Genomic DNA, 288,358 nt, shown 5'->3' with positions numbered 1-288,358 from the left:
TGATCGCTAGAGACAACTTTGTATATTTTCAATCAGATGAAAACGGGGAAAAAAAACACTTTAGATATTTTTTTAGCAGTACAAAAATATCAAAAAATAAGCGTATGTATTCCTAAGAGGGTAAAAAGTCACGCGAGTAGAAAACTTCAATTGTTAAAAGCGTAAAAAGGCTTCGAAAGTAAAAATAGACCTAACGCTGTAGGCAGCTACGCAGAAAGGGTGGAGAAAATGTTAAACTTTCTTAGAAATTCCAAATGGTCTACGTCATGGCGAATCAGTCCCTTTTTCCGCCAGTAGAGGGAGATAGGTCGAAACGCCATTTCACATTCAAATGGGCGAAAGGCACAAAATAAGGTTCAAGTTGCTGCGAGGCAAGAACCCGAGAATATATAAAAAAGGCTACAATCCATTTCAAACTCAAATCTCAGCGTCTCTAGCGTGATAACCTGGATAAAATATACTAAGCGCCTACATTGAGGCTGGAGTAAAGTATACTCTTCTACCTCAGCGTATAAAACGCGCTGAGGGACAAGATGAAGAGTTCCACCTTAAAATAAGGATAGTTCGAATTTCACGATCTTACTTAGAAGAGGTACGCTCCACTACGCTTTCCCAATCTAAGACCTTTTTCCATTCTATACTCTAGCGCCAAAGACGAACCACGACTTCCCCCGAAGGTTGGAAAGACGCTACGTACAGACTACACCCTTTCTTAAAGCTTAAAAGGAAACAACTGGCTGATACCCTTCTATTCTATATCAAGGAAAACTGAAGGCAAGCCGGGTACGAGAAAACTGTATAAGCTTTCAAAGTTGTTTATGTCTACGACCTAAGTACAATTTTTTCTTCTTCTCCTCGCAATCCTGGAAAGGGTCTGGAGGGAATATACCGAGAGCTAAAATATATTCAGACCTAAGCACCTACCTCGGCCCACTTCTTTCTTTTCAATTCACCCTGAGGACGCGGGGTATATCTGGAGGGTGGTTAGCAGAGTTTCTTTTCCTTTTTGTAACGCGAAAGAGGGACACAATCCTGCGGCGAAGAGCTTTCTCCAGAGATTCCTCTATACGCTTAAGGAGAGGATGAAGACAGGAGGAGCGAGATCAACGAGAGGATGGTACTTCAGAAAACGGGAGCTAACATTCGGCTACTATTAGATTTCGTCGAATGAGAGCCCTAACGGAAGCTGTAGCTGGTCTTATACTCGAGAATGTGATGTAACGAGGTAAAAAGTCAAAATTATTGAGCGCTGGCTACGTTACGTGATACATATTTCCGACGCTCACCCGTTTCCTGTTTGCGGTTGAATAACAAATACTTGTTTTCAAAACCCATATTTGATTGCGCGGATGCGACTGTGAACCAAAAATTCAATTGAAAGTCAGGAATATTTTATTATATTGGAAGTCGTTTTCTTTTATTAGATAACTTAAAAATACATCGAAAATATTCCGAACAAATAATACAACACAAATTGAGTCTTGGCCGATACGAAATAAATTGAAAATAAACCATTAAATAAAATTTTTTGCGTCCAGCGAATTAGGCACCGAATCCGCCTTTACCACCATTCCACGACTTATTGTTAGGGTTTATTTTGACCTTGCCACTAACATAGTAGGTGTTTTGGTTGTAGCCATTTGGGTTCTTCCACGAACCTCCCCAGGAACTTGGTTTTCCACCCCAGGAGCTTGGATAGCCCCCACCTCCCCAAGAACCTCCTTTACCACCTAACTGACCTCCCCAGGAACCTCCACTCGAAGAACCCGGATAGCTACCTACGCTCCAAGAACCTGGATAACCACCGCCACTCCAAGAACTTGGATAGCCACTTCCTCCCCACGAACCGCCTTTTCCACCCGACTGGCCTCCCCAAGAACCGGGATAAGCACCTCCACCCCAAGAACCTGGATAGCTACTTCCACCCCAAGAGCCAGGATATCCACCCCCACCCCACGAACTTCCTTTCCCACCCCAAGAACCAGGATAACCACCTCCACCCCAAGCGCTACCTTTTCCACCCCACTGACCTCCCGAAGAACCCGAATAGCCACCTCCACCCCAAGCACATTTACTACACGGGTTATAACTACCGTGTTTGTTGTACTTAGTTCCATACGTCCCGAATCCCGTGAAGAGTGATGAAAATAGCTGCCATTTCTTGTAGAGCGGATAAAGAACAATTCTCTTAAATTTACTTTTAAACCCCTTTCCCTGACTTTGCCCGAACCCGTGCCCGTGTCCGTGTCCATGTCCGTGCGTGTAGTAACCGCGGTTGTAGTAATAACCCCCGTAAGGGTAACTCCCGCCTCCCAAATAAGGATACGATCCGTATGGATAAGAACCGTAGGTTGACGAACCGAAAGGGTAAGGGGTATAAGGATACTTAGAACCACCTCCGGGATAAACCCATCCGTGAAACTCGGCCTTTATCTTCTTCGGGTAGTTACCGTGACCAAACTGGTTATAGTTAAACCCGTTCAGATTGTTGTAGCCGTAGATATTGTTCCAGCTAGAGCCGTAACCATTATAGCCGTTTAAACCACCCGAACCACCGTACGGTAAGCCGTTATACCCGCTTTTACCCCCCAAACCTCCACCGGAGCCTCCGTAGCCCCCGTAACCTCCACCATTATAGCCACCTCCGTAACCACTTTTCGGCGTGTAAGGTATCGGAGTGTATTGTTCTTGCCTAGATGGCGTTAGCGATGCGGTTTGGCCTATTGAAGTGGAGGACACCCCCGAAGACTCGGAGTGGCCAGAAATGGGCGACGGTATATCGCTGAACCTTTGAGTTTCGGGCGGTTTATCGGGGAACCTTTGTCCTTCGTAGTTGGAGTTGAGAATAATGGCTTGACCGTGGTTGGGGAAACGGTCGTACTTCGGCCAAGGGAAGGTCTCGCCCTTATCTCTTTGGAACGCGCTGTAAGGGGCGCCCGGACCACCAGCGGGGCCGACCGGCAGACCCTCTCGCTCTCCTCGAAACTGGGCAGAGGTCATTTGGAAAGTAGCGGGTCGTCCGACGCCGGTAACGATAGTCCTATTACTTCCGACGGAAGGAGCTTCCAAAGAGGAAGAGGCCGAGGGTTGTCGATGGCAGTCTCGTCCCCCGCAAAGGTTCTTCGATTCTTTCAGGGCGGAAGTACCGTTGGAAAAAAGTGGCCTCCTTTCGTAATAAGCGGGGGAGGGATAGGTGGGAATCCGGGATGATCGGCTGCCGTTCGAAGAAGAAAATAGCTCGGAGGGCTCTTGGCCGAGATGGGAACGATAGCCGTCAAAATAAAGCGGAGCCGCTGGTTTCGTTTGTTTCGGTGGCCGGAAGCGAACTGTTGATGAGATCGATCGTTGCTCTTGCGGGCGACCCGAATTCTTTACATCAGCCAGCGAATCTGGAAAAACGGGACCCGAGAGGCCTCCGACGTTATACGCTTCTCGTTGGATCGGAGGCCAACGCCACTTTTCCTTCGCTTCTTCTCCGTTTCGTATTTCGCGTAAATCACTGTTTGTTCCCTTTTCTTTGGCCTTCCGGTTATGGTCGTCATTTCGTTGCGGCGGGCTTTCTACCTTAGTTTCCACGAGTGACGAAGCCGACCCGCTACTGGCGCCAAAACCAAATGCGTCCATTGATTTCTTCGGCCTCGTTTCCCGGGCAACTTGCAACGACGCGCCGAGAGCCGGAATTACGGAAGTCTTTCCTTCATAGCCCGAGTTTTCCGTCGCTACAAACTCGCCGACCACCATCCTCTTTAATTTACTTTTTTCGCTCGGTTTCTCCTTTGTCGTCGCCGGTCGTTGGTCGAAACGGGGTCCGAAAGAATCTTTTTTCGTCGCGACGACCATTCCGTCGAGTAGAAAAGGATCCCGCTGGCTAAATTTCCCCTCTAAATTCGTTTCCCGGCGTTTGGCGTCGCTGCCGTTCAGCCGAAACCCCTCGATTTCTCTCCTTCTTCTTTCAATTCGGGCTGGCGAGAAAAACCTTTCTCCCGGATTGTTGTCCGTGGCAATCTCTCCGCTCCTTCGCCCGTCTATCGATCCCGAGGCTCGCTCGCTCCAAATGCCTCCTTCTTTGTCTCGAAGCGACGAGACCCAATTCCTTTCGGTGGTCGCGGAGCGTTTAAGAGAATCCTGTCCGAACGAGCGAACGCCTCCGCAAAAGAGCAGCGCCGTAATCGCCGCCAAAAGCTGAAATGTAGATAAGAAGAAACTTTAAAGCTAAAAGTAAAAAAACAAAAAAGGAAGAACCGGTATAAACTGAAGGAATTCCTAGAAAACAAAATAACATCACCGGCGTTTGTCAAGCCGCGAAATAGACCATTTGGTTGAGAGGAAATTGTTCTTTCTTCTAAGGGCTAGTTTTCGCTAGTCCAAAAACACCACGACGGTTAGCTTCGACGCAAAAAATTCCCGTTAGGCCTAATACAATATTTTGTCCGCCGTCATCCCGTTTCTGTCCTAGTGAAAACCAGCCTTTACTCGGAAAATATTTACGCCTTCGCGAATCGACTCGCGTCTGCCCGTTCTATGTTTTTTCCCCGCTATTAACGAGCGTTTTATCGCTTTAATTTCTTTCGTCGAGTCGAGCGAAAGCGTGTGATGGGGGTGGCCAGTTTAATTCATTAATCTTTCGGCTATTCGAGCGACGATTATCGCCCGGGTATCGCGTCAGACGACTTTCCGAGACGTTAAAAAGCGCGACGTGAAAAATGGCATCCGTTGGTCTACATAAAAGGAGTTAATTATTCGCGATGTAAAAGTCCCTTATAAAACTGTCACCGAAAACGTTTACTCACTTAATAAGTCAACGCTTTGTCCGGTATAAAAATGGTCAAATAAGATTCGGGCCATTTAAAAAAGTACAACGGATAGGGAGGAAATTGGGACGGCCCTAAAAATTGCGGGAAATCGTAATTTAAAAGTTTATCTCTCTAGAGGATGGTCTTAGGTCTACGGAGTGACCCGCGGTATAGGATAGCCAATTAAAACAAGACCCATTATTTAGCCAGGCGTGTTTGGGGCAAAAATTTTAATTCGTTGGGAATATCGAGGGATTTGGGCGCGAGAAACTTGATCCGGAAAACTACATCAAAGTCGATTTCTCAAATTGGAGGAAAGCCGCCAAAAGATAATTAGCCCGTCAACGGGAGATTAACGAGATACGCAGACGCCAAATCTCAACCGTGAAAAATGACGAGTGGCCCCTCCAGTCTGCCCAGGGAGAGCCACCTCTCGCTCGTTATCGATGGTGGCCATCGACAAAGCTCATTTGTTTCGCTTCAATCCTGAACCGAAGAGAAAGGAACCAACTACACCCAGCCAAAAGCCCTAAACAATAACTTATTAAACGGATAAATTATCGCCTATTGTCAATCTACGAATATATGCTATATATACTATATATACTATATTATACTATATATACTATATTATACTATATATACTATATTATACTATATATACTATATTATACTATATATACTATATTATACTATATATACTATATTATACTATATATACTATATATACTATATTATACTATATATATACTATATTATACTATATATACTATATATATACTATATTATACTATATTTACTATATTATACTATATATACTATATTATACTATATATACTATATTATACTATATATACTATATTATACTATATATACTATATTATACTATATATACTATATTATACTACATTATACTATATATACTATATTATACAATATATGGAATATTATACTATATACACTATATTATACAATATGTAGAGTATTATACTATATGTACTATATTAAACTATATAGTATAGTATACTATATTATTCAATATTTACTATATTATACTATTAAAATGGTTTTAAGCTTTAGCTTGCGCAAATATACTATTTAAAAAATTTATATACAACGATATTTCAGGTGCACCTGAAATATCGTTGTATATAATTTTTTTAAATAATATTATACTATATTATTCAATATTTACTATATTATACTATATACGCTATTTAATACAATATGCTATTATACAATTTATATTATATTATACAATATATATTATATTATGCAATATATATTATATTATGCAATATATATTATATTATGCAATATATATTATATTATGCAATATATTATATTATACAATATAAATTATATTATACAATATAATAAAATTATTAAATAAAAGCACGAATTATTGCGTAAGTTTAGTTTTTTCTTTTATTACATTTTTAAAAACATTTAAAATACATAATAGTCGACTAGTTTCGGCTGTGTTAGGGCCATTGTCAAGACTAAACGGATTGTGTCGCGTTACATCAGTTTTATAGGAAACAAAAGAGAGGGGGAGGGGGGGGGGCGTTATCATTTTAGTTGGTCATATATGTTATTTTTTAAGAAATAAATTTTTCCAGACATTGTGTAATTATGGGCCTTCATCTAAATTCATTAAGTTGTTTAAACGTTTTGTTATCTCTATGCTTTCACGTAAATTTCGTTGGCTGGTATTTTTTGGTTGGGCTATTATTTTAGAGTTATCGAAGTCAATTGTGTGTTTTGTTTCTTTACAATGGTTTGCTATACCAGATTTATACCACTCTGATCTGTTAATGTAACCCTTATGTTCAGAAAGACGTTTTTTAAAACTCCGTTTTGTTTGGCCTATCTAAGTTAGATCACAGTTTTTACATGGTATTTCATAAATTCCTTGTTTATTGTTAATATCAAGGTGGTTTAACGATTTAACATGCAAAAATGATCGGTTTTTTCGTATATTTTTTGGATAATTTGCGGTTATGAATAAAAATAAATAATTTTATAATTTCTTATTCAAACGCCGATCTCGACTTAAGACGCATTCGCAGCACGGTGCCAATGAATACTTAGACGTTCCGAGTGTTTACATATATAATTTCCTCATACTATATATTTTGTGTATTCGTATACTTCAAATCTATCCGTTGATGAACTGGCGTACGCGTAAATATAAAAGCGTATATCAGACTCGCACCCTCGACGTCTCAAAGCTGCGCGTAGCAATCGGGGGTATTCTTAACTGGCTCATGCATAAAGATGGGGTGGCTTTCGACAAACCGGGAGCATCAACGGAGACCGCACCCACCCGGAAATTTTAAAATCCCGCTGGAAAGCGTTCGACCGGAAAAGAAACAATGCTCTGTTCGCTTTCTCTCTATAGCGAATATTCGGTGTGAGAGTTTGATATTCGTTGGACCTTGAAGACAGAGCGATGGGAGGAGCTTTATCGCGAATAATTATGAGGTGCCGAATCTTGTTTGCCGATGGATTAACTACCCGTAGAAGCTAATGATAATTGACGGTTAGTATCCCGCGCTGCCCGGGGTCAAAATCGCCCGCCAAAAAGGACGCGTTATATTTGGCGAAAATTCCATTTGAAATTGACAACATTTCTACATTTTAGAATTGGTTTCGGGAGCTTTTTATTGTAAGCATTGGTTACTCGAGATTTATAGTAATCGCTATAAATGATCCAGTATTTAAATTAGATGTTGCTTTTTTGATTAATTAAGTTTAAATACATAAGTTTAATGTTAAATAAATAACGCGTTGTAACCCGGCCACCTGAATTAAAGGCTTTAAAAGTCGCTCGATGACTTAGGCCTAAGAGAGTGCCTTGGGTATTAGCCTAGCTGATTATTATTATTATTATTTCTTGACTAACTGTTAATAAAAAAAACCTTAAAAATTAACCTAAAACGTTAAAACTGGTTTTTATTTTTAACAACTAAAAAAACCGATTAACTATATATAAAGGATTTTTATTATATTTTAATTGAGAGGATTTTTGATTTATGGTGGGTTTTTAAATTTGAATTTAATTAAATTTATTTTATTTTCATAGATTTTTTATGTTATTAGTTTTTCAACATTAAATGTATTTTCTTGACGGAGTTATTAATAATTTGAGCGCAGCTGTAATTAAAATTAAAATTAATGTCAATTAAATTCCATTAAATTTAACTACAGAAATGAATTTTGTTTCTTTTCTTATATATACGTTGAAGTGTGATTGACGGATTTTGAAATGACGTTTTAGCGCGCGACACTACAGGTACATGTCTTGGGCACACAGCCTTCTTGGCGTGCTTTTTTGACCATAACATGTAGAGGTATTTTCACGCGCAAAATGAATTTTAAAAGCCATCAAATAAATCAAATATAAATCAGACCGCCCTCTGTATTGATTTTTAATAATTTATGCCTCTTATTAACGTCATATTGATACATACCTGTACTGGTAACTTATAATTAAAATTTCAATTAATGGTAATTAAGTTAAATTACTGTTTGTAATTTAGTTGGATTTGAATTGACATTTATTAATTTTTTATTTTTGGAATATTAATTGAAGTACATTATATGACAAATACAATTATTTATTTATTAATTATTAAAATATTGATTCCATGGGTGATTTTAATATATGGAAATATAACAAACCTGATTTACTTTTACTCAAAATCAATGTTACCTGAGACAACTAAAGTAGTCGGCATTTAACATTAATAAACATCCGAGTAACTTCATTATCTGCTCAATAGATGGCCTTAGTCGTCATCTGTTTTTTAAAGGTGCAATTTTCAAAAAAGATCACCCACAGATAAAACATTATTTCGCTATACTTACGGACTTTGCACTCAAGCTCGCGCAGAAAAATGATTTTGCTAATTTACATTTAAATTTAAATTAATTTAATAATCATTTAAATTCTGTCCAATCATTAATCCTTGTTATTACGAATGACTGAAGTTAAAATACTTACATGATGTTACTTTAAATTCAATTTTTAAGTTGGAAAATATTTTTATGAAAATTAAACTTTTTACAACTCTTTTTAAGCTCTTACATCAAATTAGTGGCAGACAATAAATTTACCTATTTAAATTTAATAATACTTCACATAGATCACTTTATTTATCGGACTATGAGTTTGGACATTAAATGATCTATAAAGAGTGATGATAATAGTAATAATAATAATAATAATAATAATAAACAGCTAGGCTAATACCCAAGACACCACTTTAGGCCTAGGTCATCAAGCTACTTTTTGAAGCCATTAATTCAGGTGTCCGGGTTACAACGCGTATGAGGGTGGTGGCAAGCCCTACATGCCACGCGAGCCAACAGCTCCCTACACTCACTATTACCGTCAAAGACAAGAAATGGAAAAAAATCAAATGGATCTTACCTTCAATGACATGATGTGAATGTAACGTCCACTAATGGCTACGTAGAGTCGCTATCCATTGATGGAGCTAAATTAGAAACGATCGCGAAAATGCTCCAAGACTGATTGAAATCTTTTTACAGATCGATTGTCTTTTTATCACCTTTCGAATCCGGCATCGCTCTATTGGAAATCTGGCTCAATAGGATTTCTATCGACTACGCGGTACGTCCTTATTTCTTTTGGAGTATTACTTTCAACAGGATGACGTCTTGAAATTGGCCTAATACCTTGACAGTGAAAGGAAGGATCCAAAAACATTGCGAGCCATTGAACTTAAAACTATTGACCCATAACCCTAAATGTTCCCCTCATAAATGGAAAACGGGGGCAAACGCTTATTGATTTCGACGACATCACTTACTAGGTTTAGGCGTGTCCCTTCAAGATTTATACTATAGTGAAATTTAAATAACGTCCTAAATGGAAGTAGAAGACAATGGAATTTGCCTTTTCGATATTCCTCCAAGTTGAAGGGCGGCAGACAGATGATCTCGATTCGATCCCAAAATAATAACGCGAGATTTATCTCGGAGATAATTTAAAACTGTTTCGACAATATTCATTGCTAGAACCATATATACTTGGATTATGTGGAATCGAGAAGTTATTAGGTTAAGCGAGTGTCTATAGTATAGATCGATTAAGGGGTTTTACCCCGAGTTCTTCGGTTTCCCCTTCCATAAAAACTTGTCTAGGTTAACGGTAATAGTTAGTGTAGGGAACTGTTGGCTCGATCTCGTGTCAGGGCTTGCCACCAGCCTCCTACGCATTGTAACCCGGCCACCTGAATTAAGGGCTTCAAAAGTCGCATGATGACTTAGGCCTAAGGTGGTGCCTTGGGTATTAGCCTAGCTGATAATATAATATATATATAATATATTTAAAATTAATCGTGGAAATATGTTTAACACTTGATGCGACATGATACTACACTTCGATCTTAGCCTATCGACAAACAATATTATTGAATTTCGGAATATAACTATATATACGAATTAATATTTTGTTAATGAGAAATGATACAACACTTTGATCTTAGCCAATCGATGAAAAAGATTATTATTAAATTTCAGGAAAATAATTATATGAAGTCATATTTTATTGATGTGAAATGATACAACACTTCGATCTTAGTCAATCAACGAAAAATATTATTATTAAATTTCGGAAAATAATTTTACGAAGTCATATTATGTTGACGCGAACTTATACTACACTTTTATCTAAGCCAATCTGTGAAAAAGATTATTATTATATTTCTGAAAATAATTATAAGAATTCATATTTTGTTGATGCGAAATGATTCTACACTTTGATCTTAGCCAATCGACGAAAAAGCAGATTTAAATAATTTCATATTTTATACGAAATCATCTATTTCATCGTTGTGAAAAAAATACTACACTTTGGTCTTTAACAAACGATGAATTATCTTATGTATTTAATTTCATAATTATTTTAAACAATGTCATCTATATTGTTGATGTTAAAAAATACTACACTTTGATCTTTGCCAAATGATGAAGAAGCTTATTATTAAACTAAAAAAAGATTATACGAAGTCATATATTTTGTTGATGTGAAATAATACTCTACTTTGATCTTTGCCAAACGACGACGATTTATTAATTTGAAAAAACTATATACGATATCTATTTTGTTGATGCGTAATGCTACTACACTTGTATCTTTTCCAAACACAAAGAATCTTATTATTAAGTTTCAAAATATTTATAAAAAAAATTTGGATGTGAAAAGAGACTTAATTTTAATCTTAGCCTAAAAAGGAAATATATTATTATTACATTTCCAAAATTATGTTAATATTTATTTTATTGATGCGACAAGATACTACTCTTTGATCCTAGCTAATCGATGAAAACGCTTATTAATACATTTTTAAAAATTAATTAATTAAGTCATCTATTTTTTACAAAACAAAATATTTGGGAGGTGCCTATCTACGCAAAAAAAAAGATGTGTTTACGTTTTTCAAAACCTATGTTGCAAAATTACAACTAAACCTATAAAGCAAAGAAAGTTAAATCAATCGATGTACTGCTATAATTGCAACCTTTTTAGATAAATATAGCTTAATTGGTTGCCTACGTTATTATAAAGGCCCGTGCACGTGTCCCCACAAGGGCGATACATTTTTACGACGCGATGACCTTTGGTACTTCATGTTCGCAAAAAGATGGCGCTCTGATCTGGCCGTTGTAAGGGGTTTCCAAAACGTTAAGCTCAACCTTTAACAAAACTACAATTTATATGAAGAGCATTTAAATAAATAAAATATCCTTTGAACTAAACTTCATTAACGAAGCTAAAAAAAGTAAATTATATCCCAACCTTGTTATAATGAAACAGTTTGTCCATATTTTTGTGGGGCTTGACTCATGAAAGTTGAAACCTTGCTATTGTCTAAGCAATGGGGTCCAGATATGAGATAACCTAGTGGTCAGAGTTGTCAAACTAAAATCCTAGAAATTAAATGAAGAATTTTCCCGTGCACGGGCATTTATAATAACATAGGCAACGATAAAACTCATTCATCTATTCGCTAGGAATTAAAGTCAGTGGCGGCGCTAGTAAGAAAAGTAAAAAAGAAAATTACAAAAATGCTTCTAAAAGCGCTTCTAGGTGGCAGCACCTTCCTAAACTTAAAGCGAAAGGCGAGTTGTCTGCTATCTATTGCCTTCCCGAAACCACATGATTAATAAGTTAACTAGGTTCCGAGGAGCCAATCAACGCAACCTCTTTTAGGCTAAATTTTGATGCTTACTCAACTTGTTTGGGTTAATACGCTAACGACATCTAGTGCGAGCGAATGCAACTAGACAGGAGCTTCCCTTATATAGAGCAAAGGCTTAAGATGTTGCAAGTGCAATATGCGTTGATGATTATGAGGAATAAAAACGACTTCGTTATATTTGTAAATATCATCAATTGTTTTATTAAATATGCAAATATAACGAAGTCGTTTTTATTCCTCATAATCTTATATAGAGCCTGAGCGTGCAAGCTACTCTTTATATGGTCATCGTTAGGACTGGTTTTCAAAATGGACAAAAACGCGGCGACGAGAAAAACGTGTGTTAGGCCTAACGGAGTCTTTTGCGTCGACGCCAAAAATTATCTTAGCTAGGCCTAAACGAGGGTTTTTTCCGTCAACGCTTTGGAAAAACTAAAACTTGTTAATGTCCAACTTAGTTGACTTGACTTTGGTTTGGCCACGGCCAACTTTGATTGTAGCTCGCTGTCGCGCCATAGCGGCCATCCCAATCGTCTAAATTTTGCAAGTATTATTTTTCCCGCCAGGGGATATTTTGTCGTCTTTAAGAACTAACATTTTTCTTTACTAACGTTGTGATCTGTGGAAAGTAGGCCTAGCTGTCCATATTAAATGAAAGTTTGTTTTTATTTAAAATAAATTATTACTTTTAATGAATGAAAAGTAAAATTTTTAAAACAAGTTCATTTTTTAAATTTCACTCTAGAGTTAAATTCTTAAATGAGATATGACAACTGAAAATGGGTAGCTAATTTGTTTCTCAGCTAACTTTAATTAAAGTTTGTAGACTTTTCTAGATATTGGCTTGCTTACAATCTCTCTAACCTTTTCATGTTTTGCAGAAATTGTGTGGGTTAAATTATCAATAGCAGCAGGAATTAATGTTTGACAGACTTTTTTGCAATGAGTTTGGCATGGTTTGGATTGTGACAAACAAATACCGGGCAAAGTTCAAGTTTTGGTAAAACACATTCCTCAATTTTAGAGAAAACCTTTGGAGAGTCACAAATGTGGGAATATGCGCTTTGCACGAAATTTACATTTGTGGAAATTACAGACACAAATGGTTGACTTGGATACTTTAAATTACTTCTGTCTTGGTCTTTAATCAAATCGAGAAGGGGTGAGTTTTGACTAGGATGGATTAGGTTTTCAATACAGCCATTACAAAACTCTTCCTTTTCCAATTGTTTCAAAACATATCCAGCTACATATGCTCTACTTGCTAGGTTAATTGTAACCCTCTGAATTTCAGGATGTATTAAAAGAGCATCTAAAATTCTTAGACATTCTTTTGCGATGACATCTTTGCTTGATGAATTGGACGGTCCTGAATCAGTCTTAGAGACAACACAGTCATCTCTGTAACTGGTTTATTGAAGTTAAACTGTTAGCTCCTACATTTTATGAGCTTACTGATGATGTAATGGTACCCTTTTTAAGTATGTTTATATGTATGTGTGTATATTTAAAATGTTTGTAAAAATACTGATTATTGTGTACCCGAGGATGCTCTGTTCGCCAAAACCCACCGGATATTGGTCAGGCAGAAACACCCCCAGCAATTGTAAGCTTCACACACAACCAAATGAACGTTTAGAACGAACAGGTCGGAATCGGGCTCACACTAAAAAGAGAATTTTCAAATCGTAAATAAAGTTTTAGCAAAAGTGGATAGATATCTATCCACTTTTGGTTTTAGTAGGCATCAAAATCTTGTCTTTCTTCAACTGAAATTTAAATCGCCGATAAGATACATGTAGCTTCCCGGAAAAGTTTAGTTTTTATTTTACCGTCGGTAACAAATAATAATACTTAGCTCTCCCAAACCCGGTAAATATCACTAAAAATTCTACAAACAACGACATTAGCTTTTGCTATTTTTGGGTCTCTGATGGGTGGTAACAATTTTGTTTATGTTTTCACCAAAGTCAATCAGAAGAGACCTGTTCTTTAGTATCTTGATTGACGAAAAATCCTCAGATTACCTATGTTAACCGACAAAGAACGTTTCTAGTTATTGTTAGAATATGACTTCTACTAGTACGAAATATATCTTTGAGATAGAGGTCAGACTACCTTATGACAATTCTATATTTATGGTAGAAATAAATACTTTCATGCTATAACTTATCAAATGATTTTTTTAAACTATGTTTTTTCCAATGTATTTATTTTAATTCATTAAAGTTATATATAAACAGCATTTTTGAGAAAAATAAATATTGCAGCCAAAACATTACATATTAGTCCTATAAAGCCATTGTTTCATTTACCTTTAGGAAACGCGTTTTTTTCTTATTTTACAGTTAATATTTTAAAACTTATAATATTACCTTTCTTTTATACCTTTCAAATGAAAAAAGTCGTCAACTGGTCGCAAAACTAACACATTCAAATATGGCGTTTCCTAACCTCAACGCGTCTTCTTTAATTTTAATACGTTAAATTATTTCATATACTGTTTATTATACTTGAATATAATAAAAAAATATTAAATTTTTACTTACTGCAGCTTATTTTGTGAAAAAAGATTATGTTAATCACGAAATAACTACTTTATTGTGATTAAGTTTAAATCGCCGGCCTTTGGCTTTTTAATACAGAAGTAGAATTTCGTTCGTAAAAGCGCCCCTAGCTCTATCACTAGGAACTAATTTACTCACGCAGTTTTGCGAAAGATAGGAAACAAACGGGATGGCCGCTATGGCGCGACAGCGAGTGACAATCAAAGTTGGCCGTGGTTTGGCTTGAGCAATGTTAACATGAAATAATCAGCTAGCTAGGCTAATACCCAAGGCACCACCCTAGGCCTAAGTCATCAAGCGACTTTTGAAGCCTTTTAATTCAGGTGGCCGGGTTACACTGCGTAGGAGGGTGGTGGCAAGCCCTGCATGCCACGTGATCGAGCCAACAGCTCCCTACACTAACTATTACGTATATACTATTCTCCACCACTCTCCCCCTATTCGGCTTTCCGTTGCTATGCAACTCGTCTTGAAATTTCTAATATTTAGGCTTAGTTTCTTTATTCGGTGTTATAGTCGCGAGCCAGATTTCCCGCACGATACTGACGAGTCCCAAATAGGGCGAAACCGGTCCACCGTTGGATTTTCTGGCTATTTTATTTTATTTTATTTTATTTAATTATTCACTTGAAGATCTATTTGGTCCGAGATTCGCGTCTTTTTGTTTGCTCGCAGAGCTATTGGTACTAGCTATATGTAAGTTTTTAAATTTCTTCAAATTTGTTTAGGGTTTAGCTTTATTATCCCTTTTCATTATGGACTTATCTACTTATTCAAAAATGTTATCATACTTTGGCTTGAGCAAGGCTTGTAGTTGGTATTTTTGATAACCAACCAACCGGAATAACCGACCAACCGGAAATATTTAATTTAGCTATACCCTTTTTACCGTGTAAAGAGGGAGGTTATTTTATTGGAGCACTTATAAAATCGCTAAGAACAAAGAAACTACCTTAGTGTAAAAATAAACAAATTATTATCTGATCATCCGCTAATCGCTCGTTTTCTTTATGAGAAATCAGTTAAGCACTAAACATCTTCTTTATTCACTATATTCAAGAGATGTCTATAATACAGTAAGAAGAAAGCGAGTACAAGACGGGGGAAAAGCGAGTCAATCAGCTAATGCAACGATAAAAGAGCCATTCCTGAGCAACGAGAGAGAAAAAAGATGCTACGACGAGAAAGCAGCGTTTTGTTTGGAGTCTATAGTAGAGTTTCGTGCTTCGAATTGAGCAAAAAGATATAAGAGGAGACACGCTTGGTAGGCGCAAAAATGAGACTGCAGCCATTTGCAGCGAAACTTAATTAGAAGGAACAGAGAACGATTGCCTCTCGCTCTCAGTCATTCTCTCGTTGGCCCTTAAGTCCTTCGACAAAAGACCGTCTTCTCCGGGCCATAAATGGGAACGTTTTACTCCTTGTTCAAGAGCGAAATTGCCACTTACAATTCGCATTTTAAAAGGCAAAAGGAGAACTTACCGTTGGACAGCCGAGATGCGAATAAATACTCCGTTCTGGATAATGATAATTGCCTCGTGCATTCGTGACTGACAGCTACAAACTATTGAGGTATAAAATATAATGAAATTACTTAACTAATTTCTACAAAATAATCAAAATAGCCAATTAGTTTGTTACTTTTAATGTCCGTAATTCCGTTAACCATGTTAAAATGTTTAGGAGGGTGTTGGTAAGCCCTTCGTGCCACCTGAAAACATTTCTGATTAGAACGTCATTTGGGTGGGGCAAGGGGGGTACCTGAGTTTTTAAGGTTTAAAAAGTTCCCAAATAGACAGAAAAACCAGAATGTTTTGTTCTGTCAATTAGCCTGAATTATGTATTAACTATTTTGATTTAAAATCCAAAAAATATTAAATTTGAGGCGTTTTCGCCTTTAAAAAAACTTGTTTTTTCCAGACCCGCGGACATTCAAGCTCTGCCCACTCCTGAAATATCTGGAAATGACGTCCCCGCGACCGGGTTAGCAAGACCAGCCAGACTGGATTCAATCCCCCTGGTTTAATCCGGATTTAGCCACATAACAAAATCCATGGTTAAAAACATTTTTATTTTATTAAAAAAATTGAAACCTCCTATTCAATATTTCGTGGTAATTAAGGGATAATAACTTTTTTTTTTAAATTTTAAAAAGTAGTTAATATGACAGATATATTAGCAGCAATATAAAAATATGTATATCCGTTAAAGATAAATTTATAACTTCCTTCTGGTCCTAAGTGTACTGTCCATATTTGTAAAATATATTTTGAACATGTTCTAATAATAAAAGTTAACTAAACATAATATTTTATAAGATCGTTTTGCTTTCGGTTAAAGATTCAGATTTTTTGTAAAAATGTTTACAAAATAATACACACAATTATATTTCGAGAGCTTTATCTGAAGTAAGCCTTCTATGCAAAGTCGTAGCAACAGTGAAAATACACATAGGCCATTAATTCTAATTTTCGACACATTTTAAGAAAAGCCTTAGGAACGTATATGACCTTATATTCATTTTGTGAAGTTTTTCTTTAAAAAGAGTTGTTAACACTCAAGCTCGTGATAAAAATAACGTTGGTAATTTACATAAGAAACCTAGCAAAATATAATTTTAGGCTGTCTCATATCGATACTGAGAAACTGGATTGCAAACTACAAGAAATATCAAATTGAACGTAATATCTTTGATTAACATTGTTTTTTGCCCTGGCGATCTTGAGAGAACAGTCTGCAAATTACAGGGTCTATATTTTATAAATTTCAAAGTTGAGTGTGTTTGGAAAACCATAGTTTCCAGACCCTAAGAGATTTAAAATATTTAGTGGTTTCCAGGTGCATTTGATTGCTAGAAGATAAAATGATTGTAGATTCTACAATTGTGTTTGTAATATTACTATTTCGAAAACTTTTGACTGCTCTTTGAGGTCCCCTTATTAATATCTTTCCACGCTCGAGAATTCACCGGTTTCAATAATGTAAAGGTATTTTCAATTAACACAAGTAAAGCCAACTTCAATAGTTTTGACTCGCGCTTTTATTTTATAGCAATTGGCCAAGATAGTACTTTTGCGTCGGACTAATTTTCAGAACGAGATGCCTTATTCAGTGCTAAATTTTTGAAACTGATAGCTGGCGGTAATGTTATTGAAACTGGCAAATTATCTCTTAAAGCTCCGCTTGAAATTCAACACGCGTAACCAGAAAACGCTAATAGACTCCGAAGCTCCTATCAAAATCTATATTAATTTCACTGACCAAATACAAGATTCGGCGATACATTCAAGATCGTCTTAAGCTAGAGCTTAAAAACCAGTTTAGGTCGGTTTGAATGCTAGTTTTGACCGCCGACGATAATTCTTGGTTAATTCAAACGTGCGAAATCGCTTCACCTCGGTTCGCTGATAGCCGAGGCTAAACGTCATTTGAAATTATGACCAGAATTTTGAAAATACTAAAATGTATCCCAAAACAATAAGTTAATCGAGTTTACTATACATACAATAATATTAATTGACATTATTTAGAATTTTATTCCCATTATTTTGGAAAATCCGAGCAATTTTACTTCGTCGCCTTGTCGTTTTGAACGAGGTTTTGAAAGCGATTCTAAGGGCCCGTTGCAAAAGTATGCTTGGCAAGGATTTGACCATAGACAGTGCCGTATTTCCTAGGGGCCCATCCTTGGCAGAGGCCCTCCAGTGACCGTAATTACTGTATTCGAAGGCATAAAGCTATAATATCAATCGTAATTTACATTGGAGAAATTCCTAGCTAGAAGACTTTGTTTTAAAATTACCAAAATTTCTGCCTGGCAGTTTACGGACGCAGCCTTAAATCGCAATGTTGCCTAATTATCGCATATTTAGTCGACGATTGTTAAGAGCTTTTATTTAGTAATATAAAGTAGAGCTTAGACTTCTACGCTGAATCAGGGAAATTCAGGCACAGCCTAGTTCCAGGGATAAGAGTAAATGCAGCGCGTGAAAAGGGGGCCCAGACTCCTTATCTGCCTATGGGCCCAGGATCTCTAAGTCAGGCCCTGACCATAGAAGTTATATTGGCAAAACCTAGACAATCATTCTTTTGCAACAGGCTCTAAGAGAACCGACTTGGACGAGTTGCTTCCCGAACCAACACGAAGTGATTTTAGGGGTAAGTGTGAACCTTGCTTTAGACACTTACGTTACGTTCGCCGTTGAGACTCGGAGGTTTATAGCTGGCCTTCTAAAAACGCGTCGGAGCCACAAAGTCCCCAGTGCCAGTGCTGTCGCGTCCAATCGATGACCTATGCGGCTGTTGACAGCGATTTAATACGGCGTCTAAACGACGTTACCCCTTGTCCCCGCAGTGTTTGGGTCTGGCCCTACACCAACACACGCGGGACAATCCTATTGCCATTTTTATCAACTTTTGGTGAGATCTTCTTGGGCTCGTGGTTTCGGCTCGTACCTCACGCCGCGAAAGAAAATACTGCAAAGGCCTACATTTTGAGAAAAGTCAGGCGGCACATCGTGTGTTCGTTTTCTTTTATGTCCACCGTCCTACGTGAGTTTCATTTTATTCGAGATCCCGTGTTTATTTCTTTTTCTCGAAAGAAAGATTCGTCTAGACTCAAAGCGACGAATAAAAATTCAACCGACATTCCTTTGCTTTGGATCAAGTGCATTTTTATTCCCAATTCAAGTACTAAAAATAAAAGATACTTTAATTACAGTACGACTAAATTGGTCTATTGGTGAATAGAATCTTTATTTGATATATTTTTAAATAATAGAGAGGTTAAGCAGCGTGCAAATGTCCGAATGCCGGAAAACAGGATCGTATGTCCGAAAACGTATTTAATCTGCCCGAAAAATTTATCGCAACTTTTGTTGGTGATTTAGTCGTTCAATTTATGTTAACTTTACTGGTGAATTTAATTTGTTCGAATAATCATTTGTCCGTTTTTTCAAACATTAGGAATTGCTTGTTTTTTTAAATATTGTTAATATAAGAAAATAGTAACATTAACGTGAACCTAACCTAACCTAAAATATATGTAGTTTTTTATTTTTAATTCTCGCACTAAAAAAATCCGGACCAAAAAAAACAGCAATAAGAAATACTAATTTAGCGACAGAATTCGGACAAGTGATGCTACCGATTCGGACGAATGAAACAAACAAGTTGTCAAATTCGAACAATTGAAACATTTGTTATTTCGGCGGTTCGGACGAATGAAATTCGAACATTTGTTCCACCGTTCGGACGATTGAAATTCGAACAAATGTACCTACCCCGTCTGGACGACATCGTTGAGAGTCACGTGATCATCGTCCAAGGTTTTCTTTTCGCGTTTATAATTCGTAGTGAGAACATTTTATAACTTGAAGACGTTGCCATATTTCTGTTAATATGACGAGTGCCAAAGCGTTTAAAAAAATTCTGAATATTGGAATTTTCCTGCGTTTTAGCAGTCGTAAAAACTGGTTTCAATTTAAATGCTCCTATGCGAAATCGGAGATACATTTAAAGTTAAGTGGGGTACACGAAAACAAATGTTTGTCTTTAGACAATACTCACAGCCATAAATAAGGCGCGTTTAAGTATTGGTTAAACACTTTTTTTATTTTCGTCATGTACCCGAATTTAGCAAATAATTCTAAAATGTGTAAAAATTATGTTTAAACTGTACAGGATTTCTTTAACAGTCAAAGTGAAAGCACGCTTAACTGATTTTAAAGAATTTAATTTCACAAACGTCTACATCAGCGTTGCCAGACGTACGATAATTATCGCACAGTGCGATAATTTAATCAAAATTTTAAGGGCGTACTATAATCTTCATGGCGTACGATATCGTACCATTATTTCGATAATTCTGCCTCAACGTACTATAATGTACGATAATCTTTAGATTTTTTTAAAAACCTACGAACGATTTTTATTTTATTATTAATTTATATAACTTTTCTACTTAAAAATGAATGATATACATTTTCTGTACGCGTAGTCCAGAGTGTGAGTTTATTACTCCTAGCTATTACCTCAACATTTAAAACATTTTTTAACATATTAAGTTCAGTTAATAATGATAATAGACATTTTGTTTATTTCCCTGAAATAAAACTCCTGTAGTGCATTAAAAAATCATCTAAATTCAACGCATTTATGTATGAATTAAAATTTATCGCCAAAAAGAAATGTACGATAATTATCAGGAAAATCGATAATTTTTTGGCCTAGATACGATAATTTCAGATTTTCGATCTGGCAACGCTGGTCTACATACTCCCGACGTTGTCGTTCAAACTTCAAGAGTGTCCTGATTAACCTCTCTATTTTATAGAAAGCGAATGAACTAAGATAATTAGCCAGTAATATAAAACTTTATGATATAAATCAAAATATTTAATAGGTGTTTCCATAAAATAAAACTATACAAAAAAATTAAAAGTATAAAATGTTTTTCTCGGCGTCACGAGCTTAAGCCTTTTAGTACTTTATTGGCACGCGCGTTTCGCACGTGAACTTCAAATTCCAAAATCTTTATCAACTCGAGCGCTCGATCTCTATCTGCAATAGGTGTTTTTTTTTTCGCTCCTGTCCGAGGACAAAAAGTGTAAGCTTTTTACCGTAAAACGTTTTATTCGCCTGTTCTCGGGGTAAGATTTACCCTGTCCCGAATTTTGTTCGCTTGTTCCAGAGCTCTAAGGTTACACTTTTTACTCCTCCTCGAAAGGAGGTGTAGATGGAGTAATCTAGCTTTGTCGTGTGCTTAAATTTCGTTTCACGAAAACATGACGGGTTTAGAACCTCTTCACATGTGGCTAGCTTTTATGAACGAAAATCCAATTGTTAAATGACTTTAAAGTCGCTTGATGACTTAGGCCTAAGGCGGTGCCTTGGGTATTAGCCTAGCTGATTACTATTATTAAATAAATGAGAAAAATGAGCCACATATTGATGACCTCACCACCGGCCGCCATCTTAAAACAAAACTACGGCCGCTACGGGAATTAAATAACCTTAAACCTTTAACTACTCCCTTCTTACTCCAACTCGTTTTTTCCGTCAAGACCGCATTGGAGTAAAATAACCTCATAGGGCTACACTTATTAACCTGCTTAGAAAACCGCGAACAGGCGAATAAAAACCACCTACTAACTATGCCTAGCTTGATTATGGGTGTGGCTTGTGTTCGTTGCCGTGGTAAGGCCTATAGATCCGCCATGACGTTTTGCCTCGTGATCTGTGACGTTAAATTAATATCTTGGCGGCCGTTTCAAGGCGGGGCTAAGTTGAGACGTGTGCCTTCAACGCTACGAGCAAGTACCCAATAGCTTGTGACGTAGGAAATATATTAACACGTGACCTCACGTATTTTATAGAAACGTATGGATTTAGTACGAAATATCTTAAGCAAGTCTCAAAATAGCCATTGACAGTCAAAGTAAGCAACGATTTCGCAACAGGGGTAAAAAACGGTGAACCTTTTAAAAACAGATCTTAAAATAGGGAATACATTGGTCCATAACTTAAGATGGGAGAGGAAAGGAGCTATTTGTGATGTTGGTAGGAAGTGACACGGGGAATAGAAGAAACGAAGTTTGACGATGGTCGCGTTGGTCGCCTTCAAAGGCGCAAGAGGGTGACCTTCGATGGGATATTTTATTTCTGGACTCGAACCACGTTCGACCGGAATAGAACGTGCGTCGTATCCCGATTCAACGGCAAATGCTTTTCCCTCAGTCGATCTTCGGAGAGCGAAGACTCGCTTGGTCGAGTGCGGTCGGTCAACGTGTCTATTTTTTCAATGGGCCGCCAAATAGAGCCGTTTGGGGGATTCCGGCCGCCATGTCGATACCAGAGTAAATGGTTTTTTGAAAGACTTCTTCCCGACGTCCATCCCGCCGGCAGCGCCACCGCGCGAGGAAGAAGGGCGAAAACATTCCCTCGAATTTCAAATGTATCCATCATTCGTTGACTACTAAAACATCTTTTACCCATACACTCACCGGCCAAAATCCCCAGCTTACGTACAAAAAGGTGTACACACCCAAGCACTTACGGGGAATCTTCGCGAACAATTGAATTGTTTTCTTTACACAGTTCACTACTTTGCTCAGAGTTCATCTGTATAGAACGATGAATGAGTGAATATTTATATAAACTTCGGTTATATAGGTCTTAAAAGAAATTGATTGGGAAAAATTCAATGGTTACATTAGGAATCCATACCTCTACTTGGAATGCTTATCGCGGCTGATTTTTGTCTTGATGTGGTTGACGGTTTTTTTGACGTCACTATGTTAACTTAACCAACAACAACGTGAGAGGGTAGCGCGTGCAGAGGGGATTTTTTCTCACGTAGGCGGGGCCAAAGCTGTCAGAATGATCTTACCATACGCGATACGCCAGGATAAGCATTCCAAGTAGAGGTATGGATTCCTGGTTACATTGAATAAATAGGCGTGCTGGTTTGGAAATGTGTATAAATGATCATTGTCACATATATTATGATTATTATTTTTGACCACTTGAAAAAATCTTCATTTAAATAAGCATGGGATTTTACGAGCGGATTTTATCGGTTTTAAGATTTTTTTTTTAGTTTGAAAATCATGAAATGGGTAATTTGGACCACATTTAGGTAAATTTCATCAAGTTTCGGTAAATTGGAACATTTTTGGGATAAATAAGGAAAAATTCTTATTTTTGTTTAGAGTAGTCCAAAACATTGTCTTTTGCCATGGCAAATCGAACGGGTAGTGCAACGTCTCCTTTTGGGAATTTTCATATCTTATATAGGTCTACATTACAATAAACACCTCACCTCGTCAGTATCTAGAAGCTTTTTGTAATTTTTTAAAAAAATTTTAATAGAACGTAGACTCGCTTTAAGTTTGGTAGAAAAAGAAACGTTGAAAGCGTAAAATCGCTTAGAAGCATCGAACACGCGAGGGTAACAAAAAATTGATGTGGCCCAAAAGTCCGCTTTACAGTGATCAGGGGTTGGCAAAAATTCGAAAATGTGCCCCACCCTCGCAAAGGGCGTATATTTGTTTCATATAATACGTATAAAAAAAGTTGAACCATCCTTCTTTGAAAATGAGACAGCACTGAAAGTGTCGACGGAATCCATAATCTAGCATTTCGACACGCTACAGCAAGCACCATCGCTGTATATTCTCCTACTATTTTTCCAATAAAATGTGGGCTATGTAATTTTATAATCCTAAAGAGAAGCTGTTCTACATTTACTCCGAAGACATACGGGTGGGCTGCGAGCGAGGGTACTCATCCCTCGCTAGATGGCAGTTATAACGGTCCGACGAATCTAACAGCCGCAATTTAGTAGATCGATCGAGGGTGCTTTTCTAGCGACGAATCGAGCTTATTATCGGATTCTTATTATTACGTCCCCCTATCTCGTGCCCCCCCCCGCATTTCCATGGCTTCCTAAAAATGACCTACTTAATATCTTGAGAAATATCATTTGCGCTCTGTTGACAAATGACGATTCAACAATAATTAGGTTTATTTTAAAATTTATAACATTGGCCTCGACGTTGACTGTCTCTATCTATCCAAAAAAAAATACTTCTAAGAATCATGTGTAAGAGAATTGAGTGAAGGATTCAATTCAAAACATTAATCTCCTGTTTCCTGCTATACACTACAACGGAACTCAATCGTATGCCAGAGATAATATAGTTTGCTTTATTGTCAGTTTCAACTATATGTTTATATTTTACCCTGTATATATAAACTGAATCCCACATCCATTCTGAACTCATAAATTAGTAAACTAAATTTTTTAAGAATGGTTACTTTCTGTAAAGTTAAATACGTTGAAATTTTAGGTGAATAAATATTTGTAATTTACATAGACCCTAAGAACATTAAATTAAATCATTTATAAATTTATAATTTAAAATCGTCAGCTTACACCAGACATCGACTAGTTTTTAACATTACTTGCGTCAGAGAGCCCTAGTGGCTGAAATAACAAATTTAAACTCTCTTTCAAAGAGCTGCGTTGATGTTGTTTTTAGTAACACTTACTATGGTAACCGTGGAAACAACGCGGGAATGGACGGGAATCAAATTGGTTTATTACGAGGGGCTAACCACTTCTTTGAATTCTGTACACCGATTACAGAGACTACAGCCTTTGATAGTGCTAAATCTGTAATCGATTACGTAATCACACGGATAGTGGTCAGCCCCTCGCGGTTTTTTCGATTAAGCTTTGGTAAATTTTTCAAACTCAAAATTTTTTTATAAATTTTAATAAGTATAAAGATACTGTAAAAGACAATAAAATTCTTCATACTTCTTAATTCACCCTTTTCAATAATTAAATAGAATATTTACTGAAAAATAAAAAACTCTCAATTGGAAGCGACAGCGCGCTGAAACATTTTCTCTAGAACATCGATGAAACAGTTCTACAGCAAAGACCCTATCGCCATCTGGAGAAGAAAAAATTGACTAGAAATGATCGAATATTACTTTCTCTACATTAATGCAAAAATTAGTACAATGTAGATCAGCTGAAACTATATTTAAATATATTAATCTTATTAAGTTAGCCCATAAAACCTAAAAGGTGTCATTGCGTAAAATATTGATTTAATCAAATTAATAAAAATAATTTAAACTCAACTAACCCAAGAATTAAGTATAAATAAAAATTGAAAAAGCCTAAATCAACTAACCAGACAAACTAAAGACTTTTTTACCGTAATAGAAAAAGTAAAAACAGACTATAGATGTCGCTTTTGAAGTTTACTAAGCTCAACGAGGTAGAATGCGCTAAGAATCAATACCAGCCAGCGGATCAATAAAAACGTGTTCCAACAAAGAATATACTACAATTTGAACAGGGCCAAGTCAAAAATGACTTTTAGCCCGATTACATTTAGTTTCTAATAAAATAAATAAAACAACACGAATTATTGCGTATAGGGCAGTCTGATTGTTTATTAGTTTTACCAAGAACTAATTGACGCCTCAATTAGTTCTTGGTTTTACTGATATCGGCAGATTTCCGAGGATAGCCAGAGTTCCTACACAGTACTGATGAGCCCCAAAAGGGGGAAACCGGTCTACTATTGGAATCTCTGGCTGAAATTTTGACTTTTGATAATTAAATGTTTTTAAATAAAAGACTGTATTTACTAACGCAATAATTCGTGTTGTTTTATTAATTTTATTATCTAATGGCAAAGGCTAGAACCATATTACTTTTATTCAATTTAGTTTCTACTTTTCCTAAATTGTATAATTAGTTTAAATTAGTAAGAAAAAGAAAAAATAACACAAGATAAATTTACGCAATAATAACAAAAGAGAGAGAAAAATATAATAGTAATAATAATTTAAAATTTTAGGGTCTTAAAGTTGCTCTATAGATTAAAAAGTCCCTCGCTAGATTTTTAAATTGCGTTACTTCGGCGATGGTCACCATTTTGGTGGAAAATGTTTATTTATAAGAAAAAGCTTTTGGGTAGTGTATACGCCTATCTTAAAAAGTGGGTAAAAATGCTGACTAACCCAGCAAAATTTGAACTAACATGAAAAGCCCATGAGAAACTACTGTCTAGTTACAAGTCGTCTGAAAAGCAGACGATTTTAAACCGAAAACATGAAATACTCAAGACAGGAAATTCGTCTCCATAGAAATTCAAATTTCGTAGGGTGGGTCAACATTTTTACCCACCTTTTAATATATATCTTTACCGTTTTTATAGAATTTTGAGCTACGCCACTTATGTATCACAGTGCCAATAACTCAAAATGTTTTTAGCTAGGAATTTGAAATTTTCATGACCTTGAACCATTTCTTCAAGGTCATTCAAAATATATCTCGAGAACCATTAGAGATACAAAGTTGGTATTCCTAAGTTTCAATTACAAACGTGTTCCCCGTCCCATTTTAGGACTAAATAGCTTTAGGCCCACCTCATTTGACCAATAACAAGTCGAGAGATTTAAGATAAAAACCGGTAGGTCGTGATGAAAATAACGTACCAGAGACCAGCTTGAAGGACTAATCACTCGAAAAGGACTCATGCTAGAGTATCAAAATTTGCTAGACATGCATTCTCATCTGGTAAGGGTAATTAGAATTTTCAAACTCGGATGACCTTTAGCTCAAGGTCATTCAAAGTTTATCTTGAAAAACAATGGATTTATTGAAAATTTGAAATGGTTCCAATTTGAAAAGTATGTAAATTTATATTTTAAGTCTAAACGACTTTAACCCGATGCAAAATACCACGATGAAAACCTTTCAAATGGGAATCATTTCTCTAAATCCATTTGGGACAGTACAACAATTAAGGAACGATGCCTACTTTTGTAAATAGAACTTCCCCTTCAAACTGGGGGCGGACTGGTTAGCACTTTCACCTCGCAGCCAGAGAAGCTGGGTTCGAACCCAGCTTGTGGCACGGGGTGATAACTCGGAACCACTACTTCCGCGTTGAGTTTTCAAGTTATCTACACACCGTAGAGATCTGTTGGCTGGGGTGGCATGAAGGGCTTGCCACCACCATCCTACGCAATTTATCTCGGCCACCCGAATTAAAAGGCAATAAACGTCACTAGATGACTTGGGCCTAAGGTGGTGCCAAGGGTATTAGTCTAACTGATTATTATTATAACCTTGGATTATAGCCTGCTTCTTTATTGTGAACGGTCGGTCCTTTCTTCCGGGGAAACAATAATAGAGCTGTTTTGCTACTATTTCAAAAAGTATTTCTTCGACTATAAGGATTGTGTGTTTAATGTTTTAATTATAGGGATTGCGTACGTTATTGAAATGTTACGCTAAAAGGATTGCGTGTTTGAAGTGTTAAGCTAAAAGGATTGCGTGTTTGAAATGGTATGCTAAAATGATTGCGTGATTGAAGTGTAAAACTAAACGGATTGGGTGGTTTATGCATTACGCTAAGTGGTTTGCGTGGAAGTGTTAAGCTAAAAGGATTGCGTGATTGAAGTGTTAAACTAAAAGGATTGCGTGATTGATGTGTTACGCTAAAAGGATTGCGTGATTAAAGTGGTACGCTAAAAGGATTGCGTGATTGAAGGCCTAAGCTAAAAGGATTGTGTGATTGATCTGTTAAACTAAAAGGATTGCGTGATTGATGTGTTACGCTAAAAGGATTGCGTGATTAAAGTGGTACGCTAAAAGGATTGCGTGATTGAAGTGCTAAGCTAAAAGGATTGTGTGATTGATCTGTTAAACTAAAAGGCTTGCGTGATTGATATGTTACGCTAAAAGGATTGCGTGATTGATGTGTTACGCTAAAAGGATTGCGTGATTGATGTGTTACGCATAAAGGATTGCGTGATTGATGTGTTACGCATAAAGGATTGCGTGATTGAATGTTATTCTTTTATTGTATTCACCTCGGGGTCGATCGGCTCTAGGAAGGGAGGAACTGCAACAACATTTTTAGCTTAAATTTAAATGGTCTATGTTTGATTTTATAGAGAGGCAGGGCCGGCGGAAGGTGTGGGTATAGTGGGTAGCACTACCCACACGGTAAATTCCAAGTGGGTAAAATACCAACTTGGAATTTCGGGGATGGGGGAGCTTCCCCCCTAAAAATCGAAGAGTTTGCCAAAGCAATGCCCACTTGGCGAAATGAAAATTTTGATATTCTATTCCAGCATTTGGAAAAATAGTGCTCTAATTGAAAATGGTTTCATATTTTTCTACACTTGAAGTCTTGAACACTTCGTCAAATTTTGTTTTGAAACCGACTTCTCGAGTATCGCACTACGCATATCTTCGAAGTTTCTAAGGAACTGTTTCGTCAACCTCCTATATTTATTGTATTATTTTACGAGTAGTGTCTGTTTAGAAACATAGCTACGTCTCGCGTCGTGCTATCGTTTGTATCTTAAATTCTATTAACTGAGGGAATAAATGAGGACCGTGTTTTATAATTTAACGGTTAGTTTGTTTAACAAATTTTAAAACTTCAGAGATTCAGGTAATGATTTGTATTATAATTTTTCATACTATTATAATTTTAATGTGTATAAGAACGGTGAACGGTTTCGGAACTTTCGGTTAATGGACTGATCCGACTGAAAATAGTTGTTAAGCCGATTAAAAGCTATTCCAAAAACTTTTAAACAACAAGAACCGTCACGTAAATTAAATGTCCAAACAAAGTACGTAGTGTCCAGTTTCGATTTTCCGATTTAGTGAATAGTGTCTACGAGAAATAGTAGCTACGGCCGACGAGCTTATGAATAAACCTATGTTTATTTTCTATTTCCTTTATCGTCGCGAGTACTGCGTTACTACAAATGTTTGTTTATAAGCTAGCACGTCCGACTTCGATTTATAAAATAAACAGAAGTGGCGTAAATAGGGTCCCCTGTGGTCACGTGGTGCGGGGGGTCCCGGAGGTCCAGGAGGCCCATTTTTATTTCGTTTTATAACTTTGCTTATGTTCTATTCTATCACGGCCTGCCAGGAAGATAACGGACGCAGCCTTAAAGCGCAATGTTGCATAATTATCACTTGTTAATAGCGTTTTAGAAATATAGCCTCAGATCGTCGCTAATTTAAACGGAAGCCCCTCCTCACTTCTCGATTTAGAACATATGAAAGTAGCGAGTAGTGGGTGCTAGAAATCGAAAGTAAGTTCATATACGCAAAGCGCAGCAAAATTTTGCTTTGCGCAAATAAGGTTTTGTACTAAATTTGATGATTAAAAAAATATGTGACAAGAGTTTAAACAATTTTATTTTGTAGTTTTTTACCTATAAAATTATCCTGTTTATTATAAGTCATTCCTCAATTTCCTCTTTATATTTTCTGGAGAGGCTCTCCCCCCTACCGGCCAACTACCCACACGAGCGAAACACAACCTGCCGGCCCTGTAGAGAGGGGATTATTACTGTGTACCCCCCTATGTTTGGAGTAAAGGCGTGTGTGGGCCCATGATAAAACCATCTGTGTTGGTCGTTATAAGTGAAAATACCGCGCCAATTAGGGTCAAGTCATCAATAGCTCATAAAAAGGACCCCGTTTTCTTCGTTCAAAATGTTAAAGAATTTTGAAGGTTTTTGCATGCGATTTTTGGGAGGAATATTTTTACTTGTCAATATAGGCTTATTTTTATGTTTATAGATTTACGATTGTATTTTGGTGGGTGAGTAAGAAATCGTAGGGTAGTTACCAAGCCAAACATTAAAAATTTCTTAGTATGCCCTGTGAACCATAAATAATAGTAAGTCTCTAGTGTAACAACTTGCGAATTTTCGGATTGGCGAGTTCAAACTCCACCCATGGTCAGCGATTGGGTCAACTAACGTCGTAAGTGTGACCTCAGTTACCCGGATTTACCTGGACTTAAAACCAGATAACTCTGGAGAAAAACATGAGAATCTGAAAATCCGAATTATCGAATTCACTCTAAAATTAGTAGTGCTCCAAAAAGTAAAACTAAGATTAAGCTTCTGAATATTCATTCGCTTTAAATGCGATTGAAAATAGTTCCTTGATTAACCAACGATAAAAATGCATTGTTGTCGTAATCAACTCCAAGCTACTAGTCTTCCTCTGTGGCCATCTTTTCTCAACTCTTCGTATACCGTTTCCGAAGGTGACGCCTCAGTGGACTTTCGTTGATAACGTGGCTGGCTTGGCAAATAGTTAGGTTGTAAATAGTTTGTTAAATTTGAATAATTGGAGTGTCGGGGTTTATTGTGATGAGGGTAGGGAATCTCGATTTGAATGCTGGTTGTGATTATCGGGGAACTATTACATAACATCTCGTTTCTATCTTGTTAAGATAGTTAAGATAGTTCAAATAGTTAAGATAGTTAAGAAATAAGAATGTTAAGATAGTTAAGATAGTTTAGTTGTTTAATAAATGACCATTGGCACGGTAATACTGTTTAGTCCTAAACCTACCCTAGTTCTTAAATAACCCACATTGCATAGTTGTCGAATAAATGTCCGCGACCAGCAAAGGTTAGTTTGACCGCCAGGGGGCTCTGTGCTGAACTTAACCTCGATTTTAAAATTTTATAGATTAGTTTTGAGGTAGGTTGTGAAAAATTTGAACGAGATTAGTAAAGGTGTGATCCAGTTAAATTAACCTTACATTAAGCATTTCAGCCTCTTTAATAATTTGAAGGATTCTGTATCTAAAAAGGATAAGAAGCATGTTTAAATAAAATGAATAATCAGCTAGGCTATTACCCTTGGTACCACCTTAGGCCTAAGTCATCAAGCGACTTTTAAAATCATTAATTCAGGTGGCCGGGTTACGACGCGTAGGAGGGTGGCGGCAAGCCCTTTATTCCACACGAGCCAACAGCTCCCCACACTAACTATTACCGTTAACCTCAACAAGTTTTTATGGAAGGGGAAACCGAAGAGCTCGGGGAAAACCCCTTAAACCAGCGGGGAGAGAACTTTCAAACTCAACGCGGAAGGAGTTGTTGCGAGTTTTCACCTGATGACACAAGCTGGGATCGAACGTGGCACCTCTTGGTGCGAGGCGAAAGTGCTAACCACTCCGCCACCCCACCTAGGAGCTATTTTGGAAAATCGCCTATTTAACCCTCGCCTTTAAGAGAGCATCCAAATATAGGACGTCCTTTTCATCAATTTCTAGTACATATTTGCCTACACGGAATCGAACCCTTGGCGAGTTACCTGAGACCACTCCGAGTTTTAATATCTCGTTTCATATCATTACATTCAGAATCCTGGATATATGCGCAAATAAATATTTCAGAATACTTACATAAAAACTCCTATTTGATGAATTTAATTAAATTTCACCTTCATTTAAATAATCATTTGTCCAAATTATAAGGAAGTAAGGAACGATTTTTTTTTCTATAATAATAGTATTTTTTACCTCTCCGAGGGGACTTTGTACCCTGGAGGGGTATTACAATCACCGTGTCTGTCTGTGGGTCTGTCTGTTTGTGAGTCTGTCCGGGCTGCGAACGCGTTCGCATTTTCGGGGCAAAGGGTAATCACTGCGTAAGCACTTTCTTAGAATCAGGGAAAAGGTTTTTCCAAAAGCGCCCTCTTTTTGTCATTGGGTGTAGTATAATTTTTTAATCGGCCGGGATTCGAACCCGAGCCCTCTTAAAAAACTCTTCCGAAGAGAGGTATATTTTGGCTTGCCAACTTGTTAATAATAATTTTCAAATCTACAGATTGCTATGATGGAGGTCGCATTAATAGTAAATAACACGAAGTTAATTTTGAAACCGACTGAATCATTCTGAGTAATAATCATAACAGTAAAAAAACAGATACAAATCAAAACAGACAGGTCACTCATTGAACTTTTTACGATACGCTTGAAGCACACGTTTATCCTCTAATATTTAAAAAAATATTAAGTTCGAGAAGATTTCATTCGTCTAAATAAATCTATAGATAAATTTAATAATAATAAATAATAATAATCAACTAGGCTAATACCCAAGGCACCACAGTACAGTAAAAGCCTCTTTTTCGTTCAAGCGGAACGTTTCTGTTTTAACAATTACATAACTGATTTATATTTTTCTTATTTAGCTGAACTTTCCTCTAGTGCTTAAAATAATTTTTATAATTATAATATTAATAGTTAACGAGATATAAGGTCCTAACTAAAGGGTAGTTTGGGTTCTTGCCCAACTTGTTTAGCTCCGGGGGTCCAAATTAAAACGTAATAACTTAATTATTTATAAATATAAAATTGTCAAAATTAATCACAAAACAAGAGTCTGTTCTATACGTAAATATTAATTTTATAAGTTAAAATACAAAATTAAAAGAGTTCAGCTTGAAATAGCGTGAAAGTTGACATGGGCCACAGCAGTCTTCCCCCTTAAGCCCAAGTCATCAAGAGATTTTTACTATTTTGAAAGAATAAAAGGTGGTTATTGGCCTAGTGTATTACGCAAGTTGACGTTTTGTTTATGCTTAAATATCCCAAAAGGGAACCTAAAATTGAGATATCCTCATAGGCCGATCTTAGGGACCACCCGCACTAGGATCCTCGGCTCGTGGTATCGAAATCCAACAACCTTGTCCATCAAAGGAAGGAAGAGTAGCGAAGAGTAGCGTTGAAAAGAAGAGCCAAATCCATTTGTAAATATTTCGCATATTCGCCCAACTACACAAAGAAAATCTGTAAAAAGAACAAAGAGAAAAGTCAGAGGCACGTCTACGCGAAATAAATTACCCGACGACAGCGCGCCCAAACATATGCAAGCGAGAAAAATGGTTCTCTCCATCCACAACCGGCAAAAGCTTCGCTTAAAGCCCTCCGCGAGTCACAGCCAAAGAAAGCGAGACGAGTAATGCAAAGAGTATCGGACAGAAACGATCTGGATAGAAAGTGGAAACAACGCTTGGACCGGGGATCGAGAAGGACCTCCCACGCCCCGAAAAGAAAGAGCTGCAAAAAAAAAGAAACGGGTGTGGCTTTGTAGGTGGCAGCTTTCCTTGGAAGATGTTCTTTATCCTTAAAAGCTTCTTCCGCCCGAGTGCGCTTCGCTTCCGATTAGGTTGTCAGCGACGATGTTAAGCAACTTGGAGCGGAAGCATCCGTTGCTCTATTTCCCGCCTCCGACATCGGCCGCACGCTTAAAAAACTTTACCCGCGAGATGACCAACTATCCTTCCTCAGCGCGTGTTCCGGAGTAACCCCGTACAACCGCCAAAGTAGAGAGTAAAGGGTAAAGTCCAAACCCGACAACCTGGTTGGTCGCTTTCCGGTGAAGATACGACGAGTAGGTCATCGGTCACTGAGTATCGCGGCTGTTCATCTGAAGTATTAAGTAGCGATCGGAAGTGACGAGCCTAAGATCCAGTCGAGCTTCGCTTAATAATCGTAGCGTATCGAATAGAGTCGTAGCAATCGTCATTCGATTGTGCCAGCCAGCGCCATCCAACGGATTATTACAGAAGCGCGTTCTAATCGGCGTTAAGGCCCGTAATTCATAGTCTTGGAGGGATATTTCCGAAACGATAAGATAGATTCTACAAGGGTCGCGCGACTAACGTTTCCGAACAAGCTCGTGGCCTCCCTCTCCGTCCGCCGTCAGTTCTCGCAATGAGCCGTATAGTTTAATCTAATCGAAACACAATCGGCGGCAGTGAGGGCTGGACAGTGGGCAGGTGTTGTTAGGCGCGCGCTTATCTACTTTCGTCCGGCATTCCAGCAACATCCGCTCCGTAAAATGATAGATGGGGTTAGCAACGTGGTATAGCGGACGTAAAGGAAACAACGCTTTTATCAAGATGGAGAGAGACCTATACTAATTACGAATCGCCAAATTTCCCATAGATCCGTATAGAAACTCATATCGACTAATTACGGAATTTGATTAATTACTTCTGGAAGGATATAAGGGGTAATTTGGCCCGCTAAATATATTCTAAATAAGGGATTGGAAAACTATATTATAAGCACTATTGAGTGGTTCCCCGAAGCTCTTTGGGGGATAAAATCTAACGCACGAGGAGAAGTTGACCAAACAAAAATGGTGGTTTCGCATTGCCCGCTGAATTTTGAAATAGGTGGCGCGCTTTAATAAATAAAATCTTGAGTGCTAATGACGTTTCCCCTATACTCTAATGTTCAGATTGCGGTTGGTAAAACTCAGCAAAATACGGATAGCGTACAACTGATACTCGGTAAACAATATCCTAGCTTATAGCGAATTCCAACACGTAGCGACTCTACTCCATAATTCCATCAAATATTTAACACGGACAAAAGCCAACGCGAAAGTTTGCCATTTTCCAGAGTGATAATTTATATATCTATATGTGAAACCATAAGTGTATGGTATTGTTACTTAAGTGTGACACTTCATATTATTCTAGATAGTTAGGTTTGAAACAAGTTCCAAATGTACCGCGTGAGTCCCGGGACAAGTAAATAAAGCGATGTAAACCGTCGCGGCAGTATAACGATCCAGCGAAATCCATGCAAAGGTTTTACTGAGAGCTATTCACAAGACAGACTGCATTACGGGCTTTGTCACCGTTTTGCGTCCGCTTGCTTCCGCTTCACAACCTTGGGTTAGATTTTCTTCTTGTGAGGACGTCACTTCGTTAATAATAATATTCATAATTTTAATCATTTAGACTAATACCGAAGGCACCACCTTAGGCCAAGCTACACTGTGTAGGAGGGTTTTGGCAAACCCTTTATGCCACGCGAGCCAACAACTCCCTACACTCACTGTTCTCTCAGTAAAATATTCCCCAAAGTGACAAACTTTTGGAATAATATCATAGACTTATGGTGAAACTAGACGTTCTACGGCATTGTCGTCATCGAATATTTAAGAGCCGAACTTGTTTCGGGATTAAAAAAATATCACGCGAAAAGATTCTTAAATAAAGGCTTTTATAAGGGCGGTAAAAAAATTGCAAGTACTCTGGGCCGCCAATTAAATCCAACGGTTTTTCCTTACACTCTCATTAAATCCCCAGTGATTTGTACGAACATCTACTAAAAAAAATGGCTCAGATAAGAACCGAGTGAATTTTTTCTGGCTCCATTTTATTCCTCCTTCGTGTCCGCGGCACAAAACGCCCAATGTAATTAGGACAGTAATAGGGCGAATAATCGAAGGATCTCTGTGGCCTATACGCTAATTTCTTATACGAATTACGCTTTGGAATATTAATTCCTGGGAGTGGTTTACTCTTCCAAAAAAAGTATTTTTTTTCCAACGCTCAACATTGTTATACAAAGAGAGTATGTTTACACCGACTTTTATCATAATAAGACTCACGGTCTATCAGCTAATTGTGTTATGAAAGGTAATAAATTATTGAAAAGTCTAGCTCATTGATGGTATAGATAAACCGATAATAATTAACTGAATTATTTCCAGGTTTATCTTACATAATTTTCAGGTTGTCTTATATAATTTCTAGGCTTATCATATATAATTTCCTGATTTATATTGTTATTTCCAGGTTTATCTTATATAATTTCCAGGTTTATCTTATATAATTTCCAGGTTTATCTTATATAATTTCCAGGTTGTCTTATATAATTTCTAGGCTTATCTTATATAATTTCCTGGTTTATATTGTTATTTCCAGGTTTATCTTATATAATTTCCAGATTTATCTTATATAATTTTCAGGGTTATCTTATATAATTTCCATGGTTATCTTATATAATTTCCAGGTTTATCTTATATAATTTCCAGGTTTATCTTATATAATTTCCAGGTTTATCTTATATAATTTCCAGGTTTATCTTATATAATTTCCAGGTTTATCTTATATAATTTCCAGGTTTATCTTATATAATTTCCAGGTTTAGCTGATATAATTTCCAGGTTTACTTATATAATTTTCAGGTTTATCTTAGATAATTTCCAGGTTTATCTTATATAATTTCCAGTTTTATCTTATATAATTTCCAGGTTTATCTTATATAATTTCCAGGTTTATCTTATATAATTTCCAGGTTTATCTTATATAATTTCCAGGTTTATCTTATATAATTTCCATGTTTATCTTATATAATTTCCAGGTTTATCTTATATAATTTCCAGGTTTATCTTATATAATTTCCAGGTTTATCTTAAATAATTTCCAGGTTTATCTTATATAATTTCCAGGTTTATCTTATATAATTTCCAGGTTTATCTTATATAATATCCAGGTTTATCTTATATAATTTCCAGGTTTATCTTATATAATTTCCAGGTTTATCTTATATAATTTCCAGGTTTATCTTATATAATATCCAGGTTTATCTTATATAATATCCAGGTTTATCTTATATAATTTTCACGTGTATGATTCTGACGTAAGCAATACTCTAAAATGGTGTAAACTAAGTAATTTAAATTTACAATGATTAACGATACACTATAAATGAAATTTTAATAAATAAAATTAAAATCGCGTTACGTGTTTCGGGATGTGGGCGTATCCGCTGACGTTTACACGTGAAGTGTATAATTATATAATTTTCAGGTGTATACTTAATTACTTATATAACTTCCACGGGTATAATTATTTAGTTTCCAGGTTTATCTTATATGATATCCAGTTCTATTCTTATATAGGCCTAATTTCCAGTTGTATTCTTATATTATTTCCAAATGTATTATTATATAATTCCCAAATTTATTATTGTATATTTTTCAAATGCATTATTATATAATTTCCAAATGTATTATTATATAATTTCCAAATGTATTATTATATAATTCCCAAATTTATTATTATATAATTCCCAAATTTATGATTGTATGTTTTTCAAATGCATTATTATATAATTTCCAAATGTATTATTATATAATTTCCAAATGTATTATTATAAAATTTCCAAATGTATTACTATATAATTTCCAAATGTATTATTATATAATTCCCAAATTTATTATTGTATATTTTTCAAAAGTATTATTATATAATTTCCAAATGTATTATTATATAATTTCCAAATGTATTATTATATAATTTCCAAATGTATTATTATATAATTCCCAAATTTATTATTGTATATTTTCAAAAGCATTATTATATAATTTCCAAATGTATTATTATATAATTCCCAAATTTATTATTGTATATTTTTCAAATGCATTATAATATAATTTTCAAATGTATTATTATATAATTTCCAAATATATTATTATATAATTCCCAAATTTATTATTATATAATTCCCAAATTTATTATTATATAATTCCCAAATTTATGATTGTATGTTTTTCAAATGCATTATTATATAATTTCCAAATGTATTATTATATAATTCCCAAATTTATTATTATATAATTCCCAAATTTATGATTGCATGTTTTTCAAATGCATTATTTTATAATTTCCAAATGTATTATTATATAATTCCCAAATTTATTATTATATAATTCCCAAATTTATGATTGCATGTTTTTCAAATGCATTATTTTATAATTTCCAAATGTATTATTATATAATTCCCAAATTTATTATTGTATTTTTTTCAAGTGAATTATTATATAATTTCCAAATGTATTATTATATATTTTTCAACTGCATTATTATATAATTCCCAAATTTATTATTATATAATTCCCAAATTTATTATTATATAATTCCCAAATTTATTATTATATAATTCCCAAATTTATGATTGCATGTTTTTCAAATGCATTATTTTATAATTTCCAGATGTATTATTAGATAATTCCCAAATTTATTATTATATAATTCCCAAATTTATGATTGTATATTTTTCAAATGCATTATTATATAATTTCCAAATGTATTATTATATAATTCCCAAATTTATTATTAGATAATTCCCAAATTTATTATTATATAATTCCCAAATTTATGATTGTATATTTTTCAAATGCATTATTATATAATTTCTAAATGTATTATTATATAATTCCCAAATTTATTATTAGATAATTCCCAAATTTATTATTATATAATTTCCAAATGTATTATTATATAATTTCCAAATGTATTATTATATAATTGCCAAATGTATTATTATGTAATTCCCAAATTTATAATTATATATTTCCCAAATTTATTATTGTATATTTTTCAAATGCATTATTATATAATTTCCAAATGTATTATTATATAATTTCCAAATGTATTATTTTATAATTTCCAGTTGTAGTCTTATATAATTTTCACGTTTATAATTATATAATTTCCAGGTGTGTACTTGTATAATTTCCAGGTGTACTTTAGAAACAGAAGGCCAACGTAATCTTGTTACAATTTAATAATTTCTAGGCAAGACCTAATCAGAAACAGTGCCGTTGGCGAGACAAAGGCGTTTTCTTCCGTCTAGTGCTAAGTGAATCAATAAAAAAATAACATAAGCAGCTATCTCTAGGTGGCGCTGTAGGTGGGCCAAACACAAACACGCCAAAGAAAAAAGTTAGAGATGCCTATATGAAATTTTCCCCGAAAATGCATTACGTATTCCAGGGTAGATCCCCGAAGAATGCAAAGCAACTTATCCAGAACAATATTCTCTCTTAGCGGCCCAAAGAAAGAAAAGAATTGTTACGCGTTTTTTCATACAGTCGTATCCGTAATGAAAACACTGCGCCAACGAAGGGAAGGCTGCGGGTAAAGTCAGCGCCTGATTGAGTGAAAAGCCTACGGCGAGAGTTTCGATCGAGATAAAACCGAATAAGCAGAAGCTTGGAGAAATATACGCGCGTGAATTTGGCCTACGAGAAGAAGATTATATGTAAGTTTTTTCAAGCTCTTTTTCTCCCGTGGTAATCTTCCCTAATACGGCCCGGTAAACGTGGACGATTCTATCTGCAAGAATACGCCTTGTAAATTAAATTTAACCCACATTGCCGCCCTTTCTTGCTAGCGTAATAATATTATTTTTTAGATCCTTCTTTGGGGAGATAATTTTAAGACTTTGCGGTTAAGCCGACGAATTGAAGATGACTCTTAAATTGGCGCGCTTTCAAAACAGTAAAAAGCTTAAAAGAAATGTACATAAAACTAATTCAACGCCACCTTATCTTTTTCCCGGCAAAGTATTTCGTAAACCGTTAACAAAATTTTTATCTTCCGGCACTCGTAATTAAATTACACAACAATTTTATTTCCTAAATAGCGTTATTTTAACGGTTGCGAAAATATGGAAATAAAACACGCTAAAAAGTCTACGAAACGGCAAAATTCGTATATACAAATTATATTAAATGTTTTTCATTACGAAAGCACTTGATCCAATATCGAAATTTATATCAAATTTAAATCTAGATACATTCAATTCTATTTGTATTGAATCGGAATAAAGTTTAATGGGATTAAATATAAACAATTTTGGAGCCAAATTTGAAAAAAAGTAAAATTTTGATCTCTCCAATTTTGGAGTCAAATTTCAAAAAAAGTAAAATTTTGATCTCTCCAATTTTGGAACAAAATTTCAAAAAAGTCCAATTTTGATCTCTACAATTTTGGAGCCAAATTTCAAAAAAGTCAAATTTTGATCTCTCCAAATTTGGTTATAATTTTTGAATCAAATTTGATCCCCCAATTTCGTTATTTGTATAATTAATATACAATCCTAAAAATTTTTAGATTATAAAGGCTCGTTGTTAATAGTTTTTAAAATGAATTTGGGTAAATTTTAAAATTATAAAAGATAAATATTTATGTATTTTTGTGTGTAAATATCCTTTGTGTAAATTAGATATGGGTTTCGCAGAAACTTGAATAATTTCCTTTTCCAAAACCTGAATAATAATCTCTTAGTAAAAGAGGTGGGCCGATAATGAGCTAAATTCTTGCTACTTGTTAATCGACACCGGCAGCTCTTCTTTGAGTCTTTTTCTTGGTCTTGAAATCAAACGCTAATTGCTAAAATCCAGAAAATAATTTAGTTTGTTATAAAAATGAGAAATCCCTTACCAAAAGGAAGATGAAACTTGGTAATTCAATATAATTCCTCTTCATCAAAGTTTCAATTTATTCATCATTAAAATCGCGACCAATTATTTTTGCTTTCGACGCGACATAATTAAATTTCATGTCGGTTATTTAAGAAAAATTGAACTACTTGCGCCTGTAGAAGGTGTTCCAACCGCAACACGCGGGAGTTAAGGAAGGAGCCGACTACTAGAGTATTGTCAAAACGTACTACTAAACCCCCAAATCAGTTAATTTTAGGGATGCACCGATGTGGGTGCAGCCAATATATTGGCTATTCGTGGACGATAATATCGGCCGATATTAACAAAGTTAATCTATCATAACAGTAGTGTATATGATAAGATAATTCCAGTGCCCTGTCATACTATTTTATTATAATTTTTCATTAAGAAAAATTTGCAAGAGCATATCTGAATATGTTGGCTTCTTTTCATTTTACTTGATTCATATTTAAAAAAAATCAAATATCGTGATTAATTATTTGTTTACACTCGTAACCCCCTGTCTAAAAAAAGGTATGATCTAGCTTCTGAAGTCTAACGAAACGTGGCGCGGCCAATTAAATAATCGGCCAATATCGGCTTCGCTTAAGCAAATAAAATATTATTTCAATTAAATATTATCATTAGTTAGTAAATCGATAATTTTCTTATTTAGTTTTTACTGAAAATATTTTTTATATACCGGTATCGGCCAATATCGGCTTTCGTTTAAGCCGATATTGGCCGATACCAGTATTAGAAAAATAGGCCGATATAGAAAATACCGCCGATTTGATTTTGGTCGTCGGCGGCGGTGGCGCGAAGGGGCAAAAATTTGTCCCCCCCCCCCTTTTGAAAATGTCGTAAAAAAAATTCCAAAATGTTTTTGAAGGTAAAAAAATAAAGTTAGTTAGAAAATCCCGGCGGCGGGATCAAAATTTATCGGCGGCGGCGTCAACGATGCGCTGAAAATTAAATGACTACACGCCAGAGAAAATATCGACGACGGCGGCGTTGGATCGGCGGCGCTAGATATATCGGTGCATCCAGTTAATTTCCAAAGCGATAAAAGTTGCCAAGTCTTATGAATAATTGTTTTCTTAACAACATTAAACGAAAGTTATAACCATAGCCGGCTGCCGCTGTAATGGCGAATCTTGTATAATTTATCAAAGGAAGAAGAATAAAAAAAATATTCATACCAAGGAGAAGTAAATTTACGCGCCGGCGTTTGAAGGGTATCTGAGCCAAACCGCGAAAACCATGAGTGGGTCATACATCACTTATCCGTCGCGAAAGGGGGCAAATTCCTATTAGGCACGACGCGGGAGAGAGAAGGACCTCTCATTACGATGGATATACATTTTGCGGGCGCTATAAAATAAAATTGAGCTCTCACTACTAATACGCGTTCCTTCTCATCGACTATTAAAATATCTGGCAGGCTAGCCCCACATAATTACTATGATAAATGATGGCATCCTATACTTCTCGAATAGATCTGGTCGGTCGGCCGGAAGGCCTGGCTCGATACCAGCTGACAAGTGTAGGCTCGCGGAAAGGGAATTGGTCGTACCACCCGGGGGCTGTAGGAAGAGTTTTCTTATGGGCGAAGACGTCCGCCACTGGCCGTAAAGAAAGCCGCCCGTTCGTCGCTTCCCCCGAACGTATTTATAAATTTTATCTCGGGTGTAGCGGTCTAAGTACTTGGTTGGGTTGCGGAGTCGCGGGAGACGCGAGGATAAACCTAGGGATGTGTAAAAGATGAATGAGGAGGCCCTTCACCATGCATGCCTCATTAGCCACTGATTGCGGCCTGTACCTCTAACCGCCTCCGCGCCCTCCTCCCTTCCTGTCCACTCGGCAACCACCCCGCAACCCCCTTCGCGCTGATGCATTTTCAAAGGGCACTCCACTTATTGCTTGTAAGGCGCTTATAAAATGCTGAAAGAAAATAAATGTTATTCCCCGTTCGATGCTATAATCGCCTTCAAGGATCAAAGTCACCGGGGTCTCTTTAAAGACGACCGTCTCTCCGTTAGTATCGGAAAGCGGATGAAAGTAGACTAAGGACTCGTACCTTGTCTGAAAAAACGCGACTACGAGACGAGAAAATCCACGAATGCGAATTGGTCTCGATTAAATTTTGTAAGTCGTTTCCCGGTTCTAGCGATAGCGTTGTCAGGTTTTCAACGCCATAATATTGAGAAAATTTCGAGAAATGTGTAATATATTTTCTCAGAAAAATGAAATTTAAAAATGACCCAGTTTTGATCCGCTGCTTTCTCATTTTTTAAATTTATTAATGGTATACGCGATTCGTAATATTAAAACAATAATAATTATTTACAATTATTATGGTTTTAATGCTAATTTTCTAAACTGATACTCTCGACAACCTACGACTTGGACTTGTAACTGTACTCACAAGGAGACTACCCGAGGTGTAACTCACCGATTTTGTTTAAATTCAGGGATTAAGTAGACCTTCACGTAACTTAAAAAACCCTAAAGGGAAAAAATGCGATGGGCAACCGAAAACGTTTTTGACAACTAAAATATTATATTTCTCTATGTAAATTAACATAGGAAAATCGATGATTCTAAGGGTCCCCCGTTATGAAATTATTAAAAAAATTTTTAAACTAATTTGGTTAATTTTGGGTAAATATCAAATTTGATATTTACCCACAATTTGATATTTACCCACAATTAACCACCTTTGTTTAAAAAAAAGTTGAATAATTTAGGAATCTTCAATTTTCCTATGTTAATGTTTTCGGTTGCCATGGTAAAACTAAAGCCCATCGCATTTTTTCCCTTTGGGGTTTTTTAAGTTACGTGAAGGTCTACTTAATCCCTGAATTTAAAGAAAATTGATGAGTTACACCTCGGGTAGTCTCCTTGTGAGTAGTATATTATCGTCCCTGATAGTAGTTTATTTAGACACTATAGGTGACTCTCTACTAAAGTTAACTTTGATTTAGCAATGCTCATGAAAATCAGTACGGTGATACTTTTCGAAAATTCGTCATACTGGTCGTTAATTTGTTACTTATGGTATAGGGTGTTACATAACTGGTACCTCAAAAATTCAATTTAGTACGTTCAAAAGTTACGATGAAAAAAATCACAGCTTAAAAGGGATATCTACAGGGTGGAAACCTCAGCCGTGGTCCAGCCTCGGTACTTCTCCTAGTACACCAGAGTGCTGCGGGTGGAACACTTCTACAGGCGCTGCTTCGGCCATTTAATCCGTTATTTAATTATCGGTTAACTAATTTTGGTAAGAACAAAGTTACGCACTTGATTTCCGCGATAGCAGACGACGATTTAAAACTGAAAATGAAAAAAGACTTAGTAACATCCAGCCAGAATTTTTAGAAATTCTAGCTGGATAATTAAATAACGGGTTAAGCCGCTAAGGCAGCGCCTGTAGAAGTGTTCCACCCGCAACACTCTGGTGTACTAGGAGAACTACCACGGCTGAGGCTTCCACCCTGTATATTCATATAGCTTTAAAAATATTTTTATACGAGATGGTTTTAGATATTATAGAAAACATGAAAATGGGCCCAAACGTACCCCATCGATTAGAGCTCTTTCTCCTACGAAATATCCACCCTCGAATTTTTGGCCTTATTTTTTATTTTATTTGATGGTTGGGTAAGAACGACGATGGCATGAAAAACAGAATGTTCCTCTCGCATTTGGTCGTCACGGATCCGAGATTTCGAGCGCGTATTAGCGAAATAATATTGTACGACTGGTCATCATAATATCATCGTCATTTTCCCTTTGCCAGACTTTTACGAAAATAGCCCAATTAGGCGGGTTAGAAAAATAAAGGATAAGTTAAGTTAGAAGAGACCACCTATGGATTTCCCGCGCGGTACTGATGAGTTCCAAATAGAACGAAACCGGTCTACCGTTGGAATTTCTGGCTATTTTATTTAGTTTTTATGTAGTTTATTACTCGAAGATCTATTTGATCCGAGATTCGCTCGAAGACCTATCGGTACGAGTTATTAGTAAGTTTTTTAATTTCTCAAATTTGTTTAGGATTTAGATATATTATCCCTTTTAATTATGGACTAATCTACTTTTTCGCGTATTTTATCATCCTTAGAAAAATAAAGATTTATTCATGTCATATACAGGGTGTTTGAAAAAGTTATGCAAAAATGTCCAGGAGTTGTAAGGGGTGAGTTGAGAGTATGCCTGTTTTTCCACATTTTCCTACGATGAGTTAAAAGAGCGCCAGATAGCTTTAAAGTGTGGCCTACTAGCAACATGCGCAAAACCAAGCAGCAGGGACTTTAAATACTGTTTAAATTTACTTTTTTACGCTGTTTACCCCGATTGGTTTACAACGTCTTTTTTACCTATCACACGAACACAAACCTTAATGTTTCCCAGCTGCTCGGTTTTGCGCTAATTGCAGCCTACTTCCAGGGGCTAGTAGGCCACACTTTGAAGCTCTCTGGCGCTCTTTTAGCTCATCGTAGGGAAAGGAAAAATAAACCGGCATACTTCTCAACTCAAACCCTACAAATATTTGCATAACCTTTTCAAACACCCTGTATATTTATAATTTGCTATTTGATAAAATTTTAAGTTAGTGGTAGTTATATTTTATCTACAGTGTAAATACTTATTTTTAAAATTAGGAACAACGAATTTTTAAGTGCACAAGAAAATTTTAAAATTTTTTATTTTAAAACATTATTTACCCGACTAGTTTCGGACACGGTATCGGACCTTCATCCAAAACTAGTCGGGTAAATTATGTTTTAAAATAAAAATTTTTTAAATTTTCTTGTGCACTTAAAAATTCGTTGTTTCTAATTTTAAAAATAAGTATTTCTGTGCAAGTCGCTAAAAACTTAATCAATACAGTGTAAATATTTACATAAATTAAAACGATTATCTTAAAGGGTCACAACCCTGTTTCAATTTTGCTCCGGAAATAGGGCTGGAGAAGAAGCTAATCGATTATCACCCAGATTTTTTCCAACACTGGTCTGACCCTTTAAATTGCGGGTTTTTTGGGGTTACATTTTGGCGGTTATAAGAACCCAATTTCGAGGATAATATCGTTAGAGTCTGGCAAATTCACTTTTTTTCAGTCGCCAATTTCTTTGACCAGTCATTTTTGCTAAAGCTTTTTCCATCCAGTGTAGTTTGGGGCTTTTCCTAATGTCCATCTTCCGAGATAAGAAGGGACCAGAGGAAAGGAACGGGTTCTAGACGAAAAAGACCTAGATCACGGAGTGCCTCACTTTTTAAAAGCGAAATTGCTTTTCCTTTCAAAACGTTAAATAAAAGTCTGACCCGCCACTAAAAAGCGATGGCGCTGTTACAAAAACGTTCGTTATTACTTTTACGCTGTTTCTCTACGTCATCATCTCTTCGAACGCGAGCTTCTTAAAAGATTGAAAAATGTTTCGCCACAAATAATACGTAAACATTTTTATCTACCGCGTTGAAAAGTACGTATAAAAAACGTAAATTTTATTTTATTCTCTTAAATTTCAATCTAACCGTTTCTTTCAGATCTGTACAAAATAATTTGACGAATTTTATCGTCGTATAGTTCATATAGTGCTCGGATTTCGATTAATTTTTATCCATGAATAAAATAAGCTCGGTTATATTTAAATAATATTTATTTAAATAACCAATAGTTGAATAAAAATTGTAAAATGTTTAAATAATCGAAAGTGAATTAGCCTATTATTTAAATAAAACACACAATTATTTAAATAAATGCCACTTTTATTCAAATAAATGCTTGGTTGCGTAAAAAACATAATTAAATATGTTAAAATGATATTATTTTTACCAACGTGTTTTAAATAAATCGGAAAATTTGTGGATAACGAATAAACAATTCCGAGTACTAGGTTCATATAATCAACTAAAATATTGCGCTATAATTTAAACTACAAATCATTTGATTGAATACCAAGACATTCTAACACATATTTAATCGGTTAAACATGTGGTGTATATAACTAACTATTAAGAAATACCTGTATCTTTTCCCCCGAGCTCTTCGGTTTCCCCTTCCATAAAAACTTGTTGAGGTTAAAGGTTAACGTAGGGGGCTGTTGGCCACCCTCCTACGCGTTGTAACTCGGTCACCTAAATTAATGGCTTTAAAAGCTTGATGACTGGGGCCATGGCTGATTATTATTTAAACTGGCAAAATCGGTTAGCCTTATCTGAATATCTTACCTCATCTGAATTTTAATTTAAAAATGCGTTAGTAAAACAGCTATCTGCTACAAATTTGACAACAATATGATGTTGTATTATGAGTAAATAATAAAAATATTTGATGACAGTATTTTCTTATTTTAGGCTAAAGTAAACGAAACTTTTAGTTTCTGATCTAGGGCTCGGCGTTCAGACAAATAAATTTTCCGTTCATTTCTTTCAAATCCATATCCGAATTAAAACTTATTTTTGCATAATAAAACGTATAATAGTCACTAAAATGTCCATAAATAAACAGTTAATCAAATTTTGGTGGTTAATAAAAAAATAAACCAAAACTGATGAATTTTAATATTTATTTGCCTTACCGTGAATCAGTAATTTAAAACAGGTAAAAAAAATGCTTAATCTTTTTTGGATGCAGTTGAAACAAGTTGGCAAGCCATCATATACGTAACTGTATCCGTGGTTCTGCGGTAGAACGCTCACCTGTCGCTCAAGAGGGCTTGGGTTCGAATCCCGGCCGACTAAAAAATTATACTACATCCAATGACATAAAGGGGGCGCTTTTGGAAAAACTTTTTCCCTGATTCTAAGAAACTGCGTACGCAGTGTTTACCCTTTGCCCCGAAAATGCGAACGCGTTCGCAGGCCTGACAGACAGGCCCACAGACAGACAGACAGACAGACACGGTGGTTGTATAACCCCTCCTAGGGTACAAAGTCCCCTCGGAGAGGTAAAAATGCAGGTGTTATCAGCCTAAATAACAGATACCTTAGAGTTGTTGGAAACTTTAGGTTAAACGTCTGGCGTATTGATTACGGAAAACTTATTTTCAACGAGATATTAATATTAACTGGTACGAATTAATTTTTGCGTTGCTTACGCGAATGAGCTGATCGACTAATCAAAACATCATATTTAAATTATAGAGCTCAAAACAAACAGAACCATTACCAATCCATATTAGATTAGAAAAATATGGGAAAACGCCTCAATATTTGCTTTTATAGAACATAGTGTTGCAATCGAAATATCTAAACAGATCAAAAGCGAGAAAGGGGACTGGAAATTTAACATTCAAGAAGCCCAAGGCTAGATCCACATCAAGTAGAATGTATACAGGGTGTCCACTGAAAAAGATCCCTAGCTAGAGCTCGGTGGAACAGATAAATTAACCACCACATTTCGAATATTCCTAAAAATGTATGTTAACTATTTATTATGATCTTTTTGTTTTTGGCAGGGGAGTAGGAAATTGCAGGGGCAGGGGAGGCAATGCCCCTCCCTTGAATTTTGCTGGGAGGGGAAACTAATGTTATTGCCCCCTCCAAGTTTTTGGTCAGTTGAAATCTTCAAAAGGCTCAAATTCTCTTTTTAAAAGGATATAAAGCTTATAAAACCTTAACTGTGTTTAAATTTCAGTCTTTTCCCGCCAATTTACATAGTGGTAAAAAGTACACATGCATTCGGAGAAGCTACACTCCATTAAAAATTCAAAACCATTCTCCAGACCCCTTTCCGTTTCTCTTTGCCCCCTCCAACTTCTAGAACGTTGCTACGCCCCTGGTTTTTGGTGTTTATTTTCTTAGCTTTCTATTGGCCAAATTACATCGGTTCAGAGCCACTTGGGCATAGAGGTTAGCGGAACAAATAAATTAACCGCAAAAATTTCAATTAATCATTAAAATTATTATTATTTGTTTTATACGAATAAATTTAACGAATAAACAACGATTTAACATGCAAAATTAATCATTTTTTTAGAATATTTCTGAATAATTCTCGGTTATGGATAAATATAAACAATCGTATAATTTCTTATTCAAACGCCGACCTCTACTTGGGCATAAAATGCCAGGGCGCACACCTTTCTAATTGGATCCGAGTCTCTAAGCCCAACGCTTCCCGAGATAGATTTTGTATGACCTTTAGGACATGGTTGAGTTTTGTATCATCTATGCGATCTGAAAATATCGAATTCCTAGGAAAAATAGCTTATCAATTATTAGCTCAGGATCCTTTTTTAGTGGAGACCCTGTATAATAAATCTACCTTTTAGGAATTTAATATTCTATCACACCTAATAAATTCAACAAAAATTATTCCTGTAAAATATTGATTAATGTAACATTATATTAAAATTAATTTCGTAGTTGCGCTCTTTTAGAAAATAATAAATTGCACGCGGAAAATTGAAGCCTTAAGGCAGTATGTATTGAATAACTAACTGAATTGAATATTATTAAATTTGCCAAAAAAATATATTTATATAATGTACATATAAATCCGAATTAAACCAACTATCGAAGCATCGCGTATCACAATGTTTCCATATTTTATCAAAGTCGATGCATAGCGTCGGATTTCGCTCTCATCTATTTTGAAAGTAAAAATCAATATTTTTTATTATTCATTTTTGCGAGTCAATCTTTTAGCCTTTAAGTTTACAGAGTATAAGGGTCAGGGATAGAAGTCAATATTAAAGGAAGGCGGAATAAAGGGTGAACTCTGTAATAAACTACGCTTTCATCTAAGAAGGTTTTAAGAGCCATCTTTCGTACGCGATGAAGGACATGGTCTTTCGTGTAAACTAAAGGCAAAGACGTCAACGTCCAAAGAAATAATAAAGTAAAGAGTTTATAAAGCAAAAATCTAAGAAGAAGACGGTAGGGGTGTAAAGGGGGGTCGACAAGAAGGCACTTCATTAATGAGGATGCTTACGTGCCCTGACTGCTTTAGTTTGAAAAGTTCTGATGGCAGGAAGATTTGCCTATAGGTCGATAGAGAGAGCCGAAAGGAGACCACACTGTCTTGCCTGCCTCTCGAAGGGCTTTCGGAGGTCCTCGGAGCTGCGCTTACGACCATCCGACAGGAAGAAGTGGGAGGACACTCTATTAATTAGAAAAGCGTCCTGGCGTAATTAAAACGGCTAGCATGAACGCCTTCAAATTCATTATCACAAAGCCTTATGTCCGGAGATAAAGGCTCGGAACAGGTATCCCTAACAGGGTCCTTTTTAGCGTTCGTACGACCTTCCAAATCGTTTCCAGTCGTTACTGAGAGCTGCTTAGAGAATTTATCAAATTCTTAATTTTGTAAGAAAACTGATCGAACCCTCAACGCATTCTAATGTTTAAATGCGTGAAAATCTAAATCTTCAGATTTAAAATTAGGTTCACTTATGGTAGATCAAATTTGATTCTAGAATTATTTTAAAAATTTGGGCAAATACAATTTCGACTTATAATAGCAAGAATGAATTCATATAATAGTAAGAATTAATTCATATAACAGCAAGAATGAATTAATATAACAGCAAGAACGAATTCATATAATAGCAAGAATTAATTCCTATAGCAGCAAGAACGAATTCATATAATAGCAAGAATTAATTCATATAGCAGCAAGAACGAATTCATATAATTTAGAAAGAATTAATTCATATAACAGCAAGAATTAATTCATATAACCGCAAGAATGAATTCATATAATAGCAAGAATTAATTCATATAACAGCAAGAAAGAATTCATATAACAGCTAGAATGAATTCATATAACAGCAAGAATGAATTTATATAATAGCAAGAATGAATTCATATAACAGAAAAAATGATTTCATATAATAGCAAGAATGAATTCATATAACAGCAAGAATGAATTCTTATAACAGCAAGAATGAATTCATATAACAGCAAAAATGATTTCATATAATAGCAAGAATTAATTCATATAGCAGCAAGAACGAATTCATATAATTTAGAAAGAATTAATTCATATAACAGCAAGAATTAATTCATATAACCGCAAGAATGAATTCATATAATAGCAAGAATTAATTCATATAACAGCAAGAAAGAATTCATATAACAGCTAGAATGAATTCATATAACAGCAAGAATGAATTTATATAATAGCAAGAATGAATTCATATAACAGAAAAAATGATTTCATATAATAGCAAGAATTAATTCATATAACAGCAAGAATGAATTCTTATAACAGCAAGAATGAATTCTTATAACAGCAAGAATGAATTCTTATAACAGCAAGAATGAATTCATATAACAGCAAAAATGATTTCATATAATAGCAAGAATTAATTCATATAACAGCAAGAATGAATTCTTATAACAGCAAGAATGAATTCATATAACAGCAAAAATGATTTCATATAATAGCAAGAATTAATTCATATAACAGCAAGAATGAATTCTTATAACAGCAAGAATTAATTCATATAACAGCAAAAATGATTTCATATAATAGCAAGAATTAATTCATATAACAGCAAGAATGAATTCTTATAACAGCAAGAATGAATTCATATAACAGCAAAAATGATTTCATATAATAGCAAGAATTAATTCATATAACAGCAAGAATGAATTCTTATAACAGCAAGAACGAATTCTTATAACAGCAAGAATGAATTCATATAACAGCAAAAATGATTTCATATAATAGCAAGAATTAATTCATATAACAGCAAGAATGAATTAATATAACAGCAAGAACGAATTCATATAATAGCAAGAATTAATTCATATAGCAGCAAGAACGAATTCATATAATTTAGAAAGAATTAATTCATATAACAGCAAGAATTAATTCATATAACCGCAAGAATGAATTCATATAATTGCAAGAATTAATTCATATAACAGCAAGAAAGAATTCATATAACAGCTAGAATGAATTCATATAACAGCAAGAAAGAATTCATATAACAGCTAGAATGAATTCATATAACAGCAAGAATGAATTTATATAATAGCAAGAATGAATTCATATAACAGCAAAAATGATTTCATATAATAGCAAGAATTAATTCATATAACAGCAAGAATTAATTCTTATAACAGCAAGAATGAATTCATATAACAGCAAAAATGATTTCATATAATAGCAAGAATTAATTCATATAACAGCAAGAATTAATTCTTATAACAGCAAAACTGAATTCATATAACAGCAAAATGATTTCATATAATAGCAAGAATTAATTCATATAACAGCAAGAATGAATTCTTATAACAGCAAGAATGAATTCATATAACAGCAAAAATGATTTCATATAATAGCAAGAATTAATTCATATAACAGCAAGAATGAATTCTTATAACAGCAAGAATGAATTCATATAACAGCAAAAATGATTTCATATAATAGCGAGAATTAATTCATATAACAGCAAGAATGAATTCTTATAACAGCAAGAATTAATTCATATAACAGCAAAAATGATTTCATATAATAGCAAGAATTAATTCATATAACAGCAAGAATGAATTCTTATAACAGCAAGAATTAATTCATATAACAGCAAAAATGATTTCATATAATAGCAAGAATGAATTCATATAACAGCAAGAATGAATTCTTATAACAGCAAGAATGAATTCATATAACAGCAAAAATGATTTCATATAATAGCAAGAATGAATTCATATAACAGCAAGAATGAATTCTTATAACAGCAAGAATGAATTCATATAACAGCAAAAATGATTTCATATAATAGCAAGAATTAATTCATATAACAGCGAGAATGAATTCTTATAACAGCATGAATGAATTCTTATAACAGCAAGAATGAATTCATATAACAGCAAAAATGATTTCATATAATAGCAAGAATTAATTCATATAACAGCAAGAATTAATTAATATAACAGCAAGAACGAATTCATATAATAGCAAGAATTAATTCATATAGCAGCAAGAACGAATTCATATAATTTAGAAAGAATTAATTCATATAACAGCAAGAATTAATTCATATAACCGCAAGAATGAATTCATATAATAGCAAGAATTAATTCATATAACAGCAAGAAAGAATTCATATAACAGCTAGAATGAATTCATATAACAGCAAGAAAGAATTCATATAACAGCTAGAATGAATTCATATAACAGCAAGAATGAATTTATATAATAGCAAGAATGAATTCATATAACAGCAAAAATGATTTCATATAATAGCAAGAATTAATTCATATAACAGCAAGAATGAATTCTTATAACAGCAAGAATTAATTCTTATAACAGCAAGAATGAATTCTTATAACAGCAAGACTGAATTCATATAACAGCAAAAATGATTTCATATAATAGCAAGAATTAATTCATATAACAGCAAGAATGAATTCTTATAACAGCAAGAATGAATTCATATAAGAGCAAAAATGATTTCATATAATAGCAAGAATTAATTCATATAATAGCAAGAATGAATTCTTATAACAGCAAGAATTAATTCATATAACAGCAAAAATGATTTCATATAATAGCAAGAATTAATTCATATAACAGCAAGAATGAATTCTTATAACAGCAAGAATGAATTCATATAACAGCAAAAATGATTTCATATAATAGCAAGAATTAATTCATATAACAGCAAGAATGAATTCTTATAACAGCAAGAAGTAATTCATATAACAGCAAAAATGATTTCATATAATAGCAAGAATTAATTCATATAACAGCAAGAATGAATTCTTATAACAGCAAGAATGAATTCTTATAATAGCAAGAATTAATTCATATAACAGCAAAAATGATTTCAGATAATATCAAGAATTAATTCATATAACAGCAAGAATGAATTCTTATAACAGCAAGAATGAATTCATATAACAGCAAAAATGATTTCATATAATAGCAAGAATTAATTCATATAACAGCAAGAAGGAATTCTTATAACAGCAAGAATGAATTCTTATAACAGCAAGAATGAATTCATATAACAGCAAAAATGATTTCATATAATAGCAAGAATTAATTCATATAACAGCAAGAATTAATTCATATAACCGCAAGAATGAATTCATATAATAGCAAGAATGAATTCATATAATAGAAAGAATGAATTCATGTAATAGCATGAATGAATTCAGTTTAATAGAGATTATATTTTCCAGTTCACCTGCTGATTTCCGGAAGAAAAACCTCGCCTTCATCCCTGGTCTATAGTTGGGAATACACATTCTCTGTTATCTCGTATACATTCTTGATAATAGTCACTAGGACCTTCCGCTCTAATTAAAAATATTTCGCATTTTGTAATGAACTTGGAAGGGTGTAGTTTCGTAATAATTTAGAGAGTTGCTTATCTCGTCTTTATGGGAAAATTGCGAACCTAGAGAGAAGAATGATTAATGCATAATTAATGAAGCGGACGAAATTAATTTTTTAAGGGTGGGCTTTGGTTTTATAGTTTGTTAAAATATCGATTTCTGAGCGTATTTTAATGACTATTTAATGAGGCAACCAATAATATTTGGATAAATTTCAGCTTATGGTATAGTGGCTCGCATTTGATAGATAATGCAAGTTTCTTTCAAAGAAACGAGCCAGACAACACCAAATATAAACGTTTTGGAAGCGACTCTAATGTTGAAATAATGTTCCACAAATAGAGTCTTTACAACTAGGGTAATGAATAGAGTTAAATATAAATTCGAAATGACACGTTTTTACATTTTTCGAGGAGCTAAATTTAATAGTCTCACTTCTAAGTTATTTCGGTTCGTCGAATAAAGTTATATACGAACTGCCGTAAAACACGTTTGGCAAATATATAACAAAATGCTAAAGAACTAAAAAGAGAAGGACTTTTATATTTGATTTTCCAAAAAATTAAGGGTGGATTTTTCACAAGGGGTCCGTTTTTGCTGAGTACACTAAAAAGATAAGAGAGGGAGGTCGTAAAACGAGCGAGGGCCGCGGAGGGGTCGAGACGCTTATTAGGGCTGGATGAACCACGTTTCACTAATCGAATTACCCCTTCGCCCTGGCCCTTTTTTTATCGGCCAGTTATTCAAGTTCCCTTCCATTCTTTTCGGCAAAGACAGAGAGTAGCCAAAGGAAAAGTTAAAATCCCGGCGCATTATAGACTGGCTTATAGTCGAAGTAAAGACGCGGCTGAAAGGATCGTTAAAGGCAACTGCGGTACGTCCTTTCAGTTGGCGTCTCGAACGAAATTGCCAACTCGCTATTTGAATGAACCGTAGCGCGGTGAAGTGAACTAGCTCTTTCAAGTTTACGAGGTACTTAATGAAGAGACGTCCTCGGGGTTATAATAGTCTGGAGATCGGCCAATAAGCGCGGCTGCGAAGAAGAAAAATAAAATCCGCCCTTTCTTTACAAAGTTGGCTTAATTAGAAAATGGGATTTATTAGGCTCCGAAATATTCCAATTATCATCGTGGCTGATATCCCGCGTGTTACATCGTCGAGAATGGACAATGGAGAGTGACTTGATTTGCATTTGAAATCTGCTTAGTTACTTTCGTCTTCTCGTATAAGGGAAATAATCTATTTATACAACGGTTGACTAGGGATCTGGACGATGGTCGCGACCATTTGGACGTTTCATTCGGCCAAAGAGGCTTTTCGTGTTTCGCGTGAAATGAAAGAGAGAATTAATTAGTGATCGTCCTCGGATGATGAGTTTTCCGGCGTGCCGACTCCGGTAGGAGCTAATGCGACCAAATAAGCGGAAACTAGAGTGTCCATTCAAAGTTGAGGGATACTCATTTTGCTGGTTTTTCCTCCTGGGACTAGTAGGATTCGTCTGGAAGGATAAGATGGAATTAAGGCTCTAAGAGTTTAAACAACGTCTAAGAGCTACTCTCACCAATTAACGTGAGTTGCTGATTAAGAAAAAGAAATATCGGAGCTTAAATTTTTTTAAACTTTAATGGAATATTTTGTTTTAAGAAAAATATCTAAACATTTACAGTCTATATCTGTACTCTGTTTCAAAATTGAGTATTTAAATTGGATATCATTTGTTTCTTTAAATAGCCCGTTAATTATAATAATTGGCTATACCATAAGTATATAAGAGTTTACTATATGTAAGACACTTTCCATTCCTCAAATTTGAAAGTTTTACTGATAGCTATTCACAAGAGAGACGTTTCTTTACCGTTTTGCGTCCGCTCACTCCCGAGTCTCACGTAGCCTTTGACAGCGTCTCGCTAGGGGGCGATTTTCTTCTTATGATGACGTCACTCCGTGAATAGTTATCAGTAAAATATTTCCCAAAGAGGCATACTTATGTAACAATAGCATAGACTTATAACTATACTTATATCCAAGACAACACCTTAGACCTAAGTTATCGACCAATTTCATAGAAGGTGGGGTGGCGCAGTGGTTAGCACTTTCGCCTCGCATAAAGATGTGCGGGGGTCAAGCCCAGCTTGTGATACTGGGTTAGAACTCGGAACCACTGTTTTTGTGTAGAGTTTGCATGTTATCTCCCCAATGGTTAAATACTGTAATAGTAAGTGTAGGGAGCTGTTGGCTCGCGTGGCATGAAGGGCTTGCCACCACCCTGCTACCCAATTTAACCCGGCCATACGAATTATAAAGGCAATAAAAGTCACTAGGTGAATTGGACCTATAAAAAAAGGGTGTTTTAATGGTATATTAAGGGTGTAATATCTGTAAAAAAACACTCTTTAATGTTAATTTAAACGCCCTTAAGGGATTTTTACTGTCCCAAATTAAAAACCTGAAAAGGTGTATAAAGAGTGTTATATTACCCCGCAAATAGTGTGATTTAACACCAGGTAAGGGTGTAGCTCCCTTAAGGCAGTAGTTTAGTACCCTAAAAAGAGTATTTTAATACATTAAAGGGAGTATTGTAGCACCCTTACGGCAGTAGTTTAGAACCTTAAAGGGAGTAGTTAAAAACTTTAAAGGGAGTATTATAGAACCCTTAAGGGAGTATTGTAGAACCCTGAAGGGGGTAGTGTAACACCCTGAAGGGAGTCGTTGGTACCCTAAGAGGAGTCTTCTTGTACCCTAGGGGGAGTAGATAATAACCCTCAAGGGAATAGTTTTATACCACAAACTGTTAACAAAGGAACCAAAACGGAGGACATAAATACCCCAAACAGTGTAAATAAACACCCTAGCAGGAAAACTGCTTTTTAAGGTGTAGAATAACATCCTTTATAAACCTGTTAAGGTGTTAAATATGGGACAAGAAAAAACCCTTAAAGGTTTGAAAATACACCCTTTTTTTAAGAGTGTAGGGTGGTGCCTTGGGTATTATTATTATTACTTGAATCAATATCTAAATTTGGTTCCAACTGTAATCATTTTCAATCAAAAAAAATTGGATTAAATATAACATATTTTATGTTTAAATTTCGATCAAGGTCGAATTTGTATCTGCCCAATATTTGATAAAATTTTGGAATCATAACTGATCCACCATTTACCAAAGGGTTAACGTGCAACGGAAACAAGCATTTAAATTACCATCAATTTGGCTAAATCTAGGCCAATATCATCAAAAGCCAATGAAGAGAAGGCCGTCTTTTAAACGGGACAACAAGAACATGACGGGACAACGCGACAAAACGCGGGAGAGAATCATGTCTGCAATTCAATCCACATTCCTGGCAGTGGGAGATCGATTAGACGGTGATTCGCGGCTTTAAGTAATAGCGTGTGAAGGGGGCTTTATTCGCGATCTCTGGTTGACGCCAAACACTTAAAAGAGAGATCCCAGTCAGTCAGGACTCGAGAGGCGGGCTCCCTTTGATTCTCAGTCTATGAAACGTCAATAAACGCCACTGATTTCCGAGAGATGTCGCTGCTAGGATCGCCGGCCGTTTTCGTTGCCGAGTTTCGTCCGCGACTCGGGTTAGAATAGAGAGGCGCCCTAGTCGTCGTCAGGGCATTGCTCGAGCGAGGGTCTCGGAGCGGGAGGGGGCCTTCCGAGAAGAGATAAGAGTTGGCGTTGTTGCAGCCGCGTGACACTCGTTCACCTCGCTTCGCCAGTGAAGAGTTGCGGTTTCGGAGGCTCTTTAGAAACGGAGCTAATCGCGATCAACTAGAGCAAAGAGAGGAGAGAGCGCTCTCGGAGATCGAGCGAGAGGATGGAGGGATTCCCCTCGTTCGCAGCCTGTTGATCATCCGACGACTCGCCGCTTCATTCTCGCGTCAAACTACTCTCGAGGCTGTATCGTCGCCGTCACTTCTCCAGTAATGAGTGCCGTCGACGAGTTGTTGTACTCTGATCAAATTCGATTACTTATTCGACGTGCCGAGATGGAACGAGCTACGCGTGTTCAATGAAGGAACTCCCTTTCACGGGTGCGTACCGATTTTACTTTTGTCTTACCGTCTTAAGGCTAGTGCCCACTTAGCGAAAAATGCAGTTTTCGCGAGGCGAATTGACGCGTGCGAGTTAAATTTAGTGACGCTCAAAGCTACGACGATAATTAAATTCGTCGCGAAAGTCTCGAAAATTCGTCAAGTGGGAACTCGGCTTTACGCGCAAAAGGTGATTCTGAAATATAATAACGATAAATACGTAAAAGAGTTAATTTTATGGGCGCGCGCTCTTGATATGTTAGTAGATTGTAGCTCGCACAATTTCTCGCGCGTTGAAAATGAAAAAGAAGCGCGTGCTCAAATACTTTAACCATACGACAGAAAGTAACCAAATCATATGAACACCGATCTTTTTCAGAATCACCTATTTACTCCCGACAATAAATATTAGATGAAGCGAATTACCCCAACACGTTAACGATATATGAGAGGGGTTGACGTTAAGTAAAGCAGGCGTTCATAAATTTGTAAGCTCTTGAAAGCATTCGTAATTGGGGTCATTCGACGTAGCTGAGGAAATCCTTATTAAAGATGATTATTTAAACTTCTGATCTTAATTTCTGGTGGTTTCTCGCCAGGGTGTTCCTGTGATGGACGAAGCTAGGGGCGACAAAATGTTCCCGCTGTGTTGTGCCTCGACGTTTCTCTTATGGACGACTTTAGGTTACGTTTTCGCGGATTTATTGGGCCCGCTTCAGCAGCAGTCGGCGTCGGTGGCCCGTCGTCACGAGCCGAGAAGGGACTCCGTTCCGAGTTTCGCGTTTCGCCGGTCCTCGTTGGATTCGACGCTCTTTAGAACTATCGCCGGCGATTCCGTCAACGCGCTGGACAAAACTCCATCGTTCCCTGTCGCGTCCGTCGTCGACGAACGAACGGAGAAGCCAAAAGATAACGCGCCAAATTTAGCGAGCGGTCATCGACGATCGAGGGACATTCGCGGTCAACAGCCCGAGTTGTTGCAGGCTCGGAACCTTGCCTTCGCGGTGGTGGTCGGTAGACGCGCGAGCAGGGACACGAAAACTGTCAATGCAATTAGTGGACAGTCCGTTACGGTGCTGTGCCCGGGCGCCTCAACCAAAGCCGAGAGGGAAAGTGTCAAATGGGAGAAAGGTAAGCCTCCTAAATTATCTCTCCGGTCTCCTGCCGCGCCCATTTCATTCTAGTTACGCTCTAAATGACGACAAATTAAGGCACTTTTTATACGAAATAATGATTAACATCAACAAATGTATACGTTTCCAATATATACCCCGGTTCTGTTAATTTCGGAGCGAACACGGTTAACACCTTCCATCCATCGCTACAAAGATTCATTAAGATTAAATTGGCAAATTTACAGCTAAACGGCTAATTCAAATGACAACGTAGATACGAGCTATCTACTACATGATTTAGCATATAACTCTAACTGGCTGTCTATAATTGTTACAAATAAACAGTTTGTAATCTCTAATCATTCGTTTAAATACTAGCCATTCGCCGTTAATTCCCAATTTCACGTTCTTTCCTCTTCAAAATTAATTATCCTACTTCACCTAATAGAAATAGCAAAGGCTCCAACGCCATTCGTAAGGATACCCTTTCGGTAGTAAGTAACACCGACAAAATAGAGCCCCACTAGCTTACGCCAAATCGTCTTGGCTTCTAGCAAAATGAGTCGCTAGGGTCGTCAAAACCGGGAATCGTGAGTGGGCTTAACTTTTCTCCTAACAATTAAAGCTAACGGTTTATTTGGGTCTAGAAACTTTTCATTCCACCAAAGCGAGAAAACGAATGGACCACAACAAAGGAATGAACGTTATTGAAACTAGCGCGACTCTCAAAGTCGTATACAGGGTGGAAGCCTCAGCCGTGGTCCAGCCTCGCTACTTCGCCTAGTACACCACAGTGCTGTGGGTCAAACACTTTTACAGGCGCTGGTATTCCACAAATAGACCAATGGCATAATTAGAAGCGTATCTTTATTCAATCGCCCGAAAAAGAATTTGGAAGATGCGCTTCTAATTCTCCCATTGGTCTATTTTTAAACTAGGAAAAGTACCGAGGCTGGACCACGACTGAGGCATATAATTTTACCATTGGTCTATTTTTGGCCTACCAGCGCCTGTAGAAGTGTTCCACCCGCAGCACTCGGGTGTACTAGGAGAAGTACTGAGGCTTCCACCCTGTATAGTCAGCCCCAAAACGCGTAAAACTAATTTTGTCATAGAAAGAGCGAAAACACGCGGTAAACAAAGTCGCCATATATCTCGAGAGAGTGAGAGTTTTGGCTCTGGCATTTCAACGCAGCCTAGTCCCTGACCCGCGCCTAAGTGGATTAAAAATCGACAACTTTCGATTTCTCGCAATAGCGGGAATACTCTTCGGAAGCGTCGTGCTGATTACAAATGAAAGAAAAGTGGAAAAAATAGAGTGGCTACACCTCTCCCTTCCGAAGTGGTCCGCAATCACGGGGCCATAATGCTATCAAGAGAGACGCTCTCTCGCGCACTCGAAATAAGGGGAAGAGAAAATACGTTTTGGTTTGTTGGGAAATAAAATCGAGGTACGCCGGGAAGCGACCGCTCCGTAAGAGGTCGTATATAGCTAATTTAGTTGGGGAAGATCATAGAAGGGGAACTAGACGTGACTCTCGCGATGTCTGTACTATCTCGGTGGGAGGCGTGACCTTTCATATCGTCTCTATCGCTTTTTCTCTCCTCAGAAGAATCGAGCTTGCCCGTGAACCATCGCCAGAAGATCCGACCTGATGGATCACTGACCATCGAAGACGTGCGCCAGAACATGGACGGCGGCAAATACCAGTGTACTTTTATAGAGAAGAAAAACAAGCAAAAATTAGGCCTAGTCAATCTTAGAGTCTTAGGTAAGATATCCACTTCTCAATTTCCTTTTATCAGAAGTATATAACGTAGCTCTAACGGAGAAGTATTCATTTACCTAAACTGCTCATTTTATTCGATTAATTTTTAAAATATCTTTATATTGAATTTCTAAAACTATTTCATCGGGAAAAATAAGTGTTATTCTTGAACATTAACCACTAAAATATGGTTTTTTAAATAAGTAAATGTCACAATGAAGTGTATTTATTATATTTACAAGGCCAGATCAAGAAGTATATTTATTATATTTACAAGGCCAGATCAAGAAGTATATTTATTATATTTACAAGGCCAGATCAAGAAGTATATTTATTATATTTACAAGGCCAGATCAAGAAGTATATTTATTATATTTACAAGGCCAGATCAAAGAGTATATTTATTATATTTACAAGGCCAGATCAAGTGTATTTATTATATTTTACAAGGCAAGATCAAAAAGTATATTTATTATATTTACAAGGCCAGATCAACAAGTATATTAATTATATTTACAAGGCCAGATCAAGTGTATTTATTATATTTTACAAGACCAGATCAAGAAGTATATTTATTATATTTACAAGGCCAGATCAAGAAGTATATTTATTATATTTACAAGGCCAGATCAAGAAGTATATTTATTATATTTACAAGGCCAGATCAAGAAGTATATTTATTATATTTACAAGGCCAGATCAAGAAGTATATTTATTATATTTACAAGGCCAGATCAAGAAGTATATTTATTATATTTACAAGGCCAGATCAAGAAGTTTATTTATTATATTTTACAAGGCCAGATCAAGTGTATTTATTATATTTTACAAGGCCAGATCAAGTGTATTTATTATATTTTACAAGGCCAGATCAAGTGTATTTATAATATTTTACAAGGCCATAATGCCAGCGAATTGTCTTACCATAGTAATTTTCCAGCGAATGGTCTTCATTTGGAACTGAAAGTCAAAGTACGCTTAAGGCCACTGAAATCTGTCTTGGGCTTGCGAAGTTAGATGTTTAATCTTAAATTACATACATCTGCTTTTATGTGTTTTAATTGTTCTTTGTTTAAACTAAAATATGTTCATCTAATATTATCAGATAGATTACCCTATTTTTTTCAGCTTGTACACGCGTTGACCAATTGACCATTAAGAATGACTTTAAAACACCTTAGTATACTATCTGAAGTAAAAATAAAACCGTCAAAATGCGAGTAATTTAACGATGTCACGCGTCAAGGTGTAAGCGAACAATATGACCATAAAACCATATCCCGTTTAAACTTCGAATGGCATAGCAGAAAAATAGGGACACAGAAGATCAATATATGAAAAAGATTATCTTGTCAGTCGGGGTGTGGGAGTTGTGTTAGTACATCATCACTTCATGCAAACCAAATCTGGTGGCTGAAATAGTCCCCCCCCCTAACGCTAGGTGGGCTTAAGGCGAGAGAGTTACCACTAGCAGCCACCACATCAATATCAATATTCTAAAATCGATATTATAATCACTAAATCGATATGGGGATAGAAGCTCCCCCCCCCCCGCCGTCAGCGAAGTAGAATTTTTTATTCTTTTCGAGGGTCTTTGGGAATGTGAACTAGGGTAGACAGCCGAAAGAGAACTTCGTTGAAAGGGAAGACTGCGGGAAAACTTTCCAGAAAGCTTTTAAAAGTCTGGCGAATTATGAATAAAATGGAATAAATCTAGAGTCGTTTTCCGGATGCAAAGCCTCCTGTTTCCTGTTATACACTACAACGGAACTCAATCGCTGGCTGCTTTTAAAGTCTGCCAGAGATAATATAGTTTGCTTTATTGTCAGTTTCAACTATATGTTTATATTTTACCCTGTTCATACAGGGTGTTTCAAAAGGTTATGCAAAAATGTTAAGGAGCTGTAGGGGGCGAGTTGAGAAGTATGCCTGATTTTCTCCCATTTTCCTACGATGAGTTAAAAGAGCGCCAGAGAGCTTCAAAATGTGGCCTACTAGCCCCTGGAAGTAGGCTGCAGCAAGCGCTAAACCAAGCAGCAGGGACTTCAAATACTGTTTAAGTTTACTTTTTTACGAAGGTTGCCTCGATTTGTTTACCATGTCCTTTTGTACATATCACACCTTAATGTTCGCATTTCCCTGCTACTTGGTTTTTCTCTTGTTGCAGCCTACTTCCAGGGGCTAGTAGGCCACATTTTGAAGCTCTCTGGCGCTCTTTTCACTCATCGTTGGAAAATGGAAAATAAACAGGCATACTTCTCAGCTCACCGTCTCACCCCCTACAACTCCTTCAAATTTTTGCATAACCTTTTGAAACAGCCTGTACAAACAGAATCCCACGTCCATTCTGAACTCATAAATTAGTCAACTAAATTTTTTAAGAATGGTTTATCTCTTTACAGTTAAATGTAAAGATACGGTGAAATTGTAGGTGAATAAATATTTGTAATTTACATAGACTCCAAGAACATTAAATTAAATCATTAATAAATTTATAATTTAAAATCGTCTGCTTACACCAGGCAACGACTACTTTTGAACATTACTTGCGAGCCCTAGTGGCAGAAATAAGAAACTTGAACTCTCTTTCAAAGAGCTGCGTGGATATGGTTTTTAGTAACACTTACTATGGTAACCGTGGAAACACCGCGGGGATGGACGGGAATCAAATTGGTTTTTTACGAGGGGCTAACCACTTCCTTTAATTCTGTACACCGATTACAATGAGTACAGCCTTTGATAGTGCCAAATCTGTAATCGATAGACGTAATCATTTTAGTACAGTCAAAGTTACGGCCTTGTACACCGATTACGGATAGTGGTTAGCGTCTCGGTATTTTATTTTCGGGTGGGGAACGGATGGAATAGGTAATTTTGATTGAATGAATTTTCAATCTGGTCCTAATACTTGGAATCGAGAATTGGTATTTTGGGAATGGGCGGGGATGGGAAAACTATATCTAAATAAAATAGGAATGGTTAGAAAACAAATATTCGAACGAAAATGAGATGGAAATGTAAAAATTCCAACGGGAATTGGCGGGGCTGACCACTATCAGTAATCGGTGTACAGGACCGTAGCTTTGACTGTACTAAAGTGATTACGTCATCGATTACAGATTTAGCACTACCAAAGGTTGTACTCGCTGTAATCGGCGTACATAATTTAAGGAAGTGGTTATCCCCTCGGGAATGATAAAACTATATCAAATTGAACGAGAATAGTTAAAAAACAAATATTCAAACGGAAATGGGATAGGAATGGAAACTGATTCAACAGGAATGGGCGGGAATGGTAAAGTTTATGTTTCAACAGGAATGGGCGGGAATGGTAAAGTTTATGTTTCAATGGGAATGGGCGGGAATGGTAAAGTTTATGTTAAAATGGGAAAGCGCGGGAATGGTAAAGTTTATGTTTCAATGGGGATGGGCGGGAATGGTAAAGTTTATGTTTCAACAGGAATGGGCGGGAATGGTAAAGTTTATGATTCAATGGGAATGGGTGGGAATGGTAAAGTTTATGATTCAATGGGGATGGACGGGAATGGTAAAGTTTATGTTTCAACAGGAATGGGCGGGAATGGTAAAGTTTATGATTCAATGGGAATGGGCGGGAATGGTAAAGTTTATGATTCAATGGGAATGGGCGGGAATGGTAAAGTTTATGATTCAATGGGAATGGGCGGGAATGGTAAAGTTTATGTTTCAATGGGAATGGGTGGGAATGGTAAAGTTTATGTTTCAATGGGAATGGGTGGGAATGGTAAAGTTTATGTTTCAATGGGAATGGGTGGGAATGGTAAAGTGTATGATTCAATGGGAATGGGCGGGAATGGTAAAGTTTTGATTCAATGGGAATGGTCGGGAATGGTAAAGTTTATGTTTCAATGGGAATGGGTGGGAATGGTAAAGTTTATGTTTCAATGGGAATGGGTGGGAATGGTAAAGTTTATGTTTCAATGGGAATGGGTGGGAATGGTAAAGTTTATATTTCAAACACAGCTCTCTTACTCCCTTTAAGCTTCATTCAAAATTGATTAATTTGAAATTGAAATATTCAAAGTAATTAAGATTAATTTGAAATTGAAATATTCAAAGTAATGCAGATTAATTTGAAATATAAATATTTTAAGTAATGCAGATTAATTTGAAATTGAAATATTCAAAGTAATACAGATTAATTGGAAATTGAAATAGTCAAAGTAATAAAGATTAATTTGAAATTGAAATATTCAAAGTAATGCCGATTAATTCGAAATTGAAATATTCAAAGTAATAAAAATAATATTGGTTTTCATTTGACACCGCGATTGAGGCAGAAATATTTGTATCTTCTTAATATTCTGTAACGAGATTTAACACAATTAAATAAAACAATAGCAGACGTGAGAATTGCTATTCTAACTTTGTAATGATACCTTTTACGAAGTAACAATAACAATTCGTACATAGTAATGACTTTCGCGGCCCACCAGGCGAATCAATAATAAAACTCAATCAAGATATCTGAATATTTTATCAGAGCGGAATGCGAGTTTGGTGAATCTCTCATTCGAAGCCGTACTCTAAAGCGGCACAAACCGATATCAAAGGTTCCAAATTTATACTCCAGACTCGCGAAATATAATTGGGCGGCATTTCAAATGAACCGAAAGCAACCCACGATACGTGTAAACCAAGTTAGGGCCAAAACAGTCTCTCTATTATAAACATCCATAAGTGCCGACCGAGTTAATTTACAAACGATAATAACTATTGGTCGTAGGTAATGTTGCGTGAAAGCCGTTGTGGCCTAACTATCCGGTATCGTTCCGTAATTGGTCAGAAGATAGCAACCGTGGGCTGATCATCGTGCCGAAAATCGAGACGAGGCGGAATGTTATGGCAGCTGCCGGAGCCATCGGCAACCTTAGATCACCAGCGAACTCTCTCTCGCCTTTCGTCAAATTGAATTAGAGCCGCGGTGTTATGCACGGCAGAGTGCACCGAATCCCGCGATCCAAGGCCAGGAACGGGCGAACACCGAAATAATTAGCCTGCTTTTCTTAATGATGGATGCGATTTTCCGTTTCAGAAATTTAAATATCAACTCCCTTAGATTTAGGTGTTTGTGTTCAACCGAGCCGTTCGAATTGAGTGGCTATACGTTAGAACTTATTAATTAACTATCACTGTTATATAAGGGGAAGTAACAGATTGGATATTTTAAATCAGTAATCTTTAGTGGAAGTTTATAGCGAAAGTATATAATTTCCGAGTCGTCCTATGTGTTCGATTTGCGTAACACTCTAGAGAAAATTATTTTAGTTATCTTGAAATCTACTTGAAAATCTCGAAATCTGGGCGAAAATCAGTTTCAAAATCTCTAAAGCCACGTTCACACTAGAGCCTAAAACCCAGTTTAGGTCGCCGGTCGGTTTGAATGCCAGTTTTGACCGCCTACGATAATTCTTGGTTCACACGTGCGAAATCGCTTCACCCCGGTTCGCTTATAGCCAAGGCTTAACGCCATTTCAAATTATGACTAGAATTTTAAAAATACTAAAATTCGTCCCAAAACAATTTGTTAATCATGTTTAATATACATATAAAAATATTATTTGACATTGTTTACAATTTTATCCCCATTATTTTTGAAAATACGAGCAATTTTACTTCCCCGCCTTGTCGTTTTGAAAGCGATTCAAAGCGAACTGACTTGGACGAGTTGCTTCCCGAACAAACACGAAGCGATTTCTCACGTTGGTTTTAAAAACCAGTTATCTAAACGAAGCGAATTTAGGGGTAAGTGTGAACGTAGCTTAAATATGTTAGAAACCAACACTAATATTAGGCTCTGAAATCTCAAAATCTGTTCCATTCTCTTATAATGTCCATTACGAAAGGATTCACAACAGGAAAATGGATTGACCAATATGGGTGTTATAGTCATTGTTAGCAATAAAACGTTTACTTTCCAATGATCTGCATATAGTCTGGAATCTAAATTACGGATTTTTATACGTTATTTGTTTATCACCCAAGCCCAAAGAAAAATGAAAACGTGCATTTATCGACGAACTATTTCTTAGCCGTTTTACACACTTCTCAAATGTGTACTTCCGTGATTAGAGCCCGTCAAACGGCGTCAATAGGATGTTACATCAATAGTTATTATTTATAGGTAACTATTTCCTAATAAAATACGAGAAAGCAAGGTTTTTTTGGTTGAACACCAAAAACATTTCACGGCGCCACTTATGTTAAATTTCGAAATTAAGTAACGAAAAAAATGTGCCCCCTCACAAAAAGCTACTGTCCCCATAACGAAATTCTTCTGGCTACGAGCCTGATTAGCTGCCCCCCTTGAAGGGCTCTTTTTACACATAATCTCCCTCGTTAAAATGACGATTCAAAGTCGAATTTCAATCGAAGTGGACCTATGAAATTCTGTTTGGATCAAATAATTGTGATGAAATCGGAATAAAGTTAAATTTCTTACATTGTAACAGCAAGAATCTCGAACTGTAGCTTATAGCTTTGGCGATATGCTGCTATACCGACGACCCGCCCTATTTTAAGGTCAATTTTTATTTTAGGTCAAGAGTGCCATCTCTTTAACAGGAGACATTTTTCATCAACATTATTATTTTAATAATTTGAATTCAAATTTTTCATAAATAATATTTTTAATACATTTCGCATATCGCGAATAAATTTAATTTTATTTATGGATTATTTCATGATTTTTTTATTTATTCTGCAATTTTATACATTATTAATATTGTAAAAAGAACTGAGTTTACAAAAAAAAGGATAATCAAAAGCACTTAATAAGCTATATTTTTCGAAACTTTTATTTTGTTGAAAGTTTCCATTATTAATAGTTTCAATTCCGCTCACTAGATGACGCTATCTGACTCTTACTAAAATAAATAAATAATAAAATTGGTTGAACTACTTGGAAATGAAAACTGTGCCAGCTCCTAGTTCTATCTTGGTAACCAAATTAATTATTATACATTTAGATCTTCCCAATTTTGGTAATTATTATACATTTAGATCTTCCCAATTTTGGTAATTATTATACATTTAGATCTTCCCAATTTTGGATATAATTTTGGATATAATTTTGGAATAAAATTTGATCAACCATTTTCGTAAGGGCTGTGGGCTATAATATTTCACAATGATTCTAGTTTCGATTATTTAAAACCACCATTGCGAAATTTCATACGGATTTATCTTGTTGGTGAATAAATTTCTAACTTATTCGCAAACTAGATTCGAAAATAGACATTCGAAAAACATATCACGTTCGCACCCTGTAGGTTATTCCAAAAAAAATCTAGACATTCTAAATTGAAGCCGGTGTATCTGCATTACAGTGATACATCCCGCTAGAACTTTCATACAGAGTCATAAATCCATTTAACCCGCCAAATAAATGTCTATTATTATATTGTAGCCTTTGAGAGGTACAGAAATCGACCATTATTCACAATTCTCAAATAACTCAAAGTACACAGACGATATAGGAAAGAACGAAGTAGAGATAAAAAATCGTCATAACGATTTCGAGGCGTTTTTTCAATTCGGGAGCACGATAGAGTAAAAGATAGGAAAAAGGCGCTATGCCTGTATATATTATATACGTTAAATCGTATAGCGAATGCGGCGACACTCAGTCGTGAATCATAAGCCGAAATTCCATATAAAAATAAAGCCAATTCGTATACGCGCACGGGTGTGTTTCTCGCTTAAACTGCTAAAAGCATTTTTGCGTTATTTCGTCGCACGCTAGGTCATCAGCGCTTAAATGAGAAACGGAAATAGAACTTCCAAGTCGGAATCTAAAATCTTTTCTCGATAAAATAAATCTTCCAATTAAACCACGCCTTTCCTTTGAAAACTATAGTGATTAGAAGTCTTCCATTAATTTCTTATAAGAAACATCTATAAAAGTTTCTCTTTAATCAAATTTTAGATCAGAGAAAACGTAAGAAATTGGATCGACTAAGCCTTTGTTTCGGCGCGTGTCCATTGCCAACAAAGAGAACAGTCTTATTTTCCCTTTGATATTCGGAGGAAGCCCTCGCGAAGAGGATTTAAAGGGGGCACTCGAGCTAAAACCCGGCTCCACTAAGAAACGAACAAAAAAAAGATCGGAGCTAATTACATTTGGCTTCCAGAGTTAGATACTAGTACTATTTAAGGCGGGAAGGACGGTACGGGCTGCGTCTGTCAATCTTGATTAGCCTTTAACTGAAACTACGAGCAAACACTTTAGGTCGACTGGTTTTATAGAGTTTAACAACGGGCTTTCCAAATTGGATTAATTCCTTGTTGGGGTACATCGACTAATAATTAATGGATATTCCAGAATTCAACGTATCGGTATCCCTGACTTCGGTTCGTAAGCGGACGGGAGAACGGAAGGGAGATCTGAAAATCCCATTAAAATTAAATTGATAAGTGACAGAAACACGCCACTGGTCTTTATATATTAACTTCCCCCCTTTTCGGAACCAGCCGAACAAATTTGGTTCACCTTCCTCACGTATACATAGATAGACCATTTTAGTCCTCTCTTTTAGGGACCTTTGTTTCAACCTCGCCCGATAAGAAAAGCTCGGGGAATCAGAGCTCCAAACTATCTGGCCTGTCCGAATCGTGGAATCGCTCTCTATCGATTTATTTCGGGAGTCGCCATTCACACATATAGAATCACCATTTTCAATTTAAACTGACAAGGCAAGAGTGTCTTTTTCTCCAAAAGAGGGTATAGCCTCCAGTCCACAACCGAATATTGATTCTGATGGCCTAATTCAGTTATTGGCTTAACTATACCATTTCTATAAAAATGTTGGAAATTATATTAAATATTTCGTACAGGGTGTTTCAAAAGGTTATGCAAATATTTGAAGGAGTTGTAGGGGGTGAGTTGAGAAGTGTGCCTGTTTTTTTCCCATTTTCCTACGATGAGTTGAAAGAGCGCCAGAGAGCTTCAAAGTGTGGCCTACTAGCACCCTGGAAGTAGGCTGCAACCAGCGCAAAACCAAGCAGCTGGGACTTTAAATACTGTTTAAGTTAACTTTTTTCGCTTGTTACCTCTATTTGTTTACCAAGTCCTTTTTTACCTATCACCCGAACCCAAACCTTAATGTTCGCGTTTCCCTTTCAGCTAGGAGCAACAAACACAAGGAGAACGCAGCTAGCCTTTAAACGCGCTAATGCAGTGTTGTGTACAAATTTCATCGGACGAGCCTTAACACTGAAAGTTTTACGGGCGGGAGGAAGACAATTTCCAAATTTTCCCCTTCCGACGGCAGCAGGCGCTAAAGCGTCTAACCAATGACAAATGTACACAAGAAGATGCGCGACTTGTGACGGGTTGCGTTCTCCTTGTGTGGGGCGCTGTGTTTGTTGCTCCTAGGTTTAAGGTACCATTTTTTTCTCAAGAAAAAGGTTTCTCCTGTCCCCGCGAATTCAAACCCTTTCAGGACGGCCCTGATTTAGCGACCAAATTTGATCCACTATTTTCCAAGGGGTAATGACATCGTATTCACTCCGTATTGACAATCCCATTTATTTCCCATTAGTCGTTGTGAAAATAAACCCGACGGCCTTTCGTGACAATGGGCGTAATGCTCGTCGTGTCTTTTCTCGCAGAGCTCCCGTCCCTGTCTCCCTTCGACTTTCCGTCCGACATGCAAGTGGGGATGCGCTTCCGGGCCATGTGTTCGATCCTGCGCGGAGACCCGCCTTTCACCTTCTCCTGGCTCAAGGACGGGGTTCCGTTGCCCGCCGAGATGGGCCTCAGCGTCCAGTACTTCCGGGACTACAGCATGATCTCCTCCGACAGCGTGCAACTCAAACATTCCGGAAACTACTCGTGCTTGGCGACCAACGACGTCGGTTACTCCAGCCACAGCGCTCTCCTGAAAATCAACGGTAAGCGATTCACTATTTGGTTTCTATTCGCCTGTTCTCGGACTAAAAGTGTACTCATTTTACCCCAAAATATTTTAATCGCCTCTTTCGGGGTTGGTGGAATGGTTAGCGCTATCGCCTCGCAGCGAGAGGAGCCGGGTTCGATGCCAGCTTGTGGCACTGGGTGAAAACTCGGAACAACTCCTTCCGCGTTGAGTTTACAAGTTCTCTCCCCACTGGTTGAAGGGGTTTCCCCCGGAGCTCTTCGGTTTCCCCTTCCCATAAACACTTGTTGAGGTTAACGGTAATAGTTAGTGTAGGGAGCTGTTGACTCGCGTGGCATGAAGGGCTTGCCACCACCCTCTATACACATTGAAACCCGGCCACCTGAATTAATGGCTTTAAAAGTTGCTTGATGACTTAGGCCTAAGGTGGTGCCTTGGGTATTAGCCTAGCTGATTATTATTATTATTAATTACTCCGCCAAGTTGGTGCCTTGGATATTATCCTAACTGATTATTATTATTATTATTATTATTATTAACTATTCGCTTGTTCCGGAGTATTAGGGCTACTCTTTTTACTCCTTCTGAAAAGGAGGTGTATAAAGAGTAAATCGGATTTTGTCGTCTGCTAGATAGAATTTATCTGCTAAATAGACCACAGGCAGCCATTTTTGAAAAACGTTGTTACTCCGACTCGAACTTTTCGCCCCCAAAAATTCGGAGTTAAATGACGTCATAGACTTACTCTTCTTAAGCTAAAATCAACCACCTATGGACTGTTTTTCATTCGAAGATCTATTTGGTCCGAGATTCGCGTCTTTTTGTTTGCTCGCGGACCTATAGGTACGAGCTATATGTAAGTTTTTAAATTTCTTCAAATTTTTTTAGGGTTAAGCTTTTTTATCTTTTTTAGTATGGACTATTCTACATATTCGCGTTTTTTATTAACCTTCTTATCCTTCTCCGAAATCCCGGAACAAACGAAAGGAAACCACCGAATTCCAATTATTGCTTTATTTGCGTTTTAAAAGGAGATCTAGGTCGTAATTAATATAAAACAAACAATTACACATAACTACCAAATACTTCAATACAATCCGAACTAGTTATCGGTATCCATCCATATCTCTATAGCATCATTACTACTTTATTTATGACGAATAATTAAGGCATCCTACCCACAGAAAAGGCGACTAAACTTAGCAATGGGTTCCCAATATTATCGACTGTGGAAAGTGTGGATTACGTGATGTTATTTCATTTCTGGGTTATCTGGAAAATCGCTAATTGATGACTAGGTCTAATGTTTCAAGCTGTTTTGTTTAATTTCGGTTAATTTAAGTTAAGGTTAGGTTAAGGTTAACGTGAGGCTTAGGTAAAGGTAATGTAAGGTTTAGGTTAAGGTAAAGTAAGGTTAGTTTTAGGTTAACGTTGGGTAAGATTTAGGTGAAGGTAAGGTTGGGTTAAGGTTAAGTTTAGGTTAACGTTTGGAAAGGCTTAGGTAAAAGTTAACGTTAGGTTAGGTATGGTTAGGTTTGGTTAGGTTTAAGTTAACGTTAGGTAAGGTTTAGGTTAAGGTTAAGTTTAGGTTAACGTTTGGAAAGGCTTAGGTAAAAGTTAGGTTAGGTTTGGTAAGGTTTAAGTTAATGATAGGTTAGGTTTGGTTAGATTTAAGTTAACGTTAGATAAGGTTTAGGTTAGGTTTGGTTAGATTTAAGTTAACGTTAGATAAGGTTTAGGTTAAGATTAAGTTTAGGTTAACGTTTGGAAAGGCTTAGGTAAAAGTTAAGTTAGGTTTGGTAAGGTTTAAGTTAATGATAGGTTAGGTTTGGTTAGGTTTAAGTTAACATTAGGTAAGGTTTAGATTAAGGTTAAGTTTAGGATAACGTTTGAAAAAGCTTAGGTTAAAGTAACGTTAGGTTAAGGCTACATTTAAGTTAAAGTTAGGTTAGGTTAAGGTTACCTTTAGGTTAACAATTGGAAAGACTTAGGCTAAGGTTAGACTAGGTTCTGTTAGGTTAGGTTTACGTTAATATTAAGTAAGGTATAGAATCTTTATAAAAATTCGGTAGAAGTTCCTTCATGTGACCAATCCACACGTTCCTGTAGCTCTACCCTCAAAATTTAAAGTATTCCTTGGCCCTTTACACCGTCAGAGCGTCGCCATGGTTACAGGCGGTACTCAAGGGGCACGTTTCAGAAGAGGTGGCTTCTGTCGCTCGTAACTTTCAAATTCATTAGAAAACAACCTAATAATTCTTTTATAAAATTTTCCCAGCAAAATTAATTAATGCTTAAATACAAATTTCCTTCTTACTTGTCCAATTCTATATACACCAGAGGCAAATACGAAACAATGGATGCCAGTAGATAACTTCTGTTAATTAAAACTTCGAGATTTGTTTTTAGGTTAGAAATTTAATTTCCTGTTATTTCACGATATCTTCTCCGAAACTTTATTTCAAAAGGAGTTTGAACCAGTAGCAATTACTTTAGCAGCCCTACTTTCGGGTTCCACATTTGGTATACAGTACTTACAAAAAAGGCATTTTTCCATTTCGCAGCGCCCCCTTCGTGGATAATGGAGCCCCAGAACGAAGAGGTCGTCAGCGGCAAGAGCGTCATTCTGGCGTGCAGCGCAGCTGGTTCACCCACTCCGTCCATATCTTGGAAACGCTCAACAGGTAAATTGCATTTACCTTTCAAAGACTACGACCCTCGAAAAAAAATCTTATTTTATAAAGCTATCTCCGGTTTCTTAAAAGGGAAAAAATTTCGATATTTTTATATTAAAAGCAAGCATAAAGGAAATAGAGGATTATTTTTTTGGGAAATATTTATCGGTAACTTGGTTAGCTGAAGATTTTTAATAATATATTTGTGAAGATGAAGTACAGACACTTTAATATTTATTGGAACAAGCAAAACCTTTTTATATAAAACCAGAAGTAAATGAACCGAAGTTATTAGACTGCTATACTCCCCAAGTTGGAGGCGTTTTCCTTATAAAATTACATTTTGACCTCGAATTTGAAATTTTGCGCGTTCCTAGGCCGAAAAAAGTTTTGGTTTTTTTGAAACTATTTTTTATACATAGAAATAGCTATACCCTTAATTCCCAAGTGCAATTTATCACCTCAAAAGATGGGGATGGAAATTATAGCTTTTATTTGACTATTTTCTCATCATTTTCATAAGGAAAACGCCCTCCGATTCTGAGCGCTATTTCGGTAACTTCGGTTAATTTACTTCTGATAAAACGTCTTGAAAAAAGCTTGAATATTCCAAATAAATACCGGGCGTTTATTAGAGCTAAGAAACAAGAAAATAAAATAATTAAATTTATATAAAAAATATCACAGAGGAATAGCAACTCGATTTAGCGTCTCGGGCTACTTCCGGTAATATTAAAACTAAGGTTGCTATTCCTCTACTATACTTCTCCAATATAAAACGGTGTTAGAAAACGTCGTTACTAAAACATTTTAATAGGCCTAACCTACACGGTCTAATTATTAGTCCCGACCTTAATATTAAATGAAATTCACTACTATCAGTGTCATTAGTTTTCGGCGCCGTACATTTGGGTGCGTAAAAGTCACGCCCTTACGATGTCATAATCGTGATTAGCCCACCCGTTAGCGGAATAACTAATAACCCACCGTCGCTTCAGCGTCATCCAAATGACCCGTACAATCGAGCCGACACTACGGGGGTAAACAAATTTAAACGTTAGACATTAGTAGGCCAGGTAACTTAATCGCTAAAAGGGTCTAAGGTCGTCAACACTATCCAAAGCGTTTAAGCCGAGCTGGTCAATTATTAGGCCTGTCGCGCGACACCGGCTTGTAAAGGGAGTCAATATCAAAGATGGCTTTTATATTTTGAAGCGTGTTATGTCTTTTCGCAGGAGATTCGATCGACAGCTACATTCCCGTTTACAACAGCCACAAGTACACCTTGAACCTTAATGGTTCCTTAACGGTTAACGAGGTTAGCCCGACCGAAGCCGGCTACTACATGTGTCAGGCGTCCAACGGCTACGGAGGACCTATTAGCAAAGTCATCTCTATTACCATTAGAGGTAAAAGACGGACGATTCGATCCCTTCCCCGCGACCAACGCCATTAGCCGCCTTCGCTCCGCATTTGACTCGATACGTGTCCTTCCTTTTTCTTCCCTTTGTTTCGACGCAGAACCGGCCAAATTCGAGGTGCCTTTCAAAAGCGTCTCGATCAAGAAGGGCGACAAGGCGACGCTCTCGTGCGAGGCCAAGGGAGACCATCCCATCAAGTTGCTCTGGAAGCGAGATAACGACGTGGTCGAGCTAAATCACCGATTCAGGTAAGCAATTGCCACCAGCGAGCCGCCTCCTAAAGCCGACAACCTTTATATATACCGACGCTATACGTCAGACTCGGGAGACCCCGGATGACGAGGCTTACCCCCCATTTCGAACCAAGGCGAAGGAAAGGTAAAGTCTGTGGCGGCCGTGATTGACTCCCCGAAAACATTGCATCGGAAAGGGGGCTAAGCTTTGGCCATCTTTCTGGTTTTATTAGAGGGAGATTCGCGGTGTCTTTATACCTATATGCCTTGCCAGATAAGGGAAAACAAATTGAGAAGAGTCGCTATTTTTGCAGCGGTTTTGTTGGTAAATTCTCGACTCGCCGATAAATCATTCTCGTTACAGGGCAGAGACGTCTCGCAGGGAGCCGAATCTGGCCCGCTCGGAATTGCACATCAAATGGACGACAAAGGAAGACGCCGGCGTTTACACCTGCGAGGCCAAGAACGGATACGGCAAAGACGAGTGCCAAGTCAAACTGTTAGTTCAAGGTAAGAAACGTTTCGATCACTTTATTTACGCCCAAAAACCCTTTCCTCCGTCTCTCTCAAAACCCGTATTCGAACCACGAGGCGAAGGAATCAAATAACATCGGAACGGAAAACCGTCTGGTGGCTTGCTTTCCCTAGAGCATTGGTGTATTGAAAGTGGAACACTTCTACAGGCGTTAGTAGGTCACAATTAGACCAATGTATCGAGAAATATTTGAAATATACGAGACCTAAAAATATAAGAAAGAAACGGTAATGATTCTTCAAAAACCAATTTATATAGTGTTGTTCTTTTTCCTGAAAAATAAAATGCCGAAAAATTTCCAGAAAATTTTTCCGGGAACTTTTCCGCAAATCGGAAAAATAAAAAATTTAAACAAATTACTTTTTAAGGGTTTTTAATTTTTTTAAACTTTTTATCGATATAAAATGTCTAATAACAGTAAACATACTACAATACATTAATATAGTTACATTGTTAATCAGTTTAAAGCTAGTTTAGAGGTTTATTTTTACTTTTAGATTAAAAAAATAAGGCGGAAATTAATTAAATTTGCAAACAATATCAGACTAATTATTGAATGAAAACTTTTTTTTTATTTTTTTCGGAAAAATACGGAAAGTTTATATGAATAAGAAATATCTACTTTCTTGAAAAATAAACGGGCAACGGAATTTAAAATGGCCGTGATGAAGTTTCTTTAAGCGATAAGTGGATAAGAATGTAACGCGAATTTTATAAGAGGGGGGCTTTTCGTAAATTTCAAAATGACTCGTATTTTATTTCGAGCCACGTATTTGAGCATTTTTTGGGTGAGGGCAGATGCACTTAGTCACTCTGACTCTTCGGGCGCTGCCACCCACGCTTTGTCTGATGATCTTTCCTCTCGTCCGTAGACTGTTTGGTCTGGCCAACTAGCGAAAGTAGAAGAATACCCATTTGGTTTTTCCGTCCCGCTGTTATTGCTGCCCCCGCATTCTCCGCTTCCCACCCCAGCCCCTCCGCCGTTACCCTCCGCCGTTCCCCTCCGGCGTTCCCCAAACGGATGGAATAATAACAGCTTTCTCAGTTTCTGTCAGAGGTGCCTAGTCCGCCGTCAAACATCACTGTCGTCAACGTGACTGGGAGAGCGGCTTTGCTGACCTGGAGCGAACCTTTCAACGGGAACAGCCCCGTCCAAGGATACGCCCTCGACTACAGGGAAGCCGTCTCCACTAACGGTAAGATAACTCTTCACCGCAACCTATACGTTCTACTGGTTTTGTTCTCTACGGATGGGTCGCTGTCGCGTCGACCTCTCCCTTCGTACCTTCCCGCGGACTGGCCAACTTTCATATTCAAAGAGGACTACCTAAAAGTGAGATACTGTTATAGACAACCCTCGCGGGAATTGAGCGACCGAATCGTACCCTTACTGCCGTCTATCTCTACAACCTTTCGCATTAGGTGTTTTTTTTTCGTTGTCCGAGGACAAAAAGTGTTAACTTTTTACCCTTAAACGTTTTATTCGCCTGTTCTCGGGGTAAGATTTACCCTGTCCCGAATTTTGTTCGCTTGTTCCAGAGCTCTAAGGTTACACTTTTTACTCCTCCTCGAAAGGTGGTGTAGAGAGAGTAATCAAGCTTTGTCGTCTGCTTAAACGAAAACATGACTCGTTTAGGCCTCTTCACATGAGGCAAGTTTTTTGTAAATAACCTTAACCTTTAACTACTCCCTTCTTACTCCAACTCGTTTTTTTCGTCAAGACAGAATTGAAGTAAAATGACGTCGTATGGCTACACTTTTTAACCTGCTCAAAAAACCCAGAACAGGCGAAAAAAAAACCACCTAGTGTGTCGAGCCCTCCTGTCACTGCGGTTTGGAGTTTGCTGACGCGGATCACTATCTTAAGGAGTGTCCTCTCACTGACGACGTGAGAGCTACCGTACTCACATCTTAGGCCCCCAAGGGGCTGTGGTTCTGACAACCACAAATTTTAAGCATTTTCGTTCTCTGATGAGACGAGTAATTTGCAACTTTGAGGATATCATCTCTACCCACGCTGCTGCAATTGATATCTCCTCGAACTCTCTTAACTCCAGTACTAGCGATGCTACTGACAAGGAGACTACCCGAGGTGGTTATCACCGATTTTGTTGAAACTCGGGGGTTAAGTAGACCTTATGGTAGTATGAAAATTGCCAAAGGGAAAAGTTGCAATGGGCTTTAGTTTTCCCATGGCAACCGAAAATGTTTTTGATCTCCCAAAACAAAAAAATCTCTATTTAAAAAAGCATGGGATTTTCTCGGTTTCACAGGGTACTTACACACTTAAAAAATTTGAAAAAATTAATTTTCAAAACATACCCAAAAAGATGAATTTGACCTATTTTGGGTCAAATTGATCAATGATTTTCGGTAAAATTGATCAATTTTGGTTAAATTTTAATACAATTTGGTAAACTAGAAAATCCCATGCTTTTTTAAATGGAGAGGACAAAAACATTTTCGGTTGCCATGGGAAAACTAAAGCCCATTGCAACTTTTCCCTTTGGCAATTTTCATACTACCATAAGGTCTACCTAACCCCCGAGTTTCAACAAAATCGGTGATAACCATCTCGGGTAGTCTCCTTGTGAGTAACTTTTCTCGCTCGCCACTTCATCCTATTATGGTGTGATTTTTCGCACCTCTTTTATTCCCGTTCCGATTTATACTGAACTACACCGACATTTTACTCTTCCATAAAAACTTGTCTAGGTTAACGGTAATAGTTAGTGTAGGGAACTGTTGGCTCGATCTCGTGTCAGGGTTTGCCACCAGCCTCCTACGCATTGTAACCCGGCCACCTGAATTAAGGGCTTCAAAAGTCGCATGATGACTTAGGCCAAGGTGGTGCCTTGGGTATTAGCCTAGCCTAGCTGATTATTATTATTATTATTATAATAGATAAGGACTACTTTCCATCCAGTCACTTGTGCCCCTGTATTATGAGCTATTTTCTTGCTCGTGGAGCAGTAGGTTACAAATAACATACAAACCTTATGAAGAAATCCTAAATGGATACGATTCGAAGTTGCAATTCCACGCCGAATCCTAACGGTTGATAAGGAAATAAAACCCTTCACTGGTAATTCGCGCCTTTTGAAACGCGCTCTCAACAGGGACGATATAGTCTCTCTCTCCCAGAGGACCGCGCCGATCAATGGCAATCATAAAACGATCAATAATTCATTTCTATAAATCAAAAGATGAGAGAGCGAGATTACGGGGGGATGGAAAAAAGGGAAATAAAAATGGTAAAATATCTTCTCCACGTACTATACCTGTTTTTCTATCATCAACCTCGATCCATTATGAACCGTATAAAGAATGCAGCGAATATAAAAGACTTCGAAAAGATTTAAAAATGGCTTATAGCACAAGCGTTAAGGTCAAAGTTTAAAGTTTTTATCCATCTATTATACAGTGTGTTTCAAAAGGTTAGGCATACATTTTAAGGAGTTGTAGAGTATGAGTTGAGAAGTATGCCTGTTTTTACACATTTTCCTACGATGAGTTAAAAGAGCGCCAGAGAGCTTCCAAGTGTGGCCTACTAGCCCCTGGAAGTAGGCTGCAACCAGCGAAAAACCAAGCAGCAGGGGCTTTAAATACTGTTTAAGTCTACTTTTTTTACGCTGGTTACCTCGATTTGTTTACAAAGTCCTTTTTTTACCCATCACACGAACCCAAACCTTAATGTTCCCATTAAATACTGTTTAAGTTAACTTTTTTACGTTCGTTACTTCGTTTTGTTTACCCTTTTTACCTAGCACACGAACCCAAACCTTATTGTTCGCATTTCCCTGCTGCTTGGTTATGCGCTTGTTGCAGCCTACTACCAGGGGCTAGTAAGCCATACTTTGAAGCTCTCTAGAGGTCGGGGATGGTTATTCAATAGATAAAGCTCTCAAACTTATTCGTAAAACGTTTTGATCAAGTAATTTATATTTCTGTATTTAAATCCATTCTAAAAGTAAAAAACATCTGAAAAATATAAGTATAAATATACCAGCTAGGCTAATACCCAAGGCAACACCTTAAAAATAGTTTTTTTTTCGGGGAAAAAATGTAAACAAAGAAATATACCGGTTAATATTTCGGAAAATGATTAAAAAACATGTATTATTCGGAAAATTTCAGCTTTTTATCGAAAAAAACGTCGTTTTTCCGATTAATTTTACAAATTTATCAAAAAATTAATCGGAAAAACGACGTTTTTTTCGATAAAAAGCTGAAATTTTCCGAATAATACATGTTTTTTAATCATTTTGCGAAATATTAACCGGTAAATGTCTTTGTTTACATTTTTTCCCGAAAAAAATCAATTTAAACGTGGATAATGATTAACCGTCCCCGACCTCTAAAGCTCTCTGGCGCTCTTTTAACTCATCGTAGGAAAATGGGGAAAAAACAGGCATACTTCTCAACTCACCCCCTACAACTCCTTCAATTTTTTGCAGAACCTTTTGAAACACCCTGTATACTACATATATTTGATACGACGAGCCAAGTCACTTGATAGTTTATGATGCCCTGAAGGAAATAAGAAGAATTTTTAACGTAAAGTACATTTTTCTTAGACAAACCCGAAATGCTTCTAGACTATCTCTACTTGGATCTATACATGATTTAGAAGAACCAGATATCTTCACCTTAAGTCTTTATATTCTTCCTATAAATCCCGAACAACATTTTAATATATTTATTTGAGACCTCGTGACCTTTTGTCCTTAGAACATTTCAACCCCTGGAAGACGAATGAATAAACAACTCCAAGTATTATTTTGAAATTCAATAAAACCTCGCCTACCTACTATACTTAGATCAATTAAAATCACGTTTAAAGAGCACCGTATTTACCAATAAAACTTTACACAGGTCCAGTTCAAACAGTGAACGTCAGCATCGAAGAAACGGTGCGCAACTATTTACTTTCAAATCTGGCTGCGGCGACTCGCTACAACTTGTGCGTGAAAGCTCTGAACGGCGTTGGCTGGAGCGAAGCCAGCGAATGGTTTACGTTCTTCACCGACGAAGAAGGTAAGAAAAAAGAAGCACGCACTCTACCATCGCGACACAATAGTTCCTCCACGCGAAACCCTCTCGCAAACATCACACACGGAAAAGTTAAACAAAGGCCTAGCTTCCAGTCCCAGCTAAATCGATTTTCCAATTTCCTCGCGATACAGCCCGAACTCAAACTCTTCGTATAGAACTCCCATTCTTTTCTATCTAATGCATCTCTCAAAGGAAAAGAGCCGCGTTCATGCAAATTACCCGAGCAGGCAATCAAAAATGTCTCCTTTTTCTCTTCCTTTTACATCTTTCTCTCCGTGTCTCTTTCGATTCACTCGCATCTTGTTCTTTCGGTCTATCCTCCCGACTCACTCGCAGCGCCTAGCTCATCACCTACCAACGTTAGCAGCAGAGCCACGGGTCCCAATTCGGTCAAAGTTTCTTGGTCGGTAAGTATCAAAATATGTTACGAAAAAATACTTTTTCACCGAACGGATGGGGGAAAAACGGAAAAAGCCCAAAAAATAAAAAAGGGGAAAAAATAAAATTTTTAATGGAGTGTAGAGCCGGAAAAATCTATTTTTCTTCGTAAGAAACAGATGGATGAATCCGAGAAGGTTTGGGGTGGGAGGGGGGTGCAACAATGAAACGCGTAGCCGGATGAGGGCTGGTATAGGCCGGTAAAGGGGGATTTTCCAAAGCGCGCATAAATTTTCATTAGTGAGGAAACGAAGAGAGAAAAATCTCCATTTAGATGGAAAAAAACCCCAATTCTCCCGATTCGACGAGATTCGGTTACCGACGAATCAGACGCGAGACTATACAACGTAGATTTGACCAATGTCTCGCCTTCCGTAACAGCGTCACGTCAGCGTCTTAGTGAAAAGGAAAATGGACTATAATTCGAATCGCGTGAAAGTAATCCTAGACTCAAATTAATGTCGCCTTATTACTTTTATCCACGATATTTCTTTGCGGACTGAATTTTCTTCGTCGAGAGAGTGAGATAGAGCCAACCGGTAATGGACTTTTTATCGCGCGATACCTTAACCGGATGCTCTATTTTGCGAGCTGACTTTTCCTAATGACGCTCCTCATTTTTCTACTATTTCAAGTCACTCCGCTATTAGGACAGTTTCTAGATAGCGGCTGGTTTAATAGGGGGGGTCCTCGGGTCTCCGCAACGTATCCGCCCAGCGCTCGATTCTCGCTTTAGGACCGGGGTGGTCGCGGGTCTTTAATCTAAGCGAGCTAGGAAGGCGATTTAAATGGGTTTTGCCTTGAAACGAGTCGCATTTTCAGGCTCCGGGTAAGGACACTTGGAACGGAATGTTACTGGGTTTCAATTTGGCTTACCGGCCGGCTGGCAGCGACGACCCTCTGTCCCAGAAATCGGTGGACTTTAAAACGGCGGAGGACAAGTACGAGACGCACCTGACTAATTTGAAACGCGCCACCACTTACGCCGTCAGCATCGCCGCTTACAATAAACGCGGCGTAGGACCACCATCCGACGATATCAACGTACGCACATTAGACGACGGTAAGGACCCAATTTCTACAACCACTTTACACCAAATGTGGTTAGGCGAGATTACACTGTCTTAATACGCAGTCGTATTTTTCGCAAATTATCTATATACACTCATTACACATTTATAAAATAAACTTAGAGACAAGATACTTCATGATTTTAAAATATATGATTAGTCATGTAGTATCTTGTCTCTTAAATTAGTTTATTTTGTAATTCTGTTTTAACCAAGACTTTTAATAATTTTAAAATATATGATTATTACACATTTAGTACACGTGTGACTAGTTGGGGACAATAGTCTGGGAAATAGTGGGAAATTTCAGCCTGGACAAAAGTTAATTTAGTGGCCAATCTGAGAAAAAGTGGTCAATATGAGCAAAAATGGCCAATAAATATTTTTCCCACAGAAAATTATAAAATAATAATAAAAAATATTTTACACAGAAATTTCAGATTAAGGCGACTTAAGGTGAATATATATGCGTAGTAATGTTCAGATTCTGATTAAAAGTAGAATAATCTATTAAATTTTTCGAATAATTAATTCTAACATTGTAAGTTCAGTGTAAACTAAGACATTTTTACAATAAACTTCTGAAATATTTAATTACAATTACTTTTTTATGGTTTAAAATGCAATTTTACTATATTATCCACTATTTGCCATTTTTAGCCAATTTTCCACTATTTTCCACTTTTAACCAATTTTACACTATTTGCCACTGGCCTGGACTTTTCTCCAAAAAGGTGACCTTTTAGGAACACTGTCATTAGTAAAAATTGGGTTAAGAATACACATACAATTCAGTCTAAAATTTTAGCTACGGTTTATCCAAATAAATGGAAATTTATTTGGACAATTCATAATGGTAAGTTCAACACAAAGCGTACTAAGTCTCAAGATCTGAAAAAAATTAGAAAATATTTATCCTAGTTACTGATCTAAAAGTTTATTAAATATTTATCCCAGTTACAGATTTAAAAGTTTAGTAAATATTTATCCCAGTTACAGATCGTAAAGTTTAAAAAATATTTTCCTATTATAGATATTAAAGTTTAGAAAATCTTTTCCTATTAAAGATCTTAAAGTTTAGAGAAAATCTTCCTAATGTTTAGAAAACATTATCCTGTTACAGATCTCAGTAAACATTTTTGGCCCCCTATAACCTCTTAAGTTTAGTAAACATTTTCACCGTTACAGATTTTGAAGTTTAGTAAAAAAAAATTCCTTCTTTAGACTTTATATCTCTGAAGTCTGGTAAATATTTATCCCCATTACAAATCTTAAAGTTATAAATGATTTAAACCATATCAAAATAATTAATTCGGGCGATAAGCAATTCTCTCAATTAAGCGCGGGAATAAATTTGACACGAAACGCTTCACTTTCATCACGCTCCGCGTTGTGGGAGTAGGTTTTGTTGGGATGCAAATTAGCTTCGTTTAACTCGTACTCGGCCGGGTTTCCCTTAGTTAGCATTCATTAAGGCGAGCCTACTATTTACATTTTCGTCCGCAGTTCCTCCGAGCGCCCCCGTCATGGAGGTCGTTAGCCGAACGAGCGAGTCATTGGTTTTGGGCTGGGCCCAAAGAGCCACCTTCGGAAACCCGGTTAACGGTAAGTTATTTCTTTTTCGCGCCAGTCAAATTAACTTCATTAGAAGCCGGCGCTCTCCCGTTTCTTCTCGCAGAGTACATTCTTCATCACAAAAAGGACGGCGAACAATGGCGGCAGATTCCGATTTCGACGAGTGACAAGAAATACGTCGTCCAGAATCTCGAATGCGGCTCGTCCTACAAATTTTACATGACGGCGCACAACAGCGTTGGGAAAAGCGAACCCAGCGAAATTTTGCCCGCCAAGACGGAAGGAGCTGGTTAGTTTAATTTCATTTGCCTTCCATTTTTCCCCCAAACAAGATCCCAAGACTACTGACGTAGAAATAAGGCCTACCAAGGAATTTACATAGTTATTTCTCAAGGACGTGACTTGGTTTCCTAAGATTTCAGTCAAATAGCACCACCTTTCTTTCATTACGCGTCTAGAGGTACCTTACTAAAATGGTTTTTAACGAGCTCGTAAAAAAATGTACAAGTTACGTTCGGGGCAATTTTTTATTAAGAAATAAAAAAATGGCATCGTTGGCACGAAGGGCCAATAGGCGTCCTTAAAAATCTTTTCTTTTACGACGACGTCAAGTAAGACGTTATAAAAATCCAGGGAATATGGGGTTACGCGATGGGTTGAGGCTGCGGCTGAAATGGAGACGTTCGGTAGACAAACTTATCATCAGCCCGCGAAGAGCCTGACGACGATATGAAGCGTAAAGTGACAAGTTAATCTCAAGAACTGTCTTCCGTTCTCTCTTCTCTTTTTTCTTCGACCACCAACTACCACCACTCCTCTTCTTTGTCTCCCTCTTTTTGCGTCCCGAATCCTTGTCCGCCTTCTCCGCGGTGGGGCCGATGAATTTTTGAACAGCTCCCGTGTCGCCGACTCGCGATGAGCTGATCACTGTCAACCAGCGAGAGGCCATCCTCAATCTGCGTCAATGGAAAAGCGGTGGCTGTCCCATCCAATCATACACGGTCAAGATTAAGCACAAATCCCAATGGCCCTGGAAAACGCTGGCCAACAACTTGCCCGCTAATATGACGCAATACGTCCTGAAGAATCTCGTCTCCGGAACCGATTACGAAGTTCTGGTCACGGCGCACAGCTCAGCCGGATCCACCGAAGACACTTACGAATTCCGCACGTTGGATATGATTCCGACGCGATTACCAGGTACGCTATAAGAAGGTTATTTATTTTCAGCGCGATTACTGGTAAACTGTTTTGCATTATCCTTTAAGGCTGATTTTCTCCATTTTCTCGTTTTACTACCTTTTCCCCGTTTTTCTGGTGCACGGGAAAACGACTGTGCACATAGACAAAATTTGCGGAATTTTACCGACGCCAGCGCTGCCTGTAAACGAGAAAACGGAGAAAAAAATTTTGAAATATCTCTACTTTATTTTCCCGGTTTTAACCTCTCCGAGGGGACTTTGTACCCTAGGAGGGGTTATACAACCACCGTGTCTGTCTGTCTGTTAGACCTGCGAACGCGTTCGCATTTTCGGGGCAAAGGGTAATCACTGCGTACCCAGTTTCTTAGAATCAGGGAAAAGGTTTTTCCAAAAGCGCCCTCTTTTTGTCATTGGGTGGAGTTTAATTTTTTAATCGGCCGGGATTCGAACCCGAGCCCTCTTGCACGACAGGTGAGCGTTCTACCGCAGAACCACGGATACAGTTACGCTTCACTGAAAATTAAAAACTCTACCGAGGAGAGGTATATTTTGGCTTGCCCACTTGTTTTGAAGCACTTTGAGCTTGAACAATCAGTGAGCATTACGCGGTCACGTGGTAGAAGGAGCGATTTTGAAAGTCTTTAAAAGTAGGCTTACGAATTTTTGCGTCTATCACGTGACGGCATATCGCTCGCTGATTGGTTGAGCCCAGCTTGCCACCGTATTCTCGTTTACCGGCAGCGCGCGCCGTGGTAAAATCCGTCAAATTTGGTTCGTGTGTACAGTCGTTTTCTCGTCAGCTAGAACAACGAAAAAAGGTGGTAAAACGAGAAAATAGATAAAACTAGCTTTTATTCTTAAAAGTTTACGTATTTTGAATTCTATAGGCGTTTTTGGTTTAATATTAAGGTTTTAAGGCTCCTATAAAATGGTACTTCCAGATATAATACGCAATATAGCCCGACCACCTTGGAATAATAATATTAATTCACTCGGTCCCGGAGCCCTATGGTGCTACCTTAACCTAGCTGATTATTATTATTATAAGAAAACCAATGTCTTACAAATCGCGATATTAGGGAGAAATAGCCCGGCGTCAACTAATTATTTTAACTGCGGTCATAACAGAACTGAGAGAGTTTCGCGATCAAACATCCGAGGCAAAGCGTGATACGCGTAACATCGCCTCGCGTAGCAATATTAAACTAGTAACCCCAACTATTCCCATCGCAATTTAAGCGACGCGCTAGACGAGAGAACTGGCCAAATATTGCGATATACAAATTTAATAATCCATAAACTGGGCCTACGCGTTTAACGATCTCGCTGAAGGTACGAGAAACGGAGAGTCCCAGCCATCTTTTACGACCGCAAAAAGAACGGAAAAATTCCAAAATAATATTCCGACAAAATTCCGCAAAACCCACTATATTTTTGAAGATATCAACATCATCCTGAACCTGATGCCACGTTGAAGGCAGCCACACCACTGAGTTATAAAACCGCCGAAAAACGAGTTCCGCAGCGGGGACTAGGACGGACTGCGGAGGGATAATAAAGGGCCGTGATGGGGGAGATTAGTTCGAGGACAAAATATGCCTCCCATTCTCGACCGCGGCGCCTCCCGGTAACGGATGACCAAGCGTAATTACTAATATTGGGCGGGGGGTATCTCCGGGCCAACAGCACCCTCTTACGCCTGGTCGAATATCGCCGGGACCAAAATTTATCTCCTCCAGCCAACGCTAGACTAGGATTCTAAAACCCCGAGGTACGCGTTATCGAACCGGCCTTAGCCCGACTCGGCGCGCTCTCTGATAGGATCGCGCGCCGTCCACAGTAGCAAACTTCACCCCTTGGTTCACTTTTAACCGTACCGCCAACCCGGCTCGACTCCATTACCTTATATCGTATAGAAGCCGAGCTTTTCGAATACCGAAAACGAAGTTAGTTCTTGGAAGGGCGTCGGGGTTCGCGTGGAGAGAGGATTTGCGGTTTGGCGCGGTACGGACGGCGGAGGCTTACGTGTAATGAGCCGTGTAAAACCAAAGTAGTGGCCATCTTTAATATCCCCTTTTCCTTAAAACGAGGTAGCCTCGGGTGGGCGCGCGTATAAATATATTTGCCTCGTATACGCCGGATTGTTCCCCGGGAAGGCTTCGGGTCGATGGTATAGGGAGGCCGATATCTCCGTTATATGCAAACCAGAAATGAATGGCCTGGAAATAATAGCGAAAAATTTCGGTCATGATTGATCTGTTCCGGCCTTCCTTCGCTTCCAGGGGCGCCAGGAACCCCTCCGCTCCCAACCGGCGTCTCGATCCTTTCGGGCCCGCAATTCTCGCCTTTAATTTATACCGGGGACATATCTCATCGCAAATTAAAAGGAAGCGCCGATATCCCTTCTTCGATACGTGCAACGGTGACGCGGAATCGGCATCCGCCCCTAATTGACGGTCAATAGCCGCGTTCACACATACCCTCTGCAACGTTGCGAGTGCTCCCGCAACGTTTGTATCCCGTCGTGTGAACAGTTACCGTTGCGCGTCCCAGCGTTTCAGATCGCTTCGGCTGAACAGCTTCAGCCACCTTCACACGTATACCCTCGGAAACGTTTTGCCTCGTTTCGATCTCGCTGCGACTCTTAGCGTTTGGAAATCTGTTTGTTCACACGTTTTGGGTTTTTTAAATTCGATTGTAACGTGTGGGACAATTCAGTCCTCTCGTCCATCTGATTAATCAGGGCGAGATATGTGTAATGGCCACGCCAACGGGGGGATACATGGGGACAGGGGTGGGGACACCCGTTGGGGGATTGGTGGTCGTCCTCACACGGCCATCCACAAACTCTGCCTCCAGGACGCTTGGGATTACATCAGTACGCCACTACTCCCGGCATTTCCAGCGAGTTTTGAAGAAAATTGGACATGCGTAGTATAGCCATATAATTAGGAGTTCGTCTGCTCACGCAATTGAGTGACGTTTCAAAACATTTAATTAAAAATGAATGCACCCAGAACAAATTTGTTGTATTTTTTAAAAAAGTTGCGAGACATGTTCTTCTAAATTTTTCGATTCGCGCCGGACTTTCCTGTCCTCGGGTAACTTTCCATGATCGGAAACAGGGGTATCCCTCACTTTCGCGGAAATACTACAACGCGATTTTGTTTTCTATACAATAGCTTAAGCCAAGGTTAGAAATCCTTTATGTTGTTTGAGAACTCGGGGACAGCTCTTATTTTTGGACGCTCGAGGAAATACCCGTTGGACCCCCACTGCGGTCCTAACCCATCCTTTCGTCTCTCTCGAGCTAGGAATTTTCAAATATAATCCTATTTTATATCCTTTCCGTTAATTTAAGTAGGCGACTCTAAAAGGTCGTTACACATCATCGAGTCGGATTTGCGAACCATGAGCCTTTTTTATTACAAAAATCGTCAATCGTGAATTTTTTTGCGTCTAATAAAGTTTTTATGCCTTTTTTAGAGGAATTTTTAGTCTATTTGTTTAAAAAATCCAACAAATTTCTTCCGGGTGCATTCATTTTTAATTAGAATGTTTTGAAACGTCACTTAAATTCGTGAGCAGACGAACTTCTAATTATGTGGCTATACTACGCGTGCTTAATTTTCAGATTTCCAAACGCTACGATCCGCAGCGAGATCGAAACGAGGCTAAACGTTTTCGTGGGTACGTGTGAACGTGGCTACTCTCCCTTCGAGCCACCCGCGATTTTAATCCGTCCGTTTGGCTCCCTTCGATGAGCTCCCAGGAAAGTCGCGGTTCCGGGAGTCCGTATTAAGTTTATATATCCGACGCTTTATAGATCTCGCTGGAGAGACAAATTTTCCATCTCTCCAGGATTGGGAGGCGAGCCTCAGCTGTAATCAAGTTACGCAGGAAGCGAGTTTACCAGCCCGTTGCAAATGGATTAAATCAATCAAGAGCGGAGATACCTCGCGCGCCGGTGGCTCTTCCTCGATCGATTTATACTCCGATACGCTCGAAATGTAACTTAATTTTATCAAAGTCAATTCCTTTTTGATGCCTGCCAAGATAATTAACGGATGCCACAAATTGACTAGTTTTCTAGATAGATAAAGTACACGGCCCAGTTTTACTTACGTTGCTGCAATAACATAAACGTACACCTGGCTGTTTATATTCCGTCAGGAACGAAAACGCAATTTGCGTTGCCAGGTGGTTATGAAATTATACAGGGTTATGCAAAAATTTTAAGATGTTGTAGGGGGTGAGTTGAGAAGTATCCCGGTTTTTCACCATTTTCCTACGATGAGTGAAAAGAGCGCCAGAGAGCTTCAAAGTGTGGCCTACTAGCCCCTGGAAGTAGGCTGCAACCAGCCCAAAACCAAGCTGCTGGGACTTTAAATACTGTTTAAGTTTACTTTTTTTACGCTGGTTACCTCGATTTGTTTACAAAGTCCATTTTACCTTTCCGAGGGGACTATGTCCCCTAGGAGGAGTTTTACAATCACCGTTTGTCTGTCTGTCGGTGCGTGTGTGGGTCAGCCTGTCTGTCTGGGCTGCGAATGTGTACGCATATTTGGGCAAAGTGTAATCACTGCGTTCGCAGTTTCTTGGAATTAGGGAAAAGCTTTTTCCAAAAGAGCCATCTTTTTGTCATTGGGAGTAGTATAAATATTTTTATTATCGGGCGGGATTCGAACTCGAGCCCCCCTTCTGCACGACAGGTAAGCGTTCTATCACAGAACCACGGATTCATGTTACGCTTCACTGGAAATTAGAAACTATTCCAAGGGGCGAGGAGTGGTATATTTAGGCTTGCCAACTTGTTTACCAATCCCACGAACCCAAACCTTAATGTTCGCATTTCATTGCTGCTTGGTTTTGCGCTTATTGCAGCCTACTTCCAGGGGCTAGTAGGCCACATTTTGAAGCTCTCTGGCGCTCTTTTAACTCATCGTAGGAAAAAGGGAAGACAACAGGCATACTTCTCAACTCACCCCCTACAACTCCTTTAAGTTTATGTATAACCTTTTGAAACACCCTGTATATTACAAACACTTATAAGAGTTAAGAATGGCGTATACAAAATATTGTTTCGAAATTTCATCCAGCAAAGTGCTTCGATATTCAGCGCGATTAATATTATTGTTTATTTGATAGCAATTTTGATAAACATAAACATATTTTTGGAAACAGGTACAGCATCAGTGGCGGACTCGGAATCGAAGCAGGCAGGTTTCACCACAGACATAGAGATCATCCTCCCGGTCATCGTGTCCGGCATCGTGGTCCTGGTAGTACTGACCGTCGGCTGCGTTTTATGTTCCAGAGAGAGGCAGTGTTTCCGGCCCAACCGCGAAGGTAAGCCGTCACGTCCAACCAAAAACCATTATATCCATTGCACGGATTCTAAATAGAAAGGCATGCTATTCACGATCGGTAGATCTAGAGCTCTCCTAATTTTATCAAAACCTTTTATTCATTCTTAATGGATCCTCTCTCGCACTCCCCGATGGACCCTTTCGCCCACACTATTTAGGGCGAATTAGGTTTCCTTTAAACGACACTCTCTTCACTCTGGCCCTCTTTTTAGATTGTAAATATCAAATTAACGAGAGCGCTTGAATTCGACGCACGTCTGGCCGCCGAGTTTGTATTTCGGCGAACTAAGAAGGCCGCGATTATATTCGCGGAAAGAGAGATAGAGGAGAGTGATTTGCATTCCTCCAATTGCTCTCTTCCATTTCGCGGTGAGAACAAACTATAAGAAGACCCGTCCGAAGAAAAAACCTCCCAACCTAACAAAAAAGGGAAAGCTAACGGCCGCTGAGTTACGTTTAAGCAAAGTTTATTTTAGCCACTCTTTTATTTTATTTTTTTCCTAACGCCTTTAAAGTTTCTCCATAAGGTGAAATACTACAATCGTGGCAGTTGCCGTAGTACGTTTAAGCTTCAGATATTGGTTGCCTACTTTATTATAAAGGACAGGGCACGCTTCTCGACAAGAGGAGTACATTGTAATGACGCGAAGATTTATTCCTAATAAAGGGTTTTCAAAATGCTATGCTTAATCTTTTCCAATGAGACAAAACAACAAATTAAAACCATTTAAATTTCCTAACCTTTCATTTTCTTAAATTCTGGGAATTAAAATTTTCCACAGAAGCTAATTAAAGTAAGCATATTTTCTTGCTAGTTTGAAACTTTGCGGCTTCTTAGATAACGAGGTCGAACCAAAATCCCAGAAATTAATTGAAGGAAGCACTGGCCTTTGCAATAAAATAGAGTTGTTAATTTTCTGGAAAAATGAAATTCGGAAAAATTAAAAATTTTAACATAAATTACTTTTTAAGGGATTTAATGTTTTTCTAATAAAACTAATCTAGAGGTTTAGTTTTACTTTTAGATTAGAAAAAATGAAGTGAAAATGCCGCTTTATTTAAATTTGCAAACAATATTAGATTAATCATGGAATGAAAACTTTTTTTTATTATTTTTATGGAAAAATTCGGAATATTTTCCGGAAAAAAGGTCTCGGTCATTTTCCGGAATATTTTCCAACCTACACTCTTAAAAATAAAGGCGTTATAAAGGTGTTTAAAGGTGTTATAATGGTTTGAAAGGGGTGTGAAAATGGTGTATAGCCTCTTTTTAAGGAATGAAAAAAAGTCTCCAAAGGGTGTTATAAAGGAGTGCGATAGGTTTAAACACCATTATTACACCTTTGTGGGAGTTACACTACACCCTTTAGGGCAAAAGTAAGGTGTTAAAAGAGAATATAATAAAGATGTTTTATCTTACAAAAAAGGTGTTTGGGGACACCTTTAAAAGCGCCCTTGTAAAGGATTACCTCTACACCCTATACAACGAATATCGAAACATAAATGGTATTAAAAGCACCTTTTAGGAAGGGGTAGTTACTCTTTTTATACCGTTAAAAACACCCTTTTGAACATCGAAGTGACACCCATAAATGATTAGATTACACCGTTTATGTCTTAATTAACACCTTTTAAGATCTGAATTAACACCTCTCGATATCCCAATTAACACCGATTTGCCAAAGTGTTAATACGCCTTTTTAAGAGTTAAATCACACCTTTAAGAGTGTAAATAAGCCCTTTTTTTAGAGTAAAATCACACGTTTAAAAGTGTTAATACGCCTTTTTTAAGAATTAAATAGCACCTTTTGAGGTGTTAATAGACCCTTTTGTTAGAGTTAAATAACACCTTTTAAAGTGTTAATACGCCCTTTTCAAGAGTTAAATAGCATCTTTAAAGGTTTTAATAGGCCCTTTTGTTAGAATTAAATAACACCTTTGAAAGTGTTAATACGCCCTTTTTAAGAGTTAAATAGCATCTTAAAAGGCGTTAATAGGCCCTTTTGTTAGAATTAAATAACACCTTTGAAAGTGTTAATACGCCCATTTGTAGAGTTAAATCACACATTTCATACTACACGTTTAAGCACATCGTTAACTAGGGATTTTTCATATTTATTTATTAACTAAAACATGATGTAATTGTTACCATTTTACACGGTTAGGTGTAGTTAATCAGAATAAGGGGTTTTCTAGAAAGATAACGTTTCTGTCAAAAATGGATTAAATGACAATCAAAAATCGAATAATTGCACATATCTAGCTTTATAATGTGCATATTCATTAACGCATAACGTGCCAAAATATTTAATTGGGTGTTTAAAATATATGTATTTTATTTAAATATATATATTTTGTAAATATTTGTGAATAATTATCTGTTTTTAAATGTTATTGGAATTTCAATTTATTTATTGTTTAATTTGCTTATTGGTATAAGCAAGAAGTGTTAAAATTTCATTAAAATGCGAATTAAAGAAGAAATAATGACCATTAAATATCGTGTTTTTGATTGATAGTGACCCCTATTATCACGTTAAGTCGAAAGTTTCTGTCCAACCTGGGCTTTAGTGTCAATTTTTGAGTTCTTGTTTTGTAAATCTACAACGCCAATGAAATGATCCACAACCCCAAATTTCCCCATTGCGCAAAGCGTATCAAAATCCGTTAATTCTATATAACAGAGCTGGTCCGAGATGATCAGAATTACGCCTCAAGTAATATCTTCATCGAGGGTGATTAGTTAAATAAAATACGATAAAGATATTTTTTCGTGCTTAAGCTATCAATAAGTTTTTTATACATATTTTATCTCTCCGTCATTCGGTTTTTTAACAGATATAAGAATACTTTTTTTACACGTTTGGTTTTCGGTATAAAGCACCCTGGCATTATTGTTCTTTGTCGCAGTGTTTTTTTACGTATTAGGTGTAGCCGGTTCGTTGAAGTATTGCTTTAGTAATACTGAAATTTTTAAAAATTGTCTCGATCACGGCAAGTGCTGTAAACTTTAACAACTTTTTCGAATTAGTTTAATTGAGACCATGTGAAATGAAAAATTATATATTAATTTTAAAATAAATAACAATTTGTATTCAACTACACTAGTTTTTTGTGTTTTCACTGTTTCTATTGGTAAAATAGTATTTATTAGAAACACAATTTCTTTAACAATCTTTCAAGGGTGTTTTTAAAACCAATAAAAGGTGTTATTGAACACTTTAATATGGCATACTAAAACCCTTACAATTGTTAGTGAGCTATTAGGTGCAATGTACATTTTAAAAGGTCATTTAAACAGATTTATAGGTTAATTTAATTAATAAAGGTGTGATTTTACTCTGTAAGGGGCATATTTACACCTTTAAAACAGTGATTTTACTCCTTAAATGGGCATATTTATAAATCTAAAGGTGTGACTAAAGTCTTACCAGGTGCAACTAAACTGTTTTAAAGTGTGCATTTACACCATTGAAAGTGTGATTGTACACTTTAAAATGACGTATTTAAACCTCTAAAGGTGAGACGTTACTCTTACCAGGTGCAATTTACACCTTTAAAAGTGTAAATTTATTATTTAAAGGTGTTCTATAACTCTTTAAAAGGGTTTTGAACTCCTTCACGGGTTTGATTTTACTCTTTAATAGGCGTACTGCCACCTTTAAAAGCATGATTTAATGGTCAAAGGTGCAAAATGACTCTTTAAAGGTGTATTTTCGTATCCCGAAAGGGTGTACATTAAGTATTTGGAAGGTGTCATATTTGTGGCGAAGGAAAAGGTGTTATGAAGCACCCGTATTTTTAAGAGTGTACAACACTACAATAAAGTTGGCACGATTTAACACAATTCATACGACGAGAAAAGTGCACGTTTTGTTACCATTGGTGCAACCTCTAATTTGGACTCAGGCAGCTTGTCTTAATTACCATCGGCGTGGAAAACTCCCCGCTTTTAAAATTCCCGGCGCGATTTTGGGGAAAGAACTTTTGGTGCCATTTCCATCCAGTAAATGATAGGAGCTAAGGAAGCGGTTTAAGCCGAGGTAAAAGGGGCCTAGAAGAATAAATATATTTTTAAAGGTCGGAGCCGGGGTTCTTACGCTCCTAGACTTATTAAATAAACATGTAAATGGCTTCGTCTTGCTTCTCGGCGCCCCGCTCCCGAGAATGTATGAAATTTAATACTCAAAAACGAAAAGTCGTTATTTAAAGCAGCGGGGGAAAACCGTAGAAATGAATTTCGTTCCACTTGCCGGGTATTATTTATGCCCCAGAGCCGGATTCGCTTTGAATACGAATTACGCTGTAAAGATAGGCTCTCCGGCACAACAACATCACGTTAATCTTCTACAAGACCATCATCCCGAACTCCCCTCGTATCATATTTAAACAGTAAAGAAACGGGATCGGAATCCCTAATGGATTTTTATAGCTATGCGGATATCGGAGACTAGTACGGAATAGACTTGGTTAAGCCAGAAGTATGTAATAACCATTTAGCCTAATACCTAAGGCACCATCATTAAGGTTTGTCCACCAAGGCTCAAGTCATCGAGTGAATTTTAACGGCAATAATTCAGATGGTCGGGCTATACTGCGTAGGTGGAACGGTGGCAAGCCCTTAATGCCACGTAGAACAACAGCTTCTTATAATTTACAATTAGAGTTGTTAATTTTCTGGAAAAAAAATTCTGAAAAATTTCTAGAAAATTTTCCGCAAATTAGAAAAATAAAAAATTGAAACATAAATTACTTTTTAAGGGTTTTATGATAAAACTAATCTAGAGGTTTAGTTTTACTTTTAGAATCGAAAAAAGGAGGCGAAAATGCCACTTTATTTTAATTTGGAAATAATAAATATTAGACTAATCATGGAATTAAAACTTTTCCGGAAAAAAGGCCTCGGTCATTTTCCAGAAAAGTTTGCGACTTACAACTCTACTAACAATTACCGTCAACAAGTTTTTATGGCAAGGGAAACCAAAGAACTTGGTGGAAGGAGTAGTTCCAAGCTTTCACCCAAGTGAACCTGGTTTATCTTGCTAAGAGGCGAAATTGCTAACCACTCCATCTAAACTTGTTGAGGTTAACGGTAATAGTAAGTGTATGGAACTGTTGGCTAGCGTGGCGTGAAAGGCTTGCCGCCACCATCCTACGTATTGTAATCCGGCCACCTGAATTAAAGGCATTCAAAGTCGCTTGACGACTTGGTGCCTTTGGTATTAGCCTAGCTGATTGAAACATCTACCTTTGTAGGCTCCCTTTTGATAGAAAAATAGTGTGGTTCTCAAGATATTCTATACAACACTCTTAAATAAAAGGTTTATTTCCAAAGCTTTAAAGGGTTTTCTTGTTTCATTTTAACACCTTAACAGGTTTATAAAGGAGGTTATTCTACACCTTAAATCGCATTTTTCCTTTTAAGATGTTTATTTACATTGTTTGGGGTGCTTTTGTCCTCCGTTTTTTTCCCTTTATTACACCGTTTGAGGTATAAAACTACCCTTTTCAGCGTTCTTACCTACTCCCTTTAGGGTAAAAGAGTACTCTTTTAAGGGTTCTAAACGATTCTCTTCAGGGTTCTAAAGGATTCTCTTCAGGGTGTTACCCTACTCCCTTAAGGATTCTACAATACTCCCTTTAAAGTGTTAAACTACTACTATCAAGGCACTAAACTACGGCCTTAAGGGTTCTACAATACTCCCTTTAAAGTGTTAAACTACTCCCTTTAGGATACTAAACTACTGCCTTAAGGGAGCTACACCTTAACGGGTGTAATATCACTATATTTAAGGTGTAATATAACACCCTTTATACACCTTTTCCAGTTTTAAAATTGGGGCAAGAAAAACCCTTAAGGGTGTATATATTAACCCTAAATAGCGTTTTTATATATTTTAGACCCTTAATATACCATAAAAAAAACCTTTTTTTAAAGAGTGTAACTTTCCAAATCAATTTAATGGGGTGGTTTTACTTTTTACTTCGTAATTCACACTAATAAAAGTGGTAAATGTTGAGCCCTACTGCGGTGTTCACATCCAGGAGAGGGCAGTGCATTGAAAAGTGCATGATGCCTTCGATATATTGCAATACTTATGGTTCAACTAACTTTAACAAAAACTAAAAGCAAATCTATTTAAAACGACGGTATCAATAAAAGATGCAGTAGCTTTTCGCTGAAAGATCAAAGCCTTTTTGAAAGGGAAAGGGCTATAATAAGATTATAATGTTTGAAGGTGATCCTAATAGCCACGGTCCGCAGAACTAACTAAACACGACTCCTATTGAAAACCGTGCTTTAGAGCTACGCGTTTATTTGCGTCCGACGTACCGCAAAATCTCAAATGCGAAGTTTCAATCAAACATCGACATGTGCAGACGTCTATTTACATAAAGAAAATATGGCGAATTAAGTGTGGTATAAAATCTAATCAGATACGAAAATCAAGCGAAGCAAATATTTATCAAAGCATTCGGTAAAGGTTTAATTTTTCATACTCCCAAGACTAAGTTCTCTATTTAAATGTCTAAAGCTAATGTAGTAGCATAAGTATATGATGAACTCTAACGAGTGAAGTGTACATTTACGACGGTAAGGTTTTCTTATGATAGAAGTGTACATTTACGACGGTAAGGTTTTCTTATGATAGAAGAATCCATCTATATACGACGTAAAAGTTTTCTTATGATAGAAGTGTACATTTACGACGGTAAGGTTTTCTTATGATAGAAGTATCCATCTACGACGTAAAAGTTTTCTTATGATAGAAGTATCCATCTACGGCGTAAAAGTTTTCTTATGATAGAAGTATCCATCTACGACGTAAAAGTTTTCTTATGATAGAAGTATCCATCTACGACGTAAAAGTTTTCTTCTGATAGAAGTATCCATCTACCACGTAAAGGTTTTCTTATGATAGAAGAATCCATCTATATACGACGTAAAAGTTTTCTTATGATAGAAGTATCCATCTACGACGTAAAAGTTTTCTTATGATAGAAGTATCCATCTACGACGTAAAAGTTTTCTTATGATAGAAGTATCCATCTACGACGTAAAGGTTTTCTTATGATAGAAGTATCCATCTACGACGTAAAAGTTTTCTTATGATAGAAGTATCCATCTACGGCGTAAAAGTTTTCTTATGATAGAAGTGTACATTTACGACGGTAAGGTTTTCTTATGATAGAAGTATCCATCTACGATGTAAAAGTTTTCTTATGATAGAAGTATCCATCTACGGCGTAAAAGTTTTCTTATGATAGAAGTATCCATCTACGACGTAAACGTTTTCTTATGATAGAAGTATCCATCTACGACGTAAAAGTTTTCTTCTGATAGAAGTATCCATGTACCACGTAAAAGTTTTCTTATGATAGAAGAATCCATCTATATACGACGTAAAAGTTTTCTTATGATAGAAGTATCCATCTACGACGTAAAAGTTTTCTTATGATAGAAGTATCCATCTACGACGTAAAAGTTTTCTTATGATAGAAGTATTCATCTACGACGTAAAGGTTTTCTTATGATAGAAGTATCCATCTACGACGTAAAGGTTTTCTTATGATAGAAGTATCCATCTACGACGTAAAGGTTTTCTTATGATTGAAGTATCCATCTACGACGTAATAGTTTTCTTATGATAGAAGTATCCATCTACGACGTAAAAGTTTTCTTATGATAGAAGTATCCATCTACGACGTAATAGTTTTCTTATGATAGAAGTATCCATCTACGACGTAAAGGTTTTCTTATGATAGAAGTATCCATCTACGACGTAAAAGTTTTCTTATCATAGAAGTATCCATCTACGACGTAAAAGTTTTCTTATGATAGAAGTATCCATCTACGACGTAAAGGTTTTCTTATGATAGAAGTATCCATCTACGACGTAAAAGTTTTCTTATGATAGAAGTATTCATCTACGACCTAGAAAATATCTTACGAGAGAAGTATCCATGTACGACGCCAAACCGCGGAAGCATAGATTTAAAATAAAATCCTTTATTGCGCAGTTAGAAATATTTAATTGGTTACGCACGTTTTTTTTATTTTTAGTGCCTGACGAAGACTCGTGCGATCGAGTCGAAACGTACGTAGCACGCAAATTAAATATTTCAAATTGTGCAATAGTGAATTTTATTTTAAAACTTAGTTGTATCTAGGAGCAACAAACACAACACCCCACACAAGGAGAACGCAACCCGTCAAAAGTCGTGGATTTTCTTGTGTACGTTTTTCATTGGCTAGACGCTTTAGCGCCTGCTGCCGTCGGAGGGGGAAAATTCAGAAATTGTCTCTCCCCCCGCCCGTAAAACGTTCAACGTAAAGGCTCGTGACGCTCGTCCAATGAAATTCGTACACAACCCTTGGTTAGCGTGTTTAAAGGCTAGCTGCGTTCTCCTTGTGTTTGTTGCTCCTAGGTTGTATGTACAAGGCTTAGCCAGTTTTCCATAGTACAATATACTTATTTATCAACCAAAGTTTCCCGATTAATTAGTTTTAGAATGTCCCTTTTAATAACAAATTTTGCTACGGACTACATTGAAAAATCCGACATGCGTACAATTGATTTAAGAAATCCTGAAATCAACTTGAATTTCCCGAAATCGGGGCGAAAATCGGATTGAAAACATCGAAATCAGCCAAAAAAAAGCCAAAAATCAACACGAAAATTTCGTTCCGAAATCTCAAAATCAGTTTCTGAATTCTGAAATAATTTTGAGGGTCCAAATCCCGTTCGCAATATTTGCGAATATCGGACCCCTCCCTAGACCGTATGTGTTTTAAGGGAATAGCATAGTGCTCAGTATAGGACTATGAACACTTCTATGTTCGATAAATACTATAATCTTCTTAAAATACTTTAAAAAACAACGGTAATAAATCTACTGTACAGCCATCACGGAAATTCTTATACAGGGTGTCAGCCTCAGCCGTGGTCCATCCTCGGTACTTCTCCTAGTGCACTAGAGTGCTGCGGGTCGAACACTTCTACAGGCGCTGGTATTACCAAAATAGACCAATGGCATAATTAGAAGCGCATCTTTATCCAATAGCCCGAAAAAGCATTTGTAAGATGCGCTTCTAATTATCCCATTGGTCTATATTTAGACTAGGAAAAGTACCGAGGCTGGACGACGGCTGAGGCTTCCAATTCTCCCATTGGTCTATTTTTGGCCTACCAGCGCCTGTAGAAGTGCTCCACCCGCAGCACTCTGGTGTACTAGGAGAAGTACCGAGGCTGGACCACGGCTGAGGCTTCCACCCTGTATATAATGCCCTAAAAATATATTTTACAATAATTACAAAAATACCATATAAAATGAAAACGCTTTCAATCTGAATCTTCACGAGTGTTTGAGAATCTCAGCGAACAACGCTAACAAAAGGCGTCTTACGCAAGCACTGATAAGCAGTGATGGGCACTCTCCTCTCATCGTGAGATCAGTGAGAGCAATTGAGAGGAGGTGAGATGCTCTAAGCTTACAATGGAGAGAAGCGTGAGATGAGTTTCCAAGCTATGAATTTAAGTGAGAGGAGAGTGAGTGGAAATAATATTTTTCAAAGAATGTATTTGGAGTGTGAGCGAGTTTAATTTAATTAGTGAAATGCTATGAGAGGAGATCAGCTAAAAAGTTAGTTTGCGGTGGTGAGAGGAGGTGAGTTTGAGTTTAGATGTAAGAAAACCAAAACAAAGGAAATATAAAAACATGACCTTCTTGGAAAAAATTATGTTACTTTGGCCAATAACAAAACCCAAACAGACAATAACACAATATTCTGACGTTAGAAGGCTATAAAGGAGTTAAATACAGTAAATCTAATGTGGCCATCGGCCAGTGATGGTCGTTTTTCTACCCCTATGAGAACAGTTTGAGAATCTGAGAGGAGGTGAGATGCGCAAAACTTCAAAAGGAGAGGAGCCTGAGAGGAGTTTCACAAAGTTCACATTTCAGAGAGGAGATTGAAAGGAGTGGTTTTATGACTTCCATAAACGGAAAAGAGCGTGAGATGAGATCAGATTTTTCAACAAAACTAGCGGGAGTGTGCGCGAGTTTAAAATAATTAGCCAAATTCGATGAGAGGAGATAAGATAAAAGTTAGTTTACGGTGGTTAGAGGAGATGAGTTTGAGTTTAAAATATTAGAAACGGGAATGAGGTGGAGTGAGAGTTATCACAAAGTTTTGAAAAATGCCCATCACTGCTGATAAGGGCCAGGTCTAGATCCATTCTCTGCCTATAAGTGAACAATCAAGCTAGGAGGTACAAGCGTAGAGGGCGGGCTCAAAAACGGTCATGATAGCGAAGAAGAATCGTGACTTTTGGACGGCCAAAACTGGCAAAGAGGAGAGACAAAGATTCTTGGAAAAAGAAAAATAGATGGGGAGCGTAGTTTGTCAATGAGAAGTTGTCGAGAGGCGAGGCGAAAAACGGAGAATGAGGAAAAGAAAAAATTTCGGAAAAAGTTGTAGATAAGAAGATGGATGGTTTATCTAAGGCGATGTAGCTAAAGATTTCTTCGATTTAGTCAGGCGTTTTGCGCCGGGGCTTTTAAAAGAGGGAACCTTTCCTGTATAGGTGTGTTGTTCTTAAATCTCTATTCATCGTGGCGTTGCAGATCCATAAGGCTTACGAACAAAAGAAATATAAAAAAATAGTCCGAAATCTCTTCCCTTTTCTCCGATAAAAAAGCGTCGATCTCCCTCCCTCCATCGACGGTGATGCTGGGAAGCCCGTTTACGGGGGCAGCGTCGAGGACATCAGGAAGCGGACGGCGTCAAGAGCTAGAAAAGAAAGAATTGGAACATAAACACGGAGTGTACTTAACGTCGTACAACCGAATGCACTTTGAAGTTGGTTTGCCCGTATTGGTTGATATAAGCCGGGATAAACAGAGTCTCTTCCGGGACAATGCCTAAAGAGCATTTTGTTCGGTTTCCCTAACGTTAAACGAAGATGGATTGCCGTAGTCGCGCTCGCCAGACGTGTTTAGACTACGAAATCAATATCACTTTTACATTACTAGATAAAGTATGTCCGGTTTCGTTTGGGTCTTAAGATATGCAAATATCGTGTTGTGTGACGCGAGTAGAATACGTAAAAATTTCCCAAACAAATTTATTTCCCACAAGATATGGCGAATATTCATATATACATACAAGGTCTAATTAAAATAGTAACACTATAGAGTGATGTAGGAATCCATATCTCTACTTGGAATTCTTATCCTGCCGTATCGCGTATGGTAAGATCACTCTGACGGCTTTGGCCCCGCCCATTGAGTTGGGAATAGATAGAGGTACAACTAAATCTGGCTGGCGCGGGACCAATTTCATTCAATAAGGAGACTTTATCAACTTTATCGTTCTACCGTGGCGGCATCTGTCTCTAGTGGTGGCAACTATATTGCAATTGAATTTTTCGCGAATCTGATGCGAAATTGAAATGTATCATTTCTCGTAACGAACAAACCTTTGAAGTTGTTAAAAATAATTTTATTCTGTCAACACGATCCTTTTTAACTCAAGTTACGGTGAGTTAGCTAATAATTATTTATTTTTAGCCATATAACTTTACAAAATATAGATAGCGCTACCACCTAATTATAAAGATTAATTTCGTACAGTATTATTAGAACAGGTCCCGCGTAACCATGGCAATCTTAATTGTTATTCTAGCAGTACCATTCCCAATTCAATGGCCCCGCCTACGATACAAAAAATCCCCTCTGCGCACGCCCCCTCTCACGTTGTTATTGGTTAAGTTAACATAGTGACGTCAAAAAAACCGTCAGCCACATCGAGACGAATCTGCCGCGATTAGCATTCCAAGTAGAAGTATGGATTCCTGCGTGATGAAATAACGAGTAAATTGACCTAAGTGACTTACAAAAAAATTAACTCTAAATAGTCAATCTCTGTTATACGTGAGATAAAAAATTAAGGAGGTTAATTAATCAGAAACGTGAGAAGTACATTAATTAAATCGCGATACGTATAAGAAAGGTAAATTAATGAGAAATCCCGGGCGAAAGATGTTAAGAATTCCAGTCTGAATAAAATAATTTTCTTTTAAAGCTAACAAATTGGAAAGTCCCCGGTAAAATTTAATCAATAAAATCCCCTTTTCTTGCAGAGTAGTTTTTCCACTAGCGTTTTTTTTTTCCTCTAATCCATCGTTCTCTTTTCTTGGCACTATTTGGTCGGGTGTGGAAATCAAATGCGATGCTATATATATTGGAATTGTTGCAGGCGCTGGAGTGGCGGCCCGGATGCCTGTCAAACATACGTGCGAGGCAATCAATATGAAGGAATTAGCGGGACTGCAGCCAGAATGCGGAGGAGGCTACAGCGACGACGGGACGCAACGCTCCTCGTCTCAATCGACCTCGCATTACCACGGAGGACCCTCCGGATACTTCACCCGCATCGGTAAGCATCGATTTCGATTCGCGACAACAAGGTTTACATTTCGACTTTCAACTGAGAAAAGTGCGCCGACTTTACCCGCTTTACCGACTTTGACGGTGCTGTCAGGTGCGTAAACGATGGACTTTTCTCCGTTGTAGTCCTGATAAGGGCTCTTCGTATAAGGGTGCCCAGTGTATGGGTCTGGTTTCAAAAAGAAAAGCCCAGGGCTTTTTAACTTTCGCTTCTTAGATAGCTCGCAAATTTGATTTTGTTATATGAAAACTTACCGTTCTTAGACAGACCAATAAAAATTTAAGAAATTTCGCGATAAATATTACATAAAACATGACGATAGTTGTGCAATTTTATTTCAAGGCTAAAATTCAAAACAATTTAAATGCTGAATAAAAATTTGTAATTTGAAATATTTTAGATACTAAAATTAATACGGGGTTTCAGAAAGGCAATTTAATTAAGAAATTAATGGGATACCTTCTAACTAGTTTATTAAAAGAATATCCCAATCAGAAAAAAAAGGCATTAATTTAACAACTTCCTTAAATTCTGTACACCGATTACAACGAGTACACCCTTTGGTAGTGCTAATTCTGTAATCGATTACGTAATCACTTTAGTACTGGAAAAGCTACGGTCCTGTACACCGATTACTCATAGTGGTCAGCCCCTCGATTTAAATCCATTCTAAAAGTAAAAAACATCTGAAAAATATAAGTATAAATATACCAGCTAGGCTAATACTCAAGGCAACACCTTAAAAAAAATTTTTTTCGGGGGAAAAATGTAAACAAAGAAATATACCGGTTAATATTTCGGAAAATGATTAAAAAACATGTATTGTTCGTAAAATTTGCGCTTTTTATCGAAAAAAACGTCGTTTTTCCGTTTAGTTTTACAAATTTATCAAAAAAATTAATCGTTTAATACAGAAATATAAATTACTTGATCAAAACGTTTTACGAATAATTTTGAGAGCTTTATCTATTGAATAAAAGTTAACCATCCCCGACCTCTACCGTTAACCTCTACAAGTTTTTACGGGAAAGGGAAACCGAAGAACTCGGGAGAAACCCCTTTAAACCGTGGGGAGAGAACTTGCAAACTCAACGCGGAAGGAGTGGTTCCAAGTTTTCACTTTTAAATGCCTCGAATACTGAGAAGATTCTTCAAAAATAACAAAAGATGAAATGAATAATATAACTTTACAATAGAATCCCCCAGGCAGTCGAAATTTCAATTCCCTCGAAACATTTTATTAGAAAATTCCATATTTATAAGAGCTAAATCAAACCCAATTCCCTCGGAATAGAATTCCCGTTTTATTCCATATTTTGTCGAAAGACGATAGGAACGAACTCTCGATTTGTTCCCCGGCGGCGAATAGACTATTTTACTCCACCCTTCTACGGAGGCAACCATCTACGCCTTTATCGCGTTGAAAAGGGATAAAATGGCGACGTCCTACGAAGATAAAATGGCGGGAAAAATAAATGACCATTCCCTTCCAGGAATCTTCTTTTCTCTAGTTAATGTTTAGACTGGGAAGCCGTGTTTAGATAAGAGCAAAATTCGATCTTAGGAAAGAGGATGCTTATACGGAGAAGCGACGTCACTTCGTAGAACCGGTGCTAGGAAAATAATCTCTTTCCGCCTTAGATAATAGTACCAAGTCAAGAGGCCATCGAGCCGTTCCGGAAAACTTCGTAACGCTTCAATACCGTCTTCGGTAAATACGGGAAAGAAAAGTTGGATAAGGCAAATCGGATACGACGCAAAATCGCGAGTAACCGCGACTGGCTAAAGGGAAAGAGGAAACGGAATCGTCATAAAACAAAAGAACGAGACTGGAATATAACAAAAATAAGTGAACTCGGAGGGAGGGCTGGCAATGGGGGTAGCGTCTCTCAAAGAGAAACGAGCCGGGGTTGTAAAACGAAAGAAATGTAAAAGGAAATATTCTTTGGTAATTGAAATGCTAGTCGCGATCTTTTCTCAATATAAAACGGGGCGACCAACGTCTCAGTTTTATTTTCTCTTGAACAGAGAAAGAGAGAGAGAGAGAGAGGGATAGCGACAGAGAGAGAGAGAGAGAGAGAGAGAGGGATAGCGAGAGAGAGAGAGAGAGAGAGAGGGATAGCGAGAGAGAGAGAAAGCCCTTGTTCCGCGGCAAAAGCTCGTAAAGTAAAAAAAGAAAATACCCAAAACGAAGCTGGAAAAAGCCTTCCAGCACAAAGTTACTATATATATATATATATATATATATATATATATATATTTAATACCTTTTCTGGGCGATACCTATCGTAAAAAAGAAACTAAAAAAAAGAGGTAACGCGCGAAGAAATTCGGACCGTTTTTTTAAAAAAGGGGGAAGGAATAGAGTGGGCAGTTGCCCCCCCCCAACCTACAACTTTTCCCATTACAAAGGTGAAGCTGGGGCTCCGAGTATAGCCGGGTTTTGTAGCCCTTCGATTACGAGACGTCGTGTTTCCGCTCGTGTCCAGCGGCGATAGTGCTAATGGGTCTTTTGGTCAGAGGCAGATACGAGGTGGACGGTGGATGAATTCTCGACGCCAGTTCTCCGAGGGAATGGACAGTGGTCGTCTCTTCTTTCTTATTGACCGGAAGAATGGTCATTAACTTATATATCGCGATACAAGTCGAGTCGCGCTAATTCGAGAGACTGACTTGCTCTGTTGCTGCATTACCCGAAGTATATAAAATACCTCTTGCGAGAGAAGAATACATTTAAAACATTAAAATGAAACAGGTACTTTCGTATGTTCGACGCAGTTCTCAACGCGAGCTAATTACCCGACAAATCGCGTACGCCGTATCACGCCCTAATATTTAACGCGTGTATGTAAAATGTCCAAATTAAACTTCGTAGGGATATTTAATTATCTATAGCACCACCTTTTCTCTATGTCCCTTACGAAAATGGTGGATAAATTTTGATCCAATATTGTTGTATAAAATTTTTATCAAATATTGTTTTATCAAAATTAGATTCAATATTGTTTTATCAAAATTTTGTCAAATATTTTTTATCAAAATTTTATAAAATCCGGACTGCTAGATTTTATAAAATTAGGATCAAATTTGAATAAAAAATATTTGATTAAATTATATTTCGATCAAATAACGCGTCTTTTCGTAAGATATATATTTCTATTGAAATTTTTATATTAGTAAAATTTCATCAAATTCTGATATGTTATTTTAGCAAGTAAAATATAAGCAAATGGTATTTCATAAAATAAATATTATTAAAATTCTGATCAAATGTTATTTGATCAAGTTTTTTATTTCGATAAAAAATATTTGACAAAATTTTCATAAAACAATATTTAATTAAACATTTATAACCATGTGATCGGTCCAATTTTGGATAAAAAGTATTTGAACAAATTTGGATGAAAAATATTTGAACAAATTTGGATGAAAAATATTTGAACAAATTTGGATGAAAAATATTTGAACAAATTTGGATGAAAAATATTTGAACAAATTTGGATGAAAAATATTTGAACAAATTTGGATGAAAAATATTTGAACAAATTTGGATGAAAAATATTTGAACAAATTTGGATGAAAAATATTTGAACAAATTTTGATAAAAAATATTTGAAAAATTTTTGATAAAAAATATATGGACAAATTTTGATAAAAAATATTTGAAAAATTTTTGATAAAAAATATATGGACAAATTTTGATATAAAATATTTGCTCAACCATTTCCGTAAGGGTATTTCACCCGTCACTAGTTTTGCTTCCAAATCGTATTTTGGAAAAGCAAAAGAGAGTCAGCTAAAATCGATGCTTCAAGCAAAAAAAAAACAAACTAGCGTGATAGGATAGATGAATAGACAAATTACTTATTTGGTTCTAGCAGGACAATTAATCTACGTATTGTTTGGGAAAATCTCAAGTTATAATCCTTATATCCGACAAAACCCCAACGCCAAGAATATAATCAATGATAATGGTAGAAAAACCCGGAATAAGTGGCGAGTGGACAAATGGGTTGAGTCAGCAAGAACGCGGTAGCCCTGGTGCAAGTACCAATTGGGAGCAACGCCTATAAAGCAATTCCCCGGAAAATGGTTCCCCTTCTAGTCCCGGAAGGATCAAAATACTTTATCGCCTTACGCCATAGACACTCGGTTATAACAGCGACTAAGAGGGGGAATAGGGTGGGCAGGGTGGGCGGAATCGTACCAGCGTGGGCGAACGAAGGACATGAGAGAGAGACGGAGAACGGGAGAGGGAAGAGAAGACCCCAAAAGAGGCAAGTGTGTCCGCGGTTGTAAAAAGAAAAGCTGGTCCGAGCCAGGATTCGTCGCCCTGGATTTCCTGGGCTGCGGCAATCTAACCGGATTGTTTCTACCGCCAACTTCTTTAATGTCCTTATAAAAGGAAGAAGCGCCAAAGCCTAGGACTCCTTCCCGAATGAGCCAATTTCGAGATTCCCTCCACCCTTGCCTCGTCTCCTCATTCTCCATTTCTCCTTCTTATTGCCTCGGATCAATCCAGGCCGACCCCCTCCAAATTTAATGCTATCATCTCGTTAAACCGTATCCGATTTCGTGTATTAAACTGTTCCTTCTCTCAGTTCTAGAAAAGCGAGAAAAAATATATACGTAGGTTGACCATTACATTCCGCAAGATCCTTAGCGTGTCGCAATCAAGCCTGTCTTTTATTACTATTGTCTTTGTTAGATCTAATTCCCCAAATTGTCTCTAGGGATTTCAAAACTCGTTCTTCTATTTTGTAGTTGGTTTGTTCCTTAAACCATTCCGTATCGAGATTTTCTAAAATAAATCCCTTTGTTAAATTAATGTACGAACTATCGGAAACAGATTTGGCGGTCGGTTAATTTCTGTAAATTAACTTCACCCTGGACACTAGTGTATTGCGTTTGGAACACTTCTACAGGCGTTTGTAGGCCAAATTTCTTCCGTACGTTTTTAACATTTTCGTCGAAATATAGAGCTTTTTCCCTCGCCATTTTAAGCCACTTTTCTTCACATTTGACATCGGGGAGAAAAATTTAAAACCTAGGCCCAAAAATCAAAGGAAAATACCAACCAAAACAATAGGATCTAGCTGAGAATATTTGAAGATTCTGGGCGTCAGAAAAATATTGTTACGGGGACGTTATTTTTGGGAAATACCTTTTCGAAGTCTAGAAGGTATTACTCGTTATATAACGGACGACAGTCCGTCTAAATATATTCCAGAAGAAAAGAACTAAGATAGAGTAACGATTTTTCATCATCGTGTTGTGTAAACCTTTTTCTCTATTCAGGCAAATTCCATTTCACGCCAAAAAATAAAACCAAAAAAGAATTCCCTAATATTTTAGAGCAAAGGAAGAATATTGTAGTATGAAAATTATATGTTTTGGTTTACGAAACGAATTTTATGACAAAGGGAAAAAATAGTAAAATCACCAAGAATATGAACCTTATTCCCCCGATGAATCCCGAAAGAAAAACCACGCCCCTACACCTTTCCGCGTTCAATCTTTCGGCTTACCTGTCGGTATATGAGGTAGATGCTCCGGTTAGACCCTTAAAACTTACGGTTTCGATCTTGAAGATCAAAATAAGAAGTATAAAATTTTTATCTTTTTTCTCCATTTTCCGTTTGAAATATGGTCGCCTCGTTTCGGTCCCATTGTAGTGCTAAATTCAGCGGCAATTCCCCCATTTCTCTCTTTAACGTTCAAAAAGATTTACGGGTCTTAATTTTTATTCGCTTACACTCCGACGAATCGAGAAACCACCTAATGATAACTTTCAGAAACTATCCTAAAAATATCGAAGTTTGTTTTATAAAATTTGAATGCCTAAAAACCTACTCACACGAGTCAAATTTCTTGCGAGTACAGTTCACTCGCTACACGAAACATTGGTGGGATTTCGTATGTTAACCAACGAAAGAAATTACTTATTATTCTTAAAGGGGAATTGTCACCAAAACCAAAATTTACGAGGTTTTTTAACAGTGTGTCAGAATTTATAGCCCGGTGTACCTAGTAACAGAGACCATACCACCGGATAGAAAATATATTAATGATTATGTTCCTGAAATTTTATAGTTATTGGAAAAGTATTTAAAAAGTTACGCTACTTTTTCCGCAACCTACATCAAACGGCTCCAAAAATTTAAGAAATCGCAATTGAACCTACGTGCAGCGCCAAAAGAATGAAGCGGAAAAAATTTGAGAAAGTGTGGCGTGTAAGGCATTTTAAAAACACGATAAACTCTAATCTACGAGTATAATTCGGTTGAAAATCCAAGGAGAATGTCGTAGCAGACGACAGTTCCGACCGAAAAACGAAAAAACCGTGGAAAATAATATTTCGTTCACGAGATGGCGCTGCAGGTAGGTTCAACCAAGCGGTTCTAAGATTCTCGAGTCGGGGGATAAAACACGAAATTTGGTTGCTAATAATAAATCAATTAATACTGGAAATATCAACATGAAATTTTTTGTATAACCATTTTCGGACGTCTTCTATCCATTTAAATGGTTTTTAACCAATTTTAGGGTGGTGACAATTCCCCTTTAAACTACTTCCTCTACTACTACAAAATATGACAATTTACATAAATAAAGGTATTTTGTATACATTTTAACAATTAGTTTTGTTCTATAACAGGATGTGTATGAAAATTATTAGTATTAAATATTTGAAGCTAAGTCTCCGTCAGAAATAAACGGGCAGTTCATTAAAATTGGGTCAATAAATGCGTTTGTGAAAATATTTTATTCATTCACACCGAGAAAATCGGTTTGCGATTCATGTTGACCAACAATAGGCCTTAACTCGAAAGCTACCGCTAGGGGAAGAAGTTGACTTATCGCGTTGGCATACTTGGAGCCAAATATTGATAACTCGTCTACGTCAAATATAAGACGAACGGTATACACACGATTAATAATTCAGAACGGGTCCAAATATTTGGGAACAAACAATGTCCATCATAATTTGAAAGCCACGCGGGGGAAAGAGGGCTTAATTGTCGGCTGAATATTAATATTTTGTTCTGGGCTTTTGTTGCGATGCCGTACACTAAGACGAAGACACTCATCCATACGCCACACCCTACGACATTCTACCTGTTCCTACCAACCATCACCACCACCATCACAAAAACCAACTCCCCGAGTACCCCAACAACGAAGATCCGAGGGAAACATTCGCTCGCAAAGTCAGAGAGTCCAAATCCAACAACATTTACTCCACCCACAGGCAGGTACGCTCAAACACTTTCTTCGCATGCGTACCACCAAAAACAATAATGCACTGCACGAATGCCAGCCTACGTGCTTTACCTATTCGTTCAAATAACGCTATTTTACATGGTGCTTTTCCTACTATAAAATAATTAAAAAACTTTATATATAGTAGAAAATATACCATGAATTTTAAAGCATGAGGCTGTTGAGATAAATTTTCACAAAATTTGATGCATGCTTGCCTGTGGGATTTTTACCACTACATTTAGCGTAGTATTTATTTAGACAAATAAACTAACGGACACGAATCATAAGCAAAAAACCCCTTCCTCAATTAGTACGCCAACGCTCCTAAGGAATAAAATCGCGAAACCTTTCCACCCAAATTACTAGCACATGCGTAAAAACATTGATTGTGAGCTAAGGATATTAGGCATATCGTTATTCACTTATTTTGGGTGGAAATATTTTCATTATCAGACACCGTAGCGCTACAAATTCCACTACTGTAAAAGATCAAGATTCGGGTCCATTAGTGTATTGGTCCAAGATGATACCACACAGATGTTTTCATATTAAATATAAATGTTTTCCACTGCAATTTTCTATCATTTGTTTCCTTTTACAATACCGCATTATCCTTAATGGAAAAGTTAAATTTAATATAACAATGAATCAGTCACACACGCGTGATTTACTATAAAATTTCAATAGAAAGCTATCAGAAATTTTTTCAACCTAGTTCAGCGAGTACATTAAGCGAGTAAGAATAGGAAAATTTTGGGACTATTAAGGTATGGCACGCTAAATTAACCCGATTCCCTATTGTGCACATCCATCGAAGAATAAATAAGCTGTCATCTTCGAGAAAAACCGCTTCATTAAATATCCCGACGAAATAAAATCAATAGCATACCGTCTATTATTATGAAAGAACTATAGTTATATAAAAGATATCCAAAAGTAGGCCAAGAAAGGCGTTGAGGATACTAAGTATATATTCCCAGGTCGACAAGAATGACATATACGAGTTTGAGAGGAGTCTCTTTAGAGGAGCTGACGCGACGTCTGGTGGATGTATATACAAGTAAAGCCACGTGAAAAATGTGGTTTAAAATTTCCATTAAAAACCACAAAGCAAATCTATGAAGATATTTCTTCTATAAACATAAAAAAAAAATAGTGTCCAGAAGAATGTTGGGGAGGCGGTAAAAAATATACCCCACTTTGTCATTTTATTGACTAAAGCTATTTTAAGAAAACTGGTGAACCAATAGAGTCGGGAAGAAATATTGGATCCCTCGCGTTATAAGGGCTTTTGGAAGGCGGTTGACTGTAAGGAGAAATGATAAAAAGGGAGGGGTAAGGCTGAAATAGCGCTGACAAGCGACTACCGTCGTTATTTTTAGTCTATATATATATATATATATATTTCTTTGTTAGAGCATCCATACTGGGGTCTATGCCTCTTCCGGAAAGAAAAAAAAAATGTAGCTTGAAAAGCCGTACTAAAACCAAAAATCTCTGCGCAAACTTTTAAAGGGTGGGAAAGAAGCTTTGCCAAAAAGCACTTTACGCGGTATAGGGGCATGCTATAGCGATTTCTTCAGAATGAGGCGTGGCCAGCACCAACGTTATAATAAAAATATAAAATTTCTTCCACTGGTGAGCAATATACAAAATGTATCGATCTTCGATATCGCTGCGAATATTTTTACCGCAGATATTTTTTTGGCGATTTATTCTCCTCTGCAATTAATAAAACCCCCTCAACACGAAAAAAAATGTGTTTCAGTTAAGAAAGGTGTCAAAGGAAACATTATTAGTTATTTAAATAACACTTTTGTAACATCAGTTCAGATTTTCATTACCAGACGTAGCTCACAATGTGGGCGTAGTAGAGGTTAATAAAGTACAGTATGGGGAACTTACTAAGTAGTCACTCCTGCGATTCTCGGTCATTTTTATCCCTCTAGAGCTTATGAATTTTGGGTTTGACTTAAATTCTACTTCATTCCACACATAATTTACTGCCAACAAAGATAATATATATATTTTTTTAAATAATAATCAGCTAGGCTAATACCCTTGGCACCACCTTAGACCCAAGTCATTTAGTGACTTTTAATGCATTTAAATCAGGTGACCAGGTTACAATGCGTAGGAGGGTGGTGGCCAGCCCTTCAAGCCACACGACCCTACAGATCCCTACAATTACCATAACGTTAACCTCTAGAAGTTTTAATGGAAAGGGTAAACCGAAGAACTCGGGGAAAAACCCATTTAACCAGTGGGGAGAGTACTTGCAAGAGTGGCTAATGTCTTTCATTTAAGCAAATTTCGGCTAGATGGAAGCACTTTCCAGATATTCTAAGCAAATTCTAACTCGTCTGGACTGTCTGCCATCTATTGGTGGCAATGCATACTATAAAACAGAATATCCATATTAACAAAGGAACTAGAAAACCGTCGTATAATTTAAATATTTTACAAACTATACTCTACTAATTGGACTTACTATACTAATATGATCAAAGGTTACACCACATTTACAAAGAGCCAATCAGCAACAAAGAACACTAGAACATCATCGAGTACACGGCCCTTTTTGAGGGCGAGTACTGGAACTCGACCTCGAATAAGTAATTGTAGAATACTCGTCGATTACCGAGTACCAAAAAATTGCATATTCGGGTACCCGATTACTCGAATAAGCTGCTCTCTAAACTCGTCAAGTATTAGTTTTTTCTATCCTCGTTGCTTCAAAGTTCAAAGAGGGGTTTTTACAACTTTTTGGCGGCCATTAAACGGTACCTACAAAGCTGTGGAATCTGTGGTTCATTTAAATGAAAGGAATATTTTTCAGTATTGAAAGTTACTTTATACTCCTTTTAAATATAATTTCATAATTACGTGAATAAAGCCAGCTCCTAATCAAGTACTCGATAACCCGACTCGTTAAAAATATTACTCGATGATTTTTAGTAACTGGACTCGAATAAGAGAAAGTTTCCCCTTAATCAAGTACTCGATTACTCGACTTGACTTCAATACTACTCGACTCTAATACTTGATGAAAAAATATTTGATACTCGATAACCGACTCGATTGACTAAAACCACTACTCGCACAGTCCGAAAGAACATTCGATTTCAGTAAGCATTGCAACTTGAACAACTTGTTAGCAAGTTTATTTTAATAACATCGATGGTTCTGACACTTTCTTTAATAAATAATTCAGTTTAAATATTCCATACGGTGTCAGCTGCATTTTAATAACCAAGCTTTTCGAAAATGTCACAAGAAAAATCAGGTAGCATACGCCACTTTTAAAATTAATCGGGTCAAAGTAGACATTTGAATTAAACTGAAAATTTGAAGGGATAAATTTTGGAAGAGTAACAAGAGCTTCAATTAAAACGAGGATAATTGCAGTGGCTGTTTATAGCCGTCAAAAGAGTGAAGCTCCAAATATGACACCGCCCTGAAAACTATAATCTCCTTCGAAAAAGATTGATTCCGTCAATAAGATGGGGAGGGGGTTGGAGGAGATGATATCGAAACCCCCCTGAGCGAACGAGGGCCAGATCCGTTCTCCACCCAATTTGATCCAAACTGTCCAAACTGTGAGGGGAGAGTCACCGTCTCATTTTTCCACCGAAATCCTTTTTCGGAGAGATGGGCCGAAATTTGACTCGAGCGACACCTCTCCCGCTCAGCGGGGTGCCTGTTATGCGGGAAAAGACAGGCCGAGGATCCAAAGGGGTTTCTTCTTCGGGGAGATGCTACCATCGTCCGAGATGAAGCGAAGCAACCGGAAAAGAAAGCCGTGTTCTCCCACTGCCTCTCTCTTTGCTCCCGCGCCTGGGAGTCATCAATCAAGCCGGGGTCACGTACGGGGTCTTCCTCTTTTAGGGCTCCCTCGCACCACCGAAGAGAGCCTGAAAGATACGAGCTATTGGGGAGCAGTCACAAAAGGGAAGCGCTCAACCTCTTTACCAACGTGATATGGAAGCCTTACCCACCAAACGCCTCAGCGCCAAAACCCGTCGAAGAAAGGGGGTATTTTTAATCCCCCCGTTCTCGGATTCGTTACGCGATCGACTCATCTCAAACGAATATTTGCTTCTTTTGAAAACGTCAATGATTTTATGCGGGTGGAAAAACCAATGAACACAACTGGGACCTTGGGAACAGGGAGATTCACCTGGTCTGCGTCTTTGTACGGCTTACAACCGATTCTCAGATAACAGTCGTGATATCTGATCTAAGCAAATAGTTACGATTTATCGGATATCGTATTCTTCGTCAAACTACAAACCAAATAGTTTAAACCCGATACTAATCCGAATTCAGATGATCAGATTTCAGTCAAATTTACAGTTATTGATTTGCTCATACTAAGCGTATAAGTCAGATAAGAGTGAATCTGATGAGATGATTTCTGGAAGATTAGTTCAAGTTACTTGTAATAAGGAATAAGGTACAATTTGCGATCATATTTATGTTAAGGATAAATATAAAATATTGATCTAGTCTGACTAACTGAATATCTTCGGCAATATGAGAATTACGACCACAATAAACAGATCACTTGTCCGTTGGAAACACTATATCGTTAACATCTAAAAACTATCTATGCAGTTCAAACAATACCGCAATTTGGTGGAGACCAACGCTAGGAAATTGAAAATGCTTTCAAAACGAAATCTGATTCATAATTCGACGGAATAATGGTAAATTATTGAAGTAGCTTGTCCACACTATAGCTGAAGAATAGTGTTTCGTCTATGTGGACGATAATTATAAGGCCTTTAACAAAAATAGTATTGCGTATCAGTAGATAATTTAGTAAGCATTCCATTAAACAACTAACGCAACAAATTTCGTGAAAAAAAAATTAAATATTTGATAGGTGAATATCAAAATAGATTAAACCACGAATTTAAGAATAATATTGAAAAAACAGTTTATGAAGAGCACTTGTAGACCCATTTCGAAACTTTTAATGGTGTATGAAAAAATTACCCCATTTCAAAGACTATTAAATTTGGCGCTTAGAATAAACTAATTTTAGCTAAATAGGTACATGTTTTTTCCCCAAGCAGAATTGGAGTTTTGCCAACGTAAAATTTGGTTTGGAAGTTAATTGAGCTTGAAACTTTGTCTACTTAGATAAAAAAAACTAGAGAGTTCCAGCAACACATTTATAGGCGTAAACGCAAACGTCTACGTCTCTTCGCGACGTGTGCGTAAAAATTTCGTTCAGCAAAAATCGTTTAAATTTCTTTTTCAAAGTGAAATTCGGCGTTGAGTTTGCAAGTTCTCTCCCTGCTGGTGTAAGAGGTTTTTCCCCGAGCTCTTCGGTTTCCCCTTCCATAGTAGTTAGTGTAGGGAACTGTTGGCTCACGTGGCATGCCACCACCCTCCTACGCATTGTAACCCGGCCACCTGAATAAATGACTTTAAAAGTCACTTGATGACTTAGGCCTAAGATGGTGCCTTGGGTATTAGCCTAGCTCATTATTATATTATTATATTTCAATCAGGATACTGATAAGGTATCGTTGCCACATGCAGCAACAACATCTTTCTAACTTTGAAAAAATGGTGTGGAAACCACGATGCCATTTGCACGCAATAAAACTACATTTAGAAAAAAAAAGTTACACACAACATTTTGTACCTAGTTTCACTTGTCCCGACGTTCCCAACGTCAGATAAATTTATCGGATCTGGCGTAGACGTTCGCGTTTACGCATAGAAATGGGTTGCTGAAACTCTCTATACTCACAAGTCAATTGCAGGCTAAATATATCTAGTACATTTGGTGGAAAAATACTACCACGATTTACCAGTAAATCGGAGGCGGGAATTTCGAATTTCGCCTATTTTCTGTTGAATTCCTAAAAGTTCCTACTCCAATTATATTATTCCATTTTCGAAAAGTCTCTGGCGTAAATTTCAAAGTGATCAATAAACATTTCATGTAGATAATCATTTTTAAGCTTAATTAAAGCTTAAACCATCAACAAACCGCACGTTTATTTACGTCAACGTGGTAATCTTGGCATTACCCGTTCTATACTCACCCTGGACCCATCAAACGAAATTTTTTTAGGTTTCCATATTTTCCACGTGTTAATTTTTTTTACTGAGAGAACACACATTTTGGCGGGATGCCGGGAGTAGTGGCTCACTCCTGTAATCCCAGGCGTCCGGGAGGCAGAGTTTGTGGATGGCCGTGTGAGGACGACCACCAATCCCCCAACGGGTGGTCGGAATACTTCCGCCACGGGTGTCCCCACGTATCCCCCCGTTGGCGTGGCCGTTACACATATCTCGCCCTGATTAATCAGATGGACGAGAGGACTGAATTGTCCCACACGTTACAATCGAATAATAAAAAAAAAATTGGCGGGACTACAGGCAAAGACGCTAGGGCTGTGTGAGTAGTGGTTTTACGCAATCGAGTCGGGTTTCGAGTATTAATAAATTTTTCATCGTGTAGTCGAGTCGGGTAATATTTTGATCGAGTCGGGTTGTCGAGTATTCGATTATTTCCAAATTTTCCTTGTTCGAGTAGTCGAGTAGTTAGAAAAATCGTTCGGGTACTTGATTAATCGACGAGTTCTATTCGGGTAGTTGAGTAATTAAGAACAATTTAAAATAGCCTACTAGTTACTACTTAAATGGATGTTAGGTAACAACTAACAAGTTAAAAAAAGATAAAAAATAATTAACAAAACGCTAAACTCACGGTAGAGAAAATTCCGAGCTCTCAAAACCAAAACCAATGAGATTATTGTCGAGTACTCGACGAGTGGACGATTACCCGAATATTGTCGGTGGAAAAACAATTCGGGGAGTTTTACAGGTGGCTTATTCGAGTACCCGATTAGGGCAAATTTCTGATACTAAATTTTAAATTGAAAAAATTGTCAATAAATTTTTCAATCGTCATGATTCCGTAATTTTAGTAAAATCCTCTATACATCTACATAGAGATGTGAGCCGGTTAATTTACCGGTAATTTTAAAATTACGGTCAATTTACCTAGTGGTTTTGACGGTAAATTTGCCATTTTTTTTAAAACAAAAACCACCCAAAAATATTTTGTTAAACTTAAAATAAAAAAAGAAGCAATTACATTTTCATTCGACCAGAAAACCCTAACATTTTCCTGTTAAAAACCAATTTTAAGCCCTCTTTCAGACATTAGTTCAGAATCAAATACCGAAGACTCCGAATTTCTGGCACTGTGATTTTACGTTCCATACATTTAAATATATTTCTATAGGGTTATCTATGAGATTTCTTTAAGTTTAATGTCACCTAAGGCTATGTTAAAATAAAATTTTAATAATTATTGGGACATAAAACTTTTTTTCTTTTTTTTAAAGCTCGTTATGAGCGATTGTGACGGGTGGGACAATTCAGTTCGCTCATCCATCTGATTAATCAGTTGTGAGATATGTGTTACAGCCACGCCAACGGGGGGATACTTGGGGAAAGGGATGGGACATCCGTGGCGGAAGTATGACAACCACCCGTTGAGGGATTAGTGGTAGTCCTCACACGGCTATCCACAAATTATGTCTCTCAGACGCTTGGGACTGCAGTGGTACGCCAATACTCCCGGCGGGACATAGAACTAGTGTTGTTAATTTTCCGGAAAAATAAAATGCGGAAAAATTTTCAGAAACTTTTCCGCAAATCGGAAAAATAAGAAAATGAAACATAAATTACTTTTTAAGGGTTTTAATTTTGTGTTTAACTTTTTATCGATATAAAATGTCCAATATCAGTAAACATGCTACACAACATTTTTAATGTTACATTGTTAATCAGTTTAAACTTGTCGGATAGTTTAGTTTTACTTTTATATTCGAAAAAATTAGGCGAAAATGCCGCTTTATTTAAATTTGCAAACAATATATTAGACTAATCATGGAATGAAAACTCTTTTTCCGGTAAAATACGAAACAATTTTCCGGAAAAAAGGCCTTGGTCAGTTTCCGGAAAATCTTCCGACTTACAACACTACATAAAACCATTATTTTGATTAAATTAAAAAATTCACGGTAAATTTATCGTTTTCATTTTTACCGTAAATTTCAAATCACTACATCTACAACAGTGCCAACCGCATACGTAACAATCAACTGATACGAAATGAACGTCACCGTTAAAACAAAACCACGTAACTTAAGATACGTGGTTTTGTAAAAATTGACATATTCAGATTCTACACCCCAAATTTACGTATATAACATTAAAAACATTAATAGGTTGAAATTGAATTTCTTTTTTTAAATCGAGAAAACATTTAAACGTATCTTTGATATTCACAACGAATTTCGCGGAAAAGCAAGTATCTAGCTTATTGTCAGCTCCTATCTCACTACATGACGCGAGACCACGTATCTCTAAAAATTCCCCTTGAGCAAATATTTTTAAATTAAAATCCTCATAAAATCAATATTGAAACGAAATTATTTAACTATAAAATTAACTCGCGTGTAAAAACCCAACACGCGATTTCACGAGTCCCTGCAAAATTAAAAATCAATTTTTATCAAAAAGGCCACCGAAAAGATACGTGGTTTTGTTTTAACGGCGACGTGAATAGGAATCGAGACTGAAAACAGTGGTCGAGCGACATCTTTTTTGCTCATCGCTGTTTTACATGGATGGTCATCGATCACGATCATATCCGTGGGTTCAATCCGAAACGATTGACTGGGGCTAAATTGCCGATCAATCCATTTACTCTCGCTCGCGGTAGAGCGCTTCTTCATTCCCTTCCAAAACGATTCCAATCTCCGGGCCCCCTCCCCACAAAGCATCATCCTCTGATAAAAAGGTACAGTGGGATGGACTCCGAATGAAAGAGAAAACGAGAAAAGTCAATTACGCAAAAGTCCATTTATCAATGGCGTCCTCTCTTCAATGCCTATCTTCATTTATTCAGTGAGCATTGTTTTCGAAGCGAGAAAACTGGATCGCCGAGGTTTTAATACTAATGATTATTGGTTATTCGATAATATGGATTGTTTGTGACCTATATAGAAACGGTGGCCTGAGAGGAAGGGTTTGTTCCGCCAAAAAATCGTTGTAAAGCCTTATCTGAAAAATGTTTTTGAGCTTCAGGGGTCAAAACCGTGGATCGTTGTTTAATGTATTGAAAATGATAAAAGGCTCGTGGTTTCAAATTTATGACGTCTATCCCCCCCCCCCCCCCCGCCTTTGACGTCCCCGCGGGAAGCCTAACAGCCAGGGGCCAAATAAAGGTCACGATTTTCAATATCGCTATACGTGGATGGAAAACCGCATCAATCTGAAACTTTAATGGTTACGAAAAACGTTACCCAGTTGCAAATGGGAAAGTGAAATCGTCCGCTAAAACGAGATACGACTTATTTTTAACGTAACTAGCGCTAATTTCTTTAGCTTCTGATAAATCTGGTAAGAAAAATGTTAAATTAGATGCGCCTCCGTAAATATGGAACATTTAAAGGGGAACGGCCAAGCTTTTCCAAATATGGCCTTATTTCCGTATCAAAAGATTAACAAGACGTTCAATATACTAACACGTACCTTTTTTTGTGTTGAAAAAATAGCTTTTGGCCCAAAGAGTTGAAACGAAAAATAACGCCAGGTGTTTGGGTTTGAATTTTCGCCGCCATCTTAGGGGCTGCCGTTAGCGCCCCTAATCCCGTATGAGCGATTTGCGAACTATCCTAACTTTTAAAGTCGCGCAATTTAGGCTTAGGTCTCTTATAACGGGAACGCGCCGCGCGTGCAAAACAATTTTTTTGCGTCTTCAGCAGCGCGCGCTTTTTTCTGTCTCACCGACTTCTCACCAGGTGTCGCGGCGGACGAGCGCTTTTCGATTTCCCGAAATTTCTTTATTTTATTAAAAATTAACCACTCCAATTTTTTTTGATGCGGTTTTCGCCATAAATTTTAGTTTTTAATGGGCTATAGGGCTATCTAACTGGTTAAAGCTTGACCGTTCCCCTTTAAGTTGACTCTTTAATTAAAATATTTATTAAATTAAATCATTACATTTTTTAAGTTTGATGACGAATTTTGAATATTGCATATCATAGATATTCGGGATAATATCCATTTAACCGACCTTGTTTGCCATCAACCTCCTACGCATTGTAACTCAGCCAACTGTTTAAAGGCATTAAAAGTCGTAAGATGACTTGGGCCTAAGATGGTGCCTTGGGTAATAGCCTAGCTGATTATTACATATTTAATCAACCTTGTTTCAAAATCAGAAACATCTTAAGACTGTAATTCTACACCACAGGATGTTAGATGGTTTGAGTCTATTTGATCGATTCCCAAATGATCGAACGGGTCTCATTTGATCGAATTTCCATTTGATCGAATTGCATTTGATCGAATGGCATTTGATCGAACGAAATTTGATCGAAAGCTACTGTAGAGTAAAACTACTAGTTTTTGGGAATAAATCGAAAAGGCAACGGTGCATACGCGCCTACGGCGCGCGTACATTAACCTAACCTAACCTAACCTAACCTGACCCTATTTATATATATATATCAAAAACAACGGGCCGTTATCATCGATGTCATAAAAAATTCCATCATATAGTGTATAAAGTAAAAATCTCTTCATCTTTGTGGCTTAATACACTTAAAGCAATGAATTATTACATCATTATTCCTTCTGCACTTCATATTGACATTCGGTAAAATAAAAACATACCAACTGGTACTATAAATACTTTTGAATTCGATCAAATAGTATTCGATCATTTGAAGGTTCGATCTTATGAAACAAATGACAAATGGGATTCGATCAAATGGAATTTCAATCAATTGCAACGTATAATGATCGACTGTCGATCACATATTTTTCGATCAAATGGACCAACACTTGTTAGATATCTTAGCCGAACTTGTTTCGAAACAAAAATTACCCAAGGAGAAATTCCTCTCCAAGAGAATCCTACCACCGTGACGCAATTAACGGAATCTAAATAGAAGAGCGACTTAATGAAACGTAATTAAAGCGGAAAGGAAGTCCTTCCAGCGATAAAATATTTCCCACCAATTACTTCCTGACCATTACTTATATCATCCAACTTGGGCCCGCTTATTAGACACGTGAGGGCAGCCGTCCAGGGAATCATTATTAGATCGGGAGACGCGCTGTTTCCGGGCCAACCAGCAAACAATGGTCCATCCAACTATGCCTAAGAGACGAGCAACCGAACGAGCCATGTCTCTATATACCTCATTCCTCCTCTACTACAGAGGCCCCTTTACCGGCGCAACCTCCAATTACTCATTCACAAAGGAGCGAGAGAGAGATGCACCTTCTTCGGCTTCCTCGCTCTAACAATCGCAACCTAATTTCAGAAATTTCGGTGCACGGGCTCTGACAATGGCACACACCGTAACTGGGCCTTCAATTAGAGGAAGCCCGAGCCGATATTACGGAGCCTCTGGAATCCAGAGAGGGAATGTTGGGTGGTGGATCCCTCGGAGGCAGGGAGAGCGCTCTGGGAATGTCGATAGAGCAAAACCTATTTACAATGATGAGCTCATTTTTCTTTCCATAGGATGTCAATAGTAGCCCTCTCTCGGTACATCCCCAAATAAATCGGGAGCTCACCCGAAGGTGTCTTAGCCGTATCACCGGGCTTATTGCTTAGGCGAGGTATTGGTCGACTGGATAGTAAAAATAAGGGCTAGGGTTAAGTCTGCTCTGGTCAAAGCGCGTCGCCGTACCTTAGGTGATCTAAAAATACTTCGGCAACCTCCCCTATCAACCTCATTCACTTTCCGCGATCCAATATCGAACTGGTAAGAAGAAGGAGGGGGTGGTGGTGTGGGGAAAAAAAGCTCTGTTTTCTCACGTATATATCTCTTTCTTTTTATTTTCTATATACCGACTGCAGGATCCTAGAGACCGACCGTACGAGGCTTTGATGGTGTAGGATACGAGCGGTAATTGGCAAAGAAGATTGGAAAAACGGACGCCCGATTGAAGGAGAGTGAGAGTGAGTCGGGATAGAATGTTATTTGTATACCGCGCGCGATAAAGTCTGTCTTCTTCCCTGGCGGTGTTCGCGGCGCCATCTGTCAGTGACGAGAAGATATAAACCGTTTCTCTTTTCGTTTACCAATAAAAAGAAATCCCCTTCGCGGTCGACTCAATCTGAACTAATTCGATTTCGCTAAATCTAACGTACTCATTCGTGCGGGACGAAACGTTTGACGATGTTATTTCTAAATAAATCTGGTGCCATCGGTGTCCAAGCGGAACGAACGACACCCATTGGATTTAATCAACTAAACAGTGGTGTTCATTAACACTAAAACTCGCCGCTTAAAACATTTCCACCATTAAACAAATAAACTGTTCTAAAGACTAAGCCGGTGTTGTTTTAATTAAAGCTTCTATTAAGAATAAATTTTGCAGCTTTACAACAAAAGCGATTAACGCTGTCACCTCACATTAGACAGTGTGCACCGTTCAAACCCCCATTCTTCGCTTACCGCAATCAGTAATCGAACATTGTCAGCAACGTTATTTCGAAACACCGGAGAGAGATATATAAGTTATCTATAATATTACCGTTTAATTTTTTTCAAATATAATACATAATTATTTACGTCGGGTTTTTTGTACAAAAGTGTACAAATGTGTGTGTACAACATATCTGATTGTATCACGGAAGCTAATAAATATTGTACATACAGTTCTGATTTTTGATTCATTTATATTTAACATTACCATATAGTGCAAGGTTTAAAACTAAGTACTAAAATAAAAATTAATTTCGCTATAGGTGATGGAGAAAAACACTTAACGGCTTTAGTGCACTGCATTGAATATTGATTTTTACAGTCAGTGATACCGGTATCTTTGGTACTAGCTGTGACCAATTTTGGCTTACTATACCACCAAGGATAGGATGGTTTTTGGTATTGTTTTTCTGCTCAAATTAGTAATTTGAAATTTATCCACTTAATAGTTCTGACAATTCAATATGAAAAATCCAATATCATCAAATTACCTAACCCAGTTCTTCGTTTAGGATGAATTGTAATCGCTAAACTATACTTTAGCCAGCAACCCACGTGTCCAAGTTGACCTTAAAATAGTACTGATTTGAGCACTGGAGAAAAAATATGCACTGTATAATAGGAATATAAATATAAAAGCAAGATAACCCAGATCAATAATTACCAAACATGCCAAAAACTATTAAGATATTTAACAATTTAAATTAATACCTGTAGTTAAAATTTTTTATCAAGGAAAGGTTAATTCCGCTTATGTTTATTATTATCATAATAATCCGTTCACACCCCAGTCCACTTTTCTGACCGGATTAAGTATGTTCTGATCTTCTTTGTAAGTTAAAGGGGAACGGCCAAGCTTTTCCAAATACGGCCTTATTTCCGTATCAAAAGACGTTCAATATACCATGAATATACTAACACGTACCTTTTTTTTGTCTTGAAAAAATAGCTTTTGACCCAAAAAGTGGAAACGAAAAATAACGCCAGGTGTTTGGGTTGGAATTTTCGCCACCATCTTAGGGGCTGCCGCCAGCGCCCCTATTCCCGTACGAGCGATTTGCAAACTATCCTAACTTTTAAAATCGCGCAATTTAGGCTTAGGTCTCTTATAACTGGAACGCGCCGCGTGCAAAACATATTTTTGGGTCTTCAGCAGCGCGCGCTTTTTTCTGTCTCATCGACTTCTCACAAGGTGTCGCGGCGGACGCGTGCTTTTCGATTTCCCGAAATTTCTTTATTTTATTAAAAATTAACCACTCAATATTTTTTGATGTGGTTTTCGCCATAAATTTTAGTTTTTAATGGGCTATATGGCTATCTAACTGGTTAAAGCTTGACCGTTCCCCTTTAAATAAATCGGTTAATCAAACAGCTATCCGCTAACGCTAATGATAGCAGAACCATAATATGTGGTCTTATTAGTAAATAATAATATCATTTAGAGGAAGGTTTTCATTTTAGGCTATAAGGCAACATTTTTTATAAAGCAGTACCTCACCAAGAATTTATTGATTTATTCTATGATGAGACGAATTTTAACGTTGCTCGCAATCCCCCTGGTGTTCGAAGAGTAAGCTAACCAGGGTTGGACAGAAGGATATTTTATTAGTAGTCAGCCTGAATAGTGAGCCTCCTATCTTCATTTATTTTAGTAGTCACTGACTAGTGGGGGTAAAAATGGGGGCATAAAAACTAGAGGTCGGGGATGGTTAACTTTTATTCAATAGATACAGCTCTCAAAATTATTCGTAACATGTTTGTATCAAGTAATTTATATTTCTGTATTATCCGATTAATTTTTTGATAAATTTGTAAAATTAATCAGAATAACGACGTTTTTTTCGATAAAGAGCTCAAATTTTACGAATAATACATATTTTTTAATCATTTTCCGAAATATTAACCGGTAAATTTCTTTGTTTACATTTTTTCCCCGAAAAAAATCAATTTAACCGTTCCCGACCTCTATTAAAAACAAGAACGACAGCCAACATTTTGCTTTACCCGTCAGAATTAAAATAGGAGTTGATTATCACTTGAGTTACATTGTGTGATATTTTTCAATAAAATGGGATTGATGAATGATGAATTTATGATACGCCATATTCGCCATTATTTATAAATATTTTGGTAAATTTTTCACGAGTTAAATTGACTAGTGAGCTCCCAGATTTCGATTAATTTTAGTAGTCGGAGCATAAGTATTAGTAGACGAATGCCGTGACTAGTGCCTTATGTGCCTGCTTCCGACGCGATTGTAGCTGATGCTGGTGACGTTTTCGCTCCCCCCACTTGTGGCGGGGAGAAAATTCGACCTTTGGGTCGTCTGCACATACTCACTAACCCTAAATGTATATATAGCTGGCGTATAACAGTAGGCTGAGTTATATAAAATTTAAAATAAAACACAAATATTTACACGCACAGTACAACGTAATGGTGTGGCCTTTTTAAATTTATTTACATATTTCATTTTTATTGATTCCTACCTCTTTTCCATTTTCTGGTTTTCGTTTTCTACGCCCACTTGTTTAATAGAGCGTTCTATAAAATCGGCCCAAAACCGGCCAAACTTTTCATACAGACTAGTTCAGCAGGACTAACAACATTTGTTATTCTTTGGTTAAAGAGAATTCAGCTTATGTCTTTTCTTTATATGAATATTTTAGGAGTTGTAGGAGGGACCTTAGGTGTTGAAGTATGTTTGGGGTTAAGAATATTTTCATGATCTAAGTTTCTTTTTAACCCGTGGATTTGGGACTAGTATTTTGCTTATTTGCCATCATACATTTATTACAAAAATCATTTAAAATAAGAAAAATGGCGCGGAAAGCCAGAAATTAGTGAATCCTAGGCTAGCAACTACGCTACTCCTAAAAATCGACTGCTCTCAATTTCTTACGGGTTTGCCAGATAAATATTTTTTTCTCACACGAAAAACCGGCCAAACCTTCACCTCCTCCGAACTCAAAAGGGGGAAAGCACACCACACCGATTTTATAGAACGCTCTATTTTGTACCTGAATTTTAGAATTTTTTTAACGGCTGGGAAATCAGGAGTCAAGCGGCAGCTTTACGTTGGCTCATTTTCGGTAACGCGTCGTATGATTTCAAAAATTCGCATTTTGCAGCCACATTCACACGAGAACTAAACACCACTAACTAGTTAAATACCTAATTGAGTTGTCATCTGATCAAAACAAGTAGCGAAGAGACAGAAAGTTTTTTTTAATGTTTTGACGTCAAACGCGTTTTTGTTTACATTTTAGCAGGTGGAAGAGTTAAAATTATACAACTGTAATTGTAATCAACAATTCTTCAGGTTTGGTCAAAGGCCTGTCATTTAATTGGAATGTCTCAGCTACTGCAATGGCCGTTGTCGATTTTTTAATAAAAGACTGATCGTTGCAACAATAAAGAATATTGTCGTCCACAATTTCATCATTTACTAACTCATTAATTATTGAAAACATTATTTTTCGCTTCCTCTGATTTTCGGGCCCAGCAGCATTTATAGCCGCCATCTTTAATAACAGTGCTGACTAGAAATAACACCGTTCAGTTACTTCCTATGTCACTATGACGACTAGAGCTCATCTAGCAAACATAAAGTAAAAACCAATTTTTTCCAGATTTGCGTTATTGAACATACCCCGGTTGTAAACTCGGTTCGCCTACGCTGGTTTCGAAAGCAACCAACTTTGCTAAGAATTAGCAGAGTTATCACTCATTTGCATGCAATAGGTTTAAACAACCGGATGTAACCAACCAACCCATAAACGTCAAGTCAAACCGCCTATCAAGTGTTGGAGTTACAGCCATTTTTCAAGATGATGTCCAATATCATTCCAAAGCAACAAGTAACCTTAAGTAAGAAGTTACTGGTAATCAAATAACTTATTATCAACATAGTGTGCATAGACCATTTGAATAGCAATTACAAAGGGCCGTGCAGAGGGGAGTCCCGAAGTTAAAAGGCCAGTACGATAATGAGCTCATTACCTTGACAGAATCAGAATCAAAATCATTTTATTATTTAGTGAAAAAAGTAGTTGCATTAGGGTATTTGATGTTAAGTCAAAAAATTCCTTGTGAACCCCTCAATAATACCCCCTCGCCAATTGGAAAATTCAATTAGAAGGGTCTGCGACGACATAATTTGATCCTGAAATGTCTCTGCTAGGCAATTGCGACAGCTATCACGTCAGGAACGTTTCGATTATAAACAGAAACAGAAAATGTCAGTGCATTTCTTAGTCGGTATTTTAATACCTCGAAGTTGATGGCAACAATTCGAGCGTTCTCTTTTGGTATAAAATTTTAGAGTTTCATTATTTTTGGATCGATACTCGATCTAAAGGGTCATTTACTCATCAAGCAGCCTTCGCGCACAGATGAATTTAAGAACCGCGTTAGAAAAAACGTCGATTAGTTTTCTGGGTTTTATATCGTATTTCGGAATGGATCTTTTCAATGATCTTTTGATAGTGTTTTCGATGGTCCCATCCAGGACTAATGAAGTTCTTCTTCCTCCACTAAAAGTCATGCTAGAGGTCCACAAAATCATTTGTACAATTTGTGACTTGGGCATAACTCCCTGCTACTCAAAACGAGTGATAATGTAGCTTTACCCTCCAAATTCAAACTTTTCTCTGCAAGGTTGGCATTTTTTAATAAAAATCTAATCAATCGATTTTTTTTTATTTAAATCTTTTTTTTTCTATTTTATTGAATTTATTGATTTTTATACAATTTATAGCTCTTTCATTCTATAATTAACGGATATTTTACTTTTATGAGTTAGCGTATCTTGTATTAAATGGAATCTTAATTAAATTTAATTACTATTTACTATTTTAGTTTGCTCAGATTTTCTATGTATTTTAATTTTTTTGAGAACTTTTTTTTTGACAATTTTTATTCCCCCATTGAAATACATTGTGTGATTTAATTCAACGTTTTTTTAAAAAATCATCACTTGATTTAAATCACGATTTAAATCAAACATCCCTGACTCTCTGACCTTTAATTCTACAAGACTTGACGGCTTTCCTTGTATATAAATCTTAAATTCGAAAGAAACTTGTTTTTCGTGAGGTTCGCTCTTAAATTCATGATCCCTTGTAATTGAGGTAAACCAAGTTAGCTGTATATCATTTAAAGATATGTTTATATGAAAGTTTATTTCCTATCTAAATGATAAATTTACAATGGCAATTATTGTTTATTTTTGTCAATTTTTCTAATGGAGCATTTAATCGTGGTATATTCCTTTATTGATTAATTAATTATTTTTGTTCGAATTCACTATATAGGTTTTAAAAAACAAATATTTGGTAAAGTAAAAAGAAACTGCTATATAAATCATAAACCACAAAATAAGCTACCCTCGCTTAGCATCTAAACCCTAATTTATATAAAAAGAGTTTGTCCGGTATCTAAAAATTATTGCAGATTTAATTTGTTTTTATTTATGCTTAATGCATAGAAATATCAGCCGAAAATGTGGTGTTATCCCTAAATTCATGAATTAACAAAGCCGTCTTGTTTATAGAAACTGTAATCTGGTTTATTGTGGTTCAGCGAAGAATCTAGAGATGGCGCTAGCGTAAATACAAATTTCGTCTGCTGTGGCAGGAATTTACAGGAGGTTGAATCTCTAGTATATTTTTTAAATTTACTATCCTACGATCGTCTGATTAAAAGCCGTCACGGACATCTTGTCCCCTGAAAACTGCTTCTGCAAAGGCTCATGTTTCATTTTATGGTTTAGATGAATACTAGACCATATATTATACAGGGTGTCCACTGAAAAACGAAAAACGAAAAATAACTGAATTTTCTTTAAAGCTCAAATTTTTATGGAACATTCCTCGTGCAGGGGGTCATTTAATAGTGTAAAATTGAATGACCTTGTACCATGTCTTCAAGGTCATTCAAAAACTATCTCGAGTTTACGGATTTGGATGCAATTAGAAAGTTGTTGTTCGCCAAATTATTAGTTCAAATAACTTTGCTTTGACCAAATTTGACCAATCAGAAGCCAATAAATTGAAGTTTTGCGAGAATTAATTATTAATGCCTTCCGTGACATTTCAACTGAAATGTTGAACAACAATATAAACTCCGTCGTTAAACGAGTTCAAGCCGATGTTGGCCTATTTAAACCGTTGTAAACTATTCAGTATTTACTTGATTTAGTCACGGTAAAACTAATCAGATTATTTCATTATCAAACACTGAATTCCTTAACCTCAATTTCTCGGCTTCTGATTAGTCAAATTTGGTCATAGCAAAGCTATTTCAACTAATAATATGGTGAACTTCAACTTTCTAATCGGAACCAAATCCGTAATTCCAACGATTCTCTAGAAAGTTTTTGAATGACCTTGAAGACATGATTCAAGATCATTCAATTTTACACTGGTAAATGTCCCCATGCACGAGGAATTTTCCATAGAAATTTGAGATTTAAAAAAAAATATGTTTTTCAGTTATTTATCATTATTCGTTTCAACTAATTCCGACAGTTCTATGGTATTTGTCTTTAGTTTTCCGGTATAAAATTAGAGATTCATCCAAATATATCCCATTACTCAGACAGTCCGGATCCTTTACACGAACCCGCCTACTCCCTTAGGATCTAGATGGCTTTGATGTATAATTCTGCGTAGAGAAAGTTGCGAAAATTACTCTAGGCAGTTTTCGTAAAATCTTGTTTAGCAAATAAATTAGCCAAAATTATTCGAACAGGGACGGAGCTTCAGTCGCTATTCACTAGTTATCCTTAATGGGATTTTTGGCTTTGTCGCGAAGCCAATAGCTTTTCCTCGTCCAAATGGAACGCTACGAAAATCCATTTAGAAGCTTAAGAATGAATATACCGAGTTAAAGGAAAAGAGAAAAGTCTATTAGCTTTTCGAAATTCATTAAACTTCGGAAACGCGTCTCTGACGCTTCCACCTAGGAGCAACAGACACAGCACCCCACACAAGGAGAACGCAACCCGTCAAAAGGCGTGCATATTCTGGTGTACATTTTTCATTGATTAGACGCTTTAGCGCCTGCTGCCGTCGGAAGGGGAAAATCCGGAAATTGTCGTCCCCCTTTCCGTACAACGTTCAGCGTTAAGGCTCGTCCAATGAAATTTGTACACAACCCTGCGTTAGCGTGTTTAAAGATTAGCCGCGTTATTCTTGTTTGTTGCTCCTAGGTGCCACCAACCCCTATCCATCCTTTTTCTCGAAACGTTGAAATACAATAGGTGTTGATCAATAAATTCGCTTAAGAAATTCCCAACTGCTCCAAGTCCGTTCCCTTCCCTTTGAAAATTGACTTTTCATTTTGGGCCGTTGGTTGGCAGCTGGACAGTGAAATCCAAAAATGGTCTAAGTTGAGGTACAGGTTCGCCCTGTTAATCTAGTCGCTACTTTTAGTTAATTAAGGAAGTCCAATAATCTTTCTTTCCCTTTCAACGGGCTGCCTGTAAACTTTACCGCCTCTCACTGTTTACCTTTCCCAAATGACGGATAATTACCTGCAAAGTAATAAAAGACCCGTTGCCTCCCCTTCAAACTCTACAACTTTATCCAGGATCATTACCATTATTTACTCTTTCATTACCGTAATATAAAGTTCTCCTCTCTAGCTCTTGTTTATGAAGTAAATCATCACCAATCCTACAATTACTTTTAATCATTTCTACACGTTGGTTTCGTTTTCGTTCTCTTACAAAGTAATAAAAGATACTTTTATTATTAATACAAAGACACGATTATCTATTTAAACAAACCACTATCGATTAACGCAATCCGTAACCTTTTTGCCACCCAAGCCCGTCTTCTTGTACTTGACAAAATTCGCTATAAAAATAAGATGAAACGAGTGTAATGGCATCTTCGTGCCTATTAGGAGCCCGACGCAAAGCAAACAGAGGGGATATTCTATAGCTTCAATTTCTTCACTTGTTAACTGCTTCGGTTACGTGCTTAGAATACGGAGATGAGGCGAACGCTGTTCCGGAGAAACGGCCAACGCGGAAGCTTATTGCGGAAAAGGCGAAAGAATGGTTCGCCTGCTTTCCATTCCGTTTGAAAATAAGAACGGGTTTGTATAAAGGAGCGAGAGACAAGAGTATTAATTTCGTTTACAGACCCGCAAACAGGGGGCGCTCCGGTAAAAGAAAATGAAAGAGGCCATGAATTATTAATTCTGTTCTCTGTGCCACGGGCCTTCCCTTTAACTCTGGCCACTACTTCATTTATCTTCAACTAGTTCCCTCGGCATTCTTTTGTTCCCGCCATAATGACACTTAATCGACGCGGCCTTTTACAGGTTGGAACAAAGAGAACTAGATGTATACACGCGCAGTAGCCTCGCTCTTTTTCGGGGAGGGTTTTTGACTAGTCGTTGCCGTAGCTCGTTCGTCCAACCCTTTTTGCCTCTTGTTTTTTAGACAGCGTGAGAGACCTTTGGAACAAAACAAATCAATTCCGTGTTTGTTCAATTATCAGCGCTCTGAATTAAACTGATAAACTTTGGCTGGTGACGGAACCAATAACGTAATTAGCGGAAGCTACCAAAATCGAAATCTTTTCAATCGAAATTTATTATAAAATGGCCGCGTAGATCCAAACACGGAATGCCAAAATAGGAAATAGTCAGTTAAGGGTAATCCCAAGATATAGTGCTTCTAACCGATTTTCAGATACCAGTTGTATTATCTGACCTGACCAATTATTTACGATAGATACGATATCAGATTATTTGCATTCACGTTCAGATATCAGATTATCCACATTCACGTTCAGATATCAGATTATCCGCAATAACGTTCATATACCAGATTATCCGCATTTACGTTCCGATACCAGATTATCCGCATTTACGTTCCGATATCAGATTATCCGCATTCTTTCTCCGATATCAGATTATCCGCATTCACTTTCAGATATCAGATTATCCACATTTAAGTCCAGATACCACATTATCCACATTTACGTTTATATATCACATTATCCGCATTCACGTTCAGATATCAGATTATCCGCAATAACGTTCAGATATCAGATTATCCGCAATAACGTTCAGATGTCAGTTTATCCGAATAAACGTTCAGATATCAGATTATCCGCATTTCCGTGCAGATATCAAATTAGTCGCATTTAAGTTCATATATCAAATTCGTCACATTTAAGTTCATATATCAAATTCGTCGCACTTACGCTTAGATATCAGATTATCCGCATTCTTTCTACGATATCAGCTTATCTGCATTCACGTTCAGATATAAGATAATCCGCATTCTTTCTCCGATATCAGCTTATCTGCATTCACGTTCAGATATAAGATTATCCGCATTTACGTTCAGATATCAGATTATCCGCATTTACGTTCAGATATCAAATTAGTCACATTCATGTTCAGATGTCAGATTATCTGCATTTACGTTCAGATGTCAGATTATCTGCATTTACATTCATATATCAGTTTATCATCAGTTACGTTTTGATATCAGATTATTTATTATAATTAATTCTATTGATGCAAAATATACATACATTATATTTTACTAATGGCTTTCAAGTGTTAATTGTTTAACATAGGAGGGAATTTTTAAGAGCAGCCACTGGTTAGATGGCGCCACTAAGTACTCTGAGAGTTAAGCTATTTCAACCAATGAGAAAGCGGGTGAAAGGTCACACTTTTCATTGCCCAATAGAAAAGAAGGCATATAATCGTTTCAGAGATAAAGTAAATGACTTGGGTAAGTATCTTTTCTAATATTTCTATTCGTTTAATGACAAAAGTATTCATAAGTCTCAACCAATTATTTCATATTATATGATTGATTAAATAGTTATAAGCTTAGTTAATTTTAAGAAATTGTAAATACACATTCGATATTTAAGATTGATATAAATAATGTGGTTATCGCACATTAAATTATCATCAATTATTGGGTTTCCGAGTAGAGTAAGAAGGCTATGACGTCATTTTACTCCGATTCTGGGGTGGCGAATAGTTTAAGTCGGAGTAAAAACGTTTTTCCAAAATGGCTGCCTGTGGCCTTTTTATCAGATAAATTCTGGCTAGCAGACGAACAAATCCGATTTACTCCTTTACACCTCCTTTTCAGAAGGAGTAAAAAGAGTAGCCCTAATACTCCGGAACAAGCGAATAGTTTATGGGCCGGAGTAATTCTCATCCCCGGAACAGGCGAATGAAACGTTTTAGGTTAAAAAGTGTACACTTTTAGTCCGAGAACAGGCGAAAAGAAACCACCTCTTGTTTTACTAACCTTTTAATGGCTTGACTCCGGTTATAATGTTTATGTCTTATTCAACAATGGGATTTTTCTTGGTCATGGTATATATAATATAATAAAAATTAATTATTTACGACAAATTATAATGACTTTAATTGCTTGTAAAAGGAGCAAATTTCAATAAAACACGACGCGTTTCGAGGCGATGCACCTTCGTCAGGTGTAGACACTATTATGAGTGTGACACTTCATTATAGCACTAGGTCTAAAGATCAAAAATTAATAATTTACAAACAATTGGAGAAAACTAAAAAAATTATTATACAATGTAAACCCACAAGTTATCGCTAAGTCCCCCCCGGTTCTAAATTTAGTTGGCCACATTTTTTGGCAATAAAACTGCTGTTCACTATTTAAAGTTTTAAAATTTTCCCAATCCATATTGTGGCTACTTTTATTACAATGTACAGAAATACCGTTATTTTCATTTGTTATAGCTCGTTTTTGTTCTTTTATTCTCGTTAACAAATTAATGGTTGGGCGATGGAATCTTGTCTCTCCCCGTTCCTAGCTGAATGTTACATGTGCAATTTGGAAACTAAACTAGCTAATTTAAATAATAAGCCATATTTTTGGTTACGGCTTGTTGACGATGTGTTTTCCATCTGGCAATTCTCCCCCACTATGTTACAAAATTTTCTGACTCAACTTAATAATGTTGATATTAATATCCAGTTCATACTAGAAACTGAAATTGAAAAATCTATACATTTTCTTGACACCACAGTCATGAAAAATAATTCCAAACTTTAACATAAATTTTTTCAAAAACCAACACACTCCGGTAAATTCCAAAATTATAAGAGTTGGCAACCTGATAAAATTAAAAACGATATTACAAGCAACATGTGCTATAGATTAAATAAATATACGACTGATGACTGTAATACTGATAAATACAAAATTAAAAAAACAACTAATAGACAGCCACTACCCCATAAGGTTAGTTGAGAATAGTCTTGAACGGTCTAACACTTTAACTTGTAAAAACCAACCCAATTCTGTAAATAAATATTATATCTCCTTCCCATACCGAAAAAATGATAGTGAAAAATTAGAACGTAAATTAAAAGATAAAAATATACAGGTTGTTCATAAAAGAAACCCAACACTAAAAAATGTCTTTAAAAATAAAACTAAAAATAACATAAATGCTAATAACAATAAAAATAATCCCGCTGGTGTTGTTTATAAAATTCCTTGCAATAATTGCGATAAAAACTATGTGGGCGAAACTAAGCGCGAAATACAAACGAGAATAAAAGAACACAAACGAGCTATAACTAATAAAAACGAAAATAACGGTATTTCTGTACATTGTAATAAAACTGGCCACAATATGTATTGGGAAAATTTTAAAATTTTAACCAATGAACAGCAGTTTTATTGCCGTAAATACACCGAAAGCTTATTTATTAAAAGATGTGGCCAACTAAATTTAGAACCGGGGGGATTTAGCTATAACTTGTGGGTGGACATTGTATAATCATTTTTTTAGTTTACTCCAATTGTTTGTATATTATTAATTTTTGAACTTTGGCCCTAGTGCTATAATGAAGTGTCACACTCATAATAGTGTCTACTCCTGACGAAGAAGCATCGCCTCGAAACGCGTCGTGTTTTATTGTATTTTGCTCCTTTTACAAGCAATTAAAGTCATGATAATTTGTCGTAAATAATTCATTTTTATTATGTTTATGTCTTATACTTAGATTTTCCGGAAGCATTTGACTCTATACCATATATTTTCCTATTTGCTGCCCTGTAGGGTGCTGGAGACAGGGTTTGACATGAGGATATTTTAAGTATAGTCAGCCTGACTAGTGAGCCTCCAATCCTAATTCATTTTAGTAGTCAGCCTGACTAGTGAGCCTCCAATCCTAACTCATTTTAGTAGTCACTGACTAGTGGGGGTAAAAAAGGGGTATAAAAACAAGAAGGACAGCCAACATTTTGCTTTACCCGTAAGAAATAAAATAAAAGTTTTTTATCACTTGAGTAACATGATGTGATTTTTATATTAAAAAATGGGATTGATGAATGATGAATTAATTTATGATACGCCATATTCGCCATTATTTATGAATACTTAGGTAATTTTTTTATTAGTCAAATTGACAGATTACGATTAATTTTAGTAGTCAAATGCTGTGACTAGTGCCTTATGTCCAAACCTGGCTGGAGATACCAGCCTTGCCCTTGATGTTCTTCGTGACTTTTTAGCGGGTAGAAGGCAGCTTGTGGTTCAGCAGGGTTAAACCTCGTTTTGGTGCCCTGTTGAACAAGGCGTACCTCAGTGCTCAGTGCTCAGTCCTCTTTTGTCTGATATCTTTATTAATTCCCTCCCTTCTGCCTATTTCTCAAGCGCCGATTCAGCTATTTGCTGATGTTTCTAAGTTTTATTTCAAAATTCGCTCTCTCACTGATGTGTACCCTAATTTATCTGACCTGGCCGGACGCTCATGGTTTGGCCTTTAATATTGACAAATGATCGATTCTGCTTTTGGACAGTAAGAGCCCTGGTTTTTCTTACACTATCAAAGGCACTCCTACTCTATCGGAGCGGGATCTGGGGCTGATTGTGGATGAAAATCTTAATTTTTCCTCCCACACTAATATTAATTTCTAAAAATATTCGTTCTACTGCTGACGTTTTGCTTCCGTTCCCTCAAGTTTAGTCAAAGCATTATATAATTAACTAGTATTACCTGTCATCAATTATTGCTCACCAATCGGCACCCCTCATCTCGCTACGGATATGAAAGTTCTGCAGAAAGCACAATTTCCTTTTTCTAAATTACAGCATAAACTTTCCTCCCTGTCTGACCCTTCCCGTCTTAAGGCCTTAAATGTCGATTCTGTTGTCGTCCGACACAAAGTCAATAATATCTGCCTTTGCACGACTTCTTTAATAAAAATTTAAATGTAAATGTTTCAGAATTATTTTACTGTTCAAGGATCTACAAGGACGAGAGGTCACCAGTTTAAATTTTCTAAACCCCACGCTAACTCCACAGCGTGTCTTCACTCCTTTGCCCACATTGTCATAAATAACTATCTCTTATCGCAAAACCTTTCGGGGAAAAGTTTCGGATTATTTTTTTTAATCAGCTAGGCACCACCTTAGGCCTAAGTCATCGAGCGACTTTAAAGCCTTTAATTCAACTCAATGTTAAAATATTATTTATTTGTGTCTTTTTTCTCTTTTATTTTATGTGTGAATGCTATTTTCAATTATTTACGAAGTCCTCAGGACTGCATGTACCACTTATTGTTGAATAAATAAATAAATTGATTAATTAATTAATAAATAAATAAATAAAAATGTAGTGTTGTCCACAAAAGAGTAAAGTTTACCATCGAATTCAATATTACACGAGTCATTTATGTAAATTAAAACAAAATAGGTTCAATAATCGTACCAAAATAAATATAACGATGTTCACTTATATGGAACAAAATAGAATAGAATAACATGTTAACAACGAAAGTACAGATCTTCAATGATATACACAGCAAATGGACAATATTTAGAAATTCATACAAGGTATATCTTAATATTCAAACATACGTAAATAACGAAAACGAAACTTGGATTTTTAGGGTTATTTACAACCGAAAATATCAATTTTGTTACTGAAATCACTGCAGTTCATTTTGAATCTCGTTAAAGGAGATTAAATGTTATTCTTGGAAAATGTAATCTTTTGTCGGAATTATTTGAGTTACAAATAGTTTTTTCAGAAATATGATTTATCGTTTTTAAACGTATAGTTCTATCGCTATTTCAATAACAATTATAATAATGTAATATATTAAATAATAGTTCAGCTAATATATTAAACAACGGAATTAGTTCAGATGATAAATTAGACATCAGGTCAGATTCATGGGTGAGGGAAATATAATATATCAGAGTAGCTAACTGATTATCTTCATATATCTGAGAATTTGATCAGGTGGCCTTTGGAAGCATTCATGATAAATGGTATAATAATAATAATAAGCCATATATATAACCTGCATTACAACAGACTTGAGGCCCATTAACTATAGTGATACAAGGGGATTTAGACATCGTGGGAGTGTTGTGGATAGCCCTACACTAAATAATAATAGTAATAATAACCAACTAGGCTAATACCCAAGACTACACCTTAGGCCCAAGTCATCTAGCGATTTTAAAAACCTGTTAAATCAGGCGGCTGGGTTACAATGCATAGGAGGGTGGTGGAAAGTCCTTCATGCCACGTGAGCCAACAGCTCCCTATACACTCACAATTACCATAAGCCAAATTTTTGACGATCACATACCCGTTTTTAAGAGGTAGGTATTCCAAATCTGCACCTCCTAGTGGCTACGTCCTCAACTATGCATTTCTGAAATAAATTCAAATTTGAGATTTAGACGAGTTTTGTGTGGCTTTTATCAACCCCGAGCATGGCTGCTCTACCAAGTAAGAGAATATTTTAATATTTTAGATTTAGACATTTTAAAAAAGAAGATGTCGCTACCGCCCTATCGTCGTACGTTAATTTTCTTCTCTCCAGGACAATGCCGTAAACATGGGGCTCTATATGCTAGACTTATGGGGACCATATGATAGGCTTATGCTATTACGGTTAACCCCAACAAGTAATTATGGAAAGAGGAAACTGAAATACTTGTAGAAAAACCTTTTTAAGAGACTGTAATATAACTCAATCCTGGAATGATTCCCAGGATTTAAGCCATTGTCCCAAGTAGTATTCCAACACGGGCTCCTCTTGCTGCGAGGAAACAGTGCAACCCTCCTAGCTTCGACGTTTATATTAAGAATCTAATATTGATTAATATAACGAAATAAAAGAAAACGATTTTATCTTTCTTATAAATAAAACAGTTCTTGTATTAACTTGTAAGTCCAAAGTACTAAACCTGATAAAGACATATATTCCTTGATTTTGGCTGAGACGTAATCGCGACACGCCAACGCGAATGACCTTTTGAAACCCTTAAAGTCAACATCAAAAAGACCCTAATCCGGATTAGAGTTGAGTAAACAACGTAAAACTATAATTATATTGTTTTTATCCGGGAAGCGAAATCCTGTTGCTAGAGCGAAACAAAGGCGAGAAAGCTTATTTAAAATTTAACGCGGAAAGACGTTCCCTGAAAAAGATTAAGCCTTCCCGGATAAAACCCCAAAATCAAGACTTCAAAACCTCATTTTACGGATTCTTGGGCGAATGGCTTCAGACTTTAAGGCGACTTGGAAGAAAATAAAACGAAAATACTGGAGCGGATGGGTCAAAGAGTAAAAAAAAATAAGATTAAAAAAAAAGACCAGAAAAATAGAGTAACGTTTTTTAAAGATATTTACGAGCGGGCTAAAAACTTCTAAATAAGCGGGCCGTAAGAGTCGATCGCTCTCCTTTTTCTATAGCCCGTGGTTAGATTCTCTCTCTCTCTCTCTCTCTGGATGGGTAAGGGAGTTCTTGCTGGTCCTATAGAAATCGATGGTACTAAAGGCGCTTCCTGCGAAGTGGCTTAAACTTCCGCTCGGGATAGTACAGAAAACTTTTCCTCTTTAGTTCTATATAGGAACTCTGGGAAAAAGACTAGCATCCTCATATCCGGATACTTTCTCGGTTTCGTTATGGATTCCCGCAGACTTCACCCTGACCCCGACTGTATCTTCGCTCTTTGGGTCTGGCTGGATAATAGACTAACCGATAGCCGAGCTAGAGGACAAGGAATGAATAGGAACGCCCATATTCGAAATGAAACATCATTGCTGACCTTTCTTACTTAGAACCGCAGACTCGGTTTCACCAGCCTTCTTTGCTTTATGAAATATGAGACTCCACCGAGGTTGAACCGTTGAAGTGCTCTCTTTTAAGTGAAAGAATATATCTGACAATGTAAGATCGGAAATGCATTACGAATATGGTTGAAATCTACCTATTAGAACACTGAAAGTATGGACTTGAAAGATATGGATTTTGCTCTTTTCAGAGTTTATGTTGATTTTCAACTTCCGGTTAAAACCATCACTTTATTAGAGTTCCCAAGTCGGAAATGACTGGAGCCTATCTAACAATAAGTTGGTCAATTGACAAAAATACATTTTTTGTTGAATTGTTTTTTAAAGATTTGAAAATGTCTACCAAAGTTGAAAAAATGCCCCTTACGACAATCAATTGATCCATTGTCCAAATCTGGATTCAAATGGAATGAAACCACAGCTAGTTTAAATCCAATTCGGTTTAGTCAATTAAGTGGATTAAATTGGAACAGCATCGAATATCCTAGTTAAAACAAATATAACACATTTGGATTTCGTAATTTCTGATTAAAGTCGAAATTTGAGTTGCCCAATTTTTGATATAACCAAGCGTTTTACGTTTTCCGAAAACGACGAAAAATTTATTTTATTTTATATGAAAAAAACTTTTATATAATCCTAGTAATCAATATTTCATCCCTTGAAATGAACCTTAGTGAACTCTAAGAGAGTTCATTTTAAAATCTTATAGTTTTTCAATAACCCCTTTCTCCCCATCCACGCGCGCATTTTGGGACCACGAAAAAAAGTAGTGCTAGAAAAGTAGTGGTCATAAAATGGAACAACGAAGCCCTCATCCCAAAACACATTTTTTGCCCATTCTGAAAGTAACGTTTCGTACCCATTTTATAGATTTTTTTCTTATACGGGAGAGATTTTTCGAGAGCCTTATTTAACAATAACCTTTTCACAAGGCACTTGTATCTTCTTTTTTCCCTTATACATTTTTCGCTATCCTTCTTATGAGCAAGACTAAAATCACGATGCATAAGGGGGACCCGGAGAATAAAAAGGAACCAAAAAAAAAACACTTAAAAAAAGACGAATCGGAGGGCGAAGAATAAATGCGAGATAGGGGAGAGGCTCGGAGCTTTAAAATCAATCGGAGAAAGCTCCTTTGTCTGCGAAATGTCAAGGAAGCTGTTCTCCATCCTACTTCGTCACTTTTTACAGCTCGGGATATTTGGGGTCTCTCTCATCCCGCCCTGGAAAGACGAACCGAAAGGGGTATCGGACCAAACTTCATCCCACTTCGTATCGTTATCCGACGTATCTAACGAACGCCAGAGAGACGGTTAAGTCTGCGAAGTATCGGGGTACTCGGAGACACCGAGTGAACCGAGGTCCAATTTAAGGAAAACGGAGAAAGCCTGGATGAATTTACAACTGGCACTTTTTCAACGTCTTCCTAAAGGATTTTCATCCCAGGGTGGGTCGCGACGTTGAAGGGGGACCTTTCACCGAAAAGAATCCTGGCGTGAAAGATGGATAATGCGTCTTCAAAGGAACCGCGTACGCCTCATTAAGTTGGCCCACCCCCAACTGCCGTCCTAAAAACAACCCCCTCTTTCCATCCTCTCGCCTCCTCCAATGTCGAAACAATGTACAAAAGTATAAAAGTTGAGAGTTATAAGAATATTGAAGTGATCGACGACTCGGTTGACTAACGGAATCCGTTCGTGTTCCTCCATTCTACAACGAGTATCGCCACGTTTCTCCCGAAATGTATTTTATTTTAATATAAAACGATGTGTACCGGAAACGACATTTTTCTCTTCGGGCGAAGTTTTGCCAAAGTTTTCTGTATCAAGAAAGTTTAGAAAACGGAGGGAGGCTCGATTTGCTAGGCCTATTTATATAGTTTCCTTCCTAGAGGCTTCCTGAAGGAAACACCAACCACTGGGGATAAGGCGGTGTATGACAATCACAACAAAACTATAAGTTCCGGAAATACAAAACTAAATAATTTATCCATTAAAATTATTATTATAGCGCTAGATAAACTACAGGGTATCTTAAAAGTCTATACAAAAATTTGAAGACGTTGTAGGGGTGAGTTGAGAAGTATGCCTGTTTTTTTTCCAATTTTCCAACGATGAGTTAAAAGAGCCCCAGAGAGCTTCAAAAAGTGACCTACTAGCCCCTGGAAGTAGGCTATAACAAGCGCAAAACCAAGCAGCAGGGAAATGCGAACATTAAGGTTTGGGTTCTGGTGATAGGTAAAAAAGGACTTTGTAAACAAATCGAGGTAACCAGCGTAAAAAAGTAAACTTAAGCAGTATTTAAAGTCCCTGCTGCTTGGTTTCGCGCTTGTTGCGTTAAAATACTCCATTTAGGGTGTTCAACTACTCCTATTAGGGTACTAAACTAATGCTATTTACGGAAATAAACTACTCGCTTTAAAGTGGTAAGCTACTACTTTTAGGGTACTAAACTACTCCTAAACTAGACTACTCCTATTAGGGTACTAAACTACTCCCTTTAAAGTGGTAAACTACTCCTATTAGGGTACTAAACTACTGCCTTAAGAGAGCTACAACCTACCGGATGTTAAATCACTCAATTTACGGTGTAATATAACACCGTTTGTACACCTTTTCAAGTTTTTAATTTGGGAATTCACCATAATGAGTATTTTTTTTATACATTAAACCATTTCTTTTAAGAGTGTATAGTATTTAAGAAAATACAGATGTGGAAACTAACGGTAACCACTAACTATAAGTCGGTAAACGTTGAAATTCCGCATATACAGACCGAAAGGTTTGCGTTGAATATTTGGTTAGAATCTAGAGGCTTTGATCTCGCCGAGTCGCGGGATATGTAAAATGTAAATGAACATGAACCACATTAAACACGGTGCAACTAAGCCGTATGTCTCGCGCCTATACTTCGCGCTGTTTGCAATCACGCGAGTCCTCGGAGTGGGGATTAATTTGGCTTCCTTCTACTCCGTGATAAATATATTCAACAACGACCGGCGGACGCGACGCTCGTAGGTAACTCGAATCCAGATTATACTCTAAACAGCGCGACTGGAACGTGGAACTACGACCAGTTGCAACTCCGTAACGTATTGGCTCCAACCATACGCAGAGTCAAAGGAAGTCGGGAATTTCAACGTCGTGGCTGATAGGAAATTCGATCGAGTCAGGCAGTACAATCAGTGGAACGGATCATGCAAGATCCCGACACTTCAAATTATCAATAATTGATAGGCGTGCTCTCTGTCCAAGTCGGTAGTAGCTAGCGGACGTTATTACGCGTCATTCAAGACGCGACACGACGTTGAATAAATTACGCTTAAACAGCGGAAAGACCTTTTACAAGACACGTCGAATCTATATCCGTCCGGGTCGTGCCATTAAACATTCTCCGATAAATAATCCCAAGAGGGCCATAGCCGCGGACCTCTTCTATTTTAGTAGATACTAACGGGCCATCGGAAGCGTCATTCAAGATAACAAGGGTTTAAAAATCAAGGGGTCCACGATATACCCCCGTCATCTTAAAGAAGCGAAAAAGAAATTACTAGCCGAAAAGGAGAATGCTATCTTAGAAGACCCTGTAGCAGAAGATGCTAGACATTTAAAGTAACCATTAAACTGTTTTTACGACATCGTAAACTCCTTTTTTTTCTGCTTCCCAATACACTATTCCTCGTTATTATACCGTAGGGAAGGTTAAGCGAGGAAAAAACTCGAAGCATCCCAACCTGTAGCGTAAAAACGTTCTCTTTCACAGGCAAATTTATTTCTAAACAGCGGAGAAGCAAAGAAATAGTAAGCTAAGCTCGAAAATATATATCTATATACGTACAAGTATATAGAAAACCAATTTTTTTTATTTTGGAGAGGATGCTATAGATGGCACTTTATTCGTAGGTCTTCTATGTATATTAAATAGCCTCTTTTTGATCTAAGTGGGAGTTGGGATGAGAAAGGATTTTTCTTATATTTCTTTCAAGACTGAAATAGTTTTTTTGCAGCCCCTCGCTATTCTCCGTCTCTCCCCTGTATATCTTTTACGTATTGCAGGGAAGGTTTCGTTTCGGGGGTTGGCAATAAGCGTTCGGAATAAATCACCGATGTGAAATAGCCGTAAAAACGAGATGTACCTTATACGCGGGAAAGCGACGGCCCGTTCAGTGATGGATGTCGAGGGAAGGTGCCGGTGGGCACGGGGTGGGTGGGCATATGCCCCTTCCTTCCTAGAGAACCGACATCCGGGAGGGGGGGGGGGTGAGGAATCAATCACCAATGCCCACGGTCACCTGCCCATTCAGGAAATTCCCTCCAAATTACCTGAGCCAGCTCACACGTACACGGTGTAGCCGCCATTGATGAGACTATAAGGTGAAAGTGAAGTGGAAGCCAGATAGTGGGTATAATCTGCGCCGTACGATACGTAAGTGAGTTTTCAGATAATTCTTAACACCTCGAAGCATATAGTCGCGTTCGCACGATATCGAATCTCTTAAGGTAACCAATTCTGTCTCGTCGTTTATAGCTTATCGCTTTGGCGCGTTTTAAGCTAAGTCTTAGAACGACTATAGACGAAGGAGGTGTGTCCTCGAAGGATGCTTCTAAAATTTGAAGGGTGATTTATGAGACCCCAGTTTACGTTCCCTACACGTTAGGTAGCAACTCCGTAACGTTTCTTACCTGCCTTTCGAGAAGCTACGTTTCCGTTCGTATACATCGCGAACGAGAAGGTGGGACGTCTACGGAATGTAGTTTCAGCTCCCGACTAAAGGGCTTAACACTTCGAAATTGTCCCTATTACATTCAATTACGGACCATCTCTATCCGCTGTATACGGCGTTGCCATCGAAACAGCTACGTATAATAAAAGTCTTACCTTCTATAAAATAAAATATACCAGGATCTTAAAACGTATATAGTATTTTTTTATATTTCATTTCCAGAGTTGCTAAAGCGTTCATATTTTACGAAGACTTTTTTGTATAGTTTTTCATCCTACTCTAAACAGTATTAATAGCCAAAGCCATTACTTGTTTCCAAGTTTGACCCCTTCTGAATATTTACTATCTCGCTACCTAAGTTAAAATGTTCACTATCTCCACCAAAATTCTACTGAAAAAATTATATTTGGCAAAATGAAGAGAAGTTTTAAGTCACTTTTATATGTAAATTAATGCCCACTATTCAAGAAAAACATTAACATAAATGAAAACGGGAAGGGGTTCGCGGAACAAAAGCAGAGGGACCCAAGGACCCTGCGCTCAAATAATTATTCCACGTAGAGGTTGTAAGTTATCTTCCCGCTGGTTAAAAAGGTTTTCCGCGAGTTTTACTTGTAGAGGTTAACGGTTATGGTAAGTGTAGAGAGCTGTTAGCTCGCGTGGCTTGAAGGACTTGACACCACCATCTTACGCAATCTAATCCGGCCACCTGATGAATTGGGAGTAGGGTGGTGCCTTTGGTGTTAACCTAGCTGATTATTATAATATTCTGTCATTTATTTAAACTCTTCAATTTATTTCTAATGCAATTAATTAATACTACAAAGAGCACAGTGAAAAAGGGGGTTTCAAAACGGTCTGTGCCTTTCACGAGTGGAAAAATTTAATTTTTAGGTATATTCCATAAATGGTTTCAAAAGAGAATAAAGACAAATCTTGTGCTAAAATGGCACAAATATATACAGACCGTTTGTGGTGGGGTGGCGGAGTGTTTAGCACTTTTGTCTCGCGGTGAGAGGAGCCGGGCTCGACCTCAGCTTGTTCCACCTAGGAGCAACAAACACAACACCCCACTCAAGGAGAACGCAACCCGTCAAAAGTCATGGATTTTCTTGTGTACGTTTTTCATTGGCTAGACACTTTAGCGCCTGCTGCCGTCGGAAGGGGAAAATTTGGAAATTGTCTTCCCCCCGCGAGGCTTTTTGCAGGTTTCTACAAAATTACCGAGACGCCATCTACAGCAGTTTTATTAGATATTTATATATTTCCGAAAACTGCCGTAGATCCATAATTGCTTATATTCGGTTTTCCACGAATACAGGGCTGCGTTTAGTAAGACTCAACGAAAAAGAAACCTTTATAAATATTTTCGTCAAGACCGTTGAGATGAAACTTGTTAAGCCCAGGAAGTGCAGGGTTTTATTTTAAATTCCCTTTGGCTATCTATGTTAAATCCTTTTGGGTACTTGAATAGACCGTTAAGTAATAACACCCTTACTGGTTTACTTCTGAAACAGTAACGGACTGGTTTTTTGCCAAAATAAAAAGACCGTTATGGGTTTAAGTGAAGTCCATTTATTTAAACTGTGAACATCACTGTAAATGTCAAGTTCATGACACCAATTGTAGCTACTTAAGGTACAGCTTCCCGAAAAGTCTAGTGGCTTCACCGCAATTTTACCATCCCTTGAAGCAATTGACTAGCAATATTATTAGAAAATAATACCATATTATTTTGTATTTCTTATAGTTGCGTATTCCTTTTGAACCAACCCGAAAAGTACAAACCTATTTCTTAGCAGTGTTTGGGCCTTTTGGTCAAATTTCAGATGACTTGGCCCTGAGGTGGTGCCTTAGGTATTAGTCTAGCTGATTGTTATTATTATAAATAGCGCAATTTGTAGATTGAGTATAATAGTGTAAAATATGAACGCCTGCACTAAAAAAAATATTTCTATGTAAACCCTATAAAGGGTTCATTCTTGTCCCAAATTGAACAACCCAAATGGATTATAATGGTGTTATACTTCACAGTGAAAAGGTGTAAAATTACATAATTCCCTTAAAGGTGTTTATTGATACTGTTTGGGTGCATCAGAACACCATTTTCGGTGCTTCACTATTCCTTCTGAGTAACTAGATCACTCGCTTTAGGTAGCTACACTACTCCCTTTAGAGTGTGAACCTTCTCCCTTTAGAGTGGTAAACAAGTCCCTTTATGGTACTAGGGTACGCCTTATATGGTGCTTCTCTACTCAGGGGTACTTCAGTACTCCCTTTAGGCTGCTACTTTACCCCCTTTAGCCTGATACTTTACTCGCTTAGAGTGTTACAACACTCACTTTAGGGTAGTACAACACTCACTTTAGGGCAGTACAACACTCACTTTAGGGCAGTACAACACTCACTTTAGGGTAGTACAACATTCACTTTTGGGCAGTACAACACTCACTTTAGGGTAGTACAACAGTCACTTTAGAGTAGTACAACACTCACTTTAGGGTAGTACAACACTCACTTTAGAGTAGTACAACACTCACTTTAGGGTAGTACAACACTCACTTTAGGGCAGTACAACACTCACTTTAGGGTAGTACAACATTCACTTTTGGGCAGTACAACACTCACTTTAGGGTAGTACAACACTCACTTTAGAGTAGTACAACACTCACTTTAGAGTAGTACAACACTCACTTTAGGGTAGTACAACACTCACTTTAGGGCAGTACAACACTCACTTTAGGGTAGTACAACACTCACTTTAGGGCAGTACAACACTCACTTTAGGGTAGTACAACATTCACTTTTGGGCAGTACAACACTCACTTTAGGGTAGTACAACACTCACTTTAGGTCAGTACAACACTCACTTTAGGGTAGTACAACATTCACTTTAGGGCAGTACAACACTCACTTTAGGGCAGTACAACACTCACTTTAGGGTAGTACAAAATTCACTTTAGGGCAGTACAACATTCACTTTAGGGTAGTACAAAATTCACTTTAGGGCAGTACAACACTCACTTTAGGGTAGTACAACATTCACTTTAGGGCAGTACAACACTCACTTTGAAATCATTTGTATAGCACCCTTTTAATCCTATTATAGGGTGTTAAATCTGGGAAAAGAAAAACCCTTAAGGGTTTATAGTGAAACCATTAGAGTGAAAGGTTTTCGGAATTTCTATAAACCCTTTCTACACCATTTTAACATCATTATTTTATATCATTGTGCAGCTAGCCAGACATACATACAGACAGACAGACCCAAACTTTCGAAAATAAATATTAGATACAATGTTGTGAAAATTCCCCGTTTACATACCTTAAAAGAATCTTAGGAATCGACTTGTGGATAAAACAGAGCGGCGTTTAAGTAATTAACTTTCAAAATTTATATAAATTTTCTATAATATAAAACGAGAAAACACGCTGAAACAACATCAAAGTGTGCCATATATACCTATAAGGTAGCGGCAGCCATAATCAAAGTGGAGCAATCGTGCAGTGAAACGTCCAGAAATTTAATTATCTTTCTTAATTAACTTGAAAATGCGAATTCAATTAAGAGGCTAGTGAAATTAATTTGCATTTCGCGCGCCAGAGAGTGCCACTGTTGGCGGCTTCGCGCAATATTCTACTCCGAATTTACGCGAGTTATAATATTATTATTTTGTACTGCCGCCGGCATTGGTCAATGCTCGGTGCTCGAGTTTCGGTCTGATCTCTTTAGAGGCCTACCATAAGAGTTTAAGAGATAGTCAAACGCAGTGTCTACGGCATTTGGAACCGAATAACAGTTCACTCTACTTAATTGAAAATATTCCCGTCCTATAGCTCTTGGCGTCCCCTTTTCTCTGCCGCCCCACCCCTTACCTCGAAGCCCTACCTCCCTCCAGCCCTTAGGTTCCCATTTAAAGCCCCCTATCAAAAATTCATTGGCGCCTAGTCGAGCGAATCTAATTTGAAAGATAAGGCGTGAAAAGGCTTCCATCTTGATGACAGCCCCGCCTCCCTTTCCAAAAGAGTCCCGATTGATTCGCATTCAAAAATGCCTTTGATTATTCCACATTACAAAAACTCTCCATTACTACTTTTCCAAATTGAAATTAAAACGTTTCGTAAGTTGAAATACAGGGTGTTTCAAAAGTTTATGCAAAAATTTGAAGGAGTTGTAGGGGGTGAGTTGAGAAGTATGCCTGTTTTTCCCCATTTTCCTATGATGAGTTAAAAGAGCGCCAAAGAAGTGTGACCTACTAGCCCCTGGGAGTAGGCTGCAACAAGCGCAAATTTAGCGGGTACTTTAAATATTGTTTAAAATTAATTTTTACGCTGGTTACCTCGATTTGTTTACCAAGTCCTTTTAACCATAGACAGTAAATTAAGGGGACAGGTTTTCGATACCCTTCCACAGTGCATTTTATTTCTCCCCGCGTATCAATCAGCTCGAGAGACTTATAATTTCAAAATGGAAATCTAATGCGGTTGATATTGTTGCGTAATTTTTGCGCTTTATATTTTAGTAATTTTTATTTTTGGTTTTTTAATTCAATAAAAACTATCAACTGATATTTAGTATATCATATTTAATCTATAAAAACGTGAAAAAATACCTTTCGGCGTAAAAATGTACTTCGTGTTTATCTTTTTTCTTTTTTCGATCAGTATCGTCCACTCTTAGCGATACTTGTTTTTTTTTTTTAAATAACCTTGGACGACTCCCATAGTATGTTTGTTTTACGGGGGCTAAATATCAGGCTTTTTACCGATCCTCTAAAATCTACTATCCATGTTTTAACCTATCACAAGAACCCAAACCTTAATGTTCGCATTTCCCTACTGCTTGGTTTTGCACTTGTTACAGCCTACTTCCAGGGGCTAGAAGATCTCTTTTAACTCATCGTAAGAAAATGGCGAAAAAACAGGCATACTTCTCAATTCACCCCCTAAAACTCCATAACATTTTGCATAACCTTTTGAAACACCCTGTATATAACTTTCTTTGTATCGAAGCGCAAGGGATCAATGGCTCAAATTTAAGGATAAAATGTTATTCCCGAAAAATGTATTTTTAAACATAAAAATATTAAAAATTATACCTTATTGTCAATAGGCTTCAAACTTAGGAAATAAAGCGCCATCTGCCTTAATAACCGTCAACTAAATATGTAAAGAAATAGCAGAAGACTTTAGAATTTCTAGGTTTTTCGGTTTAACTTTCAGCTGTTGCGCAGAGATAATTTTGAACGAGCAGACAGCTTTCATATATTCAATTTAAAACTCGGTCGGTAGGCGGCGATACTTATGACCAAAATTTAAACTACGCACGAAGCCTATAGGTGTTTCTATAAAATAGAACAATAAAATTTAGAAGTATAAAATGGTTTCATCCGCGTTACGAGCGCTAGTTATTTAAGTGCTTTACTTGCAGGAGAGTTTCAGATTGCGAGGGTCTTGCGACTGCAGCGCGTGCTCTCTACCGTCAAGAGCTACAGCTGAGTAACTTAGACCTAGGAGCAACAAACACAGCACCCCACACAAGGGGAACGCAACCCGTCAAAAGTCATGCTTTTTCTTGTGCACATTTTTACGCTTTAGCGCCTGCTGCCATCGGAAGGGAAAAATTCGGAAATTTGTGTTTGTTGCTCCTAGCTTAGACAAAACATTATCACATGGCCTCCCGTATTTTATACAAACACCTGGTGAATTCGATAACGTTAAACTTACTTCGCAACGTTGGATCAAATTTAAGGATTACTCAGAAAACATTTCCTTTTTAAACAAAATAACATAAAAATAATGCAAAATTATCAATTAAATTCAATGTACGCATAACTTTAAAGATGTATAAAATTTATGGATTAAATATTATTCGGAAAAAAAATTGCTTTTTAAACATAATCATATTAAAAATAATACGTAGTTTTCAAAGGAGTTTCTTGTACTTATCATTTTCTTTGTAGTCATGGATCAAATTTAAATATTGAATATTGCTCGGAGGAAAACTACTTTTAAAACATAGTAATCAGTTACTTTTAATGTACTTTAAAACAAGTTGGCAAGCCAAACTATACCTCTCCCCGGAAGAGTTTGGGGCGTATTAACTACTGGACACGGCTCTCCAAGATATTTCGCCATATTCTGAGCGTCCTCCTAAAAACGTAAACTCGCTTCTATCCCGACCGGTAGAATATTGTTAATTATATTTAAAATAAATATTACAAATGTTCATTAATTATATGTATTTTCAATTCTTCGACGTGAAAGTCAATGGCTTAGCGGTAAAATCCCCGCCTGCTAAGAATATGACTCGTAACCACATCAATGGAAATGTATCACACATTTAAAGCCGATAAGAAAACTAAATGACGAATTTACGAGTAAGGTAAGCAAAACGAAAAAGCATAAGAGCGTGATGTACACAATTTAAAATTGTATTCTTAAATGACCCATTACAGTTCAAAAGTAAATACCGATAGACAAAAAACTAACTAGGTAGACCACCCAGGGGTTATACCTTTTAACCATCTTACCTCTGCTGACTGCGCTAAAACAAGATTTGATCTTTATAGTTTCATACGTAAAAATGTAAGACTTTATTAACTATTAACATACTATTCCACTTAAGCTGAGTTTCTAATTTCCAATAGCATGAATCGGTGGTTCTGTGGTAGAACGCTCACCTCTCATGCAGGAGGGCTCGGGTTCGAATCGCGATCGCAAAATAACCATAAGACTTATAAGGTAAACGTTTGGTGGAAACCCTGCCATTTGGACGTTGAGACGTTTACCGTAACCCTCAGCACTCGGTCAGTCACAATAGTCAATAACCAGTAGAAGTTGGAGAGTAGTAACCCCGTACGTACAAAACACAAACACCCTAATCATTCACAGGGCCGTATTAAGACCTTGTGGGGCCCTAGACCCAGGCTAATTTTGGTACCCCCTTTCAGTGGCGAGCGAAGCGAGCTAGGCGCTCATACATTTTATAATTGACAAATTAATGGAAAATACAATTTTAGTTACGTTAATAAATGATTGCTTTACATAGCATCGAAAAATGTAGACACATTTACTAAAATTACTCCAAAAAAAATTGTGAAAAGTAAATGATAAAACTTCCTGGTGCCCCTTGTAGGCTTGGTGCCCTAGGCCCAGGCCTAGTCGGCCTATTGGGTAATCCGGCCCGGATCATTCACGAACGTGATATGAACAAACACACGACACAATATACAAATCATACATGAACATGATACGAGAAACCACACAATACACACGAATGGATATCGCACGAAATGAAAAAAGCATGTACTTATTTCCAAAACCACGTAAGCGCATAACTATGTACACAAACCCCAAAATACGTGGTTTTGTAAATAAAGGCGTTTTAGAAAACGTTTTACCAAATCCCAAAAACTGCGAACGTGGTGATTTCCCCGTAACTGCGAACGCGTTCGCTGCACACAACCGACAGACGGACAGACAGACAGACAGACGGACACGGTGATTGTAGTAACCCTCCTATGGAATAGTTCCCTGGGAGAGGTAAAAATAGTTTAAACGGAAACACTGGAATTTAAATAGATTTCCTACCGTTATATTATCGAATTTGTTCAGAAAAATGTATGATTATCTCTTTATTAAATCCTAAGCTTTACGTACCCATTCAAAAACCAACATTTGACTATATTTAAATCCATTTTTCATGAGAAAGGCGTTTTGTTTTATTTAAAAATTAACTTATTAAAATTATTTAAATTTGGTTTTTTATGTTATACTGTACCCATCATTCTGGATACATAAAAAGGTTTATTTTTCTAAATTAGTTACTTTGTTGCATATGACTTAACTAAAAGCAGCTGTTTCTAAAGCATGTAGGTTCTTATTAGCCTTGTGTTGATTTTAATTTAATTTATCCTAACTACTCAATACTGCGCGAAGCTTAGGAAATGTTTACCCCATCTAGTGGCAGATACCAGTACTTAAGATTTGTAGGGTTTCGCCTTAACAAATTTCGCCTGTATCTAACTGTTAATAATTTAGTAAACTATTATATTTAGAATTAAAGACGGAAAACCTTTACTTCCCAAATGAGCCCTAAAAGAGAGTCTGAGCAACTAGTACGGCTTTTATGTAAGCGGAAAAAGAAGTAACAAAATTTAGAATAAATCTTAAAAATATGTATTACAAACCATCCCCGGAGAGATTTGTGATAGCAGCATATTCTCTCATAAATTTCTTCATCTCTACCTAGTTGCTTCGCTATCGATGTCGCGCTACCTAGTGGAGTTAAATTGAGTTAAGACCAGGGGGAAGGCTTAAGACTCCACTTGAACCTCGAAAAGGCACTCCTGTTTTCGAAACTGCTTTTAAAATCTTTGAAAGGCAAAAAAATTGGCATATCCCTTGTAGCGTCATAAAAAATTCCAATTATAAGTCCATATCTTTACGTGGGAATTTATATACATAACTAGGAGCAACAAACGCAGCACCCTACACAAGGAGAACGCACCCCTTCAAAAGTGTTGCATTTTCTTGCGTACAGTTTTCATTGGTCATACGCTTTAGCGCCTGCTGCCGTCGGAAGGGGAAAATTCGGAAATTGTCTTCCCCCTTTCCGTAAAACGTTCAGCGTAAAGGTTCGTCCAATGAAATTTGTACACAACACTGCGTTAGCGTGTTTAAAGGCTAGCTGCGTTCTCCTTCTGTTTGTTGCTCCTAGATACAAAATGTGTTGTAACTAGCCCCTGTAGAAGGGTTCAACACACATAGCAACCAGTGTTCACAGGCAGAAGCGTGCCACCAGGGAAAATCAGTCGAAACTTTCTACTAGAATTTATTTTCGAGTTCGACCACTAAGTTAAATGCAAATTATTTGGCGGCGAAGTTTTTGATCTATGCCGCTCTTATGTTTACACTTCGGGGATTTAGAATTATTATCGGGGTTTTTGAATATTCATAAGCGAGAGTTCCTTGTTAAGTTTAAGAGATGAAAAAGTTGAAACGCGTTACGAGGTATGGCGACGTTCTTTCCGCTTTACTAATATTAGAAAAGGGAGTCCAAACGTAAAGAACACGTCATCGAAATTAATGGCTAAATTAAGCCCGCCAGTAATCTATGGCTTTATGAAGACGGTAAAGTGCTCCGGAGATTAAGAGCCGCTGGCTTTCTCTTCCTTTCGTAATTGCTCCCCCGTTGGCCGCGAGACGTTTAACGCTACAACCACCTTCGCCACTTCCGGAACGTCTTCGGCGAACCTTTCGTCAGCCTACCTAGGCGTTCTTAATCCAAGGATTGAAAGAAGAGCGGACGTGGGCGATTCGAAATTGCGCGAACGCGAATTAGCTCGATGAGGCCCTTCGTTCCTCCCGCCCAAGGCTCGCCTCCGAAGTTCCTCAATGACCATTAGGATTTGCATCAACCTCTTAGTTAAGAGGGACTGGAAAGTAGCGCTGGAAATCCCCGGGGGATCGTCCTCCGTCGCCCATCCGACGAGTCCGCCTAGTTGATTTATACCCGCTCCCTTTGTTATATAAAGCCTATTTTGCAGTTGCTGAAGAGGAGACAGTGGCTCTTCGAAAGTATACACGACGAACAATTTAAGATGGGCCCTGTTCGGCTCATTAGTAGAACTCTAAAAGTGCCGTATTCTGGGCCATTCCAACGAAATATACCTCAATGACGGTTCCTCTACTTTATACCCATTCCCAGTTCGAAGAATTAGTCTTTTATATTATTCGGAGTGGGATTAATGCGAGCCTCCATTATAGACCGAAATTAGTTAATTCGAATGAAATGTCTCATTTGCGCGTCATTCAAATTTAATGGCTTAAGATCCCATCGAATTAAAGCTTAACTTTGTAACTCTACTGTGTATACAGTGAAGATCAATTATCACTTATATTAATGATACCGTATTATATGAACTTTCCTGAAACACGTCACTCGTTGTTAAAATCCTATCCGTTAAGGATTCACTTACAAGGAGATGACCCGAGGTGATAATCACCGATTTGGTTCAAACTCGGGTATAGTGTACACCTCGAGGGGTCGGACATTTACCAAAATCCCGTACACTTTGTCTAAAATCGCAAAATCTTTAAACTCTCTCTATGGTAAATTAACATTGAAATCCCAAAATCACTTCAAAAAGTAATGATTAAATCGCCAAAATCTTTACGAAATCCCGAAATCCCGTACAAAATAATGGCAAGTACCTCCATGTACCTTAAAAACCCTGCAAGGGAAAAGTTGCGATGGGATTTCGTTTTTCCATGGCAACCGAAAACGTTTTTGACAACATGGTTTGGAATTATTTCCATAGAAAATAACATGCTATTCTGAAGGATTTTAAAACCTTTTAAACAATGAAAAATTTTGAAAATTTCAAAATTTAATCAAGTTTAAATGCAATTTGGTCAATTGGGGGACCCTTAAAATTCTTCAGATTCCCATGTTATTTTCACTGGAAATAATTCCAAATCATGTTGTCAAAAACGTTTTCGGTTGCTATGGCAAAACGAAAGCCCGTCGCAACTTTTCCCTTGCAGGTTATTCAAGTTACATGGAGGTGTATATTATAGCCGACTTTGAACAAAATCGGTGATTATCACCTCCGACACCTCGGGTCGTCTCCTTGTTAGGTTGGCTAAAAGATAAAAAATTTTAGAAGGAAAAACTACTACAAAGTTGGCTTAAATTATTATGAATATGGCCAAGAATCTATTCAGGAAAACAAAGAACTATACCTTCTTTTTGAGAATGTTCCGGGCCCCATGAATAGACTTAAGCCTAATCAGTCTATTGGTTAATCCGCCACTGCGAGAGAGAGAGAGAGAGAGAGCGAGATAGTGAGGGAGAGAGAGAGAGAGAGCGAGTGAGTGAGAGAGAGCGAGTGAGTGAGAGAGAGAGAGAGAGAGAGAGAGAGAGAGAGAGTGAGAGAGCGAGAGCGAGTGAGTGAGAGAGAGCGAGTGAGTGAGAGAGAGAGAGAGAGAGAGAGAGAGAGAGAGAGAGAGAGAGAGAGAGAGCGAGAGCGAGTGAGTGAGAGAGAGCAAGTGAGTGAGAGAGAGAGAGAGAGAGAGAGAGAGAGAGAGAGAGAGAGAGAGAGAGAGAGAGAGAGAGAGAGAGTATAAAAATTACTATGGCTTAAGCGAAATGGCGTGGTTTTTATTCCGAGAATTACTGGGCTTGTCCATCTTCTCTGTTAAGTCGAATACATTCTTTAAAGGACCAATGAAGCCGAACGAAAATAAAATCTACCTAGCAAATATATAAGAAAGTAAATGTATCTAGATGAAACGAAGTGGCTGATTCGGAACTTTAAATGGATCGGACGTATCTGGGTGAGACGGAAAGATTTTGCTATTTCTGGGAGCAATCATTGGGGACGATGAGGCGGAGATTCCTCTCGAAGAAGCAAAGAGGGAACCCCATAAAAAAGGATTCAATGTTGTTCGAGTGGATGGCCGAGCAATTTACTTAGTTAGGCACCTGTCTCTTTGAAGCAAACACTTGTTTCCACCATTCTCTCAGTCTCCCATCCAATTTCCTGGGTCCCCTGGCCGCTATATGCGCGCGTATCTCCGCCTCCGTCGCGTAAGATGGAAGGACATCCACTTAGTATAATTGCTTCGAGGGACACCAGAGGAGAAAGCGATATCCGCGGGGAAAAAAGCCTAAAGGGTATCTTTGTGGACTTGGATGCGATGGTCACCCGCATTCCAAGCCGCCTTACATCAAACGCGTTATATAGAACGATCTTCGTTGGGACGAAGTTTAAGACACTTTCCATTCTGGACAAGTATTATCTTTTTCTTCTGGGATTTTTTGTTCTGTTATCGTTAAAAGAGTGTTTTTTGGAGTTCCGAGAGTTACTATATGTCAACTGACAAGTACGATTTTATTCTTTACCATCGAGATTCGAGAGGACGCCCTTCGGGAGTTGAGTGGAGGATTATATAAAGCGCTACTTTCAAGTAACCTACACTTTTTTAGGACATAAGGATTTTTTAAGATCTCTTGAGGAAAATCAACCCTGTAATTGGTCTTTAACTTAAATGTTACGAGGGTAAGAGAGTTGGTTTAATTCTTTTGTCTTTTTACTAATGAAGATGCCCGTCTATCTGTTCTAGTCAGTTACCCTTTGTAATTAACTAAATTTCAATCCTGTACTTCCAATTTATGAAGGGTAGTTAAAAACCTTTAAGCAATTAGCATTTGCGATGCAGCTCATCGTGATGTACCAATATGCTTAAAGAAATAGATCTTTGAGTGAAAAACTAAATTAAAAATAAATAAAATCGCCAGAATTTCCAACGGTAGACCGGTTTCGTCCTAGTTGGAACTCATCAGTACCGTGCGGGAAATCTGGCTGGCGACTATTAAACCGAAAGAGAAACTAAGCCTAAACATTAAAAATTTCCAAACGAGTTGCGTAGCAACGAAAAGCCGAATAGGGGGAGAGTGGTGGAGATTAGTTCCTTTTAACATACTAACAAGCAGACTACCCGAGGCTATTTTCCCTGATTTTGTTTCAATTCGAAAGATAAGTAGACCTTTATGTAATTTTAAATTTCCCGAACGGAAAATATCCGACGGGCTTTAGTTTTGCCATGGCAACCAAAAATATTTTTGATTACTTAAAACCTACTTTTCACTATGGTAATTTCCATAAATCGCAGGTTTGAATGGTCCACCCATTGAAAAATTTCAAAATATTAAAAAAATAAATAATATAAAAAAATGTTTCAGGTTAATTTGGGTAAATGCGTGTACATTTGGGAAAAATAATCAAATTGGGTAAATACAAGTAAATTTCGGTTATATTATTTAAAATTTTGCCAATTTAAGGGCATTTATCTAAATTTTGCCACTTTACTTGAGTGAACCCAAATTTATCCAATTTAATAGCATTTACCAATTTTACTTCCATTACCAAAATTTAGTAAATTTTACTTGCATTTACCTAATTTACACATTTTATTAATATTTACCGAAATGTACATTCATTTACCGATTTTAAATAATATAAGCCAAATTTACTTGTATTTACCAAATTTGCTTATTTTTTCCTAAATTAACACGCATTTACCCAAATTAACCTGAATTTAGCCAATGTAGAATTTTTTTAACATAATTTATTTTTTTAATATTTTAAAATTTTTCAAAGGGGAGGCCCTAAAAATTTGCGACTTATCCACGTTTATTTCCATAGGGTAAAGAAAATTTTAAGTAATCAAATACATTATTGGTTGCCCGTCGAAACATTTCCTTTTGGGAAATTTCAAGTTACATAAAGGTCTACTTATCCCCCGAATTTAAACAAAATCAGTGAAACCACCTCGGGTCGTCATCTTGGAAGACGACCAACTTGTCAAGTCGTCATTTCAGATATCTGAAGTTAATTGGTTTGTCAGAAAAGATTAATCTTTTATATTCCTCTCACTCAGTAATCTGATTTCAAGAGATAACTCTCTGCCGGCGTCTGAAATCTGATCAACATCTATCTATCGGTTTACGATAAATTCAGAGAAGTTTCGGGTTTAAACCAACTGGTTTCCATTTTGCCCCATTTCAACTGATTTGATAAAATCTCCCCTTATCAAAATCTGATATCTTACAAATCGTTATTATTAACTAGGTTCAGATAACGAAAGAACCAGTTGGATTAAGCACTACTAAAATAAATCGTTACGCTAACAAATATCGTAAAAATGATATTGATTAAAACTAATCATATTACGATATTTGCATAAAGCGATAATCAAACTTTCAAGAATAGGAAAAATTTCGATATTCCGCATAAAGATAAAAAACATTTAAATAAAACTGACTAATTCAATGCTCAAAAAAGCAATGACTTAAAAGGATTCGATCCACCTAAAAACAATTGGTCGATAATTTGGCCAACCGATAAAAATCAATACCAATTAATATTAAGGCTAATAAGAATTATTGAAATTCGTTATGTGGATAAATTTTGAGCCATTTCGGTGGTGTGGCGGGAAATTCTTTTTAATTAAATTTAACGTTCATTAATTGGTCCCAAAATGAGTTATTTCAAATAAAATAAATTTGAGCAAAAATTATTTATTTTAAAAAAAGGTTTTACGCAATCGTTTTGAAAATTGAAATCTTAAAACTATATGGGAACTAGGTTGGAGAAATGACAACGATTTTTAAAAGGTGTACAAGAAATTTTATTTAAAAGATTTAAAAATATATTATTTAAATAATATTTCAAGCGCTATTTTGATATCGTTGTCATTTCTACAACCTAGTAAATTTGTGCAAGTTGCTAACTCTTTAACTAAATAAATGGTAAACTTTTTCTATTTACCATTCCTTGAAGCAATTGGTTAGCAATATTATTAGTTAATGATACCATATTCTTTTGTACTTCTTAGTTACGTATTCCTTTTGAACCAACTCGAAGAGTACAAACCTATTTCTTAGCAGTGTTTGGGCCTTTTTGCCAAATTTCAGATGACTTGGGTATTAGTCTAGCTGATTATTATTACTATAAATAGCGCAATTTGTACATTGAGTGTAATAGTGCAAAATATGAGCGCCGGCACTCTAAAAAAATTATATATAAATCAAAATTATTTGAACTAATAATAATAATAATCCGCTAGGTTAATACCCGTGGCACCACCTTAGGCCTAAGTCATCAAGATTCTCGAGATAGTTTTTGAATGACCTTGAAGACATGGTTCAATTTTACACTAGTAAATATCTCCCTGCAGGGAAATTAGAAATTTTTCAAAAATAAACGGTTTCCAGTTAATTATAATTTTTTGTTTATTAGTGGGCACCCGGTATATTTTTTAAATATTTTCTTGCCTCAGATTGAACACCCTAAATGGATTATAAGGGTGTTGTACTTCACCGTAAAAAGGTGTAAAATTACATATACCAGAAAGGGCGGTGTTCATTGACTGAATAAAACATTTTTCTAAAGGTTAGCTTAACTTTCAACGTCACTACTTGTAGCTATTAAGGCTAGTTCCCACTTGGCGAATTTTCGAGACGAATAAAATTTTCGCGCAATGAAAAAAGACGCGTTTTTGCGGTCGCTGGGGAAGCGGTTCTCACTTTAGCGCGAAAATTTAAAAACGCTGAAAACAACTCGTGCGGGTTTTTAGTAATGTTTTAGGCCTAACATAAAACATCAGTTCAAACTGAACCAAATGGATGTTCCTGTTGATAATTTCCATAAATAAACGATTCTATTCGTGAGATAATTACCTTTACTTCAGTATCTTGGTCAAGTTGGCTGAGCCGCTTTTCTAAAGACCTAGGCTTAGTAAGTGACGGACGGGAGCGGAATAGATCGAGGGTACGCGTTCTGTGATTGGCTGAAGCTTTTTATCGCCAAGGTGTGGACGTCAAAAAAAAATAGAACATTCGCTAGATACCGCGGAGACGTGACTTTAGCGGATAATTGAAAAAAATCGCAAATTTTATTCGCGAGCGTCAATTTTCAGCGCGAAAATTGGTTTTTTCGCTAAGTGGGAACTAGGCTTTACAGATAAAAAGTGGTCGTAATTTGTCAAACAAAGAAGAATCAATACCATTTATTAATTAGGCTAAAAAAAGCAGAAAGGATCAACATTCAAATTCAACAAGGAAAAAATCCGTACAAGGAACAAGAAGGAGGTGCGGATCGAGGGAGATGCAAAGGAATGAAATAAGAAAGGATTCCAATAACCAAACCCTTATACATAACCTTCCAATCCCTCTTCAATATTTCCTCCTTCAAAAGAATAATAATGAGATTCGGAAAAGAAAGGAAACAAGCCGACCGGATGTAAGAGCCCACTATCTCGGCACAGTGGATCCCGGAGCACTTAAGCCACGTTCACACTAGAGCCTAAAACCCAGTTTAGGTCGGTTTGAATGCCTGTTTTGACCGCCGACGATAATTCTTGGTTCACCCGTGCGAAATTTATTCAGCCCGGTTCGCTTATAGCCAAGGCTTAACGCCATTTCAAATGATGACTAGAATTTTGAAAATACTAAAATGTATCCCAAAACAATTAGTGAATCATGTTTACTGTACATACAGTGATATTATGGACATTATTTAGAATTTTATTCCCATTATTTTGGAAAATACGAGCAATTTGACTTCCCCGCCTTGTCGTTTTGAAAGCGATTCTAAGCGAGCGGACTTGGACGAGTTGCTTCCCGAACCAACACGAAGCGATTTCTCACGCTGGTTTCGAAAACTAGTTATCTAAACGAAGCGATTTATGGGGTAAGTGTGAACGCGGCTTACAGAACCCCAACCGGTCCATCTAAGCTCCTATACTCCTTCGACGACTTCTCCGTGGCTTTCCCGATCGCGCTAGTTTCTTTGGGAGACGATTCGGGGTGTAGGCCCAAAAGGGGTCCAACTGAAGATTTTCTCTAATGAGGCGGCTGTTCTTTCTTCCGAGAATAAGAACCGCTTAATTATGGGAGAAATTCGATTTGCTTCAAAGCTCACTAATTAGACAAATGAAGTTCCTCCTACCGACTTTTATGATATAACGGAGATTACGCCAAAGGAATGACAGTGTCGAAGATCCTAACTGGCTCTCTGGTCAAAGAAGAATGGCAATTTTTCGACATCCAAGTCATTAAAGAAAAGCTAAGACTGTTATTTTTCTTTCAAAAGTTCTATTTCGAGTTCGATGGGTATTTTTTCGTCAATTTCTCTGTATAAGAACTTTAAAAAAGAACCGAGTAATTTTCCGAGGTTCTTGTTCCATAAAGCGAGAGACCTCTCATTCCGTCCGAAAAGAGGACAGCGAGAAAAAATGCGAGCGCCTATCTCCGTGGATCTTTACATCTGGGTCTCACCTACTCGACATTGTCCTTTTCCGGAAAGCCATAGACGACCAAGAGGAGTTAGAAGGGAAACAAGAGCGTCCATGGGCTCTACTTTCAAAGTTTCACCCACTCAAAAACAACCCCCTGGGACAGTTATATCAAATAAAAGGGACACAATCAATTTGGGACCAGATTTCCAAATGGATTCTGTGTCAAGTTAAGTATTTTTGAATTATTATTTATGAATTATGATATAATAGCAAAAATTTGCTCTACATTCAAAGTTTCACCCACTCCAAAACAACCCATTTGAACCGTTATATCAAATAAAAGGAACACAATCAATTCGGGACCAGATTTCCAAATGATTCTGTGTATTTTTCAAATTATTATATATGAATTATGATATATTTGCAGGAATTTGCTCTACATTCAAAGTTTCACCCACTCAAAAACCACCCATTTGAACAGTTATATCAAATAAAATTGACACAGTTAATTCGGGACAGGATTTCCAAAAGTAAGTATTATTCTAATTATTATTCATGTAAATTAATAATGATATAATAGCAAGAATTTATTCAGTATACTAAGAATATGTATCCGCCCGTATATCATCAGCTTTAACGACTTCCGGAAGATATTATCCACCTACAAGGAGGAAGACACCCTGACATCGTACCGGAATCTTTTCACACCCTTATACATGGTTAGTACTATCAGGAAACTGTCTTGGAAGGGTCTAAGGATTACCATGGTTAACCTGTTGATTCTCATAGAAATGGGCACCATTTACAATATCGATTGATAAAATAGTCAAGTAGTATGTACTTCCCCTTCAAATACAATGAAATCGGCACTGTAAATTCGTGAAATCCACAAAGAACTTACATTTTCAATCCCCGGTCTCGTGAGGAGGAGACAGTAGACCATAGGGCCAGCGAATAATCCCAACATAGTCATTAAAACCCAAATATAAATAAATACATTATTGTTTGAGGTCACTGAGAAAATTGACAAACGTGGCGGAGTGGTTAGCTTTTTCGCCTTGCAGCAAAAGGAGGCGGGTTCGATTCCAGCTTGTGCCACTGGGTGAAAACTCTGAACTACTCCTTCTGCGTAGAGTTTGCAAGTTCTCCCCATAAAACTTGTAGATGTTAACGGTAAAAGTCAGTGTAGGGGGCTGTTGGCTAGCGTGGCAAGAAGGGTTATCCACCACCCTCCTACGCATTGTAACCCGGCCACCTGTTTAAGGCATTAAAAGTTGCTAGATGACTTGGACCTAAGGTGGTACCTTGGGTATTAGCCTAGCTCATTATTATTATTATATTTTTACAATTCATCAACTAATTAGAAATCCTGATAGCAAAGTCTACCATCAATGTTTACATCCGTCACGGATGCATATGATTCGTCTGATAGGAAACGATTTCTGGGTGGAGTGAAGCGACGGTGGCGGGGTAGAAGGGTGAGACTATAATAAAAAGTGGTGGGCGATCGAGCGCGATGGCGAGATGGAGATGGTATATAGAAGAAGCCGCATGGTTGGCCAACCAATTAGGTCGACTAGTCCTCGTAGAAAAGCTTCGCATAGCCCTCTACAGGACACCCGAGTGCGAGAAGAAAAAAGCATCGCCAGTAGAGAGAGAAAAGTCTCGAGGATAAAGGTTTCCCAGGAATCCTCTTAAGTGTTACTGGGCAGATTCCTTCTGCGAGATTTTCTAGCCTTCCTCTTTCACGCACTTTTCTTTTGTTAGCATCATTCTAGCCAGCCTACCGTTCTCTCGCCCTCTCTGAGCCCAACCTATTCCTCCAAAGCGATCATAATCGATAAAATCATTCCAAAGTTTTTTTTATTCCTCGCTAGTTTATAACTTAAATCCGGGGGAAAGGCGTCCAACCCTCTGCCTCGGAAACATTTGACACTTACATAGGTCAGTCATCGATTGGCGATTCGGGCGAGATTTTTAAAACGAGCCAGCTTTATTAAATAAAATATTATAAATTGAATCAATTTCGAGTTAAAGTTCAATAATGAATTGTTCCAAAATATATTGAATTTGTATATTACGGTGATTAAAGGCTCAGAGAATAGTCAAATTATAACCAGTTTTCCGCTCTCGTCTCCAGAAATAAGCCGTGGAAAATGAAATTTTTTTATGAATTTTTTAAATGTTAGTCTGCAAGCTTACGGTATAAATTTTTGTATATATATCCTTCAAGCTCAAACTTCAAAGTAGACATTTTAAGTATTAACTGTCTTCCGAAGTCATTTTCCATGGAATGAAAAAAATTGAGTCTGTTCATTTGGTTTCTGTAGACATATATATATACTGAAGCGAACTGAGTTTATAAATAAGCCAAAATATTCTCGTTCTCGATGTATAGTAAAGAAGATAATTTATTTTAGCTATAGTTTACCCTCTGCCTCGGAAACATTTGACACTTACATAGGTCCGTCATCGATTGGTGATTCGCGAGAGATTTTTAAAACGAGCCAGCTTTATTAAATATAATATTATAAATTGAATCAATTTCGAGTTGAAGTTCAATAATGAATTGATCCAAAAAATATGGAATTTGTATCTTACGGTGATAAAAGGTTCAGAGAATCGTCAAATTTTATTTTAACTAGTTTTCCGCTCTAATCTCCAGAAATAAGCCTTGGAAATTGAATTTTTTATGCATTTTTTAAATGTTAGTCTGCAAGCTTATAAGGTATAAATTTATGTATATATAGCCTTCGAGCTCAAACTTCAAAGTAGACATTTTAAGTATTAACTGTCTTTCAAAGTCTTTTTCCATGGAATGAAAAAAATTGAGTCTGTTCATTTGGTTTCTGTAGACTTATATATATACTGAAGCGAACTGAGTTTATAAATAAGGCAAAATATTCTCGTTCTCGATGTATAGTAAAGAAGAGAATTTATTTTAGCTATAGCTTAGCGAAACAAAGATTCGCTATCGGCATACTAAGAGGATTTTACCCTGGAAATATTCAAATGAATCATGTAAGGGGTGTTTCCGAGCCAAAATCGATCAGTGTTACGTACGAGAGTGGATTTCTAGTATACCGAACACGGCGGGCTTAAGGTCGAGACTCGGAAGAGGTATAACTTGCACTTTGGCCACCCGCTAATGAATGTTAAAAGCATACGGACGTGACGAAAATTTCGACTTCACCAACACCAACTAAGGCAGGTGCACTTCAAAACCACGGAATTTTTTGCTCATAATGTAAATTATAGCGGAAGAGTGGAAAACAATTTATGTAAAATAAGTTGTTGCGTACCCAATTTAAGAACTGTTGTAGAGAAAATGTATTTGTATTTAGGAACAGTTTGGTTTTTATTCACGCGACAGAAAAATAACGTAATCACCTACTATGAAAATTTTGATGACCTTGAACTATGTCTTGAATATATATATATATATATTCAAGGTCATCAAAATTTTCATAGTAGGTGTTCCCCCTACACACTCTATGTGACCTGGAATTTTCAAGATCGTAAATAAAACCGATTTTCAGATATTCGCCCTGGTTCATTTTATAGTGGACACCCTGTATATATATAGGATGTTTCAAAAGGTTATGCAAAATTTTTAAGGAGCTGTAGGGGGTGAGTTGATAAGTATGCCTGTTTATTTCCCATTTTCCTACGATGAGTTAAAAGAGCGCCAGAGAGCTTCGAAGTGTGGCCTACTAGCCCCTCGAAGTAGGCTGCGACAAGCCCAAAACCAAGCAGCAGGGACTTTAGATACTGTTTAAGTTTACTTTTTTACGCTGGTTACCTCGATTTGTTTACAAAGTCCTTTTTTACCTATCACACGAACCCATACCTTAATGTTCGCATTTCCCTGCTGCTTGGTTATGCGCTTGTTGCCTTACTTTGAAGCTCTCTGGCGCTCTTTTAACTCATCGTTGGAAAATGGGCAAAACACAGGCATACTTCTCAATTCACCCCCTACAACTCCTTCAAATATTTGCATACACTTTTGAAACACCCTGTATAGTTTATAGGGCATATGTTTTACCCTATTTCAACAAATATATAATTTTCTATTACGCGCGGTCGAAATCAAACGATTTCAAGCCCAAATGGTAAAAAACTTTCAAAAATTAAACTTTATCTGATATACGATATTAATAAATCTTGTTTATCGTAGGTACGAGACGTTTTTGTAGACCTTTTCAAATGGATCCATTTAAGTCGAATATATTCAAAAGGCACGCGTCTTTAAAGATACAATAAAAACCGTTTGTTTACCATTAAAAATCTTTCTTACAATTTCATCGTAAATCGAGCCATCTGAAAAATACGAATATTTCGATATAAAAAAAACTTTAAAGCTACTTAAGTTTTTTCCGTAAAAATCGCGGATCCCCCGAGGGAGCCAGTAAGAGGAAGATAAGCTTCTTATAGTCTACAGTTAGGCTTTCGGCCATTCTTGCTATAAGAAAGAGAGGAGATTTTATTCTTCCTTCGCCATTCGAGAAATAGCAAAAAGGAAATGCTTGGCCAACCAATTAGGTCGCGAAGCAATGTCATCCGGGCAGTGCCTGGACAAAAATCAGGGTTGGCTTTCCAAAACGCGAAATGGAGGAATCCTCTTCATGATTCGACTACTTTGGCCCCCCTCAAGGCTCCTTTTTTTTGGTGGGATGCTTCAATCTTTTCCAACACAATCGATGAAATCAAGCCCTTTTTCTTTTTCCTTTTCAACCTGTTTCAGTGTCATCCAAAACTGATGGAATCGCGAATGTAATAGCCGTCGTATCCGATTAAGGAAAAATAGTGCTCGGCATTTGATTAATTTTTACCCATGAATATAATAAGCTCGGCGATATTTAAATAATATTTATTTAAATAAGCAATAGTTGAATAAAAAATTTAAAATGTTAAAATAATCGAAAGTGAATTAGACTATTATTTAAATAAAACAAACAATTATTTAAATAAATGCCACTTAAACATAATTAAATAAGTTAAAATGATATTCTTTTTACCAACGTTTTTTAAATAAATCGGAAAATTTGTGGATAATGAATAAACAATTCCGAGCACTAGTCGTATCTACGCTGAACTGACCGATTAAGGAAAAGGTTCAACTTACGAAACCCATTTCGCCATTTTAAAGACATTGAAAAAGTAAATCATAAATCCGTAACACATAATAGATTTATTTTTTTATAATCCCTCCAAGCAATTCGGGGCTGAACCGGAAACTTCACTTAGTTTCTCACGAACGTTCGCCGACTGAGCCTGAAGAGAAATTAGCAGTGTTCTTTGTGTCTAACTCATTGGAACCCAAATTTCGCCATTGTGAAGGTCAAATATCCATTTTCAAGGTCGAGATTTCCGCCTTCAAGGTCACTATCTCCATATTGAAGGTCGAGATTTTTATTTTCAATATAACCATCTACATTTTGAAGGTCAATATCTCAATTTTCAAGGTCGAGATCACCATGGAATAATTAACAACAGGGACGGTCCGGCATGGGAAAAAGTAAAAAAGAACAAGCATCGACGCACTCTAGCGGTACTCGCGGGCATAACAGGAAATGCTTGTATAGGCTGGTGATTCAAAATAGGCGGGGAGAGTAAAATAGGGCAAGAAGCTTCCTTGGAATGCTTGGAATTTAAAATTTGAACCACGAGATTACCATGCGGTGCTAATATATTAGTCTTTTAAATTAATCGTCGTAAGAATTTAGAATGTCGAGCTTCTTCGATCATACTTATAGTAAAATATTCTGCTTGCCGTCTGAAAGCAATTTCCAAATTTGTAACGGTTGTTATTATTAACATGGTATAATATTATTTATAAATATAAATGATCGTACCATGGCTTAATAGTTGCTTACCTTTTTTATGATGAATAATTTAGAATTAGAAGATATCTTAGAATTAGATGGGGAAAACGTATTATTTAACTATACTAATTATACTTATTTAACGTGATAACATAGATGGTTATGAGACACGTTTGGGGCTTCCTTTGTAAACAATCTGAAAATTCAAATCGCAACCGCTAAACCGTTAAAAATGTTTCCCGACAGATGGCGAAATTTCAAAAATCAGTTTCCAGTTTGTGACGTTTGAATCACCAGGATAAAAAAATATTTGCCTGGCAACGCTGCTGAACGCGTTAACACGGAAATGTTATAGATCTGGACCGTCCCTGTTGTTAATTAGTCCATGAGATCACCATTTTTTATAAAAGATATTTTTTAAATAAAATTTAAATCTATTTACCTTAAAAGTCGAGATTCTCCATGCATGGGTCCTTTTTTACACCCATCGTAAAACTAGCATTATATAAATTAAAAAAAAAACATATCGTAACTCTTTAAAGGGAATATAACCTCAAGTCATTTTTTTATGTTTTTATGCTTTTTTATGTAAGCAATTTAGGCGAGAAGTCACTAAACAGCGCCAAAAATATCTAAAGTCATAGGAGGGAGCGGAAAATGGTCGAAGTTTGGTGTTCCACACCTAAAACCTGAGGTTATATTCCCTTTAAGGGATAAAATTAATATTTCATTTATTTTTTTATCAATCTGAGCTTTTACTTCAATTTTTAAAGAAAAACAAATTTAAAAATATCTTGAAATATCAACCTTTCGATAGCCAGGTGCGATAAAGCGATTTTCACGGCAATTTATGAAAATAGTCTCGCCGAATCGAACTCGCAACTCACCTTTCAAAGCAGAATCTACGTTAATATAATCCAAGGGCGTATCCAGGATTTCATTTACTCGTTGCATCCACCAATCACCCCTAAATACGCCCTTGATAGTAACCAAAATAATCATTAAATAGTTTTTATATTAAAAGTTCGATAGTTTATGTTTATTGGAAACTTCAAGTAAAGTTAAATAAAACTCAAATAATTCCCTCTCTAAAACATACTCCCTTTAAAAAAAGTGTTCATCCGCCGTCCCATTCCTGATACTCAAGTTTCAGAATGATTAATTTACATATTGATTTCAAATATGAAGTTCGTAATTGTTACTCCGGCACTAAGGCGGGTTACACCGTCACTCTGAAATTTCAATCGTAATTTCATAGAGGCCCGCGTCTCTCGTTATCATTTCTAGATCAAACGCCTTTTAATCAATATTCAGTGTTCGAAATGTTAGTGACAGCTAGGAGCAACAAACACAAGGAGAACGCATCTAGCCTTTAAACACGCTAACGCGGTGTTGTGTACAAAGTTCATTGGACGAGCCTTTACGCTGAACGTTTTACGGAAAGGGGGAAGACAATTTCCGAATTTTCCCCTTCCGACGGAAGCCGGCGCTAAGGCGTCTAACCAATGAAAATTGTACGCGAGAAAATGCACGACTTGTGACGGGTTGCGTTCTCCTTGTGTGGGGTGTTGTGTTTGTTGCTCCTAGCTGATAGTGTATATTTTGTAAATCATGTAACTTTAGTTCATTTCATTTATTTGAAATATTCGATGTCTATATTGTATCAGTTGACCTCTCAACTTTTGCTTCACGCCTGATATATTGGAAAGTAGGCCCATTTTTCACATGAATTATTAACACTCCCCTTCCGACGGAAGCCGGCGCTAAGGCGTCTAACCAATGAAAATTGTACACAAGAAAATGCACGACTTGTGACGGGTTGCGTTCTCCTTGTGTGGGGTGCTTAGTTTGTTGCTCCTAGCTACCATCATTTTCTCTTTGGTATTCTAAATACATATACAATTTCTAGAACATTATTAATAAATTATAATATTAATTGTGGAAATATTGGTATGGTTTTGTGGAACTTTCGTGTAGTATTCACATTGGACTGTGTTTACTTACGTCAGAACCCGAGATATATCGTTTGTACCTGCGCAAGTTGGCTTTGAGTTTGGCGGATAAATACAATTTTCCTGCAAAAAAGGAGAGGTATTTTGGGGAGCTTTATAAATTTCCGAATTTTCCCCTTCCGACGGAAGCCGGCGCTAAGGCGTCTAACCAATGAAAATTGTACACAAGAAAATGCACGACTTGTGGCGGGCTGCGTTCTCCTTGTGTGGGGTGCAGTGTTTGTCGCTCTTAGGTAACACGAAGGTTATGTCCACGATGGCTGTCTTGTTCCGAACAGCTTCAACCCGCCGGCGAATCGTCTCAGGTGCTTTCCGTTAAATCGATTCGGTTTCTTTGGCAGATTCTTAAATTACCCGGTCGACTATGGGACGGGAAAAAACCCGTGGATACAGGCTAGCGTCGCCAGGGGCGCTGACTGCCTAACCACGCACCCTTTGTTAGATAACTCTATTTACGCAGAGGTGGGCAAAAATAGTGAGCACTCGTTTTTGAAAATCCTGCAGTAATGAGCGAGCGCTTCAAATTCGAATTCCAGCTGCTCTTGTTCAACGAGAGGGCTAAATTGAGCAGCCTCTGGGCGAGCGCCGAATAGTTCGCTCCGGCGTTGATGGCTGACGGCGCGCTGAGGGAGATTCCCCCCTCAACGGGTTAGTTCCCTCACTTTTAAGCGCTCACCGCGCGCTGAGCGAGATCTCCCGATCTTCGGAATAGCCCCCTCACTTTAAAGCGACGCGTTAGTACCCTCAGTAGAAAGCGCTGACGCAGCGTTGAGGGAAAATAACCGAGAGAAGGAATAGTTCGCTCAGATTTGAGCGCGGATTTTGATCACGGTGAGCGACGGTAAAGTTCGTTTACGCAAATCGCTCACAGCGCGGCGAGCAAAAATTTCAAAAATCAAACATTAAACTATTACTCGGCTATGGGTTTATTATATACTTTTTTTATTAATAAAATGAAGGGTACTCTAAACGTCGGGAGTTAATGATATCTTCGATTGAATAAAATTCAAAGGTTCTTCCTAATTTATCCAACGATAAACTAGACTGCAAATATTCCGTTTAGTGTTAAAAGAGCTTTATTAAATATTAAAAGCCACAAATTATAACAATAGGCGCTAGTATACAATCTTTTGGTCTTGACAAACTTGGCAGGTGAAATGGGCTACGCGGTACGCGTTTCTTCATTTTTAGGGGATTGTGGCTCGCGCTACTTTAATGGAAAATATTAATTAATGATCGGTACCATAAAAACAAGTGGACATTTACTAACCCCTAATCGAACTCATTTGTAAATCTCCAGAATTTAATAGACAGTTTTAGCAACTACCTACAGGGGCGGTGCCAGAAGATTCTTAGGTGTAGGCTAATAATGTTTATCATTTGTGGGCCCCCTGTTCCTCAATATTGGGCCCCTCTATGTATTGACTTAAAATTCAATTTTGCAAATTCAGGTAATTTATTTATTATTTGATATTAGTGCGGTTTTTAAAATTTTACAGTATTAACTATCATCACATATTTTATTTGAATTTAAAAATCGACTTGATGTGGCCCCGTCAGATCGATTTGTGGGCCCCTATTTGAACACAAAAGTAGGTTATAGCTCTAGTTGCCTACCCCTATAACGCCGCTCCTGACTACCTACACCGGGATTTTAATCACAGTGAACGACGACAGAGTTCGTTTACGGTAAATCGCGAAGAGCAAACATTTCAAAAATTAAACTTCACATTTGACGGTATGAATAAGTTAATAATAAGATTATTTTTAATGTATATGTAAAATATAATACAATATCTGTGCATATAACCATCTTCGATTTTGTCCATTGTTTATGACATCGACAAAAATAACCATATCATCAAATGATCAAGCTAATTGCGAAGATTCACGGTTTTTAAATAATAATTTTTTTCAGGAAAAAAGGGAGGGGTTGGAATTAATATAATGGCCAGCCTGTGCCAATATTAAAACTGTTTTAGTTCCAAATTGAGGTAACTCGATTTACGCGAATTTTCTTTTTTGCCGTTTTTCAAACTTCTTTTACACTAAAAATATAAATATTACAAATAGCGGCCAATGTATAGTTACAAAGTTATCGATTATTTTCCATTTTTAAAAAGAATTACGTTATAAATTTTTATCAAATTTAAATAATATTTTTTAGATACCTGGTTTTGAAACTAATAGCGTTCTTTTCGTTTTTATTTCACACCGAATTTTAGTAATAATAAAAATGTTTGAATAATTCTAATGTCTAGTTTGTGCGGGTAACAAAAATCAACAGTGAAGAAGCTGTCAACGATCACCGTCAAGCTCAGCGTGTGGGAAGTGGGGACCCGCTGGCTGCCGGTGAGTATGAACAAGGAGGGAGGGGGGTGGCATTACCAAGGTAACCTATTTAAAGTTACTATAGACAATAGGCTATAATCACTATGCTGTAAACATTTGTGTCGCGCGAAAGCGATCCAAATCTAACGACTGACGATTATGATAAAAATTACATCATTCTTCCGAACTTCAAAAGGCCGTTATTTTATTTCTGGGGGGGGGGGGATTTCTATTTGAACTTGTAATAACTTACACACAAATATTTTCTTTACATTTTTCTGTTTTTATTGCTTACGATGTTACATTTTATATACAATATTGGAAATATTTCAATAATTATTTAAATCTTCGCTCTTGCTTGATACCTACAAAGATTCTCAAAAACATTGTGTGGAGCGTGTCATTTTCGCCTAATTTGGTTTGACAACAATGAAACGAAACCCAAATTAGTTACCGCCATACGCCAAACGAGGAGGCAATGAACACCGCTAATGCCCCACAATGGAACATTTTGAAAAAAAGGATCCACCGTGGAACTTCGGATGTCATTAGAAAGTGTTCATCTTGTAAAATACGGAAGCGAACTTAAAGCCTGAAACTGAATAAAAAAACTCAAGCCACAGTCGAAGTACTATAACTCCAAAACTATGGACTCGAAAAAATTAAACTTCGAAGGCGAGAAAAATTATGAACAGCTAAAGCAAAAAACACGAAAAAATTAAACTAAGGAAGGACCGAAATACGAATCGAAAGACGCAGACTTGAGAAAAGTCGACAAGAAACTGTAACGAAATGAGAAAGGAACCTACTATTTATACTATTATTGTAGAAAGGATTACGAAGCGAGGTATAAGTATAGGAAACTTCGAAATTGCCCTAGCATTGGCTATCTTAAACGGCTAAGACCCAAGGGAGGGGCGACTCATTGGCGTCAGTTCGGAATTCTGGCGTTGACCCCGTCATATGACGTTAAGAAGTACACGCTATTGTTGAAATTGAAAACTGCGAGAATGAAGAAAATGGGTTCGATGCTAAATAGAAAAAAACCTCCATCGACTGTCCCCCTATTTTAATATTTTTGTCAGGTGCAGTAACGAGTAAGTGGCGCCCTTGCTGTCTGGAATGGGCAGTGTTGGAAAAAAAAGCCCAAAGTGGGAAAAAAGGTTTGCAGAGCCAAATAGGATTTTATGAATCGGGCCAAGCCGCCAATTCAATGCTTTTGAATTAACTAATATTATTCTAATGTCTGAATATGTCGGCTATAGATTCCAAGGTTCAATAATATCTAATCGGCCCGATTAGTCGCAACTTAGTAAATAGTAACACAGAATAAATAAACATTGTAAATAAATGTAGTAAAAATAGCTAATAATACCATTAGTTAATAATATTGTTACATAAGTATGACACGTCTTATTCTTTATATGCAAAACGTTTACTGATAACTAGCCACAAGAGACACTCTATATAGAGGGCTTCTCGTGTATGACGTGCCCTTTATCAGCATCTCGCTAGGGGTGATTTTTTACCGTGATGACGTCACTCTGTAAATAGGTTTTAGTGAATTATTTCCATTAAATTATGGATTTATGATATTACGTAGTATTTTTATTTTTATTGATTAACGTTTTCATGTTAGTCTATCCGTAGTCCAGAAAAATATACTTTGGAGCTAACGTTCCGTAGACGCGGCCCGAATATACATGGTTTTCTCCGTTTTCCTATATGGTATTTTATTATAGAATACTTATTTCGGTTTCAGAAGGGCTAGTTTTGATCTAGTCTATGAAGCTATACGACTCATTTTTAGGGGGAGTTCAGTTTAGCGAAAAGTATATTTATATATGTATATTATAAGTCCAGCCTAAATTAGCGAGTGAATGCCTATTTCGGGGAAATATTTGGTTAGTCATGTCCCGCTGCGACGAAGAGACGTTTCCTATGAGTGGTCAACATTTCCCTTTTCGTTAAGATGCCGAAAGAGACGCCTTCGTGTCTGGACTCCACCTGCGGGTCCCAAAATTGAAACGATTGGGATAGTTTGGAAAGGGGTTGAGGTTCCACCCCCCCCTCTTTTCAAGCTTCAAGTTGAAAGCCGATCGCTAAAACGTAAATACAGCAAATTAGTTTTACCTATAGTTATTATTATTGTTACTAATTATTGATAATTTTTGTTTTTTTATATTTTAGGACGATTTACAGAAAAATATTTTGATATTTTCTGTAACGAACAAGAACTCGACCAAAGGCCAGATGAGCTGATGAATGCCAAGTTAAAGAACGGGGCAATGGAATTTGAACTCCAGTTGTATAAGGAGCAGTTGGACAATGCCAACAAAGCCCCCGAAGTGGCTGTAGCTGGTTGTTCTTGCGTAAAGGTCTCAAAAATTCAAAAACCAGAAGAAGCCAAATAATTGGCTAAAACCAAAACGGTCCTTTTCAGGACCACCTTCGTTTAGTCTAAAGGCCATTAGGCTGTGTGATTCTAAAATGCTGAACTATTGAACCTAAAATATATTCGCTGTTTTAATTGTTCCGTATTTTACAAGATGAACACTTTCTAATGACATCCGAAGTTCCACGGTGGATCCTTTTTTATTTCCAAATGTTCCATTGTGGGGCATTAGCGGTGTTCATTGCCTCCTCGTTTGGCGTATGGCGGTAACTAATTTTGGTTTCGTTTCATTGTTGTCAAACCAAATTAGGCGAAAATGACACGCTCCACACAATGTTTTTGAGAATCTTTGTAGGTATCAAGCAAGAGCGAAGATTTAAATAATTATTGAAATATTTCCAATATTGTATATAAAATGTAACATCGTAAGCAATAAAAACAGAAAAATGTAAAGAAAATATTTGTGTGTAAGTTATTACAAGTTCAAATAGAAATCCCCCCCCCCCCCCCAGAAATAAAATAACGGCCTTTTGAAGTTCGGAAGAATGATGTAATTTTTATCATAATCGTCAGTCGTTAGATTTGGATCGCTTTCGCGCGACACAAATGTTTACAGCATAGTGATTATAGCCTATTGTCTATAGTAACTTTAAATAGGTTACCTTGGTAATGCCACCCCCCTCCCTCCTTGTTCATACTCACCGGCAGCCAGCGGGTCCCCACTTCCCACACGCTGAGCTTGACGGTGATCGTTGACAGCTTCTTCACTGTTGATTTTTGTTACCCGCACAAACTAGACATTAGAATTATTCAAACATTTTTATTATTACTAAAATTCGGTGTGAAATAAAAACGAAAAGAACGCTATTAGTTTCAAAACCAGGTATCTAAAAAATATTATTTAAATTTGATAAAAATTTATAACGTAATTCTTTTTAAAAATGGAAAATAATCGATAACTTTGTAACTATACATTGGCCGCTATTTGTAATATTTATATTTTTAGTGTAAAAGAAGTTTGAAAAACGGCAAAAAAGAAAATTCGCGTAAATCGAGTTACCTCAATTTGGAACTAAAACAGTTTTAATATTGGCACAGGCTGGCCATTATATTAATTCCAACCCCTCCCTTTTTTCCTGAAAAAAATTATTATTTAAAAACCGTGAATCTTCGCAATTAGCTTGATCATTTGATGATATGGTTATTTTTGTCGATGTCATAAACAATGGACAAAATCGAAGATGGTATATGTAAAATATAATACAATATCTGTGCATATAACCATCTTCGATTTTGTCCATTGTTTATGACATCGACAAAAATAACCATATCATCAAATGATCAAGCTAATTGCGAAGATTCACGGTTTTTAAATAATAATTTTTTTCAGGAAAAAAGGGAGGGGTTGGAATTAATATAATGGCCAGCCTGTGCCAATATTAAAACTGTTTTAGTTCCAAATTGAGGTAACTCGATTTACGCGAATTTTCTTTTTTGCCGTTTTTCAAACTTCTTTTACACTAAAAATATAAATATTACAAATAGCGGCCAATGTATAGTTACAAAGTTATCGATTATTTTCCATTTTTAAAAAGAATTACGTTATAAATTTTTATCAAATTTAAATAATATTTTTTAGATACCTGGTTTTGAAACTAATAGCGTTCTTTTCGTTTTTATTTCACACCGAATTTTAGTAATAATAAAAATGTTTGAATAATTCTAATGTCTAGTTTGTGCGGGTAACAAAAATCAACAGTGAAGAAGCTGTCAACGATCACCGTCAAGCTCAGCGTGTGGGAAGTGGGGACCCGCTGGCTGCCGGTGAGTATGAACAAGGAGGGAGGGGGGTGGCATTACCAAGGTAACCTATTTAAAGTTACTATAGACAATAGGCTATAATCACTATGCTGTAAACATTTGTGTCGCGCGAAAGCGATCCAAATCTAACGACTGACGATTATGATAAAAATTACATCATTCTTCCGAACTTCAAAAGGCCGTTATTTTATTTCTGGGGGGGGGGGGGGGATTTCTATTTGAACTTGTAATAACTTACACACAAATATTTTCTTTACATTTTTCTGTTTTTATTGCTTACGATGTTACATTTTATATACAATATTGGAAATATTTCAATAATTATTTAAATCTTCGCTCTTGCTTGATACCTACAAAGATTCTCAAAAACATTGTGTGGAGCGTGTCATTTTCGCCTAATTTGGTTTGACAACAATGAAACGAAACCAAAATTAGTTACCGCCATACGCCAAACGAGGAGGCAATGAACACCGCTAATGCCCCACAATGGAACATTTGGAAATAAAAAAGGATCCACCGTGGAACTTCGGATGTCATTAGAAAGTGTTCATCTTGTAAAATACGGAACAATTAAAACAGCGAATATATTTTAGGTTCAATAGTTCAGCATTTTAGAATCACACAGCCTAATGGCCTTTAGACTAAACGAAGGTGGTCCTGAAAAGGACCGTTTTGGTTTTAGCCAATTATTTGGCTTCTTCTGGTTTTTGAATTTTTGAGACCTTTACGCAAGAACAACCAGCTACAGCCACTTCGGGGGCTTTGTTGGCATTGTCCAACTGCTCCTTATACAACTGGAGTTCAAATTCCATTGCCCCGTTCTTTAACTTGGCATTCATCAGCTCATCTGGCCTTTGGTCGAGTTCTTGTTCGTTACAGAAAATATCAAAATATTTTTCTGTAAATCGTCCTAAAATATAAAAAAACAAAAATTATCAATAATTAGTAACAATAATAATAACTATAGGTAAAACTAATTTGCTGTATTTACGTTTTAGCGATCGGCTTTCAACTTGAAGCTTGAAAAGAGGGGGGGGTGGAACCTCAACCCCTTTCCAAACTATCCCAATCGTTTCAATTTTGGGACCCGCAGGTGGAGTCCAGACACGAAGGCGTCTCTTTCGGCATCTTAACGAAAAGGGAAATGTTGACCACTCATAGGAAACGTCTCTTCGTCGCAGCGGGACATGACTAACCAAATATTTCCCCGAAATAGGCATTCACTCGCTAATTTAGGCTGGACTTATAATATACATATATAAATATACTTTTCGCTAAACTGAACTCCCCCTAAAAATGAGTCGTATAGCTTCATAGACTAGATCAAAACTAGCCCTTCTGAAACCGAAATAAGTATTCTATAATAAAATACCATATAGGAAAACGGAGAAAACCATGTATATTCGGGCCGCGTCTACGGAACGTTAGCTCCAAAGTATATTTTTCTGGACTACGGATAGACTAACATGAAAACGTTAATCAATAAAAATAAAAATACTACGTAATATCATAAATCCATAATTTAATGGAAATAATTCACTAAAACCTATTTACAGAGTGACGTCATCACGGTAAAAAATCACCCCTAGCGAGATGCTGATAAAGGGCACGTCATACACGAGAAGCCCTCTATATAGAGTGTCTCTTGTGGCTAGTTATCAGTAAACGTTTTGCATATAAAGAATAAGACGTGTCATACTTATGTAACAATATTATTAACTAATGGTATTATTAGCTATTTTTACTACATTTATTTACAATGTTTATTTATTCTGTGTTACTATTTACTAAGTTGCGACTAATCGGGCCGATTAGATATTATTGAACCTTGGAATCTATAGCCGACATATTCAGACATTAGAATAATATTAGTTAATTCAAAAGCATTGAATTGGCGGCTTGGCCCGATTCATAAAATCCTATTTGGCTCTGCAAACCTTTTTTCCCACTTTGGGCTTTTTTTTCCAACACTGCCCATTCCAGACAGCAAGGGCGCCACTTACTCGTTACTGCACCTGACAAAAATATTAAAATAGGGGGACAGTCGATGGAGGTTTTTTTCTATTTAGCATCGAACCCATTTTCTTCATTCTCGCAGTTTTCAATTTCAACAATAGCGTGTACTTCTTAACGTCATATGACGGGGTCAACGCCAGAATTCCGAACTGACGCCAATGAGTCGCCCCTCCCTTGGGTCTTAGCCGTTTAAGATAGCCAATGCTAGGGCAATTTCGAAGTTTCCTATACTTATACCTCGCTTCGTAATCCTTTCTACAATAATAGTATAAATAGTAGGTTCCTTTCTCATTTCGTTACAGTTTCTTGTCGACTTTTCTCAAGTCTGCGTCTTTCGATTCGTATTTCGGTCCTTCCTTAGTTTAATTTTTTCGTGTTTTTTGCTTTAGCTGTTCATAATTTTTCTCGCCTTCGAAGTTTAATTTTTTCGAGTCCATAGTTTTGGAGTTATAGTACTTCGACTGTGGCTTGAGTTTTTTTATTCAGTTTCAGGCTTTAAGTTCGCTTCCGTATTTTACAAGATGAACACTTTCTAATGACATCCGAAGTTCCACGGTGGATCCTTTTTTTCAAAATGTTCCATTGTGGGGCATTAGCGGTGTTCATTGCCTCCTCGTTTGGCGTATGGCGGTAACTAATTTGGGTTTCGTTTCATTGTTGTCAAACCAAATTAGGCGAAAATGACACGCTCCACACAATGTTTTTGAGAATCTTTGTAGGTATCAAGCAAGAGCGAAGATTTAAATAATTATTGAAATATTTCCAATATTGTATATAAAATGTAACATCGTAAGCAATAAAAACAGAAAAATGTAAAGAAAATATTTGTGTGTAAGTTATTACAAGTTCAAATAGAAATCCCCCCCCCCCCCCAGAAATAAAATAACGGCCTTTTGAAGTTCGGAAGAATGATGTAATTTTTATCATAATCGTCAGTCGTTAGATTTGGATCGCTTTCGCGCGACACAAATGTTTACAGCATAGTGATTATAGCCTATTGTCTATAGTAACTTTAAATAGGTTACCTTGGTAATGCCACCCCCCTCCCTCCTTGTTCATACTCACCGGCAGCCAGCGGGTCCCCACTTCCCACACGCTGAGCTTGACGGTGATCGTTGACAGCTTCTTCACTGTTGATTTTTGTTACCCGCACAAACTAGACATTAGAATTATTCAAACATTTTTATTATTACTAAAATTCGGTGTGAAATAAAAACGAAAAGAATGCTATTAGTTTCAAAACCAGGTATCTAAAAAATATTATTTAAATTTGATAAAAATTTATAACGTAATTCTTTTTAAAAATGGAAAATAATCGATAACTTTGTAACTATACATTGGCCGCTATTTGTAATATTTATATTTTTAGTGTAAAAGAAGTTTGAAAAACGGCAAAAAAGAAAATTCGCGTAAATCGAGTTACCTCAATTTGGAACTAAAACAGTTTTAATATTGGCACAGGCTGGCCATTATATTAATTCCAACCCCTCCCTTTTTTCCTGAAAAAAATTATTATTTAAAAACCGTGAATCTTCGCAATTAGCTTGATCATTTGATGATATGGTTATTTTTGTCGATGTCATAAACAATGGACAAAATCGAAGATGGTTATATGCACAGATATTGTATTATATTTTACATATACATTAAAAATAATCTTATTATTAACTTATTCATACCGTCAAATGTGAAGTTTAATTTTTGAAATGTTTGCTCTTCGCGATTTACCGTAAACGAACTCTGTCGTCGTTCACTGTGATTAAAATCCCGGTGTAGGTAGTCAGGAGCGGCGTTATAGGGGTAGGCAACTAGAGCTATAACCTACTTTTGTGTTCAAATAGGGGCCCACAAATCGATCTGACGGGGCCACATCAAGTCGATTTTTAAATTCAAATAAAATATGTGATGATAGTTAATACTGTAAAATTTTAAAAACCGCACTAATATCAAATAATAAATAAATTACCTGAATTTGCAAAATTGAATTTTAAGTCAATACATAGAGGGGCCCAATATTGAGGAACAGGGGGCCCACAAATGATAAACATTATTAGCCTACACCTAAGAATCTTCTGGCACCGCCCCTGTAGGTAGTTGCTAAAACTGTCTATTAAATTCTGGAGATTTACAAATGAGTTCGATTAGGGGTTAGTAAATGTCCACTTGTTTTTATGGTACCGATCATTAATTAATATTTTCCATTAAAGTAGCGCGAGCCACAATCCCCTAAAAATGAAGAAACGCGTACCGCGTAGCCCATTTCACCTGCCAAGTTTGTCAAGACCAAAAGATTGTATACTAGCGCCTATTGTTATAATTTGTGGCTTTTAATATTTAATAAAGCTCTTTTAACACTAAACGGAATATTTGCAGTCTAGTTTATCGTTGGATAAATTAGGAAGAACCTTTGAATTTTATTCAATCGAAGATATCATTAACTCCCGACGTTTAGAGTACCCTTCATTTTATTAATAAAAAAAGTATATAATAAACCCATAGCCGAGTAATAGTTTAATGTTTGATTTTTGAAATTTTTGCTCGCCGCGCTGTGAGCGATTTGCGTAAACGAACTTTACCGTCGCTCACCGTGATCAAAATCCGCGCTCAAATCTGAGCGAACTATTCCTTCTCTCGGTTATTTTCCCTCAACGCTGCGTCAGCGCTTTCTACTGAGGGTACTAACGCGTCGCTTTAAAGTGAGGGGGCTATTCCGAAGATCGGGAGATCTCGCTCAGCGCGCGGTGAGCGCTTAAAAGTGAGGGAACTAACCCGTCGAGGGGGGAATCTCCCTCAGCGCGCCGTCAGCCATCAACGCCGGAGCGAACTATTCGGCGCCCGCCCAGAGGCTTCTCAATTAGAGATTGAGAAAATAAACTCGTTTGCCTTGAGTACTCGCTCACTTGAGCAAGCCGTGTTTAAAACTCTATATGCTCATTTTTCCGAACGCTCGCAATTTTTTGCCCACCTCTGTATTTACGACGCTTTAGAAAAGATGCGTTTTATGAAGAAAAAGAAAGGGTATCGCTGATTATAGTGATGGTGGCGAACTCAGAATCCTACTCTCTCTCTCTCTCTCTCTCTCTCTCTCTCTCTCTCTCTCTCTCTCTCTCTCTCTCTCTCTCTCTCTCTTCTCCAACTATTTAATTTATCGCTCGAACCGCGGCTCGCGACTTTATCGATTTCGGATAAAACGAATTTTGTGAACCGAGGAACATCGATTGTTGCGCGAAGGGTTTTTAACCGGTCCTTCCTTCTCCCGCCAGCCCAGAACAGCCTCAGTACCTTCCTCGTGGACGAATCAGAGCGAAGGAATCCACGCGTAACGTACCGTTTTTCTATTTAGAGCACGCTGGGAATCGCCCAGGTATGACCCACGGGGAATCGCCCAGGTATGACCCACGGGGAATCGCCCAGGTATGACCCACGGGGAATTACAAAAGTCTTTAACAGCTACTGGAGTCCCGAGAAAAATTCAATCTGTGGTTTTTCTACAAAATCAGATACTTTTTATATTGTAACGCTTTTTTCTTTAACTTTGAGTTCTCAAAGATATTTATCGTAATTAAACTGTATCCATTTTTAAAATTTAAGATATACCACCGTCAGACGTGGCGTAACGGAAACTCAATTTCATTGGCTACGGATTAAGCCTCCTGGTTGTTTTTGGGAGTATATCATCTACTAAATTCGCTTATCGATGACTAGGGCTATAGTTTTTCGCAGTTAATTTAGGTTATTTTTTTTTTGGTTGAAATGCAGCATCGATTTGTGAAAGGACTTTTGACCAATGATAACTGAAAACTGTTGCTACATTTGGGTTATTTTATAATAGGTTAGGTTAGGATAGGATAGGATATGTAATGTAAGGTAAGGTTAGGTAATGTTAGGTTAGATTAGGTTAAGTCAGGTAAGGTTAGGATAGGTAATGTGAGGTAAATTAAGGTTAGGATGTAGGTTAAGGTAGGTTACGTTAGGATAAGATAGGTTAGGATAGGTTAGGATAGGTAGGGTTAGATTAAGTAAGGATACGTAAGGTAAGGTTAGGTTAGATTAGGTTAAGTGAGTTTAGGTAAAGTTATGTTAGGTTAGGTTAGGTAACGTTAAGATTAGATAACTATACGTATACTCATCTAATCCTAACGTAACCTAACCTTACCTAGCTTTACCTAACCTAACCTAAAATAACTTTACCTAAACTCACTTAACCTAATCTACTTAGGTCTTTCCTTGAAATATTACTTTGGTGTCCGAACCAAATTTTACCCAATGAAAACTGGAAACCGTTGATAAGTTTACTCAAACGTCGAACATAAACAAAGTTGATTCAATTATACCCAGGAAAAACTTCGATTTCTACTTATCGAGCAGCAGTAGCTTAAGTTTGACGGTCAAAATTGACTTAAGAGATAAGCGCTAACAAGGACTAGACCAAAGGAAAAACAAAAGATTAAACGCAACAAGGAGAAAGGCAGACTTTATATCCATCACCTATTACTCGAGTTTACTTTTCTTTATAAGGTAACAAACATTTCCAGACACGAAAGACAACTACCTCGTCGACTAACGCTAACAACAAAACGCTATAATTAATAGTTCCGTGTTTGTCTTTGCAAAGTTGTCGTTTTGCGTGAAAATGGCAGAGCGTAAAAGGATGCCATAGTTGAAAAACAAGCGAGTTCGCTTGGCGCTTAATGTAAAAAACAAACGACATAGTACACCGAATAGCAATTAGTCGAGAGTGAATGTCGCAAACACAGACGTCGGGTAAACCTTTCGAGAGGTGAACAATTTTAGAGGAACGTTAAAGTATTATGGACCTAGAAAGATCTCAAATATTTGGATGGGAACGCCACGACACGCGCTTTTGTAATTGAAGAATCTATTTTTAGAAAAACGTCACCAGGGAGTAGGGGGGAAGAGAATTTGATTGCTTCGAGGGGAGGTGAGGTGAATGGACATAAAAGAAGAATGGAAAGTTTTCGCCTGGCTAGAGCCGCGAGACACGCAACACTCTACACTTGTTTAACAAGTGTACATGAGGGAGGAACGCCTGGCAACGCCCGAAGAAGAACCTGACGCTACGACCAACTCCTCGTTAAAGGGTGAAGTTTTCGTCTCATTGACAAAAAGGGTAATCTTCCTCCGAACCAACCGCCACTTTCTCGATCGAGAATTTATGTTTGAATAACCTCGGGGCCATCTTTAATCTAGGCTCGTCACCCACCCATCAGCAACTTGTCCGTCCTGGCTGCGAGAGAACAAAATTCTAAATGGGCGGTGGGAGACAGGGCCAGGCGTAGAAATACAAACAGGCTCGATGAAAACTCGGGGCTCTCGGTGAAGCGAAATCTTAATTACAAAATCAGAAGGCCAGGAACGTGTAACGATGTTTACTTTGGGGTGGTGGAATATAAACGTGGCGTGGCTCTGTTGCCCGCCAGCTATCGAAAGGGAAAGACACAGAGAGATAGAAGAGAAAGGATGAGACTTAAGCCGGCTTTGGATTCTAATCCCGGGAGCGTCCGTTCCACCGACATCTTCGCTAAGCTCGCTCGACATCCAAAGGGGGCTTTGCGAGAACGCGTCTCTTTCTCCGAAACTACTCTACGATTGTAACAGCCACCGGAGAACTGATACCGATGGTGGTGGCCTTCCGCGCGATGATACAGGCGCGAGCTTTGACCTTTCATTGTCCGCGTATAGCTGGAGAGTGAAGGCCCGATAGCGGCCCCAAAATCTCATTTCGTAACGATAAATCCTGGGCTAGATAACTTCATTTTCTTTCCTCCCCCGCGGATGAACGGATGCGGAGCAACTGGGGTCGGTGAGGGGCGGCCACCCAAACCTTCCCTTTCCCAGGATGTGAAGCGGCTAATTAAAGTTTCGCGAACTCGCCAATGAAGTTTAAATGGTCTCGCAGTTCTTACACTATTGTACAGTAGCCCAATTATACGAAGATTATTTTTAATTAGTAATTTACGAATGCTTATTTAAAGAACATTATTTTGCCGTACTAAAGCCTGGTTATTTAACTCAATATGTTATTGATATTATTATTATTATTAACAAGAATGTATTTATTTATACTCAGGGAGAATGAATATGTCGAGATTATTTTTAGCGTTTCTCCAATTCCACCCGTTGGGGCCCCCGGTATGCTCCTCCGCTTTAATACATTCAAATAATACTGCAATCTCATTGGTTCTTAAAAATTACGTTTTCCGACGCGATTAACGCTGCTGCGAGGACGCAAAAAACAAGACCGCCTCCTTTTTTCCTCCCTCCCCCTTAGCATGACGGGGTTAGGGCCTCAACGTGACCGTCGATTGTTTCGACATATTCATTCTCCCTGAGTATAAATAAATACATTCTTTTTATTAATAATAATATTAAAATAAAGGTATAATTAATGAAACATGTATTGTTTGTGTTACCAAGGTCCATACAGGGGCGTAGGAACGTTCTAGAAGTTGGAGGGTGCAACGAGAAACGAAAAGGGGTCTGGAGAATGGTTTTGAATTTTTAATGGAGTGTAGCTTCGCTGAATGGATGTGTAAATTGGCGGGAAAAGACTGATATTTAAACATAGTGGAGGTTCTATAAGATTTATATGCTTTTAAAACGATAATTTCGGCTTCTTGAAGATTTCAACTGACCAAAGGTTGGAGGGGGCAATAAGATTAGTTGCCCCTCCCAGAAAAATTCTAGGGAGGGGCATTGCCCCCCTCCGGTTCCTACGCCCCTGTGTCCATACAACCAAATTTTATCTTTAAAAACGTGTTCTTAATTTCTATAACAACCCGAAATAATTGTTTTATCTTGACCCTGAGAATTCACAAACTGACTGAAAATCTTATTTCCACCTTATAAGTGTTACCATATGTAACATAATTACTCACAAGTGTGCCTCGGCTTAACATCTCTGTATTAAAAATTTAAATGAGACCTTGTTTCACAGCCACCAAAGAAAATACGGACTAACGTCGCGTAAAACTGGTTTTAACTTCCTTCCCTCTAGTATTGATGACGATAAAACCGTAACATCAATTACCTCATATCCTTGCCACAAGGTCTCATTGAGAAAAAGTTCTTTCTGGCACACTTATGAGTAATTATGTTACATGTGGTGTTACTTACCTACAGTTTAAATATAACTAAATATGCCAAAACACCCGTAGAGGTATTCCACACGCCTTACAAGCGTGTCAAGAGAGAACTCGACAATGACGGTAACTACATAAACCCATTCTTATTTGAGCCGGTGAAAAAAGGCTCTTCAATACGAATTAGAACGAAAAAAAGGAGATAGAAGATAAAAGGAAAATCCGCGAAAAACAGATCAATCCAAATAAAGAGAGACAGCGCTGTATATTAGATGGTGCGCCGGGGCTAAAAGTCAGAAAGCTCAACAAAGAGCATTTTGGTTCTCTCAATTCTCGCAGCGGCGCGCGGAACAGAGGGGGATTAGAAGACAATCCGACGCTGCCTTATCAACAATGCGTGTCTCGAATCGAGGATGGCTTTTGATTTCCTTCTGCAGTCCCGCTTCATCCGGACGAACGGGACAGGGACCGTCATCGCGACCATCTCCCAATATAAAGAAAATGCCCCAGATGCCCAATATAGACTGGCCCGAAGAAGCAGCGTCTCTGTACGGACACAGGCTATTACCGAACGTTGCTCGACAAGAATAACAAAGGAGAGAATCCCCTTGCATGCATTATTCACAAAAGGGAATTTCTTATTACAAGGGCGGCCGCGGCGTCGGTAAATGACCATCCAGTCTCCGGTAAAAAATGGCCGCTCCACTCTTAAGGCCCGACTCCCTCGTCGCAACTACGACTACTCGGAGATTTAACTCTCACGGGCGATAAACGTAAGAGTATCGCGGTTGCGGCTCGCGTCGGAAAAAACATCATTTTCGCGATTTCTACGCCTCTTCCGCTATTTGCAATTTTCTCGCCAACAACTGTTATACAAATTCGGACATGAATATCGTTTCACGGAATCGTAATCTCCCGTTTTGCGGACGACGATCAAAAATATTCCGGGGTTCGAAATAAAGATTGATACGTCGTTAAGGAAAAGAAGCAAAGCGGGTTTATACGAACGTGGCAGAAAAAATAAATCTGACGTGTTTTTGCAGGCTCCCGAAATGAGATTGTTATCCCGGCGTATTTATCTACGCCACGAAATAAAAACTACGATATCCCTCTCTCTTGCGTCTCGCTAAACTTTCCGAACCAAAGCCGAATCGAAACAAATTTATCCTGACATAAAAAGAAATCCCATTTATTTTGCTTTTGTGTTTTCAGAAGGTCGTTGCATTTGAGAGTAAATTAATTGAATTGGAAACTTTGTTAAAATTACCATACAGGTCCGTTTATTCCCATTCGACCGAAATCGCATTCGACCGAATCCCATTCGACCGAAAGAATTTTAAAATGTAGCCCAATTGGCGGGGTGATTTGGTATTTTATTTATAAGGTATGTACTATCGAAGATCCATGTTTAGGTTAGGTTAGGTTAGGTTAGGTTAGGTTGGGTTAGGTTAGGTTAGAGTTGGTTAAGTTTACTATTTCAGCTTTGGTTCAGTTACTTTTCTTGACTAGGTGAAGATAAAAATATAATTCATGCTCATTCCATTTTATTTTCAAATAAATGCATAGTACAAAGATATTAAAATGGCATAGCTAAATTCATAGCTACTGCATCTAGTAGGGAGAGTGATACTTCATTTTGAGATTAAGACGGAATAAATAATTATTATTGATGTATAAATACCCTCCTTTATTAGCTATCCGCTCCATTGCAAACGACTTCAGTAACTAAATTGAAAACATAGCAAAAGCCAATTTATATAGCAGCGTTCGGTCGAATGGGACACATAAAAACCGTACGTTTCGGCGGAATTCGGTCGAATGGGACACCTCAAAAACCGCCTTCGGTCGAATGGGATTTCGGTCGAATGGGACTAAAGCTACAGGTCTGGGAGTAAAGGCATATTTGTGTTAAGGTGATGTAAGAAATTAGTAAATGAATCTGCTTTAATATCCGTGAACTAAATATGTGAAGAAATAGCAGACGATTTTTGAATTTCAATGTTTTCCGGTTGAAACTTTTAGCTGTTGCGCAAAGATAATTTTGAACGAGCTTTCATATATTCAATTTAACACTCGGTCGGTAGGCGGCGATACTTGTGACCAAAATTTAAACTACTCACGAAGCTTATACTGAATTTGTAGAGGGGGTTTTCCCGAATCTAAAACCTTTTAGAGGTTAACGGTATTAGTTAGTGTAGGCAGGGCCGGAGTAACCAATAGGCCGAATAGGCCTGGGCCTAGGGCACCAAGCCTACAAGGGGCACCAAGAGGGATCGAAAAAAAAAGTACAAAACTTTAATCATTTGCTTTTCACAAAATATTTTCCGGAGTAATTTTAGTAAATGCGTCCACCCCTATGAACCAAAAACGTTTGATTGTCACATTCTCTGACGGACTGCCGTCTAGCCCCTGACGACCTACTAAATTTGGCAGCAAAATGAATTTTCCTTCCATTTCTCAATTATAAATTGAGGAAGCGCCTAGCTCGCTTCGCTAGCTATTGAAAGGGGGCACCAAAATAAACTTGGGCCTAGGGCCCCATAAAGTCTTAAACCGGCCCTGAGTGTAGGGAGCTGTTGGCTGGCGTGGTAGGAACGCATTTTATCCCGGCCAGCCGCTAAAAGGCCTTAAAAGTCGCACGATGACTGAGGCCTTTGATGGTGTCTTGGGTATTAGCTTAGCTGATTATTATTATTATTGTACGGTAACAAAAATTTGAAGTCGCAACTACAAACTATAACTAAATATTAGTAACAGCAGAAGTAAATGAACGGAATTTAAAAAAATTAATCAATTAGATTTTAATTAAACTTTAATATATCTCATATTAAGTGCATTTTCTATATAGGATCTCCCTTTACTGAACGTTTTCAAGTTTCGCGCCTTTATAGCAACACTATCGCCATCTAGCGACTAGTAGGTGATGACGTGTATATCAAATGTGGATACCCATAATTCCTTAGGGAAATTTTTGGCGGGAATGGAAGGGCCGGATTCCGTTAGACTTTCATCTCTCCACGTTAAAGAAAATGCCTTTTGAAATCCCCCCATCAACGCTGTCTAAGCCCTCCCGGCATGCACTGCGTTTTTGGTAGGGGCCAACGTTTTACCTGAACTCTGGCGACGAAAAAGAGAGTTATTTCCAAGGTTCATTTTAAATATTTCTTAGCAATGGGAACCGTTGTGTTTGATCATTTCCTTTTTGTTACAGATTTTATCTTAACATTGTTACCTTCTATTAATAATTTTAATTTATAAAAGAGAAAAATAACTTAATAATAATAATAATAATCAACTAGGCTAATACCCAAGGCACCACCTAAGTCATCCAGTCACTTTTAAAGCCATTAATTCAGGTGGCCGGGTTACATGTTAGGCCTTGGTTTTTAGATACAACATTAAATAACATAAAAAGCTTTACCTTAATTTTTTGGAATAATTAAAAAAAAATTATTATGTGTGATCAGGTTGATATCCAAAATGTCTTAAGCCAGGAAACCATCTCTACTTGGAATGCTTATCGCTGAAGATTTTCGTCTCGATGTGGCTGACGGTTTTTTTGACGTCACTATGTTAACTTAACGAACAACAACGTGAGAAGGGAGCGCGCGCAAAGGGGATTTTTCCTCTCGTAGGATACGGTAGGATAAGCTTTCCAAGTAGAGGTATGGATTCCTGCTTAAACTAAAACAATCCAATATAAATAAAACTAATACAAACGGAAATCTAATAAAATTTCATCCGAATGTTTAAAAAATTGTTTCCATTAAAACCAGATTGAGGGTGATGCTTAAGACAAAGGATTCTGGGTAATGTTGAGCCTGACAGACTTAACATCCGCTTTTCCCCTGCAGTCAACTTCTCCACTCCAAGGTAATAGCAGAAGTTTATAATAAAAGTGCTAAATCTACTTCTATGGCGACTTTTCGACCGTACCCCGACCCTAAAACGACTTCATGTGCTACAGGGGTAAGTATTCTATTTGAAACCGATGGCGCTAGATGTAAAAAACTTTAAACAATTTTTGCTGAACGAAAGTTTAAACAACACTTCGGGAAGAGACGAAGACGTTCGCGTTTACGCCTAGAAGTGGGTTGCTTAAACTCTCTACTATCCCCCCGCCGGTTTGTGTGGGGGAAGGTAAAACGTTACCGGTGTGCACTTCAATTTCGAGCTAAAAATATTCGCAGCATATGCATTCTCCCTAAATGTAATAATTACATTCTTGAAAACATTCTTTCATTTTCCACTCTTTCTGAAAGGTATGGCTCTCTACCTACGTCTACAGGTAGGGTGTCGCGTGAGTTGCTAACATCCGCTCTTATTGCGGTGTGCGAAGAGAGAGGTTGGTTTCCCCATTGTTGCACCTTCTGCTGGGTATGGCTTGCGTCGAAGGTGCGACCTTCAACGGCAGGGTTCTCTAGCTGCCTTGGCTGTTCTGTCACCTGTCCGGGCTGTGGACGCTGGCGTAGGGCATGATGAACAGGATCTCCGGTGGTGCGCACTCTTTTTGCGGTACACCGGGCTACAAATCTAATACACGTTGTCTGTGTGTAGGTTAACTTATTGAGAGAAGGGTTGTTCAAAAATGGAAAATGCAAAATGCAAAATACTTTCTAACTCAAAATGTAAAATGTAAAATAATGCTATTTGCATTTTCAAAATGCATTTTGAACAACCCTGATTGGGAGTGAAAACCCGACAAATATCCCTTTTTTGGGAAATGACCAAACAAATTACTTTACGCGAACGGACCGATCAAAACGATAAACATTTGCTATGGCCTCGAAAATGTAAATACTCCTTTTGTGTGCTGGCCTGAATTATTATCTGAATTATTTTTCTAGTTGAGTTATTTAACGATAAAGTGTAACCCGGCAACCTGTTTATAAGCATTAAAAGTCGCTCGATGACTTGGACCTAAGGTGGTGCCTGGCCTAGCGAATTATTTTAAAAGGGAAAATTTTCATTTATCGACCCCCTTTTAATGACTTTTTCTGGTTCTTTCGAAAAACTCAAAAAACATTTTTTGGAAGCATTTTAATTTTTTTTTAAATTAGCCTAGTCTTTCAAAAACTTATTATAATAAAAAAAAATTTAAGCTTTGCTTTCATTTTAGGCATTTATCTAATCATTTAATGTATAAAAACCACTTTATTAAAGTAAATAATTGCAAATAATTATTCTTGTAAATGGAAAGTAATAGTAATTATATGTTAAACTATTGACAGATGTATAAATACCGCAATATACAAATTTAAACATTTCTAATTCTTTTCCCTGTATTATTTATTTATTTTTCCTTGACTGTGCTCCCATCTGGTTAGTCGCCTTGTTAGAAAAGGTTGTATCTATAAAAGTCACTAATAAAAATCTTGAAACTTGAATCTAGAATCTGATAATATTGGAACCATTCTATAAATGCCAAGGATGTCATATAGAGAATAACCACAAAGCCATATAGAAACAAAATATCAAGTACCATTAAATCGGATATTTTCTTCCATAGTTTTAAAGTTCAAATATCCTTTTGTGAATAACCAGAAAGTCAAATTATAGAAACAAAATGTCAAGTACCATTAATGAGTACAAAATACTGATTAAGTTCTTTAAGTTACATAAGCAAACCTACAACGGAATAAGCTACCTTGTACGATCTCTCACAAAAATAAACTAGCGGTTTGCCAAAGACGGTCTGAAAAATAAATATAAGTACGTATAAATAAAGATATTAATTCCGGAAATCCAATTTTCCTAATAGAGATAATCTTTTAAAAATATGGAAACTCGAGGAAGCAGCGAACCAACGACAAATCATATTTACCATCTCCCCCTATTATGTAAATCTTCGTTTTTAAGAGCAAATATTGGAGAGGAGAGCGTTGGATAAAATAACGAACGATTCAATTATTCGGTAGAGGGTGCTGTCAGCGATGAGATGTATTATAAGGAAGAGCATAAGTAACATAATCGACATAAGTATGACACAGAACGAATTCGGATAATGATAGTCTGTCGTGGAGTGATTGCGAAATAGGAAGTTTCCGTATAGGAGACTCGTCTCTTCCTACTCTTTCCGTTGGCAAAATAGTTGGGTTAGTTTGATGGTGAGAAAGTCAAACGTACACGCGTTTAGGTTTGAAATTCGAAAATAACAAACTTCTGAAATGGAGCCAGTGCTTATAATAGTTATTTTTAGTTTCCGAATCAATAATTGACCATTATTTTTCAAAAGTAAGCGTTATTTACACTTTTGAAAGCATTTCAATTATCAATAGGCCTTGGCTGGTCCGTCGGCCATTTTCCGGGCCTCCTCCAAATACTAGGAGCAGTTCGCGGAGGGTTGTCAGTCCGTCGGTACGTACGTCGTTAATGGTTTACGTTGTCATTGGCGAAACAGACTATCATTAAACAATAGAGCGTTCTATAAAATCGGTGTGGTGTGCTTTCCCCCATTTGAGTACGGAGGAGGTGAAGGTTTGGCCGGTTTTTCATGTGAGAGAAAAATATTTATCTGGCAAACCCGTAAGAAATTGAGAGCAGTCGATTTTTAGGAGTAGCGTAGTTGCTAGCCTAGGCTTCACTAATTTCCAGCTTTCCGCGCCATTTTTCTTATTTAAAATGATTTCTATAATAAATGTATGATGGAAAATAAGCAAAATACTAGTCCCAAATCCACGGGTTTAAAAAGAAACTTAGATCATGAAAATATTCTTAACCCCAAATATACTTCAACACCTAGAGTCCCTCCTACAACTCCTAAAAGGTACGTCTCTAAAATATTCATTTAAAGACAGGACATAAGCCGAATTCTCTTAAGCCAAAGAATAACAAATGTTGTTAGTCCTGCTCTATAGTCTGTATGAAACATTTTGCCAGTTTTAGACCGATTTTATAGAACGCTCTATTTGCGTTGGGTGAATAGGAAGTGTCATACTTATGTTTATTACGTTACTTATGGAAAGAGTGAGAAGAGTCCGTATACCTTCGATGCGGAGGAATTCCAAAAGACGGATGATCCCGCACCATCGCTTAAATCCTTCGCTTCGTTTCTCTAACAAGCGGCGCAGCCCAGACCTAAACTCTCTATATCCTTTCTTATCTCTATAAATTGAAAATATTTTCACGAATAAATTCTAAAAGAGCCACGAGATGGAGCGGGTGGCGGAGGGTTGGGATAAATTCAAAAAGAAACGCGCATCTTGGCATCAAAGGGGGTAGAACTCTCGTTTCTCGTTTAAAAGCGGAAAGCCTTTAAATCCGAAAGATCTGTATTGTTTCCAGTTGGTCTCGTTCCGGGGTTTGGTGGTTAGCCCGGCCAACACGATTGTTCTTTCCTTTGACATTTCCCGAGATTGCCTGTTTGGAAATTCCGTCGGCGTACGTCTGTCTCCCGCCGAATATATACGATTTGAAACCTCGACGAGTGATCGACTCCGAAGCCGAGACTGCCAGAAGGGGTACAGTCCCAACGCGCTCTTATTCCTTTCTACCAATTGACATCCACTTCGGTCTTTGTCCGTATTGTATACGCCTATCTCGCTCGCTTAATTTCGTTTATACGAGGTTTGGGAATTCTAAAGAAAATCGTTCTCTATTTTAGGGAAATAAAATAAAGGACAACTTGCCAGATAAACAAAATTAATGCTTCTTTTTTTACTAACGTTTTAAAAGGTGTTGGTTTGGAAACAAAGGCTTAGTTTGCAAGTTCTCTCCCCACTGGTTTAAGGGGTTTTCCCCGAGCTCTTCGGTTTCCCCTCCCATAAAAACTTGTTGAGGTTAACGGTAATAGTTAGTGTAGGGAGCTGTTGGCTCGATCGCGTGGCATGCAGGGCTTGCCACCACCCTCCTACGCGTTGTAACCCGGCCACCTGAATTAATGGCTTCAAAAGTCGCTTGATGACTTAGGCCTAAGGTGGTGCCTTGGGTATTAGCCTAGCTGATGATGATGAAAGGTGACAGCAATTTATTGAGTTAATTTTAATTAGGAACGGATCGCTTTAAATATTACATTCGATTAAATGAAAAGTTTTATTTGGTGGAGTCATAAGTAACATAGCCGTTATTATCATTAGTATAGGGGTTGGGTGGTTGGGTTAAGCCCAACCTAGCACTTCGACCAGAGGTCCATTATGCAGATCCAGCGTTTTAGTCGAAACGAAGCGCAAAATTTGCTTCGCTGAGATATTGAAAAGATCACTCGTTTCCAGCCTGTGCATACCAAGATGCTCCAACCTTTGAGCTGCGTAAGAATCACATACACAAAGGACATGAGAGGAAGTTTCCTCCTCTGCAAAGCATTCCCGGCACATAGGACTCTCAGATGGCGATGTCTATTTAGCTGGCCGTGACCTAAAAGTAGGCTCGTAACCAACCTGATACTACTCTTAGAGTAGTTACCGACACTGTCCGATAGCAATTAATGGTAGTTTGTCGCGGAGTGATTTTTAAATTAGAATATTTGAATTTTACATTCTATAAAATGAAAAGTTTAATTTGGTGGGTTCATAAGTAATATAACCGTTACAAGTATGACACTTTCCCATAGCAATTAATGATAAATTGTCGCAGAGTGATTGCTAAATGAAACGTTCCCTACACTTTTGGAAATAAATTTAGGTTACAAATTCGAAAATTACTACCTTCAGAAACGAATCACGTATTTATAATGATAACTCTTATGTTTTAGTTATTTATTCATGCTTATTAAATAATTATTTTATCAAAGTAGTAGTCATTTCTACTTTCGTAAGGGTTTCAACTTTTAATAGGCCTTGGCTACGTGAAAAGAGCCAACGGAAACCACTTACCGAGAGTTGTCAGTCCCTAGTCAAGTTATTTTTTATGTTGTCATCGGAGAAATAGATTATCGTAAAAAAATTAGCTTCGTGAGAATAGAAGATTTCGTACTTATGTTATTCATTTTGCAATTTATGAGTAAATGGATTTTTTAATAATAACGAAAGTTGGTTAGCAATTAAACTTTTAAAAGTATTTACGATGAAACTCCAATTTAGCGTTGAGCTAAAGATAAAAGTAATCAGCTATGGAAATAAAAACGACGTTTAAAATAAATATATATTTATAAAATCATTTATAAAAAAAATAAAAATCATTAAAACGTAAAATATTTTAAAAAAATATTTCAACTGACAAGTTCTTTAACAGTTACATCATTAGAGATAGTTTAACACTATTCAAAACGCGTACAAAATGTAACTACTAATATTAATAGGTATTTCTAGATTCTGACTTTTCTAGAATAAGCAAAAACGCGAATATTTCCAATAACTAGAAATTTTCAAATGCAACGAAATATTAAAAAAAAATGCTCTATCTAATAGTATTTTTTTCGAAATTACTTCAACTTGTAACGTTGTAATAATAATTTAAAATATTGAAAGTACCTCTATGCAGTCGTCACTTCCTGGACAGAAACGTCTCGTTGACGTTATAAAATACTACATTTAAAAATATCTTAAAATCATAAATTGTAAATGTTTTCAGAATAACACATATCAGTCAATTTAGTGATGGTTTTAAAACTTTCGTCTCGAGTTGCTTTTGATCATGTGTATCAGATTTGTAGCCCGGTGTACCGCAAACAGAGTGCACACCACCGGAGGTCCTCATCAGAATGCCCTACGCCAGCGTCCACAACCCGGACAGATGACAGAACAGCCAAGGCAGCGAGAGAACCCTACCGCTGACGGTCTCACCTTCGATGCAAGCCCCTCAACCCAGCAGAAGGTGCAACAATGGGACGACCAACCCCTCACTTCGCACACAGCAGTGGGAATAAGAGCGGATGCTATAGCAACTCCAGCCGACACCCTACATACGTAGGTAGAGAGCCACACCCTTCAGAAAGAGCTCCTAAAGGGGAACGACGGGTACACAGCGGCCCACTTAACCCGCCACAGCTGGCACTGGACACCCGGTGTTGCGCCCAAAGGCCGGGAAACAGGTCCTCTGCGCCTCATACGGAGACCCGCCAACCCACAGCAGGCTACCCAGTCCTCCGAGTCAATCTGTGTCGAGCTGTGAAGAAGGCCAAATTTAACGCGGATGATACGGAAGTAATCCATAAGGCAGTCCTGTAAAAGAGTCGGTTGTCCGGCTGGTTCCAGAAACCAGTTTCAATCCTGTCCTTGATTTTCAGCTATTATCAGCATTTGTGCTACCAAATTGCGAGAAGAAGCTATAATTTCAAATTATTCCAGCTTCGTCCCAAGCAACGCGTACACCGGATGGTCATTTGTGTATACGGTTGTTGGTCAAACGTAGCTTCCGGTCGATGAATTGATGGTGGAACAAGCCGTTAGTAGGCTTACAAACGGAAGCTTCATCAATTTGTAAGCCTACTAACGGAACATCCACACCATTCAGCAACTTGATCTCCATGTTCCAACGGTCTCCGTTAAAATGTGTACTGCATCGCCAACATTTAACTCCGAAGTGATGACAGTGCTGTCTCATTTGTCGCTTTTATATCAACCCGGGGAGGTTTAGCCCTTCTTTTGAAACGTATTGTGGAAACTTATAGGAATGTAAAGGTAGCTACAAGTTCCCCATTCTCGTTTTGAAAGGGTCGCTTATAGCTTTCGGCGAATTATTAGTAATTTTGGAGTTAGAGATATGTCATAAATATTCTTTACATTAAAGAATCTGAATGTATTACTTTCAGACGAAAATTCAACCATTGACTCTATAACTAAAGAATTGTTACATTGTGTCTTTAATTTTAGCTGTAATTACCTATAATAAAGATAATTGACTTTCTAAAGTATATATTAGTTCTCACCCAACTGCAATAGTAACTAGAACTTTTAAATGCCTGAGGAACTTAAGGATCGTACGGCTGACATTTTTAAAAATATAATTTAAAAAAGGCCCAAGCATTGCTAAGAAATAGGTTTGTTGTCTTTGAGTTGGTACAAAAGCAATACGTAACAAAGAAATACAACAGAATATTGTATCATTATTTAATAATAGGTAAAATAAAGGAGGAGTCACTAGAGATTTCAGGAAGCTTTACCTTAAAAACAGTTGCTGTCATAAACTTTACATTTGCAGTAATTTTCTTTGTAGTATATATAATACTTAAGGGTTAAAATAATATAATAATCAGCTAGGCTAATACCCAAGGCACCACCCTAGGCCCAAGTCAACTAGCGACTTTTATTGCCTTTAATTTAGGTGGCCAGGTTACAACGCGTAGGAATTTAAGGAATTGAATATTATAATAATAAGCTAGGCTAATACCCAAGGCACCACCTTGGGTCCAATTAGTTATCTAGCGACTTTAATGCCTTTAAATCAAGTGGTTGGGTTACAATGCGTAGGAGAGTGGTGGTTAGCCCATAGACAATCTGGGTTAGGCCAAAATTCAGATAGTGAAAAACCAAAACATAGTTATAGCGCGGTAGTAACATCTGTTCAAACCTCAGACAAAATTTTTAATAAAACTGGAGTTTTACAAACGGCGAAAGCTGTAGCCTCGAATCCCGCCCAACCAAAAAAATAGAATCCAAATTAGAATGGTCTTAGATGGGGGGAGTCAGGGGACTTTCATAATGGAAGAGTTAGCCCAAAAATTAAACTTACCTGTAATGGGGGAGGAAAGTTTCAACGTAGGCTCATTCATGGAGAAAACTCCTAAAAAAGCGATTAGAAAAAGCGTTCTCTTAGAGTTACAAAATAAGAAAAACTTCAATAAAAATATGGAATTAGTAGCGGTAGTCGTTCCCTTTATTTGTAACCCCACTGAAACTTTAGATTGCCCAGAAATTGAAGCCTTCATGGATGAAAAGGGTTTAGCCTTAGCAGATGACCCGCGAGAATACCCTATAGGCCCGTCAGAAATTAGCGTACTGATTGGCGGGGACTATTTTTGGCAAATTGCCAACGATAAAAATTTTGAAAGATTTAATTCTAGAGTAGTTGCTCAGGAAACAATGTTTGGGTGGGTAATTTTAGGCCCCACTAATAGGCGGGAAGAACCCCTACATGTAGGCAATTATTTGACTACGGTCATGAGAATTAGCATTGAGCAAAGAAACGTTGATAAAACTCTAAAACAGTATTTCGAACTTGAAAGTTTAGGAATCAATGGAGAAAAAGAAACCATAAACGATAGCGAAAAACAAATTATAGAAAATTTTAAAGAAACGACCGAATTTAAAAATGGTAGATACCACGTTAAGTTCCCTTGGAAAGTTGAGAAAAGTGTTTTGCCAGATAACAAAACGGTAGCTTTAAAAAGAATCGGTGGTTTAGTGAACAGATTTTCAAGGGATAGAACGCTTTACGCGGAGTACAAGGCCATTATTGAGGAACAAATAGATTTGGGAATAATAGAAGAGGTCCCCACCCAAGAAATCGAAACAAACAAGCCGGGGGTCTATTATTTGCCACAACAACCTGTCAAACGGGATCATTCAACTACGAAGCTCAGGGTGGTCAATGACGCGTCAGCCAAAGTAAAGGGGGCCCCGTCATTAAATGACTGTTTAGCGTCAGGCCCAAATTTAAATCCAAATATTTTGCTTATCTTGCTTAAATTTAGAGAAAATAAAATTGCGTTCGTTAGTGATATAGAAAAAGCATTTTTAATGATAGCGATAGCCGAAGAGGACAGAGATAGCGTCCGATTTTTTTGGGTAGTAGAGGACCATGGTAAAATTAAGACAAACGAATTTAAAACTTTTAGAATGGCGAGGGTGCCTTTCGGGGTGAACTCTTCTCCATTTCTTTTGGCTGCCACTATAAAATTACATATAGAACGTAGCGAGATAAAAGACCAAAGAGTAAAAGAAGCGATAGACCAGTCACTTTACGTAGACGACCTCTCAACCGGTGAAGATAATGTAGAAAGTGCATTCCAAGTATCTAAAGGTTGTTCGGAATTATTGCTAAAAGCCAATATGAGGCTAAGAAAGTGGGAAACCAATTCGCCCCGATTAAAAAACATGTGGGAGGAATATGAAAATTCTGGTCAAACTAGCTTGTTCCCCACATTAGATCAGGGAAATCAAATCAAAATTCTAGGTATGGAGTGGAACACCACTTCGGATAAATTTTCATTTGACTTTTCAAAATTAATAGCTAGCGCTAAAAAACTGCCTAAAACTAAAAGATCCGTACTTAGTGTAGTTGCTCAAATTTTTGATCCTATAGGGATACTTTCGCCATTCACGGTAAAGGGAAAGTTATTATTCCAGGAATTATGGCGAATAAAATCAGACTGGGATAAGAATTTAGAACTAGAATTAAGAGCTGACTTCGAAAATATTTGCGGGGATTTAGAACAATTAAATCAGATTAGCCTCCCCAGATATTATCTTCACGAAACAAACGATCAGGTAGTAGAAAGGGACATTCATTGCTTTTGCGATGCTAGTACCAAGGCCTACGCAACGGCTGTATACCTGAGATACGTAGATAAAAATCAAAGAGTAGGTGTCACGTTAATTACATCCAAATCTAAAATAGCGCCCTTGAAAGAAACTGAAAATCAGTCGGAATTGTCAGTACCGAAGCTGGAATTAATGGGATGTTTATTAGGGGCTAGGATAGTGGATAGCGTTAAAGATAATTTCAGGCACAAAATAGATAACATTTACATGTGGACTGATTCCACAGTGGCGTTGTATTGGATCATAGGGGTCGAAAAATCGTGGAAACCGTTTGTATCAAATAGGACGTTAGAAATTAGAAAACTTTCCGACATAGCCAGCTGGGCTCACTGCCCTGGGATCCAAAACCCCGCGGATCTTGCTACTAGGGGTCTCACAGCCAGATAATTAATTAGTAGTAAATTGTGGTGGGAGGGTGCTCCCTTTCTTAAGGACTCAAAGGAAAACTGGCCAAACGCGGAAACCCCCCTAGAAATACCAAAAAATCTAGATTTGCAGGAAAGAAAAACCGTCCTGACCATTAGTTTCCCAGAGGAAATAGGAGTTCATAAATTAATTGACTTGAATAGGCATAGTTCGATACAAAAAGCATTTAGAATTACCGCCAGAGTAATTAGATTTACTAATAAAACTAGAAAAATGAAAAACCCAGATTCCGAGGCGATAACGGCCGAGGAGCTAGAAAAGGTAGAAAATATTTGGCTAAAATCAATTCAGCAATCTGAATTTAAACTAGAAACGGATAATTTGAAGGAAAATAAAAAAGTTGCGGAAAACTCAAAATTGTTAACGCTTAATCTGTTTTTGGATCAAAATGGTATAATGCGAGTGGGAGGTAGATTAGTTGAAAGTAACCTTAGCCATGAAAATAAACACCCAATTGTGCTCCCAAAAACAAATAGATTCACGAAGTTATTGACAATTAAGGCCCACGAAGAGGTAAAACATAGTGGAGTTAGTGATACTATCACCCAATTACGAGAGCGTTATTGGATTTTGTCAGGCAGACAATTAGCAAAAATCATAGTTCAAAATTGTTTAAAATGCAAACGTTTAGCGGCTAAAGCCGGAGATATGCCTACAGCACCCCTACCTCGCGAAAGAATAGAGGAATCCATGCCATTTTCGGTAGTCGGAATAGATTTCGCAGGCCCCGTTTTCATTAAAACAAAAGACAAAGACCTCGTGAGTAAGGCATACATCTGTTTATATACTTGCGCAACCACACGCGCCGTCCACTTAGAATTGGTCTCGTCCCTCTCGACGGAAGAATTTATTTTGGCTTTACGTAGAATTATAGCTAGACGAGGAACCCCTAGTATTATTTACACGGATAATGCAAAAACCTTTAAAAAAGCAGAGTTAGATTTAAAAGCAATTTACAATTCAATAAAAAATGACAAAGTTGGAGAGTTTTTCGGAAATAAAGGCATTAGTTGGAGGTATATAGTTGAACGAGCCGCCTGGATGGGTGGATGGTGGGAACGGTTAGTGAGATCAGCAAAAACCACCTTGAACAAAATCTTAGGCACAGCAAAATTAAACTATTCCGAAATGACCACCGCATTAGCCGAAACTGAGGCGATGATAAATTCGCGGCCAATAACGTACGTCTATAACGACGCGAAAGAACCAGTGCCGCTAACGCCAGCGCATTTTCTCATTGGAAAACGCGTAACCGCTTTGCCGCCCTCTAAATTCAAATACGAACCAAAAAACACCGCGACTCGCCAAGAAGCCACCAAAAGGTGGAAATATAGACAATCGCTAATGGAACGATTTTGGAAACGGTGGCAGAAGGAATATATTCTTCAATTGCGTTCTGCCCACCATAACCAATATGTGAAAAAGGAAATCGTTATTAAAAACGGAGATGTAGTGTTGTTACGCGAGGACAAACTTCCAAAACAGTCGTGGAAAATAGGTTTGGTAGTCGAAATTTTCGAAGGTCGCGATAACAAAATTCGGTCATGCGCGGTGCGAACATCAAACGGACAAGTAGTGCGAAGACCAGTGAAACTGTTATTCAATTTAGAAATTCAAGACAATCCTAATTAGTGAATACCTCGAAACCCTTTCTCCGTATTCACGGGGGGAGTGTAGAAAACTTAGCCAACAAGCTAATTAAATTGAAAGTAATAAGTGTTAATTGTTAATTAATAATAGTGTATAAAATGAATAATTTCAATGTGTAATATTTTAGTTTTAGTATTTTATTTTAGTGTATTGTAATAATTATTAGTGTGTATTGTAATAATTATTTTAGTGTATTGTAATAATTATTTTAGTGTATTGTAATAATTATTTTAGTGTATTGTAATAATTATTTTAGTGTATTGTAATAATATTTTCATGTATGTATTTTCCAAGTTTTGTATTTTTTTGGTAAAATTCCAATATCCGTTCTCAGACAATGTAGAAAAAACCCAGGTCGTATCGAAAGCGCTCTATAGAAGGAAACGCAGGTGCGTTTTGGAAAATTTCCAGGGTCGGCCTGGTTTTCCCGAGCGCGCTGACCACCATTTTCGCGCCAAAAGGACGACTTGGGTTTCGTGCGAGAAATGTATAGCAGATCTGGGAGCGGTTAGTCATGGGACAGAAAATGTCCCAACCATAGGGCAAAAAATAAAATAGTAAACTTTAAAACTTAAAACCACCTTGTAGTATGATTTTAGAATATAGTATAATAGTAATAGTCATAGCACGTGATGCGCGATAGAGTAATTCATAGTAGTCCCTCAAAATAATAAAAAATATAAAATTATTAAAAACTATAGTCAGTCTAATTATAGCATAGGTAGCGAGTGTAGAAACAAAAAGTTCTCCCGCGGTCTGGTAGAATCCCGCATATATAGAAAATTCTACACCGCGTGTTCAAGAACCTTCAGAAAGCTTTAAATTAACTTCATTATTTATAAGTAGAAAATTAATTGAGAGATGTTAATTTAAATTGTTTCTGAATATGCAGCGCCAAACGGGGTAGACTAAAAACAATGAAAGAATGTGCAACGTTATTCAGGCCGTAATTTTCATATACCTGAAGGTTTTCCGTTAGTCAGATCCGATCATTCCTTTATATTCCTCTCACCCAGCAACCTTATTTCAAATTGTACCTGATTCATTATCCCTAGTAACCGATCTGATCTGCTATAAATAATCTGATCCGATTCAATTATCTGAACTGTTATCTGATTTCTGCATTTAGTATATACTTTATAATATTTTATGAAAGCAAATCAAAATGAACATAAATTAAAATTTCGAAAGTTATTTTGTCGGGGGTTGTGTTAAATCGATAACCGTGAGGCATCTGGAGTCTGCTCGCAATCTGTCTGTCGAGCTACGATGAATTCAGATTAGTTTCCGAGTTTAAACTAAATGATTTCCATTTTTACCCATCTCTTATAAAATCTGATCGTTAATGGAGATAAAGTGAACATTAGAATTGACAAGCTTTTTTATATCTATCACTTAACAAATTTTATTAAAGGGGCTCCAAAGTTCGGTGGCAAAATGTGTGTAAAGTCAGTAAAGTGCGAAATTTACGGTTAACTCTGCCCGCCACTGCCAAGTGAGGGGTTGGAGCCCTGGCGGGAAGGAAAAGCATGCTCAATTTTCTTTTTTTTGCCACCGAACTTTGGAGCCCCTTTAATTCGTTTAGTACTTATAGTGCTAGTATACGGTATTATATGAATTAAATTGGATTATTATAAAGCTTAAATAGTATTGCGTATTAGGATTTTTTGAGGGATTTTAACGACAAAGCAAATCCATTTATTTTCCAAGTTTTTCCAGCAAATCGAATATCTTGGAATTACCTTTTTAAACAATTTTGGTGTGGTTCTTTGCTTTACCTCAAAAATTAGGTTCATATATGGTTTCACATACTTGACAACGTAGGTCAATGATACACTCTTAAAAATAGGGGTGTAACTTAGGAGTCGTAAGGGTGTAATTTTACAATAACACCTTACTTACGCCTTTTTAACTCCAGAAAAAGCATTTTATGTAAAAACACCTTTCGGAATTAAAACTTTTTCTCATAAGGGTGTTAATATCGCGTATAGCAGTAAAACAATTTGTTTAAATTAGATGCCAAAATTAATTTGTGAAACTTACACCTTTAAAAAAGTAAACAATACTGTTATTTACACCTTTAATGGAGTAAAAAAGTGCTACTTAAGAAGGATAAATAAACCAAAAAGGTGTAAAAAAGGTATTACAGATTTCTTTTAATAAAACCTTTTTTCTTGAATTTTTGGGGAATAGTGTAAAAATTAAGTAATTTAACACCTTTAATGGTGTGAGGTAACACCTAAAACAGAACCAATTGGGACCCAAAAAATGTTCTTACAGAAATATTGAAATACACCATATTTTTTTAGAGTGTATCCAGTTGCATCAAAGCCAGTCTTCATTTTTCCACATCGTTCTGAAGGTCAAGTATAAAAACTGGCAGATCGCTGGAACTATCATCCGTGAAATACGTTAAGATTAGGGTCTGCCTAAAGCGAACTTTGTAATTACTAGCATTAGTGAATGGAGAGTCAGTCTTGTTGTATCTCTCTTCGTCGCTATCGATCGGCTTTTCAAATTCTTTGATATTAGCCTCTTGGCCTATACAACCTCGCAAATGTTGACCGATCATTTCCAACCGTTTCTTTAACTCCAGTAAAGTCTAGTTTTATGTCGCATTCAAGTTAATCTAACAGCTCAGTTTCAAAATGCAGTATAGATCGTTTCCAACCGTAGGTATGTGAAAATTATCTTCTTACTAATTTCTGAAGACTCGCTTCGCCTACATCATAGCAAAAACTAGCCCTACTTTATGCATCGATGCTTTAAAATAGAATTAGGCCTTACAGTGATTTTTTTTGCGTCAAGCAAAAGCCAGTCAGGAAAAGAGACAAAGCTATGGCGAAGTGAGTTTTCACAAGATAGGGGTATGAGGATTTTCACCCGCCAGCCTTCGGAACCGATATATTGCGGTCTTTACCATTTCGAATGCTTTCCTTCTTAGAGTCCAAACAAACAGTCCATCCTGTGGAATCCGTTTGTCTACTGGCGTCCATTATTCTGATAGGCAATAAATAAATCTAAATAAGACTTTTAACTGTCTATTTATCTTTCAAAACTGCCCGATAAATTTAACTCGTTTAGGTTTTGAAATGAGTTTAAAACAAGTGTTTTATTATCCGACACAACCTCCATTTTCGTTCCCCCAAAATAAATCCAAACTCTCTACAACTCCCTATTTCTTCCCTACTTAGATTATTGTTCTCCAATCTGGAAACCCTATCTTCTATCTGCCCTCCAAAATGTTCAAAATTCTTTCACTAAACTGTCTCACAAATTATCTGGTCATCGCGTTAACCCTTAACTTTTCCAATTTTTGAACCATCATTTAATTTTAATGATATTTTTTCTACAAATAAATTAGGTTAAGAAACTAAGTTTCTTAAATTTTGAGACTTGAAAAATAAACATTTCTCAAAATATATTTTTTTAATTGAGATTTTTGGATCTTCAATACAAATTTTTAATATATTCAAATATGTTTTGAACTAATTCACCGAAATTAATGACAATTCACATTTAAAACGTAAATCTGAACCTGAATCTGAAGTCCAAATTTAAAAATAAAAATTATTTTTGGAAATATATGAATATTTTGGGGGTCGTGGTTGGTTGCGTGTTGCGACTTGCGACTTTTACTCCTACTTAAAAAATTCCGTTTGTTTATTTTTTTTATAATGGGTTAAGAGGTCCATAAAAAATTTGGGGAAGGTTTAATTTTTTAAACGCGAAAAAAAATTAAAAACCTTTTAAATTTTTTTTTAACGGTATTTGAATATTCAAGGTCGAGGCTGGTCGTGATTTACGACTTAAACGCCACCTTAAAAAAATATTTTCATTCTGTTTACCTAACCAGTTTATAAAATTAAATTGGTGAATGTTAAATTTTTTAAACGCAAGAAGAAAATTGAAAACTTTTATTTAAAAATTATATTTTCGGTTTTTGAATATTTAGGGTCTCATGATTGGTCCCGTATTGCGACTTGAACACCTTTTAAAATTCTGCAAATTTGATTTTTTCTTGATAATGAGCCAACAAGTTCAGGAACAATATATGGTGAATGTGATGTAATTAAAAGTTGATTTTTTTTCTTCAAAAGTTGAGTTTTCACGCGGCCTATTTCATTGGCTGTGGATTAATTAAGTCCTGGGCCTAATATAGTGGGCCGTTCTGGCAGTTTAAGGCAGTTCTAAAACTCTGATTTGCAGTTCTAAAATCAGAATTGGGCAGTGCTATTTTTCGTGAACTTATCACAAAAAAGTATGAAAAATTTAAAATTGCATCTGATTACCTCATGGGAGGTGTCGACGGGCCTTTCCGGTACATATCGACAAACGCAGCCAATTTTGCTAAGCTAAGTTACTTATTTACAGCCCTTTTTTCTCTCATGATTTTGTTAAAATATTCGTCTGCTACAAATTCTAAACTCGGTGCTTTTATAGCTCATTGAATTTAGGTTTTGGGGATTCAGTTTGTATTTGGGCAGTTCTAAAAAATCCTTATTTTAGCCCCTGATTAGGTCATCTTGTTTAATTTATTTCCCACGTGGAAAGTGGGAAGTAAGAAATGTATATAAATTAACGACATTTTATCTTTATTACCCAGTAAAAAACGTAGTAATTATTTTTGAAAAACTACTTTTTAAGGCGGTGGAGTACACGTTTCAATAAAATAACTGTAAACAGGCTGGTATAAGCGATGAAAGCTAAATCTTATATCCCTATTCCTTCGAAAGTCAGTAAAAATCTAAAATCATAAGTAATATTCTCAGTCGTCCTAGTAAGTAAAGGTTTAATAACATGTATACGCTGATGGAATACAGAACTAAAAATAACCTTATATTGATTGACTTAAATGTTATTGGAAATATATTAAATAATAATAATAATAATCAGCTAGGCTAATACCCAAGGCACCACCTTAGGCCTAAGTCACTAAGCGGCTTTTAAAGCCATTAATTCAGGTGGCCAACGTTAATTATATTTTAACATATCAAAGCTTTTGACGAAAAATTTCAACACTGCGTAGGGATATTTTTATATTTATAGAACATTTTTTCCATATATAGTGGTTTTAAAAAGTCCCTGTATACACTTAGTATTTTTCCTTGGGAATACATTTTAAAGTTGTGTTCTAATATAATAGGGATCTGGATGCCTTTCCCTTACATATATTATATACTTTTTCCAATATCCAAAAAGAGGATCTATGGTAGAATTCCCTTCTTTATCCCAAGACGAAAATAAGATGACCCCGAAAAAAATCTCCTTCGAAATTCTTTTATTTTATTGGGAAAAATATTTTTAATGGACGATTGTTTTGAATTGTTTTGATAAAAAGGTTGTAGTGGTTGAAAAGAAAACCTTGCCTTAAAAATATAATTGGGGAATAAAAGATAATCTATTATTTAAAAATACTAATCCTTTAAATATGAATAACTTGTCGTGTCCGCCGCCAAACGGGTAAATTGAATCACGCCAATCATTCAAAAATCTGTAATGTTTGGAGACTTTTGTCGGGGTCATAACCCAACTAACTTTGTAAAGTGGTTGAAGGACTGGTAAAACGGATTAGAGTGGCTAGCTAGTACGGACCCTAACTTACTTAGGCTCGACAAGATTTTTCCGCAAAGCCCGAAAAGCCAAAATAATTGGACGTACACTAGGATGTAGCTCTAACATTATCCGCCGAGCGAGAAAATCTAGCGAAGGAAGGCCAACTCCAAACTAATAAACTGTGTCGGGAAGTTCTTTAAATTTCAGGGGAACCGAGAGGCCAACCTCCCCTCGCGAAGAGCGAAGTGGGCCCAAAACAGAGAGCCAGAAATGGCAATAAATTGATTAGATTTCTGGGAGTGAAGAGTCTCGACATAGACGAACGGGTGCGTCTCTATCTCGAGGGGCTCCAAAGTGCCACTCGAGAAAGAAAAGAAGCGAAAAAGACAGAGAGAGGAGCGACTCTGCTCGTCAGTTTCGCCGCTTTCGGAGCGTACCAAAAACATCCGAAGTCTTTGCGGTTGAGCGACTGCAGCAGACTCGATCCTTTTTACAGAGAGCCGCTTCCCCGCATCGCGTCTACGCGGGCCACCCCTTTTCTATACCGCTGGTGTGTGTGTGTGTGAACCGGAGGAATCCCTCCACCCACCCGGAGAAAAACTTGGATCGGAAAGCGGTGTAAAAAGGAGCCAACATTTCTGGCTCGGGCGTCGAGTCCTCGATATATCAGTTTTTACTTCGGAAGCTAAACGGGCCAAAAAGTTTATTCTCTAGAGGAGAGCTAAAATCTGATAAACAGCAGATGGTTGGAGACTAAAACGGAGAGATGGAGGGAAGCTGATGGAAGTCTGTGTCGGAGATATTTCCATCCACTGGACGCGTTTCCCTCCATATTTGTCAGTCAATCATAAACAATGTTTTATTTTTTAAGTGTGAAAGATTTATGGGATCAAAGAGCGCGCTTACGCTGCTAGTTCAGTAGTTATATCTTTCAATTTATGCACCCCAAATATATATCTTCGTAATCATGTATTGTGAAATTATTTTCCATGGTTAAAATATGATCGTCCTCTTATTTTAATCACTTTTAACCGTTAAATTTTGTTTAAATAAGCAATTTTTTAAACCGCTGAAATTTCCACCTTCTTAAAAATATAAGTAGAGGTTTATGGGTAATTTGAAACTTGCCTCATCACATGTTTTTGTAATTTTTGGGTAATTTGAATCTTGCATCATTATATGTTTTTGCAATTTTCGGGTAATTTGAATCTTGCATCATCATATGTTTTTGTAATTTTTGGGTAATTTGAATGTTGCGTCATCACATATTTTTGTAATTTTTTGGGTAATTTGAATCTTGCATCAGCATATGTTATTGTAATTTTGAATAATTTGAATCTTGCCTCATCACATGTTTTTGTAATTTTTGGGTAATTTGAATCTTGCCTCATCACATGTTTTTGTAATTTTTGGGTAATTAGAATCTTACATCATCACATGTTTTTGTAATTTTTTGGGTAATTTGAATCTTTCATCATCATATGTTTTGTCAATTTTTGGGTAATTTGAATCTTGCCTCATCATATGTTTTTGTAATTGTTTGGGTAATTTGAATCTTGCATCAGCATATGTTATTGTTAATTTGAATAATTTGAATCTTGCATCATCATATGTTATTTTAATTTTGAATAATTTGAATCTTGCATCATCACATGTTTTTGGGTAATTTGAATCTTTCATCATCATATGTTTTGTCAATTTTTGGGTAATTTGAATCTTGCCTCATCATATGTTTTTGTAATTGTTTGGGTAATTTGAATCTTGCATCAGCATATGTTATTGTTAATTTGAATAATTTGAATCTTGCATCATCATATGTTATTTTAATTTTGAATAATTTGAATCTTGCATCATCATATGTTTTTGTAATTTTTGGGTAGTTTCAATCTTGCTTCATACAGTTTATGATCTGTAGTGGTTAGCACTTAAGCCTGGCAGCAAGAGGAGCCGCGTTTGATCCCAACTTGGGTTACTAGGTCAAATAGCGGTACAGTTCCTTCCGAATTGAGTTTGCAAGTTCTCTACTAACTGTTTAGAGCGGTTTCCTCAAAGTTGTTCGATGACTTGGTCCTAAGCTGGTGCCTTGGGTATTAGCCTAGCTGATTACCATTATTATGAATTGATATATTTCTAAGTGACAATTTAGATTATGAATAAATATTTTGTGTGGTAAAAGCATTTTATTAGCTATTCAAACTCTAATGGCTTCTGCGATATCCCATTATGGAGAAAATAATATAAGAATTTTAATTGAAGGGTGTAATCATCGACTCGAAGGGCAGATTTTCTCAATGTGTAATTTGTCACCCGACAATTGAGACCGCTTTATCGTTATCTCCCCTTAAATAAATAATTCATGACGACTTTCGGATATTCATAAAGATAACGCCGCTTTCAGTTGATCAAGTTGTCATATCACGTCCTGAAATTTCCAATTTTATTACAAATTTCATAAATCTTTAAATTATATATTTTTAAACCATTCTTCCATTATGTATTAAGGTGAATTTGACCCGATACCAATCTTATTATCCTAGGGACCACGTAAAGTAAAATAATAATTATCGGTATTTCGATTAGATCATAATTTGACGACGCGTACTGCATCCTAAGATAAAAAGAATGTCGAATAAAATTACAAAAGTAATTACAATCGTGATCGTCTTAATTTTTTAAAATCCTTTGGTATTTAACAAAAATTACGCTGTTAACCTTGATTAGAAATTCGGAATTTAGAGCTGTTTGTTATTTTTTATTTTATTTTTTTTGTTTTCTTAAAGGCCTAGGTTTTTTTCTGCCTGTCTCCCTTTAAATTAACTAAGCCGTGTTCACACTAGACACTTTGGAACCGTTTTTAAACGGTTTCGAAAGCTAAAATTGAACATTTTCAGTGTCAACTGTATTAACAGCCATACGATAAATACATTCGACAGCAAAATTTTACAATTTGTACTTTCGAAACCGTTTTAAAACGGTTCCAAAGTGTCTAGTGTGAACGCGGCTTTAGTGGAGCGCAAATACCTTGGTGGTAGGCCAACAGCTGAACATGTTGGCCTAATTTAAAGGGGGACAGGCAGAAGAAAACCTAGTCCTTTAAGGAGATCTCATTTTGGATACTACCAGTACTCCTACGCTACATCTTGTTTCTTTATTTTTTGTTAAGCCCCGAAATTTCTTTTTTCGTGGTTGAAGAAGCATCTTCAAGTAGAATATCTAAAGTTCTTATCAAAATATTTTTCTGCCGACTGATATATATCGAAAACGAAGCTATTATGATGCTTCAAGTTTATTAAATCGATTTCCCTCGTTCACCGCGCGTTTATTTACAATAAAAGTAAACTCCAAACTCTCTATTCAAACTCCCTGCGCAAAATATACACACCACACAGTTCGAACCTAGAAAAAATATTTAGTTTTCTAACCAAACCGTCAATTTAAAAAATAAACCACACCAAAAGTGTATGACATATATCTGACGGTAGAAGTATCCATCTGTGCCGTGAAAATTGGGCTATTGAAAAGGTTACCATGGAAATGAAATCACGTGACCGCGAGGCACAAGCTAAAATGTAGATTGTCAAAGACATAAACGCTCGAGGAATTCTAAATCCGCTTGACTATAACTTCCGTTTCCCGTCAGTAAAGCTGATGACGCGTTTTTCGTCACCGAGTTGGAAGTTACGTCAATTTCTTTCCTATCCTGTGAAAAAGGTTGCATTCAAGAAAATATTGTATGGTATACTTATGAGAAATTATGTTACATATAACCGCATGTATTACTTTTCTTAACTACTTAAAATTATACCACATAAGAATATTAACATCAGCTGGATAAGGATACGAACACTTCTCTCTGAAGATATACAGGGTGTTTCAAAAGTTGATGCAAAAATTTGAAGGAGTTGTAGGGGGTGAGTTTCGAAATATGGCTGTTTTTCCCCCCATTTTCCTACGATGAGTTAAAAGAGTGCCAGAGAGCTTCGTAGTGTGGCCTACTAGCCCTTGGAAGTAGGCTGCAACAAACGTGTAACAAAGCAGCAGGGAATTTAAATACTGTTTAAGTTAACTTTTTTACGCAGGTTACCTCGATTTGTTTACAAAGTCCTTTTTGACATATCACACGAACCCAAACCATAATGTTTGCGTTTCCCTGCTGCTTGGTTTTGTGCATGTTGTAGCCTACTTCCAGGGGCCAGTATGCCACACTTTGAATTCCCTGGTGCTCTTTTCACTCATCGTTGGAAAATGGGGGGAAAACTGGCATACTTCTCAACTCACCCCCTACAATTCCTTCAAATTTTTGCATAACCTTTTGAAACACCCTGTATATTACACGCTTCTAAACGAGTATCTTAAAAAAAAAATTCCAAAACCGTCATTTCCTACAACGCATTCGTTAAAATTAAGATATTTCGCGATAAAACGTCCACGAAATTTCTTAGCACCACCCTATCATTTGAATATTTTTCCGATAATAACCGTCCAAAAAACATGGAATCCGAAAAGCGGGCAAAATTCCATCTAGAAACGATAAACGAAGAGAGGGAATATACAGCTCTGAAAAGGTCGCGGAGGATCCAACGAGTCGAGCGTTTGGAAAACCCAAGTCTGTCACGGAAGCGTACATATACGAATGGGAAATTTAGCGAAGGATAAAATCAACAGCGTGCGGTACGAGCGTATTCAGACGGAGACGAGTGGCGTTGAGAGGGGCCTAAAACCCCAAGGCAATGGCAATTTTCTGTTTTGGCCAAACAAACCCCCGCGCGAGAGTGGAGAAAACTCGTTAAGAATTTGTTGAAAGAGGAAAGAAGGGGTAGGCCAAGAGGAAACCGGGGAATTTCCACGCTCCCGAAATACGCTTCGAATAAAGTTTTAGAAAGCCGCTACGAAATTAAAATGTTGGGATGCTGACTTCCTCTCTCACTCTCTTTTACGAGCGGAGCGGAGACACTAGCAAACAAATAAAATCGCGGCTTTCTAGACACGAAATGAACGATATCGCCCGAAGCTATTCGAGGACGTCGTAAAGTTTCCTCCCAATAATAATATCTATCTTAGATTTGGAAAATCTTCGCGAAGGAGAAGGGAATGAAAAAGCAAAGTCTACTTCATTTTAGCATTCTTGATTTGTTTTTCCCCGGAGACGAAGCACTTCCAAGTATTAGGTTTCTTCCGAGCGCGAGAATTTTACGTTCTTGCTTATTTAATGGGTGGCTCGAGGAGGCTCGAGGTGGCTCGTTGGTAGCGAACGCGTTTCGGGACCCAAATCAGCCTAATTGGATCGGAGCAAATAGTTACCTTCGAAATCGAATGGTGGCGCGCAAACGGAGCCAATGAGAATGGTTTACGGTTTCCCTCTAAAAGAATCCCGATTTTAGCGAGTGCATTTTAAAAGAGGCGCTCGCCTATTATCCCGGGATCGAGCGATGCTCTTAATGAGTATCCTCCCGAGGCGGCGCCAGTAAGAGAAATCACGTTAGTTCATTAGCGGAGGCCGCCACCGTCGTTCCCTTTTGACAAGCGACATTCCGAACAAACTCAACAGTTATAGCACGCGAAATAATATTCTATATTGAATCAAAGAGTTGACTCGCTCTTAACGGAAAGTTCCAACGTATTGATCCACTATATCAAATGGGTATTCGTCTGAACGGAAAATAGCCGCGTTCACACATACCAGGGTTGGAAAAAAGCCGGCTTTTTTTGAAAAAATCCAGATCAGTGGTTTTAATTGGCTATAACGGTTTTTTTCGGTTATAACCGGCTAAAATATAAACAGTACCTTTTACTTATGTAAGTAGAAATTGTCTGCAGTTATTTTCGTAAATAAAAAACTAAACAAAGAAAGCGAAATAACTATATAAAATAACTGAATTCTTTTGATTTCCTCGGGAAATTCCCCAGGGCTAGTTTTTGTGTATGACAGAAGCGAGGCAGCGAACTTTGGAACTTTAAACCTACCGAAAAACTGGCCAAAGTAAACCGGTTTCTAAATATGAAACAAAAAATAAACTCAATTTCTAAATAAAAACTATTAATTTACTAAAATATTCATATTGTAATTTTTTTTAAAAAAAGCCACAAAAAGCTGGATTTTTTCAAGTGGCTATAACCGGATTTAACCAGGTGGTTATATCTGGTATGGCTAGTTCTATGCCAACCCTGACACATACCCTCCGCAACGTTGCGAGTGCTCCCGCAACGTTTGTATTCCGTCGTGTGAACAGTTATTGTTGCGCGTCCCAGCGTTTCAGCCTTTTTTTTACAAAAATCGTCAATCGTTAATTTTTTTTGCGCCTAATAAATTTTTTTGCCTTTTTTAGAAGAAAATGTCTCGCAACGTTTTGTCTATTTGTTTAAAAAAATAAAAAAATGTCTTCCGGGTGCAATAATGTTTAATTAGAATGTTTTGAAACGTCACTCAAATGCGTGAGCGGACGAACTTCTAATTGTATTTCTATAATACGCTGGAAATCAAACGTGTGAACGAAACGATTTCCAAACGCTGCCGGGAGTAGTGGCGTACTTCTGTAATCCTGGGCGTCTGGGAGGCAGAGTTTGTGGATGGCCGTTTGAGGAAGACCACCAATCCCCCAACGGGTGGTCGGAATACTTCCGCCACGGGTGTCCCCACCCCTGTCCTCACGTATCCCCCCGTTGGCGTGGCCATTACACGTATCTCGCCCTGATGAATCAAATGGACGAGAGGACTGAATTGTCCCACACATCACAATCGAATAAAAAAAAATTCCAAATGCTAAGAACCGTTGCGAGATTGAAACGAGGCAAAACGTTTCCGAGGGTATACGTGTGAACGTGGCTAACGTGATACCCGAACGAAAGGTCACTCCCCTCCACCTTTCCTCGATTAATATTCCCCCGTTTTTGGCGGTAAGAGGGGAAGACACTCCGCTACGATAGCCTGCTTTATCTCTCAGGAGGCGGAGAATATCTCCCGGGTATCATGAAAAGACAGACTATAGCTGGAGTTATATATTCTCTGTTAATCCAAATTCATTCTTGCCTTGAAGAATGCTTTGCCGCTTCACTGTTTAACGAACAATACGCTACCTCAGAGCGAAAATGAAGTGAGTCGAGATACGATACTTTTGAAATCCACTCAAAATAAAATTATTTTCTTTTTAGACCTGTTTGACTAATAGGAGATTCTATAAAATACGGAAGGTCACGTGTTTATGTTAGTTTTATCATAAGTCTATAATATTTTTTCATAAGTTTGTCACTTTGGGGAATATTTTATTGAGAGCTAGTAATGAAGTGACGTCATCGCAAGAAGAAAATTTTTAAAGCTACGTGTGACAAAGCCCGCAATGTAGTCTGTCTTGAGAATAGCTCTCAATAAAACTTTTGCGTGTGAAAAATAGGAAGTGTCACACTTATGTAATAATATTGTACACTTATGGTTTTATTGTACGGTTAAAAAAAAGAGCGCGTTTTATTTTTTATTTAATAAGAGTTAATTTATTGAACAGCACTTGCCAAACATGTACCACTTTTATACCTGTTTCGACTATATTATATTATAGAAAGAGCTATTGGTGTTTCCATAAAAAAAAACCATAACAAAATTGAAGTATATATTTTTTTTATCTGCGTCACGGGCTTAATCTTTTAAATACTTTATTGGCACGCGCGTTTTGCACGCGGACTTCAAATTCTAAAATCGGTATCGACTCGAGCGCGTGCTCTCTATCTTCAATATCTATGGCTAGTGACGTAGATAAAATATTTACACGTGACTTCCCGTGTTTTATAGAAACACCTATTCACAATGTCCTTAACACTAACTTTGACTTCGGAATCTATGATCAATAGACTAACACCATAAGTAACCTAATACCCCTATGTACGATATTTTGAGAAAATTATTTACTACTTTTCTTCAAAGTGACGTTAAAAAAATTCAAAATAACGCCACTCAGTAGTGGCGCCATGAACCAATTTAACCCAACTTCCGGTAACGTGTTATTCTGAGAATTTGGCAAGGAATTTTTAATACCGCTCTTTTGGAGTACTATATGATTGGCTGAATTTGAAATCTGACTCCTTTTGGATGACCAATAGAAAAATTCAAATCACAAAGAGTGTTCAACTTGCGGGTTCATTTTTCTTATTTATCTATGGTGAAGAAAGGATGTAGTAAGAAACAAGTTGGCAAGCCAAAATATACCTCTCCTCGGAAGAATTGTCCCTAGCGGTATTAATTTTTCGAGATGACTTTTAAAGATATATCTCCGCAATTCCGAGTTATTTACTAAAAACGTAATCCCGGTTCTATCCCGCCCGGTATAAAATTTTAATTATAATTAAAATAATTGAGACGAAACAACCGAGTATAATTTATTCAGAATATTATAAATTAAGTTGTTACAACAGCGAGTTAGACGTACTAAAACAATGCACAATTGAATTTAACCCTATTTACGGTACAAGTTTAGGTAAGATTTTACTATGAGTGTTAACACCAGTAGAGGGCGCAATTTGGTCATATTAATACATTTTGATATTCCGTAGGGTACACGAAGATACAATTATTATATGTAGACAAAACTAATGAGTTTTTTTATTATATTATAGAGTGTTTAAAATTTAAACGGATTTTTCATGTGTTTTTTAAAGCATTTTTTAGATTTTAGACCAAAGTAGACGAATATTGGGATATATCGTAGGTTTCATAGGTTTTTGACCTAAAAAATCGATTTCGACTATGGTGCTTTATCGTTCTGCGGCTTATTCTCTTTTATATATAACACATTATCCCACGAAACTAAGTACCGTCTCTGGGCCTCTAGGCCAAGAGGACATGTTGGATCTGTTACGCTCTCGAGCTCTTCGACGGCTGTTCTGCTCAGCGGTAAATGTAGTATCTGTCTACAGAGGGTATTTGTATATTTCTCGCTTACGAAATACTTGCCGCATCTTTAACGCTCATTTTATTTCAAATTAAACAGCTTAATCGGTCGAGAAAACGTTTAAAATAAATTACGAAGTAATGACGACCCAGTTAAAAACCAGACCAACATAAGTGTAAGCGCTCGATGTATACAACTCGATAAAAATATACGACTGACTAAAGATATTTAAAATTAAAAAAACTGATCCTAATAAAACGTGAAAATACCCTTCACGTCACGCACATTCGAAATACGCAGAAGTAACGTTATACTATATCTAGTTTAAAATATTATAGTATCAAAAAATAAAAATAACGAATAGATAAATACACAATAACAACCCAATCAATCAGACTTCAGAAACAAAACTCATAGAAAAATATTATAACGCAGTCAAGCAATCAGACTTCAGAATCAAAATAATTCATAGAAAAATATTATAACGCAGTCAAGCAATAAATTAGTTCAAATACTTAGAAATCAAGCAATAGAAAATATAATATCAAGAAGCGCAACACCTTACCATTCACAAATACGATTTTTCACGTTATTATAATGAAACCGGATAAGCTTTTGGGCATGACTTACGCTCATAAAGGTTCCTCTAAGACTGGACGATTTTGCGGGAAAAAGGAAATAAACTTAAAAAATAGTAGATACAAATATCAGACAGAAAAAGCCAACAATACCAAATATTAGACAAAAAAGAACTCAAAAATGCATGAAAAAAACCTCAAGTGTCATACTTATGCTAACACTAATTTAGCTTACTTAATTTCGACTCTATAGCTTATTACAGGTCAAAAGTTTGAATTGTTATAATACATTATGAAAAGAAGATTGAAATATAAATCTAATTATAAGGTTTACAAAACACGAGCTTTGCAACTTGAACTTCGCTTCTTTGGAGAAAATCTTGGTTCTCGGAGACATCCGGGAATATTAAATCTGGTTGGCAGAGCCTGAGGTCGCAGCACGTACTTCTGGAATCGGCCAGAGAGGGCGCGTTTGGAAAGGCGTCTCCGTACCTGTCAAGAAGCCGCTACTGAGCAACTTTAAGCCTCGGGGATTAAAACTTTAGCATTTTAGAAAGTCACTCGACGTGTCAAAAATCTCGCTTTTACCCGCGCCCGAAACATCTTTTGAATATTTGATCGGACACAAAAATTCGGCGCCCACTCCGAATACTCCCTCGATTTACGCGACAGATTTGGATACAATCAAAATTCTAAATATTACGAAACACCCCCCGAGGCGTCGGACAGAAATTGATTATCAAGAAACGTTACGATTTCTCGAGGCGAGATAAGACTAGAATGATTTTAACGAATCTTCAATAATGTTCATACTATTAAAATGATCAATAATATTATTTTTAAGGATGAGGTCATAGTTTTTTTAACGGAATCCTGGGAAAAATCGGTTTTTACTTGATGTTTGCTTATCGTCATAGTGACGTGGAAAGTTACTAAACGGTGTTATTTTTATAGACCGCGTTGTTTTTGAAGATGGCACCGATAATGTTACGGGTCCAGTAAAGCAAAGCACTGTAAACCAAGGCTTAACATTTTTTAGAGGGGTTATACAATCACTGTGTCTGTCTGTCTGTCTGTGGGTCTGTCTGTCAGGCCTGCGAACGCGTTCGCATTTTCGGGGCAAAGGGTAATCACTGCGTACAAAGTTTCTTGGCTCACTGCGTTCACAGTTTCTCGAAGGGTTGGCAAAATCACAGTGTGACGGTGAGCGTTAACGGATTGATTTGCGGTTTGGTTTGGTTTGGTTGGTCTTTTTACGTCAACGCGCACCCTCGCGACAGTTTTAACTCATTTTGATTGGATATTTCGTTATCGTAATGTTTATGTGTAGGTTGTGAATGTTGAGTTCGTGTTGTGATGGTTGTGGGTGTTGAGTTTGTTGTGTTTGTGTTATGATGGTTGTGGATGTTGAGTCTGTTGTGATTGTATGGGCGTTTTCTCTCCAACTTCTTCTGAATTACTTTGGGACGGACCGAGTGCTGAGTGTTATGCAACCTCTCAACGTCCAATGGCAGGGTTTCCACCAATTATACACGGTATTCGTCTTAGTATCAATTTGCGATTTATTGGCGCCGGCCGGGAATCGAACCCGGGTCTGCCTCGTGCAAGAGACGTACTCTAACCACTCAGCTTGTTAATTTACGGTGTGTTTCTAAAAAACAGCTTTGGCGAATGTCCTTTACAAAGTTTATTCTACATCATTTTAAATATTTATAAATTATATTAATCTTATATTTAATTAAATATTTATAAATTATATTAATCTTATATTTAATTAAATATTTATAAATTATATTAATCTTATATTTAATTAAATATTTATAAATTGTATTAATCTTATATTTAATTAAATATTTATAAATTATATTAATCTTATATGTAATTAAATATTTATAAATTATATTAATCTTATATTTAATTAAATATTTATAAATTATATTAATCTTGTATTTAATTAAATATTTATAAATTATATTAATCTTATATTTAATTAAATATTTATAAATTATATTAATCTTACATTTAATTAAATATTTATAAATTATATTAATCTTATATTTAATTAAATATTTATAAATTATATTAATCTTATATTTAATTAAATATTTATAAATTATATTAATCTTATATTTAATTAAATATTTATAAATTATATTAACCTTATATTTAATTAAATATTTATAAATTATATTAATCTTATATTTAATTAAATATTTATAAATTATATTAATCTTATATTTAATTAAATATTTATAAATTATATTAATCTTATATTTAATTAAATATTTATAAATTATATTAATCTTATATTTAATTAAATACCGACACTTGTTACACTTCATTGAAAATTAGACCTTCAGCTTTATCGGAAGCGTATTTAATAGAGTACGAAATTTTGGTTTAATTTAAATGGAATTGATATTGAAATTATTGCACCGAAGAAATTCTAATTTAGCGTTTTCTCTAATGATTAAAAACAAATGCGCCACCCAGGTTCCGAACCTAGGCCATTCGGCTTGGCAGTCGAGCACTCTATCACAGAACCACCGACAGCTGCTTAGCTTCACTGAAAATAAGACACTCATCGTAAGCATAATAGGTAATAAAGTCTTGAATTTTTTTATGAATGAATTTATGAAGGCGTAATCATTTTTTTTACGAATGAAATTATGTTGATTTAATCTTGTTTGTCTAATCTTTGGTATTGTTGGTTTTTTCTGTCTTATATTTGTATCTACTATTTTTTAAGTTTATTTCCTTTTCCCCGCAAAATCGTCCAGTCTTAGAGGAACCTTTAAGAGCGTAAGTCATGCCCAAAAGCTTATCGGGTTTCATTATAATAACGTGAAAAATCGTATTTGTGAATGGTAAGGTGTTGCGCTTCTTGATATTATATTTTCTATTGCTTGATTTCTAAGTATTTGAACTAATTTATTGCTTGACTGCGTTATAATATTTTTCTATGCGTTTTGTTTCTGAAGTCTGATTGATTGGGTTGTTATTGTATATTTGTATTTAAATTCAATTGTGCATTGTTTTAGTACGTCTAACTCACTGTTGTAACTACTTAATTTATAATATTCTGAATAAATTATACTCGGTTGTTTCATCTCAATTATTTTAATTATAATTAAAATTTTATACCGGGCGGGATTGAACCTGGATTACGTTTTTAGTAAATAATCTGAATTGCGGAGATCTATCTTTAAGGGTCATCTCGAGAAATTAATACTGCTTGGGACAATTCTTCCGAGGACAGGTATATTTTGGCTTGCCAACTTGTTTACTGATAAGTTCAATTTAATGGTAACAGTATTTAAAAAACAAGTATACTGTTAAAATTTGTCGTGATCGTTTATTGATACTATCGTTTCGTAAAACAAACCAGTAGAATTTTTGATTAAAACTACAATTTTCTGAATTTTCAGCCATTTCTTCGGAATTCCCCGGGGTGTTTTTTTATGAAATCGGAAACACAAAAAATCGATTACTCATCGATGTTTTATGAGGGTTACTGAACGTACCCCTTGTAACCATGCTAATGGGCGGGAATCAAATTGTTATGTTATTTTTGGTTATGTTATGGATGGTAAGATAATAATAATAATAATCAGCTAGGCTAATACCCAATGCACCACCTCACGCCTAAGTCAGCAAGCGACCTTTAAAGCCATTAATTCAGGTGGACATGTTACAATGCGTATGATGGTGGTGGCAAGCCCTTCATGCCACACACTAACTATTACCGTTTACCTCAACCAATTTTTTATGGAAGGGGAAACCAGCAGGTAGATAACTTGCTAACCCAGTGCCACAAGCTAGGATCGGACCCGGCTCCTCTTGCTGCGAGGTGAAAGTGCTAACCACTCGGCCACCCCCTTACAATGGTCGGCGATGGTCACTGGTGAAAACTTGGAAAAACTTCCTCCGCGTTGAGTTTCAAAGTTCTTTCCCCGCTGGTTGAATGGGTTCTTCTCCGAGCTCTTCGGTTTCTATTTCTTTAAAAACCTTGCTGAGGTTAACGGTAATAGTTAGTCGCTTGGTGACTAAAGCCCTATTTTCATGCTCGCTGGTAGCGGGTAAAAATCGACAAAATCCGCTTCCGCTATACACTTTTTCACTTTCCGCGTTGATCTGATTTAAACAGATATTTTAGCTTTATTTTCACGCTTGCGAGTGGCGGAAGCGAATTTTGACGATTTTTATCCGCTACCAGCGAGCATGAAAATGGGCCTTTAGACGTAAGTTGGTGCCTTGGGTATTAGCCTAGCTGATAATTATTATTTATTATTTTTATTTTCAATATGGTATCGATACTTTTCATCAGGAGAGGTAATTTCAGAAATTGTACGGAATTAATAAAACTGCCAAATGAAATGGGAAAGTTAGGAATGTTTTCAATTTGAATGAGTTGGAATGGTTACGTTTGCACATGAAATGAAATTGTCTAGTCGATATCCCCTAATATTAGTTTTCTTAAAATTATTTTTATTTATTCTCGAGATAAGCTATTTGAATGTCAAGATCGTCATTTAGAAAGTCGAGAGCACGATTTTCAAGGTCCATATGACAATTGTCAAGGTCGAGATCACTTCTATTTATATTATTTTTTCTTAAAAATTTTTAATATATTTTCGAGATAAGCCTTTTGAAGGTCAAGATGACCATTTGTTTTATGTTGATATCGTCATTTAGATGGTCAAGATCACGATTTTCAAGGTCGAGATCACTTAGTTTATATTATTTTTTCTTAAAAGATTTTAAAATATTTTCGAGGTAAGCCATTTGAAGGTCAAGACCGCCATTTAGAAGGTTGAAATCATGATTTTCAAGGTCAAGATGACAATTTTCAAGGTAGAGATCACTTAGTTTATATTATTTTTTCTTAAAAGATTTTAATATATTTTCGAGATAAGCCATTTGAAGATCAAGATGACCATTTTTTAAGGTCAATATCGTCATTTAGAAGTTCGAGATCACGATTTACAAGGTCAAGATGACAATTTTCAAGGTCGAAATCACTTACAAGGAGACTACCCGAGGTGGTTACCTCCGATTTGGTTCAAACTCGGGTGGTAAGTAGATCTTCATGTAACTTGAAAATCCCTAAAAGGGTGGACAAGAATGGGCTTTCGTTTTGCCATGGCAACCAAAAATGTTTTTCACAACTTAAAATCTGATTACTCGTATTTACCCAATATATGTATATTTCTCATATTTACCAAAATTGACGTATATTGGTCCAAATGTACCAGATTTAGCCATGATCTGAATTATGTATCTAATTGATGAACCTTTTTTATTTTTTTGAAAAATATTGTTGGGGGGACCCTTAAAATCTTCGATTTTCCGATGTTAATATTCATAGAGTAAATCAGTTTTTAAGTTGTGAAAAACATTTATATTATTTTTTTCTTAAATGATTTTAATATATTTTCGAGATAAACCTTTTGAAGGTCAAGATGACCGTTTTTTCAAGGTTGATATCGCCATATAGTGAAGTTGGTCCATTAGGGTAGCCCAATCTCGAAGAGGTATCTCTTAAAAGCGTGCAATGCGAACGGTGCCTTCCAGCTAATTTGCCTATTGGAGTACATGGAGTAGAGTGGCGTTTATTTCGTGACAGTTTTAGTTTCTCTTTCGGGGAAGAACAAGGGCCAACGTCAAGCCCCGCGCGATCCCCGCGAAGTACAGGGACAAAACAGGCTCATCAAAGGCTCTTCCTATCCTGGGAGCATCGTCGGCAAGAGGAGAGTCGCGTGTCTTCCAAACTGGGTCGAATAAATATCGGCTAAACAGACGGGGACGAAAGCGCCTTCGCTGGCCGAGTCCGCCACTCGATGAATAGCCTCCCAGCAACGCGAACCAGGGACGGGGCGAGGCGTGGGCTTGATGACGCTCGGCTTAGGGATTAAGAGAGTACACGCGTTTAAAATGGGGAGGCAGCCAAAGAGAGAAGGCGAACAATCAGCCCCGACCCTTTGATTAAGGGATTTCCCCCGAGGTGTTGCGGAGAATTACTCGGAACATTAAATATTCCTATCCCGCCTAACCCCACCTCACCCCACCCTTGGTCGCCCCTGCCCCTTTGGCCCCTACCCCTACGCATCTCTCCCTTCCATTTCCTTCTCGTCTCCTCGAATTCCCCGCAGCCATGTTTGCTCCGGAGCTTCACAGTCAATATTTAAATGAGGGGGTCGGAGGAGAAAAGTCCACCCGACTCCGTTCGAATAACGAACCCATTCCCGGATAACAAGGCTAAAAGTAAAAGTCACCGGGATAGCGAGGTACCCGACAATGATCAACTAGCCCAAACGCGCGGCTTTGAGGAAAATGTTTTAGTCCGTTTTATATTTCAGCTTGATTAAGGGCCCTAGACTATGTTGTTGAACGTGTAATTAAAATTTCGACTCCTCCCACCTTAAGAACGCCATCTTACGTTAGAAACCGGTACCAAATGGCGAGATTAACGCTATTTCCCTCCGTTAAAAATTGCGGTTTCTGTTCGGTTTTTATTTCATTTTGGTTACAGTGTTCGGTTGTGAAAAAATAATAAGAGTCCGAGACTAAATGCGTCGTACACGAATTAAAGATATCGACTCCTCCAAGCTTAAGAACACCATCTAACGTTTCAAACAGGTACTAATAGGATCAAAGGGATCAACTATCATTCCGAGAACTCGCTCTGTTTTTTGCCACTAGAAATGGGAGTTTCTGGCAGCCTGGCGACTTAACAGAGACAGAAGAGATCTTTAATCTTTTAAAAAGGCTTTTTGCTCTTTGAAATTCGAACATACGTTGAAAGAGAAACTTGGAACCATAAATTTATTTCTTTTAAAAGGGAATAACTTAAGAACTGGGAAAGGCCGGCGCCCTAAATGAACTCTGGAAAACGAAAGACTGGCAACTGGCAAAGAGGAAGAGAATATTATTCAAAAACATCTTAGTCGATCCACCGGGGGGGATCGAGGCAACGTTGTAATAAAATTTTTTCTTTCCTCCCCCCTTTTAATAAAGAGGATAAAAGATGGCGCCATCAAATGTCGTTAAACCTCATTGTTTTCCATCTTTTTCTTCATCTCCGGAGGGATTTTGAAATGAAAATAGAACGTCGGTGAAGACCATCGGATAAAGAGAATTAAAGCCCGCCTTCGACTCTCTCCATCTTCTTCTTGGACGGTTAAAAATAAAAGAGCAATCTTAAAAGGCTTTCTCTTTCCGAAGAAACATTTACGCTGCCATTTTAGAAAAACGACGAAAGATCAAATTTTAAAACGAAAATCCAATTTTATTCTAACTATCCTAATTACGTGTCTTTAAAAAATTTATATTTATTTATATTTTCGTAGGCTACAAGTTTTAAAGAAAAGGTGCTCAAAATGGGTCATCTCGACGACGAAAATAGTGGTTTCGAGCTTCACAATTGTAGTCTCAACATTGAAAATGGTGATTTCCACTTTCGAAATGATCATATGGACCTTGAAAATAGTGATCTCGACCTTCAAAATGATGATCTCGACCTTCAAAATGGTGATCTCGAAATTGTACTAAAATATTATAATACAAATTAACCATTATGAATATGGTCATCTAAACTTTGAAAATAGTGATCTCGACCTTCAAAATGGTGATCTCGAAATTGTACTAAAATATTATAATACAAATTAACCATTATGAATATGGTCATCTAAACTTTGAAAATAGTGATCTCGACCTTCAAAATGGTGATCTCGAAATTGTACTAAAATATTATAATACAAATTAACCATTATGAATATGGTCATCTAAACTTTGAAAATAGTGATCTCGACCTTCAAAATGGTGATCTCGAAATTGTACTAAAATATTATAATACAAATTAACCATTATGAATATGGTCATCTAAACTTTGAAAATAGTGATCTCAACCTTCAAAATGGTGATCAACACTTTCAAAATGATCATATGGTTCTTGAAAATGGTGATCTCGACCTTCAAAATGGTGATCTCGAATTTACACTAAAATATAATATTATAATACAATTTAACCATTATGAATATGGTCATATAAAGTTTGAAAATGGCGATCTCTACCTTGAGAATGGTGATCCCGGCCTTCAAAAGGGTGATCTTTAGGATCGCAAACATGGCGACCCCGTATGTAGAGCTACAGTCATAAGATGGAAGTTGACTTTACAGGTGCGATTAAGAACGAAAACCAGAACATTTAGCTATTACTGTCTAAATATAAAGATGACTTTGCAGGTTCGAACACCACCTAGAACCAAACCATTTAGTAAATTGCAAGAGCTATTTTGTTCAAAAGATGAATTTGACTTTCCATGTGCGAGCACCACCTATAACCTAAACCGTTATAGTAAATTGCAAGAGCTATATTGTTCAAAAGATGAACTTGACTTTCCAGGTTCGAGCACCACCTATAACCTAAACCATTTAGTTAATTGTAAGAGCTATATTGTTTAAAAGAGGAATTTGACTTTCCAGGTTCGAACACCACCTAGTACCTGAACCATTATAATAAATTGCAAAAGCTATATTGTTCAAAAGATGAATTTGACTTTCCAGGTTCGAACACCACCTAGAACCTGAACCATTATAATAAATTGCAAGAGTTATATTGTTCAAAAGATGAATTTTACTTTCCAGGTTCGAACATCACCTACAACCTGAACCATTATAATAAATTGCAAGAGCTATATTGTTCAAAAGATGAATTTGACTTTCCAGGTTCGAACACCACCTAGAACCTGAACCATTATAATAAATTGCAAGAGCTATATTGTTTAAAAGATGAATTTGACTTTAAAGGTTCGAACACCCCCTAGAACCTGAACCATTATAATAAATTGCAAGAGCTATATTGTTCAAAAGATGAATTTGACTTTCCAGGTTCGAACACCATCTAGAACCTGAACCATTATAATAAATTGCAAGAGCTATGTTGTTCAAAAGATGAATTTGACTTTCCAGGTTCGAACACCCCCTAGAACCTGAACCATTATAATAAATTGCAAGAGCTATATTGTTCAAAAGATGAATTTGACTTTCCAGGTTCAAACACCACCTAGAACCTGAACCATTATAATAAATTGCAAGAGCTATATTGTTCAAAAGATGAATTTGACTTTCCCGGTTCGAACACCACCTAGAACCTGAACCATTATAATAAATTGCAAGAGCTATATTGTTCAAAAGATGAATTTGACTTTCCATGTTTGAACACCACCTAGAACCTGAACCATTATAATAAATTGTAAGAGCTATATTGTATAAAAGATGAATTTGACTTTCCCGGTTCGAACACCACCTAGAACCTGAACCATTATAATAAATTGCAAGAGCGATATTGTTCAAAAGATGAATTTGACTTTCCAGGTTTGAACACCACCTAGAACCTGAACCATTATAATAAATTGCAAGAGCTATATTGTTTAAAAGATGAATTTGACTTTCCAGGTTCGAACACCACCTAGAACCTGAACCATTATAATAAATTGCAAGAGCAATATTGTTTAAAAGATGAATTTGACTTTAAAGGTTCGAACACCCCCTAGAACCTGAACCATTATAATAAATTGCAAGAGCTATATTGTTCAAAAGATGAATTTGACTTTCCAGGTTCGAACACCATCTAGAACCTGAACCATTATAATAAATTGCAAGAGCTATGTTGTTCAAAAGATGAATTTGACTTTCCAGGTTCGAACACCACCTAGAACCTGAACCATTATAATAAATTGCAAGAGTTATATTGTTCAAAAGATGAATTTTACTTTCCAGGTTCGAACATCACCTATAACCTGAACCATTATAATAAATTGCAAGAGCTATATTGTTCAAAAGATGAATTTGACTTTCCAGGTTCGAACACCATCTAGAACCTGAACCATTATAATAAATTGCAAGAGCTATATTGTTCAAAAGATGAATTTGACTTTCCAGGTTCGAACACCACCTAGAACCTGAACCATTATAATAAATTGCAAGAGTTATATTGTTCAAAAGATGAATTTTACTTTCCAGGTTCGAACATCACCTATAACCTGAACCATTATAATAAATTGCAAGAGCTATATTGTTCAAAAGATGAATTTGACTTTCCAGGTTCGAACACCACCTAGAACCTGAACCATTATAATAAATTGCAAGAGCTATATTGTTTAAAAGATGAATTTGACTTTAAAGGTTCGAACACCCCCTAGAACCTGAATCATTATAATAAATTGCAAGAGCTATATTGTTCAAAAGATGAATTTGACTTTCCAGGTTCGAACACCACCTAGAACCTGAACCATTATAATAAATTGCAAGAGCTATATTGTTTAAAAGATGAATTTGACTTTAAAGGTTCGAACACCCCCTAGAACCTGAATCATTATAATAAATTGCAAGAGCTATATTGTTCAAAAGATGAATTTGACTTTCCAGGTTCGAACACCATCTAGAACCTGAACCATTATAATAAATTGCAAGAGCTATGTTGTTCAAAAGATGAATTTGACTTTCCAGGTTCGAACACCCCCTAGAACCTGAACCATTATAATAAATTGCAAGAGCTATATTGTTCAAAAGATGAATTTGACTTTCCAGGTTCGAACACCACCTAGAACCTGAACCATTATAATAAATTGCAAGAGCTATATTGTTCAAAAGATGAATTTGACTTTCCCGGTTCGAACACCACCTAGAACCTGAACCATTATAATAAATTGCAAGAGCTATATTGTTCAAAAGATGAATTTGACTTTCCATGTTTGAACACCACCTAGAACCTGAACCATTATAATAAATTGTAAGAGCTATATTGTATAAAAGATGAATTTGACTTTCCCGGTTCGAACACCACCTAGAACCTGAACCATTATAATAAATTGCAAGAGCGATATTGTTCAAAAGATGAATTTGACTTTCCAGGTTTGAACACCACCTAGAACCTGAACCATTATAATAAATTGCAAGAGCTATATTGTTTAAAAGATGAATTTGACTTTCCAGGTTCGAACACCACCTAGAACCTGAACCATTATAATAAATTGCAAGAGCTATATTGTTCAAAAGATGAATTTGACTTTCCAGGTTCGAACACCACCTAGAACCTGAACCATTATAATAAATTCCAAGAGCTATATTGTTTAAAAGATGAATTTGACTTTAAAGGTTCGAACACCCCCTAGAACCTGAATCATTATAATAAATTGCAAGAGCTATATTGTTCAAAAGATGAATTTGACTTTCCAGGTTCGAACACCATCTAGAACCTGAACCATTATAATAAATTGCAAGAGCTATGTTGTTCAAAAGATGAATTTGACTTTCCAGGTTCGAACACCCCCTAGAACCTGAACCATTATAATAAATTGCAAGAGCTATATTGTTCAAAAGATGAATTTGACTTTCCAGGTTCGAACACCACCTAGAACCTGAACCATTATAATAAATTGCAAGAGCTATATTGTTCAAAAGATGAATTTGACTTTCCCGGTTCGAACACCACCTAGAACCTGAACCATTATAATAAATTGCAAGAGCTATATTGTTCAAAAGATGAATTTGACTTTCCATGTTTGAACACCACCTAGAACCTGAACCATTATAATAAATTGTAAGAGCTATATTGTATAAAAGATGAATCTGACTTTCCCGGTTCGAACACCACCTAGAACCTGAACCATTATAATAAATTGCAAGAGCGATATTGTTCAAAAGATGAATTTGACTTTCCAGGTTTGAACACCACCTAGAACCTGAACCATTATAATAAATTGCAAGAGCTATATTGTTTAAAAGATGAATTTGACTTTCCAGGTTCGAACACCACCTAGAACCTGAACCATTATAATAAATTGCAAGAGCAATATTGTTTAAAAGATGAATTTGACTTTAAAGGTTCGAACACCCCCTAGAACCTGAACCATTATAATAAATTGCAAGAGCTATATTGTTCAAAAGATGAATTTGACTTTCCAGGTTTGAACACCACCTAGAACCAAACCAATTAGTTAATTGCAAGAGCTAATTCGTACGAAATGTGAAGTTGACTTTACAGGCGCGAACAAGACCCGAAACAAGACCATTTAGTAAGAACATCGATCAGTAGTAGGTATATTACTAAAAACAAATCTATATACGCAGTTAAAGATAACGGACTCGGCCCCATTTAGCGAAAATTTGCAACTCAAATTTCATAACATTACGTTGGCGTAAATTTTGTAAACAAGGTCATGGATTTCATTTTGGAATGAGATACGGGAATTTGCATTATTCAAAGCGACAACGCCATTATCTATACTAATAACGGGCGGCACGGCCTTTAGAATAAGAAGACGTTGAATATTATTTATATATATTTAAAGGCCCAACGCGCTCGGGATAAGCGAGCTCACTGAGAATAAATGGACCCGAAATTAATTCTCGAAATATGAATAATCTAATAAAGAATTCAAAACCACTCGGCGTCCCTGACCTGCCCCCTCGCGGCGAGTCTCGGAAGCAACGGCGAAATATAGCCAAACGCCGTTTCCCTATACCCGTCTTGTTTAGATTCTATTCCCAAATGTGATCCTAGTATTTTTTTATCCATCAGCGTGCATCCGTAGCTCCGAAAATACTCGCTACGGATTGACCGTGCAAGAACGGTTTTGGGAGCTGCTTTCGATTACTTTTTACCCCGCCGTTCTCCCGCTTGGAGAGATGCAAATTTCATGCATAAAAATGATCCAATTCACATTCATTCATTCAAGCGGGAATAATCGCGTAAAAAACGAGAATCAAATATTTATAACGTAAAAGACGATTCCATAGAAAATACGATAAAAAAATAATCTGCAATTTAATTATATTTTCCAAAATTGATTAAATAATTTTATTATAAATGGTTTATATTAAAAATTAAGTTAGCATTTCCTTCGGTAATCGAAATTGCAAAAATACCTATGAAACAAGCAAACCACAGTTTAAATTAAAGTTATGTAAATATAGATTTGGTTTTCGCACGAGAGATGAATATAAATATGTTAGATAAATAAACTTCAAACATTTTCCAAAAACTTTCAGAGTTATGACATATTTATATCTAAAAAATGAAAACATCGAATTGTGGAATAAGATTAACGAAAAATTGAAATAAAATATTCATCTTCAAAGTCAGAGATGGGCACCGATTTTGTCTCTCAAATGAGCACTAAGGGAGTATAGCCCCGATTTCGCCTCTCAAATGAGCAATAAGGGAGTGTAGCCCCGATTTTGCCTTTCAAATGAGCACTAAGGAATTGTAGCCCCAATTTTGCCTCTCAAATGAGCACTAAGGGAGTGTAGCCCCGATTTTGCCTCTCAAATGAGCTTGTAAGGAGTGTAGCCTCGTTCTCAGCTCTCAAATGAGCACTAAGTGAGTGAAGCCTTGATTTCGCCTCTCAAATGAGCAATAAGGGAGTGAAGCCTCGATTTCGCCTCTCAAATGAGCAATAAGGGAGTGTGGCCCTAATTTCGCCCTCAAATGAGCATTAAGGGAGTGTAGCCTAATTTCACCTCTCAAATGAGCACTAAGGAAGTGTAGCCCGATTTCACCTCTCAAATGAGCACTAATTAGTGTCGATTTCACCTCTAAAATGAGCTTAAAGGGTGTGTAGCCCCGATTTCGTCTCTCAAATGAGTACTAAGTGAGTCTCGGTTTTACCTCTCAAATGAGCACTAAGGGAGTGTAGCCCCAATTTCGCCTCTCAAATGAGCACTAAGTGAGTCTCGGTTTCACCTCTCAAATGAGCACTAAGGGAGTGTAGCCCCAATTTCGCCTCTCAAATGAGCACTAAGTGAGTCTCGGTTTCACCTCTCAAATGAGCACTAAGGGAGTGTAGCCACGATTTCGCCTTTCAAATGAGCACTAAGTGAGTCTCGGTTTCACCTCTCAAATGAGCTTTAAGTACCGAATGTGGCTCTTAAATGAGCACTAACTTTGAGGAGAGTCAATTTCGCCCCTGATATAAACCAATTCGATTACAATATGTAAACAAGTAACTAGCCCACCTACCCCTCCCCCCTGAGCCACTAAAATCGGAACGCTGGGAACATTGTGTGTAGTTAAATATTCACGAGTCGTAGTATTGTATTCGAACTCGGGATTAAAAATTGCATTATTAAATCTTCCATCTACGAGATTACATAGATGGATCGTGAGGTATAAATTCTCTCTCGATGTTTCCATCTAAGGAACAATCTAAAATTGATCCGAGCTAAGATGGCCAGTAGGCCAGGAATATAGCGCCAGAGGATGAATAAGCCTATTCTTAGGTCGACATAAATTTGACTTGCAAATTCTCCGTGAAACACGATTTATCGCCCTAGGCGTTTAGGAAGTAACTTCCGGCATTAATACCAACGGACCAAAGTTACTAATTAAAGGTTTTCCCATGGACACTGTACCTCTAAACGGACGGGAAAAGCAGCCTAAAAGAGGTACCCCCTCACTGTCCATTTGCGTCCTACTTCGTATTAGCTGAAATAGTCGGACGTACTCGATTCGCAGGGCCGTCAAGGTCACTCGAAAGAATGTAAACCCCCATTTCAAACTGAACGTTTCGTCGACCACGTGACGAATTATATGGCCTTGACAGCCCGAAACTTTCAAAATTCTTGTACATCCCCCCTTTACAGATAGACGATGGCGGCGGCAGGTGATTTTGTATGGTGGAAGCTACAGCTTTTCCCGTCCGGTTAGAGATACATGGTTTTATACCCTATTTTATTTCGTATTTTGTCAAGAATGTATTAATTTCTACTTCGGAAAAATGACTAGGTTGAGACGATAATAATAATAATCAGCTCGACTAATACCCTTGGAACGAACCTAGGCCCAATTTTAAACCCCTTAAATCAAGTTGCCAGCTTGCAATGCGTCGGAGGGTGGTGAAAAGCCCTTCATGCTACGAGCTCCCTACACTTACTATTACCATTAACCTCAACAAGGTTTTGTGGTAGAAGAAACCGAAAAGCCCCGGGTAAAACCCCTTAAACCAATTGGGAGATAACTCGCGAACTCAACACAGAATCTTCTCCGAGTTTTTACGAGCGAAAGTGCTTACCACTCCGCCACCATATGGTAGAGTTTTCTCCTGGCTCGGACAAACTTCACCGGCATGTGCTCCAATCACTTCGGAAGAGGTTTTTACACCAACATCAATAAAATACATTGATTCAATTAAATATCACCATAAGACTATCAAGGCTACCTAAGTTGGAATTGGGCAGAAGGGCCCATGTTTTCAGCACTAGACAAGCGCGAGAGAAATCAAAATTAGGAACTACGCTACCTGGCGGATAAAAAGAGCAAATCCTCCCAATCTCCCTCACCCCTACCACCTATACCTGAATTAATGGCTTTAAAAGTTGCTTGACGACTAAGGCCTAATTAGGTGTTGCCTTGGGTATTAGCCTAGCTGATTATGATACTACCTCTTGCCATCTACGAAGCAGTTTCCGGTAGCATGCATTGGGGGAATTTGTTCATAAGTTTCGGTTTTCCACCACCAGGTGGATTCATGTAGCCAGTTTGGCCAGTCATTAGCCTAATGTTAAAATCCCATTCGTTTCAAACTAGATCATGGTGCCCACGGATAGTCTCAACATACTTTCTCTTTCTAACTATAAATAAAAATAAATAAATAAAATTTTGCTTATCGAGAGAAATTATCGTATTTTCTCGTCGCGTGAGATTTTATTTCTCTGGGGCTACGATAGGGGGCGATTCTCTACCGTGTCCGTTGGGTGAAATACTGGAAAGCGTCAAAAGGGTTTTTTCGTAGCAACCACTTGTTTTAATTAATTTTATTTCCAAATAAATAACCCCATTATTAAATTTAAAATGCACTAGCAAGATAATTAAATTTGAAAACGTTCCCCATTGAAATTCTGCCCGAATTCACAATATAATTTATCTATTCAGGATAAAATTCAAAGCATCCCAAAAATTTGGAAATGAAATCAACGCCGATAAAAACTGAATGTTACTTTTTTATCGAATATTCGTAATAGAATGCGAATTTCGATAAAAAGTCGGAAAAAATATCATTTCTATTTTGAGATGCTACGTGTGAAGGGGAAAAAACTAGAAAAAAAAGTGAAAAGTTCTTTCGGACGTCATTGGCGAGGCCGTTAAAGTCAATGGTTTGGGCAATAAGAAAAGCATTATCCTCAATAGACGCTGGCAACTTTTCCCAGTCATTTCTCCGCCTTTTTCTCTGGCCAGCACCTCATCCTCTCTTCCCCTGGCCTGCCACCGGAATATTAGTAGGACGAACTAAACGAGCCGCGTCGCGTATTCTTTGGAGCGGCAAGACCACCCGGAGCAGAGAGGGACTCTGACGAAGGAGAATATCGTCCGCTACGAGGCGACGAAAGCCCTGGAACCGCGTGGCTATCTAAAAGAGTGAGGCCTATGGGGAGATCAACTAAGTGCCAGGATGGCGTAAACTCCGCGAAGGAAGTGGGAGTAGCTGAGAAGCGATTTGGAAATATCGTTATTGAACGGCCATTACTGGTCATAGGAAAAGTAGGGTAAAGGAAAGCCGTAGCTTTTCGATGGTGATAAAACCTCCGCCAATGGTTATCCAATCGTTGCGGTTGGACAAATTTATACTTTTAAGGTTAGGTACGATTCTTTAGTAGCAAAAATAAATCTTGGATGCTATTCTGTGAAAATCAAAAATGACCAAATAATCATGATCCGTCAAAGATGACAATGCGCGTGTGCAGAAGAGGCTGATATATCGAAATATCAAACTATCGAAGTTATTGGTTAAATTCATAATCGTGGCGGTCTGTAATGCCGACCTAAGTGATTTTATTTAAACGCTTCGATATGCGGTGGATGGTGCCAATTTAAGCCTTCGTCACCAAAATAAACATGTATTTTAAATCCATTTCATCATTTAGTTTATGATTTGACTGAAATACCGGATATAGCGTAACTTACTGCCACATCTTAAAATTGAACTTACACAATCGATAGTTTGATATTTCGATATCCGCCCCTTCTCCCACACGCACATTGACATTTTTGACGGATCGAGATTTTGAAACTGTTCCATTGCGCCGATTCCATTCGACCGAAAAACCGGCACTTCTCCGGGTTTAGGATTCGGTTTTATCCGTTTCAGCATCTGTCAGAACAGCATGCAGTGTTACCTAACCTAACCTAACCTCACCTAACCTAACCTTACCAAAAAAAGATTTAGTTAAAAGAAGACCAAAAAATCGTTTCCAACAGACTTAAAATATATTAAAACTCTTCCATAAAAAATTAAAAGGAGTAGAAAGAAAAACTATTTTTTTTCGGTCGCTCAATTGTGAATATTGCGTCGGTCGATTAGAAGAATACAAAACCCGCCTTTGGGCTAATTTCATCAAAAACATTGGCGGAATTCGGTCTAATGGGAATTTGGTCGAATGAGATTCGGCACAATGGGAAGATACCGAGATTTTCCAGGACACTCGAGTCGGCTAGAGTGATGAGCTATATGTGGTGTGATAATTTTCTTAAGATTTCGTTTACCTACGTTTCCCTGTTTACAAGTATATAATTCAAGATTGTCTTCTACCGCGGTAAAAAAGTGGTGCCCTTCTCTTTTAGGGTATAACTTATATATAAGGCAAAACTTCTTAAGTCCTATTCACACGAGCCAACTTTGATTTTGGTTCGTATACCACGTTGCTGTTTCGTTCACACTCTCAAAGAAACGTTGCCAAAGTTAACATGGAAATGGCACTTTGTACTTCAAAACATATCAACTATTATGAAATGTCAATTTAAATTAATAAAATAATTTTGTATTAATATTGCCATTTAGTTATGTTTAATCAATAGGATGTAGACGAAAATGATTAGATATAAATATTTGTAGATAGACCATAGTCACGAAAAAAACTAGTTGTTCTCCATTACAGTGACTTTTGGCGACCAACGCCGCCGGTGTTCATACGATGTCTCGTGATACGGCAATCGATTGGAAATATCATGCCCTCGCCGACATTTTTAACATCTGTGAGATCGCGGTCTAGAAAGTTTGGCATTTTGCCCATTTTAGTTATTTTTTGGCAATTTTCGAATATTAGATTTTTGAATTTAAATGTACATTTTTTTTAAATTAAGCCCGACTTGGTTGAAAATTATATTTTTAGTTAGTACATATCATTTCTGAAATATGTTTTCGGTTGCATTAATAAATTTTAATTGTAAGTGAAATTTCTGACCTATTCGCGGGGTATTGGGATTTCGTACCAATTGATACAGGCGCCATCTAACTCCAAAAAACATTCGGCTTGAGTGAAAATCAATTTAAATTAACGTGTTCAACGCGTTCGCGTTTTGCTACCTTATTTCCAAAAGCAGAGAACTCGAAAAATTCAATTTCGATAAAATTCCTCTGGGGTTTATTAAATACCAGATGATTGAAAATTTGTTCAAATTTAAATTTAATATTTAAAATATATTTCATTAATAATGGGATTGGATGTATTTAAATGTCCGTGACATCTTGTTACTGTTAAAATATTTGTTTTAATTATATCTAAAGAAAGCGTAATATTTAGATAAATTGGAGATAGATAAACAAACTTCAAATTCTTCCCAGATCCCACCAGAGGGTAATTTTATTTGAACAAAAGGGCGAGAATTTCGATAAATTCTATTGACTGTTTTAGTCACGTATTTTGAAGCACTTTTACAAATATACAAAAAAAACAGTGTAATCTAGACCCTCTAATTTATTTTTGTATTTTGTCAAACAGTCTTTACAAAAATCATTAAAACGACTAAATTGTAGTTGAATTTATATTATATAAAAGTAGGTTGATTGGATTATGATGACAATAAAATATGTGCTCGTATGTTTAGGTAATGGCCTTGAAAATTGTTTAAATGTCTTGCAATTTACAATTAAAACTTATTTTCTCTATTAAAGCTAAAATATATGAGATCGCGCTTCCAATGGCCACCTGATAAGATCTTAATTCTCAAATATCTGAAAATAATCAGTTACACAGATCTTAGTTCTCAGATATCTGAAAATAATCAGTTACACAGATCTATCTTAGTTCTCAGATGTCTGAAAATAATCAGTTATCCAGGTCTTTGCTTTGAGGTATCAGAAAATAATCAGTTAGCCAGATCCTAGTTCTCAGATATCTGAAAATGATCAGTTACACAGATCTTAGTTCTCAGATATCTGAAATAATCAGTTAGCTAGATCTTAGTTCTCAGATATCTGAAAATGATCAGTTAGCTAGATCGTAGTTCTCATATGTCCGAAAATAATCAGTTAGCCAGGTCTTTGCTCTGAGGTATCTGAAAATAATCAGTTAGCTAGATCCTAGTTCTCAGATATCTGAAAATAATAAGTTACACAGATCTTAATTCTCAGATATCTGAAAATAATCAGTTAGCTAGATCTTAGTTGTAAGATATCTGAAATAATCAGTTAGCTAGATCTTAGTTCTCATTTATCTGAAAATGATCAGTTAGCTAGATCTTAGTTCTCAGATGTCTGAAAATAATCAGTTAGCCAGGTCTTTGATCTGAGGTATCTGAAAATAATCAGTTACACAGATCTAGCTTAGTTCTCAGATATCTGAAAATAATCAGTTAGCTAGATCGTAGTTCTCAGACATTTGAAATTAATCAGTTAGCCAGATTTTAGTTTTCAGATATTTGAAAGTAATCAGTTATCCACATCAATTTCATATTTCATATTCCCCTCATTCAGCAATGTTCCCTCAAATTGTATTTGATTCATTATCCCATGTAACTGATCTGAACTGATCTGCTATCTTTCTTCTGAAGACATTCACGTATCTGGGCAGTTATCTGACTTCAACGTTTAGTATAAATATAATTGTTTGGAAAGCCAACAGTCATTAAAATTCCAAAAATAATTTAGTCGGGGATAATTTTCAATCGATAACTGTGTACCATCGGAAATCTGGTCAACTTCTATCTGTTGGCTTGCATTTAATTCCCATTATTTTCGTGTTGAAACAAGCTGCTTCGCATTTTGACCCGAATCAACTGATATGATAATATCTGAACGTAAATACAGAAAATCTGATTCCTGATTTATCATAATTATGTGCTGAGTTCAGATAAAGCAACTGTTATATGATAATGGAATGGGAGCATTAATATGAGAGAGTTTTCAAATTTATTTTATCTATTAAAAATAACCTAGGAAAAATAATCCCAAATATGATTATAAATATAAATGTCTATCATATATTGTGGCAAAGTCCTCTAGACATTAATTTTGCCCAGAAACTTCAGCAAAGCATTATGTAAGGCAAAACCTTCGCAACATCGATTTCTGAACCCCTCTAGTAACCGATACGACACTTCATAGATAGACGAGATAAAAACTGTATTTTAAAAGCATTTTCAAATCGAAATTCAGCTCTTTAAAGAAACATTAAGTGAAACGCATTGTTTTCGAATTACTATTTGAATTGAGATTCAATTGAAAGATTTTTCCCTAGTCAATTTTTGAATTACCGGTGTCTCAATGAAAAACGAATCACGGTTAAACTTTAGCTTCGTTTCGTTGAATTTTAATCCACGCTAAACAGGTGGAAGAGGATAGAGAAATTTTGAATAATATCGGACTCGTTGCAGGCAGTCGTTGAGCGTCGGCACGGAATGATTTGAGCAAATTGAGCTAAATGGAGACCTTAATATTCAAGAGGCGTCATTACACGAGAGCGCTTTCATCGTACCGAGCTTTGACTAATCCTTGGAGGATTTTCAATCAGAGACGAACGGGCGCTTATAAAATTGAGAATACACGGACGGGGTCATATCTCAAAGAGAACGTCCGCTGTTCCTACAAATGCGGACGATTACTATTCGAGACCCTTTCCCAACAACCGTCAAGATTGGACAACGCTAGCTGTCTCGTCTAATTTAACCACGCACTCGATCGTCTCGTAATACGGCCTTCGAAATTTCACGGTTTACAAATTTAAAGCCGCTCAAATATTACCATAATTATTTGATACGCCTAATGGACTGTACTCGTAGTCTCTTAGCGGATCGCGAATGGACTACTTAGCCTATATTCAAATAGATTATCGAACCTTTTTAAGTTTCATTAAAATTAAGTACGATAGGCCAGCGTGGAAACGTCTACGAGCGAATAGTTCACCATTATAATTTAATAAAAACCTCAACAAAGCTGTCTGCAAACGTCTTCTGCACGCCTTTTTGAGACACTTTACAATGATGAGACAGCGGAAAACACACGAAACAGGACATACTAGAATCGAAACATTTACTTCAAGGTCAAATATTTACGAAAATAGGATCACTCTTGATTTTATAGAAGCACGAGTTGCATCATTACCACGTGACGTGACGTCATTCGCAAAATGGCGACTCTGGATAAAGCTGCGATATATTACCTGCGAGACACGAATGCCAGAAGTGTATGAAATATATTATTAGAATTTTTTTAAATTATTTCTAATGAAAGCACTATAATTAGATCAATTGGAGATAGATAAACAAACTTCAAACTCTTCCCAGATCCCACCAGTGGGTAAATTTTATTTGAACATTAGGGCGAGATTTTCGATAAATTCTATTGGCTGTTTTAGTCACGTATTTTGAAGCACTTTTACAAATATAAAAAAAAACAGTGTAATCTAGACCCTCCAATTTATTTTTGTTTTTTGTCCAACAGTCTTTATAAAAACTACTCTCTTCAGGGTGTTTCACTACTCCCTTTAAGGTGTTAAACTACTCCCTTTAAAGTGTTAAACTACTCACTTCAGGGTGTTAAACTACTCACTTCAGGGTGTTAAACTACTCACTTCAGAGTGTTACACTACTCCTTTTAAAGTGTTAAACTACTCAATTTAAAGTGTTATACTACTCAATTTAAAGTGTTAAACAACTCCCTTTAAAGTGTTAAACTACAGCCGGCATAAAGGGAGCTACACCCTAAAGAGAGTTTTTATATATTTTATACCCTTAATATACCATTAAAAAAAGATTTTTTAGGAGTATAGGCCCTTAAAATGAAACGGGTAAATAGGGAATTAATTTGTAGTGGGCGCGAATATCCCACAAATAGCGGATGCGTCCATCGCAACTGACAAGGAGACGACCCGACTCGGGGGTTTGGTAGACCTTCATGTAACTAGAAAAACCCTAAAGGGAAATTTCTCCATAGGCAACCATTGAAAATAACTTGGGAATCAGACCAATTTTTAAAAATTTAAATTTTTTTAAATTCTAAAAATAGAAAATATAAATAAAAAAATAACGTTTATTACTTAAGTAAAATTTAAAAATTACACGTTGAATTTCGTTCATCAAAACATTAACTCCGACACTTTCAACACGAAAATAGTACGATGTCATAACAGCCTCCACGCATGGCACCGTACCCAATATAACCAACTGGTTAATGACAATTTTAACCAATTATACTTTTATTACATAATAATTTGTTTTAATTATACGGCCTATTGTCTATAGATAAAGGCTTTTAAATAAAATGCAATAAGTTAAACTTTATGCGTGTGTATGCCTAAAGAATTAAGAAACTAGGTCTTTTGGCTAAGATCAAAGTGTAGTATTTTGTATATAACGGATATACCTAATTATTAAATTCATTCAATTAGTTAAAGTTGTTTTGCTGACCTTAATCGACGAAAATCACAGTCAGGGTACCATGAGATAATATACCAAATGTGGTCCACCTAAGTTCAAAACTGTAGATTCCCATAGCGGACAAACATATACAAACACTCGTATTTATACATTAGATTCCGTATGCGAGATATAGTGGTCTGATAAATTAGGTTCCTTTACTTCTACTGTTTCTAAAATTAGTTATAGTTTGTAATTTGTTTGTGTATACTCATCTTTTTATATTACATGACTAAATGATACTAAACAGGACATTTTTAACGAACTTGAATGCAAATTTATTCAAACTTTCTTAACTGACGTTCCTGATGGAGTCAGATGGACACCAAATTGCAACCGTATTTTCTACGTCATGTTCTAAAACTAAGTTGAAAATTTCCAATCACTCTTTGTAAAACTACGACAGATATATTGGTACGCATATTTGAGGTCAAAATGTTTTCGTTCCGCTTATTATATACTCAAGTAAAACCAAGTTAGAGCCTTTAGGCAATGACAAACTTGAAAGCGGAAGTCTCATTGGCTTATTAACTTTGATTAGGGCTAAAATATATCAAAGTATAAATACGCAGAAATTCGATCCAGAATCGGGTATGAGAAGCCGTGGGGAAACGACGGAATAAAAGCGATACATATACGAACTAATGGATCGAACAATAAATGTACCCCGTAAGAGGACGCTGCGTAGGTAAGAGAACCGCAATAAGCTAAAAGGAGGTCCCCCGAAGGGGTAAACGCATCGGATTTTGGTCTTCGTTAGCATCGCATTTGCAAATGGAATTCCCCGTATACCAGATGCCGGGAAATTTGTTACAAGAGGAACGCGGTGAACGGTTCATTTGACCCCGGAGCACGACCTTTAAGAGACAAAGGAACGCGCCGAATCATACATCAACTCGAATAATCTAAAGCCAGAATAACCGGCCAATAAATATAGACTGCTTTAGGAATTACAGATAGCGCGAGTTAATGTTTGACCGCCGATATTTCAATCTACAAAAGCTTCGATTAGTTACGAGTCTTAAAGTTATTTTGATAGAATTTTATCGCTCTTATATATTTAAACTTTATCGCGGTTTGTGTAGGGTTAAAAGCAACGAGAGATTCATTATTAAGCCTTCTTCCAGATAAACAGAGCCGCAACTGCGAGAGTCGTATCCCAGTAATCTTCTTTGCGAAAGTCATTAGTGGGTTATATTAGACGAGTTAAGCCCGAGCTAGAGAACACGTAGGGGGAACTTGTAGAAGAGTAGAAGTAGCTTTATTCCGCGTAGACTGTTCCCCTTAGGCGTTTCCCAGCGAGCGCTTAAGCCGTCTATTAACAGCGGCGGCGATTGGAAACGAACGACCAAGAACAACAAATGAGATGTGCAATGGCTCTGATGGCCTAGTCGAGACGGCTGCGATTCCAACTCTAGCATTCATTAGCCGCGTAAAATCCCCGGCCAAATGAGAGCGGTTGGGGACCCCTTTTACCCGAGTTAGATATACTCAAACAATATAAACATAATATTTCTCGAATTAAATTTTTCATTGAAAAACCACACGTCATTAACTTCTTATATTACACTTTCAGTATGCGTAAACTATTTCGCTGTCCGGGTGCATTTGAGGTCAATTTTGATCACTGCTCTTGCTCAACAGTCTATGGAAGAAGTTTTCAGTTATTTAGACACACAAATTGTTTTAATTTCGCGTCGAAATACGAAGCTAATGCTCTGACCAAAGTGTTGTGGTGGTTGTTGGTGTAGTCGTCACGGCGTCACTGGCTCAGCAAAATTGCGCTGAAAAAAAAATTAATATGGATGGACAATTTTTGGCTCGTCGTTTTGGGCATATGTATATTAACATTTCCTCCAGCTCGTCCATACTAACTACTTTAGCATTTCGTGCGTGTCACCGCGAACTTACTCAGAATTTACTGAGGGCTATTTCTTGTTCTATATAGCTCAAAACAGTGACGTTATTCAAAGATAAAGTGTTCTATCTATTATAATCGTCACATGGGTGACAACCTTCGTCGGAATTTCCAAAATAATTTGGTTCTTTGATTTAATCCGAGACATTTTGCTTTGATTCACCCAAGAATGTATTTATTTATACTCAGGGAGAATGAATATGTCGAGACTATCGACGGGCACGTTGATACCCTAACCCCGTCACGCTAAGGGGGGGGGGGGGAGGCGGTCTTATTTTTTACGTCCTCGCAGCAGCGTTAATCGCGTCGGAAAACGTAATTTTTAAGAACCAATGAGATTGCAATATTATTTGATTTTATTAAAGCGGAGGAGCATACCGGGGGCCCCAACGAGTGGAATTGGAGAAACGCTAAAAATAATCTCGACATATTCATTCTCCCTGAGTATAAATAAATACATTCTTGTTCACCGTTGCTGTGAAAATGTAATTGTTCATTTGATATCTGAAAAGCCGTTAGGGTTAAAATATAAATGGTAACTGAATTGTTCAAAAATTTAATATTAATAGAATTATTAATTTGTGCCCAGAAAATTGACCATTTAATAGATCTGTTAACCCGTTAGAGTAAAAAAAATGATATCGATTTCGAATATAAAAACCTCGCTGTCGCAATATCAAATTGAGCAATCGACCCAAAAATTGGGCATTTGATATCTCTGAAACAGTTAGCCTACAAAAATATCAGTGCGATAAGAAATATGAAGCCCTGGTGTTCGAAATATTAATTAAGGCGGATCGATAAATTGAGCATTTGATATCTCTGAAACAGTTAGCCTACAAAAATATCTGTGATATGTCATTCGTTAAGAAATATGAAGCCCTGGTGTTCACATTATTAATTAAATTAATTAATCAATTGGTAATTTGATATCCCTGAAACAGCTATCGCAAGAATTGTATACTTTTTGACTAGTTACGCCAAATAACTAAACACATTCGATGTAAAACTTATAAGATTGGGTCGACTTGTTCCACCTAGGCCCTTTACCAGTTTACAAGGCGTAAGAATCAGAAGCATATCGGATACTACTACAACGTATCAGCGTATTAGAAAAATTATAATACTACATAATAATCAGCTAAGCTAATACCCAAGGAACCACACAGTCCTAAGTCAACTATAAACTCGCGAAGCCAGTTGTGGGTAGCCAGGTTAACGGTAAAGAAATGAAAACCACTGTACAGTTTTTAGGAGAAGAACTTTTCGATACCCCAAACACAAGTGTGTATCAGATTTGTAGCCACGTTCGAGTGGGGTTTAATGGGAGAGCGGTTTGTTTTTAGTTTCTTTTTTAAATTAAGTCGACCGACTGAAAAATCGCTTAATTGATATTTGAATTTGTTGAGGTTAAGTTAAAGCTACGAATTCAATTTCTATTCGCGAACTGTGAGTTATTATAACCTTACAAGAAAAAGTCATGAGGTTTTTTTTTGAGTGACTAAATATTTGACTCCTTTCGCATTACTTCCAATCTACTTAATTAGCCTCACAGGCTGAGTTGATAATTTCAAGGGTATAATTAGGTTATTCCAATTCAAAAAATAAAAACAATCAATTTTATCTTACAGCTGACTTGAGTTAGTTCACAATTACTTTAACACTTTCAGTCTTAAACACGCACTGTTCATACACTTAAGTCCATTCACTCACGTTCCATAATTATCATTCAATAAACAATATATACAGATATTGTATTAATCCGTTTAGTTCATAATCATAATTGTTCCTTTACTTGAATATTTTCCCTGAGGAAGTCAATGGCTAGGCGGTGAACTATCCGCATTGTAACAATGCGACCCGAGTTCAATTCCTGATCGCGATCACATTTTACATTAAAATACTAAAATATTTAATTAAATATAAGATTAATATAATCTATAAATATTTAATTAAATATAAGATTAATATCATTTATAAATATTTAATTAAATATAAGATTAATATAATTTATAAATATTTAATTAAATTTAGGATTAATATAATTTATAAATATTTAATTAAAAATAAGATTAATTTAATTTATAAATATTTAAAATGATGTAGAATAAATTATAGTACCGAACTTTATAACTTTGTAAAGGACATTCGCCAAAGCTGTTTTAAAAAAAAACACCGTAACTTAACAAGCGTTGGTGGCTGAGTGGTTAGAGTACATCTCTTGCACGAGGCAGACCCGGGTTCGATTCCCGGCCGGCGCCAAAAATTCGCAAATTGATACTATGGCGAATACCGTGTACAACTGGTGGAAACCATGCCATTGGACGTTGAGAGGTAGCTTTGCACTCAGCACTCGGTCCGTCCCAAAGTCATTAAGAAGAAGGTGGAGAGAAAACGCCCATACAAACACAACAGACATAACATCCACAACCATCATAACACAAACTCAACACCCACAACAGTCACAACACGAAATCAACATTCACGACCTACAACATAACAATAACGAAATCTCCGGTGAGCGTTGACGAAAAAAGACCAACCAAACCCAACCGCAAACCAATCCGTTAAAGCTCACCCTCACACGGTGGTTTTGCCAACCCTTCGAGAAACTGCGAAAGCAGAAATTTCGAGAAACTGCGTATGCAGTGATTACCCTTTGCACCGAAAATGCGACAGACAGACCCACAGACAGACACGGTGATTGTATAATGTACAATGACTTTAATTAAACACAGAAGAACAAAGTAGGAAAAAGTGTATTAAGTTTACTTTTGACTCTGATTACCTCGATTTATTTACCAAGTCCTTTTTTACCTACCCTGCTTGGTTTTGCGCTTGTTGCAGCCTACTTCCAGGGGCTAGTAGGCCAGACTTTGAACCTCTCTGGCACTCTTTTAACTCATCGCAGAAAAATTAAAAAAAAAAACGGAATACTTCTCAACTCACTCCCTACAATTCCTTAAATTTTTTGCATAACCTTTTGAAACACCCTGTATGTTTACGTTCGTGTATTCTTGAAGAAATGCAAATAAATCATTACCAAATAAATTTCGATTCGATTATTTCGAATTGAGTGGTTTTGGTAGTTTTTACATCGGAATAGTAGATTAAATAAACTCAAATTCTTTAATACGGCGCAATGTATCTTCCTTATAGCGAATATTCGTCACTCAGTGGTTATAAAGAAACGTTTTGAGCCCGAAAGCCAAATGTTGTTTATGATGGGAAAAACGAGTAACGCGAGCCGCTGCCGCAATGGGTACGCTTTTTAGCCGTTATTCTTCCAATAGAGGGGGGTCAAAAGCGTATGGTCTTTTATGGGCGCAAATAATGGGAAAACGTTTTGGCGCCTCGTGCGCGAGAAACTGTATATCCGGAAAGATGACTGGAATGGCGTTATTCTCCTTCGCGCTAAACGAAAGATTTATAATCCGCATTTTCCGAACGAAGAGTACAGAGTAACGGGAGAAGGCATATCAGCCTTTTCCACACTAGACTTTCGTTGTTTATCGGAGTGGACGAGAAAGAGAAAGCAGGTTTAAAGCTCCGGCCGCTATTTTCCGCTTCTTTAAATCGATAAACATAACTAACCGCGAGTGCTGGATAAATGGCCTCTCTCGATCTGTGATTCTACCCGCTCCCACGTCTCCGCGTTTTTTCCTCCGCCAGCCTTCATCCCTCGATCCCCATCCCTGTAGAATTCGCCGGGATATTTCCCTCCCCGCATCTCTAGCTTCTTTTACACGCCAACCAACCACAAACTCGCTCGTGGAATCTCCCGAGGTGAATTATTTGCAAGACAAATTTGTACCCCACTCCTCTTCACCTCTTTGTTCGGTTTTTTTTTAAAAGAGTTGCCGAAAGTAGTCGATCGAAACAAGAGTGTGAATGGGATACACGCACTTTGTCGTTATTGCGTTTTTCGAGGTTGTAAATTATAAGGGGGACATTTCGTTAGCCGAGTTACAAAATATAGTAACTGTAACTTGGTCGTTGCTAGAACTCGCCAAAAGGTCGATTGTTCATAAAAATTTCGGTTAACGGTTTATTTATGGATATTATTCGCGAGTTAATATAAAACAATTTAATATGTAAAAAATTACTTGATTGCTTTTCATCTGAAAGACGCAAATTTTTTTCTTTTAAAAGTCAAAGTTCAAGGTTAGCGGAAATGACCTTTCACATCTCTTTCCGACGTCTGATTGGAAATGTTTTAATTTTTATTGTCCAATCTTAGCCGTGTCCAATCTAACCCGAAACCACCATAGTTACGATGTTCTTGAACTCGGTGTAAGAATAGATTTCACGATATTAAGAGTGTAAGAATATGGTAACTTGTGTTTAGAAAATAATTTGGTTCAAAAATATTCTAACTCCGAATATTTTGAAAGTTATGCCATTTCTTGTTTGAAATTTTTTAGGTTTTTTACTAAAACTTTCAAAGATAAATTATAGTAACTCAAACTTTTTATATTTTAACTTGATTTTTACTTATTTATTACACCTTTTAAACACTTAAAACGTTTAGGTTATACAGCTCTTGGGTACTATTATTTGTAATAAATTTAAAAACTTCAAGGTTGGTTTTCTTCAAACTCCATTTTTCTTGTTAAAGTTCTTAAGACCTCGGATCACGATTGACCAATGAAGAAATGAAGATGAAATGATTGTAATAAACTATAGGTACTCTTTCAAATTATTATATCAATACCTGTTGCCTAAAATCCAGCCTTAACAACGACAACAGATTCGATAAACGTAACTTCATAACGTTTCGTACTTAGATAAAGTACGAGTGTAGGTTAAAATAAAGTGTAAGACGTGGCCTCAGGCTTTCCTGTATTATGCGTATACTGAATAGACGGCAAACTTCGTAGGATTTGTAGATGTATATTCCGTTTTCCTTTTCCCGTCTATATATATTCGTTTCTATAGGCTACGATTCTGGAATAAAGAGTTTGCGTGTGTTTGCGGGGCTGGCCGCGGATATAGCTGCGGTTGCCGAAAACATTTTTCCTCTATATAACCCGAGGTACACCTTTTATATTTATCTCCCAGATCACTTTTTCCAAGTTCGCACTTATATCATGACCCTTTCTACTGTATGAACTTTGTAGAAGTTCGTTTTTTTACGCGCCAAAGCTTTTTAGCGGGGTTGACCTTTGAAAGATAAATAAATAAGATGGGTTTGTATGAGATCGATGAAAATTTTATTTATTTTGCTACGACCGTGTTAAAACACGACGACAATTGTATTTATATCTAGGCCACTTTATTAAATTTTCTTTTGGTATTTGTTTCCTCAGTATAAAAATGATGTTAGCGAGAATAAACCAAAATTAGGCCAAACCCCTGTAGAAGTGTTCCGTCTGTCGCACATCGCTGTCCAAAGAGAAGCTGACCCCCAGTTTACCAAGATATTCTCCGATATTGTGAAAAACACATTAAAGGCCTAAGTTTTCTTCTGCCTGTCACCCTTTAAATTTACTTTCCTTCGAAACAAATACCCTGGTGGTAGGCCAACGTACTCTGCTGTTGGCTTACCACCACGGTATTTGTCACCCTTTAAATTTACTTTCATTCCAAACAAATACCCTGGTGGTAGGCCAACGTGCTCTGCTGTTGGCCTACCACCAGGGTATTTATCGCCCTTTAAATTTACTTTCCTTCTAAGCAAATACCCTGGTGGTAGGTCAACGTGCACTGCTGTTGGCCTACCACCAGGGTATTTATCGCCCTTTAAATTTACTTTCCTTCTAAGCAAATACCCTGGTGGTAGGTCAACGTGCACTGCTGTTGGCCTACCACCAGGGTATTTGTTTGGAAGGAAAATAAATTTAAAGGGTGACAGGCAGAAGAAAACCTAGGCCTTTAAGATTTTTAATCTTAAGAAATTTTATGAAAACTGAAGTCTCGTTTCTGAAAAATATGAATTCGTACGAACTCGACTCTTGGCGTCCAAGGGGGGGGGGGGGACTCTAACAGCTCCTGCGAGGATTGACCGAAGACGGATGTTCATTAAGTCGGGCTTTATCCCACTCGAGGGAGATATCAGCTTCCAGCCTCCTTCTGCCGTTTCGCGACATCATTTTTTCGCTTTAGCAAGCTTCCCCGCGAATCTCGTACATTTCGTTCGCTTCCCCAAAGATGGACTCCTTTTTTTGGCAAGCAGCGGAATGGGAAGTAGACCTGTATATAGTGACGTTCAGTCGTTCCACTATCCAGTGATTAGGTCCACGCTCGTGTGATTTATTCCAATAAACTTGCGCCGAAACGAAATCCCCGTGACATCTTTACCATCCCCGTAACCGGACAGTGCGTGTAGAAGGAGTGGCTTTGCCTAAAGTATATGGATTAAAGTGTCGCGTAACGGTAAAAATATATGTGTCCTATCGCTGCATCCGAAGTTCGTTCTAATACGGACTTCTTTCCGGCTGCTTGCGTGGAGCCTTCCATTACTAAGAGGCTAGTATTATCAACCATGAGCGTTATCTATATGGCCGCCTTCGTAGGAGTGCTATGAAATCGGTCGGTAGTAGTAGGATTAGGTTGTATAAAAGTTGTCTACGTGTACGTTTGTACGTGACGAACTGTGGTGTGCTGAAAAAAGACCAATTTACCGTCATTACTGAAACCCGAGCCGAGAATCTAGGATCTCTGAGACCTGGGGAAAACGATAGGTGGTTAACTAACAAGAATGTTTAATATTAGAACGCGACCATGGCTTACCGCGTAATACGGTGCATTAAGTAATAATGAAAACTGCACCTTTCTTCCCCGCTCCTGAATGAACAATGAGGTTAGGTGTGTCCGCTTATTTGATGTAAGGATGGGCTGTGCTTGTAATTAAGACAGCGAGCTAATGTATGTCATGGCGTGGGGAGGGAGGGAGTGACTGCGGTGACATTTTATTTTCTTAATCTTACCACTAATAGTACGAAGATCTTACATGCGGGATGGTAACACGATACTTTTTTGGGGATGAAGTAGGCTGTCTCCCTCATAAAAAATCTTAAGACATTTTTAAACGTAATCTTTGAGTTTCTTAAGAAATGTTTAAAATAAATTCTTAAGAAACACATATTAAAGGGAATATAACCTACAAAGCAATTTTTATGGAAGACCCCTTCAATTTTTCAAATTTCCCTGTACAGTGGCTCCAAACTTTTTTAAAGCCAAAGGCAAGAGCGGCCAGAGCTGCAAACGTTGGTGTTCCACACCAAATACCTGAGGTTATATTCCCTTTAAAAACATATATTCAAAAGAATACCATAAAATTATCTTAACATTTCCTAAGAATTCCCCAAACATTTCCCAAAGAATTCCCCAAAAATTCCCCAAATAATTCCCTAAATATTCCCAAATAATTCCCTTAAAATTTCCCAAAAAATTCCCAAACATTTCCCAAAGAATTCCCCAAACATTTCCCAAATAATTCCCTGATAATTTCCTAAAAGTTTCCCTAAACATTGCCCAAATAATTCCCTAAACTTTTCCCAAATAATTCCCTAAACATTTCCCTAATCATTTCCGAAAAGTTTCCCTAATCATTTCCGAAACGTTTCCCTAAACATTTCCCTAATAATTCCCTAATCATTTCCTAAAAGTTTCCCTAAACATTCCCAAAATAATTCCCTAAACATTTCCCTAAGAATTCTCAAAACATTTCCCAGAGAATTCCCCAAACATTTCCTAAAAAATTCCCTAAACATTTCCCCAAATAATTCCCTAAACATTTCCCGAAGAATTCCCTAAACATTTCCCTAATAATTCCCTAATCATTTCCGAAAAGTTTCCCTAAACATTTCCCTAATAATTCCCTAATCATTTCCTAAAAGTTTCCCTAAACATTCCCCAAATAATTCCCTAAACATTTCCCTAAGAATTCTCTAAACATTTCCCAGAGAATTCCCCAAACATTTCCTAAAAAATTCCCTAAACATTTCCCCAAATAATTCCCTAAACATTTCCCAAAGAATTCCCCAAACATTTCCTAAAGATTTCCCTAAACATTTCCCAAAGAATTCCCTTAACATTTCCCAAATAATTCTCTAAACATTTCCCAAAGAATTCCCCAAATAATTCCCTAAACGTTTCACAAATAATTCCCCAAAACATTTCATAAAAAATTCCTTAAACATTTCCCAAAGAATTTCTTAACATTTCCTAAAGAATTTTAGACAGAAATGATACTGAAAAAAGATTATAATTTTGGATTTTGTTTTGCGGAATGTTAAAATATTTGACAATCTATTTCGATTTGACATTTTTTAATCATGTATATTTTAGATTTAATTTTAAATATTAAAGCTCAATCAACTGGTAATTGATTTTTATATCAAAAGTTTTTTTGTTAATTTTTAAATGGTTATTAAATATTTAAACCCAATAAAATGTTTTATTATTTATATAACAAGATATGGTTATTTTTGCGCAGGTCATGGTTATTTTTGCGCAGGTCATTTTTTAATGTCTCAAAAAGTTTAATATTGGGCCCTTGTCTTTCGAAAAATAGTAATATGATCCAACTTAAATTCGTCCAAAACTTCCCTTTACCCCGGTAGCAAAATAACGTGTCGAATACGTGTATGTCAGAAGTAAATATAACGAAACAAGCAAACGTGACCAGAACTTCGACCATGTCACCATGCTTTACGTGTGCAGACACGTTGCACTATGGTTTTGTTACGTGATGAAACTGAGGTCGACCACGTTTTCTAAAAAGCATCATTCACGTGTAGAAACACCTGTATGGTACCTTTCCTTTAAAGCCTTCTACACGTTGGAGATGGCAATCCTTTGACGTGTGTCGATATGTCTGCTGTATGTTGTCAAACTGACACATTTCACGTTTCCTTCAACATCCTTTACACGTTGGAAACCCAACCCCTTTAACGTGTGCACACGTTTCTTTCAACATCCTTCATACGTTGGATATCCCGCCCCTTTGACGTTGTTTCGATATGCCTGTTGTCCGTTGTCAAACTGACTCATTACACGTTGGAAAACCCGCTCCTTAAAAGTATGTAAATATGTTTGCGTGCCGTTATGAAACTGACCCTTTACGCGTAAGCAATCCAGCTCTCTACACGTGCGTTAATAGACTTGTTGTTAGTGATGTAAAATACCCGGGTATTTATAACGCAGGGTAAATACCTTAGGTACTTACCCGGGTAAATACCCAAAATACATAAATACCCAGGTGTTTATAAACACCTTTAATTTCTTTGTTAAATATTTTTTAATTTATTCAATTAAGAATACGGTAATTGAAAAACCCACAAACACATCAAGTTATTCTCATATTAAATATTAATTATTGTTTTTTTACTTTTTTTGCAAATTTTACATAGTAATATTACATATGAGATAACTATTAAATATTATTTATTCATTATCTGGATGATTACTTGAAAGTTCAGTCTCTGCTGCCCCTGGCTCTCCTCAGACTCCTCATCATGACTATCTTATTACCCGGCTTAACAGTAACATGAGCAATTAAAGATTTTATTCATTTCATGTGGGCCATTAAAACATTTCCTGATATACTTTGTCATTTTGTTGACATTAGAATGTTTGTATTCCTTACAGCAATATATATGAAAGCAACACCTTTATTTTTATCTTTGAATAACTCCCAGGCTAGAAATAAAATTGACTAATATAAAACTGCTTTTAAAAATGTAGTTTGCCCAAATTGCACTACCTAATAAGCCCAAACCAAGCAACAAGGAGGATAACAGATAGCTCCACTCGACCCGATACTAACTAACGCCCTAATCATAAAAACCCTAATTTTGGGTATTTACCCGTGCATGGGGTAAATACCCGGGTAAATACCTATTTAAAAATACCCTACCCACTGGGTATTTACCCGACTTACATCACTACTTGTTGTACGTTGTTAAACTAATCTTTTTCACGTTGGCAAACCCGCTTCTTACACGTGTGTCAATAGGTTTGTTTGACGTTGTCAAACCTAGGAGCAACAAACACAACACCCCACACAAGGAGAACGTGACCCGTCAAAAGTCGTGGATTTTCTTGTGTATGTTTTTCATTGGCTAGACGCTTTAGTGTCTGCTGCCGTCGGAAGGGGAAAATTCAGAAATTGTCTTCCCCCACCACCCATAAAAAGTTCAGCGTAAATGCTCGTGACGCTCGTCCAATGAAATTCGTACACAACCCTTCGTTAGCGTGTTTAAAGGCTAGCTGCGTTCTCCTTGTGTTTGTTGCTCCTGGGTCAAACTAACCTTTAAAACGTTGGCAATCCTGCCCCTTTAACGTGTGTTGATATGCCTGGTGTACGTTATCAACATTGGCAATACCGCTCCGTACATGGGTGTTAAAAGGCTTGTTGTACGTTGTCAAACTGACCTTTAACACGTTGGCCATCCGGCTCTTTACACGTGTGTCAGTACGCTTGTGTTTCGTTGTCAAACTAGCTCTGTACACGTTTCCTTTAACGTCCTTTCCACGTTGGAAACCATGCCCTTATAACGTGTGTCGATATGCCTATTGTACATTCTCAAACTTACCATTTACACGTTAGAAATCCCGCTCCTTACACGTGTGTCAGTACGCTTGTGTTTCGTTGTCAAACTAGCTCTGTACACGTTTCCTTTAACGTCCTTTCCACGTTGGAAACCATGCCCTTATAACGTGTGTCGATATGCCTGTTGTACGTTGCCAAACTTAACCTTTACACATTTCCAAACACATCTGATAAATGATAACAGACAACTTTCATACTTATTAACCAATTTAATTTTCATTTTCATTTTTTTGGAACAAGTTAAAGAGGAAAAACTATTCATTTATTTTATCTTTTTTGGCCCCCTTTTTAGCAAGTCTGGCGGGTGCCTGTTGCAGCCATCCCTTTATTACACCTTCGATTTCGGACTCTTGCGCCTTTTGAAATCCGATGTTGGCTCGTACAGCACCTTAAAATTAGGTACACAGAAAAAACTACGTTTAGATTTTCAACATCAAAAAATAAATAAACATGTTTAAAACTTAAACACTTAAATTTTGCGTTTAAATTGTAAACGACAAAGTGTTGAATTTCTAAACGGATGGATGCTAAACGTAGAATCGCTTGTCACCGTTGCTAAAAACACGTGTAAAAACTACACACTACCTAAGATAAACGCGAGCTAAACGCCTCTTAAACATTAATAAAACATACGTGTTTAGAAATGTAAAAAAAACAATAAACTTCCTCCAGGGGTTTAGATATTAAACGTGTTACACGAGTCACCAAAGCCGAAAGCAAGTTGAGGTCATTTTTCAACAATAGCCGACGCAGACAGAACAGCCGCGATTAATCGACGTGTTAACGTTGAGAATTGAAATCTGGTAAGTTTACAGTTTTCTTATTATTTCATTATTGTAAGTCGACTTATTCAAATCTTATTAACAAAAGCGATAAAACTTTAGTATAATAAAAATTCCAATCTCAAGTTCAGTGTTTAAGCCTTGTTTCCCTTTAATTGTTCAGCTAATGCAACAATTATTCTTATTCATTATAGATTTTTTTAATGACGTTTGAGTATTTTTTAAATCCTAAAGCGATTTTACAATTTAACTACTTTACATTGACCACGTATTGACATATGTGGAAACTAAAATTTAAGACTTAAATTTAAAAAGTTAATGCAATAAAAAATTTAACTTGCTACCACACTCAGAGGGTGCACACAGACTAATGAAGATAATTTTCAACTATATATAGTTAGACCAGCTCGATAATGCTTCTAACTATTGGGTTTTTTTTCGTCTTGGTCACTAATTGTGAAATTTCTGCACGCGCCAGCTAGTCCAGTAAGGAGAGTGGTACGCTTTTCCACTTCGGAACCCAAGGACGAAGCAGTAACAAGGTGTAGAGCCCGTAGCCGTCGTCACCATCATCGAGATTTCCAAGGACGATGTTTCAAATGCGGACATGATAAGCTCAAACAGGGATTAATTTAGTTAACGAAAAAATAAGTGTTTATTATTATAAAAATATGTTATTTTACTAGTTTCGAAAATAAAACGCTCGCTGCAAATAAACTTGTCTGGTTTGTCCACTGGCTTGTGTACAGTAGAAAGACAGATACACATGAAATTACACACGATATACAAGCGCGTAAATGCGTTTATCACATAAACGCATGGCGGCTAGACGAATTTATCCCAAACGAATGGCGGATTGACGCATTTACAACATAAACGCTTGGCGGCTAAACGCGTTTATCATACAAACGTTGTAATAAATAAAGTCAGTACCATTGCGGAGGGGGCGGTTCGATCTGGGCTGCATTTTTAACGTGAGGCAATTTCATTTTCAACGTATTTTGCGTTGGTACAGGACCGTTCTTAGAGCGCTCGTGGCCCCGGGCGAAATGCATGGGCGAAACTGACAAGGAGACGACCCGAGGTGTAACACACCGATTTGGTTCAAACTTGGGGGTTTGGTAGACCTTCATGTAACTTGAAAAACTATAAAGGGAAATGTCTCCATAGGCAACCGTTTTGCCATGGCAACCAAAAATGTTTTTGACAATACAAAATGGAAATTTTCCTATTGAATATAACATGGGAATCTGACCAAATGTAAGGGTACCCCTGTAAAGATTTTAATTAACTTCGAACTTTTTCATTATTTTCTTACTTATATTTTCTATTTTTAGCATTTTCAAAAATTGAAATGTTTTACAGGGGGTACCCTTAATATTGGTCAGATTCCCATGTTATTTTCTATGGGAAAATTTCCATTTTGTGTTGTCAAAAACATTTTTGGTAGCCATGGCAAAACGGTTGCCTATGAAGACATTTCCCTTTAGGGTGTTTCAAGTTACATGAAGGTCCACCAAACCCCCGAGTTTGAACAAAATCCGTGTGTTACACCTCAGGTCGTCTCCTTGTGAGTGTAGAGGCCCCCCGGTATATAAATCCCTATGGTAAAATTTTAGAGGCCCTGGGTGACCGTCCTGCTCGCCCCCCCCCCTTAAGCACGGCCCTGTATGTTGATATTGTAACTGCCGGCCAAATTAAATGTTAGCCCAGGGCGCCAAAACCTCTATTTACGTCACAGAACGAAATCGTATACTTGGCGCTACGAATCTATAGTGTTATATGTAAACACGCAAATTTATCGTCTAAATGATTCTTGGGCATCTTTCGTTGTAGACACACAACTTAATAAATATTGTCCACGCAGCTCAAAAGCTTCTTTATGAGCTCTACTTCACTTCACTTCAGTTTGGTTGGGTCAAATAATAAAGAAAAACAAAAAATTCAGTTTCAGGAAAGAACATAGCGGAACGGGCTCGTCTCACACCAAGAGCCCGAGCTCGATTTCAAGCTAAGCTGCTAAGCTCAGCCTTTTTATGAGAATGATACGAGCCCGAGAAGAGACCAAAACGTTGTGGTCATTTAATTTGAGCCCGAGATGAGACCTTTATATTGTAGCGTATTTTTGTGTACTCGAACTGAAACTATTTTAATACAGCGTATATTTGTGAGCTCGAGATGAGACCATTAAAATATAGTAAATTGCAGTGACCCTTAGCGGAGTCCAACATAATATAATGTACTACTACGAGTCCAAGCTGAGACCATATTTTTGTAACTAGGCCGATATGAGACCTTTTTATTTTTAAGAGACGGTTGTGTCCGTTTTTGCACGATTATATTTCCCCTTGGCCACTGGGGAGCGCTGCGTAGCAGAGCGAGAGTACGTACTTAATAATCGGTCCCCAAAATCGTCATTTGTTAAAACCACCAAATATTTAAAATTTGTGGAAGAACATCATATTGATATAAAATGTTTGATAATCAATAAAATATTTTTTGCAAATAATTTTTTTTTTAAAACGTCTCAAGAAATCCATACGTTTGGAATTCTAATGTTGCGGGAACTTGCCGCGTTTGAATCTTAAACGTTTCAAGAACTCGACGCGTTTGAATCTTAAACGTTTCAAGAACTCGACGCGTTTGAATCTTAAACGTTTCAAGAACTCGACGCGTTTGAATCTTAAACGTTTCAAGAACTCGACGCGTTTGAATCTTAAACGTTTCAAGAACTCGACGCGTTTGAATCTTATACGTTTCAAGAACTCGACGCGTTTGAATCTTAAACGTTTCAAGAACTCGACGCGTTTGAATCTTAAACGTTTCAAGAACTCGACGCGTTTGAATCTTAAACGTTTCAAGAACTCGACGCGTTTGAATCTTAAACGTTTCAAGAACTCGACGCGTTTGAATCTTAAACGTTTCAAGAACTCGACGCGTTTGAATCTTAAACGTTTCAAGAACTCGACGCGTTTGAATCTTAAACGTTTCAAGAACTCGACGCGTTTGAAACTTAGACGATTCGACAACTCGACGCGTTTGAATCTTACACGTTTCAAGAACTCAACGCGTTTGAATCTTAAACGATTCGACAACTCGACGCGTTTGAAACTTAAACGTTGTGACAACTTGACGCGTTTGAAACTTAAACGCTTCCAGATTTTGACGCGTTTGAAACTTAAATGATTGGAGAACTCAACGCGTTTGAAACTTAGACGATTCGACAACTCGACGCGTTTGAATCTTAAACGTTTCAAGAACTCGACGCGTTTGAAACTTAAACGTTTCAAGAACTCGACGCGTTTGAAACTTAGACGATTCGACAACTCGACGCGTTTGAATCTTACACGTTTCAAGAACTCAACGCGTTTGAATCTTAAACGATTCGACAACTCGACGCGTTTGAAACTTAAACGTTGTGACAACTTGACGCGTTTGAAACTTAAACGCTTCCAGATTTTGACGCGTTTGAAACTTAAATGATTGGAGAACTCAACGCGTTTGAAACTTAGACGATTCGACAACTCGACGCGTTTGAATCTTAAACGTTTCAAGAACTCGACGCGTTTGAAACTTAGACGATTCGACAACTCGACGCGTTTGAATCTTACACGTTTCAAGAACTCAACGCGTTTGAATCTTAAACGATTCGACAACTCGACGCGTTTGAAACTTAAACGTTGTGACAACTTGACGCGTTTGAAACTTAAACGCTTCCAGATTTTGACGCGTTTGAAACTTAAATGATTGGAGAACTCAACGCGTTTGAAACTTACACGTTTCAAGAAATCGACGCGTTTTAAAATTAAACGTTTCGTCAAATAGACGAGTTTACATTTTAAGCACTACAAGACCTCAACACGCATAAAACAATCATTTCTAGAACATATCATGCTTTAAACGAAAACGTTTTGTAATTCGACGCGCAAAAAGACTTAACGTTTCTTCTACTCAACGCGTGTTGGTATAGTATATGTCTGTGAGAGCGTTGCATTTTCCCGTTTATAAAAACGTCTAGAATTTAAACATGGTTTTTTCTGTGTAGTGCCTATTTGTCTAGGAGCAACAAACACAAGGAGAACGCAGCTAGCCTTTAAACACGCTAAGGCAGTATTGTGTACAAATTTCATTGGACGAACCTTTACGCTGAACGTTTTACAGAAAGGGGGAAGACCATTTCCGAATTTTCCCCTTCCGATGGCAGTAGGCGCTAAAGCGTCTAACCCATGAAAAATGTACACAAGAAAATCCACGACTTTTGACGGGTTGCGTTATCCTTGTGTTTGTTGCTCCTAGGTTATATAAGGCTCGTGTGAACTCTTTTTAGTGAACTAGCATTAATACCGTTTTTAGCAGCTAGTTTAAAATATACTATCGAATCGGTGTGACCGTGGCTTAATTATGGCAAGTTACTATTTAATTTGTTGAACATAATTTCATATCGCAGCTGGGTTAGTTAGTTAATTCATAGCTGGGTTACAAAACGGTATATTAGGCCTTTGCTCCATGACAACACATTCACGATTACAATTCCTTATATAAAAACAAAAATCTTACCCAAATACTTTATATTAGGTATAAAGATGGACAAGAACTTAATTAAATGTTCTTCGTTAACCGCTGGTTATTTATCAAAAGCAGATATTTTAGCACATTATTTTTTTTTTTAGAGTCACACGATATGGTGTCGGCTTTTAGCACTTTATACATTCGAAATGTTGAAGAGACAAATGACTATTGACGAGCAGATTCAGAAGCATTGTCGGGGTTGCCAGCCACGGACTGATTTTTTCCGCGAATGTAGATATTCTTTTGTTGTGTGGGTACATTTATTTAAAAAAAAGCGCTACTAAAACAACGGCAGACGATTAACGCCATCTACAGAACAGTTAATGAAATTCTACAATGTTAAATATCTACCACTTTACTTACTTGTAACAGTGATTGTTTTTTACTATAACGCACAAATAGACGACCCGAGGTGGAACTCACCGATTTTGTGTAGTCTCGAGAAAGTATAGTAGACCTTAACGTAACTTGACAATTCCTAAACAGAAAAGTTACGCTGGGCTTCGTTCTCAACACGTATAAACGGATCCCAACGTGCAAAATGAAACTAGAAAGGGCCGTTTTTGACACGTGCGTATTAACACTAAAATAACCACGTGGTCTCTAAAACCTATTCGGAACGTTTTTAATTCGTTTCAAAACACACGATTTACGCCGAGTGTATAAGTATCAAATTTCAACGTTTTGCACACGTATATACGGATCCCAACAGCGAATCTTGCCAAATGAAACTAGAAAGGGGCGTTTTTCACACGTGCGTATTAACACTAAATTAACCTTGTGGTCTTTAAAAAATATTCGGAAAGTTTTTAATTCGTTTCAAAACACACGATTTACGCCGAGTGTATACGTATCAAATTTCAACGTTCTGCACACGTATATTTGAACCCCAAAAGCAAAATGATATAAAAAAATGCGCTAATTTTAAAAAAGTTTGCTCCGTGTTTTGTTTAACTAAGTTCAAGGCTTTACTACGTTTTTATTAGAAAGTGTTTTTGGTGTTTAAATGCATAAAATATTAGCGTGTTTAACCCGTTTTATATTACACGTGTTCCTGAAATGTACAATATTACTACATCAACACGTTTTTTAAAAGTATATTGATTTCGAGTTTGACTTTACTTACATTTCACGTTATTAACACAATTTAATCAAGGAAAACCAATATCGTGATTCAATGTACCAAAAAAAAACGTTATCAACACATGTATTTATTGTAAACTTCATGTCGTGTAGACTTACACCTTAATTCCACTTAAGAAAAACGTTTTCGTTGAGTCGAACACGTATTACACGAAAATTACCATATTTCGACCTTATTTCAACGTGCTTTTGCTACCGGGGTATTTATGCCAAGAGTTAATTTTTCTCTAAAATTCCCTTCATATTTCTTATGTTTTCCACAGAACGATTTTCTCAATATTTCCCTAAAAACTTTCTCTCAAAATTTCCATTTTATATTCTTCAGAAATCTTAAGAAATATTTTCCCAATATATTCCAAAGCAATTTCTCTCTAAACTTCCATTTAAATTTCCAAAGAGGTCTTCAGATAATATATCCAAACGTTCAAATCCCCATAGACTGCTAAGAGCTCCCAAGGGTTTCCTGGAGATTTTTGTAAGGGCTGGTCCTACTTGTATATAATTGGTATTTCTAATTTGCATTATCTAGATTGATTTAAAGGTTTATTTCGAAGTAGACGTATAATGTAAATAATTTCTAATTAGTGAATAATAATAATAATAATAATAATAATTATAATAAGCTAGGTTAATACCCAAAGCACCACCTTAGGCCTAAGTCATCAAGCGAATTTTAAAGCCATTAATTGAGGTTACAATGCGTAGTGGTGGCAAGCCCTTGATTCCATACGAGCCAACAGCTCCCTACACTAACTATTACCGTTAACCTCAATTAATTCATGTAAATCGTAAAAATACAACCTGATCATAGGCGTTATTAAATGTAACATTATCAGACATGTTTACCTCGGTGTAACATGTCAATAGAAAATATTTGAATCCAAAAATGTAAAATTCTTAATACAATGTTTGTGCTTTTGAAAACTTTACCATTGAAACTAAATTTCGTCAAAGCCAGAAACGCGTTAGGAAATCGATAACTTTGATGACGCGTTTATCGTCACGGAGTTGTGACGTTATTTATCTTCATATCCCTTGAATTAAGGTTTCATTAAAGAAATTGTTTGTGTTACATATGGTCGTATGGATCGAGATTGTTCGTGACGTATATGTCGTCGACATTGAAATAACACTCACTGACATTGTGAGTGTCTGATTTTGAAAGAAATACAAATTTTACTATCTTCCATGTAATAATAATAATAATAATAATAATCAGCTAGGCTAATACCCAAGGCACCACCCTAGGCCTAAGTCATCGAGCGACTTTTAAAGCCATTAATTCAGGTGGCTGGGTTAAAAAGCGTATAGAGGTGGTGGCAAGCCCTTCATGCCACGCGTGCCAACAGCTCCCTACACGAAGACGAAAACTAATCTTAATTAATAATTGATCATATAACAATTTATCGGTTAATTAATAACGATACATCTTCCAGGTGAAGTGGTGACTCTATACAGTAAAGTAGCTGTTAAACTCCAATTTCGATAAGGAAAATTTATTAAATAAACGCAATTTGTCGACAGGTAAACTGACGGTCGCGTGTTCCGAATTAGTGTCACTCGTGTCCTCGGTTTTGGCAAGAGATTTTTCTTTATGTCATACCATCTCTCGAAAGACCCAAAATAAAAAGCCTAATACGCTAGTTAAGGCTCGAACTTTGAAAGTACCTTTAAACGAAAAAGAAAAATTGAAGACGGGGGTCGAGGGTCGTTCGTACCTACTAGGCCTAATATTTCACTGTCAAAATGTCGGTCCCCCTCGATAGCTCTACCTTGACAGCTAGAAAGTAAGGCGACGTTCCAATATTTAAATTTAAGAGCCTTTGCTTCGGAATTCTCGCTACCCGCGGGGTCAGAATGCTTTCAATTTTCCATTAAGAAAGAGTCAGTTAAGCTACCTCCAGGCTGCTTTTCAGAAGCGCGCCTTGTGTGTCATATCCCCTTTGAATTCCACTCCCACTCTTCGCAGCGCCATCTCTCCAATTACGTTTCCTTTCTGGAGCTATATTCTCCTTTATGACCTCTCCCTCCGAGTACCGTTCATTTTTTAAAGCCATTGGGGGGGAAATATCGGCTTATGAAAAGGAAGCTCACTGTACTTCCTTTTCATTGACGTTATTGCTCCTTTTTTCAAGAGTGACCCAAGTTTTATCATGAAAGCGACGACTTGTTGATCGTCATTTTATCTGTCAATTGAGAATCCGAAATTAAATTTGCTAAGCGTGAAGGCGTTAAAAGTCTTACGAGTAAGAATCGTGGTTTTATCATGCAGGTTGACGTACACTTAATAAACTATAAAATGAACTGCTTAAAAAGTAACAACAATTTTTAAATAAAGAAATTTTGTATCTTTAAATAGCAGGTTCTTAATGGTTGACGATAGTTACAGAAATTGCTTACCTTGGTTTGGTACAACTTTTCCCTGGCAGTCGAAATAATTAGTGAGAAAAAGGTGTGTGAACACGGTATTTAACTGTCTTTTCACCGTCACCTAGGAGCAACAAACACAGCACACAACACAAGGAGAACGCAACCCGTCAAAAGTCGTGTATTTCCTTGTGTACAATTTTCATTGGTTAGACGCTTTAGTGCCTGCTGCCGTCGGAAGGGGAAAATTCGGAAATTGTCTTCAGCGTAAAGGTTCGTCCAATGAAATTTGTACACAACCCGTCGTTAGCGTGTTTAAAGGCTAGCTGCGTTCTCCTTGTGTTTGTTGCTCCTAGCTGTCGCAAACCTTTAATTTGCAATTTTCCGATACACAACTGTGTTATGTAAAAAAGACCGACTTAAACGCTGTAAACATTTCTATTAAGGAATGTGCTAATCTAAAATGTCAACATAAAAGCACCCCAACCGGTAATTCTTATTTCTTTAAACAGGCGAACTCTTTAAATTAACTAGTTGATTCTGTCGTTGAGTGTAAAGATAATTTCAAATCTTATGACGGATTTAGTTAGAGCTCGGCATTTTTGTATTGATTATCCACAAATTGGGATATTATTTTAAAAAAAATGTTGTTGATAATTTATCCATATTTCTTATGGATAAAAAAATTATCCATGAAATTTGGGGATTATTTGAAAAAAAAATCAATTTTATTGAATAAATCAGTTATTTTATTCAAAATTTAATCATTTATCAATAAGGAAAAATACTTTAGTTAAACAAAAAATTGTTTTAAGAGATTATGTGAGTTTTATCAATGGATAATGAATATCTGAACGTCGACCTCAAGAATTAAAAGCTCTTTTATTTCATTACAGGCCTAATTTAAAATAGTACAGGCAAGGGCGCCTGCACGTGCTCATCAGCTCGAGACGTCGCGTGCACTTGACCGCGTGAAGCGGCCTTGCATGCACTATTTGAAATCAGACCTGTAATAAAATGGCAGCTCTCACAAATAAGGATATAAAAGAGTGTATACATGTATGCGTACATATTATTTTATAGAAAGAGCTATTAGCAGCGTGGCGCGGTTGTTCAAAGTGCAATTCCTTCACATTGTCATCCTTTAAAAATCGAAAGTTAGAAGCGAACGGGCCATTTTCTCGCTCTTTCTTTCTCAAGCTTAAGCCACGTGTGTATCTAATTACACTTTTCGGAATTCGGGTCGCGTAAAACTTTATATTTATCTTTGGAATTCTAGTTTAAATAAGGCGGCAGACGGGAGCGAGAGGGATGGGGTTTGCGCTTTTAAAAGTATTCACTTTTCCACTCGATTGGAGTCTCTTAATTGACAAATGAAGGCCGAGCTTATAACCCTAAGGTTTGGAAAACTGGGAAAATTCGCTGCTGGTATTCATCGTAGATGGCGTAGCTCAGTGTCTCTCGCCCCTGGTGGCGAATCCGTGAAAAGCAGTCCATTAGAGGGAAGCGGCGAGAAATTTTCGAGCGCTTTGTCTGCAACGTGAGAGTTTAATGAGGAGCTCTTTTAATAGCTCTTCCTTGTCTAATATTCAGCCTCTCTCGCTCTCTGTGCCCTGTTGCTGCCATACACTCTGTCATCTCCCTTTACCTCTCTCTCTCTCTCTCGCGCCTCTGGTCATTCGATGCCAAAATCTGAAAATGGAGAAGCACGCACTCTCTCCGGTGATAAAGAAATGGGACCCTCATTCCAGGATTATGTCTCGAAACTCTATACCCGAAAATTCCCCACTCACTCCGTACATTATGGATCCTTTTCAATTGTTGGCCGTGATTAAATGAATATGACAACTTTCCCAATAGCTCCGATCGATGGCGAATATTGCTTATATCATTATAAGAAGAAAAGAGACTGTGTTTGTAGTAGGGTTCTCTCGCTGCCTTGGCTGTTCTGTCACATGTCCGGGCTGTGACGCTGGCGTAGGGCGTTATGATGAGGATTGTTAAGAATTTGATTGAAATTCAATAAAATAAAATTAAACCTAAAATAAAATTAAATTAAACCTAAAATAAAATAAAATAAAATTAAACCTAAAATAAAATTAAATTAAATTAAACCTAAAATAAAATAAAATAAAATTAAACCTAAAATAAAATTAAATTAAATTAAACCTAAAATAAAATAAAATTAAATTAAACCTAAAATAAAATAAAATAAAATTAAACCTAAAATAAAATAAAATTAAATTAAACCTAAAATAAATATAAAATTAAATTAAACCTAAAATAAAATAAAAATAAATTAAACCTAAAATAAAATTAAATTAAATTAAACCTAAAATAAAATAAAATAAAATTAAACCTAAAATAAAATAAAATTAAATTAAACCTAAAATAAATATAAAATTAAATTAAACCTAAAATAAAATGCGACATCGATATAAATAGTTCTTCCTAACCAGATTGGAATATGACCAATAGCAGATAAAAAAGTGGGCTAGTTTAATGGCAGCCCCCAAAAAATAATAAAGAAGTTTAAAAAATAATAATTTGAGTGTTAAACTCTGATTAACGCGACAACAATAGAAAGAGCATTTCTTAACCAGAATTTTTTTATCAGATTTAGAAAAAAAAAACAATCTAAGGAGACGTCAATCAAATTAATGCAACAAATTAGGTAAAGTAAAAAGGGGGGCTAATTTATTGGTAGCCTCAGAATATTAAAAATTGAAAAAAAAAATTGTCTTTAACGCGGACCAATGCGACAACACCTTTATTAATTGCGACAACATTTAATACCTGCGAAACTGACTACTTAATGCACTCCATTTGTGATAGCACCGATTGCATATGATTACGAATTTTCTCGATTCGAAGGCGACAACAGGGTGACTGCCTGCGAAATCATTTTAATAAATGTGAACTTATTTTAAATGAATGCAACATCAATATAAACGAATGCAACATCAATATAAACGAATGCGACATTAATATAAATGAATGCGACATTAATATAAATGAATGCGACATTAATATAAATGAATGCGACCTTATTTTAAATGAATGCGACCTTATTTTAAATGAACGCGACCTTATTTTAAATGAATGCGACCTTATTTTTAATAAATGCGAAACCATTAAATGAATGCGACCTTATTTTAAATGAATGCGACATCAATATACACGAATGCGACAATAATATAAATGAATGCGACCTTATTTTAAATGAATGCAACATCAATATAAACGAATGCGACATTAATATAAATGAATTCGACATTAATATAAATGAATGCGACATCAATATAAATGAATGTGACCTTATTTTAAATACATGCGAAACCATTAAATGAAGGCGACCTTATTTTAAATAAATGCGAAACCATTAAATGAGTGCAACATCAATATACACGAATGCGACAATTATATAAATGAATGCGACAATAATATAAATGAATGCGACAATAATATAAATGAATGCGACAATAATATAAATGAATGCGACCTTATTTTAAACGAATGCGACCTTATTTTAAATGAATGCGACCTTACTTAAAATGAATGCGACCTTATTTAAATTAATGCGAATTCATTAAATGAATGCGACATCAATATAAATGAATGGTATGATATTGTATCCTGGTTGAATCACGAAATTATGGGGGCTGAAGTTAATTTAGCCCCCCTTTTAATTTAAATTATATCTCTATGTTGGTTAAGTCGCATCTCTTATTCTTGTTGAAGCATTTTGTCGCATTGTGGGTGCATAAAATTGATAGAGAAATTTTCTGGGAAATCAAAAAAGGGGGGCCAACTTAATCGACCCTCTGTAGATATTTCTTTCATTAACTTTGTATTATATTCAACTGACAAACTTTTACTGTAAAAAGGGTTTAATTCAATTGTGAATTGTTATAGTACGTCTAACTCACTGTTGTAACTACTTAACTAATGATATTCTGAATAAATTAAAATTGGTCGTTTCATCCCAATTATTTTAATTATAATTAAAATTTTATACCGGGCGGGATAGAACTGGGATAACATTTTTAACAAATAACTCTAAATTGCGGAGATATATCTTTAAGGGTTATCTCGAGAAATTAATACCACTAGGGACAATTCTTCCGAGGAGAGGTATATTTTGGCTTGCCAACTTGTTTATTTACACATTTGTGTTTGGTTATTTATCTCTATTCCCACGCATTCGCCCTTGAAATCGCATTTCCCTGCTGCTTGGTTTTGTGCTTGTTGCAGCCTACTTCTAGGAGCTAGTAGGCCACATTTTGAAGGTGGGGTGGCGGAGTGGTTAGCACTTTCGCCTCGCAGCAAGAGGAGCTGGGTTCGATCCAAGCTTGTGGCACTGGGTGAAAACTCGGAGCTGTTCCGTCTGAGGAGAGTTTAATAATTCTCTCCCTGCTGGTTAAAGGGGTTTTCGCTTTCTATAAAAACTTGTTGAGGTTAACGTCCATAATTAGTGTAGGGAGCTGTCACCTGAATTAATGGCTTTAAAAGTCGCTTGATGACTTAGGCCTAAGGTGGTGCCTTGGGTATTAGCCTAGTTAATAAAAATAATAATAATTATTATTATTAGCTCACTAGCGCTCATTTAACTCATCGTAGGAAAATGGGGGAAAAACATGCATACTTCTCAACTCACCCCTACAACTCTTTAAAATTTTTGCATAACCTTTTGAAACACCCTAGCGACAGCTTTTTATTGGTATTACTTATAAAAGGGGGATAAGATATTTAATGCGTTGTCTAGGGAATATTTAATTAATTAGCCTTATAGCTTAAGTTAATGAAACTGTCGACATTAAGAAATAATAAAAGGTTTATTTACACAAACATATTAAAACATACTAAAACTTAAAACTAATCTAACACCAACTGTAAGCTAACTTACATCTAATCTTAAAACTAAAACAATAATCTTTAGCTGGTTCCCCATCTTAATTAAAGGCTTATACGGTACCGTATCGTTTATCGTTCGGTGGTTTGACGATGAACTCTTAGAGATGATCTCCCGATCCGTGGCGTAAAGGTCCAGTCAGAATGGCGGCTCGTTGGCGTAGAGGTTCAATTTCAGTCGGTTCCGAGGTTAGTCTTTTGCGGGATACCACGTATCACTCAATCACTCATTTTTTTCTTTCTCGCGCATAAATTTAAACACGAGGTCGCGAGAACATAACTCGACTTTTCAGTCCTCCATCCAAAGCTCTACTGCATGAGTCCTGACCCCTGTTTGGTCCTTCCTTTTTGATCTCCTGCTGGGCGCTCGGGGATGACCGCGCGTTCGCCAAATATCTTGGTTTTTCCGAGGATTCTAGGGAGAGCGGAAATTTACTCTCCAGGTGCGGATGCGATGCGTTGACGTTCACTTGTCATAACCAATGTTCGGTTTATATATAAATACGTTTAAAGGGAACCAGCTTTTAGGGGATAACCAGCCATTTAAAGAATAAAAACCGTTACAACTCTCCCCCACTCAATCGTGAGCGTCCACGCGAACATAATTCAAAACAGCAAAAAAAAAAAAAAACACACACACACAATACCATCAATACAAATAAACACAATTAACATAATTATAACACTAAGACACTAAGGTATACCTTATTATTTACAATGGCCAAAAAGAAAAATTACTACAATACTGTTAAAATTGGTATGAAATCGTAGCTTTGTAATCATGAAACGTAAAAAAAAAATATATCACGATATTAGAATAATATACAAGATTTAACAATCAACAATAGGAGACAAAATGACTCCTAGCAAAATCACGCGTAAATAACACGTCCAGTAACTGGATCGCGAGGTCTGAGGCTACGAAACCTAGGGGAATGTTCACTGTCGCTAAGTTCAGCAGAAAGCTCCCTATTTTCGCTTAACGCGCTACAAGGCCCATCAATGTTGGCCGGACGCGCAACAGACATAGGTTCTAAGACCTGATCAGAATCCGGATCGGCATTACGCGCAGAAACCGGAGGCTCAGATAAGTTTTTGGTAGTTCGCTCAACATGAAGCTTCAATTCATGAATGTGAAACGTACCTTTTAAAACTCTCCCACCCTGAAAACATTTTAATCGGTAGGTCAGGGGTGATAGCTTTTCAGCAATGACAAAGGGGCCCTCCCAACGAGGAGCTAATTTCGAGGTGAAACGCGCGCCGGCGGAAGACAAAAAGTGCGAACGCTTGAAGACCAATTGGCCAATGTCAAATTCAAAATCTCGATGGTTATTATTATAATACTTGGCTTGACGGGCCTGTGCCGCGGCAAGACTAACTTGGGCGTGAGTTACCGCGTTTTCAGTTCGTTCTTTAATAGCAAGCGCGTGGCTATGGATGGACTCGTCGCTAAGGACGTTCTCATGGGACATGGGGAAACTTATATCAGCCACAGTGCGGAGCTCGCGACCAAAATTAAGATAAGCGGGCGTGAAACCCGTTGATTCGTGAGTGGCCGTGCGTAGCGCCATGGCATACTGTTGGAGGCCTAAATCCCAGTCATTGTGGTTGTCTTCCACATAGGTAGCTATCATAGTTGTTAAGGTTCGATTTATTCGTTCCGTTTGATTGGATTGCGGTGAATAGAAGGAAGTATATCTATTACGTATACCTAACACTTTACAAGTATCACGCATAATTTTCGACACAAATTGTTTACCATTGTCACTAACTATGGTCACTGGTAAACCGAAACGGGTGAATACCTGGTCCACCAGCAAATTGACTATAGGTTTGGTAGTAGCACGGCGGAGGGGAAATATCTCTACCCATTTGGTCATCATGTCAGTTACGACAAGGAGTTGCGTAATTCCACGCCTACTAGGAGTATATGGGCCCTTCAAATCTATCCCAATGACACTCCATGGATCGGTGATCTTCGCAGAACGCATAAGACCTGCGGGGGATTGTTGGGGGACTTTGTGCCGTTGGCACGCGTCGCAGGAGATAACGTATTCTCTTACCGCGCGGGTCATCCCGTCCCAGATATATCTTTCGCGCATGCGCCTAAGAGTCTTAAAATTGTCTAAATGACCGGCAGATTTAACGTCATGGGTTAGTTGTAAAACGCTATAATAAAGTGACTTGGGAACCCAAATTTTGTAGTTTTCGTCTGCCTTTTTAACGTTACGGGGAAGTCTATGTAATATCCCATTAAGCATTTTGCAGTGGTTGACGAGTTGAGCATACTCAGTGGAGTCGGAGGGGAGTGGAGTGTTTTCAGAAAAATATTTCACCAGAGGGCTAAGGCGATCGTCCTTAGCTTGCTCCTCAACAAGAACCTCCACTGACATGGCGATTAGATTAGGTGGCGCTGCCAAAGCAACGGCGACACATCCGGTGGGTTCTGGGCAAGGTGGGTGTAAACCATCCTGGTCCAAAGCCACTGGTAAACGTGACAACGCGTCCGCTATCACATTTTTGTCACCGGAAATATGGTGCACGGTGTAATCGAAAGCCTGGAGTTTGGCGTACCAACGAGCGTATTTACCTGTAGGATCAGGTGTTTTCAAAAGCCACACTAGAGCGGAATGATCAGTATAAAGATCGAAATGTTCTCCCTCAACATATGGACGAAATTGACCTACACCCCACACTGCCGCTAGGGCTTCCCTTTCCGTAGTACAATAATTTTTCTCAGCGTCGCTGAGGGTGCGACTCGCGTAGCGAATGACATGGAGTCGACCATCTTGTTTTTGCAGTAATACTGCGCCTATTGCCGTATCCGAGGCATCGGTCTGAATAACAAAAGGCTTTTTAAAATTTGGAGCTACGAGTATAGGAGCCGACGTTAAAGCAATTTTAAGCGCATCAAAGGCGGAATTATGGGCGGTAGTCCAAACGAAGGGTACGTCTTTATGGAGTAAGGCTGTAAGAGGGGACGCCAGGGAAGAAAAGTTTTTTATGAAACGCCGATAGTAACTGGCCATCCCTAAAAAGGAGCGTAACTCTTTAATGTTTTTAGGGGGTGCTAGGGCGCTTATGGCACGAGTTTTCTCTGGATCAACTGATATTCCCTCTGTACTAATGACATGGCCCAGCAACCGAGTTTTGTTTACGCAAAATGTTGTTTTACTAGCCTTTACAGTTAGGCCGGCATCGGATAAGATTTTAAAAACCTTTTCTAAAGTCGCGAGATGCTCTTCGAACGTCTGAGAAATCACGACTAAGTCGTCTAGGTATGAGCTAACCCCTTCGGACGCTAGAGGTCCAAATAAACGGTCAATCATCCGCTGAAAAGTGGCGGGAGCATTTTTCAGTCCAAACATTAAAACTTTTGGACGAAAGAGGCCTTTGTGCGTAATAAACGCGGCCTTATCACGACTATTGGGGTCAAGAGGCACTTGCCAATACCCAGCTTTGAGATCAAGCGTCGAAATAAATTTAGGGGAGCGAATTGAATCCAAAATGTCATCTATGCGGGGGAGGGGGTAAGAATCCTTAATGGTGACGTCATTTAAGTCACGATAGTCCACGCAAAGACGGAAGCCTCCATCCTTTTTCGAAACTAGGATACAGGGAAAGCTCCAGGGACCGTTACTTGGTTCTATTAACTCCTGACTAAGCATATCATAGACAATTTCGTCAATTTGGTTCTTTTTAAAGGGTGAGTATCGATAGGGGGCGCGGCCTATAGGGGTCGCGTCAGCAGTGTCAATATAATGCGTGGCGGTGCCGGTACGTCCCGGTACCATCGCGAACAAATGTTTATAATTTGCAACAACAGCATTTAATTGTTGGCTTTGATCATCAGAGACTTAACAATAGATAAGGCCTTTTTTAAGTCGACCTCGTCAATTTCGACATTTTGCACATGGCATAATAAAGGAGAGGACTGCTTTATAGAGGTATTTACAGTTTGAGAAAAATCATAGAATTTCGTGGGTTCGCTAGCCCATGCGTACCGCATTTCTTTATAATTAGCTATTAGGCCACACTTTCGGAGAATATCCATCCCCAAAATACACTGACAAATTAAATTTGGGACAAAATATACAGTATTGGATTCAGTTTTTCCCGGCAAGGAGAATTCAACTTCCACAGAGCCCGAAGAGGTTAATCGCGTTTTATTCGCCAATTTTAAACCAAGTTTGTGCCTATTTCGGCGGTTATTAACTAAAATTAAATTATTTTTAAAGGTTTCGTTTACCAAGGTACACGAGGATCCTGGGTCTACCAAAGCCGTGCACTCCCTACCATTAATGAAAACCTGAATCCAAGCTAATTGCGGAAGGCCACTAGTCTCGATCGAAATATTTCCTAAGATTGGGCTTACTTCCGATATCCGGGGGGAGTGCCCGACTTCTCCCCTCCGGGGTGATCTTTTCCCTGGTGGGTGCGTTTTGGGCAACGCGGCTTGATATGGCCTTTTTCGCCGCAGCCATGACATGTGGGGACGAAAGGCTTCGCCTCACTGTTTAACGGGGTTGACGTTTCACGGCGATTGGGGCAAAATTTTTGATAATGGCCCGGCTTACCACAATTCATGCAAGTTAATGGCGCTTTCGGGCCGGGAGTGAAATACTTCGCGGCAGAGGTATTGGAGCTGCCCGCGGACTCACGCGGATCTTGGGACGCGTGCTCGGTTAAGACGGCGTCGCCTAGCAACTCTCTAACGCGCGCATATTGTTTTGTAGCCAAAGGAATTCGAATATCCTTACGTAAATTGCGCCTAATTAAACGGATCTGCTCGCGCACCGTAAGGGGTTCTGATAGCTTGCGCAGTAAGGTCAATATAGCTTCTATATAATTGCTAGAACTCTCCTTGTCTTTTTGACAACGATTATGTATTTGGTCCATGATTTGCTCGTCATTTGTATCGAGCTGAAATTCAGCGGTAATGGCTGTTGAAAAATCAGAAAAAGTCTGAAATTCAGTCTGACCCGCAAACCAGTCCCAAGCCGACCCAGTGAGCATACCGGGTACCCAGCGCTTAACAAAAACAGCTTCCGGACAATCGCGGCCGGCCAAAATTTGCTGAGCTTTGGTCAAGAATTCTTTAACAGTGGGGCCATTAGCGGCACCCGAAAAGCTTGGCATTGATACCGCTGGTAACCACGACTTCGGTAATCCCGGGTGTGGTTGCGAGTGAGTAAAGCCTGGCGCGGGGAGACCGGAAACAGAGCCGGCTACCGAGGGCAATAAATATGCATTTCCGGTGCCTATCAAAGGAGGAAATAAACTAGGTGCGTGAACCGGCGCGCTAGGTGCTGGAAATTGACCTGTCTGGGGAGACACAATAGGGGTGCCAATCGCTTGCGTAACATTACCTCCCGACGAAAACATTTGCGGTGCAAAGGGTGCGCCAGTCACGGGAACGGGCCCTCCCAACGCGGTACTCGTCGGTATTCCAGTAGCAATGGGCGCTGGAATAAGAGAATTGACCGGGGTGCAATTGTTAAGGGGGGCGCTGAAATTCGCCTGTTGGGCTGCTAATTGGCTAGTAAGCATAGCCACTTGTTGCATTAAAGCGCTCAATTGTTGCTGCATCGCCAACATGGGGTCATTGGAAGTAGAATGAGGGATATTAACCATGGTATTTACTGGTAGGCCTGGGTTTATCGAAACGGTATTATTAGGAATACCGGCGACAACATTCGTTAGGCCCCCAGACAGCAAGGAATTGGAAACCGAAAATGGCGCCACGCTAGTAACGGTACTGCCGCCAAGCGTCGTGCCCGTAAGGTTAGGTATAGTAATCGTCGGCCCACTAGCGGACAGCGTGGGGTCTGCATTTGCGGAATTTTGGATTGGCGCCATATTATTTTGGTGACGTCGCGTTATAGAAATTTTCTTAACCGTGGGGGGAACTAAGGAGCATTCCCTTTGTCTACGCGCCGCGCGCTCGTCTCTCTGAAATCCTGTAAAAGCGCGGTAGCATACGTCACAACTCGTTTGACGACTATATTGGGGAACACACTTAGCGTGTTTCGGCGTAAACTTCATGAATTGAAGCTCCCTACAATAAAGGAATTCCCAGAATTAACCAAAAGAGTGGGAAAATTTTCCTAACAAATACCGCTATCGGTACGAGCAACGATAATAAAAAATTGAGCAAATCCAACGGTTAAACAAATTACACTGGCACCAACACCCGTATTCTCCACTAAGAAATACGTAATTAAATTAAGTGAACAATTAACCGAGGATGAAAATTAAATTCTTGAATATTTAAATTACATAAGTTCTAAGTATCGTCGTAGCGAGCGACTGCGACTTAGCCAAAATGAACATTAGTTAACAAAAGGGGTTATTACGTTAACTATAAATATACATTATATGACATTTAAATTAAATTTCTTAATTTCTTTGGTCATATTCAGATCCCGGACGGGGACCCCCAAAATGCGACAGCTTTTTATTGGTATTACTTATAAAAGGGGGATAAGATATTTAATGCGTTGTCTAGGGAATATTTAATTAATTAGCCTTATAGCTTAGGTTAATGAAACTGTCGACATTAAGAAATAATAAAAGGTTTATTTACACAAACATATTAAAACATACTAAAACTTAAAACTAATCTAACACCAACTGTAAGCTAACTTACATCTAATCTTAAAACTAAAACAATAATCTTTAGCTGGTTCCCCATCTTAATTAAAGGCTTATACGGTACCGTATCGTTTATCGTTCGGTGGTTTGACGATGAACTCTTAGAGATGATCTCCCGATCCGTGGCGTAAAGGTCCAGTCAGAATGGCGGCTCGTTGGCGTAGAGGTTCAATTTCAGTCGGTTCCGAGGTTAGTCTTTTGCGGGATACCACGTATCACTCAATCACTCATTTTTTTCTTTCTCGCGCATAAATTTAAACACGAGGTCGCGAGAACATAACTCGACTTTTCAGTCCTCCATCCAAAGCTCTACTGCATGAGTCCTGACCCCTTTTTGGTCCTTCCTTTTTGATCTCCTGCTGGGCGCTCGGGGATGACCGCGCGTTCTCCAAATATCTTGGTTTTTCCGAGGATTCTAGGGAGAGCGGAAATTTACTCTCCAGGTGCGGATGCGATGCGTTGACGTTCACTTGTCATAACCAATGTTCGGTTTATATATAAATACGTTTAAAGGGAACCAGCTTTTAGGGGATAACTAGCCATTTAAAGAATAAAAACCGTTACACCCTATAGAATAGACAATACATTGTTTTGAAATTCTGTGAATTTTTTCCGTTATCTCACATTTAACAGCATCTCTAAACGTTCTGGTAAGTCATGTGGCCGGATTTCAAAGTGTAGAATGGGGGGTGGAAAGCTCTTCATTCAACGCGAGCCCACCACTCCCTGCACTATTGCCGTTAAGTGTTTAGGGAAAAAAGTACTCGGGGAAAATCATTTTAGTTAAACTCAACGCAGAAGGAGTTGTTACAAGTGTTTTCAAAAAACATTTTGCCGCTCAATTTCGCTCATAATTACTCTTTCAGTCCACTTCTTTGCAAACCACTCTGTCAGTCCACTTCTATGCTAACCACTCTGCCACGCCACTTCTAAATGACCAAATTTAAATTTACCTTGATATTATCTGTCGATTGATGTATCATTTGAAATTTCACCACAAACGAATTGAGAGTACTAGGAAGAATGCGGCATCGGCGGCGACATCGGCTACACAATACGTGAAACCTAGAAGCAACAAACACAGCGCCCCACACAAGGAGAACGCAAGCCTTCAAAAGTCATGCATTTTCTTGTGTACATTTTTCATAGGTTAGACGCTTTAGCACCTGCGGCCGTCGGAAGGGGAAAATTCATAATTGTCTTCCCCCCGCCCGTAAAACGTTCATCATAAAGCTTCGTCCAATGAAATGTGTACACAACATTGCGTTAGCATGTTTAAAGGATAGCTGCTTTCTCCTTGTGTTTGTTGCTCCTAGGTGAAACACACAAATCACCACTGTGATATAGAGAGTAAAAGCAGAAATAAAATATGTACATTATTGTTTACATCACTGTAATCTTGGTATTTCTAGCTCGGAAATATAATTGGAATACAAATTAATTATTTAAGACCAACAGACAGAACAAAATATTGATTGTGGTTATCGTTAAACCAATGCATATCAAAGAACTACTGGGATAAAATAATCCCCATTCGGTGGACTGACCAAGAGGACACAGGGGCAAGTGTATAATTGCACGAAGAAAATGTTTCTATTAGATTTCCGCAAATAACTATGGAGGGGGTAGGAACTAGGAACTTAATTAAAATATTAATTACGCTTCTGAATCGAAGCGTACAGTCAAGATAATCATGCCAATTCCAGTTGCATCAATCCGAGTTGGGGAACACACATTCCAGATAAAATTAGAAGCGAGAGAGGGGTGACGGGCAGAGAATATTGGATCGGTCGCTATTTGGCCGGATTGATAAGATATTTGAAAAGAAAGAGGATCGACGTATAAGAACCTCGGCGTGTGTATAAGGGGGACCTACCCTTTCGCAGCAAGGCCTCATTGTTTGCGGACGATACAATCAGAGTTTCCCCATTCGTTCGACACGAAGAAAAGGTTTTCTCAGATAACGCGTCGGAGGCTGGCTTGTGATTACCCGGGAGCCGGGTCTTCGTGGGAAACGGCCATCGGTCGGCGCTGGTCACTACAGTCGGGATGTAATTGCATTAAGCCCCCAATCTCTCTTTCTCCTGGCCGCTTTCGCTGCAGCCGCGTGTCTAGGCCTTCTTCTTATACCGCTATTGGCGGCGGGTACCCGCTGCTACAAATGGGTTCTTTCGTATTCTCAATTAGATTTCGATTCTGGGTAATTGAATCTCTCCCACTCGTCTTGTTCCCGATGGAATTCTGCGCCACCGAGATAATGCCCAACAGTGGACGACGGATTGTATAAGCAATATCGTATTAAGATCATTACTATATTTTATTGTTATTATTATTTAAATCAGGGGTTGTAATTATAATTTTGAGATTAACTAATGGTATTTATAAATACATAACTTAAATACGGACTTTTAAGCTAATATCTGCTCTGGGCCAGCGAGGCTCTTAATAAAAGCCCCCTTCGTCGCTTCAACAGTAGAACGCTATCATAAGCCTACCCTAAGGTTCCCATAAGCAAAGGTCTATAGGCAGTATTTTTGACGATCACATACCCGTTATTAAGAGGTAGGTATTCAAAATCTGCATCTCCTAGTGGTTATGTCCTCACGTATGCATTTTTGAAACCAATTTCGCGAAAAACATTATGAATGTTTAATTTAGAGCCACGAGGGAAAAATTTCCGCCGTGACACTTAGCACCGTAGACAAGGATTATTCACAATTTTATCGCTTACTAACTTAAAATTAACACTTATCTTTTCCAAATGATTCATAAGAACCTAAAACTGGCTATTAGAAATAAGAGTTATGTTTCTGAAGGTATATATTTTTCAAATTTGAGATTTAGACGCGTTTTGTGTGGCATTTATCAACCTGAGCATGGTTGCTCTACACTGTAAAAAAAAATGTTACTTTTTTATACCTTAAGTGGTATTTTACTATGCATCCACATAGCAACCTTATAAGGCACTAATACAAACCTTTTTAAATTGGTTTTAAAAAATACCATTTTATTTTGGAATTTTAAAAAACCTTAAGGTATTATGTGTTTCCATTTTTGGAACATTATTAAACCTTTATTGTAATATTTCAGTACCAAAAAAGGTTCTTCATTTTGTTACCGAAGGTATTTTTCCATACTCGAAGGTTTTAAAAGGATCCAATTTTGGTATTTAACGAAACTGTTTTGAGACTTTTAAAGCCTCTGATAAGGTACTAAATTATACTGTCAAAGGTATTAAGCCTAATATATAACCATTTTTGGAATTTTACTGTACCATTACTGGAATATTGCAGTAACAAATAAGGTTCTTCATTTTTTGATGAAGGAATTTTTCCATACTTGAAGGTTTTAAAAAGATCCACTTTCGATATTTAAGGAAACTATTTTGAGAATGTTTAAGCCTCTGATAAGGTACTAAATTATACCGTCAAAGGTACTTGAGTGGACCATAGTAAGACTAATATATAACCATTATTGGAATTTTTAAATCTTGTAAAGTGTGTTTCGTTTTTCTACTAAAGGTATTTGTTCCTACTCAAAGGTAATACAAAATTCTTTTTGCAGTCTTTATTCAAGTCATACAAGGTTTCTTAAACTACTGTAAAAGGTATATTTTTTAATTATCAAGGGCATTTATTTCGAGTTATAAAAATTCATATTGGGATATTTGGTTCTCAGAAAAAGTTGTTTGTTTTGATACAAAATATTTTTAGCACCATAAGAATATATGTAAATCCTAATTTCGAGTGAAAATTTAATTTTATAAATAATTTAAAAATGAAATATTTCAAAAAAATTATCGTTATCCAAAAACACAAGTCATTGTTAACAGTATTTGATATCTTTTTAAGACCAGGCTCTAGTTTAAACATCATTTTTTGAATAAATTCAAATGTTTTGAGTAATTTTGGGCTGTATGATATCCCAAAAACATAGTATGAAATAAACAGCATTACAAAGTCCTTTATAAGGCTCTCAGCATTAAACTCCACAGATTCCAATAGCATGCTGACTGGTTTTCCCAAAAAATCTTATGAAGTGATATACAACACTGCATTGATATGATCAGCCGTAGGTTCCTGATAAGAAAATAGTTAATATATTATCGATTTATAAGAATTTTTAAAACCATTTACTTTAAATGTAAACAAAAAGGTTGGATCTTCTCTAAAAATTAGAGGAAGTAAAATAAGGCAAACGCTTACTTCCATTTCTGAAAATAAAGAAATATTGGAAAAATATCACAAATCAATTTTAAATATATTCGAAAAACGGAAATTTATGGAGCAAACAAAATTCTCTAAAAATCGCTTCCGTAAAAGACTGGCAATCCACCTGAACTCCTTCCAATGCTTCCACTTTGAGGGTATTTTACCCTTTTTCGCGTAATTTTGACCTCGAGAGGGATTTTTTTTCGAGATTGAGGGTAATGGGTAAAATGAGGGTATTTTGAACATTTCATGGGAAATTTAAGGGTATCTAAAAATTTTTTAAATAATCTACCATGAAATATAATTTCCCTCTTTGACAAAGTGTAACTAAGTTGGCCGTAAGTGGAAAACTGGTTTTGCTTATGTCGAGACCTTTTCAGGTTCTTTCTCTGTTGTCAGCTTTGCCGATTGGAGCAGACTAAAATATGGTTTTCGTCCCTTAGTAAGCGAATTGCATACGTACCATTAATATTAGTGTCTTTTTCTTTGTAAAAATTAAAGAAAAAACTGTGATAATTAAACTACATTTGTTTTTTATGGGAATTTTCGGGGTATTTTCAAATTTAAAATGGGTAACAGTGGGTATTTTATTGTTCAATTCTTGTGGGAATTTTAAGGGTATTTTTGAAATTTGGAATGGGTAAAAGTGGGTATTTTTCAGCTTATGTCTGGGTAAAATGATCTTTTGGAAGTGGAAGCACTGACTCCTTCCTTAGTCTATGCTCAGACGTCACGTGAAGTGCACACATCGAAATATTGGAGCCTAAAGCTTAGTTTCCACTAGCCGCGCGCCCATAATGTGTTTCTTTATGCGCGTTAAAACGATTCTATATAGTCATAGTAAATGTAAAATAATTAATCAGTAATTACATATGATCTTAGTTGATAATTCAAAATAACGGTCGAAACGCCGCGGATCAGTTTAGTAAAATATTTTCAGCGGTGTAATCGTCGACCATTTTCGGCGAGGAGATACAGGCCGGGAAAGCAGGACCTGGTATGGCTGCCAGGTTTCGATAGACCGAAAAGGGCCGACTCTCTCTTTGACTATTGGTCAAAGACTACATTTACGCTACGCGTAGTGTATGTATAGTCTTTGGTATTGGTCAAAGTTGCGAAACACACCCAGGGTTGCCATATTGGGCTGGAAAGTGGTTGGCGGTTTTTTTGGGTTTCTTTCCAATATCATTTTGGCGGGTTGCAGGTTCTAAATCTGGCATCGCTGTTAAGCGCCGTTACGCGCATTAGTGGAAACAAAGGCTTAGGGGACGTTGCCCTCGCTTGAGTCGCTCATGGACTAATTGTTAATTAGTCCATGAGTCGCTTCTTGTTAGATTTTAAGTGACATCAGTTGAAATATTTTTAAATGCAACGCAACCAACTGAAGCAATTTGCTAATATATTTTTAAATGTAATTAAATAGTCTAGTTATAATTAGACGAGCTTATTTGCCGCAACTCATTGTCTATTTTTACTCTAGGAATTTTTTTCGCTTTAATTTTTTTTTTAAATCTATAAGATTCAATGTAACAAAATATTCTTACCTACTTCATTCAAATTCTAATCGTTTTCGTTCAATCCACGGTTGAAAAACACTGACAAAAATGAGGCCTAAAACGCGGACAAGATTCACGAATAACTACCTAAAGAAAGGAAACCATTCGTTCTCTGAGAGGCGAGAGCGTAAAATGGCTAAAATCACGGCATGGTCACTGTAAGTTAGTGGTCGGCATTCGATTAATTTTTATCCATGAATAAAATAAGCTCGGCGATATTTAAATAATATTTATTTAAATAACCAATAGTTGAATAAAAATTGTAAAATGTTTAAATAATCGAAGGTGAATAAACCTATTATTTAAATAAAACAAACAATTATTTAAATAAATACCATTTTAATTCAAATAAATGCTTGGTTGCGTAAAAAACATAATTAATTAAGTTAAAATGATATTCTTTTTACCAACGTTTTTTAAATAAATCGGAAAATTTGTGGATAGTGAATGAACAATTCCGAGCACTACTGTAAGTCGAACGGGTCCATTGTTAGTACATCCCCTCCCATTTTTGAAATGTCTTTCAGGGGGTTAAGCTATAAAAAGGTAAAGTCTTTGCAACGTCAGCCGCATTTGACCAATTATCTTTATGCAGCGTCTGCAACGACCTTGGAGGGGGGGGAGGGGGCAAAAAAACGTTTACTCGTTGCTGTTTCTCTCCAGCTATTTTCCATATGTTGACTTTACCAGGTTTTTTTTGTACCTGTCTCAAACGGAAAAACTAGAGCCTTGCGCCGCCACTAAACGCCGCCGCCGCCGATAATTTTGGACGCACCGATTTTTCGAAAATCGGCGCAAGCCGCCGCCGCCGCCGACCAATATCAGATCGGCGCAGGCCTCTAGGAAAAACCCACAAAAGATCCAATAAATGCTGCATATTGCGATAGAACCATTTTCGGAATTTTTCGATACCTTTCTAAAACCAGTAGACTCTGCGTACCATTTAAGGTTCTTAAAAATTCGACGAGGAATATTTTCGTACCTCCAAAGTACCTTAATTTTTTACAGTGTACCATGTAAGATAATATTTAAGACGTAGAAATTTTGAAAGAGAAGATGTCGCTACTGCCCTATCGTCGTACGTTATTTTCTTCTCTCCAGGACAACGCCGTTACCATGGGCCCCTATGGTAGACCTTTAATTATGGAGACCTTATGGTTCTATGTATACATTTGTTAAATCTTCGTGGTGGCTCGGTGGGTCAGAGAAAACCGTGAGGTGGTGACGTTGTAGTGGAATCTTCAAGAAGCGTCGGTCAAGTGTGCGTAGTCATGTAACCTATTACTGAGTAAAAGCCCAACACGGTAGTGTTGGGCTTTAAATTCGGGTTAAGTTTACTTTTTCACGCTGGTTACCTCGATTTGTTTACAAAGACCTTTTTTACCTATCACACGAACCCAAACCTTAATGATTGCATTTCCCTGCCGCTTGGTTTTGCGCTGGTTGCAGCCTACTTCCAAGGGCAAGTAGGCCACACTTTGAAGCTCTCTGGCTCTCTTTTAACTCATCGTAGGAAAATGGGGAAAAAACAGGCACACTTCTCAACTCACCCCCTACAACTCCTTAAAATATTTGCATTGCCTTTTGAAACACCCTGTAGACTAAGGCTTGGCGCTAACTGCTCTTCGTTACGTCTCCGTCCTACCTTTCACAAACCTTTGCTTCGTAACGGAGATGATGCCTTGTGGAAGGCAGGACGGATACGAAACGGAGAGCCAGTGGGCACCTAGCCTAAGCTGGTCAGATAGGGGGCGTATTAGCCTCTTAACCAGAAAAGCGTTACATAAGGTTTAAAGGAACTTAAAACGCAAAAGATTAATTACCAAATTTAGACATTTAATATTGAAAGGCAAGGAATTTACATACATTAAAATTCTATCTCAAATCCTAAAAGCTAGTTGGCCAAATTCCTTATTATTACGATGAAGCTAACTTACATACTAATTAATACCTTGGCAATTAGGGTTCATTGAGTATAGGCTCCAGCGGCCATATCGGCGAGAACCAGCTGGATCAAAGAATCAAGATGACAACTTTGTAGACATCATTCAACGGAGGGAGAAGATACATTTCGGCTTTTAGTTGAAAATCTAACGACTGTGATGAATAGAGCCTCTAATTGCTGAGCGTGGCTCATCTCTGATCAGGAACTAAATAGGAAATAAGTCTTTGGTCGCTTGTCCCAGGTACAAGCTACCAGAGACTTATAGAGCCTCTAATTGTTGAGCGTGGCTCATCTCTGATCAGGAACGAAATTGGAAATAAGTCTTTGGTCGCTTGTCCCAGGTACAAGCTACCAGAGACTTATAGAGCCTCTAATTGCTGAGCGTGGCTCATCTCTGATCAGGAACGAAATTGGAAATAAGTCTTTGGTCGCTGGTCCCAGGTACAAGCTACCAGAGACTTATAGAGCCTCTAATTGCTGAGCGTGGCTCATCTCTGATCATAAACGAAATTGGAAATAAGTCTTTGGTCGCTTGTCCCAGGTACAAGCTACCAGAGACTTATAGAGCCTCTAATTGCTGAGCGTGGCTCATCTCTGATCAGGAACGAAATTGGAAATAAGTCTTTGGTCGCTTGTCCCAGGTACAAGCTACCAGAGACTTATACGCGGCATATAGTATTTCGTCACATGACCACACACTCTGGACCGGTCGCGTTTTGAAGATTCCACTTCAACGTCACCACCTACGTCACTACCTTCACGGTTTTTCCCTGACCCACCCAGTCATCGCGAAGACTTTACAAATGTATACAGAGTTACAATACACTAACGATATCTTATAACTGGCATTTTAATGTTGAAACGAGGAAGGATATCAAGGGTGGACAAATTTTCAATTATAAAGATCACCATTTTGAAGGTCGAAATTAGAGGATAGCGCCGCCGATCGGACGCCGCCGCCGCCGATTATTTCGATAACGCCGAAACGCCGAAACATTTTGATTTCGCCGCCGAATTAATTTCCTTTATTAAAGTATAATAATTGCGTTTTGAGTTGAACTACATAGATTTTTCTATTGGTAGTGCTATGATTTCCAAAAGATCTGGCACCACTGCACCGCGCGCACCAAAATTTTCTAAAGCAGACAGCTGGGATTGGAGAGAGAGAAACGAAAACGGCTTTGGAGTTGCCTCGCCGCGTAATTTGTAATAAGTGCAGAAACGTATCAGCTGCATTCAGCAATAACTAGTCTATTATATTTTAAAAATTCCTTGGATACAAAGATAAAATAATTTGTGATAATAGACTTAAACGCGCCTTCCCAATCGACCGCCATGACCTTACAGTCTAGGGGTAGGGTGACGAAAAAACCGGTTTTGGAGGGATGAAATTTCTGCGGTAGAGGGCTGGCTCGTTGGTTGTCTGTGCGATAATGGCGGCGCCCACTAAACATTTCTAAAAAGAGTGTATAGATAATAATACTAGTGAAAAGGTAGTAAATAAGTACAGTATTGTTATTACTAGCGTAAATGTTTTAGTTTAATAGTATCATATGTAACATAGTTACTCATACGTGTGCCTCTGTTTAACATCTCTGTATTAAAAATTTAAATGAGACCTTGTTTCACAAAATCACAACCACCAAAGAAAATACAGCACCAGGCTTGGATATAACGTTTATTTCTAAACTGGTCTATTTGGCCAGTGACTCCCAACTCTTGAATTATTTAAGTGGTCACGTAGACCAGTTGGTTAATAATACGGTAGAAAATTTTGAATTAATAAACTGGACACTGGACCAGTGAACCCCTAGCTTTTGAATAAAAAAACTAGTCTGAGCAATTAATAAACTGGTCTTTGACCCAGTGACCACCGCTTATTTCCAAGCCTGTACAGCACTAACGTCACGTCGCGTAAAACTGGTTTTAACTTCCTACCCTCCCCGCCAGAACTACTTTTGATGGCGATAAAACCGTCATCGACTGGGAAGTGACGTCAATTACGCCATATCCTTGCAACAAGGTATCATTGAGAAAAAGTTGTTTCTGGCACACTTATGATTAAATAAGTTACATATGATAGTATGTAACCAAAGTTATCTCTTTCTCGTTTTGGAAACAAGTGGTTCTTATTTTAATAAAATACATTCTATTAAACATCATGTATTTTTTGAAAATGTGTTTTAACAGTTTAAGTTCTAGCTAGGAATATGAATTACAAAACACTATAGCTGTGTTCTTTTAAAAAGTGATAAATTTTAGCTAAATTGGCAGGCCGCTTAATTTTCTTAAAACATTTATTTTCTAAATTGTTAAGCGTTTTAAATCTTTCATCACCCATTTTTACTAAACCACGAAAAAAATTCAGTTCAGTGAGGTACAACACTCAATCGTTTTCATATAGGCTTAACATGTGTTTAGAAACTGGCAGACGAAATCTACTGAAAATCTATTCAGAGCTTCCAATTTAATCCGCTAGTTGCCTCTAGAGTATTATGACCAATGTCCATGCGCTGCTGCGCATATCTCCCCCATAATTCCCCTCCAGTTAACATTCATCCTCCTAGGTTCTAGCGGTCTATTAAAAGGCTGGCGCTATTTCTGAGGGGGGGGGGACAGTTTTTCCCCTTAGGCGCCGCCGTCGCCGATTTTTTTCAACGCCGCCGTTTATTTTCTGCAAATCGGCGCGCCACGCCGCCGCCGAACTAATTATCGTTCCCGCCGCCGCCGCCGTTGAAAATTGGTTCGGCGCTATGCTCTAGTCGAAATCATCATTCTGAAGGCGAAATCGACCTAATTATTGTGGTTTTTTAATATTATAAAAATTTAGTTGAATTTCCTAATGCAGCTTTTGAAGGTCGAGATCAACAATTCTCAAGGTCAAATTCTCCTAATAATTGAAGTTATTTGCAATATAAGAATTCAGTTTACTTTCGTAATACACATTTTGAAGGTCGAGATCACCATTTTCAAGGTCCAAATCGCTTTAATTATTGTACTTATTTTTTATTATAACAATTTATTTAATTTTATTAATACAGATTTTGAAGGTCAATATCACCATATTCCAAGGACAAAATATCATTATATATTGCAGTTATTTGCATTATAAAAATTCCGTTTACTTTCGTTGTACACATTTTGAAGGTCGAGATCACCATTTTCAAAGTCCAAATCGCTTTAATTATTGTAATTATTTTGTATTATAAGAATTTATTTCAATTTCTTAATACCGATTTTGAATGTCAAGATCACAATTTTTAAGGTTAAAATCTCACTAATTATTGTAGTTATTTGCATAAAAATAATACAGTTTACTTTTGTGGTACACATTTTAAAGGTCGAGATCACTATTTTCAAGGTCGAAATCTCACTAATTATTGTAATTATTTGCATAATAAGAATTCGGTTTACTTTCGTGGTACACATTTTGTAGGTCGAGATCACCATTTTCAAGGCCAAATCGCTTTAATTATTGTACTTATTTTTAATTATACGAATTTATTTCATTTTACTAATACAGATTTTGAAGGTTGAGATCAGTATTCTCAAGGTCAAAATTGCTTAAATAATTGTAGTTATTTTTTACAATAAGAATTTAGTTTACTGTAAGAATTTAGTTGACTAAGAATTTGGTTTACTGTAAGAATTTGGTTTACTGTAAGAATTTAGTTTACTATAAGAATTTGGTTTACTGTAAGAATTTGGTATACTGTAAGAATTTAGTTTACTATAAAAATTTGGTTTACCTCGCAGCAAGAGCTAGAGCCGGGTTCGACTTTGTGGCACTGGGTGAAAACTCGGAACAGCTCCTTCTGCGTTGAGTTTGCAAGTTCTCTCCCCACTGGTTTATGGGGTTTTCCCTCGAGCTCTTCGGTTTCCCCTTCCATAAAAACTTGTTGAGGTGAACGTTAATAGTTAGTGTAAGGGGCTGTTGGCTCGCGTGGGATGACGGGCTTTCCACCACCCGCCTACGCATTGTAACCCGGTCACCTGAATTAATGGCTTTAAAAGTCGATTAATGACTTAGGCCTAAGGTAGTACCTTGGGTATTAGCCTAACTGATTATTAATTAAGTTTACTTTAAGAATTTAATTTACTTAAAGATTTTAGCTTACTGTAAGAATTTAGTTTACTACAAGAATTTAGTTTGCTGTAAGAATTTAGTTTGCTGTAAGAATTTACCCAGGTAGCAAAAACACGTGTTAAAAACGAGTAATATGATAGTGCAGTACACGTGGGGAAAACGGCGAGCCTGTCACCCTCAAACACGATTTGATAACGTTTTTCGCATGTGTGCATACACCGACCATCCACGTGTGCATAAACTGACCGTCCACGTGTATATTCAACAATCGCTACGTGTGAAAATACGTACCATGCACGTGTTTAAAAACGAACCATGCACGTGCTTACACACCCATTTTTACCTGTTTAAACACGAATCGTTCACGTGATCATATACTGATCGTCCACGTGTTTTAACACCGGTAGTTTACGTTCAGTGTTTCTTTCAGGTATCTCTCCGGGGGGGTGAGCTGCCATTTTCTTTCGCCTTCCCTCCGCAGACCGCACGCGGAGCAAGCGCGTGCGGGGAACAGAGCGCTGTTAAAGCCTGTTATAGCGCAAACAGCGCGTGATTAAAGTCCTAAAACGTCACCCCGAAAGAAAAAATGGCAGAGCGCTGTTAAAGCCTTTTATAGCGCGAACAGCGCCTGGTTAAAGTCCTAAAACGTCACCCCGAAACAAAAAATGTCAGAGCGCTGTTAAAGCCTTTTATAGCGCGAACAGCGCCTGGTTAAAGTCCTAAAACGTCACCCCGAAACAAAAAATGTCAGAGCGCTGTTAAAGCCTTTTATAGCGCGAACAGCGCGTGATTAAAGTCCTAAAACGTCACCCCGAAACAAAAAATGGCAGATCGCTTGGCGGTAAATTTGGCTCGTTTAAAAATTAATTTCTCGTCATTAAAAAAAGATACAATTTTACGACTGATATTTTTGAGTTTATTTAAACATGATCTTTCAAATAGACCCAAGTTTTACCCAACCTGGACTTTTCCTTTAAGCTAAATTTGCACGGCGTTTTGAAATGCTGTGGAGATTAGTACGGTTTGATGAAAAGTCCGGTTAAGCATTTTATACAAAACTGATTCACGTCTTAAAGTTTGAAAGCCTATAACTCGTCACCTATTGGTCTTAGAGACATAAAAGTAACACTTCGTAAATATAAATCGACCACCCTGAATCCATTAAAGGCGTTTTCAGAGGCGTAACTCCATTATTGTAAAATTTGTCTAAAATGATATTTGTCATTTCCGGGCAAGATTTAAATTTGTCGACGGAACTGATGGTTGCATCTGAAAGAGGATGAAAAAATATTAACAATTAAATTGGTTTCATCTTTCTATCTATAATACATTTCGAGAAATTAGCAAAAAAGCGCAAACATTTCAAGAGGCAAAGACTTTTTTAACAGAGTGTACATTCATTGACTCTTCTAGCCTTAACCGTTGAAGAGATATGCGTGACACGGCGGCATCGGCATCGGCTACACTGTACGTGAAACTAATACACACAAATCCTTAAACCATAGTGGTATTTGTGTTATTGAATTTGAAGTGTAAATTTCAAGTTGAACATTTCTTCTAAGAAAGGTTTAAACTAAAAATACTTACGGATCGGACGAATAGTGTAATTTTTTTAACAGCTTAAAAGGTTTATTTATTATTAATTATTAAATAATTTAGATTTTTGTTAAGAAATTAATAAAAAAGAGGCCTATTTCTACCTCATTAATCCTTCAGGGCGGCGAAAAGACAACCGTTTTTTTCTTAAATAGCCATACGTTTTAGGTTTGATTGAGATTATGAGTGCCTGTAGAAGTTTCATCTATGTTCGACCTATATTACTCATTTCAAAGCTTAATTACATAATTAAAAAAGCAGGTTAAGTAAAAGTAAAATAATTTGTGTCGTGTAATTGAACATTTAAAAAACACCTTCAGGCCACGTGTAAATTCACACCAAAAAACCATCGTGAGTTAAAAACCTTTAAAACACGGGGAGATCACATGTGAAATTACACGAACTGATTTTCGTGTAATTGAACATTAAAAAAACACCTTCAGGCCACGTGTAAATTCACACCAAAAAACCATCGTGAGTTAAAAACCTTTAAAACACGGGGAGATCACGTGTGAAATTACACGAACTGATTTTCGTGAGCTATTAACCCTAAATTCCACGTGTTCTACACGTGTGTAATTTTCAAACACGTATTATCCACGAAAAATACGAAAATTCCACTATAAATACACGTGTTTTTGCTACCTGGGTAGTTTGCTGTAAAAATTTAGTTTGTTGTAAGAATTTAGTTTACTATAAGAATTTAGTTTACTACAAGAATTTAGTTTACCGTAAGAATTTAGATTACTGTAAGAATTTAGATTACTATAAGAATTTAGATTACTATAAGAATTTAGTTTACCATAAGAATTTAGATTACTATAAGAATTTAATTTACTGTAAGAATTCGGTTTACTGTAAGAATTTAGATTAATATACGAATTTAGTTTATTTTCCTAGTAGAGCTTTTTAAGTTCGAAATCGTCCTTTTCAAGGTCGATTTGCCTATTTGGGAACCCTTGTTTTATATTTATGGAAATTACTCTGGTAATTTTCCCGAAACAATAAATGTGTTCAGGTTGTTTCTGACGAACTTGCGCCTTCTTCTTTTTGAAGACAAAGTCATCGTTTTGAACAGAGCCACGCTCAGTTCCACGATACAAACCACAGATGAAAGAACAGTACCGCAAAATAAGAATAATACGAAGGGCCTTATTTGGCGCAAGTTTAAAACATTGTTGCCCTTGACGTTTTTGGGGATACTTTCCACACACTTTTTCAGTTCAGAGTAAAGTTTGTTGGTAAATAACTGGATATTACCTGTTTGGAAGTATCGAATGATTCTGGAAGGCAAAAATATTTCGGGTTAAACTCTTGGAAAGTCACACAGTGGTTCTATAATAATGTCCCATAAATGTGCCAGATAATAGAAACATATAATACAGAACTCCAATTCGAATTCAGACCGCTTTCTAATTGCCGGTTTTGCAACGAAGCGATTATCAAAAAATCGGTCTTCATCGGTTGTTGTATGGCGCTATCTATAGTTGGTTACTATAGTAACTGTGGAGCTAATGATTTCGGAGTGGGTAAATGCCCAAGATATTTCCAATCTAAGCTACGAGGCGGAGTGGCGGAGTGATTAGCACTTTCTCCTCGCAGTGAGAGGAACCGGGTTCGATCGCTGCTTGTGAAACTGGGTAAAAACTCGGGGCTATTCCTTCTACGTTGAGTTTGCAAGCTCTCTTCCCTCTGGGTAAATAGATTTGAATTCCACTTCCATAAAAACTAGTAAATGTAGGGAGCTGTTGCCTCACGTGGCAAGAAGGGCTTTCCACCACCCTCCTACCCATTGAAATTCTTGGGTATTAGCTTAGCTGATTCGTACTTTTAAAAAGTCTTTGTTGGAAGTAAATTATGTGTGGAGTGAAGTAGAATTTATGTCAAACCCTAAAATCATAAGCTCTCCAGCGTTAAAGAACGAGAACTGCTAAAGTGACAACTTGGTATGTTCTGCATATTGTATACCTTACCTCCTTGGATGATGTTTGATTTGTATGTTCTATTCTAGTCTGAGCCGACACTTGTCTAGAGAAGTGCAGGGATAAGGGGCTTCAAATTGCCCCACAATAATCCCAGATTAACAGGACCTCATAATTACGGCTGACTTTCTAGGTTTCCATGCTACCGTATGAGCAAAAGAGTATAATAAATACATGCACCTTACGAGATAAGTGTTGGTATGACCAAAAGAGTTTAATAAGTGTTCGTATCTTTATACCACTGATGTTAACACTTGAAACATGTGTACCTTCGCAGGCTCCAGCTGATCTTAGAAAATGCTTTTTGTAAAGAAAAATAGTACGGAACTAAATTCATAATTTAGTGAGTTTTTAAAACTATAACATAGATAAAATGATTAATTAATTAGTACATAGTCCTGTGCAGTGTATTTTTAACATTTTATATGACTGGGAAAAGTACTACGCGAGGTAAACTTTGAGACGTGATGCGGTGTACCGTGTAACCATCCGCGGCTTGGTGAGAAATTCACACCCAATTGAACTGCGAAGGTACATGCCTCATTTTTATATCTTCTCTCTCATAAGTTATATATTATACATTTCTGGTGTGACTAAACGTATCAGTTGTTCCATAAGTGTATAATATTGCAACATAAGTGTGACAATTCCTATTCTTGACTGAGAGCTATTCACAAGGCATACGGCATTACGGGCTTCGTCGCGGTTTTGCGTCCGCTTGCTAACGCGTCACACGTAAACTTTGACAGCGCCTCGCTAGATGAAAATTTTCTTCTTGTGATGACGTCACTGCGTTACTAGCTCTCAGTAATTTATTCCCCAAAGTGACAAACTTATAGAACAATATTATAGACTTATAGTTGTTCCAAACCTTCGTTGCTCCAAAGTCGTCTCATAAACCCAAATAATATGATTCAAAATATGGCAAATGTATCTTAATTTAAGTTATTATCGAACTTACGTATAAGGTAATTAAATTAATTTAAAAATAACTTTATTTACGTAATCAATTTTTCAATTTAAAATAAAAATTAAAAGAGACAAATAGTTTGCCACTATATTAAAAAAAAAAAAAGTATAACATAAAAATTAAAAATCTAAAGCCCCGTTTTCAATTACGATAAATTTCAGGGTTTTCGGTTTTGCTTTTTGGACGCGCTTTTATTTCAAAAGAAGCCTATATCAAATCCATTTAGATATCTGCTTCTCGTGACAAAAAAGCCGATAGAGAAGCTTCTCCCGGCTGCTTTTGACGTAAAAGCGTGATTTTTCGGAAAAAACGTGATTGAAAACGGGGCTTAACGCGCATCACTGACAGAAGAGTACCCGAGGTGTTTATCGCCTATTTGGTTCAAAGTCTGGCGTAATGTAGACCTATATGAGAGATGAAATTTCCCAAAAGGAGCCGTTGCACTACCCATTCGATTTGCCATGGCGACCGAAAATGTTTTTGACCACTTAAAACAAAAAAATCTCCATTTAAAAAAGCATGGGATTTTCTAAGCGCTGAAGAGTCAATTTTTTACCTCTCCGAGTGTCCCCTAGGAGGGGTTATACAATCATCGTGTCTGTGTGTGTGTGTGTATGTGTGTGTGTGTGTCTGTCTGTGGGCTGCGAACGCGTTACCGGGGCCAAGTCCAAAACGCGTTACCGGAGCAAAGTCGAAAAACCGTTTTTGCAGTTTAAAGGCTGGCAAAACCACCGTCTGACGGTGAGCGTTAAGAAATTTGCGATTGGTGCTGTTTGATGCGGTTGGTTTTTTTCGTTAACGCGCACAATCGTGACGGTTTCAACTCAGTTTCAAGATTTATTTTCAATTAAAAGATTTATTTTCAATTAAAAGATTTATTTTCAATTAAAAGATTTATTTTCAATTAAAAGATTTATTTTCAATTAAAAGATTTATTTTCAATTAAAAGATTTATTTTCAATTAAAAGATTTATTTTCAATTAAAAGATTTATTTTCAATTAAAAGATTTATTTTCAATTAAAAGATTTATTTTCAATTAAAAGATTTATTTTCAATTAAAAGATTTATTTTCAATTAAAAGATTTATTTTCAATTAAAAGATTTATTTTCAATTAAAAGATTTATTTTCAATTGAAAGATTTATTTTCAATTGAAAGATTTATTTTCAATTAAAAGATTTATTTTCAATTAAAAGATTTATTTTCAATTAAAAGATTTATTTTCAATTAAAAGATTTATTTTCAATTGAAATATTTATTTTCAATTGAAAGATTTATTTTCAATTGAAAGATTTATTTTCAATTGAAAGATTTATTTTCAATTAAAAGATTTATTTTCAATTGAAAGATTTATTTTCAATTGAAAGATTTATTTTCAATTGAAAGATTTATTTTCAATTGAAAGATTTATTTTCAATTGAAAGATTTATTTTCAATTAAAAGATTTATTTTCAATTGAAAGATTTATTTTCAATTGAAAGATTTATTTTCAATTGAAAGATTTATTTTCAATTGAAAGATTTATTTTCAATTGAAAGATTTATTTTCAATTAAAAGATTTATTTTCAATTGAAAGATTTATTTTCAATTGAAAGATTTATTTTCAATTGAAAGATTTCTTTTCAATTAAAAGAATTATTTTAAACTAAGACAGTGACCTGAAAAAAACTATATTATTATATACTTTTGATAATAAATTAAAACTAACCCCCCATAACCTATATAACACAAGATTTGTCGAAGAACGTAATTTACTTCCGGATATAATGCGTAAATCTCTAGGAAAAAAGCATGTTATGTATCTAGGACCAAAAGTATATAACTCACTAGACCCAGATATAAAGCGGTGTGAGAATCGGTTAAACTTCCAAAAACTAATTATAACGTGGATAATTGAAAAAGGCCATAATTAAATAAAAAATTTGTTAATTCTAGAATATTAAATTTCTTAACTAATAAGTATTTTTATATCTATATATAGCGTGTTGTAAATTTATAAATTATATGAGGTCTAAATTTGTTCTTTTCCGGAAATTATATATTTGTATTTTTCGTATGATTTTGTATTATGATAATGATATTAAACCCTACCACGCACGAGCGAAATGGCTCATGTGGCAAGGGTTGATGTAATAATTAAAATGTATAAAAAAATGGACATCAATAAATTATATTTCAATTCAATTAAAAAAAATTTAAATGTTTTCATAATAAAACAAAAAAATTAGTCATGAAATATCGTGTCTTTTATATTTAATAATTTTTAACGGTAAATAACGTTATGGTATTAAATGAAATATTATATTCCCATTAATTATTTATAGTATTTAAAACTTAAACCTACTGTTATGTAGATAATAAAATTTGTATATTTGGAACACTGACTGCTACGTTTAGTCACTTCCGCAAAAAGAATTCAATACGGCAATGACTTTGTTAGTCTAAGTCAATAAAAAATAAATAAATAAATGGGTTTCTGTAATGGTATGGGACTGACACATTAATGTAAAACATAATTATAGACACGTGGATGCCCAATCTGATTACCTAACGTTAACCAGCTCCAGGAAATGAGAACCAAGACGAGACGACATCACGAGCGAGAGGGGCTGAGAACCGAACCTCCCTTTGCTTATTTGGTACGTATCGTTTGTCTCGCATTCGGCCTTGAGAGTGTGCAACAGGGTGATTCTCTCGGTTATAATGATAGACTGGCCTAGACGAGTCGTTTCCATGTTTGGTTC

At 37.1% G+C, this 288,358-nt stretch overlaps 3 protein-coding genes and 1 long non-coding RNA gene across 7 annotated transcripts; all 4 read left to right on the top strand.

Moving 5' to 3' along the window:
• The first annotated feature begins 15,134 nt into the window (after window positions 1–15,134).
• LOC149926636 (uncharacterized) lies at window positions 15,135–16,714 on the top strand. Of its 2 annotated transcripts, none has more exons than XR_016474038.1 (3): window positions 15,135–15,291; window positions 15,673–16,167; window positions 16,516–16,714. It is a non-coding gene; the product is annotated as an uncharacterized LOC149926636 (long non-coding RNA). The 2 variants fall into 2 exon arrangements; XR_016474037.1 differs by having other exon boundaries at window positions 15,656–16,167.
• A 40,548-nt stretch (window positions 16,715–57,262) lies between these two features.
• LOC149926635 (cell adhesion molecule Dscam1-like) lies at window positions 57,263–187,038 on the top strand. 3 transcript variants are annotated; one of them, XM_090159098.1, is made up of 19 exons: window positions 57,263–57,357; window positions 57,957–58,488; window positions 60,083–60,244; window positions 69,893–70,174; window positions 72,723–72,842; window positions 74,069–74,242; window positions 74,355–74,502; window positions 74,852–74,997; window positions 76,078–76,218; window positions 79,898–80,059; window positions 80,414–80,484; window positions 81,338–81,578; window positions 83,092–83,190; window positions 83,264–83,449; window positions 84,055–84,360; window positions 89,547–89,711; window positions 101,994–102,173; window positions 109,263–109,441; window positions 121,369–122,092. In XM_090159098.1, exons 2-19 carry the CDS (start codon window positions 57,969–57,971, stop codon window positions 121,405–121,407), a joined length of 3,321 nt encoding a protein of 1,106 aa, XP_090015224.1. In that variant the 5' UTR covers window positions 57,263–57,357; window positions 57,957–57,968; the 3' UTR covers window positions 121,408–122,092. The 3 variants fall into 3 exon arrangements, with proteins under 3 accessions (XP_090015224.1, XP_090015226.1, XP_090015225.1); XM_090159100.1 differs by lacking the exons at window positions 109,263–109,441; window positions 121,369–122,092 and adding an exon at window positions 186,948–187,038; XM_090159099.1 differs by lacking the exon at window positions 109,263–109,441.
• A 7,709-nt stretch (window positions 187,039–194,747) lies between these two features.
• LOC149926634 (uncharacterized) lies at window positions 194,748–196,976 on the top strand. Its single transcript, XM_090157728.1, has one exon. The coding sequence runs from the start codon at window positions 194,748–194,750 to the stop codon at window positions 196,974–196,976; it is 2,229 nt and encodes a 742-aa protein (XP_090013854.1).
• A 252-nt stretch (window positions 196,977–197,228) lies between these two features.
• Window positions 197,229–198,647, top strand: LOC149926633 (uncharacterized). Its single transcript, XM_090157727.1, has one exon. The coding sequence runs from the start codon at window positions 197,229–197,231 to the stop codon at window positions 198,645–198,647; it is 1,419 nt and encodes a 472-aa protein (XP_090013853.1).
• The last annotated feature ends 89,711 nt before the right edge of the window (window positions 198,648–288,358 follow it).

The sequence above is a fragment of the Leiobunum rupestre genome, chromosome 9 (genome assembly GCF_980474605.1).
Source record: "Leiobunum rupestre chromosome 9, qqLeiRupe1.1.hap1, whole genome shotgun sequence".
NCBI classification, from domain to species: Eukaryota; Metazoa; Arthropoda; class Arachnida; order Opiliones; family Sclerosomatidae; genus Leiobunum; species Leiobunum rupestre.
The sequence above is the reverse complement of the archived record's forward strand: the minus strand, read 5'-3'. Positions and strand labels throughout refer to the sequence as shown.

Coding starts and splice junctions, on each gene's coding strand:
- LOC149926635 (XM_090159098.1), top strand. CDS start 57,969: ATGGACGAAGCTAGGGGCGACAAAATGTTCCCGCTGTGTTGTGCCTCG. Junction 72,843..74,068: donor ATCTTGGAAACGCTCAACAG/GTAAATTGCATT, acceptor GTCTTTTCGCAG/GAGATTCGATCGACAGCTAC. Junction 83,191..83,263: donor CTTCGGAAACCCGGTTAACG/GTAAGTTATTTC, acceptor TTCTTCTCGCAG/AGTACATTCTTCATCACAAA.
- LOC149926634 (XM_090157728.1), top strand. CDS start 194,748: ATGGAAGAGTTAGCCCAAAAATTAAACTTACCTGTAATGGGGGAGGAA.
- LOC149926633 (XM_090157727.1), top strand. CDS start 197,229: ATGAAAAACCCAGATTCCGAGGCGATAACGGCCGAGGAGCTAGAAAAG.